The sequence below is a fragment of the Centroberyx gerrardi genome, chromosome 7 (genome assembly GCF_048128805.1).
Source record: "Centroberyx gerrardi isolate f3 chromosome 7, fCenGer3.hap1.cur.20231027, whole genome shotgun sequence".
Classification (NCBI taxonomy): domain Eukaryota; kingdom Metazoa; phylum Chordata; class Actinopteri; order Beryciformes; family Berycidae; genus Centroberyx; species Centroberyx gerrardi.
The window spans coordinates 18119347-18407704 of record NC_136003.1 but is presented as its reverse complement, the minus strand read 5'-3'; the positions used below and the strand labels follow the sequence as shown (position 1 = coordinate 18407704).

General features: G+C 45.5%; 11 protein-coding genes across 14 annotated transcripts in view; 7 read left to right on the top strand and 4 right to left on the bottom strand.

Moving 5' to 3' along the window:
• Window positions 1-24274, bottom strand: part of glis2b (GLIS family zinc finger 2b) — a 24940-nt gene extending 666 nt beyond the window's left edge. The window contains exons 1-7 of one of the 2 annotated variants that reach the window (XM_071908432.1): window positions 23447-24274; window positions 3790-3984; window positions 3492-3622; window positions 889-1068; window positions 645-778; window positions 420-538; window positions 1-100 (exon numbers count right to left, since the gene is read on the bottom strand). The exon at window positions 1-100 is cut by the window's left edge and continues 666 nt beyond it. In XM_071908432.1, coding sequence (XP_071764533.1) covers window positions 1-100; window positions 420-538; window positions 645-778; window positions 889-1068; window positions 3492-3622; window positions 3790-3967 — 842 coding nt within the window. In that variant the 5' untranslated portion in view covers window positions 3968-3984; window positions 23447-24274. The remainder of the gene's footprint in view (window positions 101-419; window positions 539-644; window positions 779-888; window positions 1069-3491; window positions 3623-3789; window positions 3985-23446) is intronic. The other variant, XM_078284863.1, reaches the window with a different exon arrangement.
• A 4399-nt stretch (window positions 24275-28673) lies between these two features.
• Window positions 28674-38836, top strand: tfap4 (transcription factor AP-4 (activating enhancer binding protein 4)). The gene is made up of 7 exons (XM_071908417.2): window positions 28674-28961; window positions 32213-32378; window positions 32571-32669; window positions 32899-33069; window positions 33160-33309; window positions 34991-35158; window positions 35490-38836. The coding sequence occupies exons 1-7, from the start codon at window positions 28873-28875 to the stop codon at window positions 35646-35648; spliced, it is 1002 nt and encodes a 333-aa protein (XP_071764518.2). The 5' UTR covers window positions 28674-28872; the 3' UTR covers window positions 35649-38836.
• A 4960-nt stretch (window positions 38837-43796) lies between these two features.
• Window positions 43797-60140, top strand: srlb (sarcalumenin b). The gene is made up of 7 exons (XM_071908408.2): window positions 43797-43859; window positions 54439-54534; window positions 55133-55228; window positions 56284-56319; window positions 57786-57902; window positions 58234-58467; window positions 58831-60140. Exons 1-7 carry the CDS (start codon window positions 43799-43801, stop codon window positions 59640-59642), a joined length of 1452 nt encoding a protein of 483 aa, XP_071764509.2. The 5' UTR covers window positions 43797-43798; the 3' UTR covers window positions 59643-60140.
• Window positions 60141-66910: 6770 nt separating this feature from the next.
• On the top strand, window positions 66911-96067 carry adcy9b (adenylate cyclase 9b). The gene is made up of 10 exons (XM_071908415.2): window positions 66911-68723; window positions 87022-87194; window positions 88813-88923; window positions 89352-89608; window positions 89809-89911; window positions 91067-91275; window positions 92072-92231; window positions 92590-92732; window positions 93338-93369; window positions 94704-96067. The coding sequence occupies exons 1-10, from the start codon at window positions 66911-66913 to the stop codon at window positions 96065-96067; spliced, it is 4365 nt and encodes a 1454-aa protein (XP_071764516.1).
• Window positions 96068-100455: 4388 nt separating this feature from the next.
• Window positions 100456-146386, top strand: crebbpb (CREB binding lysine acetyltransferase b). 2 transcript variants are annotated; one of them, XM_078284438.1, is made up of 31 exons: window positions 100456-101262; window positions 115802-116436; window positions 122621-122788; window positions 125874-126126; window positions 127748-127861; window positions 128833-129084; window positions 129281-129380; window positions 130247-130384; window positions 130529-130646; window positions 130876-131050; window positions 131551-131613; window positions 131808-131929; window positions 132570-132758; window positions 132911-133285; window positions 133577-133750; window positions 134430-134610; window positions 134839-134957; window positions 135090-135329; window positions 135526-135614; window positions 136726-136806; window positions 136980-137036; window positions 137171-137248; window positions 137354-137421; window positions 137515-137665; window positions 138593-138739; window positions 138848-138961; window positions 139068-139233; window positions 141307-141474; window positions 141731-141892; window positions 142645-142926; window positions 143044-146386. In XM_078284438.1, the coding sequence occupies exons 1-31, from the start codon at window positions 101175-101177 to the stop codon at window positions 145375-145377; spliced, it is 7401 nt and encodes a 2466-aa protein (XP_078140564.1). In that variant the 5' UTR covers window positions 100456-101174; the 3' UTR covers window positions 145378-146386. The 2 variants fall into 2 exon arrangements, with proteins under 2 accessions (XP_078140564.1, XP_078140563.1); XM_078284437.1 differs by having other exon boundaries at window positions 132908-133285; window positions 136696-136806.
• Window positions 146387-146830: 444 nt separating this feature from the next.
• trap1 (TNF receptor-associated protein 1) lies at window positions 146831-154785 on the top strand. Its single transcript, XM_071908416.2, has 18 exons — window positions 146831-147013; window positions 147705-147875; window positions 147979-148061; window positions 148224-148364; window positions 148661-148732; window positions 148913-149073; window positions 149265-149374; window positions 149507-149580; window positions 150040-150195; window positions 150357-150477; window positions 150614-150683; window positions 151199-151346; window positions 151513-151698; window positions 152665-152803; window positions 152929-153014; window positions 153422-153567; window positions 153710-153782; window positions 153917-154785. Exons 1-18 carry the CDS (start codon window positions 146896-146898, stop codon window positions 154016-154018), a joined length of 2157 nt encoding a protein of 718 aa, XP_071764517.1. The 5' UTR covers window positions 146831-146895; the 3' UTR covers window positions 154019-154785.
• Window positions 154786-155352: 567 nt separating this feature from the next.
• Window positions 155353-160382, bottom strand: LOC139918888 (MAPK regulated corepressor interacting protein 2-like). Its single transcript, XM_071908421.2, has 5 exons — window positions 159801-160382; window positions 159556-159625; window positions 158898-159037; window positions 157314-157403; window positions 155353-155757 (listed from the first exon to the last, which is right to left on the bottom strand). The coding sequence occupies exons 1-5, from the start codon at window positions 159853-159855 to the stop codon at window positions 155687-155689; spliced, it is 426 nt and encodes a 141-aa protein (XP_071764522.1). The 5' UTR covers window positions 159856-160382; the 3' UTR covers window positions 155353-155686.
• Window positions 160383-161955: 1573 nt separating this feature from the next.
• On the bottom strand, window positions 161956-167468 carry LOC139918892 (glycerophosphodiester phosphodiesterase 1-like). Its single transcript, XM_071908425.2, has 6 exons — window positions 167208-167468; window positions 164916-165091; window positions 164505-164610; window positions 163071-163163; window positions 162582-162793; window positions 161956-162153 (listed from the first exon to the last, which is right to left on the bottom strand). The coding sequence occupies exons 1-6, from the start codon at window positions 167466-167468 to the stop codon at window positions 162006-162008; spliced, it is 996 nt and encodes a 331-aa protein (XP_071764526.2). The 3' UTR covers window positions 161956-162005.
• A 1388-nt stretch (window positions 167469-168856) lies between these two features.
• dnaaf5 (dynein axonemal assembly factor 5) lies at window positions 168857-195139 on the bottom strand. The gene is made up of 13 exons (XM_071908424.2): window positions 194611-195139; window positions 193845-194029; window positions 193521-193645; window positions 192932-193050; window positions 189792-190024; window positions 188944-189171; window positions 183315-183458; window positions 181362-181530; window positions 178912-179059; window positions 175294-175444; window positions 173449-173605; window positions 172782-172973; window positions 168857-169070 (listed from the first exon to the last, which is right to left on the bottom strand). The coding sequence occupies exons 1-13, from the start codon at window positions 195137-195139 to the stop codon at window positions 168916-168918; spliced, it is 2535 nt and encodes an 844-aa protein (XP_071764525.2). The 3' UTR covers window positions 168857-168915.
• Window positions 195140-195806: 667 nt separating this feature from the next.
• prkar1b (protein kinase, cAMP-dependent, regulatory, type I, beta) lies at window positions 195807-262036 on the top strand. Its single transcript, XM_078284835.1, has 11 exons — window positions 195807-195947; window positions 196916-197103; window positions 212479-212649; window positions 216193-216284; window positions 236340-236401; window positions 240318-240364; window positions 244146-244304; window positions 249402-249462; window positions 252349-252470; window positions 260813-260894; window positions 261863-262036. Exons 2-11 carry the CDS (start codon window positions 196930-196932, stop codon window positions 262033-262035), a joined length of 1143 nt encoding a protein of 380 aa, XP_078140961.1. The 5' UTR covers window positions 195807-195947; window positions 196916-196929; the 3' UTR covers window position 262036.
• A 14836-nt stretch (window positions 262037-276872) lies between these two features.
• The window catches only part of pdgfab (platelet-derived growth factor alpha polypeptide b), a 22894-nt gene continuing 11408 nt past the window's right edge, over window positions 276873-288358 (top strand). Inside the window, exons 1-4 of one of the 2 annotated variants that reach the window (XM_071914868.2) lie at window positions 276873-277543; window positions 278959-279055; window positions 284246-284380; window positions 285690-285880. In XM_071914868.2, the coding sequence (XP_071770969.1) occupies window positions 277481-277543; window positions 278959-279055; window positions 284246-284380; window positions 285690-285880 (486 nt within the window). In that variant the 5' untranslated portion in view covers window positions 276873-277480. Of the gene's footprint in view, window positions 277544-278955; window positions 279056-284245; window positions 284381-285689; window positions 285881-288358 lie in introns of both variants that reach the window. The other variant, XM_071914858.2, reaches the window with a different exon arrangement.

The window sequence follows — 288358 nt, the reverse complement described above, 5'->3', positions numbered from 1 at the left end:
GGCTTGTCCACATAGTGTGTGCGTGTGTGCTTGAAGCGGTCGCTGGAGTTGGAGTAGCGCTTGTTGCAGCCCTCATAGGGACAAATGTAGGGCTTTTCACCTGCAGTAAGGAGAGATGATTCAGATTGCCCATTCAGCATACGAAAAACACTTGGATTATAAAACACACATGCATTTTTGAAAATATACAATGAGTTTCAAATAGGTTTCATATATCCCAGGGTCATGACACCCAAACCCCATGAAGGTTTAACTTTTATATGAGCTGTGTAAGCCTTCATTTCGAGTAAAAACATGAAAATCACTCTAATTGTAATTAGAAGTTCGATTAGACAGCCGCGACAAATGAGTGCATGCATCTGGGACATTTCTCATGTGTTCATATCGAGTGGCTCACTGGGAGCAGCACCACCACTGACCTGTGTGTGAGCGGTTGTGTATCTTGAGGTTCTCCAGGCGTGAGAAGCTCTTGTTGCAGGTGGGACAGCGGTGGGGCTTCTCGTTAGTGTGAGTGCGGATGTGGATGAGCATCTTGTACCTGCAGCCACACACAACACAATAAAGTTCATTGTAACAGCTCTACCTCACGCACTCTGCCCTTATGCGCACACTTTCCAAATCTCCTCAGTGTATAAACTTTTCACCTGGCATTGAAGCCCCTCCCTTTGCGCGCGCAGCCCTCCCAGTGGCAGCAGTACCCAGAATCCTTTTCAGGCTTGACATGGAAGTCATTGACGTGGTCCACCAGGTCTTGAAGGGAGTCAAAGAGCAAATGGCACTGGAGGAAAGACAGAGACAAGATGGTTAATATTCCATTCCGTGATATAGTTCTTTTGATCTACAACAGGATAATAAAACCTGTTTCCTTTCCTGGCATCACTTCCTCACCTTCTTCCAGCGACAGGCCAGCTGTTCATCCGCTGAGAGGTCAGGAGAGGCCCGCTTATCACTGGTCTGGCCAATGAACATGGAGGATGGCAGGTGAAGTCCCGCCCCGGCTCCAATCGGCACAAAGAACTGAAAGGCCTGTGAGGAGGCTCCGCCTTCTATGTAGCGGATGTGAGAGTTCTGAGGGGAAAAAACGAGCAAAAAGAGCAAGGGGATTACCTGTCTGTTACACACACATAAGCAAGAATGCACAGGTTAAGCTTTATTGTCATGTGCATTAAAAAAATACAGTTTGTACATTTCAGTGTAATGAAAAGCATGTTGCCTAGTCTCTCTCTGTTTAAAAATCGTGCATATACACTACCAGTCAAACGTTTGGACACACCTGATTGAATGCACTATGTTTTTCATTATCTTAAAGCCATTTTGATCTAAAGGCTTATGCTTAAATGCTTGAAATTAGTTTTTTAGACAAGTATAAATAGTGAAGTTGATGCCTATTTATACATTTCTTTCCAAAGCCTTTGCCTTTCCATCAAGGCAAAGAGTGGCTACTTTAAAGAATCTAAAATATAAGATCATTTTGATTTGTTTAACATTTTTTGGGTCACTGCATGATTCCATTTGTGTTATTTCCTAGTTTTGATGTCTTGACTATTATTCTAAAATGTGAAAAATAGTAAAAATAAAGAAAACCGCCTGTGTCCAAACCTTTGACTGGTAGTGTACAAGGACGTCAAAGGGCATTAAAAGGACAATAGAAACAACACACGACAGTACAGGACAGTCCTTCTGCATGTGTGTGCGTCAGACTGCATGACCACTGTTCATGATCCTGACCGCCTGAGGGTAAAAGCTGTCTCTGAAGCGGCCGGTACGAGTTCTGATGCTGCGATAGCGCTTTCCAGATGGCAGAATTGAGAATAGACCACAAGCTGGATGACTGGAGTCCTGGAGTGATGCGTACGGCCCTTCCTCTTACAGCGAGTGGTGTGAAGACCGGGAGAGACGGAGAAACATACGCACTAATGATCTCATTGAGAAATGTCTTGATTATGCAGCGACAACAGCCTCTATTTTTGTCAGTGGAGTAGAGGACTATTCTGTGCTTCATCCTTTTCTTCAAAAAATCCACTGTACTATTTCTGTTCCAGTCCACCTGCTGTGCCCTACAGAGCCTCCCCACATCTCTAAGCCCGGCTTGATAGCTGTAGATTCACTGAACCTCGGCTGGGGCTCAAAGAGCTAATGCTCTGGCTCACACACACACACACACATACACACACACACACACACATACATCCAGCCACCTACGGACACACACATACACACAAATTGTGCCAAACGGAGGCAGATTAGTGTTAACCAGAGATGGCAAGAGGGCACAGCACCAGTGAGTTAGGATATCAACAGGAACCAAAGTCTCAGATGCACACGCACACACACACACACACACACACACACACACAGGGTTACTTAGCTAAGGGAGAAAACAGAGTGGGGTCTTGGTGAAGAGTGGAATTTGGAATAAGGGAGACTGATGGGACAAAGCTGTCTTGTGAGAGTGAGGGAGCATAGAGAAAGAGAGAAATAGAGGAGGGAAAGGGTGCAAATGGATCACAATCCTGTGGCTGTCTCACCGTCTCCAGCTATGCCAGAAATGTGTATGTGACAAATTTCATAAAATGAGACCAATTCGCCTGTGCCTCTGTGTGTGGGCCGCTTTGTGAGACGCCGTAGGGGGAGAGTGTGTGTGTGTTTACGTGTAGCTGTATGTGTGAGTGTGTAAGGACGCTATTTTTTAAGTAAGTGCTTATATTTGTGTCTTGTGTGTGAGGGTGTATGTGTGTGAGAGAAAGAGTGTGAGAGGGAGAGAGAGTGTGTGTGTGTGTGTCCTTGCTGTGTCCATGGGGGGGCGAGGAGTGTGTGTGTGTGTGTGTGAGGGGTATGTGTGTGAGTGAGGGGTGTGTGTGTGTGTGTGTGGGACTCAGAGGGAGGCTGAGCAGCTGAATGGTCCCAGCCAGCGTGTCTCAATTCAATTGGGAGGGAATTGAATTAGGCGGCGTGAGGTCTGCATGGCTGTACCTTGTCGTAAATCCGATTATACACACACACACACACACACACACACACACACGCTCACGTCATGCCTGTGGGGCCACTGAGTACAAGTTGCACAGAGAGAGGCACTTGTTGGGGACACAAGAGGTGTTTGATAAGGGCTGCCCCCCCCCCCCCCCCACAACACCCCCCACCCCTCTCACCCCCTTGCACAGCCTGATTCCCTTACGGAGAGTGTGACACGAACCAATGTTCCCAATGTGCTGACCCCAACAGGCTGAGTCACTCTCTGCTGTAGACAGACAAAGTGTGGACTGAGGGACAGGGTTTACTCTTTAAATGACTTGAAGACGAATGAGAGAGAGAGAGAGAGAGAGAGAGAGAGAGAGAGAGAGAGGGGGGGGGGGGGCAGAAAGAAGAGGGATACTGGTGAGGAAAATGTGAGTGGGAAAAGGTATGGTCAAACATCTGTGTTGTTGCACATGTGTGTGTGTGTGTGTGTGTGTGTGTGTGTGTGTGTGTGAGCGCACCGTCACACTCACCCCTGAGGGGATGTGGTTGCCGTTGGTCATTTCTGGAGAGCTGGGGGTGTGGCGGTAGGAGGGAGACATGCTCAGGTCCACCGCTGGGGGGGTGGGGGTCTCGGTCCGATCCTGAGGGACCACCTGCACACCTACAATAACACACACACACACACACACACACACACACACACACACACCTGGTCAGGTGACCTCTCACCTGGGGGATCTGATAGGGGTAGAATCTGGGAGTGACATCTTGCAGCAGTAAATACAATCTTTCTCTCTCTCTCTCTCTCTCTCTCTCTCTGTGACCTACCTGTGTGCGGAGAGGCTGGCGAGGCGGGCTCTATGACTGCGGTGCCATCGTCCGCCATGCGGAGCTGGCGGGCGCGCTTGGCGTGCAGCGGGGAGAGGGGGGGCGAGCGCGCCCCTCTGTCCCGCCCGTTGGCCCGCCGAGGGAGCTTCAGGTCCAGCGGCTCGTCCAGGGACAGCATGACCACCGACCGCCCACCTGCACACGCATCCAGTCACAGAGGGACAGGGTGAGGCAATGGGAACAATATAGGATGCCTTGGTTTTCACTGTACCACACATACAATGAGTTGATGCAACGGAAACGGTGAGAGAGATTTCACAAAGACGGGGCATTTCCTAGATTCACACACCTGCAATATTTCCCACGTCAATGTTGAATGAGTATCCCACATTCCACAGGCCCATTAGGTAAACACATACTCCATTTTCTTCAACCTGCAACAATGGTAAACTGACCATAATCATAAACTGAAACACTGAGTAAGCCAAAGAAAAACACACACACACTCACAGTCTGAGAGACCCCCTCCCCTTTTCCCCATCCTGACCTTTGCTCACACACTCTTCCTGAGGAATGTCTACAATCCAATCCAGATGGTCACCCTGACCAACGACCCCCCCCCACCCCTTACCCCGCCCCCTGGCCAGCCGCTGGCCCTTGGCCCCCAGCATCCCATCTCCCCACCCCTCATCCCCCCAGCCCCCGAGAGCCTGCACCTTCAGACCCCACGGACCCTGGAGACCCACTGGCACACACCGCCGCCCCCCACCCCACCCCCCCACCTCCCTTCCAGGCTGGCTTCACCTACTCCGTCCACCTCCTCCCTCCTCTAAACGCGCTGACCCCTGGACCCAGCCTGAGGGCCGTGGACATCCAGCCCTGGAAAAATAAAAACTGTCAATTTGAGTTCCACTTGTAGTTGTCCTAAGCCACCAGACTGACCCGGTGCTGCCAACATCCCCTTGTTGTACCGTGCAAAGAATTCAACAATGGCATTAGCCAAATACCTTAACAGCCTAACACCTAGACAAACCAAATCAGCCAAATAGATGGTGCATGAGCTAAAGCATTTAGTCTGAGCCATAATTAAAAGTCATTTTAGTTTTGCTAAAAACATGTATGAGGCATTAGAAGCAATTATTACAGGTTAATAATCATAATAATTCCCCGCCCAGCATTTACTGCTTCGTACACACAGGCGGTGCTTGTACAGTACTGCTGATTTATCGCCAAGCTCTCCTTTCTACACAGCGTGTTGGGTTCACTGCTCCCTCTTACCCGGTTCACTGGGGACACACACACACGCACACACACAAACACACACACACACACGCACGCACACAGGCACACGCGGCGCCTCAAAGCGTTTTCCCTCTACACACATAGTTGCAGAGTGTCCTATATTTCCGCCACAGAGCCCTAGTTCATGTAGAAGCTCTCTCAGTGTGCATGTATTCACACACTATACACACACACACACACACACTCACATATACACACACACACACACACACACACACACTCACATATACACACACGAGCAATTAATCCAACTGTAATTTCAACAAATTCTCCCTCCCCTTCCTCCCTCACTCTCTCTCTCTCCAAAACACACACATGGACCGACACACACGCACACACACACGCTCATGGAAGCCACGGTGGTAGTGAATGGTGGGCTTTGAGAGCGACTGGCCAGGGGCCACATGAGAAGCCCTTGTGTCTGGGAGGCACGGAGGAGAGAGGTCACCAAGTTCACCAACCAACCGAGGGAAGGCCACCAACCCACACACACACATACTGTATATATATATATATATATATATATATATATACATATACAGCTGGGGGAAGGAGGGTATAGACTCAATAAGCCATAGATAAGAGGATGATGATACACACACAGACACGTACAGAGATACAAACAGGCGCCTCAAGGCAGACGAACATACATGCATGCACACAGAGCAGTATTATTGTATTATCATTGAGATCTGACTGTGCCAATATATACACACACACGTGTGTACATACAGTCACAGATCCTTGGAGATATAACCCTTGGCTTTTATCTGATTACAGACCACACAGACAAGCACATGACCCAAAAGTCCATCTTGATAGGCAGGTTAGAATGGCTTGATACTGAAATGTCAGAGGTAGGAACCACAGCAGGACGCTGCATTCTAGGACCAGGGAGTTTTTACACAGTAAAGTGACAGAATTGGAAAAGCCAATTCCAACAAGTAAACATGATGCATCATTCCTCCAAGTTTCATCTAAATCAGACTGGTGGTGCAGCAGTTATGGCCTTTCAAAGTTTGAAATTTTGACCTTTAGTTATAGCGTCCCCATCATGCCAATCCCCCCGCTGGGATCAATCCAGAATCACAACATTCAGGGATTCCTCAGGGGTTCAGGGGTCCTTGCTTCAGCAGGGTGGATGCATGTCGACATACACTACCAGTCAAAAGTTTGGACACACACATTCTTCTTTATTTTTTACTATTTTACACATTTTAGAATAATAGTAAAGACATCTATGAAATAACACAAATGGAATTATGCAGTGACCAAAAAAGTGTTAAACAAATCAAAGCTATCTTATATTTCAGATTCTTTAAAGTAGCCACTCTTTGCCTTGATGGAAAGGCAAAGGCTTTGGGAAGAGATTCATACATAGGCATCAACTTCACTATTTATATTTGTCTAAAAAACACATTTCGAGCATTTAAGCATAAGCCTTTAGATCAAAATGGCTTTAAGAGAATGAAAAACATAGTACATTCAATCATGTGTCCAAACCTTTGACTGGTAGTGTAGGGCTTGAACCCAGGACATCCACCCTGAAAATTGTCCTAGTTATGCCCTGATCCAATTAAATGCTCCCTATAATGAGGTATGTTAAGAACGCATTTTATTCTGCTGCCTGCTGTCAGACATTTTGCTGTTCACCTGAAGGTCTGAGGCAGCTGTTAGAAGAGATACATTAAAATAATTTTGACAGGTAACTTCTGCACAGACACGCCCACCTGTGCTCTCACTGGCTCTTTGGTGTGTTTGGGTCCTTCACACTGATCCTGTCTAACACTGGCCGTCTATACATTACTTGTGGTGCTGTAATCTGAGATAGGAACGCCCTCATAAATTAAACATTCCTTTGGGGTCTTATTCAAATCTGTGTGTTTTACTCAACCAGAGTCCTCCAGTGGCCTAGATCTTGCTAAATTTATCTATCCATGTATGTTTATACACGCTGATGTCCTTACTGATTTCCCAACCCCCACGTCTCACCCGTGCAGACAGCTAATTAAAGACAAATTAACTCTAATTGCAACCTCATCAGTACAGTAGATTTTAACTCTACACCTACTGAATGGACCATTTCCATTGGATGAAGCCCAGGTCCAACGCATAATGGTACAGGAAGAACAAAGGTTGGTGTATCGACCATTTTGAGCGTAGAGGGTTAGTAATGTGGGCAAACATTCCCATTAGCTGTGAAAATAAACATGTTAGGATCTGTCTGAGAGGATATGATCCTCATTTAGAGTGAGCTGCTGTTAATACCCCATCTCTCTTTCTCTCTCTCACTCTCTCTCTTTCTCTCTCTCTCTCTCTCTCTCCCATGCATCTGGACTGGGTGGGTCCGACCATAACTTACTGTAACTCCTATCACACAGGCTGCCAAGCGGTTTTGGCTTTATTGTTTGGCTAAAGTACCAGAAAATCGTCTGTCATCCACTTTAAACGGGTAAACCCCTTACCCCGAGGCACAGACCAGGAATCAGCTTAACCTTTCTCCAAATCCTACTCTTATCCAGTGGGGGGACAAATAGCAAACTGGCCTCCCATCAGCAGTATAATCCATGCTGTACAACCTCATGCGAAACAAACTGCTGTACCTCTGAATCCATGTAACTGTGGAATATGAATCCATATCAGTTCGGATCCAGGTCCTCTAAAAGTATGATCCCAGATCTCTCCCTGGCTAAATGCCATACTACTGAGTCTGCATTACAGGCATAGAGACGCTCCGGGGGTCTCAACGCACAAAAGACCTTCTCTCTCGCCAAAGCTGCTGATCCACGTGCAAACCATTACTATACCTCCACAATAGCCTCTATAACTCATTTCTTCCAATTTACTAAATAGGCCTACACTGCTATCCCATCCCCACTCTATCAAACAACAGCCAGCCTCATGAGATTCTGTCCTTTCCCCCTATATAATGAGCATTGTTGGTATCATTCAGCCTGTTGTATATTGTAAGCCTAAAGAATTAGCAGTACACTGTAAACATAGTAAACAAAATCGTAGTACACTGCAAAATCTTAGCAAGTCGTTTAGTATTGAATCTCAAAATCTTATTTTTCTTAAAACAAATTACATAAATCTGCCACAGGTGGGATCATTTCACTCGCTTCCAATGGAAATCAATCTGTTTCCAGCATTTTCTTCGATGAAGTGACATTATCTTGATACTACTGATCTGCCTCACTGATCTGCCTCCGCCAAGGCAAAACTGCACTGGAAGCAAGTGAGATTATCTCACCTCATAGACAGATTTTAAGACTCAATACTGGACAAAATGACTTAAGATGGACACTTTTGGCAGTGCAGCAGACTTGTGTAAATATCCCTCTAGACACAGACTGTACGAAACTCAAAAGTTTGGAATTCCCAGTTCGGTTACTCAACCTCTGTTGGACTTCCCAACAACTCAGCAGGTCGTAAAATATCTACAATACCCAGTTCACCCCAGGCAGTCCATACCGCACTAATGTGTTCCCAGTGGAGTAGGAGTGCAGCTCCCAGTGAATCAGTCTCCACCGGTGGATTTAGCTCAGACTTGCCTCTTGATAATGCTTAGGAGAGGAGGCTGGCTGGGAAGTGACTCACGGTGTGTGGATCTTGGACTGGAGCAACGGGATCTCATCTACATCCTCCAACAACCACCATCACTGAGAGGGGTTTGTGGGAAATGTGAGAGAGAGAGAGAGAGAGAGAGAGAGAGAGAGAGAGAGAGAGAGAGAGAGAGAGAGAAAGAGAGAGAAAGAGAGAGACTGAGAGGAAGAGATACAAAGAGTAAAGGAGAAAAAAGAGAGAGAGAAAGAAAGAGAAAGAGAGAGCATGGTTATGTCTGTGTGTGCATGAACGTGCCTGAACATGTGTGTGTGTGTGCTCTGTGTGTGTGTGTGTGTGTGTGTGTGTGCGCGCGCGCACAAAGCTCAGTGGCGGGTGACTGTGAAGTTTGGGGAAGGGGTGTTGGCTGGCCCCCATGCAGACTTCCTCGCTCAGCCGTGGGGTCGACAGCCACTTTGAAAGGCAGCATTGTCCCTTCTCCGGGCTCTCTCTCTCTTTTTCTCTCTCTCTCTCTCCCTCTCTCATCCCTCCTTCCCTCCCCTCCTCCTCCTCTCCCCACCAGAGTAAACACAGCCTACAGCAGCTGAACGAGAGAGAGAGAGAGGGAGAGGAGGGATGAGCGAGGGGGCCGCAGTGAGGATACGCGGGGTGAGGATGAAGGGAGGAGGAAGTGGAGGAGGAAGAAGAGTCCTGAAAGAGAGGTTTGTGTGTGTCCTCTTTAGCACCCCACCCACCCCCACCCCAACCCTGCATAACCCGTTCCCACCCGAGTCCGACGTTGCACTCCACCCATTCCATTAGGAAGCCTCAGAATCGCCCCACTTCCCTTTGATGAGGTGTGGGTGTGGAGGTGGGTTGCGGGTTAGGGGTGAACACGGGTGGGGGGTGAGGGGTATCAGAGAGGTGGGAGTTGGTTGTTGGGTGGGGGGGGGGGAGCTCTGGTCAAAGGGAGGCTATGTGTTTCAACACCTCCATGCTTCCAGGCTAGGCTCACACGGATCAGTATTGACCCTTGACCCCGCTCTGACCGACTGATCTTTAGCCTAATCTGATCAAATGAGATCTGTACTGAGGATCATATGTCGGCTTAGTCTGATGGTGCAGAAATGAGAGCCGACGAAAAGCGATGCGAGAATATCAAAACTACGAGGCATAAGATGATTATGTTACAGATTATAAATCATATTGTGTTTTCTGCGAGGGTTTCAGAAAGATAGAGAAAGTGTGTGTGTGTGTGTGTGTGTGTGTGTGTGTGTGTGTGTGACCCCCTCTGAGGTTGGCTGTAACTTAATCTGCCTCCTGCTGTGACCCTGGGAGGTGGTCTGTAGGAGGTAAGCCATCACTCCCTGGGGCTCTTTGCTCTCACACACACACATACACAGAGAGAGAGAGAGAGAGAGAGAGAGAGAGAGAGAGAGAGATGGAGAAAGAGAGAGAGAAAGAGGGAAGGAGGGAAAAAAGACTCTGTGGGAGCGATAGCCTCTAACAGCCCATAGTATTGATTGGTGGGATTTTACCTCACCATACAGACAGGAGGGAGGTCTTCTGAAATCCTAATCCTCCTGAACTGTAAAACATAAACACACGAGCCTGCCGTTCTAGTCAGCCCCAAACTGTCAATCATCAGCAGCGGCTATCTGCGATGGCACTGAGTGAAACTAGCTTTAGTTATGGTCAATAATGGCCACAGTGTGATAATGATAACGGCCATAGTGTGAATGGTCCCGCCTGAGGCTGTGGGTCAGTGGGGGTCGTGTCTCGACCTGCTGCTTTTTCCATCCACCAGGTGGGGGAGACAGGGCCAAAGGTGAATGGGTGTAGTATGGGTGTGGTGTGAACTCTGAACCCGCGACATTTGGATTCTACATCTGAAATTTAGCCCAGAGAGGAATAAACCAACTAGGAATGCACTGAGCAGGTTTTACATGCACACAATACTCCGGCTAATGTGAATAATCAGATTAAAGTGATAGTTTGAGCAAAGCATTTACATGGTTCCAAGTGAAGCAATTTCTGCTTCTATTTTTCTTTAGAACCCAGATTTACATGGATTTATATCAAAGTCAGGTTAGTTTACTCAGAGAAGAATGCGACCCAGTGAGATCCACACTTTATCGTCTTTACTCTGATAAGATAATCAGAGTAAGCTGTCTGCATGACATTGGCTATAGATGATGTATTGCCTGAATCAGGTTAGGATCAGATCATTAGTGTGTATGTTAACGTATCAATTGATTTGGGAGCCATGGGAAAAACAGGCAGAACAATAGTTCTCTCCTTGGCTTCTCTCCTCACTCCTTTCATTGCTGACGTTTCTTGAGGTAACAGCCGTGAGTGACCCCACCTCCCCTGATACATACACACCCTAACCACAGCCCCACTGTACCCCCCCTCCCTCCCGCTAGTGTATCACTCAACACACACACACACACACACACACACACAGAGCTGAGAGATTTTTTCCTGCCTCCGTCCTCCTCAGCCAGCCGCCTCCTCAGACAGGAAACCTCAGTTTCCACTCCTCCTCCTCCTCCTCCTCTGGGCCTCTCGTTCCCTCTTTCTCCCTCTCTCCCTTGTTTTCCTCTCATTCTCAGCGCTCTGCTTCCTTCTTTCATGTTGTTTTTCTCCTCCTCTCTTATCTTTCTTCTCTCACCTACCTCCTTCAAGTCGATTTAACCTTGTCCTTTCCGACCCGGGGCGACACCTCTTTCCTTTCTCAGGGGGTTTTACTGACTCACTGTCAATCTATACCTCTCCCCGTCCCCATGACCCCGTCACAAAAATGCACCCAGGGACGTATGCAGGATTATGTAATAGCAGCATGCACAGTGCCACTGGGGAAGATGGAAGTAGGGGTGTTGAGAAAAAGAGAGTTGTTGGAGTAATGAGACAGACAGACGCACGCACACGTTTCAACATGGGGAGCGATAAGCATAAGATGGACACCTGTTCTGCAGAGAAGCTTTTAAAAAGACAGCAAGAGGAAGCGTGAAGCAATAAACGAGAGAATGCGAGAGTGAGAGCGCGCAGAATCGAGAGATACAGATACAGGGAGGGAGGGAGGGAGGGAGGGATCTGAGACAACACAAGAAGCAGGGGAGAAGGGAGAGAGGGAGGGAAGGAAAGAGAAAGGGAGGGATAGAGGGAGCGAAGGAGGGAGGGTGCAACAGGAAGCCTCTCAGTGAGCTACCGATGGCCCCCAGCCAGAGCGTTCAGACACTGAGGAATTCCAGGCAGAGGGCAGGGAGGGAGGGAAGGTGGTAGGAGGGAGGGAGGGAGGGAGGGAGAGAATGAGGAGGGCGGGTCTCACTTGCGGTTTGTCGTTAAAGGGGAGTGCTATATGAGACAGGAAGAGCATGCGCTTAAAGTGATATTTCCCTTTGGTTGAACATTAACCTTTTTTTTTTAAGATGCATACATTGATATGAATACCTCGAACAGTCTGACAGTAGCAGACCCAGGGACCAAAGCCACCACTGTGTTCATTCATGCGTTTTTTTATTTACTCTTGTTATCAATAATACCAAATTGGAAAAACTACTTTTTAGGCGCAGAGTCTATAACGTTTATGTGTGACTTTTTGGACTACAACATTGGTTGTTAAATGTCTGTGCACACATATGGGATTCAGTAAGCTAAAAAAAATCTAAATATTCTACTTAAGTCACACAGGGAGATAAACAGCCTACCATGCTACAGTTACAGCATACTAAGGCAGCATGAATTATAATCAGAAGAAAAAAATGTAATGCCATGCAACATAATTGTCTGGAATTTACTGCGGTGTTACAAACATATAGTGATGCATACATAAATACATATAGAGACAAATTAAAAAAACACACACACACACTTTATACCTATCTAAGTGGAGAGAAAAAAAACACTACTGATAGTGTTGTTGTAGATTTTGCTCAGAGATGTTATACTAATGGCAGGCCATGATAAATTAGGGAGAGACATGGTCAATGTTTCTACTTTAATGTATGAGAAAAAAGCCTCCCAGACTATGATAGCATCCAGACAGACCTGACAGCAGAACAGCAATTTGACTCGGCTTGCCATATAGTGAGATTAAGCCACCAATGATCTATAAACAGCATCTGACTGAGATTTCACATTGTGTCAGTAAGCCTTATGGCCAGCGAAAGCCTGGATTATCACACGACACACTGACCTAACTTGACTAGGAAGGGGGGGTAGTGGGCTGATGTGGAATGATGGAGGGATGGAGCAATGAATGGAGGAACGGATGGATGGATAGATGGAGCGGTGGATGGAGCGATGAATGGAGGGATAGATGGAGCAATGAATTGAGGCATGGATGGATGGATGGATGGATAGGTGGAGGGATGAATGGAGGGATGGATGGGTGGATGGATAGATGATAGATGGAGGGATGATATAGCGATGAATAGAGGGATGGATGGATGGATAGATGGAGGGATAGAGTGATGAATGGAGGGATGGATGGATATATGGATAGATGGAAGGATAGATGGAGCCATGAATGGAGGGATGGATGGATGGATGGATGGAGGGATGGATAGAGGGATGGAGCTATGAATGGAGGGATGGGTAGATGGATAGATGGATAGATGGAGGGATGGATGAATGGGTGGAGGGATGGATAGTGGGCTCTAAAGGGAACAAAGCAGTATCAAATCACTATAATAATACCTGCATTTTGGGAAGAAGAATTTGACTTAATCTAAACTGGAAATAACTTCTAACATTGAAAATGCCCTATGATAAAGTAAATACACAAAGTCTAATATGTTGTGAGCTTTGCTCTTGAGATTTGTTTTTCATGTTGCCATTCAGTAGAAGAGGACAGAGCATGCCTCGGGGTGTAAATATCATTAGTAATTATCATGTTTGGCATAAGAGCAATCATTCAATCTATTTTGACAAAACAAAGGGAAAGAGAAGGGGGGAGGTACAGGAGGAGAGAGGGCAAGAGAGTAGCAGCACATTGGCATAAGGCTTAGGAAACTTCCCCCAAGCCACAGTCACATTATTAGACTCCCTAGTAGCTGCTATATGACATGTACAGTATGTTTTTGCAGGCATACACGTGCACGAACATGTGTTTTGAGTCTCTGGTATGTTTTTCTCCCACCCACTCCCATTGAAAAGGGACCGTCAGATAGGCCATTCTCAATATTCTACGAAGGCTTTTTATGAACCAAAACCGTTTTAACCTATACCGTAGTATCTCTATCAGTACAGCACTCAGTGGTAAACAGATATAATCCCCCCCAGAGACGGTGACTCAGTGTGTATAAGCGGTAAGCCTACTCAACACTAATGCTTAAGGCACTTCACACAACGGTACTGCAGGCTTTGAAGAGCGGTGAGTAATCTCACAATAACGTGGGGCATTTCACAACACGGCCGTCTCGCATCGCGGCAAAGCGCGGCGGGAACCAATGAACACAGCGGGAGGCAGGCCACCGTCCGTGAGAAGAGAAGAGAAGAGATGAGACGAGAAGAGAAGAGAAGAGACGAGACGAGACGAGAAGTGTGTGTGTTTGTCTGCGCACTCAGGAGATACAGTATGATAGACATCCACCCTGGCCCACTTTGACCTCCCACTTACTCTGCAGAGCCTCTCTACCTCCTGCAGTCTACTAAATGCACTCCCTTCCCTCGCTCCAACCCTCACTCCCCCTCTCTCATCTTCGCTCTGCCTTGCTCCCATATCACCAAGAACTTGCGAGATCTCCTCCACTCTTCTCCACTTCTACTCTCCCTCAGGCAATATCCCCATCGTCTGTCATCCCTCCCTCTTCCTGCCCTTCATTCACCCCTCTCGCTCCTCTCTCTCTGCCGCCCCCCCCCCCCCCCCCCCCCCCCCCCCCCCCCCACCACCACCCACCACCCCCTCTTTCTCTCAGTCCATTCCTGTGGCCTCCTCTCCCCACAGGCAGTGATGCAATTCTCCGACTCCTGCGCGCAATCACAGGGTCTGGAGTCGGCTCGCCAGCCAAGCAGGGGCGTCGTCGCACCACGCTCAGTAGGAAAGCAACAGGAGAGGAAAGAAGGGAGGTGGGGAGAGAAAGAAAAGGAGAAACAGAGCCAGGGAGGGAGGGAAAAAAAAGGCTGAGGCTGTCAGAGCTGGTGGTGGGTGATAGAGAAAAAAAAAAGTCCCGCGATAAAAGTTAACGGCTCCGTTTTACAGCCTGTGCATAATATTCACAACCCATTTTTTTTCCACTTGGAGTAAACATGTTTTTTATTTTATAATTTTTTTGTATTGTGGCTGGGATGGGGGGGGGGGGACTGGATGCACTTATTCTGACTCTATTCTACGTTCTCTTTGAGGCCACTGGGGGAACTTAACTTGAATGGATCATATTCTGCTGGATCAAACAGCAGAAGTCTTCAGAATTGCTGCAACATCAACAACCTCATCGGCCCACTAACCAGCTGTGTCTGGTTTGATGGGGTTGCTGGATGCTGGTGGTGGTTTTTTGGAAGTGACAGTCCCATGCTACTCCCACTCTAACGCTGTCAACCCGCCTGACTCACTCCAGCATTATTACAACGGCTGGGCTGGCAGCAGAAAAATACTATTAAGTATTTGTCAAGGCAGAACTATGTCAGATCTGGCATGTTAACATTCTCTCTGGGGGTCCATACTTTAACAAAGGAACTCCCTTTCTTCCATATTTCCTTCCTGGGGCAGTGCAGATGAAGGGTGTGAGTATTGTGTGTAATATAATGGATGTGCAGAGGTACGCTGAGCTCTTTTTACTGTGGGGCTGCATACATACAAAAGAGTCATTTTTACCCAACCCAATAAACAGAGATGGAAAGTGAAATTTTAGCGCTTTTAATGGTGTCATTTAAAAGGATCCCTTGAGATGATTATGCACGGGTGCATACACACACACACACACACACACACACACACACACACAAATACGCACACTCACCCCTGCCTTGTTGGCTTTGCAGAGGCAGACCTCCCCTTAAGGCAAGGCAGCAGAAATGAGCACAGGGTCAGGTTAGGAATGCAAAGGACTGGCACCTGCCTAGACCTTTAAAATACCAGGTTGAGCAAGCACACACACACACACACACACGCAGAAACAAAAGGCCATGGGTGGCCAGTGTCCTAAAACCCAGGTGAGTGTTTAAGCCTCTAGTGAAATGGTTCAGGCCCAAAACGTATCACACAGGTGTGCACCCCGCAGCTCGAGGGCGTACCGAAGTATATCACTGAATGAGCTGCAAAGCTTAGAGTTCCTTTCAAGACATCACTGGGTGCACAAGGCAGCTGCGGTTGAACTCCACAGGATATGTGTCTGTTATGTTCCCTCACTGGTGAAAACCCAGCGCCAGCTCTAAGCCACTGGGTAGGAGGGAATGGGAGGAGGTCCAGAACTCACTCTCTCTCTCTCTCTCTCTCTCCATCTTTCCCTCACTCTCTCCCACGCAGTTAACAGCAAGCTGAGGGCAGGATTAATAGGGGTGACTAGCGTATGGAAACTGTGGTACGATAAGCAGCAAACCCGGGCTATATTTCAGCACCAGTTGCCGGGGCGATGTGGTCTAGCCTCCCAGTGACAAGATGAGGGGCGAGTGAGGGGGTGGGGGATGGGGGGGATTGCATGGGGGGTTGCATAATAAGCACACAGTAGCTTAACAGTGTTCTGGGGAAAAAGGCATGTTAGATGTTCTATTGATTTATTTTATTATACAATATATCATACACGCAAGTACTCCACACATGCATATGTGCACACATAAACACACTGGATATATGCAGACCCTATACATGCACAGCCATAAAGTACACAGACACACACAGACACGCACACACACACAGACACACACGCTAGTGCACAGCTAGGCTGGCTGTGTCTTGTGGAGTTCAGACCAGTTCAGAGTGCTGTGGTACCGCTCCAGCTTTGGGAGGGGTGCGGCCTGTCTCGCAGTCATTTCCTGGACGGGGATATTATGGCACCACACGCATGAGAAACAAACCCCTTCGCCTTTACACACTGACCCCAGCCACTTTCATTTGCTTGCAACTCAATAAGCCAAAGGCGCATAGTGAACTCCCTGGGAAGCAAGCCTTCTTATTCAATAGCCTGGGTAATACGATCCGAACAACAGCTTTATGCAACACGGCCTCCGGGAGTTTGGGGGGGCAAGGGGTGGGGGGTTGCTCTGTCTGTGTGGCGCTGCTGAGGCCTATCGGACACGTCAGGGGTGGCGTAACGTTTCCCCAGAATTCCTGGTCGGCCGCGCCCCGTCCCTGGGGAGGGCTGGGTGACACCTGTGCAGCGGCCATGCTGCGCTACACACAGCCAAGAAGGGGGGCCACACTGAGCCAGATGTGCAGCAGGAGCTCTGGCCAGGGAGTGTCTCTGTTAGAGTGTGTTTGTCATGCAAGTCTATATGTGTGCATGTGTGTGTTTATGTACGGAGGGGGAGGAACAGGGCAGGGGCTCAGCTCCCAAAACCAAAGCATATTGAAACGGGAAGAAAACAGGAAGAGGGAGAAACACAAAACAGCAGAGAGCAATTAGTTGACAAAGTGACGTGATGTGTGTGTGTGTGTGTGTGTTGGGGGGTGGGGTGTGGTGTTGGCGGGGCCACAGAACCAAGCACAGCAGCAGGGGGATCAAGGAGGTCCTGCATCTTTAAATATGGGCGCGTCACCCCATGCTGCCTACTGTACCTCCATTTAAACCCCTCTGCCTCCCTCACCAGTGACACACACACACACACACACACACACACACACGTGTGCACACAAAGCTTATGCTGTCTTTCCCTTGTGTGGCTGTGCCAACTTCACTGCAGCCCTGTGTTCTCTCTCCTCACATGGGGCGCCTGTTTTCTCTGAGTAAGACCCCCCCTCCCTCCCCTCCCACCAAGGCTGGCAGTAAGACAAGGTCAACATGACAGTCTTTTCTCTCTTCTCTTTCTCTCCCTTTATCACTCCCCCTCTCCTTTTCTCTCTGCATTTCTGCGTTTTAGCTCAGCTGAGTGACAGGCTCCACCCTAAAGCTTTCATCTTTTGCTGCCTCCATCCAAGAGAGAGAAACAGAGAGAGGAAGGCAGAGAAGAGAGACAGATGCAGAAGGACAGATGGAGGGAGACAGAGAGAGATGGCGAGAGATAGAGATGAGCATAATGCCGTAAAATGGAGTAGCACTAAACTCTTGATTTAAATTTGCTGGCATGTCCGATTTGTGCGATCTGTTGGAAACAAGCGTCAGAAAAAAACAGCTCTGGAGACAGATTCTTCTTATATTTGGCAAAACACACTGAACGGCAAGGTCTAATAAATGTGCCATGGATGAATAGAATCATTTATTGACAGCCTTGGAAAGAATGAACCTAGGAGAGGATCTCAATTAGTGTTGAAGGTCAGAGCAATACTCGTGCCCTTACACACTCGCCTGCCCCGAATCAATACTGACATTTAGAATCAATTAAGGAATAGCCAAGCTCGCTCTGACTGACAGGAGCATTTATTGAGACCCGAGCAAACAAGCAACAAGGACACTAAGAAGCAATCAGACCCAGTAACAGAGAGACGGGCTGCGTTAAGATAGTGCCTGGTCAATATTCAAGATGGCCGCTCTAAGTCAATTATCACAACTTGTAGATGCCAAATAAAACCTGAGAGGCTGAACACTATTTCGCGAAGGCATCTAAGGTCATAATAAGACTTTATTTCATAAAATGTAACCTCAAAGGTATAAGACGTTTCCAAATTACATAAGGCTCCCTCATAAGAAGAAAACAGCTACGGTACATATGAATTAAATTAGTGCTGGCAACATCTCCACAACACCACAGAGAAGGTAAACAGTTACAGGCCAAACTTTTCTCTCTCTCTCCGTCTCTCTCCTTCTCTCTCTCTCTTTTGCTCTCTCTCTCTCTCTCTCTCTCTGCATGTATAAGATGGAGAACGTCTTATATAATGTAAGCGCTGGTTATGAAGCTAGGGGCTCATGGAAAGTGGGAGAGGAAAATGCAAGGGAGGGAGGGAGAGAGGGAACAGAAGCGGAGTTAAAAGCAAGGAGATGGAGTCCCAGGGAGTTGGGGATGGATGGATGGAGGGAGGGAGGGAGGGAGGGAGGGAGGGGTGAAGGGGCAAAGTCTGGAAGCTAGCTGACAGGACTGGATATGCCCAGACAGAGAGCCAGGCCCAGGCCCAGACTTGAGAGCCTCATTTGAGTCTCAGAAATGCCTCACCCCTCTCTCCCTCAACCCCTTCTCGAAAAAAAACCCCCCCACATCATTCCCTCTCCCTTTCTCTCCACCCTGCATGTTATTCCTCACCCTTACTTACAAGCAGACCCCCCCTTGTCCGTCTCCTCCCTGTCTTTCTCTTCAAACAAGCAAACACACACATACATACCTCAGTCATATTGAACTGCTGCAGCGCTATTGTGGGTATACTAGAGAATCCAGGGTGTTGGCCAAGCAAGTAAATAATAATACAAACCAGCTGTGTCTCCACTTTAACTGCAGCCCTGTGAGCATATTACTGTACAACTCACAGCTCCCTGAACAGAGCTCCCAGATATCTTAAAGGCTCCAGCAAGGTCCACGTTTACTATCATCTGGGAGTTAAATATTAAGTATGGTAGAAAGTAACCTAAAATGGACTTTGTGAAAACAAGCTCTCCTCTATCCCCTCCACCCCTATTCTGACAACTCCTTTACATTGCTGTTTTTCTTTCATGTTTTGGCTTCGCTCCTGTATTCTTTCTTTAACTTTTCCTCATCGAGTGTGCCCTGCCCCAGACATGGTCTGTGTATTGTCTGAAGGGTTCTGCCTGCTGAAATTCTCTCACGCTAGAAACATTGAGCAAGGAGCGCAGAAGGAGCATTAAAGAGAAAGAGAAAGGGTGAGGGAGAGAGAAGAGGTAGGGTGGGGTAGCAGGAGTGAGGCACTGAGTTGTCTGTGTTTATTTTGGAAATGCGGGCCTGCAGACTCGCAGCACAGGAACTGACCCCTTCACTCCACCATGGCAGATCCTCACCCAAAGAGTGAGAGTCCTGCTCTCGTCTGGGATGTCCCACACAGGTGATTTGAACAGGGGTAGACCATATACCCCTGAGGGGGCATTTTAACCCACCCCGGGGGCCGAGGAATGGTCTGTTCCAGGAGGAAACGGTGAGGCCGTGAGGTGATTAGTGGTTACAGTTTAACTGGAGAAAAATGCATGGTCCGTGAGCCCAGCCAGCCAGAGAGCAAGGCGGAATGCACTGGTCTCCTTCAGCTGCGATGTCAGTGTGAGTCAGGCTTCTCTGGGCTCTGTATCCGCTCTGTCTCTCCTAAATGTATGGGTCCAGGAGTCTGGCCATCACCCCACACAGACACATCACACTGCAGCACTCCAAACTACGAATGTGTCACCTCCACTGCTCCACACATGGCAATTATTAGTGAGATATTTGGTGGAAAAAATGTAAGAGTCTGGACTGTAATGATATCATCATGCAGAGCTGAGAGTATCGTTTACTTTTTTTTAAAATTCAAGCTTAACTGTTAGTTGGGTTTAACTATTGAATAAGCTCTTTTTCCACTGAGATTTTGCCCACTGAGGAGGCTCGTCTTCTGGATGATACAGAGCCAGTGAGGGGACACAGAAACTAGTTTACATATGGTGCCGGGCCAGCCTTATGATCTTCACTTGTACAGCCATCATCACCATTCAACACATCAGCTCACTTCCAGAAGGATGCACAGTGACAAAGAATTAACAGACATCTCCAGAGAAATTACAGAGCAGTAGCTGGAATTAGCACTAACAGGTGGTTTGGGAACCTGAATGATAAAGGTCTGTTGGTATTGCAGCACAGGTTTAATATAGCTGATGAAAGGTAAATTGTTGACGCACACACCACCTGTGACAGACACACAAATAAAGATCCTTTTTAACAGGATTTTAAAGACCTTATCAAAATCTCACCATGGACACCACATTCTACCCCTTCCCCACTGAGGAGACATATGGCTGCATCTGGGAAGACATATCTCCGCTGGCATTTACAACAGTATCCAGCCCAAACAAAGGTCAAGAGCCGGGATGTGCAACTCCATTCAGCGTGTCAGAGAAATGGCATACCATAATAGCGGTCATATTTCATCGGCGGTAGCAGCCCAGTGGATCACAGAACAGTTCACCGGATTAACATCAATTGCTATGAAGCGCTCGTCTGTAAGTGTAACCAGAGAAATCTGAATCTATGACTACAATTAAGTGGCTCTTATCCTTGTGAAGATAAATGCTAGTGCATATGAGGTGCCTTGTCTCCACTGCGTGCCGCCCCATTCACTGACCACTGTAATCCCCCCCCCCGCTGCTGAGTTGCCTTTCAGTTTGACCGTAATCCCCGGCAGCTATGGAACCCCACTGCGATATTAATTCAAAACACTCACACTCTCCCGCTGTAGCCTGTGCCTACACTACACTCCATCCACTTAATGGCAGCAATGCTATTCCTCCTAAAAGTTTTTTTTCCCCGGTGGCAAAGATATTTCATTGGTACCATGACCGGCTGACAACACTGTGTGAAGAACAGCAGAACTGGGTCGCCTTGCCTTAGGTTTCAGATGGGACTTTAGGATTCTTTGCGGTATCATACTCCGCTGTGTCTTAATTAAGAATCAATCGAACACACCTCTCTTGATTTCAGATGTGGTGGGCCTGTATTGGCCGGGTCCAAGACGTTAAGTACCAGCGCACTGTGGGTTCCCACCATCCCTCTACCACATGCCTCGTGGTTGCTCTCTGACGCAGGAATATGCCATTAGGGTCCACCTTTTCCACCATAAAGCAGCTGCCTTTCCCTCACATGGCTTGGGGACCTCAGGGGTATGATGTCACACAGTTGCGGTGCAGGGCAGGATCTCAAGACACAGGAAAATGCTGGGGGCGCGGGGCGTGGGGCTGTGGGGAGGCTGTGGGGAGGGTTAGGGGGGTGCCACCCACGCCCATAAGGGGCATCCTGCAAGCCCAAATGAAACCCTTTTGATTTCTATTTCAGAGACTGGCACGCTGGAAAGCCTTCATGGTATATCCACTAGCATGCTAATTACTGGAGCAGATGAAGCCTGCTCAGTCATGGGGGAGCTGGTTAGTGTCAAACCTGTAGCTCCAACCAGGAATGTACCAAAGCTGTGCGCAAACTGTTGCTCCCAGCAGCTGTCCAAGAATCTACATCTGGCCAAGCATGCAGTAAGGACGAGAATATGTACAGCACAACAGGCTGCCTACACACACACACACACACACGTCCTGAATGTGTGAGTGTGGAATGCCACCACAGGGATGCACAGCTGGACCCCACTGGACATCTGGCCTTATGGTGAAGCTGACAGCCTTTGGAGTGCAGCGGCTAAGTACTGTGTGAGAGAGGACTTGCCTAAATAACCAGTGTGCTGGTGGTGATAGATGCCTCTCCGCCTGGCCCCAATCTTTCTGTCAGATGGATATTATGGTTGACCTGCGGGTGAACTGATCATCAGCTGATTGGATAAACAAAGCGGCGGGCCGTGGATGTGACGAACACCTGGAACACGGCGGTGCTCACAGTTCAGAGCGGGGTTATGGATTAAATAGCAGGGGCCTGGATGAGGGAGGGAAGGGAGAGTCAAAGTCCTCCTCCCTCTGCAGAGTAGTTAGTAAGCCTGTGCCGCCTCTCTCACTGTTCCTCTTCCCCACATACTTGGAGAGAGGTCCAGTGGGCCCATAGCCAGGCCTCCTCCGGTCTCATATGCTCATTATCTGTGTGACACACAAAGTTCCTCTCATACACCCACACATTATACTGTTTATACAGTACCCCCAACACCTTCAAAATATACAGCCGGCCTACTTGGTTCCAAAATACAACTGCAGCCCCTTGAGTGTGCCTCGATTGGTATTGTGGCCTAATGCTTTTTAATGATCAGGCCTTATTCCACTCTAGCACAGGGCTTGTTAGGTCTGCCTTGGCAGGGCTCAGCTCTTTCCCCTGGCGTCGTCTGGGACAATGGGCCCATGGGAGGCAGCCAATGGGGAGAGGCTCCATCCCAAACCCGGTCCCAATGTGCACACAATTAGGCTTAGGGACAGTGGAATTGCTTAATTGGAGGAAAATAGCTCTTTATCTAGGCCCCTGCCTGTGCTCATCGTTGCCCCCTGCACTATATGCTTGGCCTCAACTAACTTTGAATTGGTTGTTTGCCTTATGATGATCATGTCTCATGTATTTACCACTAAATCACTGGGAATAAATCACTGTCAGTGGGCTGTAGACGTTGAACTCTTTATCTGATGTTGTGACAGAACATCAGAGAGCTCGGTGCAAGCCTGCATCTTGCACAACAGCTGGCTGGGCTGCGATGAACGCCCCTATATAGGGCAGGATTTCTGATACTGCTCTAAAAAAAAATGTCTCGCAGGGGGGAGCGCTAGTTTTGCTAGGATGCAGACACGCGGAAAGGTCGCTCCCATGTTGAAATGGGTATTGACACGGTGTCTGCGTAAACTGTACAAACGCCGGTGGGGGCACGTCCGCCACGGCCTGTCTTGGATATGACAGTCTGGGGGAGTCCAGGCTGCAGGATGACGGCGCACCGCTGGAGACTCAGAAAATAGGTCACTGCCCGGCTTGAACTCGTACCATTTTTTTTAATTTTTTTTTTTACATTGCAGCAATGCACAGGGATATACAGTACGTGGACGCATTTGGCATGCATGACAATACAGACACAGTATAGCAGGGAGTGGGATGCAAGGGAGGGTTGTTCCAGGGTAAGGCTTACCTTACAGGGGAAAATGCCGTGGATTTGGCCGAGATATCTCCGACTCGTTCCCCCCTTTGCCGGCGCAAACTTCGCACGCCAAGTCCTTTAGCTGAAACGCCGTCGGTGTCAAATGACTCCTCGTCAATTTGTTGCCTTTACTTCGATAAAAATGAAACACAGAGCTGACACGTCTTGAGAAAATATTACTAGGTGTCTGGAGAGGCGGTCCGTTCCCAGACCATTGTCAGTATTATTTCTAAGCATGGAAAAGAAAACATAAGCTAAAATGTAGGCGTTTGTGGCAGCTATTCTACATTAAGGATGATCTGTGAGATGACAGCCTTGTCTGTTGCCGCGGAATGATATATTTTATATGTTATCATGCCACCAGAAACCCGTCAAAAAAAAAGTGTAAACACCCAAATCCGTAGTCTTCACTGTTCCCGCTGAGAAAAATGAAGACCACTGGTTGTGTTGTGCATCAAAAACGCATTGATGATTTCTTCTTGGATTCAAAGTGCATCGCTTAATGGCAACGCTGGTCAAGTGGGGGGTTTCCTATGGGTGGTCGGTCGTCCTCCTTTGGGGGTAGGAGGGCAGTTCAGACCAGAGGGATGTCACGAAGTGGTGGGTAGGGCGGGTTGACGGCGGGGTGGTGCTGGGGTGGCGGGGGGTCGTCTCCTTCTTCTCCGGTGCTTTTTCCAGATGCCGAGGTGGTGGGGATGTTGTCTCTCTCTTGTATTGTTTTGGGTTGGGTTTTTTTTTTTTTAAGTTATCCCTGTGTCTGTTCTCTCGTTCCTCTGAGCACTCGAGGAGACGCTGAGTGTTACGGTGGTCTCCCCCACGACCGTCTGAAGCGCACAGACAGCCGCCCGGAGCCCAGCCAGCCCGTCAGGACCAGCCCAGAGTCTGCCAGCTCAGCGCATGCTTGCTGCTCCGCCCATCCACCATGGGCAGTCCCCGGCTCCTCTCCAAAGTCTCTCTCTCTCTCTCTCTCTCTCTCTCTCTCTCTCTCTCTCTCTCTCTCTCTCTCTCTCTCTCTCTGTGTGTGTGTGTCCTCATGGCCATCCCTCTGCCCCCCTTTCAACAGGCCATTATGAAGTGTAATAAGCCCTCTATTTCAAGATGATAAACTATTTGTTGTCCAACTCACTAACATGTTTTTCTTCTCCAAACTTTTTGTGGCCATCTCTGTCCTCGCGGCCGCCCCTCTGTCTCAAACCCTCTCCCTTCAATAGGCCTTCATAAAATATAACCAGATGGAGTGTTCAATTAAAAAAAAGGTGGGTAAAGATCACCAAAAGGCAAATAACAATCATTATTTCATTGTAACAAAAATCAATTCTATTTTCAGAAAAACACTCATTAATATTTTTACTTAAAGTTTTCTATCTTCACTTTCAACATTTTAACACTACTTGATGTTGGCTTCTTTCTATTTAAAACAGTTGACTTGCTGTGATAACTGATACATTTTTCCCTCTGCCCTCATGACCATGATCCTCAAACCCTTCACGAGGTTTTCATGTACCTCCCTCTATTTCAAATCTGAGCTATTTGCTGTAATATGTAGCACATTTTTATTTGGACAAGTCTCACTTTATCCTGTTTCCCACAGCATCACCACTGTAATAAGATTACTATAATTACAAGATAGGACTTAGGAAAAAAAGGATGATTAGGCCGACTTATTGAATAATTCAGAAAAACATGATTGGATGGGAAGATGGAAACTTGTTTGTTAGATGCTGATATCTTGCCACTGTCTGAAACCCTTGACAATGTATTGCACATGTTTGTAATGTGAATTACTGATTGTCAAATAAACCAAACTAAACTAAGGTTTTTCAATCATGGTGAATTATAGTTGTACAGGTCTGTATGCCTGTCTGTAAATTGGAAAATTTTCAGTTTCATTTATACTATAGATTGTGGAGGAAAATAATCCAGTAGTTACTACATTATTATATTACTGAATTTGAGTATTCCAATGGATTAATTACATTATTACAATCATAGGTGTCAATTGGGTGTGGCAAGGTGTGGCACTAGCCATACCTAATTGAGTACAAATTTAATCTAGTGTTATGATTATAATGGAGGGCAAAGATTAAGAATTGCCAGAAATCTATTTATGAGCCATATCCAAAAAAAAAAAATGACATCAGGGGAACATTCAGGACCAAGGTTCCCTCTAAGCTGCTAAACTGATAGCTTGGTGATCTGTGCCATAATTTATCAAATTGACCAGAATAATAACTTATCGTCAGTCATTACTCCAGTTTAATTTCATTGATTTCAGTCTTTTGTTTTGAAGGTACCACTATGATTACAATTTCAAGAAAGTAATCAGAAATCTGTACTCCATTATATTTTGAAAATAATCTTCCCAACCTTGGCCAACTGTTTTTCATCACTGTCAATTCAGTTGATGTTTCATGTGTATGTGCCCACAGAAAATAACAGTGTGGTGGCCCATACTTGGTAACTTCTCAGTTAAAAGGCTTGTGGGATTTGTACAAAAAATTGGTTGCCAATATTCCTGCAGGCTCTTATGAAACAAAGAAATAGTTATGGTCAACTTTTAAAGTGGGATACCACTCACTTAAAGATTTGTCATGTTATGGCTGTCAACAGTTGTTTGTGAACATTAACTGTGTTCTCTCAAAGATTGCAACCAGAAAGCCACAGCTACTCCAGTTTGTGATTTCAAACTGGCAAAGCCTATAGCTGGCCCACTGATAATGAAAGGGAGAATGACTTATACGCAACCAAATGAGCTTTATAAGCAATAGTGCTTTGTGAAGGTGTACAAAATTTCACTGAAACTAACCATGGGCAGAAATTGGAAAACAACAGGTAAAAATATGTGACTTGATTTATTGCAGAACAACTGAAATTCCCTTGGGGTTATATAGTATCAGGTAGGCTAAATAATGTGTTTGCAGGCTATAATAGCTTTTTACGACAGATAAAACATAGGGCCTATGGGTAAATCACAATCATATATCTGTCACTGAGTGTGTGTCCACTGGCTTGTGATGATGGGGTGCTAAACTGTACACCATAAATCAGCAGCCCCTTTGCTTTTTTCACCACCAGAGGGCATGAAACAGGCAGGCATAAGGTTACCAAAGATATTTAATTCATTTAAAATTTATAAATGCATTATCTGAGCATTAAATATAGGCCTATATGTAAAATATAGAGCATCCACGCTGTAAATATATTTTCATTTTGTCAAGTAAAGAAGGACTTGACTTTTAAGAACAACTTTTGAGCTATCATGGGTGAATACCTCATGTTCGAATGAAACTTCATATTAGCTCTAACATTTGCATTTGTTTTGTAGGCTAGATTTGTCTTGAAGCTCTGCAAGTTAATGACATTGTCTTCCATGGACAGTATGTTTAATGATTATATAGGGCCATTTAAATAGCTCACAATAAACATGCCTGTCAATTCCTGAAAAGTATAACCTAATTTATGGAGAAGGTTGAAATAATCTACGGCTCACTAATGATAGTTTGCAAACTATTGTGTTGCATTTGGTATTGGCTGTAGCATTTAACCAAAACTTTAGTCTCCTAGATGTTACTTCATCAGCCTTTTTAGGCCTTATAGGTCGACATTGACCATTATAAATAAATCAGGCAGCTTTGTAATTTTTACCATTAGGCTACATATGTATAACATATATTATGCATAATATTACAATTTAATCTAACAATTACAATACTTGGTTTTGCATCTGTTGTTTTGCATAATGGCCGCATATAAATCTGTTCAGAAAATGGATAATTCCGGTCTTCAGCCCTGATTGGCTTCAACATCCCGTTGTAAAAGACCAGATAAACGCACACCGCATATCAAGTAATTTAAATATTAATGCCACCGATTGCCACTCATATCAGAAGGTTACGTGTCGCTTAGCAACCACCTTGTTTAGCTACTACTTGGGAACTATATTGCTAGGCGGAAGAATAACATTTAACAATCACTGTTTTTAAAGTAGAAGACTTAGTGAACATCTGTGTCGTTCCCGCATCGCGTCTCTAAATCACTGTAGCCTAAATCACGGCCTCTCGTAGCTTATTGCTCATTCAAGTCGTTGGTAAGCGGCTGAGTCAGGACGTCTTACTGCGCCGGGATGCTACTGCACACTTAGTTTGACAAAACTTGCAGCTGTACAATCAGGTGCGGTGGGCTAAGTTGCAACTGCCTCCAAGATATTGCTGCTGGTCTTCACATTTCCGGGTACATGCTCCCATTTTGTGGCTGCGTTGCACTCGCGTAGCCCACACCAACCAGGCTGAAGTGGCGATTAGGTAACCCATTTCTCCTCCTACTACTACTCTTACACCCAAAATGGTGAACACATTCAGCTGTTTCCATGTCAGCCGCTGCTCGGGCTCGATAGCTGTCCCTCCAAACCAAACCCCTCCCCGGTTTGTTGCTGTTTTCAGCAGCGCCGCCAACTCGTCAGCTGATCTCTCTTGTTCGCTTATCGCGGCGGCTAGAGAGAGTAAACGCCCCTATAGCTCTCCACTCATTATTTAATACGGCCTGCCTATCAGTCAGAGTTGTCAAGATACAATACACAGTTGGGTTATTGCTATCTAAAACCGATAGAGTATTGAATGCAGGCGCTACGATTATGTAATTACATGTTAACCCACCTTCTTTTTTAGGGTGACATAAATCTTTATGTTTTAAATTCATAATAAGCTACACATCATGCAAGTAGTATCAAACTGAGGTAGCCCAACATATATGAAAATAGTGTCTTCTAAGGAAAAATCATAAAGTAGCCCTAATGCTTTTCTTAAAATTGTGTTTTTTGTTTAAAATGGTGACCCTTTGCCCATGGTAATAGGCGACTGGAGGTCATGGTTTACCAACGTTTTTACTTACTACTGCATCGCTGGTTATTTAACTATAAATAGGCGGCGGTGTTTTATTGTAATTCTTATTAACCAGCTGATTTCCCTCCCTTCCAATGAGTGTTTCTCTTGGCGTATTTACGCTAAATAGTCCTTTGTTTACATGCAGTCCCCCGTCTCTGCGGAAGGAGGCCTTTTGGTAGTGCTGTGTGATTCCTACCAGCTGTTTCCCGCCTTGAAAGCCATCCGATCAGCTGCGCACACACACACACACGTCCATGCAGAGGGAGAAAGCGAGGGGAGGGAGGGAGAGAGAGAGAGAGAGAGAGAGAGAGAGGTAGAGCGCCACACACAACGAGGGAACCCCATCAGCTGGAAGTCGAGTAACATTACAACTCTCAGCAGCCAGCAACTACTACATATTACAGACAAGGAATTAACATCTTTATTGTGTGAGAATTTAATACGCGTCGGATCACGGGATTTGGCGCACAACTTCACCGTTTTCTTTTATTCCACGGCAAGATTTTTTTGGGGGGGACCAAAACTGGAGAGGCAAGCATGGAGTATTTCATGGTACCAGCTCAGAAGGTGCCCTCCTTGCAACATTTTAGGAAAACGGAGAAAGAAGTGATCGGTGGTCTTTGTAGGTGTGTATCTGCACTCCGGCTATTTCTGCTTCATCTAATACGCTGTATTGTAAGTCATCTGTTTTGAGTACGCACTTAGCGACGGCGCTGAGGCAACATGCTTGATTTGATCTGTTATTGTGTACACGACCCACTCACGGGGAGCTGGGGACGTTAATGGCCATGAAAGACCAAAATTATATTGAATTTGGGCAAGGGGGGCTTCCAGCACGGACCACAGTAGCACCCTCGCAACGTTATTTCGCATATTTGACTGCGAAATCGATACATTTTGTCGCTAACAAACATAAACCACGTGGTTCCGTGCACACCACGCTGCTACTCTGGTAGAGAGCGCATCCCTGGTCTATTTATTCTCTCCAAATTATCCCCCAGTGCCACACATACGTGTGCGATGATTTGCGTGAGAATAGGAAAGGTGATACGAGCGTATTCCACACGCTGTGATTTTTATTTTTCGCACAACACCGCAGGGATTACCGTTCGCTGATTTCGCTCAGAGCGATCCGAAGTTATTGTGGGTAGTGCGGCCATGCTTGTGGCTTGTGCTAAAAAGTGATGAGGGGGTCTGGCGTTGCCTTCCTGTTTATGGCACCCTGCTTCCATTTACCCGATATGAAAATACACACTTGTTGTCTAAATCGCCAACATTCGACGTGGCGATCATTTTACTGGTATTTCTGCGTGTCTCTGGCGCGCTACCGAGTCATTTCCACTGCGTCTTTTTATCCCGCACCTCTGCCATGCTGCCGCATTGTTGTAATGGCGGAGGACACGATAAGTCTGGTTTGCGCACGGTGCTGTTGGGGCCCTTCGGTAACGGGGAGATAATTTACGACTGTTTAAAAAATATTTCCTCACATCTGTCTGTTAAAGGGGACATTTCGCAATCGCGAAGCAGGGGAATTAATAGTGGTCTTATTAATAAGGGGGTGTGTATGCCGTGGAAGGCCCGTCGCTGCGTCTGCTACCCTGTTTGGAGAGGGAGGCGGAGAAATCTGCTGCTGCTGGCAGCACCGAGCGGACTGGGAAATGTAGTTCTTTTATTTTCTCCTCATGGTGTGTCTGTGGAGGATTCTTCCACTCAAGGAAAATCTGCCTCCCTACCCAGGCTGACCTTAAACGCCTAACGTTACTTCACTTACGAAGCATTAAAGTGCTACAAAAATTGTGCGTCTATCATATTGGCGGCATAAACACATTTTAGAGACCCTGTATCACAATTATAGCCAACGTACATTTTATACAATTAAAAATTACTTTATGTTAAATTGTCTTAAAATAATTGACTGCATAAATAAAAATAGGGCAAGAGGGCAAAAAAATCAGTTGGTAAAGCAAAAAGCAAAGCAAACCAGTAAAAGCAAAGCAAGAAATATAAAGGAAAAGCAAGAACTGTAAAAGCAAAACATAAAAAGGCAGATCAAGGGTGCCACGACCAACACATTTTCGTGACACACAGTGGCTGGTATTAACATCACGACTCCTTGTTTGAAGCAGCCTAACACACCCTCCCTGGTACCCAGGCTGTTCTGTGGCGGTTGTGTTTGTGTGATATGGTGAGTGGAGCGGGCCCGGTTGGTCATGTTTTGGCAGTGGACATGTTTGTTGGATGTGCCGCTGCAATGTTGGAAAACGTGCGTGTGCACACACACTTACACACGGTCCTCTTCTCATCTGTGTCTGCACAATTGTTCCCCATGTTTGCACTGAGGCAGCTGAGTCAGTACAGATAAGAGCTTTGTAGAGAGTCCCAGAGATACCAGGCTCGATACAGAGGATGTTAGAGGAAGTTCGTTTAGAATTTTCCCTCAACCGAATTTCATGGTCCTGCATGGTGGGTGTTGACCACAGTTTGTTAGGTTGGAAATAATACCAGCTGGGGAGCTGCATGAATCACAGTTTTTGAAGCAATGCACTGGAGTTATCAGCAAAGCTTTAACATGTGTGGTGCTTATGAGGAGATGTGAAATGTCAGTGTTATTTTCACAGGTTGGGATATGCTCACTACCTTAAACTTCTTTAAATTATTACTGCATAATATTTAAATAATAATGATAATGCTGGTAGGGATTCGCTGTCTGCTCAAGGACACTCAACAGGGTGGATGCTGACACACGGGCTTGAACTGAGGTCCTAGGGTTAAAGAACAGCTTCTCTAACCTAGAGAGGCCATCCTATTGCCTTTTACCATTGCAATACTGCAATAGCGCTTACAATGCCTTTTATGCTGGAGATTCTTAATATTAGCCTGTAGTTTAATGAGGATCAGTTTTGGTCCACACAGAAGAGTAGTTATTAGCGTAGTTATTGATGGCTTAAAGAAAAAACCCACTGAAAAACACTTAAACTGTTAAAAAAAAGCAGTCATTGGCGATGTACCTTGCATTTCTGGGCCAGTTTTGTTGTTTGGCGTATTTTTCTCATTCCCGCCTATAACTGGCCAAATGTAGATGACTGACACAGTTTACACACAGCAAACACATAAATGGTAAACATTAGGTTTTGGTGTCAGCCCCTCAGAATCAAAGAGCAAAGGCTTCTTCCTAGTCTTAGATTTTGCACCGACGTTCAACTCCAACGACATTAGCCTCAATAGACCATAATGCAATGCAGCCACAAGATGTGTTGTGTTTTGAGTAAGGGGCGTGGCAGTGATCAGAGACACGCCCCAATTAGTTGGCTAGCTACTATATTTATATGGCCGCCTTTGATTCAAGTTCAAAAAGGGGAATTGGAATTGGAATACACCAAAAAAGTAAATTAAATCACTTCATCATCAAATAACTCCTGGAATGCATAATGGATGATATCTAACAGCATTTGAGTATCTGAGAATGGATTTTTCCTTTAACATCTGAAGAATATGCAATCCATTGTTGAATTTTTAAGATCATAATGACTGTACAGTGTTAACTAAGCCTGGTAGTTTGTAATTCCTTTCCCATTAACATGTGTACAAAGGAATTTGATTCCCTAACAACTGAATGCCAATCAAAAAATTAGTTCTCTGCGCTCTTAAGTGTGGTATTACAATATTATTGGTTTTATAATACAGAGTGTGGTATAATATTGTAGGGGAGAATTGTGTTGTGACAGTCTTTACTATTTTAGCTCTTTCTAGTTTTAAGATTAGGGAAAAGCTCACCATGTAAGTGTAACATGTTAGCAAATTATGTCTGGTTTTATTCAAGAGCCTGGGTGCCTTTTCGCCTTGTGTGTGACTGCTGTGTGTCCCCCCCCTCCCCTAGTCTGGCCAACATTCCCCTGACCCCAGAAACAGCCCGGGACCAGGAGCGGCGGATCCGCCGGGAGATCGCCAACAGCAACGAGCGGCGGCGCATGCAGAGCATCAATGCTGGGTTCCAGTCACTCAAAACACTCATCCCACACAGCGATGGAGAGAAGCTCAGCAAGGTGGGTCACAGACTGAATAAAATACACCTGCATCTAGGGAGGGGGTTGGGTTTTACTCTTGTGCTTTAGTCGCCTCTACTTAGAATTTTGGCCAAGTGTATTTTTGCGTAATTAGATCGTGGAAAGGTGCTTCAAGTGTATGCAGAGGGTCTGAATAGCAGAGTTGTAACGTTCCTCTCTTCTTCTCCCCAGGCTGCCATCCTACAACAGACAGCAGAATACATCTTCACTTTGGAGCAGGAGAAGACGCGACTATTGCAGCAGAACAATCAGCTCAAACGCTTCATACAGGTAAAGCAGCAGTAGAGTTAAAATAAAGAGACTAGGATGGATAAAGTCATCTTCTGCTTATGCCAAATCTGAAACTGTGAACAAAGTCATTATTAGGCTTGTTTTTGTCTTTCAGTAACGCCAATTTCAAAGTCCATCACACAACGGACCTCTAGAGAAGAATTCATCAATTAACCGTCAAAGTCTTCTCGTGTTTTTTTTCCCTTCTTTCCCTCTTCGCTCTCCCCAGGAGTTCAGCGGTTCCTCCCCAAAGAGGAGGCGTGCAGAGGAGAAGGATGAAGGGATCGGCTCGCCAGACATCCTGGAGGAGGAGAAGACGGAGGACTTGCGGAGGGAGATGATAGAATTGAGGCAGCAGCTGGAGAAAGAGCGCTCAGTCAGAATGATACTAGAAGAGCAGGTGAGCAACGTGCACAGAGACAAACTCAGCGACTAATAATAACTTTTAATCTAGCTAATCCACCATTGAACCTCCTGCTCTGTGTACCAGATGCGTTCCCTGGATGCCCAGCTGTACCCAGAGAAGCTGAAGGTGATCGCCCAGCAGGTCCAGGAGCAGCAGGTTCAGACACAGAGCCTCATCCGTCTGCAGCAGCACGAGCAGCTGGAAAGAGACCTTACTCCGGCTCGCAGCCCACAGGTTGGACTGGGAAGGGAAATGTTTGCATACGTGTATGACTTACACATTGATAGCAACATCCTTTGAACAATTATGCTCATATGCTGAAGATGCTCTTTTTTTTTTTTGCAACTGGTAAAACTCGCCATGTCCAATCAAAATCTCTCCATGGTGTCCGGGGTAAATTTTTCACCCTAAAACACACACAGACTTTTATGGAAATTATTAAAATTAGGCGTAGGGCTTTCTATCCAGGGTAGTTCAGTATTTAATGTCCATTTTGATATGACAAGGGTCGAATGCTCAGATTGGATATGCAAACTACTGAATTGCCATCCATGAAACCATGGGACAGAACAAAGAACTAAACATGGTTAGTATTTCAACAAACTTGGTATTGGATCAAATGATGATAATGACAGTGAAGGCTGAAGTCTTGGAGACAGATATGGTTGACCATGGCCCTCCGGCTTTTTGTTCAGACCTAAACAAAATACTGACTTACTTTAAGTGAAGGTGTAGTACCATGTAATACCATAAAACCCCCTTAAATAGCTTGGCGTTTTTGTTTCAACAACAGAAGACACCCAGCATTTATTTAGGACAGCCTGGATGCTAGAAACTGGCACTATTTTATAAAGCAGCTGATCCTGTCTGATATCATTTGGATCTACACCAGTATCACTGTGAGCACTGTGTGTCCTGGATTTTGTTCTGTCCATTTTATCACTTGTAGCATAAATTTTACGCTGAAGTTTCCTGCTGCCAATCTGCAGATTTATCTGGCAAATATGTGCATGAGATTGATGTGGGGCGGTTTTTGTCGCCTTGTCAGTCATGTCTGCTCACATCAGCCAGGCTGCTGGCTACAGAGAGGTACCGATTCATTTTCTTTTCCAGCACTTGCAGAGGTTTTTGAACAGTCATGCAAGCCCTTGCATTTTTGACAAGCAGACAAACCATTTTCAACCCCATATCTGTCGAACTCCAGTGTTTGTTTTGTAGCCTAAACTTATTAGCTGGCTGGCACCAAATTTTCCTCCTCTGTAACACTGTCCTATATGTGTTCAGCTGTATGCTTCCATAGCAAACACTTGATGTTCTTCTTTGTCTCAATCATGTTGTAGCATATGGAGTTTTTAAACACACACACACACACACGTAGACTAATCTCACGGTGCACTGTAGTTGGCACACTGACACAGTCGCACAGTTTGTACTGAGAATCTCTTCCGTGTCCGTAGTTGGAGCTGTCAACAGCTATGACACATTTATGGTTTAGTCAATGGGCAGCTCACACATCGCTTTCCACTCTGCCTGTCTGCTGCCCTGACAGCCATGGCATCCTGTTTCAGCAGGCGAACCCTAACTGAACATGATGCCAAATCAATTGGCTTGTGCTCTGTACCCATCAAGGCAGCCTGGGAGCAGGTAGTGAAAAAGATGATTGATACACTGTAGATAAGCTCAGTGTCACAACTTGTGGCTCCCAAGTGAGTGTTTGTTTGTGTGTGTGTGCTTGTGCCTGTGCGCATGTATACACAGTGTGTCTGCATGTGTGTATTTATATGTAGTCTCTGCATTTTTATTAGCTGTTACTTGAGGGCACTAAAGTGAATAGTTAGTCCAACAAAGTGGTGACACAATAATGTCTTTATTTTTTGCGAAACATGAGCATAATCTAACTCCCCTTTCCCTCCAGGTGTTGGCCCCTGCTACCCCCCCTGCACCTACCCACCACGCCACGGTCATCGTCCCTGCACCAGCCCAGCCTCCCCAGCCCCATCACGTCACCGTGGTAACCATGGGCCCGGCCTCGGTTATCAATACAGTGTCCACATCTCGACAGAACCTGGACACCATTGTTCAGGTAAGACACAGACAAATGGTGTGAAAAAACGTTCTTGTTACACTATGTCACATGTCCTTCTGATGTACTTTACACAATAATGTTATCCAACTTGAAAGGTTGATATTTAAAAAGCTATCCTTTTTAACTTTCAAGTTTTTGGCTTGGTAAACTACCGCACCCAAATCAAAAGCAGTAACACTTCAGGAGGAAGAGGAGCATGCTTTAAGTTCACTAGATGCTGTGAATGGACCATCTCATGTTAACTGTCATGTCGTCACATCTGAACACTAGAGGGTGCTATCGTTACTCACTCCCCCCCCCCCCCCCCCCCCCCCCTTCTTTTCTCCAGGCAATCCAGCACATCGAGGGCACCCAGGGGAAGGCTTGTGCCGGCGAGGAGGAGCAGCGGAGGGCAGTCATCGTCACCTCGGGGCGCGTCCTCTCTGACGCGGTGGGCTCAGACACAGCCTCAAACAGCGATGGGCCGGACGACTGTTCACTGCCCTGAGCGTGTCCCTGATGTCTCTCTCATACACACACACACACACACACATACCCATACGCACACACACACACACACACACACACGGCCCAAGCAGACAGGGCCATGGGAGGCATATAAACCTACAGCACTCGTGTTAAATGGACATTATTAGGGTTGGTAGACAGATTGAAGCACTCTTTTTTTTTTTTTTTTTCTTTTTTTTTTTTTTACACACTCTTACATGTTGTACCGTGATAGGCAGCCGGAATAGGTTTACATTTAGACACTCATACACGCAGTCTCGCTTGCCCTGTCTCTTCTCTGCTTTTCACTAGCCCCCTGCTCTGTCACACACACGCCCGTTCGTTCATCTATAGAAAGGTTTTAGAGTGACGACTTAACTGACTGATATATAAACGCTCTGTCATAAGCTCTTCAGTAGTCCCCCCACCCCCCCTCCCTGTCCCCTCTTCCCGTCCTGGATACTACTGCTTCGGATGCCTGCTAACATCTCCATTAACCACTGGGGCTTCTCTCTTTTAACTGCTCCGAAGCCATGCGACTGATCCCACGAAACAGGAGAGAAAGTGAGCGAAGAGCCCAGCAGCGCGGTGTCCTCCACCGCCTCACGCCAGAGCATTTTCTTTCCTATGAAGGTCATTTTAAAACCCCCTTCTCCTCCTGCACCATCTGAACTGTTTTGGAGAGACACTGTGAGCTTTACAAGACCGTCTCAATCAAAGTTCCACTCCTTTGGCTTCTGAATGAAAGGAAATGTTATTTTACTTTATTGAGTGTGAAGTCTCCTTGTTTTTTTTTTTTTTTTATGTTGCGTTCCTCTAGGGCTGCCCCAGCCAGCGAGTTAAAGTGATTGTACTGAAAAACAAAAAAGCGCCACACTGATGGGAATCTAAAAGCTGTTTTCATGGCTGACTGGTGCTCATGGGAAATGAAGCTAAGCTTGGGAGGAGAGAGTGCACTTACTGTTTCCCAACCCTGTTCTCCTTTCTTTTTTTTTTTCTTTTTTTTTGTGGTGTTGCCATTTTTACTGGGCTGGGTTCCCAGTATTCCCACTTTATGTATTTGGCATGTTTCCCCTTTTTCTCAAGGCTTGACAAAAATCGGTGCTTTGACATTTCTTGACACCCTCCTCTCCTTTCATGTTATAGCACCTGGCTTGTTGAATAAGCTACTCTGTGGGCACTCTTGAGTGATTTCCACTGGGGAGATGAGTGTGTGTCCCTCTGTGCATTTTGAACCAGCAGGGTGTAGGGGTGCGCCAGACTCTGGCAGTCGGCAACAGCACTACTCTCACCTTGGTATCGAGGCACGTTTGCATGTGTGCACAACACTCACATACACGATTAAGACTGACATCCAATCATTCGTTTGCTCAATCGAAAGGGTTGGTTTTATTTAGCCCTTGTATTGTAGTCTCTTGTCCAAACGGGACAATTGTCAAAGCATTCATTCAAGTATGCTTCAAAGAAGAGGAAAATCTTGAAATGCCCAGTGAAATAGTTTGAATGTGCCATGGGGGTGACTGGTTTGACCACACCATGCACACATGCTCTATGCATTTCCTTACTTAACATTTCCTGTCCTTTTTGTGCGCTTTTTGTCTTGCGCCAGGTATGGCAATAGAGTACCATGCAATTTACATGTTTCTGCTTGCATCTCGTTTTCGAATGCATCCTTTCCCTGGAACTGTGCACTGTTGATTGACTGACAGATATTAAGACATGTAGCGGAGAGAGGCAGCAGCTCGCCTTACTAACAGCCCGTGGGTGCAGGGAGGCACTGTGAGGCCAGCCTTAACACAGCCCTGGGGTCTGAGAGAGATACCTGAACACTTGATCTAGGTCTTTTGGATGGGGATTGGAATCCCTCTCCTACTCTGTTCTTCACCGTCTCTATTCCAAACACACTCATACCCAACCTGGGGTACAATATGTTTCAATATGGGTTCCAAATGATTTGATCTGTTTGAGGCATGTTTGTTTTGTCTTGTACGACAGCTTCAAAATTGAACAGATCTCTGGCATAATAATATTAAAATAAAGCACTCCTAATATTTTTTTAACCCATGTATTCAAAATGTATCTGACTGCTGACTACTGGTTGGATTTAGATTGGCAGCAGTTTTTGCCCACCTTGTGCACTGTTAACCCCAGATTTGTGGATGAAAATTCCACAATCAAATGTAGACATTCCAGAAAATTTTAACATTTATTCTACACATTTTTTCATACCGGTTACCTTTCAGAAGGTAACCTGTTATATTTGGGTAGTTTTGGCACAATACTGCTAAACATAAAATAATGTTGTTGTTTTTGTGTATGGAGTTAGTAGCAAATTCATTGTTAGAATTGCTTGTCATCCTGTTTGCATAGATGGAGCTTTGAACTGCTGGACAGATAACCATTTATCCATCATGATATATATGATGGATTCGCCCTTTAAAACGTTGATGTCACTGCAATGAAATGAGTGGCTCATCTGTCAAATGAAATCACCAGACATTTTCCCAGTACATGCTTGTTATCAGGATAGGAGGGGATTCCTAGATATTGAAAAGACCATGTGGTTTGTGTGCTCGGCTTTATTTCTAGAGCCCTCGCTCTATCCTCTGAGTACCTGCATTTGAACATTTTTCTACCGAAGCCAAGCACTATGTTAGTTCCATTTCTGTTTTACTCTGTTCTCTGTTAGGATACATTATGTGGACATATCAGATTGTCAGATGAGGGGGGGTGGGCTGGGGATCATTAAACGGGGTCAAGATTACAAAGCACTTACTGTACTATATAGTGGAGGCCGCCTCTTTGTTTTGTAAAAAGGGGCTCCTCCTCAGCTGAAGCTCTTGAGGTTATGAGTCAAAACCGCACAGCTGTGTATCCCCCTTTCCCTCCATGTCCAGTCCTCCTACATCTTGTCCCGTGTCGGCCCCTTCCACTTATTTCATTCTTTCTTCCTGACTTTATCTGTTGTCAACACCTCTTGTCTTGTCTTGTCTTCCCTCTTCGCGATCTTTCCTTCCCTCTCCTTTTATCTGTTCTTTTATCCTTGTATTCCTTTTTTTGTTAGACCCGTCAGTGTATATGGTCATCAAGAAGCTATTTTTTTTGTCTGTTTTGTTTTTTATTTTTTGTTTTTGTTTTTGTTTTTAAAGAGAAATGTTTTGGGGATAAAGAGGCTTGTGCCTTTGTAAAGACAGAATAATAAAGTTTGTACTTTGTTTTTTACAAATTGTGCCTTGTGTGTGTCTGTTTATTTAGAGTTTATTTTATTCTAAACATTATGAGAGTTCAAACTTTAGTGAAGTGGAACCAGTTATTATAATACTAATGATGACAACACCAGGAGAATTTGTCTCTTCTCTGCTTCTGGTTGGCTGTCACTCAAGCGGTACAGTTGATGCACAAGTGTCTCTTTCTGATTGGTTGGTGGGAGTTGGAACCCCCCCCCCACCCTCCGTCGCTCATTGCTAAATTAGGATCGGCCACCACTGGTGTGACGGAGTTAAAATCTACACAGGGACAGTAGGTGGCATCTCTTGCTGTCATCCCCTGACACACATTCATTCATTCCAAGCCTCTTGTTCGCACCCTCACACACCCATTCAGAGTTGCCCCTGCTTTTGGCGTCCAGACAAGCTCAGTCATCTCCCAGTTTGGTGTTGGCCATTTTCAAACTCGTAACAATACAAAATGATTATGTAATAGCTAACAGTTGGTTTACCAGTAGGCTACCTATAGACTTTGAGTCCCAGGTGTGACATAGAGTACATTCCTATAGAATGTGTGAATACATGAGAACAGTGTACTATATTATTTAATGTTTTTGCAGAATGTATATTGGCACTCATACATGAAATGCAGTGCTGGAGAATGGACCAGCTCCATTAGATACTGATGTGGCATCATGCCAAGTGAGTGCAGCTTTGGCTCGGCCATGTATACCATGAATGAACATCCCAAGTTCCACTGTAGCACATGTTGGTGTGACAAAGGTACCGCGTATATATAGAGACACACTGCATACAGGCTTGACTAAAGCACATCATCTCCATGTATACAGGGTTTACACCGAGCTGAAAGGCTAAGTCATGGCTCAGTAATGCAACCTAGACCCATCTTCCTTTTTGGTCAAAAATCTTTCTGTGGCTGCATTTATGGAGAAACTGATGAGGGAATCCTGATCAAACCTTTTACAGAGTCCTCTAGTAGTAGACACCAGAAAAACTTGATGCTATATTGTTCCTATATGGAGTTAATGTAATTGAAATGTTAATGCAAATTATAATATGGCAATGCCATCCCACTGTAGCATTTTGATTTTCTGCTAATGCATGCATTATTTGGGTGAAAAAACTAGTTTAAATGCAGCGACACAACTTGCATTTGAAGTTTCATGTACCAATGTGTAAGGCAAGGCAAGGCAATCTTTATTTATATAGCACATTTCATACACAAGGCAAATACAATGTGCTTCACATAAAACAGAAAAAATACATAAAATGGAATTAAAAACGAAAGAAAGAAAGATATTGAGCAGTCACTCTCACACTGGTGACACCTCTGGTCAGCCAGTATAACTTCTCTCAATTTTTCCTCTCAAAAGGAAATCAATTTAGATGAGATCTTGAAGGATTCTTCGAAGGAGCCTAGAGTCTTTCCAGTGGTCTTACCCCACCCTATAGGCAGGCCCCACAGCCCCTATAGGACTTGTAAATGTTCCTGTAGAACAATACACAGATCATCTAAACAATTACAATTATAAACTTCAAGAAATCCTTCAATTCTCAATACAGGTTTGAGGATCCCGTCAGAGCGGATAAACTACTCACCAGAGTTCCTCTAGACTCCTGTTGGGATCCTGTTCGTGACGCCAATTGATGAATAATTTTGTATAAAATAGGTAAAACATAAATAAAATAAATAAATAAAGATAACACCTGATACATCTACATACAGATGATTTAGCAGAAGGCCACAGAGAAAAGGAATGTTTTGAGCCGACTTTTAAAAGAGCTGACAGTGGGAGCACATCTCAGTGCTTCTGGAAGTTTATTCCAGTAATTGGGAGCATAATTACTAAAAGCAGCTTCACCTGATTTAGTTTTCACCCTGGGAACAACTAACAGACCGGTCCCAGATGACCTCAGAGGTCTGGGTGGCTCATATCCTAGGAGCAGGTCAGAAATGTATTTTGGAGCTAAGCCATTTAGCGCTTTATAGACAAGCAGCAGAATTTTAAAATCAATTCTATGGCACACTGGAATCCAATGCAGTGACCTAAGAACTGCTGTAATGTGTTCTGTTTTCTTAGTCTTAGTCAGAACTCTGGCAGCAGCATTCTGAATGAGCTGTAACCGCCCCAGAGTTTTTTTGGGGAGACCGGAGAGAAGACCATTGCAGTAGTCTAACCTGCTGGTAATGAGTGGTCACTTGAAGAAAGAGATATATAGAGCTGAGTGTCATCTGCATAATTGTGGTAGTGAATGCTATTTTTCTGTATATGTCCTAGTGTAAGCATGTAGAGGTTGAATAAAAGAGGGCCAAGGATTGAGCCCTGTGGAACTCCACATGTCATACTGACCCTTTCAGAGACAAAGTCACTGATAGACACAAAGTAGTTCCTCCCTTGCAGGTAGGTCTTGAACCAATTTAAGACCGGGCCAGAGAGTCCAACTCAATTTTCTAGTCTATCTAATAATATTGTGTAATCAACAGTGTCAAATGCAGCACTAAGATCCAGAAGTACAAGGATAGAAAGCTTGCCTGAATCTGTGTTTATATAAAGATCATTCACAACTCTAACAAGGGCTGTCTCAGTACTATGACGAGGTCTAAATCCGATTGGAAATGGTCAAAGTGGGCATTTGAAATTAAATAGTTGTTAAGCTGGTTGAAGACATTTTTTTCCAGGATCTTACTAATAAAAGGGAGATTGGAAATAGGTCTGTAATTACTTATCACAGAGGCATCCAGGCAACTCTTCTTTAACAGAGGCTTAATAACAGCAGTTTTCAAAGCATTTGGGAAAACACCAGACAAAAGAGCGCTGTTAACAATTTGCAATAGCTCATTCACCAAACAGCTAAAAACATTTTTAAAAAAGCTTGTGGGCAGAGGGTGAAGGCAGCAGGTGGACGACTTAAGCTGTTGTATAGTGTCCTCAAGTGTTGTGTAGTCAATAGCAGTAAAATTTGCCATATTACCTACATTATTTATGCGTGAAGGAAATGGAGGCATAACCTTCCTGTTAGACATGGAAGCACTGATAGTTTGTCTGATACTCACAATCCTATCACTGAAAAAGGCGGCAAATTCATTACATTTAGCAGTAGAAAGAAGCTCTGGGGCAATTGATGCTGGGGGAGTTATCAGTCTGTCAACAGTAGTAAAAAGTGTATGTGCATTGTTTGTATTTTCACTAATGATCTTGGCAAAAAAGGATTGTCTGGCATTTCTCAATTCTATGTTGTAGTTTTGAAGCTCCTCTTTGTAGATATCATAGTGAACCTGGAGTTTTGTTTTTCGCCATTTACGTTCAGCCTTTCGGCATTCTCTGTACATGTGCTAACACTATTAAAATATGCTTCCATATTCCCAGAGTAAGCTTAGCGTGTCTCTTCTGAATCTGAGACCTTCCACAGACAGGACTCAGCTGCAGTTTCTGCATGTCGGAGTGAACTGGCTCAAGGCTGGCTCAATCCATATTCATTACTGACTGTGGCTGGTATTTTCCATTGCCACTGACAACAGCATCACAGCTAAAACATTTCGAAGACACACTTGGAATAGGAGGCGAGTGATGCCTATGTATTCCAATCCATAATTTACAAAGAATAAATGTGCGCTGGAATCCAGAGAAGCTCTTCAAATGTAAGGATTTCCTCATGAGCAAAAACCATCATGCCTCTCAACCACCTCCCACCACCAATAAAGTTCTTCAGGATTAAGCGATTGTACACAGCAAAATGAACATGATGTATTGTTTGGACACGGGTTTCAATCCATTTGGAATGGACATGCTCGAGTAAGAAACTCCAGCCATATTTGGGGATTAATTTACAGTTGAGACGTTGATTCCCGAGAATTGTGAGATTATGTTCACCACAGTGTGTCTGCTTGAGTGTGATAAAGCAGTAATCCGCCTAGCGTTTAGCTGCGTTAGGGATTGTAGTTTGACTCTGGGGTCTTTATGTGCCAGACATACCCTTTGCTCAGCCCTCATCTCTCTCTCTCTCTCCCTCTCTCGCTCCCTCTCTCTCTCACACACACACACACACACACAGACCTGTCACATTCATGATGAATAATTTCCGAACACGGCAGCCAAGTGGGCATGTGTTTTCCTTACTAGAACGAGGGTTCGACAGCTCCTTCCAATGCCAGCACCTCATTTACTTGTAGGATATTTATTGCGAATGGCTTGTGGAGGGTGGGCCGTAAAGCTGTCACAGGCATTTGATGATCATTCTTCGCTGGGCGAAGCAACCGGGAACGCTTATTATAATTCCCTCTTTCAATTTGATAAAGGATGCAATTCTTGAAAGTGATCCGTCACATCAATTTCTGATTATGCCTCAGTCATTAAATTTTACATTATTTTGTCAGTGTTGATTTAGGCCCTAAATCAACGCTGACAAAATAATGTAAAATTTTAGGGGAGGGTAATGCTACTTTTCAGTCTGTTTACTCTAATTGGAAGTAATTGCATGGGTTAATGCCCTCCTGTCCTCTCAGCACTGGATTGCTGATCTCAAACCAGTTTGTGTGGTTTGTGCTCAGTACTCCTATTCTTAGAAACCTTGTGAGTACGTGGGGCGGTTGTTTTTGAAAGGTGTACTTATTTTCAGTCTTTGCAGTGCAGTTTGTGTTGTTACTGTCATAGAGAAGGTGAGTGATTCCACACTGAATGATAGAGCCAGGTCCTGAAGCCCGAGCCTCTAAAAAGGAGAGTCAGCTGCTTGTACACGTAGAGTCCTTGTGGTATGCTATGACTCTGACGCCTGCAACGCCTGGCACACACACACACACACACACACATCGCCCCCCACCAACTGGCCCTCTCTGTGCCCCGCCCCTTTTCCCTGCACGCCCTTTAACCTTCTTGCCTTGGTATATATAGTCTGTGTGACTATCAGAGTTCTCCTGGCAGCCATCATGAAGGGTATAGTCTCAGTCTGCTGTTTCGTCTCCCTGCTGCTTTTGCAGGCCACAGCAGGTAAGGCCCAGAAGCATTTTGGTCTGATATCTGGGTTCGTTCTACCCGTTTTAGGTAGGTTTGGTGGTGGTGGGCAGTGGAGCACTAGATGTCTTTATTGTACATGTGCTGCTAATGTATGAAACAGTGACATGGTGTTTCTACTGTTGCCGTACTTGATCACTGTGCTAGTTTGATGGTGTAGTGACTGTGTTCAGAGATACAGGTGCTGTCATTCAGACTGTTATAATGATCAGTCATTGATTTTGCTGTCATACCTATTCCGTTTGACCACTGGCCAAAAGTAGGTAGTGCAGGCAGATGCTTGTGTCCATTGGGTATGGGTTTTTTGAGAGTTTAGCACAGGCTTTTAGAGGGACATGGGGACAGTGACGGTCACAGGGACACCAGCAGAAACAGAAACAGATTTTAAATAGTCCTGCATGGTGGCAAAGAAAGACCTGGGTGACAAGGTCTTTCTTTGCCACCATGCAGGACTATTTAAAATCTGCCCTGGTTTAAAATTAAAGAGTTGGCGCCTGGTATAAAAAGATGTATTTAACCGGCTCTTCCTCATCTGTTTTTATATTGAAAATTCAAAAAGAACACTATTTTTGATGTATGAACACGGTATGCCTTGTGTGTGTCGGTGAGGTTCTGGAGGAGAGGCGTTCTGGGTTTGATAGAACTGGAGCTCGGCCTGACAGTGTGTCAGCTGTCCTAACGCATGGCACCAGCTGATGGAAAGTCTCAGTCCAGCCGTGGAGAAGAGAGTAGCCACACAGGAGCCTGGGTGGACAGCGCTTTGTCTTTCTTTTTCTTTTACGTTCAAAGATTTGTTCTCTTTATTTCATTCTTCATGCTCGTCTTTTATCTGACACTCCACAAGTTCATTATGAGATGAAATTAGTTATGCAAAGTTATTGCAGACTTGAAATGCCTGGATGTAGTTGGCAGCATTTCCATTGATGAATGATATGTTCATGTACTTATTTAGTTTATCTTATCAATAGCATCATGAACTAGCCTGATCATAGCTGTCTTACATTGAATTGTCTATGATTGCATGGCACCGATGTAGCTGAATGCCATGGTGAGCTGATCACCCATAACTACCCCCAGGTTACTCCATCTAGAAATGCGGACGGGCTTCTGGGTCTGCACTGGAGCAGTTGGCCTTACCCTTGTCCGTCACCCTTGTCCGTCCTTGGGGTGGCGTTCAGCCCCAGAGCCCGGGGCCAGGCCTCCATATTCCAGCCTGCTGTCAGGTGTCTAAGATTGGAAGTCCTCCTGAAACCCAACACTGTCCACTACAGATCCTCCCTCCCTCCGCTCGACTCCCCCTCCCTCCTGACTCCTCACCCCTCCCAGCCCCACGCTACCCTTTAGACACGCTGCACAGCTGCTGTCACTCTGCACTGTCACAATCGCAATTTATTCCCAGCAGTTGGCCTTATAGGGACATGCATTCTCCAGGCAGGAGGGGCTGAGGTCCGGGCCGGGGCTGGAGCTCACTCCTCCACAGACCCTTTCTCCAGGCCCATGCAGGTGTCTTTTGGCCTCTGCATTTGGATACTAGGTATTGATTTCCAGCGCAGACAGGGATTTTGATTCCCAACAACTGATGCAGTTGTGGAGAATTAAGAGAATCATGACCTCCTCACTACTCGGCGCATGATTATTTGTGTTATTGATTGGTGTGATTGCTGTCAGGAACTCTATGAAAGTAACTAATTCTGTAGAGAGACGCAGAAGGGGTAATCTCCCTCTAAATTAATGTGCAGTCGGGTTGCTATTGTGTTATCATAGGTTGGCTATCTGCCCTGGGCTGTCTAGGAAGGAAAGACTACCACTTACTACAGATGGACTTATATTAAAGCAATTCAACTGGGAATGTTGTTATTGATTTTCTAGACCAAAACACAAAGACATTAAGTGCTATATCCTAACATAATTCTTAGTAAATGTTTGTGGAGTGTGGATTTTGTGAGAGATAAAGCTGAAAGCAGCAGCAGGGCTTCCAGGATGGCTGGGTAATCTTGGTGTTGTGAAATCTTAGACTCATCTCTTGGCCATGTGCCTCTGTTTCCAACAAGTGTGACAAGCATTCAAATCTGAAGCCATCTTTAGTGGATTAAATGTACAGCAAATACAATATGCCCTGCATTTATTTAATTGTTTTGATTTGAATGAATACTGGTTTGGCATTGTCTATATTCTGAAGTATCAAATCAGTTTTGGCCATTGTAGAAATAATGAGGTAATCTTCTTGGTATAATGATGCATTGCATTTATCGCTGTATCATTAAGGATGCATAAAGGCTTTAGTACATGGCTCAAGATAGTAAAAGATAGTTGTGTTTAGAATTTGTTCTAGTGTCTTGTCACAATGCTGTAATGCTTTATCATCATCACCAAGTGTTACCGAAGTAAATCAAGAGCAGTCTGGGCATGTGAGATTACGACTCTGGGAAAATGGTAATAGACTTTTGTGCTGTGTTGACTTGGGCCAGTCAGTTGTCACAAACACTCTTAGACAGAGTCCCTCTGCAGCCGGGTCAGAGATCAGACCCAGGGTCACACCCTGGGTCAGGCCTGTTCCACCTGCTGGGCCGGTAGTCGTCCTGCCAATAAAGCTCAGGATAGCTCTTCTGACTCTGGCGGTTGCCCCCACAGCTCGAAAATTTCACCATCACCAGACAAAAGTAACAACTTGAAATGCAATTACAGCACAATTGTCCATAAATCATCATATTTGTTGTCATTGTTAAACCGCAACACTTACTGGAACACATTTCTATGTTGAGCTTTTCCAAGAATCTCTGCTTCCAAGAGTCTCTGCTTCCTCAGGACCTCGATTAGTTCTTTACCCCAGTGTGTCTACTCTGGGAGTGGTAACACTAGCCGCCCTTGATACAGAAGAACATCTTTGGCCCTGGCTTCAGTGTGAAGAGAGGAGACATAGAAAGCTGGAGGCATACTGTGTCCATGTGATCCCCACTGACGGCACGCTGCATGTCTGGGACATCCCTCCAGCGCTAGTCATAGAAGGCACACACCAGTCGTGGTCAGCCCCCCCTTACTCCACACCCCTCCTCAGGACAAGCCCCTCAGCCTCAAGGGCACTTGACGTCCTCTTCTGGCTCTCTGACAGGACAGCAGGGATTGAAGTGCCTTTGCCCTCAAGCCTTCCTCCTAGCCACCCACTCCACTCCGTGTCCTCAAACTGATCTCAGTGATCCCTCAGGACTTACCACCCGGATGTGGCCCACATCACTATGGGGGCCCGCACAGCGACCTTTGACTTTGGCCAGCAAGGCTCTTAAGTCAGTGAGCTTTGGCCCTAAAAACAGCCCCATCGAGGTCCTTTGAATGTTCATCACTGTAAAATAGCATGCACCCCCAGACTGTATTTCGATACAACCTAGAAAGTAGTCTGCCCTTTCATCTGAAGTAATTCTGATTGAGAAAATAGAAAATAGATTTGCACGACATGGTGTGAACTATTGAAGTTATGTAGATTGTGAATGAGTTAACTTTCTTTGATGTGAATTAGTGACATTTTAGTGTCATAGAGAAGGTGTTTTTTTATATTTAGTGTTTATGTGTCTTTTTAAAGTATTACTTACTGTATTTAAGACCTACGTACAGTATGTGTACAGTGGTATAATATACTAGGGCTCTCCTGGTAGAGTGGATACGGCCACAGCTATCACTTGATTAGCCTGTGCATCACACAGCCGGCCCTGGGGGATGTGGATGTCTCTGAGTCTCCAGACTGACTAACACTCAGAGCCTTAAAATAGGAGGCAGCCTTTCTGTCCCCCTCCTCTGTCCATCTTCTGACCCATTGTAGGGCTATTTCTGACTATAGGGGTGGGGGGGGGGACTAGCTCCACAAGCTATACCACCTGTTGCCATCCGTGGCTCCTCCTCGCCACGCCCTGCACAAGCCATCCTGTCTGCTCTCACACCTCCAACCCTGATTAGGAGATAATAACATGGTTTGGAGTATAAAGTAGACTTTGTTTTTAGTGGAATATGTACATGGTGTCTCTTATTCTAAAAGTCAGTGCAATAATTGGCTTGCGTTCTCAACCACTGAGCATTTTGCAAAAATGCTCAATGAAAAAAAAATCCTATTCTATGGGGATGGTCTTAAAATTTAATTAAATAGTTTGGCTCCCAGTGGATCTACCCTGTGGAAACCCCCTGGCCTTTAGCAAAGGTTGCCTGAATCCCCCCATGCCCAGGGTAAATCCTCTGACTGCAAGTTCTAGACCTGCCGCCCTCATCATGTTCAGTCTAATTCAATTTACCTCCACTGTGCTGCAAGCAGAACATGATCTAGGGGTTTTACACTCACACAGATACCTAATATACACAGTGTAAATGCACATGACTGCACACATAACACACCAGCATGCACACACACACACACACACACACACACACACACACACACACACACACACACACACACACATGCATGCGGACATAACACACACACAGGGTTTATTCTCAATTGTGTGCTTAGGGTTAGGGTTAGTAGTTCAATTTAGCTATTATGCAATTGTATAGTACAATATGTAATGTCTTGCACACTCAACTATGACATTAGTTGAGGTTTATGCCTATGATTTGATGAATAAGATGACAAATTTCAAGCTGTATTCTTTTTTTTTTTAGCGATTGTCACAAATTGATTTGAACTCTGGAGAGAGTAAACTTGATGAACATATTTGGTTACACATAACTGACTGGCATTGTTTCTAATCATCGAATAGCCTCTACATGTTGAACTCGACAATCATCTCCCTTTGCAGCACTGAGCTGATACTGATCTATAGTTGAGGCATGACTTACCCAGCCGCTGAGGCCAAATCCAGAGCAGGTTTAAAGCACCAGCATTCCAACTGGATGTGCCGATGCCGCCAGAATGTTTCTCCAAACTGAGGAGGGTTGCCTGGCAACAGGCTCAGCGAGGACACATGGTCCTGGTGGCAGATGTCCGGGGGTTCAAATCTGCTCCCCTGGCGCCTGCAGGGTTAATTTAGAGTGCTGATGCAAGGCCCGCCGTCCACAGGCAAGACTACCTCTCTGATCTTCGCGGGGCTCTGTCCCACCGCCTGCATCGGGGAATGACTAGATGGGAAGGTGTTAACAAGCTCACAGCAGTTAAGGCCCACTCAAGAGGCCAGTGCTAAAAGATGTGACTCCTCTCAATGATGAGTCAAGTTACAGAGGCTTGTGTAAGGTTTCTGTACTGCAGAGACGGGCCCGCTGCTTTGATGAGATGGGAGCTGAACCTCTATTTTGACTCATCCTCAGGGTCGACTAGGTCATCGTGACTCTGCCGGTGACTTCTCTCGCAGCGACAGAAGCAGCCACGCGGGGCTGTAAGATGGAGTGTAACTTTTCCTCAGAGAACAGCCTTGTACTTGTACCTGCATCTCCATCCAGTCTTGTACCAAGCTGTTTCCCTATTTCAATGGCCATGTATAGGAGAGTTTATAAAGTGTTTGTTCAAACGACTTGAATCGAATCTGCTGCCAGTGCATTCCAGACAGCGCTGTTCCCCGTTCCTCTTTAACTCACTTTGACCTGCAGCCAACTCCTCGCGCAATGAGGGTCTAGGTTACAAAATGGCTGCCATGTATCACAGATGGTGCTACAGGATGACATCATTTAGTGATCCTTGTAAAATTTGTATGTAAACAAACACAATCTTTCATAGGCATGTGGTGATCATCTATCCTATATTTACTGATTGGTGTGTCATTTTTACATCCCTTTTCTTAAAGATTATCTTCATATTTTCATTTCCATTTCTGCTCCATTTGATGGCGCACAGAGGAGAGTGACAGGAAAGATGGGACAGAAGGGATGACATGCATAAAAAGTAATCAGTAGGATTTGTACACATGCCGTTACAAGTTCTCAGACATAGAAAGATGACAGTTTCCTCCTCCAACCATTTAACAGTGTTAGGTGTTTTTAAAAAGAAGTTTTCTCTCTTCTTTTCACCACATCCTATCTCCTCTAGAATAAAGGGTAAACATCTGATATAGATCTGTATATAGATTTGTTATTGAACCCTTTCAAAGTTGCTGTATTACTCATACCGCTCCTTTTATCCTGGCTGCTAACCTTTTGGTTTCTCTTGTTCTTGCACATTACACAGGCTTATTTTTAGCAGGTTGACTCGGTGAGAATCGGCGGTGCAGCGCTCTGCCTTAACCAGCAGTGTGTGTCACTGCTGCAGCACTGCAGCCTCGCTGAAAGGAGCATCTGTTGAGCGCTCATTTTAAGCCCAAGCCATAGAATATGGCATTATTAATATCTTCTGTGGAGGGTGTCTACATTAGTGCTTGGGTATAATGTGAGCGAGCAGAGTAACTGTGCACCTGTTGAAATGTATTCTTGTTCCTCTTGGGTTTCGGTGGAGTGATGTGCTATCAAATTATTTGACGGATTGAAAATATGCCCTGGATTTTTCATGAATGGAGGAAGGACACTTCTCATTTCTGTCTCTGTTGAAAACTACTCAGCTGAGCCAAATTCCAGTTCACTGAAAGTGTCTTGAATTATATCTGAGAGCCACTTGGTTCATTTAAACAAAAACTTTACATCAAGTTCAGGCTTGTAAACAAACAGGCAAACAAGAAGATTTTCCTCGTAATTTGATGCACCGTCGCTTTTGGCCAAAGCAACGAGTCATTCTCAGACACTTGGCAAGAAACACTAGATGTTTTTGACCACATGGCCAATGGCTCAGCTCCAAGTTAAGGTGCAGGAAGCCTCCACGATGCTGAGAGGGTTAAGTCCTCTCATGGTGATATATCTAATTAGGTGTAGCAAAACAGCGCTGGAGTTAGCCTTAGGAGCTATTTAGCACCATGGCTGGAGACTTGGAAAGGTGTGAGGACTGAGGTGCTGATTTCAGGGATGAGATTACTCTGTTACTGCCTGGATACACACACACACCCACACATTGGTGGTCCAGGTCCAAATATGTGGCGAAAAGGGCAATTTGTGACATTTTAAGCATCAAAATATCTCTCAAATGCTATGATTAATCAAAAGGGACTAATACAACCTGTGAAAATCCTGCCATCATTCAGGTTGTATTCATTGCTTTGTAGTGACACAATTTCTGGATCTGACACCAAAAAGAAGCCAGTGTGTTAATATTTCTCCTACAGGGAAATATGTTATCAGAGCCATTTGTTTAGCCAGAAGACGATCAGTAGACAGCTAGGAACGACATCTGAGACAGCATGATCAATCAATGACATGTCATCATAAAAGTCTTAACATGTCAATAAAAGTGTAATTATAATTATGTAATATTCACAAGTACTCACACATTGGATAATATGTCTGATGATTTTAGATTGCTTCCTGGAATAGGAGTGTGTCTATTTGAGTGCTACAGTGCTACCGCTGGATATAAATTGTTGTGATGGCAGAGAGCGGGGTTAAGGAGAGTATGGTTAACTGTTTCAAGGAACATGGTTTTAGATTTCTTCCAGTTGCCTCAGTCAGCCCCAGTCCTGACCTCCTGGCCTCTGCTGCTCCTCACTGAAACCAGAACCTGCTGCTAATCCAGACACAACCCTCTCACAAGTTCTAGAAACATTTGCGGGAGAAACTTCCAGAAGCTTCAAATTCATGTTGCCCGGCTGCAGTAGCGAAGTTGCTGTAACAACAGAAAATAGTGACATGTAACGGTGTTGGATCTTGCCAATAGATTCTCACTGTAGTAGCGCAGAGATGTGTTTGTTGTAAGTTGAAACTGTCACGGCATTTATTGCACCTGTGCCAGATCAATTTGGCGTAACGAACTGACTGAAAATATATATTGAGAGAACCTGTTATTCTGCAATATGGTAACCACAGCGCACATGGAATGGCCTTTGGCACGTAGTTATGTTTTCATTGAAGCCATGCCGTGATCAAAGATTTGACTCTTTGGCCTAAGGTGACTCTAGTAGTAGCCTGGTTAAAATCTTTATTCACTGAGCACTTCTGCTTTACATCAGTCAGTTTGTGATTTGAGTATTACGCAAACAGCGAGGCGTGACCCCGGCTCAGCAGGATCCCTGCCAGTCACCAGCTGAGATCAGAAAGTTGTACCTGGGGCACTAGGTCCAATTTTTCATTCGTTTTGATCCTCCATGCAGGTTTCTTCATCGGAGCACATATTGTCAGCTTTACATCATAAGGCTGCAACCTTGGATAGTAGCCTATTCTCTTTTGAGTTTAAGGGGAACTTTTGGTAGTAGAGTTAAGTCAGACAAGGTCAAGAGATGTGCAGCTGAGGAGGTTTTATCAAAACATTTTGATTTAACCCAGATCAAGACAACGGTTAATCATTAACTATAAGTTTCCTTTGCCAGTGAACTGCATTTAACTGGGCTGCACAGACAGGGAGTAAGCTGACACTGTTTATATAAAAACACATCAATATTCACATAATGCATGTGTTTTACACAGTTTGAGATTTACAACTGAATTAGGAATGACTACATACTTAATACCATCATTGCAATTAATCATCCAAACATCTATTATTATATCATCTATAATAATCCACATACATAATACTCAAGCATATATTCATATCATGAGAGTGCCTGTATGAGGGGAAGTGTCTATGCTTGGAGTCGCATACTGAGCTCCCATGACAGCACCCAAGTCTCATGACCCCCCAGGGCATGGAAGTGTGAACCAGGAAGATCTCCCAACTGCTCCTATATATAGCCTATCCCCCCTGGTGGGTTTGTGTGAAACAGGGGCTGGGTGGGTGGGCCAGCACCCATACAGTGGCATTACAGACAAGCCTGTTCCTGGGGCCTGGGCACACATGGACAGCTCAACAGGCTGATAAGTCTTTGATAGGGGGGTAAATATAGAAGTTAAAGAAAAAAGACAGAGAGGATTACACATCATTGTCTCATGTACAGTGGAGCTGACCGGAGAGGTGTGAGCCCAGTCCGATCCTGAGTTGTCCCCCTGCTCTGTTATGAAACTGGGGAAGTCCCTCTCTCCATCTTTGCTGTTGTTATAAAAACCATGGCGATGTCAAATCAAATGTCTTTGTGTGTTTATTTTTAGGGTTCGCCTTCTAAATTAAGAGCTGATTGTACTAGCAGCTGTGATCTAAGCAATCTGATACGTTCAAAAATGGAGATGACACTGGTGTGCGAATACGATCTCTCTCTCTCTGTCTCTCTCTCTCTCTCTCTCTCTCTCTCTCACACACACACACACACTGTACTGACTGTGTTAACAAGTGATTTGGTCTAATATTGAGCCTGAAAATCTTCAAGAATTGTCTTGAAACAATGATAGTTTATTGCAATAAGGCTGGCCACTCCACTAGCACCCAGATAATGACACTTTATTCAAGAAAATGCTTGAACCATATAATCAATGCAAATGAGTTCATTTGCATTGGAAACAAGTGTGATTATCTCACGCTATTTGCAAATGTTTGTTTTCAGAAAAATACGATTTTAAGACTCAATAGTAGACTAAATTACTTGTTAAAATGGATTTTTGCAGTGCATACACACACAAGGAGAGCGGCTTGGTTGAAGTTATTCCTAATGTTCATTAAAAAGCACAGAGATAAAGGTCTTAGGACAGAATAAAAATGAATGAGGGGACAACTGTATTTGCCTGCAGCCGCTTTTCATTTACAGTATGTTCTTGGTCTGACAGATTTTCAGAAAGGAGCTGCAGCATATGGGTGCTGAAAAGCAATGCTGAAGGAAGTGTGCAATGCTGAAATCAGTGAAACAATATCACCTATTCTCTCTCACCAGCTGTTCACTCTTAAGGTTTTTGTATTTAATGAGAAGTGAAGACAGTAGAAAGAAAGTTGTAGCGGAGGCATTTCTGGTTCAAGAGGCAGAGGACGAAATCAAGGCACAGGTGGCACCTATTTGTTCATATCCAAACTAATGCAAAAGATGAGACAGCTCAAATCTCTAATATTGTTGATATTGATACTGACATCCTATTTAAAACTGTCCTCCAGCATTTAACTTGCCAATTATCTCCATGGTACACTGCAACTCCCAGGAGTGGAGATAGATATTGAGATGTAGGATTTATTGATTGATGTGCTTCCAGAAATAGCAGCATTACTGGCCGCAGCACCACAGCTTTATGGAACATTTACGGCGGGCTACCATCAGCCCCCGTGTAAATTCTCTCCTCTTGCCTGAGCTGTGTAATGAAACTGTCACTGGAGCAGCTAATTGACAGTTTTCACCAAGCCTTGCCACCTGGGTCCACTTGGGAACATCCACTGCTCGTTTTTCCTGCCATGAAAGAGAGAGCTCATAGCTGGGTTTATTCCAGTAGAATCCAGGCAATGTAAATCATGCTTTGGCTCTGAGGCTAGATGTGTGATGCTTTCCAAAATCTGAAGACTGTGTTCCCTTTACCACAACTAGACGTCCCTAAAATCTGAGGACGGTGTAGCTCAACCGTAACAGAAAGCATGAAGTAATGTCTTTGATGTGTGACAGTTGCATCATCGTGAAGCCGAACCAATTTACTGTTGTTATTGTGGTTGTTTTTATAGAGGAGGAAGAAGATGTGATCTCCGTCCTCAGAGACAGATCTCACATCGACGAGACGCTGCAGCTCGCTGCTGAGGAAAAGTCGGGAGACTATGCAGGTAAGGAGGAGACAGGGTGTGTGTGCTGCGGGGAGCGGTGTGTGTGTGTGTGTGTGTGTGTGTGTGTGTGTGTGTGTGTGTGTGTGTGTGTGTGTGTGTGTGCGTGTGCAATAGACAGGGAGAGGAGCTGCCTGTAAAAAACTTGGTGCTAGGACGATATTTGACAAATGAGGCACGTCAAGCAAGCTGAATGCTAATGCTTTCAGTGGAAATAGAGCTCAAATAGAGATTTAAATGTACTGTTCCCCCTTTAACTAATAGATGTTTCAAAATCTTGATGATTTGATGCTTTATGTACCACATAATGAAGAGAAGTGGTGGGTGTTTTGTGCGGATATACTGGGTTGAACAGAAACATGCAGCATTATTTAAAGGAAAGGCATGTACCCCAAGAACTGACAAGATGCAATTTGTGCTAATGGGAAATTTTATATCAGCATATATGCTAATGAGTCACAAATCATCTGCCTTTCATTTCCTCTCCTTCTGCCACATTTTCCCTCCATAACAATCTCTTTGTTTTCTCTTCCTCCTCCCTCCCTCTTGTTCTCACCTCTTTCCTCTCTCCTCCCATCATGTGTTGTTTCTTGTCCTCCAGCGGCTCTACAGAGGTTGCGGAAGATCTACCACTCGTCCATCAAGCCGATGGAGCAGGCCTACAAGTACAATGAGCTGAGGCAGCATGAGATCTCAGGTATGGGAGGAGGCTCCGACTGCGTCTGCACCCGGCTACACCTTGTTCTAGTGTGTGGGTTCTCTGTTTGGGTTGATTTGGTGACTGATTTGTTGACTTGTTTGGACACACACACCATCTTCACACCATCAGCCAATCAATTACAGTAGGATCTTTTTGTTTTTCTTTTTTTTTGGGCTCTTAGGCAGGCTCACAGGGATAGTCTAGATTTTATTCTGGGGTAGAATAAATACCTCTAGAGTGTATCTAAAGGCATTAAAGCACAATAATTCCAATATAATAATATATCAACTCATATTCAGTATTGAGAACGAACTCTCCCTAAGTCTATATCCCACACTAAAATTAGCAGTATTTGAAAGCTATGGTGTTCTTGGTCCTGCAAAAGGTATAGTATCATTTTGATATCTCTCCCTTCTTGCCACTTTTTAATATTTCTTCCCCTTTTCTTCTATTCATTTTCATTTTTGTTTACTTTTTTTGTAGAAAAACTTTTTTTTGGTCATTTCCCCTGTTTGTATGACTTTCAAATGACTTGACGCACTATTTCTTCACAGTAAACTCAACACCCTCCTATACGCTGAACTACCAAGAACAAACTCCACTTTCCCCACACTGAAATAAAGCTCGCCCTCTTGTGGTTTGCCAGGCTTGGCATGCATGCAAACTTGTCAAATGCCAACTTAGTCTCATGCCTCGATATGATCCTTTAACATTTATTTTTTGAAGCAGAGTTTTAAGTTAATCAAAGATTATGTGACTAACAACTCAGATATAAGGTCAGATTCCTTGGAGTCACAGTACTGACTGAAGCTGAGCACATCACACAGGAACATCATCCATTTGTAGACGCACATGTTTGACACGTCAGGTCAAATATGGGACTAGATCCCAGCCAGCATCTTCCCACCCTTTCATGCACATTGTTACTCTTCCCCTTCCCTCTCACCCTCACTGAGCTCTCCCCACTCTCTCCAACCTCCTCTTCCTTTTACCTCTCCTCACTCCGCCCTTTCCTGTCCTGTCCCATCCCCTCCGCTCCCCTCATCTAACAGCGTACCCCGGACGAACCCTGGGGGCCTCAGCGACAGGTGGGTATGACGCGTGGAGGGGGGGCTTCCCTGTGCATGGCACTGCCTGAAGTGCTCAGCCCCTTCCTTTCCCCCCTCTTTTGTCATCATATACCCCCAAATCGCAGTCATTTTGGTCATTAAAACGGACCAGTTTGGTTGTATTTTGGCAACCAAATTATGACTCGAATTATGTCACCACTTCATCTCTGGTGTCATGATGATTTCTATTCACATCACTTTGGACAACAGCGTAATCCAAGGATAGTAGTTTGGGTTTCTTTCAAAATTGAGAACGGTCCTTTAGTAACCCTAAAAGTGAATGCACAAGTGCATTCAGTCTCTAAATCTGTACCAATCAATTAAATGGGAACTGACTCTGGGTTACATACTTAATGGCAGTCAAGCTAAAACTAAATCAATATGATGCGTGTCTGTCTGGGCAGTGCATTATGTATTTAGAGAGGAGAGTTAAGCATTCAGCTGTGTAGTGAGGGTGTAAACTGTGGAGGGGGTGCATGTGCGGTTCTGGCTTAAGCAAAGGATGCACCGGTTGAGGAGGGGACATATTGGTGGGATGGGGTGGTCAGTGGTTTTTTGTTGTGAATGTCTTCTGTCACAATATTTCTTTGCTTTTATATCGACTTAAACAGCCAACAGCATCCAAAGTGGATCATTTTTCATTTTTCATTCTTTGAATTCTTGCGCTTTTGTGAAGAAAAAAAACGTTTTCATTTTGTGTTTATAGATTTTTATATTTTCTTTTAGTCGGCTGAATTCATTCATGCTTGGACCCAGTGCAGCGGTACTTTACTGAGCCCTACCACCCCAACACCATGTCCACTCACACACACACATCAGCTTGCCATGAAGCACACAGCTTGCTATAAAAGCTTTTATCAGTGTAATGACACTGCTTTATTGTGTTTCACTGAGATGTGGCTGCTGCATTTGATTGAGATTTGGTTATGTTGCTATTAAAAAGGCCTGGCATGAGCACAGCTTCAACACATTTTTCTTTTGTCTATCTTTCCCACTTCCTCTTTTTATTTTCCTTTCTCAGTCTTGAAAAAATATAATCGTTCTTTGTGCTGGATTGAGATTGACAGCGCTGTACTGTTGTGCTTCTTGGTGTCTCTCAGAATTAAAAGCATAGTTCATCCCAATAACAATCCCCGGAGACGGGATTGTTATTTTGGTTAAACTATCTTTTTATGAGGCACAATGGAAATGGAAACTCTGTAGCGCACATTGCCCTCTTTCTGTCAACAGGTCTGCACAGAGCAACTCAAGTTCTCACACCATATTGTCATCAACAACAAAAAGTCAACAGTATTTTACTGTTGGATTTATTTCACTATAACTGTGTATTTAACAAGCTTTTATATTTTCACATATAAAGTTTGAGATGAACTTGAGAGGTTCTAAGTCATCCGTTTGCCATCCTGCTGGGATTTCAATCCTTGCTGTCTGTCCTTGCCCCACAGATGGAGAGATTACCTCCAAGCCCATGGTTCTGTTCCTGGGACCCTGGAGTGTAGGCAAGTCCTCCATGATCAATTACCTCCTGGGCTTGCAGGACAGCCCCTACCAGCTCTACACAGGTGGGTTACCAGGTTTTTTATTTACCAATGCACAGAATTTGATATTGCAACCCTTTGTGCTATAATCCAGGGTGAGCATTCATACAGAAGCCCAAATCAGATGTCAGCAGAATGATGTACTACTAACAATTATTAGGACAAAAAAACAAAAAGCTGAGTTTCAGCCCAGTTTTTCATTGATTTCTTGTGCACTTCTACGCCACACATTCCCAGACCTCTATACATCTATTCATATTTTCTTTATGGATATCTACTATGTTTCCCACTCTTTGTCTCTTCCTAATACTGCACTTGCTAATCTGTCCCTCTGTTTCTCCCCCACTGTCCTCAGGAGCTGAGCCTACTACCTCTGAGTTCACTGTAATCATGCACGGGGAGAAGATCCGCTCTGTCGAGGGTATCGTCATGGCAGCAGACAGCTCCCGCTCATTTTCTCCCCTAGAGAAGTTTGGCCAGAACTTCCTGGAAAAGCTGATTGGAATCGAGATGCCCCACAAGCTGCTGGAGCGCGTCACCTTCGTAGACACACCCGGAATCATTGAGAACCGCAAGCAGCAGGAGAGAGGTGAGTCTACCAACTGGTCGAAAGGTTTTAACTTCAATGTGCAGCTTTTCAGATATCATACAATATATCTTTATTAGTCAATTTCACTAGGGGACTTTGATCTTTCTGATGTTGTAATTATTCCAGCACATAACTAGCTGGGTGCAACTCAGTATTTAGCTGACGCTCTTATCCAGACTGACTTGCCATGAGCGAGAAGACAGGGGTTACAGACAGTCACAGTCCAATCCACCTGACTGAGAAAGGACCAGGGCCAAGATTTAAACCCAGGACTTTCTTGCTGTGAGGCAACAGTGCTAACCACTGAGCCCCCATTTAGTCATAACAGTCACAGCTTCTGACATATTTCTATTTTCCCCCCAGGCTACCCCTTCAATGATGTTTGCCAATGGTTCATCGACCGCGCTGACCTGATCTTCGTGGTGTTTGACCCCACCAAGCTGGATGTGGGCCTGGAGCTGGAGATGCTCTTCAGGCAGCTGAAGGGTCGCGAGTCCCAGATTCGCATCATCCTCAACAAGGCTGACAACCTGGCCACCCAGGACTTAATGAGAGTCTACGGAGCACTGTTCTGGAGCTTGGCTCCCCTCATCAATGTGACCGAGCCCCCCCGCGTCTACGTCAGCTCCTTCTGGCCGTATGACTACGCAGCTGACACCAGCCGCGAGCTCTTCAAGCGTGAGGAGATCTCCCTCCTGGAAGACCTCAACCAGGTGATTGAGAACCGTCTGGAGAACAAGATTGCCTTCATCCGCCAGCACGGCATCCGCGTGCGCATCCACGGCCTGCTGGTGGACCGCTACGTCCAGACCTTCAAAGAAAAGATGAGCTTCTTCAGCGACCCCGAGCTCGTCTTCAAGGAGATTGTGGATGACCCAGACAAGTTCTACATTTTCAAATCCATCTTAGCCAAGACCAACGTCAGCAAATTTGACCTGCCCAACCGCGACGCTTACCGTGACTTCTTCGGCATCAACCCGGTCACCAACTTCAAGGCCCTGTCGGCTCAGTGCTCCTACATGGGAGGCTGTCTCCTGGATAAGATTGAGAGGGCGATCACCAACGAGCTGCCCGCCCTGCTCAGCAGCATCAACTCTGGCAAGCAGCCCGGCCTGTCCTCCTGCGAGGTTACCGGCTGTGGCGAGAAGCCTAAGAATCGCTACCGAAAAAACTGAGGAAAATAAAATAACGAGAGTGGGGGGGAATAAGGAGCTAGAGGAGGTAAATGGAGAGAATGAACAAGGGACTGGTGTTGACCAACCCTGCTTTTGTCAGAACGCCTGTATTGTTGAGGAGGCAGAAGAGTGGAGATTAGTGTTTGTTTATTTTTTCTCAGGAGAATACGGGGTGGTGCATTTAGAGACTGGGGGGACGAGGGAGATGGAGGGAGGGATGGGTCGTCTGAATGATGAGGCAGCTTAAGGATGCAATTGTTGAAGAGATGAGAATATCACTGAGTTATGTTAAAGTACATGCCCTCCTCTCTCCCTTGCACAATCACAATGGACTGTCTGGGATTCTGGGGTTGGGGAAGTATCCATGTGAAGAAAAAACAGAAATGGAGAAAAAAGTAAAATTGAATAAAAATCGAAAATCCTGAGACTGACAACAGTCAATTACCAGCTCCCTTGTATGTGAATAAAATGGGAAATTGGAAACAGGAGTTGCAAATTTGTTTTGTAAGATCTCGAGAATTTCATTGCAGCAGGTCAATTCCATTATGCTTCAGAAGTCGTTTTTGAAGTAGCCTTTTTGTGGGTGCTATACCAAGCCTTTGGCTTTAGGTAATAAGCCGAACCTTTGCTTTTGACACTGTCTAGATAACATTAACCTTGCATGTTAGATGTCACATCGTATTTAACAGATGATATTTTAGGTGCATGTATTTCCCTCCTAACATAAACTCAAGTAATAATTCCTCATTACTGAACCAACCCTACTGTGTCATAAATAAGGCCTTTTTTCTCATTGTTTTATATACTCATCGCTCTCGGTTGTTGACAGCCTGTGAAATGAGCACTGTGATGGAAGCAGAGGTCAGGGTTCAAGGGTCATAGTCTTCACAGGGGGGCGGGGTTGTGCATTCTGCTTCACTTCTTAACTGTTCTTACTGTTTTTGTTTGAGTCTATAAATTTGCCATTCTTTGGCAGCAACTCAATATTGTGTTATGAATCCTTTTTCCTTCCTAACGATAAGCTTGCCAGCTTTTTAGCTGAATGACCATAAAAAAGTGACACGTTACATGAGTGACAGAGAACGTGTCCATGATGTAGCAGTAATAAAATGAATGACGTGTTTGAATTATAGCTGTCTTTATCCATTTCTTCTGCAGATTAGAAAGCTATTTATTGACTCATGTGAGTAACCTTTCCAAATGGGCATTGAAATAGGATATTTATGTGTATTAAACAATCCTGCTGTATAATTTTACATACTATCATTGCAAGATTTTGGCACGTTGTAATAGTGGATCGTGAGATTTTATCGAAGTAATTCCGATGCCCAGTTTTCTTGGGAGTGAGGGAAGGAAAATGTGGGCTGGGAGTGGTGGAGAGGAAAAAGGCGAAGTGGAGGACTCATGAGTTGACCCCTGACCTCTGTGGAAGGAAGAAAGCCCTATAAACACGGACCGCTACACCCTGGCAAAGCTATGAAGGGCTTGGAAAGATACATGCCATGTAGCGAATCCAAGTCCTTACGCAGGCCTACCTCAATGAATTTCCCAGGAGTATGAGCTAGGGGAATTGTCTGAATAGAGAGAGCCCTAAATCCTCTGAGAGCAGGTAGGCATTAACTACTACAGCATCCAAAGAGCACCAGGCTAACTCATGGAAGTATGCACTACTCCCTCTGTGTCCTCCCTCACTAACCCCATAGTACAAAGAGTCTTTCCTGACCACACAGTAAAAAAACAGGGGAAACTCTTAGGCATAATGCAAAAGCAAATGAATCCAACAAACAAACTCCAAAGGGACGTCATATTGGCTTTATTTATTCGTTTGGATGTGTGTGCTCCACCAATGTGTTCCGGCATACACTACGTTTACACTGCAGATCCAGAGCATGCCCACTAGAGAGTGCTGTGTAAGAGTGTAAAAAGTTATACAGACCACTAACACTCAACATGGCACCAATTTACATACCCAGGCTACCTAGAGTGGAGTGGTAGCCCGGGGTAACTGATATTGTGTGGTTGTGCTTTCGGTATATTTCAGTATCAATCATTTTAATTTGCCTGTGAATTAATTTTGGAATGGATGTGTGTCCCATTAAAGTAGTTGTTCATTCATTTCTGTGTTGGTGTACATTTGAAACTTAATCTTAGCCCAATTTTGGAAGCTTGATCATCAAGAATAAAGATTTTTGATTGACCAGGCATAGTGATACATTGTGGTTATTCTGATGAAATTGTTGCTCAAGCAGGCACACTCAAGATTAAAACCTGTGGTTTAGTGCAGATGCAGTGGAAATCTTGGCTCATGTTTTCCTTCTGTCTTTCTCTCCCTCTTGCTCCCTCTTGTGTATACTGTACTCTCTCAGATCCCCCGTCTCCATCCATAGCCCTTTCCCCAGTTCCGTCTATCAGAAAAATGTTGCGATAGCTTGTTGTCAAGATTCTGGATACGCTGAAGGTCCAATCTCTCACTTTTTGGTTCGAAAGCCTGGTTTTATCCCACAGCTGCATTGCGCAGTTTGTCGTGACTGGAAGTGGGGAGGGGTGTGTGGTGGGTGGTGTGTGTGTGTGGTGTGTGGTGGGTGGTGTGTGTCTGGGTGTGAGTCAGTGTATCTGTTGGATTTGATAGTAGTGTACCAAGTCGCTCCTATAAAAATTAACTTGAGTCCAAAGTAAAAGTGTGTCTCTGTGAATGTCCCTAAGGCATGCCAAACAACTGATCTATCTACATGACTGAAAAGGTGCCCACACACACAAATGAATGCACGTGTGCCCATGTGTGTGGTTTCCCTCTCTGTGCCCTTTGACAATGAACGGCAGCTATGTGTAATTGTATGTAAGCATTCTCCTCTAAGCCTCTTCTATATCTGCAGTGAACCGCTTGACCAGGTGAGTCCCAGGAGAAGAGTCTGCCACAGCTCAGACTAATCTGCTACAAACTAAAGCCTGGGATACTGAAATAGTGTAGAGAGCTGACAGAGGGCCAAGCTAGGGACCAGCTGATTCAAATATGTTTTTCTATTAACCTTTCAGCTATTATTACTAATCTGCCAGTGAAATGGCAAAAGAGGGGTATCTTAGTGTTAGATGTGGGGAGAGACAGAAAATTAAATATGAGAGAAATAAAAACTATTATATGATCACAGTGACATTACCACTGCACCCATCCTTTATTAAATAATGTCTATGCAAGTTTTATATCTTAAAAGGAATTACATCCCCAAATGAAAGCAAACACTACATTATTTTTAGGCATTTGCATCGATTCAGAAGAGTTTGACTTGCTAATGGGAAATAAGATAGTTAAAACTTTCATAAAATGTGCCAACTCAAACTTCACAGTAGCCTTTTTAGGCCTACTTTAAAAAAAACATACAACTGTAAAGAGAACGTTTGGCTTTTCAAGTTGAGATTTAAAATCAAAACATAAACAAAGCCAGTGGTTCAACAAGGGCATCATATGGCAATTACAGATTGGGGCTTAAAACTTAAAACTTAAAACTTGTTTGAATAATATGCTTTTATACATTGGATTAAAGTGTTGTCCTAGAAATCCTGCTTCAAGAATTTGTTTTAAAAAATAACTGACTCTCTTACAATTGCAATTTTAGTGTAAAAATGAGATTTTACACACACACACACACACACACACACACACACACACACACACACACAAAGTATGCAGGCATCCAAATAAAGGAACGATACACATGCAAAAAACAGAAGCCCGTGTATGCAATATGCAGAGGGTGGCCCATGCGCATGCACACATACACAATCACATACAAGCGCGCGCACGCTAAATATAGTTTGTTGCTTAATGCAAATTCTCTCTGTTTGAATTGATTATGCAACACATATTGTAGCTGCAAAGTAAACCCTCTGATTTGAAGCCCATCTAAATGCTATTCTGTGTTTACAAGTTCTATCCTATTACAAGGATGACTGGCCCGAAACGTCAGCATTAAACGATGAAAATTACATTGATCTAAAAGCGTGGAAGTCTCCCTTTTATTCCGTTCATAAAGGACACACTTTTGTCGTTCCCTCACATACACACTGACTACAAGAGGAGGAAGTTTCTCAAGAGTGTGCACTTCCCTTTGCACAATCCCTCAAGGGGATCGTCTCTCACTCTACTGTACAACTCTGAAGTCCCTGCGCTGACTACAGAAGACTGCTGGTTAATATTCTATTAGGCTATCGGATGGAGAATAAAACATTACACGTAGTGATGCTGTAGCAGACTTTGCTGGCACATTATATTTTCTCTCCAGTTAAAAATCACTATAATAGGCTATTGTTCTAATATTCCTAGGGATTTATAATCCCTACACTATAGCCTAATATCCATATAGGAACGTACAGTATATTGTGTCTATGATAGTGAGTTTTCAATGGTGAGTTTATAGTGACCTTGTCATACTTTTCTCTGGTATTTTCTATCTCCTATGGCATCACTATAATATTCCTATATTACTTAAACAATATTATCCACTGCAGTGCTCCCTACGAATGGTTTACGCCTCAAACCACTACCTTTACACATAAGCCCATGAATAGAGCCATGCAATAATAATAAAGCAGAGTGTATTCTAAATCTATCGGGTCCAGTGGTGGAGAAGGTGGAGGCGCTCCAGCGTTAAACTGGAGGCTGGGGTGCGCTCATTGCGGGTAATAGAAAAAAATCTTAACCCCCACCCTTCCCCGAAAAGCCTACGTGCTCGCCACCCTTCAGTGTTTTCCTTTCTCCCAAGTGCGTGCACGTACCTCCACGGTTCCCCTCCCCTCCTACCAATAGTCTCCCCTTCCTTTCCTTTGCCTGCCACACACAGACGGCAGCGTCAAGCCAGCTACCGGCAGCCAGAAAAAACACGGAAGCAAAGCGATTCCTGTCTTCAAAATAAAAGCCTATGGCTAATGTGTCACTTTTAGTATAGGAGCAACCATAGAGCCCGGAGGAACAGGCCTGCCACTAGGCTATATGAGGAAAAATATACATTTCAAGATAGGCTAGTAGACATATTTACAACATGTCTGGTATACAGTGTGCTTTGGGGTTGCGTCGTGTAGCCTACTTGTTCCATCTTAACCTATATAGGCCGATATGGCTGTAGGCCATTTTGGGGAAAAGGCTAGTAGGCTATTCAATTTCTGCAGATTCCTTCATACATGCCTTTTTTTAGTTTTACTTTGGTACTGTGTCAGGCTACTAAACTACTAACGTTGCAACCTGCAACATGTTTGCATATTCAAGTTTTATTTTGAAAGAGATGACCGGAGGTTATATTTATTTATTCTGACTGACTTGACAGTGGTAACACACACACACACACACACACACACACAAACACACACACAATACTCGCGCGGCTGGACGGCGGAATCTGACAGCGCTCAGAAGATGGTGGCGGTGGCGACTGCGTTGTCCGCTGTGCCTGGGTAGCGCACACAGCGGCTTATGATGGTGTCGGTGTCGACGATGCTAAACCGGACAGGGAATGCTCAGATAGCGGAGATAAGACAATCTCATAAGGAACACACTGTGGATGATGCAGGGAATGGGAAGGTGGGACGATCCAACATCCGATCTGTCTTCAATTAAAGGGGAATTGTTTGGAGACAAGAAGAAGATATTATCGTGAGCATCCTATGCAATTCAATTAAAGTCGTTGGATCGAGTCAGCACTTTGTTTTTACCTGTGGGACTTTGTGTCGGATGGTGTGGGGGGGGGGGGCGTGGAGTGGAGGTGGAGACCTTCTAATTAGCTCGACTCTCCACGCGTTCGTCGTCTGCCATTTAATGGGAGAAAAAGGCTGCTGGTGTGGGCAAACTTTCCTTAAGAGCAAAGGAGGGACTGGACGAGACTTCATATAGGCTACTCTAGACTGCCTTTTTGCCTCACCTCTGTGCGGCTGACAATGAAAATGTACAGTCATTTTTCAAAACACCCCTGAAAAGCTAGAACCGGCATGATCAGGAAATCTGGAAAACCGAACTGGACGTGGATATTCTTGCGGCGCATTGTGAAATTGAATTGGCGACATTTGGTGTGATTGTGGATACCAAAGCAATACCGATTCAACACTGGACCAATACCGGTTGGTGCCTATAGCCTTGCAAGAGTGTGTTTACGCACGGGCCATTGACACTTGAGGTCCTATAATAAAACGAGATTGACTGTTTTTTTTTTGTGGTTTTCCGTGCACCCGCGTCTCATGCGTTGGTCTTCTCCAAATAGACTGCGGACGTCGGTGGGCGCAGGATCCCCTCTGCGTTTGGAGACGCAGCGGTGGTGGAGACTCCGGAGTGGGAACTCAGGAAAGGACGGGGCTCCATCCACGGGAATATTTGCGATTAGGCCCTGCAGCAAAGAGCATGTGGGGAGAATAACAAGTTTTGGTGACAGTGTTTGCGTTCTTGTTCCCATTAGCTGGAGTTGATCTGCGCCTTAAAGTTTAAACCTTACCTTCTTGATCGCCTCGCCAAGCAATAGTTCCACATCTCTAGTCTTTTTAGGGATACCAAAACAACCACTGCGGAGGTTTATTTTTGGATGAAGTTCTGTCCTGTAAACAAAGTGTGCTTAACCGTGTGAAGTAGCCTGTTATTTCCCAGTGGAAACGGAAAGCACAACTCTCCTTTACTTCTGTATGGATAAGCCGGAATGGACATGCACAAGACACGCCTAATGTTTTGATGGCACCGGGATCTCCAAGATAACATTAAACAATATAATTTAACAGGATTTGAAATTCCAGACTTCATACTTTGTTTGGTGATAATCTATATAGTAACATTCAAATGTTTCTTTCGTTTTTCTTTTCTCAGCTTTGCCCTTTACGGACAGTATTATGTCATTTTCTGAGTTGTCCCAAATGTTTTTCCAATGAGTGAAACAGAGCAGTTGTGTGGACTTGGACTGCAGCAGAGCAGGCAGTGGGTGAACCTTGCAGTCTCAAGTGCGTCAAAACAGACGGGAAGGTAGAGGAATGCAGGGATTGACGTCAAGAGGGGGAATAATGAACTACTCAAAATCTTGGAAAGATCTGCTGGTACTATACGGCTAATTTAGCAGAGTTTCCCCGAAGAATTTATTTGTGCCGTTCTATCCTTTTTTCATTTAAAAAAAAAAAAATTCACACTCATTCCCTGGCCTGTTATACTGTGGATCCATACATTGCCTTACTTCTCTATCTGCCTTGTCTCTAATATTACTGTTAATTCCCTCTGCATAGTCTTAATCTTGGATAGATTAAAAAGCAACATGGCATCCCCCCAACATCAGCAACTGCTGCCTCACAACACAGAAGTGAGCTGTGACTCAAGTGGAGAGGGGGGCGTCTCTGTGAGGATCGGCAGCAGTGTCAAACACAAGCACGGAGGCGGGCCACTGGGTTCAATCGGGGGAGGCTTCATGGGGGGATCCAAACACTGCAAATACAGCATCTCCTCCAGCTGTAGCTCTGGAGAGTCCGGAGCAAGGAGGCCTGTGGTCAAAAGCCTTCGCACCCATAAGAAGATGCCTCAGCTGTTTGAGAGATCTGCCGGCCATTTCTGGGACCCCAAGTTCGACTCCTCCATCCTGGAGGAGGCCTGCAGGGAGAGGTGTTTCCCCCAGACACAGAGGCGGTTCCGCTATGTGCTCTTCTACCTGGCTGTGGCTGGCTTCCTCTGGGGATTGTACTTTGCTGCCAACCCTTCCCGCTGTGACAGGACAGCTTTTCTCCTTCCCACCGCTTCCTTCCTCCTCTTCTGCCTCCTCCTCTTCCTCTTAACTTTCACCAGGCTCTACTCCCGCTGCTACAACCAGGTGTCTCTGCTGCTCATCCTCGTGACCTTCACCCTGACCCTGGCCCCCCAGATCCAGACATCAGGCTTCAGGGACTTGGAGACTCTCCCCCCTAAGTTTGATGTGGAAGACTTCAGCGGCATGGGGCCCAGATACAACCTGTCCTATGACAAGATGGTGGCAGAGAGCTCTTGGGCCCCCTGTCTGTCTCCTGTGGGGACCTTCTCCCTCTGCATAGAGGTTCTCTTGTTGCTATACAGTGTTCTCCATGTTCGCCTCTTTGCCTCCGTCCTGCTGGGGCTCCTCTACTCTGTCTTCTTTGAGAGTCTGGGTTGGCTGTACCTGACCCAGACGGGGGAGGACTGGGGTGTAGCCTCTCAATCAGACTGGGATACACTTAGTTGGCTGGGCCCAGCCAAAGCCCTGCTTCACCTGTGCGCCCATGTTATTGGCATGCACCTATTCATCATGTCCGAGGTGCGGTCACGCAGCACCTTTCTCAAGGTGGGTCAAGCCATCATGCATGGCAAAGATCTGGAGGTGGAGAAAGCCTTGAAGGAGCGGATGATCCACTCTGTCATGCCCAGATTAGTGGCTGATGAACTGATGAAGCAGGGTGATGAGGAGCTAGGCGACGGCTCTGTTAAACGTTACTCCAGTAGTGGTGCAGCAGCTGCCATCTCCAGCCCCAAGAACAACAAACGCAAGAAGACGTCCATCCCTCGAGGCCAGATCATCTTCAGACCCTTCAACATGAAACGAATGGAGCCCGTCAGCATCCTCTTCGCAGACATTGTGGGCTTCACCAAAATGTCTGCCAACAAGTCTGCTCATGCCCTGGTGGGACTTCTAAATGACTTGTTTGGACGTTTCGACCGACTTTGTGAGCTAACCTGCTGTGAGAAGATCAGTACTCTGGGAGACTGTTACTACTGTGTGGCTGGTTGCCCTGAACCCAGACCAGACCATGCCTACTGCTGTGTGGAGATGGGCCTGGGCATGATCCAGGCTATTGAACAGTTCTGCCAGGAGAAGAGGGAGATGGTCAACATGCGGGTGGGTGTCCACACAGGCACCGTCCTGTGTGGTATCCTGGGCATGAAGCGCTTCAAGTTTGATGTTTGGTCCAATGATGTCAACCTGGCAAACCTAATGGAGCAACTGGGCGTGGCTGGGAAGGTCCACCTATCAGAGGCCACCGCTAACTTCCTGGATGACCGGTACCAGCGGGAAGATGGACGGGTCAATGAGAGAGTAGGACAGAGTGTGGTGGCTGACCAGCTCAAAGGTACGTAGTCTACAAAAATAAGGCATAGATGAGCATGCCCAGTAGAGATATAGTGAGTTGAGTGACCCATAATTTATGCCACAACTGGATTTTATGCCTCAAAATGCACAATTTTTACTTTTAGTATAGCAATATGAAAAGGGTAGACATTCTTGGCTTAAATCCAAACAATAATAATAAATCCAAGGTCAATGGCAGTTCCTACAAACTCACTTATTCTTTCATAAGCCACGTTAAGACTACAAGCTTTGGCATTTTTATGTGCTTTAGTTTATGTCCTGTAATGCTCCCCTGTCATCCCTTGAGGAAATGTCTCCTTGTGCCAGCATATCAGTGGTTCACCCCCTAGGTAGACCAAATTAGTGGCAGGGGAGCAGTGGCATTGGTCAAGGTCGACACCAGGTTTTAGCATCATATATCATAACCAGGACAGATGGACCGGCAAGAGTGTTGGTCTGTTAGGGGTGCCCTCTGTGGTGTTGGTATTATGTGACTGTAGCACAGGCAGACGTCGACTTCCTCCCCATCCTCTCCTTCGTCCTGTCTCTGCCCGCGCTCTGTTCCCTTGTTCAATTACATTGCCTCCCAGATGTCCTCAATGTGTCCTGTTCTCTTAACCTCGCTTTGAACCCCAGGGGGATTGCCTTACCACTTTATGCCACTCTGCCCGTCTTCTCTAGAGATTTTCCAGCAGCTTTATCTCCACCTCCCTATCTTCTCTCTTTGTCTCGCCTCTAAACTGCTTGACTGCAGCTTTTATTTGATACATTTATGCAAATTGCCCCAATGTAGCTAGACGTGCGCTTAATGGCTCTTTCCATCATTTAAGGCCTGCTGATTATCACCCAGTGTAAATGAAGTGACAGCATCTGACTAAAGCACTGCAGATGGTGTTGATCTGCCCTTTGAATTTGCACATGCATTTCAAGTTTGTGTCAGTTTCAGTAGATCCAAGCCATTTTGGAAGCTACACGTCTGGTGTTGTACAGTGTATTATAGGCCTGGAGTGCCTTGGTTGGCTGGGCTTGTTACTGTGTGGAGTCCTATCTACTGAATATGCGCAGCGCTGTACTCCTGCAGAGAGCTGCATTTTTAGGTCAAACACCCGCGCCTGTTTCCACAAACTTGTATTCGACATCAGGGGTGGGAGAAGCTGTTTTTCACGCAAGCAGGTATGTGCATGCTGCGAATGCCAGCAGTGGCTTGGCAGTGGGATCAGAGTGCCAGGCTGAATCTTAGTGCTACCAAACAGGTGTCAAAAACCACTGCAGGTGCTCTCTTGGTCAGCTGGAAATGACTGTCGGGCTCTTCTTTGTCACAGACCCCACTTCTGACAGTGACAGCCCCTGGAGTCTGTTTAACACACACACACACACACACACACACACACACTTACAGTACACAATGAAGGGCCCATTTTTATGGAGCAGTTGGCTCAGTTATGCTGTCTTTATAGCAGGGAAATGGTGTCTTCTAAACTGTCCCCAGACGCCTGTCCTAGAGCATCTGTGCCGTTTTTGTTCGCCGTCTCCCTCCCCTGTCCTTCTCCAGTCCCTGTTCCCCCTTCCCTTCAGTGTCTGTCTCCTCCTCTCCTGTCTCTCTGTATCTGTTTTTTTTCTTCCATCTCCTTGTAGCTGTGCTTCCTCTCTCTCTCTCTCTCTCTCTCTCTCTCTCTCTCTCTCTCTCTCTCTCTCTCTCTCTCTCTCTCTCTCTCTCTCTCTCTCTCTCTCTCTCTCTCTCTCTCTCTCACACACACATATACACAAATATAAACAAACAGTCAGATCTATACTGTACTACACAACACATTTTTCCATCTCAAATATGGGGGTTTAAAATCCTATGCTGTCATTGTATATTCATCTTTTTCAGTCTGCCATGACTCATGTTACAGTAAGGGCACAGTAACATTGCATAACAAGAGCGGCTCCAGTGGGTTTAGCATTTCAACAAGCTGCCTGTCAAATTGCCTGCACAGATTTACATTATTTTGGCCTGGGCATCCACGCTGTTTGCTAGACCAGTCGAGGAATGAGATGAAGGGAAAGTGCCCTTTGCTCACCAGCCAGCAGGAGTGATTTAGGGGCTTGCATTTTCCCATCATCTCTTAGATTAATGAGGGACTACCGCTCTTGCACCTGCTCTTCTTTTTTTTTCATTGAGGATAAATGTGTTACTGCCCCCTCCTTCTCTTCTTCCTCCTCCACTCCTTTCTTGCCTACATCATGTATTCAGTTCACCTCCCAAGATTTATCCTCTCCCTGTAGATTTGCTGTGTGCCAGTGAGAGAGCTGGCTGTCAGGAGAGTTGTGCTCTGGTGCTGTAAAAATCCCTCTACTGTCTAGCTCAGCCTGTGTAAATCACTTGGGTAGCGCTGCAGCCGGCCATGGATCTTGGCCACGGCGGGTCCCCTGGTTGCCCGGCTCAGGAGTAAATTGCTCCGACCCAGACACCGATTGGCGCGCAGCTGTCCTCTCTGTGTTCTTGATGTTCATTTCGTGTTAGTGTGATGTCTCACTTTCCACTGGCTTTGGGCCTGTCAGAGTTTTTAGAGCTCCACCAAATCTTCAGGCCAAGGCTAGAGTCAAGTTTGTTTTTTTTAAAAGTCAGATCCTTAGGTGCACATGTTCAACAGTTGATACTCTCTTATTTATAGCTCCCCAGTCTAATTGTAAGCTATTTGTGGCTCATTGTAATTCTCATGGAGTGCAGCCACAAGTGGTCAGCTGAGTGTTACAGGTGCATCCTGTTGGGTTCCTCTGCACTGACCCAAGGCCAGTGGTTGTAGAGACAAATGGAGATGTTTAAGCTAGCTCTACATCCTAGTGGGTGAAAGCAAGCGTCATACTTCAGATTAGCCAGTTTGACAACATTGCGTTTAGCTTCAAGGGCAACCAATAAATCTCAAACCACAGCACAGCTCCTTGGAGCAACATGCTGAGATCATCCTTTTAAAAAGCACTTCTGAACAGTACTCCCCGCCAGGCTCTGCAGAACCCCCCCACCCCCACCCCCACCCCCGAAACCCTGTTCTCTGCGTGTGTGGTTGTCTCTATAAGGGGCTGCACGTGAGCCCAGCCCCTGTTGTGTTGTGTGTTTGGCTGACTGGAAATGGGAGCTATATTTGGCTGTTTCCCTGGAAAGTACCTGGCTGTGTCCTTCCTTTGTGTCTAATGCAGAATGATGGCACCTGCAGAAGATTATCCCGTCGGAGGAGGCTGTCAGTACGGCTCTATTATCTTTCTGGTGATGACAGAATCACAGCTGAGTGCCAGAGATGGATCTCTTCCCAACAAAAAACAGCCTTTGTTTGCAGGGGAAATCAAACGGCATGCGTCTTGATGTCGACTAATGGTCACGCTTTACAGGAGCAATGGAACAACTGCAGTTAATGGAATCATTACCAACTGTTCACCAACTGTTGTTACTACAGCGGTGTTGTCAGAATAATAAATAAAAACAGACAGGTGGTGGGCTAACCTTATGTGCTGCATAAGCAAAATTTTGACTGGAGGGTCATGGTATCCAGAAAAGTGCCGTTCTCCCGTCTCGCTCATTAACGGCTGCCACAGTCTCTTTGAACAAAGCACTCAAACTGCTCCAGTGGAATGGCTTAGTGGCAACATTTGAAGACTGTGGTTGTTTTGGGAATCTCCCCATTTTGTGTATGTGCGTGCGTAACCTCAACTTCCCTGTATCAGCTCCTCCAGGCTGTTGCTATAAGGCAGAACATTTTTTAGTCGAGTTGGGTGAATTAAAAATAAGAGAAATCACCCAGCTGAGCACTAGCAGCTCAACATTGATGATGTGAAGTACACTTTCATTCATTCAGGCTCCTGACGGCTCTGTCATATAATTGCGTAGTCCCATACTCAGAACAGTAATGCTCATTATGTGCAGGTTCCCAGTAACCAATCGCCCAAGGTGAGGCATGTTCTCGGGTTCATTTTTGAAATTGTGAGTGTGACCTTTTCCAACTTAACTGCTGAGCTAAGCTCTGCTGGGCAACTGTGTCCCCACCCCCCACCTCTTCTCCCCTTCTGCAGGAGATTTCTAATTAAGCAAGACTGGGTAATCTCCCTGGCTAAAGTGATTAATGTTAGTAATTCTCCATCATCATATCTTCCGCACTGGCCTGATGTTCTCCCGACCCCAAACACATCAGCTTCCCGCCAGTCGTTTTTATCACTGAAAATGATATTGATTGCCTATAATGAGGCTGTCATGGCGGTGTAATTTATGATGAGGGAAAAATAAAGGCTTTTTTGTCATGTGGATATCAAAGAGAATCGACCAAGGCCAGGGGTTGCGCTTGCAATAAAAAGACTTGAGAAAGATAATTGTATTCTGGTCCACGTTATTAATTTGTCCCGATTCCTTGTTCACCTTTGAGCCTTCAGAGCAATAATTGATTAGCTGCATTAGGACTGATTGGAGCACAGAGCAGAACTTAGCTGCAAATAGTCCTGATGATGAATGTTCTGCTTCCCTTCACTTTGGCCTTATTACTTCATGCTCTGCAGCAGGTATTGGTTATCGGGGAAGCCATTTGTAGTTTTGGGAGAGTCATGCACACACACACACACACATTCACACATCTCCTCCCCCACCCTGCCAGTGCTATTCTATAGGGATGTACTGTCACTCAGCAAAGTGCGCAGTATTTGCCTGAGGCTCAATCGAGCATTAGTCTGATGGCTGCTAATGCTGCTACCTGTGACCTTGACGGGGAGAAATGAGGCTGGTTTGGAGGTTACACTAAAAGAAGTAGGGATGGAGAAATGAAGTGAGGGAGAACTAGAGAGAGAGAGAGATGTGCCTTTAGCTGTGCTGCAGTTCTGCAGGCTGAGGCTGGGTTCGGGCAGCGAGGGAGCAGAACCACAGCAGTGTTGTCTAACCGCCGCTACCGTAAGCTAGTGTAACTGGACCTCAGCGTCGGGCTGCTGGGGAAACCGCAGGGAGAGAAAGGGAGGCTGTGGACACTTAAGCCTCTGGATTTTACACCTAGAGAGCAGTGTGTGTGTGTGTGTGTGTGTGTGTGTGTGCTGACACACGCCCGGGTGTCTGTCTGTGCAACGCTGCACTTGAGAAAAAGTTAAACTGTTTGGCTTTTTCACCCTAATATACACACAGCTGTCTACTACCCCAGCCAGCAATCAAATACCTGGCATAATTTTTGTCTAGACTCTTGAGTCCAAATCAGTATGCACACACGGTGTTCAGCTATACTGTAGGAAGACAGGGGGGTCGATAGCAAAGTGGAGTGCTTTGAGTGGAGTGGCTTAGGGGTGGAGTGGGGTGGGGGGCGCAGACATAGAGCAATAGTGTGGTTAAGCTGTGGGGATGGTTTATAAAACTGAGGGTAAATAGATCCCCTGGATTACTATTACACAGCATACTGCGGCCTGTAGCGGCCCTTTAATCTAAGTCTGGGAGGGGGATGTGACTGTTCACATGCTGCTGAGGGGAATCTAAACTCTGCACTGCTATATTGTGTTGCAGACACCAAGCCCTGCCTAGAACACCTTGCCTCTGCATAGTAGATTACAGCTCTGCAGCGAGAGTAATGGCACAATACATCATACTGCCTAGAACAGTATCGTCCTGTAGTTCAGCACAGCATGGCGCTGTAGCCTACAGCAATGCACTCTTGCCATTTAACATCTTTGGCCTTATCATATTGAGCTAATCCAGATCCCTTGGGTCCTGCTCTGCAAACATGGGGCCATTATGGCAAGGTTACTGCAGGTCTACGATGTGGTAATTAGCTGAATTTTATAGCTGCGGTCATTGATGTTATTCTGCTGTGTCACACCTATTACTCAGCACGATTGGGCTACCTGTACTCATTCAGGAGCATTGCAGAGGAAGGGTATTGCTGTTTCACTTTTATGATGGCGAAGATCAACCCGGCGGGCATTAAAAGATTTGTACTCGTGGTGTAACGAGTTTCAGGATCAAGAGCGAGGCAGAAAGCACATCATTGTAAAGAACTGTAAATAATCTTATCTGCTCAGCCCAGCGAGCTTTCTATTGAACTAATACTGCTCTGAACATCCATGTATCCTGTTGTGCTCCACTTCATCCCTACAAGAGGACTGAGTGTCAGAGGACCCGCAGACCTCTCAGTCCCCCTGTAGGGGACAGCTGTCCTGTTGGCTGAGCGGTGAAGTGTCCTGCCTCTATCTGCTGTGACAGAGATGACCCAGGGCGAGGTTGATGAGAGAGCCCGATATCAGCCGCCACCACTGTCTGTCTGATAAGGAACCACGCGTGTTAACAGCTGACACGGCTTAGCATGTAACATAAGCACAGGACATGTAACATGTAGAGTAGAGCATGCTAACACAACATGCTGTCTAGCACATGCTGTTTCGCTTTGCTCAGCAGCATATAGCCATTTTTCATTTAGACAACAACAAGGGGAGGATATAAATCAATACTAATATCAGACAGTGTCTAGCAAGGATAGAGGTCAGGTGTCCTGGATATGAGTTGGAGGGGTTGCTGTAATTAGTCGGCAGTTGTGGGCGGTATTCTCTCCGGTTTAGGCTGCTGCTTACCAATGGTCACCAGTACTGCAGAAACAGTGAGTACAGGTTTCTATATATTAGAAAAGTAGAATAGAGACTCACCCAGAATCCGTTACAGTCTTAGGAATCTTTTAACACAAATATTGACGTCTGTCTACCAAGCGTCTAGTTATGCCCGCGGCACCCGGTCTGGTGAAATGGGAGAGTAATGTGCTCTGCCTCCATGTTTCAGCTGCTCCATTAGCTACCATTAAATTAGGTGGAGGGGTGGGGAGCATAGCTAATGTAGTGCAGCCATGCGCTGATCTGTTGTGTTGAGGTGGCCACATGAGAGACATTTACTTCCTCATGTAATTAGCCCATAAATCAGTCAAGTTGTGAGTGGTGGAGGGGGGTGGGGGTGGTATTGAGGAGGTGATGATCTCAGCAGCAGGACAGTATACATACTATGCCTGGGTTATGGGACTGCATTGCTCCTTTCCTGCAAACTACAAAGTTTCTAACAAGACCACAAGGGTTTTTGCTTACAGTGTTTGCACCTGCAATATTTATTAGGCTCTTGGAAAGGAAAGGCATACAAGTAGATTTCAAGTTGAAATCTAGCTTTACTCCTTTCACTACCCTAGGGGACAAAATATCTCATTTACGATGTCGCGTAACGGAGATGATATCACACCGTCTTGATATGCTTTAGTATAATGTCAACACGGTTCAGCGCAGCCAGAGATTGCAAGGGAATCTTCTTGCCGCTCTCTCCTTGATAGCATGCGGCACACCAATCTGTTATCAAACACCGCAGGACTTCTCACATATGCAAATGTGCCGAGATGATCTGGTCTCATATCTTCCTGTGAACACAACTTCACCTCCCGCAGACTGAGAAAGAATAAAAGATGGATAAACGGGGGGGGGGGGGGGGGGGGGGCAGGCAAGAAAGGAAGAGAGATTATGGAGACGGAAAGAAGAAAATAAGAGCAAAGAGAAAGCGTGAGGTACAGAGTGAAATAACAAGATAGATAGAGGTGCTGCTTAATGTTCATCCTGTATGTACATTTGTGCTGCCCCAGCTGGCACAGAGTCACAATACTAGCCTCAGTACAACACATGGGAGAGGACATTTCCCATCTGCAGGACCAGATACACACTAGCCCTGCACCCTGGGCCCACCAAGGCTAATTGCCATGGCAACAGGCTATATAGGGGGTTGAGGGTCAGCTGGAGACTGGAGGATCTTTTTAGATGGAAGGGCTGGTGCTCTGACTGGGAGATGGGGGGGCCAATTTGACTTTATTCAGCTGAAACTTCTGGCTTTGATATTGGTGGTAAAAGTCAGTCGAAGGCCGTGTGTGTGGTGTGAGTTCAGCAAACATAAGATGGACACGTGCAGCGATTCTTCTCCGCTACAGCTATAAAGCCACACATACACGGACACAAACACACACACACACACACTCCCACTCTCTCTTGAAAAGTGGAAGCAATGTGAAACCATCTTTCCGCCTTTCGCTCCCCTGCTGTCTTTGTCTCACTGTACATTTGCTACTCCATTTAGATCTCGGCTGATACGGCGCGAGTGGAGTTGCACACGGGGCTATAAGCTCTTCTCACGGTCATGCCGATGCTCGGGAGATAAATTGGCATCATGAGTCACTGATGCATCCTGTAAGCTGTTCCCCTTTGTGATCAAGGGTACAGAAAATGCCGTCGCTCCTCCTAACAGGCGCACGCTAGCCTTTGCTGACATTGACGGATGGAGCTCACTCTTAAGGTGACATAACCCCCCCCCCCAACACACACACACACACACACACACACACTCCTTGCACTTTGCTTTCAAGTATACTAAATGCAAACGCCCACACGTACACATGCGCACACACTCAGCCGCGTTTTGTGCGCTGCCCATTGCTGGAGTGACTCGTTAGTGTGCACAGCGGGGAGTGTGTGTGATAAATGGCTGCGTGAATTATGAATGAGGGGAGATGACGGGGAGCCGGTCCACCCTGAAGCCTGCTGCTGCACTCAGCCTGCACAGAGTGTGTGTGTGTGCGTGCGTGTGTGCGTGTGTGTGTGCAAAGTTTTAATGTGCTTGCCTCCATGAATGTATTTATGCGTACAAGACAGATGTGTTCTTATCTGTGTGTGTGTGTGTGTGTGTGTGTGTAGTGTTTAAAAGTGCATGACTATATTATTATTATTATTATTATTATTATTATTATAAGCAGTGCAGACTGTGAAATGCATTTTTGGAGCATCTCTCTGTTCTGCCCAATTTTATCTCTTTCCTGCTGTAAGGAATGGGAAGCCTGTCTGCTTTATTGCTCCTCTCTCACACCCTCTCCCTCTGCTACTGGTTTTTATATAGCTCACAGTGTGTATAAAAGCATTCACCATTACATCCTGCTCTTCTTTCTAGTCCTCCTTTCGTTCCCCTCCTCCCCACTTCTTCCCCTATTCACTCCCCTTCTTATCTTTTTCATTCCCCATGTTTCTATGGTATCGATGTAGACTTATCTATGGCTATTAATCTTTACATTATAGTCCTCCTAGTCTCTGTCATTTCATATCATGTAGATGCTGTCTTACATAGTGTGTGTGTGTGTGTGTGTGTGTGTGTGTGTGTGTGTGTGGAGGTGGTGCGGCTGGTTCCTCTCTCATGCCCCTCGGCCTCAGCTCCCTGCCTCAGGCTCAGCTTCAGTGTGGGACAGCCCTCCTGGGTCTCCTCCAGCTGTCAGCTGCTACTCCGGCCACATATTTTATCGCCCCAGGAACTCCCCCATGCTGTCGCTCCTAAAGGCCGTCGCTGACTGATGACTGCATGAATGTGTGTGTGTGTGTGCGTGTGCATGCTAAGTACCTGCATGATATATTCTTGACAGAGGTCCTTCCCCAACCTTTTATCACTTTCTTTCACTCCATCTCATCTCATCTCTCTCTCTCTCTCTCTCTCTCTCTCTCTATCTATCTATCAAGGCTACCCGCCCCCTTTGCTGCCACCTTGCTCTCTGCATTGTTTAGTCACTCCCGCCTCCGCTGTTTTTCAAATGATAGATGCATCGACCAACCTAACAGCAATGCTTATCTTAACAGGCCGTGTATCGAATTGTTTTCCGGCCCGCTTTTCTCTGCTTGACCGTGAGATTTGATGAACCAGTTCACTTCCGCTTTTTAAGAGGATGCCGGTCAATACGCCAACGCACATGCACGCACGCATAAAGGTGCACACTTCTCTCCCGCTCTCAGGCAGGATATGAGTGAGGGGTCCTGCAGGAGAAGTCAAGCCTGTAGTTAGTATCCTCGTTTACTCCTGCTTCATCATTGGGCGGTTTTAAAGAGTCCTTGGGGAGTGGCACAGTGCTCAGCAGTAGATACATTTCCATCATCAACCCTGATGGAGGTGCCATTATTCAAAACGGTGAGTAAGCACAGTCTCGTGCCAACGGGCTTAGAGGAGGAGAAGATGAGAGGAGGAGGAGAGGGAGGGAGAGTTTTGTGTGTATTAGCTGTTGGCTGCGATCATTTACCAAGCCCCACAAACCCAGTCACTATATTTCATCAATAAGAGCGCTAATGCACTCCGCACAGTTGTTATGGGTCAACGGCAATTCAGCATGATGATATTGAATTTCAATTAGTGGTGAGATTGCCACAGAAAAGATGGGTTTATTTATTGATTTGTTTTGTTTTATCTCCAGCCTAGGAATTAATTAGAAATAGGTTTGTTTTGTGGTAAGACTTACCCTCTGTGCTTTTGTGAGTTGAAAAGTACACAATACAGATTAGACAGCAAAGTCTGTAAAAGGTGAACCAACCCAAGCTTTCCATTACCAGGGAGCAGAATAAAGTGACTGCTTAGCTGCACTATGCCACTGTATCCTCCAAACTGCATCGTCATCTCTCACTGCACTGCAGAAAATGGCCTTCTTAGCAACTCATTTAGTAATAACAATAATAATAAACTATATTTATATGGCACTTTTCAAAACAAAGTGGTTTACAGAGTCAGTAAAGTGCTTTACAGAATCATTAAAAGAGAGGATATAGGATAGCAGAAAAGGCATAAAATGAGCACACAAAAAGCAATTAGACACCTGAAAAACTTTGTGATAAGGAGTGGAGAATGAGAGGGGAAGAACGCAGTAGGATCAGGAATAAAAGAAGCTCGTAAAATAAAACATAAAACAAGGAATAAAATAGGGCATTATACAAAAGCCTGCTCATAAGAGTAAGTTTTGAGGCGGGATTTAAAAGATGATACTGATTTCTTGGGCAGGGTGTTCTAAGACCTATAGGTGCCCCGACAGCAAAAGTATAGTCACCTTTAGTACTTAATAAGTGAAATTATACTCCCCATTGACAGATTTATTCACTTGTTTTTTGTTTTATTTTAAAAAAGCAAGATTTTAAGACTCCATGCTAGATTAACAGACTTGTTAAGGGTGTTTTTGCAGTGTGGACAGATGTGCTGAATGGCATGGAGCCCTATGGCAGCCGTTATGAGCTAGAAGAAACGGGTGTGGGGGCATTAGGATTCAGTGGAGGGTGTACGGAAGGAGAGATTGACGGAAGAGGAGAAGACAGTGTAAAAAGAAGAGATGGAAAGCGAGTCTGAGCTTTTGGGATGATGTCAGCCCGGGCAATTCTTCTCAAAGCAGAGCCCCTTAAGCCTATGTGGTGATGAGGCACACGGATATCGGCTTGGACACAAAAGAACAGGGTGGATAGCTGGATTTGGGACAGAGAGAGAGAGAGAGAGAGAGAGAGAGAGAGAGAGAGAGGCAGACAGTGAGTTACAGCCAGATAGACAAAAAAAGGGAGAGAATATAGGCCATTGAGCAAAGGGCGGGGGGTTTAAAGATTTTGGAGGGATGTCAACTGTGTCTATTGTTCTGCCAGCGGACCATGACAGCCGGGGACTGTCGAGGATGGAGGGATCGGAGGTACAGAATACAAAACAAACGGAGAGAGGGAGAGACAGATGCGGGAAAGAGAGCGAGTTAAAGACTTTGGAGAGATGTCAAGTGTTTCTATTGTCGTTTTGAATGAGCTGCGGCGGGACCGGATTGAAGCCAGGAAAAACACACCAGCCAAATATGGACCCTTATGCTTCAATGCCATCCCTGTTTACAAGATGGAGCGCGGGACAGAAAGAGGGGAAGGATGGGGTCATGAAGGGGAGAGATGGGAACTCAGTTCACAGCAAAATATTGTTGATTGTAAAGCGGTTAGGGTTAGAGAGACCTCAGTTTGGCCTGTTCTGCTGGGACAGTGTGTGTGTGTGTGTGTGTGAAGTTTGTAAGCAGAGAAGCACTCTGACGCAACGGGCCGTTTAGAAAAGAGAGCTCCCAAAGTGTTTTTGTCCCAAACGTGGCCAGCTAATGTGCTGAGAAAGCCCAGGTGGTGTGCGGGACCCAAGCTTATGTAACTGTACCAAGAGGTCACTATGGGTTATCTGCAGTCTCCAAGTGTGTGTTTATAAATAACTCCAAGTTGTTTAATCTGTGCTTCATTGATTTTGACATGTAGGATAAATACCAGGCATGACATTAGTTGCCTCAAATCTACAAAAGCTTGCTTATCAAGCACCAGTGTTGGGGGAAGTTACTTTTAAAAGTATTTAGGTACTTTACTTTGTTACTCGCCATAGAAAGTAGCTAGTTTTGTTACAAAGTAAGGTAAAGGTAACCGAGTTATTTTGCAATACCCACTTCAAAAACATACTGCACTATTCTTTTAATTTGTGCTAACAAAAATTAAACAGTATGAATGAAAAATAAAAGTAATTACATTCTGATTTTAAAAAGTAACTAATAACGGATTATAAGAATTGAATAACGAATGCATTAAGTTACTAGTTACCACAAAAAAGTAATCTAATTACTTCTTACCCCTAACACTGTCAAATCAACAGGGCGGGCATGACAACTTACTTATGACTACGACAACGACTTACTTTAATGAAAAATAAATGAAATACTAAATAAGTAATAATGAAGTAAATGGTGAATAATAAAATAATGAAGGGCATTGATGAAGTGTGTTGTTGTCTACTATGCACATCCCTCGTCATAAAGTAGCCTAGCATGAATATACATGCAAACCAATACACATTATGCATAGAGGTATAAAACACACATGCAAAATCTACATGTAGTAGAATCAGCACCTTGCTCACTGTTGTTTATGCATGTAGTAAATGGAGCGAAGTGTGAAACATCCCCTCCTATATATTATTCAGAGGACAGTCTGTTGTTAGCAAACTCAGCATATGAAACAGTCCTCTCCGCTCCTCCTCTTTTGAAAACTGTTCCTGTGCTTGACATTCTCCCACCGTGGGGAAAGGCTGCCCCAATTTGACATTTTGAATAATTCTGCTCGCCTCCCTAAATGTCTTTTAATGCCTCAGTAGTAACCCGGGCTCAGCAAAAAGTGTTCAGCTGTTAAGAGGAAGGTCAACACCCGCCCCCCCCCCCCCCCCCGATCCTCCACCCGTCCTTGGCCCGGGACGCACACATACACACCAACCCTCCACTCGACATGTTACTGTCAGAAATGACAGTGTGAATCCCTTGATGATCCCTTATGAAAAATGCATATGTGTCTTTCATGTATTCTGACAGAATGGGTTCATTCACAGATGGCACAGACAATATCTCTCATTTCTCTCCCTGTCTCTCTCTTTCTGTCTGTCTCGGACTCACTCTATCTTTCCCTTGATTTTTATTATATTTCACCCTCTACCTTTCCTCGAATCTCCCTAATCTCAACCTCCTCCTCTCCTCCCTCTCCTCTGCTAACCATGCTGCAGTAATGAAGTCTTCCTAAATAGCCTGTCGAACTGGACAGGTTTCGTCCTGTTCCTCCTGCCCTCTTCCCCCCAGCCGGGACAGGATGTATATCCCAGGATGGGGGCGCAGCGGAGAGAGGGAGTGGCTGCTGGCTGGCGGTGCCAACTGGCATGGAGAGCTGGCAAGACAGGCGAGGCTAGTTTCTCCGCGCCACCTGCTCCCTTGCCCTCCTGCTCCGATACCTGGCCCTGGCAGGCAAACATGTCATTATCAGAAGATCAGGCACATGCTGTGTGTGTGTGTGTGTGTGTGTGTGTGTGTGTGGGTGCGTGTTTGCTTTAGTCAGAGCAGATCAGCCAACTCTCCTTCTCTCTCAGTTGCCCCCTGCGTTCTGCTGCCTTTAGCAAACTACCTTGGGACAGTAACATTGGCTGCTCAATCCCACTTGGGGTGCAAATGAGAGTTGAACAGAAATGTGTTGCTTTGTGATTAACAACCAAAAGCTTTAATATTTATGCCTGCTGTACCTGTGGCCATGGTGTGCTTTTTTTCTTTGTAATTTTTCTTCTATCATGTATCCCTTGGGTAAAATTAGATTTTTTTTTTTTACATTTGAATGATGTTTTGACCTCCTGTCCTTCTTTCTTTTAGTGTGCTTTTATTGCATCCCAGCTTGTCGTCTCTCTGTCTGGTGAAAGAGAGAGTTGCACTGACAGTGTTGGACGTGATCACTGCAGTCGCAACCTGTGTGTTTAGTCCATCTTTTCCTGTGGCTATCTCATTTATGTGTGTGTATGTTTGGCTGTATTTATGTGTGTCACACACAACCTCTACATCGAGCCTCTTAGCATCATGGACAGAGGGGTTCAGGGACGGCCATTGTCCCAGAAGAGCGTGGATGTGGAGGAAGGGAGGAGTGGAGGCAAGGGTGTTATTTGTTTACAAAGTGCTTTAGTGCTTTTCTCATGTCGCTCGCTTCTGTCCTGGACAAAGAGGCTTGGAGAGGCAGATAATGTGGCAGGCTCTCACAGGGAAAGGTTATCTACTGTTCTCTGTCAGCTGATAGCACAGGACAGGACACTTCAAGTCCCATAAAGCCCAGAGACTGCCACTAATGGTGCTCTTCAATTAGCCCAGGGTCATCAGAGATGGAGAGAGGCCGACACACGCATGTACCCACGACACAGACTGACGCAGTCGGACACAGATCATTGGACAAATGTGCACAGATTGGCAGATGTATAGACAAACACACACACACACACACACAGCTGGAAAGGAACAAGGGACATCAATTGGAACAGACAGCTTGATGTCTCCTAACCTTTTTCCCTGCAGTGAGGCCATACACACTTTGACTTCGCAGCACAGCTGTATTCTGTTGATGTTGCACCCTGTTGAATTGGACAATGAAGCCAGCTGGTCAGAACTGTTTACCACAGCCATAATTTACTGCCTGACAACAGTGCAATTGCAGCTGCCACAAGGTCGGATCGTAAAGACGAGGGATTGTCCTGGAATGATCAAGAACAGAAACACAAACACACAATTCAACCTACATAACCTCTCATACAAGCACACACACACACATAGACACACACACATACAGATAACAGACATCTTTCAAGACCCTGCGGTCGATGGGGATTTATCTTGCTGCTCTGTGGCTGTTAGGGCTTTGCCATCTGAAGCGATCCTCTGACCCAAGCTGTCAGGCAATGAGATGGGATCAATGAAAACTATGTCCACATTAACCTGTGAAAGGGACGGCTATGGACTCCCCTCTTTAAATTCCATATATTCAAAACCCCACTGACTTCTACTGGTGCCAGGCTGCAGGAATGACAACCCCGGGCAATGGTTAATCTGACAAAAGGGTTGGACTGAAAGCCAAATGAAAACAGGGGTCATCGATATGATCCGATGAATGATGCCTCCTTGTATTTTCTGATTCTTAGCTGGCGACACATTTATTTTGACTTAACTCACAAAGACTGATGGAGAGAAACTGATGGAGAGAAACTGATGGAGAGGGCAGGCCGCAGCTGAACAGGGGAAACTCTTGTGACCTCGCTCAGCCATCAACTTCTGATTATTTCTTTCAGTTCTGGCAGTTTTCTGAGAGACCGTTTTTACTCATTTTATTCCTTTTGAACAGTCGCTTGTCGTTCTCTCATCCACTACCAATTTCAGTTCATCATCCCCTTCTGCCTCCCCTTCTGTCCTCTCTCTGTCTTTCATTTCTCTCTAGTCATTCGTTGGTCAGTGTAGCTTGCCATTCCCACTTTTCTGCATTGTCTTTGAGTTGCTATGGTATTGGGGAATAGAGCTGAATGGTCCAGTGATTCCTGCAAAGGTGGATTTGGGATGGTTCCCTTCTTACAGAATCCCTATGTCTGCTTTTACAGCAGATATAGGGTTTTATATGAATCGTGACTCAAATATATAAATAATAAAGTATGACTCACCTGCTTTAGTAGCTCTGTATTTTATCTCAAAATGGACTCCGCTCTTTTTCTGACTCAAATGCTTCCATGACTTGTAGAAATCCATGTGAACAGATAGGAAAACATTAACATCTGTACAAATCTATACCCACAGTTCAGAGGAGACACTGTTTCCTTTGATATCTCTCTGTTGGCTTACATACTGTTGTCTCTCCTTTCCAGTGACTGAATTTCAAGCCATTTCACCCATGCAAGTTCAAAGAATACTGTTTGTCGTGGGCGGTCAGTTCTACTTCTTCTGACCCAAGCTTCATGTAGAGATATTGATAGATAGATAGAGGGAAGAACAGGAGAGGCACAGAGAGAGAGAAAAGGAGAAAAAGGTAACATTATTGACCCAATAAGCGCACGGCTGAAGGAGACAAAACGGAAGTCAATGTGTGTCATGGTGGGTGGGAGTGAAGGATTTGATTAGCAAACTAATGGAATCAGTCTGCACAGTGTGTGTGCTTTCTCAACGTGTGTGTGTGTGTGTGTGTGTGCATTCGTGTCTGTCTCTGGGTCCTTATTACACACACACACACACACACACACTCACACTTAGACATTGTCATTCTCAGAGGAAGTCGGAGTGAAAAGCTCCCCTCAGTTTCCCGCTGTCTGTTCTGCTCTCCTGTGCCATTCTGCATCACTGGTGCGAGGAATTAGTTCTTTGTTACTGCTGTTTACTGCCTTCATTTCCCAGGCTTGAATCCTCATGACCATGGCTATCGACCCAGCCACAGCAAAGCGGTCCATCTACACCTCTACTGTGTGTGTGTGTGTGTTTGAATGGGTGTGTAGATGGCTCGGGGGGGGGCAGGGGGGTGTTTTGTGTGCGAGTGTCTCTCATAATGGCACATGTGTTTACAGTTGTCTCTTTGTGTGCATGTTAGTTTCTTATCATTTTATGTCTGCTACTTGATCTGTGTGTCTCTGTATTTGCCCCATCGTTCTTTGGTGTGTGTGCGTGCGTGTGTGTGTGTGTGCCTGTTCCTCTGTGTACAGATGCGAATGAGACTGTATGTGTGCCCTTGTGTCTTATGTGTAGGATGCGTGTGTGTTGGAAAGTGAAGCCCCAGGGTGGCTCCGGAGAGGCTAGGCGGTGGCAGACCTGTCTGAAGTACTTAGGGCCGACAATGCTCGGAGGCCCGAGGCTGGGGCTTCACTGACAGTTGAATTATGTGGCTAAGCACAGGACCACAGGCGCTTTACCTGTGCTACTGACAAACACACACACACACACACACACACACACACACACACACGCCTACCTGTTACTGTAGCTGCGGCCTGTCACCCAGTGTTTGCTGACTGGAAAAAGAAACAGCAGAGGAGACGGGAGGGGGGAATGCAGAGGAGGATGCAACAAGTTCACACACACACACACATACACATACTGTACGGGCTCAGTATTGATGCGTCGATACACACACGCACACAGAGGTCCTGTCAAAGCCTGCTTTGTTTCAATGCAGTGAGCTGAATAGACATCCTTTTCAGTTATTGTCTTTTGCAATCAGTTCCAAGAGAGGTCAGTGCCACTATCTGTGTTGTCTGCAGTGCTTCACAACACAGCATAATGTTCGCAGAGCGCCGAGATGCTGCCCTTTTTGACCCTCTGTCCTTCTTATCCTCTGTAGCACTCATGGTTAGAGACACACATGCATAAAACCTACACACACACAGAGATACACACACACACACACACACACTATTGTCATTTTTCATCAGACTATGAACAAATAAAAGGCACTTGTATGATACTTAATTGAAATAGAGTTTATCAGGCCTGTGAAGGAGCGGTGTTTCTCATTACAGAGAAAAGGTATTAGGGAGGCTGTATGGGAGGAGCTCAGCACTGCAGCCAGGCAGACCTTTGTCATTCCCTTAGGCCACAGGGGAGGAGTAGAGAAATGGGTATGGAGAGGAGAGGAGAAAAGAAATGAGAGTGGACAAAATGGATCTGTGGACCTTGAAAGCAGGGAATACATTTCCTTTCTTGGTGTCGCTCTCTCAGTATTTTCACCTTTTCTGTCTGACTACTCTTTGATTTTGGATAAGCGAACAAAATGCCACATAAATGCTTAACAAAGTATGTAATAAAAAGTCAAGAAACACTATGGGTTATGCATGTGTATGTACTTATATGGCCACATGATGACTCATGAGGTACTTACTGAGGGCTAAGCATTACCTTGCCTTTTTCAACTGGGACAAATTGATATTCAGCACTTCTCCCTTTTTTGGATTCTGGGTGCCTGCTAGACCCTGTAAAGACTTTTAGACTGCTTATATATTTCACTCAGGGAGCTCATCCTACAGGGTCCTGAGCTTCAGCTGAATCCTAAAACAACTCCATAACCACCAATAGCTTTATCCACACTGGGGTGAATAAACCCAACTCAAGCCTCTTCCAGCTGTAAATTGATCTGCCACTGACATGCTTCTTTCTCCCTTTCTGTCTCTTTTTGCATGCGCATTTCTCCAGGCCTGAAGACCTACCTGATCTCGGGGAGGAAGTTGGAGCCGCACTCTCACTGCAGTTGCTCCCAGTTGGGGTTGTCTGGGCCAGAGCTTGGGGAGCCTCGGTGCCCCACGCCCAGAGCGCACACGCCCGATGGAGCCCCCTCAGCCTGCACCCTGCCCCCGGACAGAGCCCAGGTGAGCTCATCTCCGACAAAATGGGATGAAACACCAGCCGGCCGCACACGTTGAAGAGATAACACAAAGGAAACATTATCATTCAAAGCAATTTGGCTGTAATGGCTTTCATCACCCTGTTCACCAATTTGAATTTTTCCATTTGTTCAGTTAACCACATCATATAATAACCTCGGTAGACCTGCGAGGTTAGAGCAGTCTTTGTTTTCCCACCTCAGTTTATCTCAGTTTGTGTGTGTGTGTGTTTGTGTGCACATGCGTGTGCTCTCATCTGCATATCTGTGTATTCCATTTGTGTAGCATCTCCGTCCTCGTTAAATCCTTATTAATAAGAAACTGCCGGTAAAACAGTGAGATCATTTTAATCAGGTAATGAAAAGCGCTACCCTCCCCAGCCAGCCATCTGTGTAACAACTGACCCTTAGTGCTCATCAACACAGAACATGGTCATCCATCATGACCTTCTTAGTTCTACCCTCAAGGGGAATTTCTTATTGGCTTCCACAGTATCCCACTGGGTCACACAGGACTCCCCGAAAACCCTGCACCACATTACTCCCAATAATTACCTCAACCTTAGCCATACATTACATCCAACCACACTGCCTTATATTCACTCCAATTAACCCCCTTTCTCCTTCCTACATACACATTAGTATCTCTGCCAAGGCAGGTGGAGGCAGGGGTGTTGAGGGCAAAAAGGAGTATGGAGGATGGAGAGGAGAGAAAAGAACAGAGGAGATGGGAATGATGGGAGGCAGGCGAGTGGAGGGGGTCCGAGGCCCGTTAATGAGGTACCTCGCGCTGGGAGAGGGGAAGCCCTTCACAAGCTCTCTGCCTACAACTAATGACTCCTATTTGCAGCTTTTCATCTTCTGTCTGTGTGCTCACACACACACACACACGCACACATGCACACACACGCGGCTTAATAGCATTTGAATGTGTGAAAGGATTTATTAGGCAGGTGTGGTGAGAAATGTGTGTGTGTATCCCACTGTAGGCTCATATCCCAGTGTAGCAATATAGATGCAGTGTGCTTTATCGCTGTGTGTTTACATTATATAGGGAGTGCGTGTGTGTGTGTGTGTGTGTGTGTGTATGTGTTTTGGCACATCAATGCTCCACACTACCTTGTACATGTCTGTGTCATGGTCAGTCATAGCATAGCATAATTATTATGTCTCTCTCTCTCTCGCTCTCTTTCTTGCTCTCTCTTTTATTCTTTCCATTCTGTTTGAAGAGGATGAGTGGGATGAAAATACAGACCTTGAGCCCATCCAAACCTCCTCTACCCCTCCTCTTCCTCTCCGTCTCCATCTTTCTCAGTTGGCCCTGCCACTGCTGCTGAAGTAGATTATGTCCAGCCAACAAAAAAGATGGGAAATGAGTGGAAGACTTGTCATTGCATTTCTAGTTAATGTTAAAGTGACAGGGTTTGTGTTGCTGCTGTCTCATCGCAGCTGATGATCTGCGGCAGTTTTATCATCTCTCTGTCTCTCCTGCTGTCCCCAACACTCTTGATCTCTGCCTTCTTTTCTTTTTTTTTTCTCTGCTCATCTGTTCCCCTTGATCTGTATCTCTCCCTTTATTAATTCTCTTTCTTCTTTCTCTGCAGTCTCCCTGTCTCTCCTGCAGTGTGGTCCTGATACCAGGGGAGGATCAGGTTCTGGAGGAAGGAGCGGTGCAGAACGGCTGCCATGACGACCACAAGAACAATAGCAACAAGGTTAGCCTGCCGTCATTACCTCAGCCTGACGAATGGGACTTTAAACTGTTTATCTCAGATGGTTATTATCAAGTGACAGTGACATCATTACATGATCAAAAGCAGTTTGACATTTTCAATTTGAATTAGACTCCGTACTTACAACTTCACTATCTCATCATTTAGAAAAGAAAGTCCCGCCAAGGCAGTTCTGACATTTTTTGACATTTTGTTTCACTTTGTGGCAGGCTGTAGAGAATCCCATTGGTTAAAATGTACAGTGTATCCCACTGCAGATAATGTAGTATGTGCAGAATAGGCTCTTTCTCTCTTTCTCTCTTTTTCTCTTTTTTTCGCTTGGGACCAGGATCAATAACTATGCCCTCTTTTTGGAAATTCAGGATGAGTTTTCAGGCTCCATCTCTCTTCCTGCCTCTTCTCCGCCCCAGGACCCCTCCACTCTGAAGTGCTCCCCAGCGGCCCCCGCAGGGCGTGGCCCCAAGGCCCTGAACGGCCTGCTGAGTCCTCGGCTGGAGGCCCTGACCAACAGCCAGACGTCGCTGTGTGAGATGCTGCAGGAGAAGGAGAAGAAGACGTGGGGCGGAGGGGCGATGGGCATGGACCACTCAGCGCTCATCCCGCTACGCTCCAAGAACTTCAGAGAGAGGAGCGACGCCCACTTTGTGGATGTCATCAAAGAGGACAGGTGAGTTGTGTTGGCTACTTTTCACTTGAGGATGACTTAAGAGTTTATGCATTAAGATGAATCCTTCAACATTTAATGACGATATAGACAAAGCCCAGCTGTTCATGTGATTTGTTGTCGACTCCCCGGCCTATCAGGAGTTCTTTTCTTCTTTCTTCTTTTTTTTATTCTGTACTGACTGGTCTCTGTGCCTCTGACAGCCTGATGAAGGATTATTTCTACAAGCCCCCCATCAACAAGTTGAGCCACACCTTCCTGGAGAAGAGCCTAGAGTCTGCCTACCGGACAAGCTTCCAGGAGGAGGTGTGTGTGTGTGTGTGTTTGTGTGTGTGTGTTTGTGTGTATTTCTATCTCTCTCTGTGTACTGTGAGCTTGACTCGGTTGTTTTTGGTCTCACTGTGATCTGACAACCGTTCAGACTTCAAAACTGTCAGGGAAAACCAATGTCTTCACACTGATGCCGGTTATCCTGTCTCTGCTGCCTTCAGATATGAGTGTGCCTGTGTGCCTGTGTGTGGGCACGTCTGTCTGTCTGCCTGTCTGTCTGTCTGTGTTTCTTTGTGTGTCTGTGTCTTGTCTGGGAAGCCTGTAAAGCACTGCGCTATGACCAGACCAGTCAGGACTGCGGCAAAGAGAAATCACTGCAGGACCTCACAAGCAGTGTTGTATTAGCTTGTAATGTCCTCTGCTGGTGTAGCCTCAGAAGTGCATTTTCAATCTCACAGCTGTAACTGTTGCTACACTGTGAAGTCTTACTGTCTGAGTCATTAACATGGGAACTGCAATAGATTTCAGTAGAGACTTTGGTAGTTAATTCATTTGTTGTTAAGGGTTTCTTAATTAATTTCCACTTCCAGTTGACCCAGAAGGAATCTGTGCTGAGCGCTAGGCAAAGAAGATAAGCCTTTTATACCACGCAGCTCAACCTTAACAAATAATACTAATAATAATAATAATGATTCATTATTTCTTGGGGGAGCTGGAGCCTACCCCATCATGTCTTGGGCAGAAGGCAGGGAATAATAATAATAATATTAATAATAATAATACAATAACAAATTATAATCATTTCACAAAAGGGAACGCAAACTTTTTTCAAATCAGTAACTTTCCTTTCCCACTTGCATTACAAGCTGCAAGACTTAGGGATTCATTCATTCATTCATTCATTTTCTTTACCCACTTATTCCTATGCAGGTTCATGGGAGGCTAGAGCCTATCCCAGCATGCATTGGATGTTAGGCAGGGAAACACTCTGGACAGATCATCAGTCCATAGCAGATATAGGGATGACCTGTACAATTTGGGAAATACCATATATGCCCCGCCTCCTAAAATAAAATCCATCTTCTAACTACTTTCCCTTCTTGTACCTTTTCATATTCCCGTGTCCATTTTGACTTTTTTCCCCTCCACTACCTTATTTCTCCTCTGCTTTTGTCTCTCTCTCTGTCCCAGGTGGAGACCCAGGCGGCGGTGCAGACCTTTGCCAGCCCAACATTCAGCTCTTTCCTGGACATGCTGCTGTGCTGCGCAGTGTTCCTGGCTCTCTCCCTGGCCTGTTTCCTTCGGCCGCTGCTCACCCAGCAGAGTCCGTCCACGCCGGCTCTCATCCTGACTGCTGGTGCCGCCCTGCTGGAGGCCCTGGCTCTGCTGTTGGCGATACGGTGAGAGACACGGGGGGACGGAGGAATTAGAGGCATATGGTTTGCTTGCGGGAACTGTGACTGGATTATCTTTACCTGCCTGAAGAAGTCAGAAAATTGCATTTGCATTTGTTTATGCACATGAGAAAATCGTGTTATGACTGGCAGTTTACATGATTATCACATAGGCTTGTTGTTCATGGCTATGTGCTTTCTGCTGTTGTGCCTTTTGATTTGAAATGCTAATGAGGAAGTAGGAGAGTGGGTGGGCAGTCCACTCACCTTAAATGTTTTTTTTTTATTTATTCAGACAGTTGGAAAGCAGAAAGGAAGACATGATGAGGAATGCTGGGCAGTGAGAAAAAGCCTTTCTTATCTAAGTGCACAGATAAATACATGCAAAAATATAATCAAACACCTCTTGGAGGTTGCAGATTAAATCCCAGGCAGTATGATCATACAGATTATGCATTGTTTCTCTTCATATAGAATGTTTAGCTGAAATGTATTAAAATAAATAAATTGGTCCCTATTTACGAGGCTTCTCAAAGTCGGTGCACTGATCACGAATCAGTGATCATCTGTTAAAATGAATGGGATTATAATAGAGATAGGTGGTCTTGTTTACTGACCCTTGGTTAGCAAACATGTACTGAGAAGTTTTGTAAACACATACTCAGGTGTTGACATGCCCTGTATTAGCCTAATATTCAGGGTGGGGTCAGGCTGGGGTCAAATGGAATATCACAAATATCAGAATGTAACGATGAATCCGATATTTTAACTGTGCATGCTTCCTCTCCTCCTCCCCCTCCAGCATGGCCTTCTACCTGGACAGTGTGCTGAGTTGCACTCGGGGCCTGATGAGGGCCATCTCAGGCTGGGTGCCACGCCATCTCATAGGAGCCGTCCTGGTGTCGCTGCCCGCTGTGGCTGTCTTCTCCCATGTCACCTGTGACATGCATCTCTCCATCCAGGTGGACTGCTGTTACTTTCATAGGTGGAAGATATCCCACTCAGTTGTCCCTGTATTCAGGGATGGATCATGAGGATTTTGGATACTGGCAGTGTTATTTGGCTGCTGTCTCTGTAGCATCTGTATTGGCCCCCAGTCAAATTATGCAGTAGGGAGGAGAGTTTTGCTCTTGCCTGACCTGTAAAGCACGCTACCTGTAAGGCTACCAGGCTAGGATAATTTCCATCCCTGACTATATTAGACTCAACTTTTGTCTGTCAGTTGTATGTTAAATACAGCTAATAGTCAGTGTTATGTATGTAATAATCCTGGGCTCTTTTGACTAATGAAGGTTGCTCTGTGCCCTGTCTGTTCCCCAGTTCACCATGTTCACCTGCTGTGCTGTCATCATAGCCATCATCCAGTACTGTAACTTCTGCCAGCTCAGCTACTGGATGCGTTCGGCTCTAGCCACTTTGGTGGGACTGGCGATGCTGGCCTTGCTCTTCAGCCCCCCCTGCAGGTACTACACACTTATGTACTGAAGAGGTTTCAACCAAAGGGAATAACAGGCCCCATTTACACTTGTCATTTCATGCGTCCCTTATCCAGATAGTATCCAGATATGATTTATCCACATTCCATTTACACCTGGCCACATCAATGCGTCTCCGTTAGCCAGATAGAAATCCGATTGCATCTCTTCCTGCTTTCCCGTGATGTATGCAAATGTGGAGATGGCAGGCGCCACAGAAATTCCGATTTTGTATGCATTCCTGCGTATTCTTCAAGTTAGACAGCAGGCGCTACTTCACTCAGATTATAAAAAAAACACTTGTAGAGAGAATGTGCGTACCGCTACAGAAACTGACCCAGCGTGCGCACATTTTGGAGACAGTGGGGAATGGCGACAAGCAGTGAAATAAAATAAAAATGGCCTTTACGCTCAGTTCATTTCTAGGCCGACTCTACAGCAAAGTAGAAATCCCTCTAATAATAATATTCTGTGTCAGAAGAACGTCTACAACTAAATAGTGTCTTTGTTGCCGCTTTTTCTTTTTCGGTTGTCCAAAAAGCATCTACATTTCATTATAGCCTCATATATGGTATGAATTAGTCTGAAGTAAGTGCATTACAGTCTTTTAGCAGAGCCCCAATTTGTTTCAAATAATTGCGACAAATTCAAGGTGTTTAGCAATTGGACTTAATGTCATAAGGTTATAAATTAGTGATGCGTTATGGTTTTGTGGTGCATTGGAAATGCCGGTGCCGGGCACACAGCCGTCCTCTACAGCCAGCTCTCCACCACCGCAATGAACTTCTTGGGGTCAACTTTTATATCTTTATATATATTTTTATTTTTACTGTAGTTTTAGTTTTATAAACGGTCCGGCTCTTGGAGCTGGCAGCATTAACTGCTGCTGTGACATGTTGCCACTCAAACTTTATTTCGTCTGTGATGCCCGAACTGAACCTTGGAAATTTCTCTTTTCTGTCTTTGTAATTTTCTCACACAGAGAATGGAATGACAAGCACATTTACATGCATCAGTATTCATTAAGGGCGTTGTTGAGAGACATTGTTCCGTTTGGGAGGAGTTGATGGTTGATGCATTTACACTTGGCAAACTTGAGGATACAATGCGTCTCAAACCACCTCCGGAAGTGGTTTGAGCAATCGGATACAAAACCGTCTCCAATGCGTCTTGGTTGCATTTACACTTGTCTTTTTTTAAGTGGCTCAGTGTAAATGGGGTTACACAGAATTTGTTGTTGAAAATGTGATATCGCTTTAAAATTTGTAATGAACAATACTGTAAAGACTTGATGACACTGGGTTACTCATTTGAATTTGGGAATAAAAAAGAGTACATGATCAGATGAGCAGTATCTGATTATTGCTACCTGTGTTTTGTCTCCTCCAGTGTTGCCAACGGTCTGTTTTTCTGGTGAGTACAATGATAATCCATGCACATTATTGTATATGTTCAGTATAGTTAATTCTGTGGCACATACATGGCTTGCTTTGCTGTCACCATTATCCCTCTGTATCTCTGCTCACACCTTGTTTATACCTGTGCACAGTTCACATGGTAGTGTTGTAGACAGCACAGCAGAATGCACAGGGCTTTTTCTTATTTGCGCTTAGCTGTGAAGAAGACATGCATCACTGACCAATCAGTTTTCCTCTTTTTGATAGACAGCTGCTGGTAACCACTCATGTGAAGTGCCTGCATGATGCGCAGTTGAAATTTTGGAAAGGTGCATGTAACTTACACCAAGAGCTTCTGCAGCTGCAGATCCCCACAGCCCTCTGTGGGTATCAGCTGTACACCGTCTTGTTTTGACATGCAAAACTCAGAAACATAAATCATCAATAACACTTCCTCCATCCTCCATCCCCTTCATGTTTTCCCTTCCCTCCTTACTATTTCTTCTCTCACTCGCCTTCCCTTTCCCCAAATTTCTTGTTTTCTTTTTCTCTTCCAGGTCAGATGATCAGACCAATAACAGCTCCATGAGTGTGATTGACAGCCCAGCAGACCCAGACCCAGCACCCGACCCGCAGGACCTACTGGCCCCTGAAGCCTGCGTGGCCTTCTTCCTGCTCCTCCTCCTGGTCTGGTTCCTTAACCGTGAGTTTGAGGTCAGTTACCGCCTGCATTACCACGGCAACGTGGAGGCTGATCAGCACCGCATCAAGATCCAGAACATGAGGGACCAGGCCGACTGGCTGCTCCGCAACATCATCCCCATCCACGTGGCCGAGCAGCTGAAGGTCACCCAGAGCTATTCCAAGAACCATGACAATGTGGGCGTCATCTTTGCTAGTATTGTTAACTTCAGTGAGTTCTATGAAGAAAGCTACGAGGGAGGCAAGGAGTGCTACCGCGTCCTCAATGAGCTAATCGGAGACTTCGATGAGCTGTTACGGAAGCCTGCCTTCACCAACATCGAAAAGATCAAAACCATCGGTGCCACGTACATGGCAGCTTCAGGACTCAATGCGCAGCAGTGTGCAGATGCAGCCCATCCTCATGCCCACCTCCGGGCGCTGTTTGATTTTGCCCTGGAAATGATGCACGTGGTGGACGACTTCAACAAGAACATGCTGGGCTTCGGCTTCAAGCTTCGCATCGGATTCAACCATGGCCCTCTAACAGCAGGCGTGATCGGCACCACGAAGCTACTCTATGACATCTGGGGCGATACAGTCAACATTGCCAGTCGCATGGATACCACAGGCGTGGAGTGTCGTGTCCAGGTCAGCGAGGAGAGCTACTGTGTGCTCAGTAGCATGGAATATGAGTTTGACTACCGTGGCACCGTTAATGTCAAGGGCAAAGGTCAGATGAAGACCTTCCTGTACCCCAAGAGCAGTGACAGTGGCCCCGTGCCGCAGTACCAACTCTCCGTCTCACCGGAGATCCGGGCGCAGGTGGACGGCAGCATCGGGCGCTCGCCCACTGATGAAATCGCCAGCATGGTGCCCGCAACCAGCGTGACTGCTAGCAGTACCAATACTGTGGTGCCCAGCACCAGCACAGGGGTTGGCATTGGCCTCTTGGGCCACGAGAGAGAGGCAGAGTGTGGAGAGAGGGCAGACAGCCGTGAAAGACGTCCCTCCGCAGAGACTTCTCATGCCAGGCGCTCCTCGTCTTACGCTGGCCTGACATCTCTGCCTATTACCAATCTAGGAGGACCTCCTCCCTCTACGAATAACAAACAGCTCATCATCTCTCCCTCGGTCCAGCAAAATACAACCCAAAATTCCACAGCGGAGTCACAGAAAGACGTAGAGAAGGACAAAAACGAGGATGATTATGACAGTAACATTGGAGAGCTAACCAAACTTTAAGAATTTTCTACAGTGGCACTTTTATCATTAATCCTCTGCCCTTTAAGCTCAGTCTCTTGTTCCTGCCTGTTGGCATTTCTGGAGTTTGGTGTGCGTTTGGTCCTAGCCCAGATAGAAACCCTAACCCTACAGGGAAAGACCCAGAGGGCTGTTTTCTGCATCAGCCAGCCAGCAGGTTGTCTTTGGTCTTAAACTGATGGCCTGATTGGCTGATATTATCAGCGGAGGGTGCTGGGTGGACCACAGAAAGCGTGTCAGGCAGGAACACACGTAGGACATGGGATGCAATGGCCGACTCTGAACATTCTCCTACTTGCTACAGATCCCATCGTCTCCCATTAGCCTACTTGATTATCAGTAACACCTTTAATCTCGATTCTTTGAATTTTGTTTTGCCTTTTGTATTTCATATGTCTTTTAAGTGCCTTTAGAATAGAATAATGTGTAGACTAAGCCTTTTTGGGTAAGGGAAGAGTAAGAGATCTAAAGGGAAAAACAGTGCAATGTTTTTTGGAAGAAAATGCTTTGCTTTTGTTACAAGGTTACTTTTTTAGTCTGTCATGTTTTGCAGTCTCATTTTGCAGTGTTATTTCTGCCTTTTATCAATGAAGAGCTCAACAAGCTGACCTTATAGTGCGACAATTTGAGGGGAATCAAAAGGGAAATAAGATAGATGCTCTAAGATTAGAGTATTAGTACAATCTGCATTAAAACGCTGCAGAGGACGTTTTCATGTTCTTCATGAAAGACAGAGCAGAGACTAATCAATACAGGCTGAGGAGGCCTAGCAGTGTGCCGTGTGTGTATGAATATGTGTGTGCGTGTGTGTGTGTGTGTGTGTGTGCGTGTGGTAATAGAAGCGGTCCAGGGTTTCCTGCGGAGAGGTGCCTATGAGTTCCCCTACAGAATTGATGAAACTGCAGGATGACGAAGAGTTCTGGAGCACAATCGAGAAAAAATGAAGTCCCTCCTGCTGATGTGGCAGCTTTTTCTCCGGCCTTGGTTCAGATCTTTGTATAGCTTCAGTCCTGAAGCATGACGGCCTCAGCTAGACTTTTAGCCAGCATGCTAGCAGCAACAGCATTGTAGATGAGGCTAACTGTTAGCGTCAGAGGCTAGTACAGTGTTTGTGTCCTCCCCCGTGACCCAGGCTAATGCTCCTTTGGGAACTCAAACTGTGTTTAGTGTTGATGGGTATTTCAATGGCTCCTACTAGGCACTGCTATACCTGTAGGGCATCTTTAGCTGTGATATTAGATCAGTTAGAGGAAGCAACTGTCTAGATGGCTACAGATTACACTGTGTGCTAGTAGGTGGGATAATCAAAAGGGAATGTCACAAATCAAAAGAAAACTTGTTTTATTGTATTTTATTACGACACGAAACTTGAACTATTAATGTGAATCTCCCCGCTCTTATGTCTATGATTTTAGAAAAAATTAATGGATGCAAACAGATTGCATCAGCTTCTTTGTATTTGCAGTGTCATGAAACTTAAGAGTGTCGCTGCAAACACAGTGCAACTAATTCATTCCATATGACTCTCTAGGTGTTTTACTCTTTTTATCTTCATTGATTTTCATACTGTTGTGTCATTAGTTATTGAGGAAATGCTGTTGATTAAACTGTACATGTCCCATGACAGCTACTGCACTCTCCCCTCCCTCCCTCTCTCTCTCTCTCTCTCTCTCTCCCTCTCTCCCCCTCTCTCTCTCTCTCTCTCTCTCTCTCTCAGCAAAAAGGATTGTGTGCTCAGAGGCAACAAAAAAATTGCATTAATATGAATTCTGCTTTAGTATCTTATTTTTGACATTTAAGTGTCAACCTCATATACCATTTTTGAACATTTATCATCTCATAATCAATGCTCTAGGTAATAAAAGAGACAAAAAGAGGTGGAACAAAACATGGACCCAATTTGCCTTCTTTTTGACTGAAAATACAACTTATTTCAACAGCAGCACTTAACGTGTTCTTAGTAGTCAAGTTAGTTTGTTTTACGCTGGTTTCTTTGTGTGGAGTTACAGTAGCTTGTGCCTTTTAGCTTCCAACGTAACTTTCCCGACGTTCTCTCGATTGTCAGCTCTCAGTTTCATTCCTTTCTCAAGATTTTGAGTATTTCTCGAGAGCTTGTGCTATGCATAAGCAGGAGAATGTTTACGTTTCCTCTTTGAATCATGTTTAATTTTGATGAAGTCTCACAATATCATGAAGTTTGAGCAAGAGTTTGCGCTCCCACACCTTTGAGCAGTGCCTTTTCTTAACACACACAATTCAAAGTAATCATATCAAGCATTTTCTAGATTAATTGGCCTTATTGCAGTTTGTTTGAATTATTTTCATTTGGCTTTGTATTTTGTACTGTATATTATTGCTCAGACGGAGGTAGGTTGTTTTAAATGCAATAATACATGTGAAGCAACATTGGATTGAAAGGGAAAAATAACCTTTATGCGTTTGAGCACACAACCCTTACAACAGCACCAAATTCTATACTATACTACAATAAAGGGATGCTTAGAATAATCAGTGTTGCTTTTTATCAAAGGATAAGTGCTTAATAGAGGTTATGACACTTGAGTGCCAGGTAAAGTGCATAAGCTATGTTACTTTTTTCCCTTGGTAATTTTGATAAGCCTTTTTTGAATAACATCTTTTTTTATGAACTCTGAACATCTGATATATTGTTTCTTTCTTTGCTGGATTACTGTATTTGGTACAAACAGGAACAAAGGGAAAGGGGTGTGAACTCACAAATTTGACAGAGACCAGGTTTTGCCACTTAGAAATAGCTTTGTTTTTTTTGGAGTGTCATCCTGCCTTCTCTGCAAACGTGAGCTTCTATGTCGATGGGTTAGATTTGAGATGTAAGTGACATTCTGAACTAGCAGAATGGCACACTGGGAATATTTTGATGCCAAAGAGTGTCATTGCCATCTCTTGGATTTTTTATTTTTTTTTGTATGTCTTATCTCCTTCTTGATTTGCTGGTTCTGTTGTGCACGTTTAAGATGAGTCATTTATATACTCACTGTTAAAATATACATTTGCACAAAGCATTCACTTTTTATGTACATTATGCCTTTATATTGTATAGTGTCTAAGCATTTTCTATTATTTATACATGCGCATGTACTAGATTATTAAATAGTATAAGGAACTGGGTAGAGTTATAACAATGTTGGAATAATACTTGTGTGTTCTGTTTGCCTGCATGTGTGTAAAGGTGTGTGAGTGTTTGTGAAACTGTGTGACGGTGGATGTTTTGGACGGGATGCTTAAACTGTAGTAGGGATGTGAGCTGGACATTTGAGTCAACTTTATCAACACCCATCTCAGAAAATATGACAAGTCAGGACAATTAGGCTTCAGTCACGCCTGGGGATTTTATCGAATTGGTCCCATGAAATCGGCAAAGACAGTACTAGATTTCTGTGGGTAGGCAGTGTTTCAGTAGCCTGCTATAGCCAAGTTCTAATGAATTGTTGCTCTCTTTGGGATTGTTTTTGTATATAGTACGCTAAGAGGTATGCAAATGAAGGTTAAAAATTGAATAAAGTAAGTTGCTGGGAAATGTTGTCCTGTTGAATTTGTAGCATGGATTATGTATTTACACCTCAGGTTACCCAGCACTCACCCAGAAGAAATGATGAGGATTATTCTTTACATCTTTGGCTGATTCCATTTGTTTAAAGTGTGATTGGTCAAAAATATTAGAAAATGTTTGAAATGTGACATAGAGCTTTTCCATGAACATCAAGCAGCACTCAGTTACAGCAACACAGGTCTATTCTAATACTTTTGTGTTTCAATTTCTTTATAATGGAAGAAGGCTCAGAAGTAGGGGAGGGTGTAGGACTTAATTCAAATTTACACACATTTGCATATACAAACGAAATGTATGAAATACCTTAATGGAAAATCACTCTAATTTTCCTACTGTAGTCCTATGGGTACTCATATAATGTCTAGGGTGCTATAATATTATAGGAATATTAGGGGCTGTATGAGGACTTGTTGCTGTGATATTTGTATATTATCCTCCTAAAATGCATTGCTTTTTCTTAAGGGAGTGTTTCATACGTACATTTGTGAGTAAAGGTGTGTGTGTGTGTGTGTACAGCAAAGTTTGAATGAAGTCTTACAGCCTCTCATAGAGAACAGGGGACATGTAGCTTATAGTAAATTCTATTTTTTGGGTTATTCCACCCCTAGAGGCTACTTTACGTGCGTCCACATGACGCACGGTGAGACATAGGTTTACGTCAGGGCGTCATAGCACGGCACCTCCCCCTCCTCCCCCCCACAGTCTAGCTGGGAAGAAAAAAAACTTTTTTTTGTATCGGAGGAATCAACATCCGCCATCTTGACGCGGCTCAGAATCGGGATTTCGGGGGGAGCGTTATTTTTAAAAACCGATTCGAGCAACCCAGACCGGGCTCAAACGGCTTTTTCGTGCAGAAAATCGAAGTATTTATTCTTTCGAAGAGAATTATTGCAAACATGTGAAGATTGGATGGGTTTTTGTCGTCTCGAAAGCCCCTCGTATATTTGATTTCCCTTTTAGAGAGCGCCGCTTCTCGCCGTATCTCCATTCCGAGCCGATGTATTTACCGGGAGACAGCGTCGAGAAAAATAATTCGCTTCATAGAAAATATTTGTTGAATTTTGCTCTTTTTATTTAAGCCAAAACTAGATTTTATGGCTGTTCGTTTCGGCTACGAAAAAAATGATTCTGTATAGACGTGAAACCGGCGATCTACGGAGAAAGGGATTTGTTTACGCTTTGTGTAATATTTTATGATTGATTTTTATTTATTTTTCTCGAACTAAAATAATTTTTGGACGTAATTATTGGGGATAATTATGTGGGTGTTGGGTGTTGGATTATCATGGGTTGATTGTCGGCGGCGAAGCGTGGCGCTGTTGCCCTTCTTTTGAAACATTTTTCTCTAGGCAGCATTTCGCTAGTCTGCCAGCTAAACCAGTTAAATTGCCCCTTTACGCGTAGAAAACGTATCAGTTAATACGTGCCAGAAGCTGACAAGTTGGACGGACCTTGTTTTGTTTTTTTTCTGCATCACCATCCACACACTTGCTTAGCAGAATGGCTGACAATCTGTTGGATGTTGGACCCCCCAATGCAAAGCGACCGAAGCTTAATTCACCTGCTCTCTCAGCATCAGACGGTCCAGGTAAGGACAGCACACCTTTTTAAAACTGTAGCAGGACGGGGAGGATGTGGTGTGTTACCTGCAATAAGTAATAATACAATAATACATTCATGCTGGGTTGTCTTTATGTTGCTTTATGGAGCTGGGTTCACTCACTTTAGGAAAAAGATCTACAGCAATCCTATATAAAAAGTTCAGAGGGATGCTATACAAAATGTCATGGCAAAACTAGAAGTCCCTATAGGAATGGCACAGTAATACCATAGGAGATGGGGGGGGAGGGAAATTACAAAAATTGCGATTAGGTCACTATAAACTGTTGAGTACCACAGACACACTATCACCACAGGAACATTACGACTATTACAGTGATTTTTCAACTGGGACGTTTCTACTCCTGTAAGCGCTCAGCCACTTTAATTAAGCTCCCCAATGTAAAAAAAATACAATAAAAATGGCATGTACTCATCATTTTCAGCTCTGAGATATAATGGGGGGAAAACGGAGACGGTGTATCTTTAGAAATTTGATCCTACCTTTCTGTCCAGTTGTTTCGTTTCAAGGTTTTTTTTTTTTTTCCCCCTCATCAGCTTTTTGGACTGGTGCTGTCTACACTCAACTCTAGACACCACCATGTCCTGTGTAACTGGACATAATGATAATGTGATCCTTTCTTGATCCCTGTAGGAGAAACACTGTTCAGTGTGGTTCAAAGTGCTGGGTCAGCTAGTGTGTACCTTAGTGTAGTAGGGGTTCAGGGTCTTGCTCAAGGACACTTCAGCAGGGCAGCAGGGACTTGAACCTGCTGTGTCTGATTGAAAAATATTCTCTGTAACCACTAGGTCACCCTGCCAATAAAGGTTCAGAACTTTTTTCTTTCAATGAAACACGTGAACATTGCTGGTTTAAAAAAAAATAAAAAATTCTGACAAAATGTATTAGGAGCTTATATCTGTTTTGTACCCACATCCAACTCTCCTGCGGCCAATTTATCTAACCAGTCAAGGTATATAACATTACATAGCTGCAGAGTTGAGGAAAAACTGCTACCATAATGAGACCAAATATCAGAAAGTAGCCTCAGGCTCTATATCTTCACCAATCCAACCTGCAGAACAACTTCCTCCTTCCGCAGGTAGACTCCTATCGTGTACAATTAAAGTGGCCTTTTTTTTTTACAACCTGTCATATTTTATAGCTAACATTGTGTGTGATTAGTGTGGTGGTTATCAGCATGCCGCCCTCTCACACATCTGTTGTGAGGTGTGTGCGTGTTCAGCGCACATTAACATTAAATGGTCTCCCAATGTTGTTCACACTCTTGGATACTGTTCCCGCTTCAGTGGCGGGGCCAGAACTGGCTGCAAGCTGGTTTGATGTGTTATTTGATAAGCTTAGTTTGTCTTTAATTAGCTCAATCTGAAGCAGGCTAGAATCTTAAAGACCCCCAGGTCATATAAATTCGATGCTGGTCACCGGTTATCCCAGTCATCAACTATCATTGCTGTCCAGGAAGAGGCCAGTCCTGAGTAAGGAAGTGGTACATTTGGGGAAGCCTTGCAGCTTCACTCAGAAATCTTCCGGAAAATTTCAGTGTCAGAGTCATGTGTGAACCGGAGTCGGAGTCGATAATCCAGAAAAATTGATTCGGGAATTTCCCCCCTCAAAGCCTAGTGACATTCCTGGGAGTCTTCCTGGGTCAAGCACGCAAAAGTTTATGACAGTCTTGTATCATATGCTTTCATGTAGAGCGAGAGAACCAATCATAAGAGACTCTGGGGCGGCATATTTCATTCTGCGACTTGCTCGTGGCAAACGTGTTTGAAGCAGGAGAGTTGGAAGTTTGAAAACCGCCAAAGTGAGTGCATTTTGTTTTAAACAATGTCTGGAAATCGGACGGTGTCGGAGAAAAGGGAGGTAGCAGCCACTAGGGATGCACCGATGCCACTTTTTCAATGCCGATATCGATTACGAGTATGAAAGTTTAAGTATCGGCCGATACTGAGTACCGTTCCGATCCATTACTTTTACTGAACAGTGCAGGCTTACTTCCTTAGTTTGGGGTCAGTGGGCAAAATTATTGAGATAAAATTCTTGTTTTTCCCACTGTTTGAGAAATACAGGCTTCTATGTGCCACAAATGCATAAAATCAAGACAGTTTGCTTTTATTTCTTACATGTTACTCATGGCTTTCGGTATCAGATTTTAGTCCTGGGTAAAATCTCCGATACCGATATTCCATTTTAGCCTGGTATTGGTACTGATACCAGTATCGGTATCGGTGCATCCCTAGCAGCCACCCGAGTAGAGGATGAGTTTAATATAGGCCTACACATTAATAAGAGTAGGAGAAACCTGGCAGGGGCTCCTCATCTGCCATTTTTCTAAAACAATGACAAGTGGCGTCTTCCGTTGCACACCTTTAAACAGAACATCCGGCCTCGCATCACGCATCCACATGGAAATTTTAGGGATAGTAGTTAATGGCATAAATAGGGGAAATCACTTGCACTGCCGGAAAAGTTAACACGGCAATCTAACGGGTTCTATGTGTGAAAGCGATTATAGTGTTTCTCTGGAAAGGAACAGTGTTCAGTGGCTGTGTCTCAGCCTTGGATCCACTGATATATTGGCAGACTATCGGTATTGGCCGATATCGACTTTAAAAAGCAATAGCGGTATCTGTCTGATATTGTTTTTCCTGCCGATATTTGGCCAATTGTGGGATTGGCATCTTTGTAACCTTTTTTTCTCGGATGGTGTCACTTAATACAGCTGTCAAATTAGCATCAGAATAAAACGAACATATTCTTTTGTTTAAAAGCACTTTTTATCTTGAGTTAGGCGTGTCTGAAAAGCCTTACCTGTGTTGCACCTGCATTTGTACTAAGATTCTTACAAAAATACGTATTGGTATCGGGCAATATGGGTGGGAAAATATCGGATATCGGTATCGACCTCAAAACAACATATCGGTGTATCTCTAGTCTCAGCACTAGCTGTCGGCGTGTGATGTCAACAGCCAAGAGAAAATGATAGGACAGGGACCGAAGGGCTGCAAAGTTCTCATCAAGCTCCCTCCACACTCACTGTATGAGCCTACTTCTGACCCACTGATTAGATCTGTGTTTCTTAGTTTCACTAAAACTGAAAGCAAGGTACTACTTCTCTTCAGACCAATACCACTGCATGATATTAGAATATAGTATCTTTGCCTGTATCTTTGTCAGCTGACCAGTCTAGTCACACTACTCTCCAGCCAAAAGAAATACCAGGCAGGTTGGATTCCTTTGATTCATATGTGAGGGATTCTCTTGAGGTTTTTTTTCTGCCAACAGTCACAAAACATGCACTGGCACTGAGGAGCTTGCTATCTAGTGAACATAGCTATGCTGATATGGTATTCTTTGTGCAATTGCTAGTGCAAATACTTAAGGCCCAACGCCATCATTGACATTGTGGAAAGCATGGACCACTTCATTTCAATGAGGCCAATTTTGGGATTACACCACCGCAGCCACCTCTTAATTCTCATCTTACACAGAGTACACAAGGCCTGGTACAGTTGCTCAATTTAAATTGCAGCGGAGATCGGGAACATCTGTCTGCCATTTACAAACAGCTGAGAGATGTGGAGTTTCTTTGTTCCGTCTTCCTTGTCTCCTCTTGGTGGCTGCATTATCTAGCGGGCTGACAGCCTTCGGTCTTCAGCCAAGGTAGCTCATCTTCTCAGTGGGGTGACAGGAGCTGTCGCTGGTCAATAAAGCAGCCTGACACCAGACTGCCTCCCTACTGCTGCCAGAACCCCTCTCTGTCTCAGTACGCGCTCACACACACACACACACACACACACACACACAAACACAAACACGCATGTTCAGTATGACATTTCACTGTATCTTGTAGAACTGCTCTCTTTGAACTCCTGGACGGCTCCGGGTCTTATGTACACCGAGAAGATTTCAAGTGCCAAGTTGCAGATGGCAGGATAAGCAAAGTAATGTTTTGCTTGAGTCGAAAAAAGCCCTAATTCCCAGAAAATTCTCGGGCAGATCTGTGAAGAGCCCATAGTTTGCCGCCTCTCTCCTCTACCGTCCTTTTTTCTCTGCTCGCTCTCACTTGCATGCTTTTTTCATTCAGAAATGGACTCCGCGGATCAAGTGAATTGGCAATTCTGCAAGTATAGGACATCAATTTACAGAAATGTGAACAGAGGTGTTTTAAGTATTAGGTCAATATTTCATTGATTTGTGACAGCACCTGGCGATTGGCGTATGTTTTTCCCACAGAGCTTGTAGTCTGACTGCACACCTCAACTGTTGAACTCAGAAGCAAGCCTACACAACTGAATAGCCCGGCTTATGGCCAATTTCTGAGCTTGGTCAGGCTTAGAAAGAAGTCATAAAATAGTACAGCTTGATGGGCTTGGCTCACTAAGTCACGTTTGCTATTGGTAAAGCCTATCCATTATCGGTGATATGACAGATAGCAAACACGCCTCCATCGACCACGTCCAGCCCACTACACACTGAGTTGTCCCTTAAAGCCACAGATTAACATGCAGCATGTCTTTATGTTAATGTGTGACAGGTTTTTTTATGACACTGCAGTCTCGTGTCAGTGTGTGTTTGTGCCCGTGCCCACAGGCCAGTGTCGGTCTTGTTTTCATTTGTACGGCTGAGTGGATGTGTCGGCGCCTGTGGTGAGAAATGAGCACCACTATCCAGCCCCACTGCTCACCTAGCGGGCTTCCCTCCTCCGTCTGGCCTGTGTGTATGGGCACCAACCCCTGAGTGAGCATTATTCAGCTACGTTAGCATTAGCACACATACAGATACAGTCAAGCGTTAAAAATGCTGCCTTCCACCAGCTTGGGAAAGCAGCGGCAGGCGTTGCGTTGGTTCTGCCGGCTAATGTCTCGGCTGAAGCGGAACTGATTGAGAGGAGGAGCAGAGGAGGGGGGGGGCACCACTGGATGCCAACCAGGAGTGGAGCCCCACCCCAGCAGCCCTGCCCCACAGCCCTCTGTACCCCTGCCCTTTTCCCCCTTCTGTTCTCCGCCGATCTCTCCCATCCACAGGATACTAATATCCTCCGGGGCGAGACTGGCAGACTTTCGAAACAGCGGGGAATTTTCATTTAAACCTCTGTGTCTGTCTGCAAAAGCTGAATAAAAACACTTTAACCTCTCTCTCGCCCTCCTCTCTCAGATGGCGTAGCCTTGCCGGAATTTTTCTTTTTCTTGTCATGTTCTCTGAATGGCTGTGGTTTTCATAAATGCACTGCAGCAAATGACTGCATGCCCAGCTTTACAAGTGCAGCATGCCACTAATTTTGCACATCTTGAAGTCATCACACCTCCTCTCATAAAGCACCATAATAAAAGTTTTACACAAGTATTGCCAATCAAAGGCGAGCAAAAACAACCCACCATTGGGCCTCCTTATGTAGCCTAAATGTGGCATTAAATATGCTTTAATTTTTTTCGCTAATCATACCAGACCGATGAAGAAAAGGAATGTATCCTGGAGTGGCATGTTCTCGGACTGTGCTTAAATTGTATCTTTAAAGCACGACCAATCTGAGACACCACTTTAGCCCCAGTACTGTTTATTTTACTGGGTTTAATGTTTGCTTAATCAATTTTAAACCTTGAAATCTTTTGAGAGAATGATACAATGACGTATATTGTAAAGTTAAAGTGATGATCCGCAAGATTCTTGTTTTCCTTGATTTTGGTTGACACCTTTGGTGCTAAGCGGTCATTGCTTTAGTGATTTGCACTCTAACCTGGTTCCAGACTCCTGAATCGCGACCCGCCCACTCTTCAGATTTGGTCGAGTCATTGAGAGAGTCTGGTGTTGCTCTACTCAAAGGCGATTTCTCGATCGGGCCAGTCCGCGCCTTTTTGGGCGGGACTTAAGTTTGAACCGTTCAAACTGTTCCAACATATTGTCTTTACAAAGATGATATTTTTGTCAAAAACGGCTGACATTCTTGGCAAAGTTTAGTAAATACGGCCAGCATCAGTGTAACTGAAAATAACATCAGAGTGGCTGGATACGTCAGCCACTTGTGATTGGTTCAGGGAAAATCGACACCCCCCCACACAGAAAACGACTAACATGGAGGCGATGTGAAACGTTCGGTTCCGGAAGGGTTTTTGACCAGCCTCTAGACTCAGAGGGATTTTAACTTTAGCGATAGCTGCCATATTACACAACAGAGAACCCCTTCAGTCTCAGAAAACGATACTAAAAGTTGCTGTAATGATCCTCGGTTATAAATGTTTCAACTTCGTTAGTGTCAAATCGTGTATTCCGTGTTTAAAACAGCATCAAACACTACAGTATCCATGATCCTTAGAGGGAGTTACTATGGTGACAGCACAACAAACTCGCAGCGCTGATTTGGTAGGTGTGCCAAGCACATAGACATAGAATTAGTATTCATGCTTTATTGCAGATTGTAAATATATAGCGTCATGTTGCTATAGAGATGTCAGCTGTGTAGTGCACGCGCACCAGCAAGCTAGTCAGCAGTTCTCTTATACCTGTTGTGATAAGTCGTTGATTAAACTTACGGAGATGGATCCACTGCTGCTTCGCCGACTGAGACGATGGAAAGTGGTAGAAAGAAGTGCAGTTGTTCACTCCTGACCAATAGTTGCAGCTCTCAACTCTACTCAGTCTCAACTCTATAATGGAGTGGGAATTAAATGGTCATTCAGTCTGAATATCAGGCTAGGCACCTGCTTGCCTGGTGTTCAGCCCCCTTGAATCACAGTCTTGAGCACTTTTTGAATTTGCATGGCGATTCATAGGGGTCTGGACACAAGCCTATCCATCGACAGTTAATTCGGACAGATACTGTCCGACATACCTGATTAGATGGTCAATGTAGGTGGGACAAACCTACTTATGATGAGTGTTAGAGAGCCATTACAGAGCGTGACAAAAATGACCAAAATAGCAGTGCCGGCAAAGGAATTGGATGATAGCAAAGGTTTCGCGATTTTGTCAGTCCTTAAAAAACTTAATGGAATCGATTGAATTAAAACAGGAACAATCAGCATGTTTAAGAGACACTTATGAATCGCCAACGAATGCGATTCTTGGGGGCTGGACACCAGGTAAGGCACTGGCCCAACATACTGTAATAGTAATGGCAGTCCTTATAGACTGTGGCTCCTTATATTTCCTCCACCTGCTTCTTATTCCAAACAAACTGTTGTTTTTGCTCCCATAAACAAAAACGCATCACTTTCTGTGCAGCAGAGGATTTTTCCTGGGGAAAAAAGGACCCCCTCATAGGTGTTTCGAACAGTAAATGTAAAAGCTTTCATGAGCTCGATATAGGTTGAATTGCTATTGTGTGGTATCAGTCAGCGATGGAGGACTTTTATCTGTATGGAAAAGTTGTGGCTTATTGCTTTAACATTTTTTTTTTTAAGTTGTTCTTTTTCTTCTTTCCCTCAACCTGCCTCACCTGCCTCTCTTTCTGTTTAGTGCTGAAATGATTAATAGCAGCATGATTAATTAGTTGATTAGTCGAGTGACAGAAAATTAATATAATTTTGATGACTGATTAATCGTTTTAGTCATTAAGTAAAAATACATTAGGGTGATACCTAATGTTCACCATTTCAAAACACAACCGATTATACCATCAAATACGTTACTTTTTGTAAGCAAAGATCTTATTTTAGCAAATGACAATAATAATCCATAGTAAATTACACATTGATGCCAGCAATCATTTTGTAAGAGTGAGAGTCACATTTTCAAAATAGTGGCTATCAGGTTGGAATTAAACTTTGTTGTCTTGTACTGACCAGACAACCAGAGAGAACTAGTTGTGTATAAAACCTAGTTCCTGTTAATATTTTTCTACTGCAGAGAGATGACTATGGGCCTCAACCCCACTTACCTCCACCCTTTCCATTAGCAGCCACCTTGATACCTGCTTGGTATGAGGTCAAAAAGAAAAACACATCTGAAACCACAAATGTGTCAAAGGTAGCGATAACTAGTGATGGGTGGGCAAACACTGACCTACACAGGATCATTACCATACAGTCACACTGAAATACATCAGTGGAGTAGAGTATCAGTAAGAGTATTGATAACTATCTGTATCTATAAGCAGCATCAATAATGGTACCGCTATTGATAAAATCTTAATCATATGCAACCCTACTTGTGGCTGTGTTGGGTTATGTATTATCGAGGTTACTGCTGTTGGAAAAGTTGGTATCTCTCCCGCTTCAACGATGGATTTCTCCCTGTGTGATTGTTGACTGTTGGGAGCGTAGAAAGAAGCCCTTACTCTTTGATTCTGAGGGACTGACACCTAAATCAGCCGTCTACCATTGATGTTTGAGTTGAAAAATATTTCTCCTATTGAACTTGATTGTAGCTGCACTGAAAATATTTTGACATGGCATTATGTTGTCTAAGTTTGGCCAGTTATCCTCAGGAATAAAAAAAGATACACCCCAAAACAACAAAACGGACCCAGGAATGCAAGGTACATTGCCAATAGTTGATTTTTAAATGGTGTTAAAGTGTTTTAAGGTGGATTTTTCCTTTTTTAAACAGAGATAAAGTGGGATATCCAAAGCTGATATACTAAAAACTTAGAGTTAATTTCTTGATTCTTTTGGCTGAATTACGATAAATCTTGTACTTTTTTATACTCCCAAAGAGCAATCAAAGTTAGCCTGGTCTTCCTCTTTTGTCTGTAAAGATTCTGCCACACTGGGCATGGCCCATCTCTATAGTCTTTGGGGTTTGTCTGGAGTGTTCTGCTTAAAGACGATGACTGACAGCCAGTTGGTCCCTTGGCAGTGGCGACACACTGGTCTTCACAGGGTTTATGAAGACCTGGAGAGGTGTGTGTGTGTGTCACTGAAGCGTGTACCGCTGTATCTTTATGCTGGCTGAGCCTAACCTCCATAGGCTAATTGGCCTTTCAAGCATATCCTCCTGCGTGTTGGCGGCTGCATGCTAACAATTTTCTCCACGTGTTTAGCCTGGTCCTTTTAAATCTAATATGTCCCATTAGCACCGCCGTGCTCGCTTACCGCCTTTGCTCTCCCGCCCCCTTCTAGTGGGCTGACAGCTGCCGTTGGTGGGCAGGGCCAGGGCACTGCTAGACAGGCACCAGAGCCCTTCAGAGGCTTGTAATGGAGCGGAGAGTGAGAGCGAGATTGCAGAATCTCCAGCATGCAGATGGAGGATTGGGCGGAGGAGGGAAAGGGAGACACTCATTCTCTCCCTCTCCACCCCATCCCTCTCTGACTGTGGCGAGGCAGCAACAGCATGCTGCAGCCTGTCATTACCTCTCAGTCTGAAGTGTCTAATAGAGGATTTTCATCTGGCTGCTGAAAAGCTCTGGATGAATTGCCACCGGCGGCAGCGGTGGTCCTCTTCAGGTGAGAATAGTATGACTTAAGTGCTCTTCGATGCTTCCGTTGTCACTACTTGGCATTCTGCTGCTTGCTACTGGATGCTCATCACGTCCTTGGTTTTTAATGAGCAGATTCAAGTTGTGATTCAACTGTCAGCCTGTTAAGAAGTGAATCACCACGCTGTTGCGCTTTTTTTCTTTCAGCTAGCTCGAGCTGCCTTTTTGGCTTGACCGCATCCTCCTCAGTCTTGTTGCTGAATAGGTCTCTGGCAGAGGCACAGGTGCTTTCTCTCAAGTATGCGCAATTCATGTCTCTTGCTATTCTTATGCACTGAAAGCGCAAACATTTCAACTGAAGCCTGCGACTGCCATTCCTCAACCATTAATTGCCAGCAGATCTCCATTATCGCTCCCCCTTTTCAACTCTGCTCCAGGCACTCATTCAGAAACAGGTTGGATCTCTCTCCAACCTTGCAACCCAATCGCCCCAGACGCTGAGCTAGGCGTGCGTGGGGGTGTGGCTGTCGTGCTGTTGAAATCTTTGTTGGCAGCCACACACAGGCAAACACACTCACACCCTCACGTGCAGGACCTTGGCATAGACGCGTGATTTGGACTGTAGCCCTCATTAGTGTTCTGTATTTGTATGTGGAGCGTGCTTGTTTACTTTGTCTGCGCTCAGTTCATTCCTCTCAGTGGCCCAGCCAGCCACAAGAATGCTGCCTGCTGCAGAGCAAGAGCTCCCTCTCCTCACATTTTTCCCTTTCCCCATTGCTACTGTAGATGTACAGCAGGAGTTGAGCTACTTTGGTGTGTGTGCGCGCGTCTATGTGCTCACGCGCATGTGCCCACATGCGCACATACATGTAGGGCTGCTTGATTATGGCAAAAATCATAATCATTATTTTGATTGATATTGAGATCACGATTATTTAACATGATTACTCACTGACTTTGGGAACATCATGCATTTATTGAACTTTTAAAAAAAAAAACTAAATGAAAATAAATAACTAAAATAAATAATATATAAAAACTAATCAACACCAGCTATGTTGTAGTGCACTATCACAGCCTACTGCAAAATATTCAACATATTGCTAAACTATATCTCTATATGTCAGTCACTCAGTCAGTCACTCAGTCAGTCAGGTAACAGAGGCACAAAATCAAAAGTTGTTCACTGTGTATAAATGGATCTAAATTGATCTCTAATGTGCCTGATGTGCACATCATGTCATGTCTGTCATTTGGAGAGAGTCTCCTAGTGTGAAAACAAAAGTGAAACTTAAAATTCCACGGTCAGTAACGGGGATTTCTAGACAGTAACTCGTCTCCGCTGCCCTACAGACATTAATGGTAGGTGACTTTAACGTTACCTTGTGGTATTTAAGTAACGTTAGTGGAATTAGGTAATTTAACTGTGTCGCAGTGCTTCAGTGCATAGAAGTGAACACGCACCGTGGGTCTGTACAGTGTTTCCACACCAATGAATTTGTTTTACCTTTCCTGTCGACCAACGGCTCTCTTTCTGTCATCTTCTACCAAGGAAGGTTTAAACATAAACTGAGAAACGCGCCGGCTCTCTGTTACCGACTCGAGCTGAAACTACACGCACCACAGCGTGTTTGGGCTTTGGAGGAGAGGCGGAGCGCACCGCTGCGAGGGAAAGGGGTGCGCTGGATTTACAACACAAGACAAAACGAGAGCAACATTGCTAAACAGAATGCGGCAGAAAAATCGTTTTATCTCAATTTTCTTGTTTTCATAATCGTGGGAAGCCAAAATCGTAATCGAAAATAATATTTGATTAATCGCCCAGCCCTACATACATGCACACTACTTTGGAACCCAAGTCAACTTATACATGGTGATATATCCCTGTGATAAACACATTTAGCTCCCTAGTGTTGGGGCATAGTGTTGTGTATACATTTTAAAAGATATGGGGGTTGTGTTGCACAGGGTTTGCCCCAGTGTATTGTGGGCGCTTTGACAAATGCTACTAATTTTCAACCCCACTGGGTCCAGACATTGGAAAAATAAATAGAAATTATAGAACATTTACTAACATGGCTTGGGATGGCTGGAGAACTCTGATTATTTAGCAATCTTTCAGATTTTAGCATTCTATTAATGTAAGATTTGAGGGAAAAGTTGTGTGATTATTTTTTTATGAGTCTGCTGCTGAGATCACATCAGGCCTTCCTTCTCGGCAGATAGTTGCCACTTGGCCCAACAGCCTTTATGGGGGAACCCTGTTGCGATATGTCACACATTACCAATCATGACAGAAAATATCACTCAGCTGAAAATTGTAGATGGATTTATCGAATCTGGGTTGGAAACTGGAATTCAGACATGAACCTGGAATACCATGGAATCCTGAAGCGTTTGGGAGAAATTGTTGTAGAAGTGTAGAAAGACCCACTAGTGCATGAACACATGGGGTAGAGATAGGCCTGTTGTTATGGTTGTGTCTTCCCTTGTAGCACTCGTGGAGGACCAAGTAAGCGAGACGAGCAAGCTTGAAACAAGTGCGCTAGCGTTTTATGGGTGTTCAGGTGGAGGGGTGGGGTGGGGTGGGGGTATGCATGATTGGAGTGAGTAAAAACTCCTTTGACTTTAAAAACTCCACCTGTTAACAAAGTGCTTAGTGTAGCAAAGTGATTGAATCACCAAGCTACTACTGTGTGGATGTACCGCAGACCAGCCTGGAGTTGGTTGATGCTTGTTTGACTTCTACCATATTGCCTGGTGTTCAAGCGCACTCTGTTTTTCACTCATGCAGGGCCCTTGGGACTCTGCGCGGCCTAAACGGTGTAGGCTATACTGTGATTACCCCAAGAAGTGCGCATTGCAAAAAGCGTTGTACATGCAGACCCTGGTTCTTTAATAAAGGCGCTCCTCCCGAGCACCTAATAACTGCTACACAGTTGAGAGGATAATATCTTGAATGGACATTGTTCACTTTATTCGGGAGCCTTGAAGCATGCCTGTTAAACGATAGGTGGAGGCAGATATTGCATTCCGAGGCGTACAGGAACAGACTGTGGGGTATCGCCGTGGATTAGGTCTACGTTGCATATAAATGTTAAATACATATTTTAATGTTAATGCGCTGTGATGTTAATAATTCAGCTAACTTTTTTTGAGGCAATGGATGAGGTCATATTTGTCTGCAGCTTTTGATAGGGGCCAAATATTGGTCAAATTCAATGCTTAAGACTAACTTTATTTTGTTAAATAACAACTTGGCTCATTGAACCGACATGCAGGCTACTCTTTGAGCTTGATAACTGGAAATGGCCTGATAACATACACTATAGCCTAATATGTTTTCTAATTAGAATCATTGAGACTGCATTATTGATGTTAAAAATGAAGCTAACTGAGTTTAAAAGAGCTGACATAAATTTTCGTTGGGGTTTGCGGTAGCCATTGCAAAGCTATCATGCTGTCCTATGTTTATGCTTTTCTTGAACCCACGTGTGTAAACTGTGCTTTCAAATTACGTCATCACCTCCCTTGCTTTGATTGGTCAGGGACTACATTACACCAGGATTGGAACATCATTGGCCGGGGGTGGGGGGGCACAATCAAATCACAGCTTGCACACCCGCCTCTATATTGACGTCAGAGAAAGCAACTAGATGGTTTCCTCCAGACCTACAAAGCGGCAAAAATTTCAAATGAAGTCATGGTTAACCAGTGAAAATGAGTGAGTGAAATCGAGGAATGACAAATGTAAATTTATGCTGGCGCTTTGCAGGGCTGGGTCCAGGCTACCTATGTGCAGCTCTGCCAATGCAGAGTGGTGCAGTATTACCCTACGTTCAGACTGGCAAAATTCCACTTCACTTTACTTGTATGAGTTTGATTGCTTGACTTGAAAAAGAAGCATTGAAATTAGTGTGACGATACTTGGCACAACAGAAAGCAGCCAAGGCTATAGTCACAGGCATTATGATTAGTGGTTTTGTTTGACATTTCTCTTGACTTCTTAGTTTTAAAGGTGAGGAATGCTGACATAATGTAGTTTACTTTAAACCTATCCTCCAGCATTATATTTTATTATTCTATCATGCTTACATATTAATCATTTTGTGACAGGTTTGGCAGCCAGCATGACCAATGTGTTCTTTCTGTTAACATTTTGTCCAAATGTCTTGGTCAGTGTTACTGGTCACAAATACCCAATAGACATTTTTCCCGCTGTAAATACTAGGTTTTCACTTAATGGGTAACTTCGGTATTTTGTAACGAGCTGCAATGTAATCCGACGGGGCAAATCGCACTGTCAATGTACGTCCACTAAAAGTGCTTGTTTTTGCCACTGACAGGCTCAGATTGTTATTATAAGTGTCTGACAACATTATGGAAAGGACCCTACAGAGAAATGAAACGTTTTTCTTTACCTTTCGCTTGATCCGGTCTGTGTGTAACCAAGTCTCGCGAGAGTTGGGTTGTTGCAGGAAGTTACACACAGACCGGATCAAGCGAAAGGTAAAGAAAAATGTTTCATTTCTCTGTAGGGTCCTTTCCATAATGTTGTCAGACACTTATAATAACAATCTGAGCCTGTCAGTGGCAAAAACAAGCACTTTTAGTGGACGTACATTGACGGTGTGATTTGCCCCGTCGGATTACATTGCAGCCCGTTTCGCGGCTGCCGGCTGAAGCGATCTCGCTCAGTACTGGACCAATTTCAAAAATTGTTGTCCCCTTTAGTCACTTAGACACAAAAAGATGGGAAAATAGGGTCCAGGTTGAAAAATACCAAAGTTACTCTTTAACTGCATCAGGTGAATTTCTCGCTCGGATTGGAAAAATTTAAACTAGAGCAAATGCCTCTTTGTTTACTTCACACCACCTAGGGCGAAGTTGTGTCCATCTCACTCTCTTGGCCTCCTTCCATTGGGTTTGACTTAACATGCATTCGTGCTGCCTCTAAACTTTTTTCACATTCAGTGTGAACTAGGGTTGGAGGCTGATGATCATTGCAACAATCAATTGATTCATCTTTCTATTGAAAAACAATGTTTTGCTTCTCTGTGCTTGGCAGTTTACTCTGTCAAGGTTTTGTATTGTTAAAAGGGAGTGTTTCAGTGATGATGGCTAATCCTTCTCTCTCTCTTTCTCTGTTAGATCTGGTGTCTCTGTTTGACCTGGAAAATGACCTTCCAGATGAGCTGATCCCAAATGGAGACTTGGGCCTGATGGGAATGTCCTCCAATGGTGGGCCAGGAGGAGGAGGAGGGCCTGGCCTAAACTCCATGGTCCCTGATGCAGCCGCCAAGCACAAGCAGCTGTCTGAGCTCCTGCGACCAGGCAGCTCCTCCATCTTGGGAGGCGGTCTCAACTCCGCCAGCCCCCAGCAGGGAGGTATGGCGGGGGGCCAGCTAGGCGCCGTGCTGGGCAAAAGCCCCCTGGGGCAGGGCTCACCCAACCACCCATCTCCCCAGGCCCAGAAAGGAGGAGGTGCCACCGGACAAGGCAACGGTAGTACAGGCATGGGCTTTAACCAGGCTATGCTGAACAGTGGGCAGAGCCACGGGGTCTTGGGCCAGCCGGGACAAGTGATGAACGGGACTCTAGGACCGGCAGCCCGGGGTAGACCTGGGCCTGGCATGCAGTACCAGGGCCAGGGCATGCAGGGGGCACAGGTGGGCACTGGGCCTGGTGTCACAGGCAGTGTGCTGGCAGAGACGCTCACCCAGGGGGGGCCACAGTTGGGAGCACACAACGCCATGAACGCTCAGCAGGCTGGAAACATGAATAAGGTGAGGTTCAAGATTCATGGTTCAACTTTTTTGTCCCAAAAGTGAGCAATTGTTTTTGCAGCAAGGTACAAGAAGGACACAAAGCATAAATGATCATAATCAACTGCCTAGCACATCAAATATGAGGTACAGCACATCATGGGTCAGTAAAAATCAATTAAGTTGCAGTTATAATTATGCCCAATTACACCAGTTTTCTCTTGCATTAAAATATATAGCTTCAACATCATCAGCAACAGATAAAAACAGTCCCAACTACCTCCTGCTAATCCCTGAGTATAATGGTTGCTGGAATGAATGACTGCTTGTACCTATTTATCTTGCCTAGGGGGCATCTGGAACCACCAGGAACCAGAGGGTAGAGACAGGGTAAACAGTGTTGTGTGTGGATGCTGGGCAGGTTTCTGTCCACAAACAGTCATGCAGACAAAGGAGGGAATTTCAACTAATTTCACTAATGTTTAAGCAAAAAACAGAATTGACAAGTCTTTTTCTAACCCCAAAACATGCAACTACATGCATTCAGTTAAATTTGACTGGCTTCAAATAAACATAGAGAGTAACACACCAGTAGCCTAGAGCTGAAACTTAGATTCAACATAAAGAAGTTAATGGGCATTTCCCAGAGAAACATTACAAATGTCACAATGACTACAGCGTTTTCTCCATCCTATAGGGAAAGTCTCTTTTCACTCGCCCCCCTCCACAGGTCAGGGTGCAGGATCAGCTACTGAGCAGCACCCCTGCAGCTGGTAGGGATTCAGTGTCTTGCTTAAGGACACTTCAGCAGGGTGGATGCTTGCAAGCCCCTGGGTCCTCTGGTTGTGGGGCGGTCTCCCTACTCATTATGAAACACTGCTGCCCCATTCAAATAAACTTGTGCTGCACCTGCATTTGTAATGATGAGGACAAACATGAAATTAGCTAGTTCTGTTTCTGGAATAGAGAAATTAGCCTTGTACCAACTGGGAGAAATGTGGGAGAGATGACTAAAACTAGGGAGAAATACGGGAGTCTTAGCTGGTAAAGTTATACTTTTCTTTAGCCAACTTTGACATTAAGTTTTGATCAGCAGTTTACCCTGTGACAACTTCTGTAAACATATAATCATTCCCAACAATACTGTCACATGCACTCTGATCTATCATGTTCTGAGGAACTCTGCTTTGAGCGCATCTTCTTGCTCTGCTAATCCCTGCTAGCCTGTTGTCAGTTATCTGAGGGATACTTGTCTCTCCCCACCACGTATTGATCTGTTGTTCTTACTGGGTCTGCTGGAGGAAGCAGACACCCAGCTGAGGGGGTTGGATCTGGGGCCAAGTGGATCCATCCCTCTGGGTCTAACTTGGGACAGCTTAACGGAGGGTTTCATAGCAGATCAATGCTAATGTGTTTATTACTGCATTCTTGTGCCTTGCTGAGCTGAGGATGAGTAGAAAACAATATAGATGCAACAGGACTTACAGTTGTGTCATGGTACCACAGTTACCGTGGTTGCAATTATTCTCTAGTTTTTGTGTGTATGAAAAATACTTTCCAATATGTGTCGCTGCTAGTATTTCTATCTGAATATGCTTACTTTCACAGACTTTGAAGTGTACGATGTGAGAGTCTTCTGCCCTGCCTCTGAGAGTCTTAGGGCTGTTGTGGTTTGACAGGAAACCAAGTGTAAACCAGCGCACTAGTTCTCACTGGGGTGATTTCAACAGACGTCGCCACATGAAACAAGCCCCTCCCTCTCTCCTTTCCTATACAGACACACATACTACACCTCAGTGCCCAGCTCAAGTCCCTTACATAATACTACAACACATCATTGCTATGTGTATGTATACGTTAGTGATTTCATATAATACTGAAACAAAGGCTTTTATATCACGATGAGGCACCAAGATTGAGTATGAAAGGAGAAGACGGGGAGAGAGGAAGAAAGGGATTTGAACCTGTGTGTAAGTAGTGTGTATGTGCCAATCTGAGGTTGGGAGATGAAAGAGGGGGATCTGGCACACGTCTTATTTACCTTGCACAGCTGCCATAAGAGAAACAAGCTGCTGATGTGTGGCAGAGAGCAATGTCTTGGCTTTGCTGTTTGGAGCAGGGAAATTCAACTAGTTTCACTGTTATTTAAAGGAGGCCTGAAAATTGATTTGGGACATGCATTACTAACAATAACAACAATCTTTTATTAAGTTTTTACGAATGTTTCGAATCTATTTTTGGTTGGCACTCAGAGTTTTGTAGTTTGATAGAGAGTGTTCACTTTAGAAACATGTCTATGTAAATAGACATAACGGTGATGTCGTTTCTCATGCAGTTTCACTGTTGGCAGTTGGTCGGCTGCATCAAAATAATGTTGCAATGCCTCAAATAATATATTGGTGATATAGATGGATAGACGTTGCCTGCTGGGATTACCAGATGAAAGGGGTGTCATGCTTTGTTGTCCTAGACTTTGAGTGACAAAATGTTGGAATTGGGAAATTCAGTATGAAACTTGGAATTTTGTTTACAAAATTATGGCACAATATTCTCAGTTGCAATATGGCCCCCTTTACACCTGGCATTAACATGCGTCTCGTGTCCGGATTGTGTCCAGATATCTTTTAGCTGGATTACATTTACGCCTGGTGTTAAAATGTCTCAGTTGTCACGCATGTCACTTCTTTTTGTATGTCCTAGGGAGGGCTAAGAAACTGGCATTTTTGTATGCAAGTTCAATGTGTTTGAGCTAGTGCTGGGCAATAGGACTTAAAACTGATATCACAATATTTTTGGATCAAATGACGATATTCAATATACGTCTATTGCCATCTTGGAAAAAAAAACCCATGAATTTTGATTGATTCAGTAACAAAACCATTAAAATTGTAAAGCTTTTAACCGCAAAGCTACAACCAATACTTTTGCTTTTGTATTCACAAAAATTTAACCAAAGTCTGAATGAGGTAGGCCTTTGGAGAGTTAAGACAATTTTGTCTTTCTCATTAGTATAGACGGGACCGTATCTTTAGCTAAATGGAAAGCCACTGCAGAAGTAATCTCTTTCCACTTACTACTCATCTTCTCATAGGGTATTCAACTATACTGTATATTGAAGCTGCCAACGTGGATTGTTTAGCAGGACTGTGGCTGGGGAGGAGGACTCGCGGTCCCACAGAGTTTGATACACTCGTACTCGATGACGTGCTTTAACTTGAGGTGGTGGAAAAGGTTGGTAGTGTCACCACCCTTGGTTGCAACGTCATTCAGGCAAACTTTACACAGAACAGTGGTTTGTTCAGTATCTGACTGCGTGAAACCGAACCATTTCCACACAACACAGGTGACATAGCCTTTTTCTGGGGTCTATATTAACTGTGTTAGCATCAATGGTACTCTTTTCTCCTCTTCCCTCTCACTCCATTTTTCAAACACACCAACAACTCACCAAGACCGTACTAGGTATACAGGGGCGGGGTCGCGGTCAAAGTTACAGCAACAGAGAGATGGAGCTTTTGCGGTCAGTTATTTCCCTCTGTTAAAAAAGGTGTAAACTAGAGGGAAAAGTTTTTCCTATCGTTCATTAAAAATATATCTATGATGTCGGACAACTCAATGTATTGGCCAGCACTAGTTTGACCCTTTGGCAGCCACTTTGTTTGTTTTGCAAATGGGATCAGTCTTCTTCCTGAACCCCCTGGTCATTTTTGAGATATCCAAAATGCTCCCACCTTGCTGATTTAAGTCATTTTTGGTGGATATAAGGCTGGGATATCGTCCCATCGCTTTTTAGCTAAGGTAGCTCCCACACAAACAATGTGATTCACTCTCATGAGACGTTTTCACAGGCATAATTCAAAGTGCATAGAGCTGTAGACATAGACACCATAGCTTCTAAAATGCTCACGGTTAGAAAACTGGCGTTTTACAGTGCAGGTAATAGTGACATCGGCCTAGCTGGTACTGCCATTCAGAACAGAGGGGAACGGTCCACAGGTGAAAGACAACCTATGTCATTGCAGATTTTGTCCTGTTTTTCATTCATTTTGTGGGTTCTCCTTGTTTTCTCTTCCCCTCTGTTTCCCCATCACACTTTTCTTTCCGTGGCATTCTGTTTTCACTCATTCTTTTCCCTCCTACTGTTTTCTTTTTCTCCCTCTCTTTCTCTCTCTCTCTGTCTGGCATGTGCCGTCTCTCCCTGGGCCCCTTGGCCTGTGATAATGGAGCTGTAAATCAAGTTTAGAGGACCCAGTGTGTGTGTGTGTGTGTGTGTGTGTGTGTGTGTGTGTGTGTGTGTGTGCTGTTGTTGGGATGGGGGGGCGTGGGGGTAGAGTGGGAAGGAAGAGGAGAAAAGAGGACACACAGCGAGGAGGGGAAACACCGGAGGCTTCCTGTGAGACGGTGTGAGTGTGTGTGTGTCCACTATCCTGGTGAGACTACTCTGTAATAAGTGCAGATCGCCGAGTGGGAGAACCCATGTGTGCGAGTGGAGGAGGAGGCCATGCTCATGTCTGAATGGGAGGGAGATGTTGATAGGCAGCAGGCGAGCGTCTGTGTGTTTCTGTGCGGAGGAGGGGGGAGGGGCAGGCAGCAGTGCTGTGCTTTGCTCTGCTCAGCTGTTGAGCAAGCTGGTCTTTCTCTCTGCGTCCCTCCTTCTGTTTCTCTCTCTCTCTCTCCGCTGGGCTGGGCTTGCTCTTTCATCTGTCGGCCCGAGCGCCGCTAGCAGTGGGGAGCCTCCGCTAGGCAAAGCAGGACAGAGCAGGCTGCTGCCTTTGCCACAACGCAGGAAGGCAGGCAGAGGCAGCAGACAGATGCATGCTGAGCCATCGGAGAGATGGGAATTATTAGGACTTGTTAGAATCTAGCAAAAGAGCTAATTATTCCCTCTCAGAGGCCGATAATAAAATTAATATTTGAAATGATACATCTCTACTGATTTTTGTAACCTGTAGAAAAGTTGCAGCCTAGATGGAGTTGTCTTGATTTTAACACGAGGCACCTTGAAATTTCTCAAATCTGGAATTTTCTCACATCAACACTTTTCTCAAACCCGACTTTATAACTGCTCACACAAACTTGTTTTTGTCAGATATTGTGGTTGAGATAGCGTGATGTGAAGAGGCGTTGTAGCAGGAGTCACTTCCCTTTACTATGGTGGACGACCAAGCAGCTGTCAACAGAATAGACAGAAAGGTGCAGCTCAGTCACAGCACAGGTTATCCTGGCACCAAAGAATAGGGGTATTACATGTAGGTATGCTGCAGTGTTTTGCATCATTGAGGTCAGTTTTGTGTTCTATTGTGAAAATTAATTGGAATTCAATTCTAGGGCTGCAGCTAATAATTATTTTAGCAATTACTCAATTATTGATGAATCAATCTCATCTACAGATTTACAGTAAACACTACTTTCTTCATTTGGACATTTATTTACAGAAATTTTTATGTGGAGTATGTTATAATTAAAATAATTGAATATTATAGAGTGAGTCCAGACCTGCATGCGGCATTACAGCTGCTGTTCACACATCAGTAAATCCAAATTTTTCAACAATGTATCTGAGAACAGCTAATTGGCCACTGATAAAGTAGCAATTGCCAAGGTTTCCTTGCTGCACAATGAAGGCAAGCTATGTAGCTGTCCAGCTAGCAAGCTAACCTAGCTTCAGGAGCTTGATGTACTAATGTGCCATCATGTGCATCAAATTGCATGACCGTCTTTTTTTGGCTGTTCAGATGTTGGTGCATGGCAGTTACTGCTGCACTGTGCCATTTCAGCTTTGCACAGTGAACAAATCACAATATTATTGGGTAATTGTTGACAGTACTGTTCCCATATTGGGCGTGTTTTGGTTTTGGATTTCTTTTTTTTAATGTGCACTTGGGGTTTGGGCTTGCTGCAGCCATGTTCAAAACAAAACATGGTGTCGATAATGAAATGCAAAATTAACAAATACCAAAGTATATGTGTCGTCTGCACAGCTCTGCGTTTAATTGATGTCATCAATAAATCATGCAGTCGTACTAGATTTATGATACAACTAATGATTAGTACTAGATTCATGATACAACTAATAACTGATAATTGCAATAAATGTGATCCATGTGCGTTCACTATCAGTGCAGAGGTCAAAGTTTGATCTACTGTGATGGTATGCTGAATGATAAGTAAGACCACCCTCTGTCCTGTCCTGTCTGCTCTGTAGATGGGGATGTCTGGAGCTCCATTTGGCCAGCAGTATGGTCAGGCTGGGGTGCAGCAGATGGGGGCAGCGGGGGTCAACGCCCAGCAGCTCCAGAACAAGACGGCCCTTCCCAACAGCCTGCCCCAATTCCCCGCAGAGCTGAAGGGAGCTGGGAGTGTGCCAAACCTGGTGAGTGTCACTGGGCTCTTTGGGGAAAAAAAATGTATCTGAAATCTGTCCTAGCCCCTGTTCATTTCAAGTTAATCGGGGGGAAAGAAAATGTCAGCTTCTGGGCCAAATGTGACTACATCCACATCGACATTCTGCTGCACCTGCCTGTTGCGCCTTACATTGTACACCTACATTGCCATGCCAGAAGTATTGAAAAATAACAAAATAAAATAAATAAAAATGCGTACAAATGCAGTGGAACAGTAAATATGGCTATACAGTACATGTACTCTTTAGGCTGCTCGTTTCAAGTGGACACACTCTTCCTCCGGCAGGGTTAGGTCCACGGCCTTTGTACGCATTTTATCTTGGCACCTGTTTTTTAGGGGTCCAAGCACGTAGTGCTGGAACCCTATTGTATTTGCTGGAATTCTTCTTCTTTCTTTCTTTCTTTCTTTCTTTCTTTCTTTTTCTCTGCTAAAAGTATCTGCAGCTCAGAAACCGTAAGGCCTACAGCAACCATATTTGGCAGGTGGGCTCCTATGGCCCACCACTACTCAGGCAAGGCAGCCCATGCACATTGGCCAGATGGTGGCGCTATAACAAGCAACTTTACGTTTTGGCCAATAACTTCTGAACCGTGTGTCGTAGACTGAAAATTCTTGTGTTCCTAGATTCTTTGGAAGGTACCGAGTCCAACCCATATATCACTTTCAATGTCCACCATATTGCAATGTCCGCCATTTTGAATTATTTAAGAAACACTTTTTTCGCAACTCCTCCTAGGCCATTCATCCAATTCACATGAAACTTGGTGTGGAGAATCTTGGGACCGTCCTCTTTCAAAGTTGTATAAAGGTTATTGATAGGTCAAATGGTTTGGCTTTTATCGACCAATAAACTTTTAACGAAACACGCCATAACACTAAATTGGCTATAACTCATTAACCATTCATCTAATCAAGCCAAAATTTTAAACACATGTTGAGAAATGTTGCGTGAACACACCCACAAAAGCATTTTGAGCTGTACCACTAGTGGGCGCTACAAAAGCAAAACGTTCATATCTCATAATTGACTGCATAGATTTTTATGAAAATTTTTACACATGTTCTAGGATGATGTCCAAGTCGATCCATGAAATTTGGTCATTATTCATGAACGTGGGCGTGGCTTATTGCATAATAACCAAATTTTCATTGGTATTAAAGTCACAACTTCAAAAATTCATTAAAAATCAGCCGTATGTCCTGGAGAGCTGACATTTTCAGAACATGTCGGCTGAAGTGAGATGAATCTTTCGTACACTGGTACCTACCCCCGATTCTGATGTCGCCCCCCTCTGTTTATAGCAAAAACTGACTGTGATCCCACAGTGTTGTCCTCCTAAACCGTACGTTACAGGAAAAAAACAACATGATTTTTTAAATCGCCATACCTTAATTAGTAAACAGCGCAAAAATGATAATGATATCTTGAAAATTGAGTGCACAGTAGATGGAAATGTGCAGCTGCAAATAGTTTGATAAATTGACAATGTGATATGTTCAAGATAGTTTGATCAATCTTCATCAAACTAAATACAAATGATGTCTGGACTCTCAAGATGATGTCTGTAAAGCCATGTGTAAATTGATTAATGTGGCACGCTAGTACAGTTATAATATTCTTTCTGAGGCTTTCAATATGGTTTGGACTAGCGCCTGTGACCTATCACTTGTCCCTTTGTTTTGTTTCCCCATTGTGGCACACAACAAAGTGGAAGTTGGCAAAGTGGTAAAGTTCAGGTCTTTGGACCACAAGGTTGTGAGTTCAAGCCCCTGATGGACTGTGACCATTTTGAAGTTTCATAAAAAGTAAATCAACACTAAATCACACAGTGCAGAAAACTCAAAGCAGGTGTTTGACATCATCTGTCAATGGCAAAATACCTGAATGTCATCACTGATTGGGGTGTGGCCAGACCTTTCAACCCATAGAGAGCAGTGCAGCAGCAGTTTTCTGGCCCATGTGACTTACTATTGTTTTATTCGTTAATGGAGAGCACAACAATGTTCTATAAAGTGATTAGCACTGTCAGTTTGTCAATCATAGGTTGCAGTATCACACTACTTCTCCCTTTAGTTAGTTTCTCCTCACTAAACCTACAACAGCCGTTTGGCTCAGTAGGTAAAGCATAAGCCTTTCATGTGGAAGGTTGTGGGATCAAATCCAGACTTGTCCTTTCCAAAGTCATTAGTCATCAAGGACAAATAATAGAAATTTTGGCCGCTGTGAACAACTCCAGCAATGTGGTTGCAATGAAAAGATTAACTTGACAGAAGTCACGGGCCAACACAAAAGCCGGTGTTAGACTGCATGTTCGATCTTCACAACATGTCAGTTTTTGTGTGTGTCTTTCTACCTTTAATGTTTTGTCTATCTGTCTTATCAAATTGTGCTTGGACCCCGCAATCGCCGCTTGCGGCTTTATTTTGTATTAGAAGTGGTTGCCCTTCCCTTACTTTTCTAGTGTTTTTCCTTCTTGGGAACTCTTTTTCCTTCTCCACACCCTTCATGGTTGTACAGATACATATTGAACACAGTTTATGAGTTTTGGAAGGTGCTAGGAAATTCATGCAGGCAAAACATTTGTTATAAGGCTGCCCACTCCAAATATTGTTAAGCATTTATACTAACTGTGCAGCAGGGAGAGGGAGATTCTTTCCAGGCACAGAGTAAACACAGGGCCAGTGGCATGCAAATCTCATCGAGGAACAGGAAAGAGACTTAGTGAAGGCAGGAAATAGTGTCAGTCCTTTTATATTTGTGAAAGATTAAAGATTGATTTCATAGATCTTACATGTGTACCAGTTCATCCTCTCTTCAATTTTATTCACATTTTCTTCTGAAGTTGTGTGTGTGAGATGTCATCTTGGGCTTTTAAGTCCCTGTGGAGTTGTTCACCTGTTCCTTAACTTCTGTAGACTTGCCTCCTCTTTACACAGACCTCTAATCTCCTGCCTTAATAATATCTTACATTTTCCTCTGATCTGTGATATGTACTGGTTTCTTTTTGATTTACAACCTGAATGCCTAAAATGTGCGCGCTGTACATCTCCAGGCCCAGATGCAGCAGCAAGTAGCGTCGGTGGGCATGGTCCCGGGAGCCGGCGGCGTGTCGGCGGGCCCCACGGCCGACCCCGAGAAGCGCAAACTCATCCAGCAGCAGCTGGTCCTGCTGCTCCACGCACACAAGTGTCAGCGGCGGGAGCAGGCCAACGGGGAGGTGAGGGCCTGCGCTCTGCCCCACTGCCGCACCATGAAGAACGTCCTCAACCACATGACCCACTGCCAGGCCGGCAAGTCCTGCCAGGGTGAGTGAGGGCACTGCTTCTCTCATTTGTTTGCGGAGCCTTGGAATAAAAATTTTGAGTGGTTATTTTTCTTTATTAAATGGATAATTCTGCTCCTAAGTTCTGATTGGCTGAGTCCTGTTTGAAACTGTTAAAAATACGCACCTGCGACCGCATAGCAGTAAATGTAGATATTAATGCGCTAACCGCCATCACCAGTACTTATGTGTTGCTTACAGTTCATCATAATTGACCGTTTGCAACATTTCTGTTAACTCCTGCCCCCCTTAGTTACTGTTGCTATGTCTGACAAACTTTGAAGATAAACGCTACCATAGACGCTACAATCCGACTCAGTGGTTCCCCAAAAACACATTTTTACCATGATATGTCCTTGTCAGAGTCAAACCGCTGCAATAAAAGCTGTACTTTTGTACTTCTGAGCCAAACTCTCAGTCCAGTGTCGGAGGCTCTGTTGGAACTGCCGGAATTGTCGGAGCAACATGTCGGAGGAAGTAGACGGATGCTAAGCACGGATTGGTGGATCGCTATGTCAATCATTATTTTGCAAATGGTCAATTAATTAATTAGCATGAATTAAAAATAAATGATTTGCATTCATTTTAGATTTTAATAATGTTTTGCCACTGTTTTATAAAAGCAACAAGCTGCTCAGCACTGTACTTTGGAGTGATTGTGGAACGGTCAAGTTGCATTGTTTGGTGCGATGCGAAGCAGCAAGCACAGCCTCTCTTTACTAGTAGTACTAGAGTAGAGAGTAGAGCCACTCTGCCCGCTCTTGAGCCATTCAGTCCCAAATGTCCCAGGGACTGAGAACATCGGCAGACATAAATTTAAATCTTGTTTAAAACGTCTGTCATGGTGCTTATTCCAAATGTAAACAGTGGAGTGGCTCTCGTCTCCATTTCCTTGTCTGCCCAGGTGGCTAGCAGCTTCCCTCTGACAGCTATAGACATAAAAGAGGTCCCCCAGGGTCAATGACCTTTGACCTCTGATATTCATACTGGTAATGTTTCTTTAAGCTCATGGTAAATGGTAGGATGTGTCAATGATTGGATCTGTTGGCCGTTTATGGTTTTATAACGTGGACTAAATTGCTTTTACATAGCTGTTAGCACATTTTACCATAGTTGTTTAGGCTTGTTTTTTTATTTCAGTTGATCTAACTGCTATGTATTTGAATTTGACATGGTGCTGTGTTTAGCCATCTTATTAAGTCATTTTGTAGTCCAAGTCTTGGTTCACTGAGACTTGTGTAAGTCGGAGTATTTGCATTCCTTAAATTGGATACTTAAGTGCCGTGTAATTCTCATTGTCCTTGATATCTTTTCTCTGAATAATGACTGGGTGTAGCTGAGGAGGCTTCTGTCTTATGCACTTAATGGATTTGTGTAATTCCGTCCCCATCATTTCAGACAGAAAATGTTGCTTCTCTTTGATTTACACATTTTCCTTGTCTTCGTTCACTTGATTTATTGATCAGAGTGAAAGTGTTAAAGGGGTCCGTTCACAAGTCTTCATTGTCTCTCTTTATCCTCATCTTGTACCTTGTCAGATACTGCTGAGTGACTCGTCACCGCCCCTCACTCTGCCTCTCTGTCTCCCTTCTGTTTCCCTCCAGTGGCTCACTGTGCATCATCCAGACAGATCATCTCCCACTGGAAGAACTGTACGCGGCACGACTGTCCCGTCTGCCTGCCTCTGAAGAATGCCAGTGACAAGAGGAACCAGCAGCGTGAGTACCACCATCAGTACTTCCACCTGCGCTCTTTTTATGGTTGTCAGATGTACATCAGAATCTATTGAGAAACATATGGATTAAGGTTACAGCTAAAACAATTGTAATAACAGAACTGTATTACATGATTCCTAGGGCAGACTTTTGGTGCTTTGTCATCTGCATATTTTAGGTTATTTTGAAAAATAAGTCCTTTGAAAAACTGTAAACTATTCAACAAAGCAGCGTAATGAGAGGGCAGACTCAGCAAGCGAACTTCAATCTCTATCTGTGTGGCTCGGCATGAAGTGGTGCCACCTGCAGGCTGTTTCCCCTACCACAGCTCTGTGCTGGCTCGCTAGCTGTAAGAGCTTGAGCAGCGGAGAGGATTCCTCTAGAAAGGCTGGGCCTGTAATCTGACACCCAGGGGAGGAGCTCTGTGGCTCTGCTATCAGTGGGGGCAGGGCCCTGGGACAGCCTGCTCTCTGATTGGCCAAAGGCCCTATGACAGATTTAAATCCCCCACAGAGGCAGCATGCTCTCTGTCAGCGCTCAACACAGCAGGGAGCAGTGCAGGGATCTCAGACTGAGATGCACTCAAGAGAAGTTTAGAACTACAAGAGCATAGCTGGGAGGAATTTTTTTTTTTCTTAACAGAACAAAACAAGAGTTTTATGCCCGTTGGTGCTGTAATGATATTTAAGAAATGTATTTATTTATTATAATTGTGAGTGGGAAGTTCACTCACCTTCATTATTTTATATATATTTAAACAGTGGGAAAGCAGAGAGGGAGACACAGTAGGGGAGACATAGGAGAGAAAGTTCTGGCGGGACTTGATCCTAAACCAGCAGGGGCACACATGTTGCTTCAGAGGCAGCTTAACTACTCAACTAGCTCTGGGCACAGATTTATTTTATTTTTAATATAATTTATTTTTCTGAATCTTTCCAAACCTCTTACTTACTTCCCTCTCCTTTTCACCCCAGCCATGCTGAGTTCCCCTGGGCCCAGCCTGCAGAGCGCCATCAGCACAGTGGGGCCGGGCCAACCCAGCGCCCCGGCCATCAACAGCGCTGCCACGCACATCGACCCCAGCTCCATGCAGAGGGCCTACGCTGCCCTGGGCCTGCCCTATGGGAACCAGTCCCCTGTCCAGGGGCAGAACCAGGGACAGGGTCCCGCCCAGCAGAACGCCCAGGGCCCCCAGCACCAGCAGCTGCGTAACATCAACCCACTAGGTAGAGGACAGAACTAAGTGATGGACTTCTCTGGGGGTTTAGAAGCTTATGTGCATGTGATTACAATCCCAAAATTGCTGCTAAACCATTTTACTGCATATCCTATTTAATTATATCATCCATTTCAACCACATATGTGTTCTACTGGTCTACTTGTATCTGTCTGTGTCTCATCCCATTGCTTGATGTTTATCAGGCACTAATCAGATGAGCCAGATGGCAGGAGGCATGGGTGTCCCCTCTTCAGACCAGGCTGGCATGCACTCCGATTCCTCTCTACCTTCCACACTCAGCAAGTGAGTCCACTCATCCTTCCTGCATCATACTAAAGCAGGCCTTTGCCGACAGGGCACCTACTCTTTTGAATGCCTTCTCCAAGACATTCAGGCTGCCAGAATCAATGTCATCTTTTAAATCACTTCTTAAGACCTATTTCTACAGATATGCCTTTATTTAATGATGTATCTCCATATTGGTTTGCTGCTTTAATATTACCATAACCAGGGTTTGTACCCCAACTCCCATCCTTATGGCTATGGCTTTATCTTTAACGCAGCCATCTTCTTTTCTTGTATAACATTGTTTCTGTGTCTTTTTTTTGTCTTTATTGTGAAGCACTTTGTAAACCTGTGGTGATTATTAAATCCAAGAATGCCAAGTTGATCTTGTGGAGAATGTTCTTCCCAAGTTGTCTTGGGCAGAACGAACTTGTCAAGAACGCAACCATAGGGAACGCATCTTTACAGTTTCAGATGGGTTGTCTGCTTGATGTTGTGCGATCAGTTAAGACACACAGGTGTTCATTTTCCCAGCTGATTCCACCGGCTCTGTGCTATAGACTGTAACACTGTGTGGTTGTGATTAGTCATTCTCACAATGAATCTTGGGGCTTCCCATTCTTTCTAGTCAGCCAAGTTACCATCCGATGCATCCTTGTTTGGCAAATAAACTTAAAGGATCTTTATCTGTCCTCCATCCTCGGTATTCTTTGTATTTTGGCCATCAGATATTACGTCAAACGCATCATGGAGGACACAAGAACACACATTGAGAAAGACTTCATTTTAGAGCAGCGCTATACCAATTAAGGAATCCCCAGTTGGAATGAATGAAACCATCACATTGCAGTTCATAACGCACTGTCCTCCTCTCTCCCCTCCAGTCAGCTGATGCCAGATGGGTCAGTGGCGGGAGGCATGGGAAACCTTCCCACTGCCACCCCTCTCTCTGCCACGGGGGTAAGGAAGTCCTGGCACGAGCACGTCACTCAGGACCTGCGCACCCACCTGGTGCACAAACTGTAAGTCACAACAACTAAACAGATATATACGCAGAATACTCAGGCTCTATAATATCTAAACACAATCTACCTCGGCATACCAAGTCATCAGTGAGTTCTGCATTTCATTTTCCTCCATCTTTTCTCTCCCGTCTCTCTCTTTAGAGTACAAGCCATATTCCCCACCCCAGACCCTGCAGCACTGAAGGACCGGCGAATGGAGAACCTGGTGGCGTACGCACGCAAGGTTGAGGGTGACATGTACGAGTCGGCTAACAGCAGGGTAACAAATTTAATACTCACCTCTTTTCAAAGACTTCATGTCAGCATTAGAACATGAGTACTGACAATCTGCTTTAATTCCATTTTTATTTCTAAGGTCTTTCTCGTGTCACCATGAGAGCAGGGAATGTTTTTACAGCATAAAGTAAAGACTGAGAAAAGAAACTGATTCAGTATTCTGTTAAAAAAAAGTAATTTGTGCCTTTTATTTCTTCTCCTCCCCTCCCTAGGATGAGTACTACCACTTCCTGGCAGAGAAGATCTATAAGATCCAGAAGGAACTGGAGGAGAAGAGGCGCTCGCGGCTCCAGAAACAGCCTGGCATGGTGGGCACAGCCGGGCCCCAGCAGCCTGGCATGGCCCAGCCCAACGCCATGGGCCCGGGACAGGCCGTCCGACCTCCCAGTTAGTAGCCAAAACACTGCACTCTGGGTCACGACAAGCTGGAGTGGATAGACACTTGGGGATTTTTGAATATTAGCATCTCAACTATACCCCTATTTTCCTGTTAGGAATACTGATGCATATATGGGAATCACTACTTTTACATTACTCTTTACTTTCTGGATTTGATGCATTTCTTGTTGAAACAGGATGTTGGGGTGGGACATAATACAGTGAGGGATCAAACCAAATGTCTAAACCAATGGAATATGAGTCAGGGAGAGAAAGGCAATTTTATTTGATGGGAGGGGTGCGGAGGGGCGGTATTGTTCAAAAATCTGATGGGTTTTATTGATTAGAAATGTATTTACGCCTACTAGTGCAGCATTACACCATTAAACATACTGTGTTTTCCAGGAAGTAAAAGTAATGGGAGTTCATTTCATGGGGACATGCATTCCAAATACTGTAACCGTATAGCAACTTATACATGAATGCTGTTGTATCCCGTCTTCTCTCAGATGGACCTGTGCCTATGCCCAACGTGCCAAATCAGTTAATGAACCGTATGCAGGTCTCTCAAGGTATGTGTGCTGCCCTCTTCTTTCTTACCAATCAATTTAGCACTCCTCTTAAACCGAGCAACCCCTCAAATGCTATAGCAGTTATCTGGTTCAGTGCCTCTGCCAACTCTCATTTACACATGGAATATTAAATTACAACTCCCAAGTACAGTAAACAGGCCTATAATTGTGTGTGTGTGTCTCTGTCCCCACAGGAATCAATCAGTTTAACCCCATGGCAATGCAGAACGTGCAGATGTCTCAGGCTCCCATGGGACCACGTGCTGCCTCCCCCATGAACCACCCACAGCAGATGAACATGAGCTCCGTCCCACCGGTGAGATCTCTTTCTTCTCCTCTTCTTTCCTCTCTTCTTCCTTCCTTTCCTCTCACCTTACTACCCCATTGTTTCTCTAACCCCCTCCTATTTCTCTCGCCCATTTCCCTTATTCCATCTCAGTCAACATCTTAGTTTTGTCCCTGGCTGCTCATTTTCTTTCTCCCCTTCCTCTCTGTCATTCTTTGGCTCTCTCCTCCCCTATTTTCCCTTCCATTGGCTGTGAAATGCCAAACTATCTTTGGCTACTTGTCCGGCCCTTGCCCTCTCACCATATTGACATTTGTAAAGTGAATGTGCTGCCTGTAGTTCACCCAGGTCCTGATCCATTCATGAGCTGGCTGCCTGACTGTCAATGAGCAGTCTCTAATGAAACGGTGACAGAGCCTTAGGCCTGGATAAGAGCCATTTAATGTTACTCCTCTGCTTTTGATCTGCTGCCATGCTGTGTTTTGATTCAGTGCACTGTTTATTTGTCAGTTATGCCACAGGCCTTTCAAGGACGTATTGTAGTGGTGGTGTGTATGTATGCTGCATTCCATTCAGATACAGTTTATTTTACTTGGCAGGTGTTCAGTGTTATGTCTATTTTCATAATGATTTGCTTTTTTTTGTTATCTCTCTCTCTCCCCTTTTCTAGATGGGTATGTCCCCGTCAAGGATGCCTCAGGCTCAGGGCATGATGGGTACTCATGCTAATAATATGGTGGCCCAGCCAGCCAACCAGGGCCCGTTCCTGCCACAGGCCCAGTTCCCTGCAGCAGCAGGTGGAGCAATGAATGTGAATGTAGGCCTGGGCCAGCCCACAGCACAGGCTGCTGTCACACAGGTGAGAAGAATTAGGCTGCAGTGAGAGTGACAGCTATCTATTTGAACATGCTGTATTCTTGGTTTATGGATGCGTTGTGTGTAAGCGTGTGGGCTGGTATGGGAATGGTGTGTGTACATATGCTAACTGTGCATTTCTCTTCCCTCCAGCAGCAGCAGAACTCTAACCTCCCCCTGAATGCACTGGGCTCCCTTGGTCCCCAGCTGCCCTGTGGCCCTGTAGCCCAGCCCACGCTCCGCGCCACCCCTCCACCCAACGCCTCTGCTAACCTGCAGCCTCAGCAGCAGCTCCAGCAGCACCATGCTCCCCCGCAGACCCAGGCGCAGCCCCAGCCCTCCACCCCCGCCTCCGCGGGCGGGCCCTCCTCCACCCCAACCCACGTACCCAGTAGCCTCCCTGGCCCCCCCTCAGCCCTGGGCACGCCACCCGCCCCCTCCCAGCCGCTCACGCCCCTGCAGCCCCAGCCCGAACCCCCCAGCCAGATGCAGCAGCCCCCCTCAGTGCAGGCACAGCACCCCAGCACACCGGTGAGATGCCACTAAGGCTCTACTGAAAAGACACTTCAGCTCTCTTATGCCTTATGCCTTTGCCAGCTTATATTAAAACACCTCAATGCACTTCTGACTAAGCTTGTTTTTTAAAGGGATATTAAATGGAAATAATGAGTAATGTGCCAGATTTTATTGAGGGGATGATTGTTTCACAATCAATGGTTAATTGGTTTCTAAGTCCTTAAGATTTAATTCATAAGCTAGTAGCATTATGTTCGTATTGGTCTAGGATCAAATTCACAATGTCTCTTCCATCTCTCCCTTAAGTTGTCCCAGGCAGCTGCCAGTATAGACAACCGAGTGCCCACCCCAGGCTCTGTGGCCGAGGTCAGCTCCCAGCAGGCCCTGCCCGACATGAGCAGCTCCGAGTCCAAACCTGAGATAAAAGAGGAGGACGATGACAGCAGCTCTGGGAAAAAGCAAACTGACTTAAAAATGGAGGTATGTGCATGATACTACGTAGTCATGGGGTAATCACTGCACAGGGGATAATTACACCAGATCCTGTGTGGTATATGTCAAAATATAGCAAAATTGGGGTGTCCTGGTGGATCAGTAGGCTAAGGTTGCTTTGTCGCATGTGGGTAACATGTGACAAAGAGATAAGGGCCAAAACCGGAACTTTTAATCTTAATGCCTGTTCTGTCACATGTGTTCAAATGTTACATCATGAAAATATCACACAGTGGCCAGAAGTGGTAATAATCGCTAATTGGCTAGGTTGTGACTGACTACTGGCTATTTAGGGTGAGGTTAAGGTTAGGAAAGAGAGCGGTTAAGTTGAGGGTCAATTAATTAGGTAGTAAGGCAACGTTTAGGCAAGGAATACAAATAAGCTTACGGTTAGATGCTTGACAAAATTTTGATCAGATTAGATGATTAGATCAGATTAGTAAACATTTGTTCTTTGACCCTCTGGTTACCATTGCGGCCTCCGTCCATCACAACCTACCAGTTCTACACTCATTCTATCTCTTTGAACCAGTAAATTAATTTGACTTGTGGTTTTTCACTGTCCCGGAAATTTATTTTGATGTTTGCACTTCTCTCTCAGTTCAGTTCTCTCTCTCGAGACTCACCACCATGAAATAGTTGGTTAATCTTGGTTGTGCTCACATAGCAGGATGAGGAAACCAAACCCCCGCTAGTGAAGAAGGAGGAGCCAGACGGGGCAGAGCCAAAGCAAGAACCAATGGAGACTGAGGAGAAGAAGCCAGAGGTGAAGGTAGAACCCAAAGAAGAGGAGGAGAGCGGGGCCAACGGCACGTCAACCACCTCCCCCGCACAGAACCGCAAAAAAAGTAAGAGCTCAGACCATAGATCTCACTCGTACACGTCCTGTAACAGCTGTGAAATGTTACTGATGTGATGCTTGTGCACATTCATCAGAATCTGCAGTCAGGCCGGGCTTGGCACAGGCCTGTAGCTTACTAGCATAGTTAACTGCCTTAAATCCCTGTATTAGCAGATACCAGTCCTCGTGCCGTTTAAGTGGTTGGTTTCAAATAACAGTATTGTTGTCTGTCTAGTCTTCAAGCCTGAGGAGCTGAGACAGGCCCTGATGCCGACACTCGAGGCCCTCTACAGGCAAGACCCAGAGTCACTGCCCTTCAGACAACCTGTAGACCCCCCGCTACTGGGCATCCCTGTGAGTGTACACACACACACACACACCTTTTCTGTTCCAATATCACCTGAATTACAGATTTTACAGGACCATCTAAGGCCCAGTCAAGCTTGAGTCGTTGATTCCCGCTAATTCTTCTCTTCCCCTCCACAGGACTACTTTGACATAGTGAAGAATCCCATTGACTTATCCACCATCAAGCGCAAGCTGGACACGGGTCAGTACCAGGAGCCCTGGCAGTATGTGGACGACGTGTGGCTCATGTTCAACAATGCCTGGCTGTACAACCGTAAGACGTCCCGTGTCTACAAGTACTGCACCAAGCTGGCCGAGGTGTTCGAGGCAGAGATTGATCCCGTCATGCAGGGCCTGGGCTACTGCTGTGGCAGGAAGGTGAGAGAATAAAGGAGGGGAATTGGAGAGGAAGAGAATGCTCCAAGAAGGTTTTGGCACATACAGGATGTGCCACATTTTATCACATTCATGTTACACATTCATCTTTACCTATAGATGGCTAATGGATGTATATAGAGAGGGGCTGATTGTCAAAATGAAGTGGATCTTAACTTTTTGTCTGGTGTTTCCACAGAATGAGTTCTCCCCCCAGACGCTGTGTTGCTATGGCAAACAGTTGTGCACCATCTCCAGGGATGGCACCTACTACAGCTACCAGAACAGGTAAGACTGCATGCTGACTCGGCTAAGGGGTAGAGGTGAGCAAAAAGGTCAGGGAGAGGTGATGAAGAGTGGGTGCGCTACTGAACCCTCAAAGACAAAACATAGCTAAGGATGCTACAGCTAACATACAGCTATAGATATCCACAAAGGCATAAGGGCTTTATTCACATAATCTTTCCCTTAAGGGGAGTGTCACAGACACCACTGAGAGCTGTATATTGTGTCCAAGCAGAATATGCATGATCCAGGCTTGTGTTGTCCTCATGATCTATTGTGCCCCAGAACCAGCTCCAATGTTCCCCCTGCTGCACAGAATCTGCTACTGCACTCCAGTAGCCACTCCAATGCAGCGCCATTCACGTATTGCAGATATACACTACTAAATGCTGTGAGGCTTATCAACGTATGATATACCACTTCTGGCAGAATGTCGGTGCTTATGAGAATTTAATGGATACGCTGTAATGCCAAACAAGTTCTTAGCAAGGCGAAATGGAACTATTTTTTGGGTGCCTGCATGGGCCTCTTCATTACTTTGTCTCTGACAAAACCTGGACCTGTTTGCCTAAAGCATAGTAGGACTGTTGATCTGAATTGCCCTTGTCCTTAATAAAATTCATTTGGCCATGTAACCTGACAGTTATCCTAGAAGACCCATTAACTTGTACTTGCATTATCACTCAACCTGTCACTCCTGGCATGATCATATCATTCATTCACCACCTCATAACGCATGTTGCTTATGAAATGAATGACTGTAGTGAAACACATTCATTTTTTTTTTAATTCCAGTATGCAATTAGATAGTTTCATTAACATCCATTTGTTGTTGACATTCATTTACTGTCATTAACATAGCATTTTAGCATGTTTTTTCCCCACTTCTGTGTCAGTTTGAATGAGAGTGGCTGTGTCATGACCATTTCCATTGTGACTAATCTGTACCTCTGCCCTGTGTGTGTGTGTGTGTCCTTCCGCCTGTCCGCCGCCCATGCTCCGTCCTCGGTTGTTGCCGTTCACTCCGCATTCTGCCACCTGTGTGCCGGTTTGCCTGTGCTGCTACTGTGTGTGCTGGCTGCAGTTCACCCAAATATGGCCTTATTGCCGACAGGTATCACTTCTGTGAGAAGTGCTTCAACGAGATCCAGGGCAACAGTGTGACCCTGGGGGACGACCCGGCACAGCCACAGACGTAAGTTACCGTGCCTGGGTGGCTGTTAACGCTATTCGGTGATCATCTCGCCGAAATAATCAGGGTTAATAAGGTTTTACGAATTGTTTTCTAAATGGGCTTCCCTCTGTGGCAAAGAGTTTCAATCACAGGAGCCAACATGAACTTACTCTTTTTCTCGCTTTTCTGTGCAGCATGATATCAAAAGAGCAGTTTGAAAAGAAGAAAAATGACATGTTGGACCCTGAACCGTGAGTATTGTCTGGGGCCGTAGCTTCAGTGTTCCCATTTTTGTGATGATGGCAGTGATGCTGATTATGACAATAATGTATCTTCACTGACCTTGTAAGGAAAGCACAAAAATGGCAATTTTTTGTCCTCACAGGTTTGTTGAATGTAAAGACTGTGGACGGAAGATGCATCAGATCTGTGTGCTGCACTACGATGTCATTTGGCCGTCAGGGTAAGTCCCCCCCCCTCCTCCCTCCATCCATTCAAGCACATACAATCCATCTTTGAGACAAGCGAAATTGACAACCTTCAAACTGTTTGACCTCTCCTCTTCTAGCTTTATATGTGACAACTGTCTCAAGAAGTCTAGCAAAACAAGAAAGGAGAACAAGTTTTCAGCCAAAAGTAAGTTGTATAGTATGATTAATGGTGAACAATTCATGCATTTAACACCATTTAATAACCAAATTAATCTTAAATGTGTTTGTGTTTGTCAAGGGTTGCAGTCTACAAGGTTGGGCACGTACATTGAGGACAGAGTGAACAAGTACTTGAAAAGGCAGAACTACCCAGAGGCTGGCGAGGTGTTTGTCCGGGTGGTGGCCAGCTCTGACAAAACTGTGGAGATCAAGCCTGGCATGAAGTCTAAGTAAGAGTTTCACCTGCTGTTAAAGTGTTTCACTCCTATCTGGTAAGAGCATTTGATAAAATTGGAGGGCGTATTACATGTCAAACGAAAAACAGGGTTCTCCTGGTCATGGGCTTTCTGGAATGTCGTGGAATTTAGAGAGGTGAATTGCAGACAGGGCAAGTTGATAAATTTCTCTGGAGAGCATAGGGACTATCAAAGAGTTTTACAAATGGGTCACTTTGTCATGCTCCCCTTTAGAACTTTTTTGAGCTGAAAAACATTAACAAACCAGAAAGGAATAAAATTTTTAGGTCATGGAGGTGCTCTGATTTAGTTATGGAAAGTCATAGAAAAGTCATCCGGGCCAAGGTGGGAACGCTGTAAGGAAATCTGCCTCATTGCTTATTCTGTATTTGATATGCGATGTATTCAAAGTGTCAATAAGTAATCAGTGACTTTAATTGACCTCCTTTGGCAATCAGAAGGAATTGCAACATTAATAGAACTCATCTCCTCCAGAGTCTCTGGTGCAGCCACTGTTGCCCCTTTAATTCATGGTTTTGGATGTGTTGATAATGAACTTCAAGGTTGACTAGCAGTGTCTCCTTTACATTCATTTTTGGAAAAATGTAAGTACAATGAAAATGAATCTTCTGGCCCTATTGCTCAGCCCGCCCCCAAAAAACGACAATTTCAATTACAGCACAGTTGTCCATAAAGCATCATATAAATATCCAAATAAGAGCCTCTCTTAAACTGCAAACTACACCTACTAGAACTGACCCTGTATTCGGCCCAGGAGCGAACCTGGGTCAGAGAACCAAAATTATTCCCAGTCCCAGACAGCTACAAAACAAATCTACAGAAAACACTATGGAAGAGTTTAATTGTGTGTTAAAATACTTACCCGTTCGTAACTTTTCCTCTGCCTCTCTGTTTCCGCAGGTTTGTGGACTCGGGCGAGATGGTGGAGAGCTTCCCTTACAGAACCAAAGCACTTTTTGCATTTGAGGAGATAGACGGGGTGGATGTTTGTTTCTTCGGCATGCATGTCCAGGAATACGGCTCAGAGTGTCCCTTCCCAAACACCAGGTAAAACCCCGGCAAAAAGATGACAGCGACATCCCAGATTGTTCTCAAAGTTTATTTTGTGGTTTTGCGTGTATTGCCCCTTCAACAAACTCCTTATTTCTCTTACAGACGGGTTTACATATCATACCTCGACAGTATTCACTTCTTTAAACCCCGTTTGCTAAGGACTGCAGTCTACCATGAGATCTTAATAGGCTACCTGGAGTATGTCAAGAAACTGGGGTAGGTGAAAGTGTAAAGTTGCACAAAGCAGTTCTTTACATCTTTTCAATTACTAGTATATCATTCTTGCTAGTGCTAAGTTGCTGATAACTCCTGTCCCGCCCAGGTATGTGATGGGTCACATCTGGGCCTGCCCTCCCAGTGAAGGAGATGACTACATTTTCCACTGCCATCCTCTTGACCAGAAGATCCCCAAGCCCAAGAGGCTCCAAGAGTGGTACAGGAAGATGCTGGACAAGGCCTTCGCTGAGAGGATCATACACGACTACAAGGTCAGACAAGGGATCACAATGTCACACGCCTGCGTTAATTAAAGTGGGATATTCAGTATATCAAGACCTCTTGAGTAAAAGGATCATTTTGTGTTGTGACACAGTTGTGATTGTCCTCTGAATAAGTCGGGGTGTCTGCTGGGGTTGATATGGGCGATATCCCGATATTACTCTATACTGGGGTATGTGAAAATGTTCAAGGAATTATATTTAGTACATAAGGTCATTTACATTCTGTTTTCTATTAAATACTACATGTGCTTGCTCTGCATTAACTCTTGTGTATAACAGTGACATTTAGTTGATGGCTGGAGTGCATATTGCACTGTTGTCCCCTCAGCCAGGTGTCAACAAACTTTGAAACAGACACTCTGAGGGGAAGGTGAGGGAAATTAAAAAGATTATTAGTTCCAAAGAGAAACGTTCTTCAGGTTTAAGTCAGATCATAACACAAGTTATATACAAGCTTGACGTTAAAAAAAAAAAAAAAAATCAAAGTTTTAGCACAGGATGTTAATTCAGTGGTCAAATGTAGAGCGCTTTCCGTTGATTCCAGAAAAAATACTACAAAAGAAAAAAAATACTACAGCAAGAATACTTGTACAACAGGCACTACCTCTGAGCAAGTACTCTGAAAGTACAGGAATGTACTTTACCAATTTTTACACAGTTTAAGCCAAACAAACTCAACAGTTTCTGGCCTGAAAACTGGAGGTGTCGTAACTTATATTAAACTGTTTCTATTTGTGTGTTGGTTTTTTTGCTTGAGAAATAAGGCTACCCCGCCAGAGCCCCATGATATTTGGCCATGTTTCTTTCCATCACATTGTAAGAGGCAAATTGTAGACCTTTTATCTGTATGATGTTAGTGATCTTCTTTTACCCAGATGTATTAAAAACTTGATTTTTTTTTTCTGTGATTATCATCAAGAGGTGAGAACTAGCTATTTTTTATTTAATTGAATTCACATCCCCAGGACATTATTTTTAATTATTTTCACTATATCCCAGTAAAATATGGAGACAATATCATGACATGAAAACATTATCGCCCAACCCAAGTGTCTACAGCTCCTGAGGAAAAAAGTGTTAAACTGACTTTAAATTCAAGGCCTTAAAATCCTTGAATCCTCCAAAATACAGCCTTGGTGTCTTGCATTATGTTTTGAAGGTCTTTAAAGTGGTGTGCTGTTTTTGTAGTAAGAAATCAGCCCCGTCACACGGATCTATACTATCGGTCCCAAAAATTTCGAAAACCTTTCCTGCGTGCATGCCATTGTGGCCCACAGCTATAAAGACGTTGCGTTACTTTGAGTTTAGCTCGGTTGGTAAAGCATAGCCATGCCAGATATCCCGGGTTGGCCAATGTCCACCAGATGCGTTTTTACCATATTATGCAGTTTTTTGTGTCTACTGGGAGTTGTGCGCGGCATTTTCCTTATGCTTCTTGTCTATTTTTGCTGGAGCCGCTTGAGTCTGTGAAGCGCGGAAATACACTATTTTCACTTGTGGGTGTATCTATACACAATTAAGAAATAGATGATAAATATATGATCTCTTTATTTATTCAGTTTCCCGATTTAAATGAATTCAATGAATGAATGATGATACCCACTCACTATAAATTTATAGAGCACCATGTACACGCTAAGTCCCTATTGTAATATGATTTTTCGCTCTGTGTTTTTAGGCTGTATTTTAGCCAACCTTTTTTTTCTGGGTTCGATTGCTCTTGTCTTGTGAGCTTTGTGCTTATAAATGAATATATAGCCTAAAGTAACATTTTTATTGTGCCAGGAGTTCAGTTTCCTGATTGAAGCCGCAGACTGAAACTAAAAAATGTGACATGACCGCCACGCCTACTCAAAGCGCCAAGCTGGTTGCAGCTTATCATGAATTACGTGCTTGTTTTTTTCCATTTTCATATTTATTTCAGTGGCAAAATCTATCTTACATTTAATTCTAACTGGCATTAAAAAGGTATTAAAAAGTCTTAATTAAAGATTTAAAGACACCCTGGCAAGTGGCCTTTGTTACTATTTTACCTGATGGGAGTGTCGTGTCTGTGTGCAGGACATTTTCAAGCAGGCAACAGAAGACAGGCTGACCAGCGCCTACGAGCTGCCCTATTTTGAAGGCGACTTCTGGCCCAATGTGCTGGAAGAGAGCATCAAGGAGCTGGAGCAGGAGGAGGAGGAGAGGAAGAAGGAGGAGAACACGGCCTCCTGCGAGACTCCAGAGGTAAGACATATGGATGGGTGGATTGAGCGTATAAGTATGGGTTTTACAAAAGGAACGCTTTTATCATGCCAAAAACAACAGCCTAGTGCTTAGGCCTCTGTCTCACCCCAGATTTTATCATCCCCAAGTCCTCATTATATAAAAGCTTTCAGCAGCCACTCAGGCATTGTATAACCACTCAGCTTAATTGCATAACCTCATCTTGCCTCTTGTGCAATCTCCGCCTCTCTGAATGTTCATGTCCATCTATTACTAGGGAGCCCACGCTGACAGCAAGAATGCCAAGAAGAAGAATAACAAGAAGACCAACAAAAACAAGAGCAGCGTCAGTCGGGCCAATAAGAAGAAGCCTGGGATGCCGAATGTAGCCAATGATCTGTCCCAGAAGCTCTACGCCACGATGGAGAAGCATAAGGAGGTGGGAAACCCCCTTCTAGCTCTAAACCCTCCTGTTACTGCTTTTTGCATTTCATTCTTTATATTTGATACATCAGTGTACAGCTGCCTTTTATGTCGGGCTATGTCTTATACATAGTGGCACATAAAGGTAAATTTTTACTTTGTGCTTTGTGCACAGGAATGCTAGAATTGTGCTGGTAAGGCACCTAAACATATTTAGTACTGGCCCTTTTTCAAAGGGTGTTGCCAGTGAAGTCACCATTGCATTAGAGATGCAAGCAGTGCACACACCAGCTCAGTATTCCAGTGGAAAATTAAAGGATACTAATACTGCACCACAGTATCAGTAGGAAGTGTAGGTGCAGCACAGTATTTGTGTTTTGTTTGTATTTTGTATTTGTATATTTGTATTTTGTTTATATCACTATGCAAGGGTGGTGCTTAGAAGGTTGAGAGATCGACGAGACAACCTGACAGGTTGTACAGTGTGAATAGTTGCGTGAAGCTTCTGTTTGGTAATTGAGAAAATAAATTCAACTTCACAAGTTCACAGAACAATGTCTGGAGCTTCATGTCATTCACCATGTTGGACACAAAAAGTAAACAGCCTATAGAGAAGTTAGGATTAAATTTGTACAGTTGTGTATGCAGGACTGTCATGAGTCTGGTGTGAGTGGTAGTGACATGGGACATTGCCATGTATAGCACACTGCGACTGTCCTCACAGTTATCTGACACACCTCCATCTCTCCTCCATTCTCTACACACAAGGTGTTTTTTGTAATCCACCTCCATGCCGGGCCAGTCATTAATACCCTGCCACCCATCATGGACCCCGACCCTATGCTGACCTGTGACCTGATGGATGGCCGAGACGCCTTTCTGACTCTGGCCAGGGACAAGCACTGGGAGTTCAGCTCTCTGAGGAGATGCAAATGGAGCACCATGTGCATGTTGGTGGAGCTGCACAACCAGGGCCAGGACCGCTTCGTCTATACTTGCAACGAGTGCAAGCACCACGTGGAGACGCGCTGGCACTGCACCGTCTGCGAGGTACGAAATGATGGCACACACAGGAAATGCTTAGGAATTTTCATTAATTGAAAAGTGGCTTTGTGTCAGATGTAAATCTTAACTTAAACTTATGTGGTCTTCCTTCCCTGTCCTTAGGACTTTGACCTATGCATCAACTGCTACAACTCTAAGGGCCATGAGCACCAGATGGTGAAGTGGGGCCTGGGTTTGGACGACGACAGCAACAGCCAGGGTGGAGAGGCCTCCAAGAGTCCTCAGGAGAGCCGACGTCTCAGCATCCAGCGCTGCATCCAGTCCCTGGTCCACGCCTGCCAGTGCCGCAACGCCAACTGCTCCCTGCCATCGTGCCAGAAGATGAAGAGGGTGGTGCAACACACCAAGGGCTGCAAGCGCAAGACCAATGGCGGTTGCCCCGTATGCAAGCAGCTCATTGCTTTATGTTGCTATCATGCCAAGCACTGTCAGGAGAACAAGTGTCCTGTTCCCTTCTGTCTGAACATCAAGCACAAACTCCGCCAACAGCAGCTGCAGCACAGGCTCCAGCAGGCTCAAATGATGCAGCGCAGAATGGCCACCATGGCAGGAAGGGGTATGCCCCTGCCATCTCCACCTACCTCAGCCGCCCCCGGTACCCCCACCTCCGGGCAGCAGCCTAACACACCCCAGACTCCCCAGCCCATGCCCAACCAGCCCCAACCACAGCAGCCCCCCAACCCTGCCACCATCGCCCAAGGCTTCCCCAACAATGGCCGCAGCAGCCAGCCCCCAACACCAGTCCCGCAGGGCAAACCAGGGCCCCAGTCATCCCCACTCCATCAGCAGCAGTCACCCCTGCCCAACATGCCGCCCCAACAGCAGCCTCAGCAACAACCCCCACAACAGCAGCCGCAGCAGCCGCTGCTGGCAGCCTTGAAGGTGGCCAGACAGATTGAGATGGTAGCCAAGGCCAAGCAGCAGCAGCAGCAGAATTACGCTATGAACGGAGTGCCCATGAACCACCCCCGAATGGTGGGGCCCATGCCAGGCCAGATGCAGATGATGCAGGGGCCGCGGGGCCCCCAAGTGATGCAGGCCATGCAGCAGGGCCAGTGGGGTCCAGGGATGCAGAATCCCATGCAGAACCCCCAGGGCCCCCAGCAGCAGGTGCCTCCCCAGCAGGGGCCCATGGCCCCTCAGCAGGCTCAGGGAACCCCCATGGCCCAGCAGGGCCAGCTCATGCAGAGGCCCATGATGCCCCAGCAGCAGGGCCTACCAATGCCTGGAGTCATGCCTCCCCAGGGGCCCTCACAGCCGGTCATGACACCCCAGCAGCAGGGCATGCCCCGGGGGATTCCTGGCAACATCGCTCCTAGTGCCCTGCAGGACCTGCTGCGCACACTTAAATCTCCCAGCTCCCCCCAGCAGCAACAGCAGGTCCTAAACATTCTCAAGTCCAACCCCCACCTCATGGCTGCCTTCATCAAACAGAGGACAGCCAAGTACCAGGCCAACCAGCCGCAGCAACAGCCGCAGGCCCAGCAGCAGCAGAACCCTCAGGCCATGCTGGGGTCCCAGGCAGGAATGCAGGCCATGGCAGCCATGCAGGCAGGTCAGGTGCAGAGGCCGGGGATGCCGCCTCAACAGCAGCCTCCTCAGCAGCCTCCTCAGCAAGCAGGGCCCCAGGGCATGGCCCCCATGGGCCCCCAGGGGCAGATGATGACCGCTGCTCACAACGGCAACCCCCAGCTGTACCGCAGGCAACTGCTCCGGATGCAGCAGATACAGCAGCAGCAGCAGGCGCAACAGCAGCAGCAGCAGCAGCAGCAGCAGCAGGCGGGCATGCCTCAGGGCCACGGTCAGTTCCCCCAGCAGCAGCCAGGGGCGGCTAGCTACTCCCAGCTCCGTATGCAGCAGCAGATGGCTATGCAAGGAAGTGGGGGGCCCATGGGCCAGCTCCCGCCCATGTCCCAAATGGGCCAGCCTGGCATGGGCATGGATGGGCCCCAGAATCTCCTCCAACAGCGCATGCTCCAGCAGCAACAGCAGCAGCAGATGTTGAAGCAGCAGATGGGCTCTCCGGCCCAGGCCAACTCCATGAGCCCACAACCCCACATGCTCCAAGGCCAGCCCCAGGGAGGAGCTCACTTACCTGGCCAGGCTATGGCCAACGCCCTGGGAAACCAAGTACGCTCCCCAGCCCCGGTGCAATCGCCCTGTCCGCCTTCGCAACAACCCCCGCATTCCAGTCCCTCTCCGCGGATACAGCCCCAGCCCTCTCCCCAGCACGCCGCCCTCCACTCCAGCTCCCCACACCCCAGCCTGGGAGGCCCCATGCCAGGCTCCATGGAGCAGGGACACATGGGTACGCCGGAGCAGAGTGCCATGCTCCCGCAGCTTAACACACCAAACCGAGGGGGGTTAAGCAATGACATGAGTATGGTGGGCGACACCACGGGAGACACGCTAGAGAAATTTGTTGAAGGATTGTAGCATTTCGTGACAGAGAAGAAAGGCCTTGTTCTGTGTTTTCAGCTGAGAATTTTTTGTACTTACTGATGTAAAAAGTTAAAAGAAAATACAAAGAAATGAGTCATATGAGGCCTACGGACTGTGAACGTTTCCTTAAACCAAGGGACTGCTTTTTCTTCCAACACATGGAGGGATTTGAATAATTGCTGTTTAAAAAGAAGACAACTAAGACACAAAGAATATATTTTTGGTTCAGACCAGCCATGAAAGAATTTTGTCCTGGTCTTTGTGTTGTTTTAATTTGTTTTTCATTTGTTATGCTCTGGTATTGACTTTTTTAACGAAACTTCTCAAAACAAAAAATATTTCATTTTATTATTCAATTTTTTTATTTTGTACCTTTGCAAAATTAATATCGTTTTTTGTGTTGAGAAGACTGTAAAATAATTTGTCTGGGAATTTTTTGCCAGGTTTCACCTCTTGCTCCGTTTCTCTGTTCCTGGCTAATTTATTCTAATATACCATTTTTCAAAAGGACATGCCTTTGGGAAAGACTTAATTTCTTTCCTCTTTGCAGAGTCTATGGGAGATTAACATATTTGTATAGAACTAGGAACTATTGCACACACCCAAACACAACATGCAGGTGTGGAGAAACCCGCACTGAAGCTTGTTCATTCACAGGTGCCGGAATGTTCATTTTACTGGCTTGGGCCCAGTATTTGTCTTGCAGATGTTAAAAAAAAATTGCTTTGTTTCTCCTTCAGTCTAAAGAAATTCTCATGAAGTCCTGAACCTCTTTTGCCTGTGGTGGGAAATACTTGTTTGACTGCTGATTTGTGTTAAAGAGAGTTCTGTGCATCCTTTTTTTCTCTTGCATTAAACTTGAATTGATGATGAACTATTCTCTAATGTAAATCATGCAGCTAGACAGTACTGTAAATATGCAGAAAATAAGAATGAAATCACTGTACAAACTGGTTAAAATGGCTCATTTCGTACTTATATACCATATTGTTAAATAAACCTGTGTGCCACAGACACTGCTTCTGATTTTGATCTTTTTGACGCCTCCATAGTATACAACTGTCTCATACCTGTTTGTTTTGGTCAACACTAATTACAAAGTTGCTGGCAGCAACCTTCATATTTTAGTTTAATTGATGTTTACACGTGATTTTTTAGATCGCTACCTTTTGACCTTCAAGGGCAAATTTAGATAATTCCACATTAAACACAACAGGGAGGTATTGTAAGATAAACGAGCCCAGTTGAGCTTAGGCGCGTTTTTTGCTACATTGCAACCCTATTGCATCATTTACAACACTCCTTATTTGTATTTTAACTTGCAATCAGTTGGATAATTTCTATTTGTCGCCAGGCAGCGTGATGGATACCACGCTGACGTCATTTTAACGCGCAGTCACTGGTTCTGCCTGCGCCGGGGCTCCGTCGCTCGACTCGCTCAGCGTGTGTAGTTAATATAGAAGCTCCTTGGTGCAGACTACTAGGTCAAACGACCTCTCTCGGTGCGTGAACATGTCTCGCTGTCTCAAGCTGTTTCAGTTTGCTCTGGGCTCTCGGGGAGCCGGGTCGCGGCTCTTGTCGTCTGGACGGCGGCTGAGCAGCAGGAGTGTCGCGGGTTCCTTCGCTGGAGGTGAGCGCCGTTAGCTCCGTTAGCCTAGCCTAGCCTTGCTGGTGCAACTGCTGTGCAATCTGACAAGTCCCGCTGTCAGCCGCGACATTTCCTCTCACGTAGCTTCTGCATGATATGATGGCTCGTTTATGGAATTGAATGGCTCGCTATTTCGTTTAACCGCTCAGTTTAATAACACGAGATGGTTTGTTGGCCCGTTAACTGTGTGAGAAATTACATGGCAGCTGCATTTAATAGTTTGCATGTAAGCCTGGATCACTGTGTAGACGCTTCATTGTCACATTTGATTGCTCACGTTCAGTGTAGTGTTTTTTCCCTCATCTTTTTATTATGAAAAATAGATTTAATAATATACACTTACAATTTACACAGGAATTAAGTATTTGCAAAAGAATAAAAAGCAGATTTAATATACATTTCTCACTAGTACGTCTCAACATAGATGACCAACTTTGACAGACACAACAAAATCAAAAGCACAAGAGTGATAGTGTTGCCACTTGCAGCCCCCCCAAACAATGTTTCCATGTAAACACAAAAGGTAAACATAACCAAACAACATTAGGGTGATGTCGTGTGTTCAGGGCCGTAAACCCTCAGTAAGTGACCTCCAGACAAAAGATGTCAACAATACCCTGAATGGCAGCTTCCTTGTTCAATAACCTCACTGACTCCCTCCCCCCACCATCAGATGGCCAGGTGGGACAGCAGCAGCGGTGGTGCAGTCGCCCCAGGGTGTGGAGCTCCCAGCAGCCCCGCCTGGGCCTCAGCCAGCACTCCTCCTACAGCACCCAGGAGGCGGAGAAGGTCCCCGACGAGGAGCCGCTGCACACCATCATCAGCGATACGGAGGACGTGCAAGGTGGTGGAATAGCTGCACACATAACCATTCTTGAGTATTATGGTTCGTAAGCCAATCAGCTATCACACTCAGCTGAACTTTGCGTTCTCCCCGTTTCATCCAGGTGGCTTCTCCAAACATGAGTTTCAGGCTGAGACAAAAAAGCTCCTGGACATCGTTGCCAGGTCCTTGTACTCGGAGAAGGAGGTGTGTGTGTGTGTGTGATAGAAAGAATCTGCAACTAAGCTAGCCCTCCATTTCATACAGTTTCATACAGACTGTGGATGAACCAAGGAAGTTATCTCTCATGTCTTAAGACTGTTTCAGCTCCTCACTGAAATGCTGCTCTCTCCTCCCCCGTCCCCTCAGGTCTTCATCAGGGAGCTGATCTCCAACGGCAGCGATGCCCTGGAAAAGCTGCGCCACAGACTGATCACAGGAGGGGGGGAAACGGCCCCCATGGAGATCCACCTGCAGACTGACGCTGCCAAGGGCACCTTCACCATCCAGGTAGGTACCCCCATGTCACTGAGCGTCAGCGGTGTGTGTGGAAGGTGTGTGACCTGCACAAATTTAAGGGGAAGCTCTTCAGTCTTTGAATATTGATATTTCTTTTTGACAGGCAATCAACTCTGTTTTATTGGTTTTCCACCACCATGTTGAATTTTTGGTCACAACTTCCCACTTAACCATAGTTTCTGTTCTGTTTTTTTTTAGATATTTTGCCACCTGGTGGAGGAATATTGTACTACAAGCTATGATTTTTTTTTTTTTTAAAGTGACTGGGATTCTCTGTACTCTTACAGGACACAGGAGTGGGGATGAACCAAGAGGAGCTGGTGGCCAACCTGGGGACTATCGCCCGCTCTGGTTCCAAGGTAGCTGCTGCTGTTGATCTTCTTCCATCACATCCACTATTTCACTGCCTTTCCTCCCTGTATTATTTATTTGACATGGCTGTCCTGCACGGATAGTCACATTTTGTAATGTATCCTATTGGTTACGTATTCTTTGTTTTCCCCTTCTACCACAATATTCCTCTCCTCTCCACATTGCAGGCCTTCTTGGACGCTCTGCAGAACCAGGCGGAGGCCAGCAGCACCATCATTGGTCAGTTTGGGGTGGGATTCTACTCTTCCTTCATGGTGGCCGACCGCGTGGACGTCTACTCCCAGTCCGCCGAGCCCGCTGCGCCCGGATACAAGTGGTCCTCGGACGGGTGAGAGAGGGAGGAAGGGACGAGGGCAGGAGCAGTGGAGGAGGGAGGCGTTTCATTCGAAGGGAGAGAAGGAGAAGGGGGATGAATTGGGCACGATTCTGTACAAGAGAATGAAGGGTGTACACGCACATCTGTTGAATTAGTGTAAATACATGTATTCCTAACACGTCCGCTCTGATTCGCTCTCCCAGCTCTGGAGTTTTTGAGATTGCTGAAGCCAGCGGTGTCAGACAGGGAACCAAGATCGTGCTGCATCTCAAAGACGACTGCAAGGAGTTTGCCACTGAGGACAGAGTTAAAGGTACAACTGACATTTCAGTGCCAAAATGGTAACTGCAGTGCGGAAATAATATCGTTATTCTATAATTATATATGTAACATGATGCAGAAGTCTTTACTCGATGTCACCACAAAGCTGTTTTATCTGTTTCAGAGGTTGTAACCAAGTACAGCAACTTCGTTAGCTTCCCCATCTTCCTGAATGGACGGAGACTCAACACTCTGCAGGTGAGCCTCTCCCTCTCTGGTTCTGCTGCTGCCTTCCCTTGAGCTCGACACTAAAACACTCTCACTTGTTTATACTGGTTATCCCTCTCAGGCGGCTCCTAAACATGTCTCCATTCGTATGAATAAATCTATCACTCCCAGTATTTTGGCGATGTTATGACTTCTGTCTCTTCCAAATATCTTAAAGGGAAAACTTGACAGATTTTATTTTCTACCCTAAATAATTTCAACATTTGGAATAAATATCTAAATGTTTAAATATTGCTGAGAAGCCAGTATCCTACAATTGTTTATTGTGGAATTGAAATACATGATTATTGACTGTTAATTGTGGGATAAATGTAATAAGGTATCACTTTAATGATGTGTCTGTGCGTTTTGAACCTCATATCAGTGTTTTGTTGTGTTTTTTTGTTTTGTTTTTGAAATAATTGACCTTCACCCTCTGTCTCCCCCCAGGCCCTGTGGATGATGGAGCCTAAGGAGATCAGCGAGTGGCAGCACGAGGAGTTCTACCGCTACGTTGCTCAGTCCTACGACAAGCCCCGCTACACGCTGCACTACCGCGCCGACGCCCCGCTCAACATCCGGAGCATCTTCTACGTCCCCGACATGGTGAGGGGGGGATTTAAGCTGAGGTTGTCTTTGTAAACTTCAATTTATCCAGGGAAGATTGACTAAGCATGTAGATGTTTTTCAGCAATGTCCTGCTTCGCCTTCGCACAGTACCACACATTCACACCTGCTCAATACAACCACGTATTATGTGTCAACAGAAGCCGAGCATGTTTGACGTGAGCAGGGAGATGGGCTCCAGCGTGGCTCTGTACAGCAGGAAGGTCCTGATCCAGACCAAAGCCGCTGACATCCTGCCCAAGTGGCTGCGCTTCCTCAGAGGTCCGGACCCCCAGCTGCCTCCATCTGCTGTTACTACAGCCCCTCTATACTCCTTTCTCCCATGCATGATAATATAGTGGATTTTTGAGTTCTGACCTCAAGTCGTGTGTGTGTGTGTGTGTGTGTGTGTGTGTAGGTGTGGTGGACAGTGAGGACATCCCGTTGAATCTGAGCAGAGAGCTGCTGCAGGAGAGCGCCCTCATCAGGTACAATATCAGTTTTGCATCGTCAGCTGTCAAACGCACCGGATTTGTTCCTTGGTGTTAGACATAATTACTTCTATTTCACTATGAATGAACTTTATTTATATAGCACCTTTCATGCGTAGAATGCAGCTCAAAGTGCTTAACAATTCAGCAGCAAGTTTAAAACCATGCACAAGGAAAAGGAAGAAAATATAAACAATGGGTGTTAGTACTAATAATATAGCATTTAAACAGTTTCTTTGGAAAGGAAGAGAAGACAGTGCATAGAAAATAGAATCATAAATAAAAAAAAGTCAATAAATAAAAGATTATCTATCAACCTCTACTTTTATAGCATTTCATTATACTGTATGTGCCCATGGATTCACTATCAATCAATTGCTCAGTTCTTTACTTGTAGAACAATATATGAATGAATCATCGGTTGATCCGTCAGTCTTTTCCTATAGACCGCTCTCTCATTATATTGATCCACTGATTATTTGTTTTTCTACCGTCTTTCCCTGCCGCTGCAGGAAGCTGCGGGACGTTCTGCAGCAGAGGGTGATCCGCTTCCTGCTGGACCAGGGCAAGAAGGAGCCGGAGAAATACAACAAGTTCTTTGAGGACTACGGCCTGTTCATGAGGGAAGGCATCGTCACCACCCAGGAGCAGGACGTCAAGGTCACATAAAGCATGACTTTCATAAAAAAAAACAGTTGTGAGCTTTTGGTTTGCATAGGAAACCAGTGTTGTACAGACATGACCAGTGTTGAGAATATTATAAAGATCGTGCTTAGAGGATGGTGAAGTGTGGTTTGACAGTCGGAGTCACTCTCTGCACTCGCAGGAGGACATTGCTAAGCTGTTGAGGTACGAGTCGTCCGCTCTGCCGGCGGGCCAGCAGACCAATCTGATGGAGTACGCCTCCCGCATGCAGGCGGGCACACGCAACATCTACTACCTGTGCGCCCCCAACCGCCATCTTGCAGAACACTCCCCCTACTACGAGGCCATGAAACAGAAGGACATGGAGGTGAGATGTGGACGTGACTGATGAGGATGATAGTAATTGTCGAGGTTGATGTTAAGAATTCAGAAAGTTTACAGTCTTTGTGGTTCCAGACATCATGTAGCACCACACAGAGGACCGCTTATCAAATCAGTGTTAAAGAGGATGTAAACTTTGCTGAGCTGCTTGCCTGGTCTGAACCACATATAACATGCAGTATAACATGTAACAGTCAGCTGTCTCTGTGGTTTTCCAATAGTTTTACAGGCCGTATTCTCATCCTTCTCCAATTTAGTCCTGTTCTTGGTGCCAAGGTTGCTATACCAAGTTAAAATAGGGCTAATCGTATAATATCGATATCGTGATATGAGACTAGGTATCGTCTGGGATTTTGGCTATCGTAATATTGTGAAATAACTTAAATGTCACTTCTTCCTGGTCTTAAAGGCTGCGTTACAGTAAAGTGATAAAAAATTAGCCTGTTCTGGCTGAGTAAAATAAACAATGATTGGCTTTACCTGCTCATCATATCCATATTACTTATTACTGATTACTAAAAACATTACTAATTTTCTGAATTTTCTTGTGTGTAAATATCTTACAAAAGCACAAATACTCATTCCCCCAAAATGTCATCACATTATTGATATCGAGGTTTTCAGTCTAAAATGTTGTGATATTTGACTTACTTAAAATGTTAAAAGTAACAGCAAAACTCTTTGCGTAGCCTTTTTAAAGTTGTACTGAGTATTTGCTGTGAAACTCGACTTGTTATCCAGAAAAGTGCCTAGAGCATTTAAATTCATATAATAGTATATTATTATATGATAATTAAACAGTAATTGACCTGTGGCGTGACCAAGCCGCTCAAAGCAGGAGTTCTAATCTGTAATCACTCACTCTGTTAAGTTGATGAATACAGGCCAGTGTGCATAAAAATTGCCGTGGAAGTGTGTGTGTGTTGAAATGTCGTTCCGTTTGTGTGTGCAGGTGCTGTTCTGCTATGAGCAGTTTGACGAGCTGACCCTGCTCCACCTCAGGGAGTTCGACAAGAAGAAGCTGATCTCAGTGGAGACGGACATCGTGGTGGACCACTACAAGGAGGAGAAGTTCCAGGACAGCAAGCCTGGTCTCTACCTCTCTCATGTCTCCACTCACCGTTGAATTGTGTAGCGGGACACTTCTAGCTGCCATGGCTGCAATCCTGACTCCGGTTTCTTGTCTTTCTTCCTCTCTCTCTCCCTCTCTCTGAAGCCTCTGAGCGTCTGACGGAGGAGCAGGCTGAGGACCTGATGGCCTGGATGAGGAACAGTCTGGGTCCCAGAGTCACCAACATCAAGGTAACCAAAAGAAATGAGTCGGCTTTGATGGGACTTTTACTGTGTATTGAAGAACTTGTTTCCTGTATCAACACAGGCTTATGCAGTTGAACACGTAAGCCCAGGGTGTCTGCAGGGCCTGGAAACACTTATATTATCTAAACACAAGGCCTTCAATGGTCTTGAATACAGTTAAATAAAGCATTTTAAGACTTCATTTCAGTTTTAGAAGTCTTTAAAAATGTTGTGGTTTCTTGTTTTTCTGGTGAGAAATCAGCCCAGTCATTCTAATAGGTCTGCAGTTTTCATTTTCAAATGTTTTCAGTTTCCAAGTTGGTCTTATATGTCATCCTAACTGGCGTTAAAAAGTCTTAAATTTAACTTGTTGCACACACCCTTAGTAATCCATTTTGTCCTCTGCCCCCCAGGTGACTCCTCGTCTAGACACCCACCCAGCTATGATCACCGTGCTGGAGATGGGTGCTGCACGCCACTTCCTGCGCACCCAGCAGATGGCCCGCAGCACCGAGGAGAGAGCGCAGATCCTGCAGCCCACACTGGAGATCAATGCTGGGTAAGGGGGGTGGGGGGGGGTGCAGTGGAAGAGATTATACTAGTGGGAATTAAAAAAGAAGAGGTGGTATTAGTTAATTTTGTTAGTGTGGGTTTGTGACCGTCCAGCTCTCACTTTTCTGTACATTTTCTCCATCTTCTAGACATGACCTAATCAAGAAGATGCACGCACTGAAGGAGACCAACTCTGAACTGGCTGGCCTGCTGCTAGAACAGGTAATGTGAACAGTCTAGCTGCTCAGACCGCATCTCATTTTAACTAGTTGTGGGACATTAACCTTTTAAGTGGGTTGCTGATTGACTTGAAGCCTTTTCTGCATTTTTCATTTAACTTTGTCCATGTTTTGCAGATCTATGACAATGCCATGATCGCAGCAGGCCTGAACGACGATCCCAGACCCATGATTTCCCGCCTTAACGAATTGCTGACCAAAGCTCTGGAGAAGCACTGAGAGCTTCATGCAGACATGTACAGCACAGACTGCCTTGGCTTTGATGACTGTGGCCCATAGACTGAAGCATTCACCTGCAGGGCCTACTAAGCAGGAGCCCCTCCATTTCCAAACAGCACTTCAGCCATAACATCACTTCTTCTGCCCCTCTTAATAAAACTGTCCAGAAGACGGAGTACTTCATACCCTCTGAAGGAGAACACACACAGACTCAGGCCTGTGAAACTCAAGTGGAGAGAAGATGGACTGCTGGAAGCCGTCCAGAGAGCGTTTCCACCAACCTTTCTTTGTCTTATTCATGCTGTGTTCAGAGGTATTTCAAGAGCACGTTGGACCTCTGGTGATAATGTTTAGAAGACTGTGCCATAAGCAGATCAGAGTCATGAAGGCCGTGGTTACACTTGGCTTTACAGTGCGACTTTCATTAAAAGACAGGTCCGGACACACAAAAATCAAAAATTGCCATCTGGTCAGGCTCACACTGTGATCTGAATTCTACATAGTCTGGACGCAATCCAGCCACAAGCAGTGTAGAGAGATGGGAGAGGGAAAGCGGGAAAAAGACACAGATTCAAAGAAACGCAGGCACAGGAGATGAATAAAAACTTTTTCAGGCGAAGTGTGGATGCTCATTAATTCCGATTTTTAGACTCACATCTCAAAAATCGCATTGTAATGCCAGATGTAACCACAGCCGTAGATGTGTGAAGTTGCTTTTGTAATGTGGATTATGGCTTTGAAGCACTGTAAGGGACATGACCCTGGTTCTGTCACAAATGCAAGACGTCCTTACCAACAGTCGAATAGAGCTGTTACCGTTTGCTCCTTTCTGTCTTATTTTTGTATGGATCCACCCAAAAAAGTTGTTGAGTTGCTTTTTAATCCTTTTTTCCCCTCTTCTTTATGTTCGCTTTTGTGATTTATGAGAAATACAACACCTAAAATGTGGGAATGTTTCTTGTGGAATATATTTAAACTGGCTCAATGTAAAGACAATTTCACCTCCAAGTGTTATATACTGTATGTAGATGGTCTACTACTAGCTGAAAATGTCAAATAAGGATTCACATGCTTCAACAGTGACTCAACAGGTTGCATCGGTACTTTTGTACCTATGAAGTGGACTTAAAAACGAAATGACAGAATATTATACAATCTTGTGATTAAACCGTTTATGGAAACTCTTGCAGGTGTCTTGTTTGCATTACCAATTAACCACATTATATCTTCTATCTATAAATGTATGACTGTGTTCTAGTGACATTCTGTGGAAAGTTGTAGTACTGCAAGCTAATTCCAACCCAAAGGGGGAAAAAAAAAATTCAACACAGAGCTTCTTGAAAATACATTTTTTACTGCATTTCAAAGTAGCATGACATCTCTGTTCACATGTTAGTAAGTTGAGCTTCAAGACTTCATCCTCCGGTGTGCCGTCTGTCGCAGAGTGCGTAGTGATGGAGGTACCGTAGTTAAAAGGCTAAAAGGTTAGAGTTCAAGTCAAGTGATTCTCCGTGGCTACTGTGCCAGCGTCCCAGCGCTGTCCGTCCATTTGAACCACTTCATGGTGGTTTGGCCCACTTGCTGCTGCTGCCAGGCTCCCACTCCTCTGGTGAGCCTTCCTGCCCCGGGCCCCGCCTCCATCAGGCCCCCCGGCCCCGGAGGAGCCCCTCAGGACTGCTTGTCTATGTTCGCTAGGAAGCGCTGGGCCCACCATTCATCCAGATCTATGGGCACAAAGTCTAAGAAAAGGAAGGACAGGAATTCAAAATTAGTAAATAGGAAAAAATTGTCAGTACTTTGCATGTCGTGTTAATTTACCTGTAAAAGAGTTATCTACTATACTACCATTTATCATTTAAACTACCAATGCAATCAATCGATCAGTCAATCATTTTGTAGGAGTAGGTGTCATTTTTCAAAATGGTGGATATCTCATTTTACAGCAAAACTCTCCAACCATGGCAGACACTATCTTCCTGGCTTGATATTGCATCCAAACACAGGCACAATATACTGTATCTGGTTGGGATGCTTATAATTTTGGCTGCACATTTATTTGATTGAGGTACAGGATGTAGCGCTACTACAATTATTATTTAGATACTTAGGTTATCATTTGGATATTTACTTGGATACATTGGATATTAAAAAAATAAAATAAAAACTTGGGGTTTATACTAGCTGTGGTGACCTGTCACTGCTGAATGAAAACAGAAGAAGCAAATCTCTTAGACAGCTAGACAGTTCATTAGATGCATGGACATGGGTTAACTCTGCCTGGAGTAATCCAAAACTGAACACTACTGAGGACGTTTGTTTTGACACCAAATGCAAATTTCCCTTAAATGATGAAGGTGTCCTATTAAAAATATGAACATAATAGAGTTTGATATTGTCTCATTTGGATAATGAGGACTAAGCCATAAGGAGAGCCAGCCAGTGACCTCGCTTCCTTCCAGACAGGAGGGCCAGGTGAGCAGCTGGACTGATCCTTGGCTGGCTGGCTGTCACACACAGACGTAACCTACTGTCCAGGTTACAGCAGGTATATGGGCTGTTAGCATGTCAGATGTATACCAGAGGAACATTGAGGCTTAAGAAGTCACCACACCTCCAATAAATATCACACAGGATCCAATGTGCCCTGATGTACTTTACAATAAGGAGGAGAAATTCATACACACATCATAGTGAAACTTTCACCATTAAGGAATGTGATGTTGCACAAAACTAGTTGTGCTTCTACCTGTATATAATAAGTGAGCCGTAGTTCAACCCAATGATATTAGGCCTAGGAGATAAGGGTCAGATAAGAAGAATTAATTAAAAGGCTTGAGAGTGGGGTGGCAATTGGCAAATTCAAGTTTAAAGCTGCACTGGGAAACTTTGCACGTTGGTGGTGAGAGGTAACTGGTTGAAAAATTTGAACTTTAATACCCAGAAATCATGTGACGTGTCGTTCATGCTTACCAACCCAGCTGGTCTGTAATGCTTTATGTCAAATGATACCAAAGGGACGAGAGAGGCAAAAGATCTAACGTTGGTGAGTTCAGGTTTCTCTTCATGGAGTGCTTGCTTGCTACTGTTTAGGTTGGAGACACTTTGTATTTTGCTCTTAAGTATCGATTCATCATAAGTATCGGTGCCTAGTGCAGCTTCAAAACGAACCACAAAACCAATGCAGACTTGAGCCTTGAGGCTGTGAGCCTAAGAAACTGCATGAGCTGGTGGAGGGAGGATGGAGTGTGGGCGGAGAGGATGAGTAGGAGAGGGACGGGAGAGCAGCTATACTCACTGTCCATGTGTGGGCTGGGGCTGCTCTCTCTGTAGTGGACCGGCCCCTGGCTGGGCCCCTCCTCCACCTGCTGCACCACCTCCTGCCACGCTGACAAAACAAACACAAACTCTGTCAGGAACCACACACAACAGGCACCATTCAGACTTCTGAGATGGGTCCAGCAAGGCCATTATCTGTTCTATCAGACCCCGGATCTGTCACAGCCTGCAGGTTGTGGCAGTTCAGACCAGACTGAACACAAAACAAGTAACTGTAACCTTCTACTCACTGTGGGGTTTTAGTTGTAAACATTGTGCTGCATGGCTGACATGCTAAATAAAACAGGCCACTAATCTGAACAGAAGACTATTAAAAAAGGGTAATAGGAAGTGTCCTTTTAAGTCTATACTAAAAGGACCTTACTGTCACACCCACAGTGTTAAATAGGTAAAGTCCACAAGGGCAACTGCTACAAAGGCCTACCACCTCTGGCAAAAGTTTGTATTTCAAATATTGCACCCTGTGGACTTGTCACCTGTCACGTGTGTGTGTGTAGTAACTCCCATGGGGCCAACATTTGATCTTATCTTAGGCAGCTGCCACTAGGTCATGACTTTCAGAAAAGTCAGAGGTACAACAGTTTGAGTCATGAAATGAGGAATCTCCACAATTTTTGCAGGAAAGGTTTCTTAGAGAGAGAGAGAGAGAGAGAGAGAGAGAGAGAGAGAGAGAGAGAGAGAGAGAGAGAGAGAGAGAGAGAGAGAGAGAGAGAGAGAGAGAGAGAGAGAGAGAGAGAGAGAGAGAGAGAGAGAGAGAGAGAGAGAGAGAGAGAGAGAGAGAGAGAGAGAGAGAGAGAGAGAGAGAGAGAATGAATCAGGGGTCGGGCCTAGTTTTTGTCCTTGTCCACTCAATGACAAGGTTACTGAAGTTGTTTATGAGCCGCTGAGGCAGAGCTTCAACACCAACAACTCACGGGACGGACAGACAACATGAACACCCACAACCGAAAGAAGTCTCCTCGAGTCTGAGCCGGTCTGCGAATGTTAAAAAGGCCTGCCGACTTCAAAAGTGGGTCAGTGTGTAGAGTTTCACCCAGACACAACAAAACCTTTCTTCTGTCAGACCCTTTGTTGTTTGAGCACTTCTAATGGACAGCAAGCCTCTTTCCCAGAGCGGGCGGGCGGTGCGGCAGCAAGTCAAGGCCAAAACGCTGCTGTCCCTCAGCACGTGTGCCAGCGTGGGTCACGAGGTTTATAGAGGAGCACAGTATGCGGGTGTGAGAGCGGAGGCGCTTGAAGCGGCTCTCCCTCCTAGGTGCCTATCATGGCTATCAGTGTCAGAGCAGCTGTGTAGGCGAGGCCTGGGAGGGGAGAGCACAGCCGCTGGGCCGGGACGCTGGGAGGGAGGTGGGGGTGCTATTGTTCCCTCTAAACTCAGATAGCAACATGGCCAAACAATGTCATTCACAAAACAGCTAGCCGGTGATGCACTGAAAGAGGTGGATGGATACAGTGAGCTTTAAAAGTGCGTCTGGGAGACGTCGTCTCAGGTTGCAGCCATGTTACTCGTATTTCCAGTCAGGCCGTTCATTCATTTTCTTACCCTCATAGACAAAGCTGACGTTCTCCTCGTGCGCGGGGGTGAAGCTCTCCTCCCGCTGGCTGTCCACAGGGACAGCCGGAGCCGGCTGATGGTACTTCTTACCGTTCAGGCGGTTGAAAACTATCTTGGGTGCAGGGAGGCTGATGGGTATGAGAAGAAAGAAAGACTGTCACACATGCAAATCTGCTGCAAACACTGCAGAAGATTTGATTATCTGTTATATACGTATTTATATAAGAGGTGGGTTATTTGTTGACAGCCATGCCTCTGTCACATCAGGAGGCTTCTTCATGTGCAGGCCTTGGGGCCTTGGGGTTTGAGGCCTAGTCAAACAAGGTTGGCTGGATGGAGTGGGAGATTGCAACAGCTGAAGGAACGACCATGTGCCGCCTCGCCTCTCCACAAGGTCACACAAAAGTCGACGTTCAATGGCATGAAAACAGCCAAGCAGGGCGGCTCGGCCTTGGGAAACCCAGAGTGTGAAGGTGGTCTATAAATCAAATAGGCTTTTACTGATGAACGGCGCCTGTCCCGAGCTGATGACGCCCACTGCTGCCATGACACTATCACACACTGACACACTGCTTCTGCAGATGGTAACAGAATTAGGCTGAAATACCTTGCTAACAAGTTTGACCACCAAAAGTTGAATACTTACTCAGGCAGACACCAGGAGGTCTGTTTGTGCTTGAAGTCGTTTATTTTGTTGTCAATCTGCTGCGTGGGCCCTGCAAAAGAAGAACATTTTGCTTTTTTGTTTAAAAAAAAATGTAGATATTGATGATCAGTAGTCTAGCAGAAGTTGCATGTCAAGTTGAATGCCTAAGGGGTGCATCAAGGTGTGTTTGAAGGTGTGACACTGTTGCAAGGTAGTTATTACAATCTAGCAGCACCCAGTCTCACCTGTTCGTCGCTGGGTGACCAGTTTGCTGGGACCCTTTGTAATTGTGTACATCATGCGTTGGCAAAATCCCCAGTAAACTTTCAGTATGGCACTGTCAACTTCCCAGCAGGCTTCAGTGTGCAGTTATGTCAGATGGACCAGCTCCAGGTGCAGCGGGCCTGCTTGTAAAGGCACTTAAAGTCAAAACACCACGAGTCCAGGATCTGTCGCGTAAAGGAATTCGCTTAATGGCTCCAAAACCAGAGCAGGACGGGTCAGTCTTCTCCTCAGTTGATCGGGGTGGATTTGGCCTCAGGGTGATCCGTTCATTGCAACGCAAGTCCCGGGAGCTGACATGAGACTGGACACGATGTTTAGTAACCTGTCAGGAAACATAATCGTGCGTCGGGCTCCTCTCCGCGTAAAACCAGCAGCCGGAGCGCATCTCAACCAACCAGCGACCGTCCCGTCCTGCAGAGTTCCTTGTCCTAACCTGTCCTCTCCTTCCAGACAAATAAACTCGGTCACTTTGGTTCTTGAGGTGTCCGACGGCGGCACAATGTCACACACACACCGAAAGAGGGGCTGTCATTCATAAGACATTGAACGCACACCGTCAAAACGCACCACTGCTCGACGTCCCTATACACGCCTCCCTCGGCGCTTTAAAGGGACAGTGTCCCGGCCGGCCGAGAGCCACCTCAGCCCCCATAACACCGGGACACTGGGTGGAATCCGAGGGCCACGGATGGGGCTTCCAGGGCGAGCCCCAAAATGAGGAATAGTTTAATTTCACCGTTTTTTTTTTTCCCATTCCCTGGAGGTAAATGACCATTACAGAATGAATAAAGGTGACTATTTTGTTTCACTGTCACTCCCCACCTACAGTATTTTTACAGTTATGGAATTCTTTACAAAATCACAACAAACAAAAAGTCGTCTCAGGTGGGGTTTTGTGGGACAAGAGCTTATCAAACAGGGGTCAGTGGTCTATTTGGGGGTCCTGGACCTGAAAAGGTGCCGGATCCCCTGTTACAACCTACTATCTCTCTGTTATGGACGGAGCTGGGAAGCCATGCCTCCACCTGCCTAACGTTGCTCTTCTGTGTTTACACAACACACACACATGATGGTGTACAATGCAATCATATATACAATACAACCCTGTCTACAATCCAATCAGACGTTACAATAAAAGCAGTGATGTAGAGGTAAATAAAGAGGTGGGACAACCATGACCTCCAGTTGGTGATCACTATAAGGCAAACAACCACCAATGTAAACAAAAATCAAGTATACTTTATTCATTTATGCGTTTTCCCTTAAAATCCATACATAACTTACATCAGTTTGATGTCATGAATTTACATGATAAAGATTTATGTCAGCCTATAAAGGTGGGCAAACCTTATTCTGCAAATAAAGTGTTTTGATGAGTGACCCCATGATGATTTAAGTGGGTTTGCCTGATTATTACAACGTAACCCGTTCTTAAAACTAGTCTTGCCTGCAAGTTAGGGCAAGGGAAATGTTTATTTTCTTGATATTTACAGGAGATCTGCTGTGTCTATACTTATGCATAAATAAGATGACCAACTCAACAGGATAGCAGACATTCATATAACGACATGAGTCCACTGATGTCTCTTTAAAAGGTGCACCGGAGCCTCTGTAAGATCAGCACAGAAGGTAGAAAAGATCTTTAAGGTAGTGTAATCCTAATCCTTGGTCCGGGAGAGTTGGAGGTATTGCTGCTGGTAGTAGGATAAGGATAAGGTTATTATTCATGGTTTAATGTGCCTGTAGGTTTAAAGGGAAATACCAACACTAGGCTTTGATATGTTTGCCAGCCTGCTATGCGTTCCTACCTCTTACACTAATTCTTATGCATTTATATCGCATTTCTATAAAGCTTGGATCCTTTGATTGGCTGCACAACTAGTTAGTGCCAAATCTCCACTTTCCTTACCTCAAGTTTAGCTTCATCTAATTCACTAATTCAGTATTTCCATGTTGCTTTAAATGACAATGAGCTGGTAAATGTAGTCATGAGACTGTTGTATTTGTGTTGGAGGGGGTCAAATTCTTCATGTGCGTGACTGGCAAACTATGGGTTTTCAACTTTTTAATTACCCCCATATGGCTTGAACCACTGTGTGTATGTGTGTGTGTGTGTGTGTGTGTGTGTGTGTGTCTGTGTGAGCCACCCCAACCCCACAATTGGTTCAGTAATGGGGATCACAGTCTTCCAGCAGACTGTCAGTGATGTAGCTAATCTTCAGCAGGTTTTGGTAGTACTCTTTCTCCACAGCTGTGTTGACAGTCCAGCCCACTACCTCGACTCCTCGCTCTGCCCAGTACTGCACATAGTCCCTGGTTAAAAAAAAAACAGGAGGGAGGACAGGGATGAAGAGAGCGGAGGAGAGGTGAGGAGGGGAGAGGAGATGGGGGGAGAAGGACAGGGAGAGGGAGAGGGATATGGAGGAGGGAAGGAAAATAGAACAGAGGAGAGCAAATAAGGAACAGGAGAGAGGGCCAGGTAATATTTTAGGTGGCAAATATATAGGTGACACACATTCACATAAATTCTTTTAAAGCTGCACGGGGCGTCTTCGCACTTTGGCGGCCCCGAGTGGCAGCAAGGGTAGCTGTTTTGAATTTTTGAAAGTTAAAAGGACTTCATCACCCAGAAATCATGTACACTGCGCACTCCTCTGGCCTACATTTCTTCTTCTTAGTGGCTAGCAGCTACAAACACTGCAGCAATGTGTTAACGCCAAACCATATGTAGCTGCACCTACAGTGAGATGAAGTCTTTGTGCATGAGGATGGCAGAGACCCCACACAGGTTCCACAGCAGGTGGTGGTGGGCCCAGTCCAGCAGGACGTCCAGGGCGCCGCTCCAGAACTGACTCCAGGAGGACGGGGTGCGAGGCGTGCCGTCGCCGAAGCGACTCAGGCTCCAGGGCCGGTGGGTCAGAGCCGTGACCACCCTGGGGTCAGTCTGACGCATCTGTGGACCAGGAGAGGTCACAGGTCAAGGATGATGTCAGATTAGAAGGACATGGCATACAGACAAAAACAACAAACACTTTTATCCATACTATCATTCAAACAATGAAAAGAGTAAATGTATCATTAGGGGTCATATAGGTGGAAGAATTATTAATATGAATTATTATAAAAATTAAAATTGTTTCCTAATGATTATTATTACTATTATTATTAGCATGGTTATTAATTAGTCATATTTCACATCCAAAGTGCTTGAGAGTAACTCAAGACCTCACCTTGTAGATGACTTTGGGTTCGAAGGAGCAAACAACACTGGAGTTGTACAGGACAGGGAACTTCTTATACATCTCAAAAAGCACCGATGCAGCCTGGTGAAGACGAGAACATTTTATGTAACCTGTATTTAACCAGGTAAACAAGTCTCAGTGAGATTTAAAAACCTCTTTTACAAGAGAGAGCTGGCCAAGAGGGCAGCACAATAAAAACAGACAAAACATCCAAGATATCCATAGTAAAAAACAGAAAAACAACCGAGGTACATACAAGGACAACATAAAAGGCAAAACAGTCTATTTGAACAACAATATGCAGATAAATATAATCCTGGAGAGATAAATATAGTCCTGAAAGAGTCGATCAAGTGGGTTACGGGCAGAGACATTTACTAGCAGTGTTCCATTCCAGGTTCTTTATAAGTGAGGTGAATTCACCCAGAGGGATCAAATCAGTCCGTTTTAAGTCATTTTGTACAGCTCTGTCCTAACTCAGGGACAGACAACTGATATGGAATAAAGCTGTTGTTCTTCAGCAAGGTCAAAAGTTACCGCTTGAGGTAAAAAGTATTTTACTAACCCATAACAACAAGAGATTTGAACAAGAGAATGTTGTGTACCTATCTGATTATAAAGATGCTCATTTAAAGAGGTTACTGAAACATTTACTGGGTCACAAGGGAGGAAGTGAGTGAGCCACATGGCTAGGAGGCTAGTTGAATTCCTCCTGCACCAACTGCTGCAGACAGCTGTGAGACACTTTGTGATCGCGGCACTGAGAATGTCTGTGGGTCACTGCCTCTTACTGCTGGCTTTGAAGTCGTCATAACTTCTCACATTTAACGTGCTGCAGCTTTAACTAAATCACTGTATCATTGTCATCCATATATTTAAAGCAATATTCCACTTAGTTTTAACATGGGGGTTATTTGGCACTTGACCACCATGAAAACCAGAATATAAACTAATCACCAAGATCGGATGCAGCTGGACGAGTTTGTTGCGTTCAGACTTTTACTTCCCATTCATTTGAATGAGGGCACGAAAATGAAAACTGACATTTAACATGTTTGTGAACAGATTCAACAACAGATCCCGCTAATGTGATTTTCAATGGACTGTTGGTCCAGCGTTTTAGAACATAATTTCGGCAAATAGCATTTTTATTGATAGAAGAGAACATAGCGGAGGGATACCATTTAGAAGAGATAGTTCCTATTTGGGAGACTACTTTCATTTTTAAATACTACTTTTAGTGTAAAGCAAGAATAGAAATAGGACTGCTTTGTTGTCTTAAAAGCGGGATCTGTAACGGATCCGGATCCCATCTGTTGTTGTGGTCAAGTGCCAAATAACCCCCATGTTAAAACTAAGTGGAATATTGCTTTAAAGGGGCATTCTGCAAAATGTTGGCCATCAGGTCAGTGTATGCAGTACCTTATCAGGTTGACCTTTGACATCAAAGAAGATGGTGAGCTGGTGTCTGATGCATTCCTCCACCGCCTCCTGCAGAGTTGGGACCTTCTCTCCACTGAACTTCTCCCTGGAGGCGGAGGAAACCACAGCAGTTCAGCCTAAACACAGGTTGGGCCTGTTTTATCTGAAATAACACTGAGGTAACACTTCTGCTGTTCATCTGTTCATTCTCCCAGTGTATTTTCCCTTGTCCTTCTTCTAAATCTGTGATGAAGTACAAGATCACCCTGTCCTGATTTGTGCAAAGATGACGGGAAACAAATGATTAATTCCAAAAACACATTAATGAACACATTCTTGGACATGGTGAACGGTAGTGCAACAGGGCAGGTGTTGAAGCTGGTTCACACGACTGTTTGAGAAGCAGCGTACTTGAGCCTGTGGCGGGCAGAGGCGTCCAGTCGCCTGAGCTGGGCCAAGTGCAATCTGCTGACTGATCCGGAGCCGTTGGTGGTGCGGTCCACGGTCTCATCATGCATCAGCACTGGCGCCCCGTCTGCTGTGAAACTCAGGTCCAGTTCCACTCCGGTAGCCCCGTTCCTGCTGGCCTAGAGCAGGAGAGCACAGGAGGAAACAGAAGAGGACAAGGCATGGGAGGACAGAAACAGCTGTCTCATCTGAATTGAAACATACTGACGGGCAGAAATGTAGCATAGGAGTATTAAATGACTGGAGAAACATAAGTATGGATCAGTGGTTAGTACTGAGGACCCAGATTTGATTCCCGACCTTTCCGTGTGGAGTTTGCATGTTCTGCCTGTCTGTGTGGCTTTCCTCCCACATTCCAAAAACATGCAGGTTCTTTAGATTGGAGACTCAGGACTGCAAAGGCGCGATGAGCTTTTGTTTGACCTCACAGTCTTATGAGGGCACAACAATTCAGTAATAGGTAAAGAAGACTTTTCAAATCAATTCTTCACTTGACTGGCAGCCGATGAAGGGAGGCCAGTATTGGCAAACTGTTGGACATGTGCCTAGTTTTTAGTCAAAAGTCTTGTGGCAGCATTCTGCCCCAAATGCTGCCGGGCTAACAAGAAGAAGTGAAGAGAACAGAGCATTACAATAGTCCAGACACAATTAGATAAATGCATGAATAACTATTTCCAAATTATGAAAACACATTGTCTTTTAGTTGGATAAGCAAAACAAGGGAAATAGATATAGACCTGGGTTTAAAATTGTGTTTGCAGTCCAGCTGTAATAGTGGCTGCTCAATGCAGTTGTCACGTCTCTCACAATTTTGGCAGTTTTTCCATCTGAAGGAGTTACAGTCATTTTATCTGCACACACTGGATAAGGAAGTAAGTGTCTTATGATTTTATGGAGATGATGAAAACATTCATGTGGCCTCAAATGCTCGCTGCTGACCGATGTAAGCTGTTGAAGAGAAAGAAAGCATGTGTGCCAGGTTTGAATAGCCCTATATATAGTGGAAATACTGCGGTATAAATGCCCTTCAGACTGGTTTTAGCTCATAGCTCCTCAGATGATCAGTGTTAGTGATGCTCTGTTTAAAAACTCTATCTTGGTGTTTCCATCTGAAAAGGGCAAGTTTCAGACCCCTGTTCACGCTTATGATGGTCAGTAGTATCAAAGGCAGCGCTCAAGTTGGGTAGCAGCAAAATGGAGCGCTCCTCAGCATCAGCACACATTAGGATGTCATTAGTGACCCCGGGAAAACTGTGTCATTTACAAAATCCAAAAAGAAATATTGTTTTCCATCACATCCAAGAGCTGCTTAAAAACCGCTTACTCCAGGCCGTTGAATAGGACGGGGAGCTTGGAGATGGGTCTGTAATTTTAAACGAGTGATGGATCAAGAGTGTTTTTTTAAGGAGAAGCTGAATAATAGCTTGCTGGAAAAAATAAATAAAATAAACACATGCAGAGGTGTTTGGGATGGGAGAATGCTGGATCCAGTATTACCCATGACCTCTTTACTGAAATATATTGGCAAGACATAGTGTACAGGATGATGACTGCACTGATACTGGGACACTGTATCAGTGAGATCTTGCAAGGACACACAGCAGAACTGGCTCAGCACTTTCCACATTTGAAAAGACAGGCACAGCCGGGGAAACAGGATTTAATTACAAGTCTGTCGTGCAAAATGGGAACCTGACTGGGGTTATGTAGTTATGGACTGAATCATTCACCCATGGAGATGGCTTCACTACATGAATAGACCTGGTTTTCAAGGGTGGCCAGCCTGGATCATTAATGCGGCTGACCACATGTGCTTGCAGAATGAGCCATGGGTCTGCTTTCACTCAATCCTGCACAGGCCATGAAAATGTACAGTATTGGTTGACTGACCATTAAGAATGAGGGAGCTAATGAGATGTAAAGCCAAAGTAGCTAATAGGCTATCAATCTAATATTATCACAAAATATCCCTGATGGAAATTGACTATAGCCTAAAATTCATATGAGTTTATGATGATCTTATTGTACTTGATTGTGTAGTGTTTTTTGTTTTAACTCATATGGTATCACTACAATATTCCTATATGAACTAAATATATAGGCTATTTTGCTGTGACATTTGTGTAGTATCCTTCTAAAATGTATCATAGAAGTACTATAGTTATTGTTTCCTATGGTATACTCCATTTTGCTATTGATGATTGCAGCATGCCAGCAGACGCCTGCCCGCCTCACCTCTCTGATCGCAGCCAGTGTGTTCTCCGGGGCGTCGTGGCTCCCTGCGCGGTGCGCCACCACGGGCACGCCGCCTGGCGGGGCCCCGGGCCGCAGCACCCGGCCGGCCTGGTCGGCCGGCACCGGGGGGAACCGGAACATCACCATGAAGACGTAGAGGGATGCGGTGAGGACGGACGCCCCCGTGGCGCTCCTCGTCCCGAGCATCACCAGCAGGAACACCGCCGAGAAATACATCAGTTCATCTCCGATTTGTAACATGGCGAAGCGCGCGGTGGATATAGTGTCACGACTGAGTGGGAAAATGTGGATGGCCACTTGTTCAGGGAAGCGCAATGGATGGAGCACTGCGTAAACGGTCGCTGTCAGCACTCAGGTGACTACATGGTCGCATGTCAGTAAGCAGAGCCCACTGTCTGCCCTGCTGCCGCCTGCAGACCCGACCCGTAACATGAGTCTCAGCACTTTCACTTCATACTGTGCTGCGGATGGAGGACGGGAGGCAGAGGGGTCGTGACTGCCATCAGTGTCACTTTATCCAGAATAAATACATACAGGACTTCCGCTCACAGCTTTCAAAATAAAAAGCTTATTGACGTGTGATGTAATTTTTTTTGAGTAATACAAAATAGAGGAGTGATAACAAGGACCGTATTTTAAGAAGAATCTGTAGTATAACAAAATATTTTTTTCCCCCACAATGGCCTTTTTAGAGCATGTATCCATAGCCATGTGAGCCTATGTCATATAGGCTATATAGGGCTGCCATAAATACACAAAGAGCACTGTATAAGACTGTTTTTGTGTTTAAACCATCAAACAATCATTTTAGCATTAAATGTACCAGGCACTCTAATCATGAAATCCAAAGTTGATCTCGCTAGTAGGCTATCCAGAAGTGAAAAAAAAAATCTTTTATTTTGAAAGCAAAATCACCTGACCCACAGTCTCATTCTGGTTATCTCAGCTGTTGCTGAGGAGAGCAGGGAGGGTCCGCTCAGGCTCACACTGCCCCCTCTGGTACCTGGGATGTTGGCAGTTTGAGTGCAGGATTGCTGCAGTCTCCCCCAATCATGTAGATATGCATTTCCAGATCTTTGGAATGTGTGAGTATTACTCATAAAACACACAAGCGAAACCACAGAATGAATCAAAAATCAGTTTGCTTTCATTAAAAACCAAAGCATGCATACAAATCAGTGCAAAAGGAATAAAAGGCTCCTTTAACAACAGATGCATGAGAAATATTCTTGAACAAATGTCCAAATGGTCATAAGGAGGCACTTTGCATAGAAATCAAATGAAAGAACACAACATAGATCTAAAAGGAATGGTAATGAGGACAAATGACTTACCAACTCTGAGGACAGTGTCCGGGTGAATTCACAAATTAAAGCAATAGTTCACCCCAAAATGAAATATCAAGTCATTATCTACTCACCCTCATGTAGGTCGAAACTCCATTGAAGTTTGTAGGACCACCAGGTAGACAATGACTGAATTTTCATTTGGGGTGAACTATTCCTTTAATGTTATAGGCCATTTGAGTGAAAAAAATGCCCCATCATATTAATCTGCACTTTGTTTTAGATTGATCATCAATACCAGTTTTTCAGTAAAAGAGTGAGAAGGTCAGTTCTTTGAATCAAGGCACAAACTCCAGTCTGTGTTTGTTTCAGAGTGTTAGATGTGTTAGGATGATAGTTTGTCACTCTGTACAGTCTTCAGCAGACTCCTTGGGTAGTGAGTTGATGTGCTGCAGCAACTGGTCACAGTAGACAGGGCTGCGCTGTTTCTCCCTCACTGCCTCCACTTCCTTCTTCAGAAGTGCCGGGTGGACCGAGCTGCCCGTCTTCAGGACCCCTGGACACACACACACACACACACACACACACACACACACATATACAGACACACAAAACCAAACAGCAGAACAGACAGGGGTCAGTCAGAATTAGAGAGAGACATCTTTTACTGAAGTAAAAGTAGAAATAATCTGATAGAATACTAGGTCTACTCTGGCAAATACAAAAGTCGTCCATTCAAAAGTCAAACTATTGAAATATTTGATATTAAAGGTACTCTAAATGTGCAAACGCATCAAAATCAACTGAGTACTAGTGCTGTTAACCTCTGTAAATTAAACTAAAGGGGTCGGTGGTCTAGTTCTAGTTCTACTCTCTAGTTCTTCTCTGCTTTCTCTTAAAGTCAGATTTATAAAATGCTCATGTTAGTTTTACTAACTGATCATACCTTTTCCATCAAACTCAATGAAATGTAGTGAAAACATTAAGTTCCTTAAAATTAAAATACTCAGTAATATCTAATAATACTATTCACATGCACTGCCACTTTACACGCCATTAATGTCAAAACTCTGTTCACCACAGAACTTGAGTTCAAGTACTTAGTTACTCACCCTGGGATTACAGTTATATATTGTATAGGCACATAGATACCTTCAATCTCTCAAACAGCCACTCTACCCTGATGTGACATTTTCTACAACAACTTCCAAAAGCAGCCAGCGGGCCAGCAGATGGCAATAATGAACTACAGTACATAAACTCTGCAACCCAAACATGTGCACGTCCCCTCCTTCCACCGGGGGGCGGTAATCCCCTCTCAAATAGCTTCCTCCTACGGTTCCCACACCGGGACCGGGGGACCTACTGCTGAGCTTCAGAGGTATATAGAATTACCTGAATTGCTGTCAACAGTAAATGCTTAGGAAACCACATTGCAAAAGTGACGCTCCAGTGGTGACACGCCGTCACTCCGGATGAGTTAGCTCATGTAAACTCATCATCTGATACCTCACGGAACCCGCCTTTGTTCCTCAAGGAGATGGAGGGGATTTTTACCTTTTGTGTATACTGTACTCTGTTGGGGAGGAGGTGGGGAGGAGTGGGACTTTGACATGAAGGAGAACAATGATGACTTGTGAGAAGTGAGTTATACCAGTGCCAGTAGTGTGTGTGTGTGTGTGTGTGTGAGAGAGAGAGAGAGACTGAGCAGGTAGCAGACATGCTGCCAGGACTGCGGGATTACAGGAGGGGGAGGAGAGAGAGGAGGTGGGACGAGAGGGAGGGGTGGCGGTGCTGTCCATCATGCTGTCAGGACATGCTGCAGACATCAAGCCACTTCACAGATATGCGTTTGAAATCCAAGAACCATAAGAATGGGATCAAGAATAAAAGGAACAAAGAGAAAGAGATAGAAAGGAAGAAAGAGTGGGGGGGGGGGGAGAAAAAAAAGAAGAAGAAGGAAGCTTCAAACGGAGACGGAGCCATGCATGAGAGTGTGGAATGTGTCCAGATTTGCGGTGCAGGCGGTTATGGGTGCTGTCAGATTCAGACGATCACTCAGCACAATGTGAGGTCATCTCATTTCACCGGGAGACTCCTAGCTGGGTGCTAGCTCTTCTCAACCTACTCACATTCCCATCTTTATACTGTACAGGCCTGATACAGTATGATGAAACAATCTCTAGACTCATAAACACACTATTGTCATCAGGACTGCACTGATACAACCTTTTCACTCTTGATATTGATTCAAGGTTTTGGCCAATACTCAGTACCAATCTAATCCATCACTCTTCCTGAACAATACAGACTTAGACCATCAGTTTGGAGTCACTGTACTGTCTATCACACTATGTTAGCCTGGTAATAGCCAAATATCAGTTTCGGTGCGTCACTAATTGCCATAGTGTCAGTGAGAGAGGAAGCCTTTTTGCATGCTGAGAAAGATCCAGCATAGGCTATGACAGCTAAGAAATTCTCAAAAAAAACATGTATTTTGGGTGAAAACGTGGGCAGTTTTTCAAGAGACTAGTCAAAACACACACACACACACACACCGGCACTCTACTACGAGAAATATTTAAACGAAGGTCGGTTCATAAAGTTGATTTACATCTGTATTATTCCAACTTCTGCAGTCAAGGTTACAGACACTTAACAACCAATGGCAAAAATGCTTATTGTCCTTGGAAGGCTTTCAAAAGCCGTCTTGCAGAGCTAGAATTCATGGTATGGAAGCTATTGCTGCATCTGGTGAGTGTGAGAATGCCTTCTCCTCTACTTCCCCCCTCTCCATATAACCATATGAAGATGAGAGATCCGTTGTGAGGCCTCTCATCTCTGGCTAAGGCATCAGCGCTCACCTGCAGCCTGTCAAAAGTAATGACAGCTAACATCCATGAGAGTGGGAGAGAGTGAAAGTCCAGAGGAGCTAAGCGCTGCTTACACACTTCAGGAAAAGCCACTCAGACTTTCCACGGATACATAAATAAAACACACCCGTGAAGCTATGGACCGTCAAGCTTTTAGGAAAACACTGGGCAAGAGAGGAAGGAGAGAGGGAGATAGAAAGAGGGGAGAGGGACAGATAAAAGACAGAGGGATTAAGTGGGATGGGTGTGTGGAGAGATGGGGGTCTCCATGTGGTTGTGATTAGGGGGGGACCGTTCAGAGATGTTCTGAGATCCGGGGGGGTGGGGGAGCAGGGTATGAGGCACACACTCGCCCCTGCAGATAGCCCTGCCTACCCCAGGTGTGCTGGCAGGGGGAGGAGGGGGTTGTGGTGGATGGAGGGTACAGATATAAGCCTGTGGGTGTGCATGTGTGTCTCTCTCTCAGCGGGGTGTCAGAGCGTCACTCACTCACACACACACACACACACACACACACAGTCCCGTATCTGGATCCTGTGTTTCACTCCCCTGAAGCCCACCTCCAGCCCGTGATGGACTTGCTCTGGCAGGGGGGCTTTGCTCGGGCTGCTGTTAGTGATGAATTGCGTGGAAAAGGAGGATAATGGAGAGCCTTTGAAATAAAGGAGAGGGGGATCTGTTGGCAGCGGGCCAGTTAGTGTTTGACAGGGGGTACCCTAATTCCTCTCATCCCTCTATGAGTGCCTGGGACACAGCAGGCCGGTCTGCAGAACATCACAGCTAGACTCTAGCTTCATCATCACCTCATATTCACCATCATCATCTTCTACCTGGATCAGCTAAAGACCTTTATCAGACAATCAAAGTCATTATGACCACCTCACATCATCATTTCTAGTCATATATATATGTATTATATATCTAACTATATTCTTCATATTATAAGGTTATATTCGCAATCCTCCCCAGTCTTATCAGTAGTGGTATCAAGGGCTGTCAGCATCACGTTTTTATAAGAACATTCGTAAATGCATTAAAGACCACCGAGAAAAAAAGCTTGCTGTGTTTCAAGAGTTATGGTTCTGATTAACAGTGAAGCTTAAGCAAGGCTTGAGGGAAGGGCTGATGGTTCAACTCCCCTCCCTGTACACTGTAAATACCTCACCCCGCTATGCTACATTCCACAGGGAGTAAATCTTTTGGGGGTAATCTTTTTTTTTTCTAGGATTCAGACTAATTATCAATTTTTGCACCCCTCTCCAACGAAGCATTATTAGGATATGTGGACTTTCCCTTATTAAATCTGCACAACAAGCCCTCAACATCCAAGCTACCAAAGCTCCCTCCTAACCTCAGTGACTGCTAGTCAAAACCCCCCCCCGGCCCAGTCTCACCGAGGACTTGCTCCTGCACTGAGCTGTTGGGGTCGTCCAGGTGCAGCAGGAGCTGCTGGAAGAGGAGCTCCAGGTGAGGAGCACAGAGCAGGGGGCTGTAGTCTCCGGTCAGGCTGGACAGCCACAGGCCGAGGGCCCGCAGAGCCACGCCACGCACCTCCTCACTGCTGTCGTCCAGGCGCTTCAGCAGCTCTGAGGGAGGAGACACACACACAGACAGAGACGCACAGAATTAGATGCCGATGATTCTCGAGCAGTGGAGAGAACTATACAGTCTGTGCTGTATACATTACAGCTGCACGATTACGGCTAAAATGATAATCCTGACTTTTTGCTGGATGTTGCGATCATGATTATTAATCACCATTCTTAGTCAGAGGAACAAAACTATTTCACTGCACTTTTGGCATCTTAAATCAACATCTTACTATTTTCAACGACAGCGAATGTTCTAAATTAAATTAAAAGTGTCACTTTTGCGGATATGCCAATATTCTATGATTATTAATTGTGGAGGCTAAAATCGTGACACATGTGATATGTTCATGCACAATTAATTGCAAAGTGCTATGTATATACAGTATGTATTCCAATGTGCAGTGTGACAGAATCTCGTGTGTGTGTGTGTGTGTGTGTGTGTGTGTGTGTGTGTGTGTCCATCCTGTACCGGGGTAGATCTTGTTGAGTGCATCAGGGTGCAGACTGGGTCCTATGAGTCTGAGTATTGTGGACAGGGAGCGGCAGGCCAGCAGTCTGGCCATCTGAGAGTCTTCTTCTAGAGCAGACAACACCTGGGGACTCAGCCTCTCCTCCACACACAGCAACTACAGACAGAACAGAAACACACCACTGCTACAGACTGGAACACTGACATTTACACATCACTATTATCAGCATTGAGGACTGGAGAAAAAAGCCCGGATACTGATGGTGACAGTGACAAATCCCCATGGCAGCTGCAGGAGGTTGACACTTCCCGAACTGCAAGAGTGTGTGTTGAAATGTGTAATCTTTTACTAAAGTGAAATATCACCTGACGTATGGCAGATTCATATTAGGACTGGGCTTGGGTCAGTTTGGACAGACACACAGGCACGGAGCCTAACTGTGGAAGTCCGGTGAAGATAGATGTTCATCACACCAACAGATGAGAGACAGGGGAAATGGACATACAAGGTGAAGCTGTGCATGTCAAGCCACGGGTCTAGGGGTGATGGCTTAAACTGCTGTCACCCTGTGTTTGCTATCGTAACTGCGCAGGCAAAACAGAAAAAAAGAGCGAGCTACGAGGGAGGGAAGGAGAGCGAAAGAGGAGGGAAATTTGGCAGAGATGGGATCCAGCATTACATCAGTGACAATCTGAGGGTGCCAAGTGTAACTGGAGCAGCTAATTGTTTTCACAGGAAGGAGCGAAGGAACAATGTCCTTCTGACTGTAAGCCTGTTTGATTTGCCTGTGGAAATGTTCACACACACACACTTACTTGCGCTCACACGCACACATATCCTTGTGTTGTTATACTCGTGAGGACATGTTGCTGACTTCATCCCCTAACCCCTAGCCTTAAGTCCACACTAACTCTTACCTAACTTTAAACTAAACCCCAATTCCTACCTCTGAGAATAACCCTCGCCTTACTGTGGTCTGGAAAATGGTCCTGCTCAGTCCCCACTTTTCCAGGTTTTCTATTCTAGTGAGGACGTTTGGGTCCCATAAGATAGTAAAAGCATGATCACACACCAACACCCGCACACCCGCACACCCACGCCCACGCACATTGTCCCCCAGCTGTTTGCTTTTCCTTGCAGTTAAAGATGTGGGAATAGAAGAGGTGTGTGAGCCGGCTTTGACTGGTCACTCTACACACGCAAGGGCAAACACAGCCAGACTAGAGGGCATGCGTGTGTGTGTGTGTGTGTGTGTGTAGGAGCACGCATAACTGGGCACACGCTCCCAGAGGCAGGTGCGAGGGCGTGTCCTAGCGATAGCTCCTACATATAACAACGGTCCAGAACAGTGGAAGCATTGTTCCTCGGGGACAAAGGTATGTGAACCCGCTCGCCCCCACGTACACCTGCTACCCTGCTGTGGCCAACACTTACGGCCAAGGAGAGCAAGATGGCGGACGATATATTTTCCTAAATGGCCAAGTGGGACCATCTATTTTGATGTGAAATGGACAAAACAGAGAGTTTGAGCTAAATGTCATCTCCTGATGGATTGAAAGAATGCACCGCCACATCTTTTCCTTTACAACGGACTCAATGGGAAGTGTTTCTGCAGACTGGAGATCAGGAATACACACTATCTGAATGAGTCCATATCCACTGTTTGCTTCCAATGCTTGTGTGTCCCTTGGTGCACATGGAAATAGATGTACACACTGTGTGTACCTTAAGAATCATCAGTATTTAAGTATCCATCCATATGATATGGGCCATTGTGCAAACATGTAGATGTCATCTCTGCAGGATTTGTGTGTGTGTGTGTGTGTGTGTGTGTGTAGACGTACCTGTCCAGGTGTGACGGCCCCTCCGTGCAGCAGGGCCAGCAGACAGCTCAGGGCTGAGGTGCGGATGGCAGCGGCAGTGCGGCCTGCATGCCACACCAGGTTAGGAAGCAGCACCTCACACAGGAACATCTCCGACTCGTCATGGAAACGCCTGGATGGATGGAGGGAGGGAGCGACGTATGGAGAGGAAGGAGAGAGAATAAGAACGACAGCAGGAGGAGAGAAGGACATTTGTTCTGCTACATGCAATTAATCTTTGGTTTTAAAATCATACAGTATTTCAATAAAAATGACTTAGCACTGAAGACTGTTTTGACAAGGCGTTAAATCAGCCTCATGATACACAGTGAATGATGATGGCTATTGGGAATGCAAAGTGACTGTAAGCTGACTTCCCTTCACTAGCAACTGCTACACAGTGGCTATAGCCATCACAAGAGAGCTGAGAGCAGTCATTTTCCCACACTCGCTCTGAGACAGAGGGGGGGGGTGGGGTGGGGGGGGGCAGCGGAGGAGAAGCAGGAGGAGAGGAGTAGAACATCTGGGCGTCCTCCTTTTCCCTCTCTCACTATCTTTTCCACGCTGGCTTAGGCCCACTCACATCCACTCACACACTACCAGAGTCTGCACCGCCATGTACTCCCAACCCACTCCACAAGCCCTGGTAGCTGTCATTAGCTTCTGGCTCTTCGGCTGCTGATAAAACAGCTTAGATCTGTATTTGAAGCAGCAGTCCTGCGTAGGGCGATGCCTGGATTGAGTGTCCTGTAGCGTTTCTTTGCCAGTAGGGGGAGTCTATGTGCCACTAATGTAGCTGGTGGAGTTGCTGGTGAGTTACTTCAGTCCCTCTCTGTTGAAAGGTGTTGAAAGCTCGTCATAAATAATGGCAAGAGATGGAAAGACATATTTCCACATTACAGTGACGATGTCCAAGGCAAAGAATTGCAGGACTTCACCGTGCACACCCACAAGGCCTGGGAATGCTGGATGTGAACCTGATGGGTCTCTCAACCTCGCTCTGTACAAACAGACAAACACTGCTCTGTAACAAATTACAGAGCAGTCCCAACCGACATAGACACACACAGACACACACACCTTATCTCATCTCCCTTGTGAGTGGGAAATGATTTTTGTCTGTCATATCCAGGGAGTGACGGGTGAATTCTCATTTCTCACATATCACCTTCTACTTAGATTTCACATTCACCTTTTTAATCACAGCACATGAATCCACATGAAACAAAGACATTATGTGTGTGTGTGTGTGTGTGTGTGGATGAAAGGCACTTCCATGAACACAAACTCCTTTCCCTTTCTCCTTGTTCTACAGCTGAGCTGTCATTATGTCATTTTGGTTGTAGAACAAAGAGCAGAGGTTTTCTCTATAACTATCATTGTCCCCTTGATGACATAGAGCGCGTGTGTGTGGGCTACAATCTGCTGAGCAAAGATTGCACAGGAGGGGAAACATAAATCATGAATGGAGGAGATAAGTATGAATGGAAATATTAAGGTAGACCGCACCACCCCACGTAAGTTCAGCGTTCGTTTGAAACCTTTTGAAGGTGTAATATGATTTCTGTCTCCTGATAGTCCTATGATTACCAGAGATATAGCTTAAGAATGAAAGGAGCAGTTCGCAGCGCAGGTGGCCGCAATGACAGTTGGCGAGAGACAGAGACTTCTTTTGTCTAATATGCACTTTTGAGGATGAAATAATCTGATGAAAGCTGAAAGCAAAGTTCCGATTTCCATGTTTTTGGCTAAGGTGGCAGCATGTTTTGGCTTAAGAACACTTGTGCTTATGTGGCATATTTCACTGACAGGGACATTATTTTGCCTTGTATTCTTTATACTGATGCCAGTTTCATTCCAAAGGAGCTCTCAACTCCTCACCATGCAAAGATTACCTATTCTATCCCTCCTATTAACCAATGGACCCTCGCATGACCTTACCAACCCTTACAGATCCTTTTGGCTGCGGTGACACACGCTGCACAGCCGTCGCCGTGGCAACCCCTGTGACGAGTTTTGTCTTTTTGATTGACAGGGGCAACTGCTGTGACCGGCAGGACCCAGGGAGCGCAGGGCCTCGGGCTTAACGCATTCCCCCAGATTAGAGCTCTGAGCCTGGGGTGAGGGATGCACAGCTGACGGCTTGAATGGGACCCTGGAGGGGGGAAGGGGGGCATCACGGAGGAGGAACCCACAAACGGGAGCCCTTCTCTGGGCGTCAGCTCAGCTCAGACACCCCCGCTGTCCCAAACACAAGTCTTACCCCCTTCATCCCTCCATCTTTTATTATGCTGAGTGTTGGGGCTCAGAGATAACTGGGCCAGTGATCATTCAAGGCGTTACTAAATCACTGAGGACAGATCCAGATAGCATGCGCCTCTTCCCTCCACTACAGGCATGCTGGTATGCTGGAATGATTAACTACTGACTTGTTTGACTTGGTCTATCTGATACCCCCCAAGAGGCTGATTCAACTCCAGTGGGACTCCTTACAATCTAGGTGGTGAGACATAAGTAGAGATTGGAATGGGGTTTTTGGTTTGTAAATTACCATTAACTGTATTATGAGACGAACACACGGTACGCGAATAAGCGGCCAATATTTGCGATTCGCTTCGATCCCAGTGTGTAGGGGAACCAGATTTCTCCGCAGCTCCACGAGCGGACATGGAAGTCCGCATTCAGTGAGTGGTGGTTGCCACAGAAACAGTTAAGAATCCAGCTGCCAACACAGGTGCCCCTGCTGGCTTGCATTTGCGTATAAAATTGCATTTTTTGTATTCATCATTTTATTTATCCATTCATTACGCCTGATCGAAGAATGATGGTAAAATGCCATGGTCATTTTATTTAGCTAAATAATATGAGGATTTTCTTCCATGCTGATGTGATGCTATTTCGCAACACTCCATGGTCCAATTGGCTGGACCATGTGCATGTGACCTCTCAAATATTGAATCTGATTTTAACTCTGGCGAAACTCGTCACTAGCCTGCGTGTTCATGTGTCGAGCAACAGCGGGGCGATTTCATGATATCAAGCTTCAAAATTCTGCTCACCACCCTCCTCTCATTGAAAAAGAATGTGATGTTGCATATCGTCCGTTTGGCCCATTATGGAGGCTGGATATTGAGACAGATTGACCCTATCATCAACTCTGAATCAATCACAGGCCCTAGGGATGGCTGTATCAAACTAATGATGACCCAGTGGAAAGACACTATTGTGTATTTGTGTGGGTGTGTGTGTTTTTCTAATAAAAGTCCCTTGTGGGTGGGGTGCTAATTTGCAGGTTAATGAGAGGAAAAGACTAAAAATATGAGCTGTGCTAATAGTGATGGCTTGGCTAACAAAGTCTAGACAAACCCAAACAACTGGGTGAGGTTTAAGCTCAGTGTAACGTCCTGCAATGACGAAACGGTGGAAAATCGAGCTGGGATACAGCCTACTGTGTGAGTGTGTGTGTGTCTTTGTTCACTGGAAACCCGGGGAACTTCTCTCCTCTCCTTTACCTTTTATCAGTTTCCTTGCTTAGAAGTCATTTGGGGTGTGTGTGTGTGTGTATGTGCTTGCCTGCGTGTGTGTGTGCGTCCCTCTCACCCCTGGGAGTCCAGTGTGTTGGCTGAGTCCAGCAGCAGTTTGGCTAGCATGGTGAAGATGCTCATCCTCATCTCTGGGTCTCTGTCTGGGTGGAGGCAGCTCCGGAGCAAGGGCATCAGCTGGCCCACAAACTCCCCCATCACTGGACCTAGGACACACACACAAACACACACACACACTTGTAGTACTACTCTTGCGGTGTGATGATGTGATACTTTATTGATCTCCATCGGGGAACTCACAGACCATTGACTTACATTCATTCTGTAACCACTAATCTTCAGCCTACCCACTAAATACCTATCCTTTGCACGATGACACTCACTTTTCTTAGTGAGGACCAAAAATCCCCTCACTTTCATTTCTTGTGAGAACCAAATGTCAAATGACAAACAAGAAAAAGCCCCCCAACACACATACAAACACAACCATTTTTGTGCCATCAGTATTGACCAGAGGGCTTGTGTTATTGAGACATCTATGGGATGGCAAGACAGTGACACACAGCTATGAGGAAACGAGAAATAAAAAGGTCTTTGTGTGAGAGAGTGTTTCTGTAGGAGTGTAGATTACAGGAAAAATGGGAAATTCACAGTGGAAGTATTCCCAGTTACACACACACCCCTGCCGACCGTCTGACCGCATGTTTACAGAGCCATATATAGTGATGTGTGTGTGTGTGTGTGTGTGTGTGTGTGAGCGTGTGTGTAATGACTGATAAATGTCCATGCCCTGTGTGGGCTCAATGTTACAGACATGAGAGGAGACAGAGGAAATCCTGAGATGACCCGAGGGTAGTGGTCAGTGTAATAAAGAGATATTTTTTTTATTTTTTTTTTTACCTTTATTTATTCAGGGGAGTTTCACTGAGAGCAATGCTCTCTTTTTCAGGAACGCCCTGATCACATTCACACCTGGAAGCTGGTCAGTACAACCACAGTCTGATCTGCTGGCCACTGAGCAGCTCCACTGGAGCAGTTGGGGTTAAGGGCCTTGCTCAAGGGCACCTCAGTGGTGGTAATGAGAGAGGGGCAAGCGCTGCTTTTCACTTTCCCCACCCAGATTTATCCTGCCGGTCCAGGGGATTGAACCGACGACCTTCCGGTCACAAGCTCGCTTCTCTAACCTTTAGGCCACCACTGCCACAAAATGATATGGGGAGAGAGAGAGAGAAAGAGAGACAGAGAGAGAGAGAGATAGAGACAGAGAGAGAGAGATAGAGAGAGAGAGAGAGAACTATTTCATCCAATAGGAATGTGTGAATCAAAGGGTGTGCCATATTAAACAGAGGTGTTAGAGCAGCCGTCAGCAGGTCGCCTCACACTGACCACAAATATGACAGGACAGCGAAGGGGGATTTCACTACACTGATAGACAGACAGACAGAGAGAGAGAGGGAGAGAGAGAGAGAGAGAGAGAGAGCAGACACAATGGACCAGACACTCTCACACCAGCTGAAGGAAAAGACGAGCGCACTGTGAGGAGGATATGAGAAGGCAATATTTAGCCCTGTCTGTGTGAATAGTTGATGAGCAAGCAAAATGACCAATTCTCGGTTGTCATATTAACTACCGTCAATTGTTCAACAGGACGGCGATTTCACTGAATCATGTGCACATCAAACAAAACAGCCATTCTTGGGTCCTGTTAATGGACCAAAGATCATAGAGTTAACCCTGGGGTGGCTTAGTGCAGCATTCAACATGCACAAACGCACACACGCGCATGCACACACACACACACACACAGAGCTTCAAAGTGGCCTTGATCCAGGGGAAGGTCAAGAGCAGGCGGCTGTGGTGTTGTTTGATGTAGTGACCTGCACTGGGATCACTGGGTGGACTTAGACTGGACTGGTCAGTTAGCCGTGGGAGTGTGTGTGTGTGTGTGTGTGGGGGGTGTGTGTGTGTGTGGGGTTACAGGGGTACACTTCAACTGCCCATTCAATTAGAGAAAGGGGGAGAGAGGGAGGGAGAGAGAGAGAGAAAGATGAAAGTGTGGCGAGGGGAGGTGCTGATGACGGAGGATTATAGAGGATAGAAGGAGGTAAAGTGAAGTCTCAGCACTAAAGACAAGTTCACAGCCTTTTAACCCGCCGCCACACACACACACTAACCCCTGTGGACCAGTCTGAGACAGACTGACTGACAAACAGAGGGAGAGACGGGGATTTACAAAAGTCACTAAGCCAACTGGTGCTAATGACAGCCCCACTGTGTGTGTGTGTGTGTGTGTGTGTGTGTGTGTGTGTGTGTGTGTGTGTGTCTTTCGTTTAGCTGCATTCCTACCAGTTAATTTGAAAGTCAACATCCTGAATTATGGGTGGAAGCATTTGTTTTAGTTCTGTATCATTTTGCCTTGCCAAAATAACATTTTGAGTAAAAACTGGCTCATCTTACCCCGCTCCCCTATACTTCTGGCAATGTCTTGTGTAAATTCGGCCTCCTCACCTGACTGTACGGCTATGACATGCAGTTGGAGTCTCTGCGGGGAGTAGCTGGACCAGGTGTTGACAGAGGCAGCCAGCCAGTCCAGCAGCTGGCCCATGTGTTGTCTATACAGCTCCATCACCGAGTCCAGGACCTGCACCTTACACAACCACCGTACACTCTCCAGGGCCTGGGGGAGAGAGGGAGCGGCAGACAGATAAGAGGAAGGAGGGGCGGGGAAGACAGAAGGACAACACACATTTGTTGTTTTTTTTGTTGTTTTACTTGAAATCATACAGAATTCAGTCAAAAAAGAGAAAGAAAAACAGTCAGAGAGAGAGAGACAGCGGGGGAGGTTAAAGGTGGTGGGAGGGGGGGACAGACTAGGACGGGACGATGAGAGAAAGTGATCACAGCACAGGATGTAGCGTGTTAAAGCTAAACAATTACAGCTGTATTCTTTTAACTTGAGGAATTCTTCAGGTCAAGCTCTGATGGGAGGCACAAACCATCACGTGAAACCATGGGAAGAACAACAACGGTCTTACACATAAAACCACTTAGGAACACAAACACCGACGGACACAGAGGATGTCACGCAGGCACAGGAACAGACAGAAGCACGCGCGCACACACACACACACGCACACACACGCACACACACGCACACGCACACTAATAAAGCTGAGCTGAGAGGAAAGGGCAGGGATGAGAGATAGGAGAGTAAATAATTAGCTGACTCCTTCGGGCAGAGGAAATGACCTTTAGGGGACTTCATAGTCCCCTTCATAGTCCCTCTGGGATGGACGGGGACATAGACACTGTCTGAGTCACAGATGACCCCCTTCAGAGGAGAGCTAGACAACCCTGAGCTGTCCGCTGATGGGAAAGACATGCTGCTTTTCTGGGAAAACGAGTGCTGCTTTTCCTCTATGTCCGGGAATGCCCAAGGCCATTCTCACCCTCCCTCTCTCCCTCTCTCCCTCTCTCCCTCTCTCTCCTTATTCATTCCTCCCTCTGACTGTCCCCGTCTCTTCCCTGACACTGGTCTGTGTCTGGACACGGACACACACACACACACACACACACACACAGACATAAACACACACACTTGTGGCCGATGCTGTGGTGTCTGGTAGGCATCGGTGCCAATCCCTTCCCGCTCCTCTCCCTGTCATTAACCTCCTACGGAGCTGAGAAGTTAGACGGCGGCACTGGCCTCAGATACTGTTGGCTTTAATTATCACTCTTCTTCTCTGTCCCTCTGTATTTGGAGGCTGACCGCAAGATGAATACCCTTCGCCCAGCGCCAACTGGACGCTCGCGTATCGATTTACTGTTTACTGACCTGAAGGCGCGTGATGGAGCAGCGAAAACGGGGCTGGGCTGACGATACAGACACACAGGGGCACAGACGCTCACACACCTGCTGCAAGCAACACACCTCACCTCTCTCTCTCTCTCTCTCTCTCTCTCTCTCTCTGTCTCTCTTTCTCTCCCCGCCCGCCTCCTTTCACCCAGGGCTGGATTTAAAGTTCCACTCCAAAGGTGCAATTTCAGCTCCCCTGGCTAAGTGGGTAATTATACCGTTGGCCGTGCCCACTTTGAACCCGGACAAACACTCGCATTCCTCAAATAGCTCCCTCGCTTCACAAAACCTGCTTACCTTTCTAATAAAAAAAAAAAGGAGAGGGATGGAAAAAAGAAGGGGGGGGGGGGGGGGGGGAGGTTAAAAAGCGGCATGTCAGAGTAGAATGATAGAATTACACAGGTGAGGTGGATTGTGGGTTGTAAACCTCTCGCCCACGGGAAAAGAAGTGACGGCGGGGGCTGCAGAGAGGATTCTGGGATCGGATACTCACGCTGCTGAGTTGGACTGTCAGAAGATCTATAGGTTTTTATGGATAGATCAGCGGTACAGCATGTCACAGTGTGATAGGTTGTGAGTGTGTGTGTGTGTGTGTGTTTTCTCACCTTATCGCTGAGCAGTGGCTCGGCGGACAGGCTCTGGACAGTGACCAGCACCTGCAGCAGCTGCAGACTGACTGAGCCGCAGTCCGCCTCACACTGGCACAGCAGCACCTCCACACAGGCCAACAGCTGCTCCAAGTACATAACCTGGGACAAAGGGACAAAGGGAGAGACAGAGAAGGAGGGAGAGGCATTATGAGATCGCCTTTTCTCGTTTCTCGTAGAACTGAATTGTCCCTCGCTTCACCAAAACCCTGAGCTGATGCCTGTCTTTCCGTGAAGCCGTTCCACCTCTTATCTCCTCTTCCTGCCCTGCTGCTCCCAATTCCTCTCTTCTTTCTCAGAGTACACCGCCCTCCTAATCTACTCTTTACTTTAAGTGGTAACTCCAAGCGGCAATGCCACTTTCTTAACTTCCCTCCTCATCGCAACACACCAAATAACCACACCTCCCCTGTCTCTTCTTCTACACAACAAATAACTGTGACTGACAAGATAACTGACAGTGAGAGTGAGAGCTTTCTTTCCATCTGCCCGCATGAGTGTGTGCGTGTATGTGTGTGTGTGTGTGTGTGTGTGTGTGTGTGTGTGTGTGTGTGTGAGATCGCTGTCACTTTTCAGCTGGTGTCGCGGTGAGCTCATGTTTAGACAAAGACTCGCAGCTCGGGCTAATTTCCATGCCATCACTGGGATCACGGCCTCCTTTCCTGTTTTCCCCTGGCCTGTCATTAGGGCTGGATGGGGGGGGGGGAGCAGGTTGAGGGGGAGAGACGTGTGTGTGTGTGTGTGTGTGTGTGAGTGAAAGAGAGAGAGAGGGAGAGACTGTGTGTGTTTGTGTGTGGAGGGTTGAGGGGGATAGCACCCTCCAGGTGTTTGCTTTGGTCTGGTGACGAGGAGTGGGGTGGTGAGGGGGACGTGAGTGTGTGTGTGTGTATGCGTAAGTAAGATTGTGTTTGTGTGTGTGTGTGTGTGAGTAGGTGAGTGTGTACTTAATGCACCCTCATACCTCAACATATGCTTTCTCTCTCTCTCTCTCTCTCTCTCTCACACACACACACACACACACACACACCCACTCACTCTCCTACACTCCCTGCAGTTGTAGGTGTGAGATTGGCCCGACAATGATCAGAGCCGTCACTAGGGGGAGCACTACCTCTTCCCAAACTTGAACAGCTATTGTACAGCTCAGCATGGCACTAGTCGTCTGTGGGGGGGAAAAGAGTGAGAAGCCATATAACGATGACCGGAGCATTAAAAGAATCTGGACTTGTGTGGGGAGGGGGAGGTTAGGGACTTCCAGCCTGTGAGAAACATGAGCAAATGTGTTTATCTTACGAGAGAGAGAGAGAGAGAAAGAGGGGGGGGGGTATTTATACGAGCACACACATATACATACACATATGCACTGGCAAGAGTTTGTTATACACGTCTTGAGTCCAGAGCGTTTGTTTACAGTGTGAGTATATTTTCCTGAGGCAGTCTTAGGCCATAAACTATTAAGAGAGACACTCAGCTCCCATGCAGCTCTCAACAGCCGCGGCTTGCCTTCATTTCTTAAGCTGTATGACTCACAACTCGCCTTACAGCGGCTTACTCACTGCATAGCGCACTTTCCCTGCACGTGTGAATGTATTCATTCTCATTTATTGATGGGGGAAATCCCTCCCTGCCTGCATCCCCAGCTCTTTACTGGCACAGAAACACAGGGGGTGGGGGGCGTTCGGAAGCAGTCGCAGAGATATAGATGACAAACAGTGGTGGGGACACACATTAGCACACACACACACACACACACACGCAGATACGTACACCCGTGCATTGTACATGCACAGAAAACAACCATTAGGAGGGAGAGGGAGAGCGGAAAAAGTGGCGTAGTGTAATGACTAGGTGGACACCTGGAGCCAGGAGAGATACACCTGGTTTCATTGGCCTGGGCACGCTTCAGGGGCCTCGTTACACAGTGTGTGTGTGTCTGTCCACCACTGGATACCCCAACACACACACACACACACACACACACACACACACACACACTACTTTAAAGTGGCATACCAGGCTAGGGATTCCTATCCGATGGGGAGGGCCTTCCTTTTCCTCCCCCCTTGACAGCTACTGATGTTGCTACGGCAACGGGGAAAAACACAAATACTGGCGGCGTACGGGAGGCCGACCCCTCGCAGACAGGTGAAGCTGCCGTACGCAGCGTGAGGCAGCCTATCCCTCCTCTCCATCCCGCCTTTCTTCTCCTCTCTTCATCCGTCCTTCAAGAGTGCGGCGAGGAGTCCGCAGCTGTCGGCGATGACAAAAGGCGGGCAGGCAGGCAGGCAGGCGCACGTTGATATGCATATATGTGTGCGCGCGTGTGTGCGTGTGTAATCAGCAGAATATTGGCTGTTGTCTCGAGCGCAGGAGTCTCTCAGTATGTGTACAGACGAGATGAAAGGAGAGAGAGCCTCCTTCCTCTCCTCTCTCCCGTTGCTCCGTCCCTCTGGGCTACAGTGGGACAGTCCCAGCCAGACACGTTCACCGTTAACAAGCCTGGCTGTAAATACGCCTGCTAATTCACTGTCAGGGCCTCTCTCTCTCTCTCACTAGTATCCTCGCCTATTTACTTTAGCCCTGCAGATACTGTGATGCCTCCGTCACCATGGTAACCCACAACACAACGGCACTATGTGTGTGTACGTGTGTGTCAGAGAAGAAGGGGATTCGTTAATTCTCTGCGGAATACTCCTTTTAAAAGACAGGCCATAGGTGATCCATAAGCAAACACCCCATACACAGCAAACAAGGTACTTCTCCATATAACACAGCGGCTTCACTAACCACCGGCTCGCCTTTCATTTTCCCCCCATGCGCCTGACATCATCTTCAATTTACGAGCATTTTTCTCTTTTTTTCGCTGCGCTTCTGTCATTTATTTTCGTATGCCGTCTTTTCCTCCCTCGAAAGAAAAAAAAAAAACAGTGACTTGAAAGAGTCGGAGAGGTTAAGTGGCGCAGAAGCACCATATATCAGCTTCCAAATCTTCAGCCTGTTCCGCAACTCCCCACGGAGCCTTGTGGTTTCCCCCGCCTCCATTCACTTTGAAGATTATTTATATTTCATTTCTTAACGGGCCTCGTTTTGTCCAAGTCAAACTTCACTTTCTCTTTCTCTCTGTCCAAGTGGCGTACAACTCTCTCAACGCACACATGTTTTAAAAGCACTGAAGTTGGTTTATAAGAAAACACAGGGCACTGAGTCTGCAATTTAGAATGTATATATTTTCAGTTGCAGCACCATAGTCTCTCTGCCACAGCTGTCTGTATGGTTTTCTCTGAGTTGCGTGTCTGCAGGTAATTAAACCAGTATCAAACACGAGCCAGTCAGTCCCACGTGCGTGATCTGCGGCTAACCTGCGCTCTGGACTGGGCAACTGTGTGGTGAGTGAGTGTGAGATACTCTGGGTCAGCATTTGAGGTATGTGACTGCATATACCTCTGTGTCTGTGTGTGTGTGTGTGAGAGAGAGAGAGAGAGAGAGAGAGGGAGAGCTGGATGCAGGTGCTCCCGTCTCTAAGCGCGGTGTTATTTACAGCTGCACAGTGACCTGGCCCTGCTCCCTGCTGCGAACCCTGCCTGTTTTCGAAGAATGCCGCAGGTGTCTCGTCTGGGTGAGCTCTCGATTGGCAGCGTACTACTCTGTGCCCAGAGAGCGAGAGAGAGGGAGAGAGAGAGAGAGAGACAGACAGAGAGAGAGAGGGAGATAGAGAAACAGACAGAGAGGAAGCCGAGGTCTGCCTCCATCTGTGTGAGAACGTGTGACCCGTCCTGTCCTGTTCACTCCCTCTCTCTCTCTCTCTGGTTGACCCCCGCTGGAGAGGGCAGAGGGGGACAGGAGGGGGTCCGCTTCCCATCCCATCTATCACCGGCCTCGAGCAGCCCGGCTTTGAAATTTCAGGGATTCTTTTAACGGCAGGGTGGTGTGAGGAGGTGGTGGCAGCGAGGGAGAATGAAGGTGGCTGACCCAGCCTGCTGCGGAAAACCTACAGAGGGCTATAAAAAAAACAAAGCCTGTGGGCTGCCTTGTCTGTTCAGAGGGGTCAGTGTAGCCATGCAGGGGTCAGGTGAAATTAGTGGGTTTCTGTTATTATTATCCCAGGGAGGAAATTCTTGTAGGCCTCACTGGGAGTGGGGCGGGGTCATGGGTACGGGTTAGTCAGTGGTGCGGCAGGCTCAGAAAATAGCCCTCTGCCAGCCAACTGTTATTTTGATATCGAAAGGGAAACAAATTTGGGGCAAGAGCAAAGGAAGCGGGAAAGAGTCTGCTCCGGACACGATGGGATTTTTCCACTGACAGACCATGTTATTCGCAGAGAAACTCCAAAGGTATTTCAACCGTTTCTTCTGCTAGGGGGAAAAAAAAACAAAAAAAAAAAACATCTGAAAAGTGCAAGGTCGTAGGAGGACGTTCCACAGTTGTGTGTGAGCAGAGACGTTTTTGAAGATAGACTTTGAAATGTTAGATTTGAAAAACAACATGTGGCCGGACTGTCGTTTTAGCAGAGTCGGCATTTTGCAGTATTACTCAACAGCAAACCCACTGAACTCACCGTGTACAGTGGTCCTATTGAAAAGAGAATCTTCAACTAAAGCCCTTTTAAGAGATGTTGCACCTTATCAGGAAACCTATTTACATAAGGGACAAATTAAGCATGAAATATATCACTGCTGCGCCGTCACTGCCAAAAATAAGAGCGCTTAAGTACACAGAGAGAGTAGAAAATGACCTTCTGTGACATTGCCAAGATCACCTAACAAGACTGGAAACCAAACAGCTGGTGTACACAGATGGGGAAAATTGAAGACATGGCAACCCGTGAGGCGAGAGAGAACCTGGCAACCCTGTATGACCCATTCACACAAAAGTCACATCAAAACAAGTCTGACTTCCATGTCTTGACATTGAAGGGTCTTTTATATATGCAACAAGTTTTATATGATGTGAAATCGTCAATCCCAAATTTTTTTTTTGGTTGTATCAGCTGCATCATTTATATGTCAGGCTGATGGGGGAAAAAATAAATCACCACAACACTCAGATCCCACTGTAGCTCCAAATACAGATACAGATTTTACTAAAAGGTTTCGATGTACACACCCTTTTACACCTTCGTGATACAGAAAAAAGCTTGGTCGATCGATTTGTATGTAAAAAATGTCAAAACAAAACAAAAACAAAGCCAATACCAGGGGTGACAATGTGTCTACAGTGGGACTTACAGAGCGAGGTGGCAGCCTAGAGGTTAGAGAAGTGGGCTTTTGACTGGTCAGGCGGCTGGTTTGAATCCTCAGGCTGGCTGGGAAATGTGGGTAGACAAAGTCAATGAGTAACCCTCTCCCCTCCCTCAACAACTACTACTGAGGTGCCGCTGAGCAAGGCACCTGACCCCCAACTGCTCCAGTGGTGCTTCTCAGTGGTCGACAGCTATGGTTGTACTGGGCAGCTCCCAGGTGTGAATGTGTGAATATGAAGCAGGGCATTTCTGGAAAAGAGCATGTATGCCCCCTTAACTTTCCCTGGATAAACAAAGTAAAAAAAAAAAAAGTCAACCACAACCAAACCCAAACCTCTCTCTGCTGACCTGTTGATATTCCTGGCAGACGTCAGGCTGGGCCAGTGTGTTGGCGACCTGCTGGAGGTGGGGTTTAAGGAGGGGTCCGGAGCAGCCTGCCAGTACCGCAGCCAGCACCATGAGGGGCGCCCAGGGGTGGGAGAAAGAGGAGGAGGAGGTTTCCACATGGTTCAGCAGCAGCTTGAGGAAGACAACAGGAGGGACAAAGGTCCCCAGCAGCTTAGCAGCCGCCAGGCACTAGATGTGGGAATAGAGAGGAGAGAGAGGGAGAGAGACAGCGGCATGAGGGAGCGTGAAAGAGGATGAGAGTGACAGAAGTCATTTATAAGCTGCAACAGATCAAAGTTCATAGAATCCTCCTCTATAAACAAGGGCATCCCAAGTCCTTGAGCCCGGTCCGGCCCAATCTAAAACAAGGACAGTGGTAGACTCATATGTCACTGGCAGTGTCTACTCAAACACCAGCAGATGTGTCCTGAAATCATCCAAATCATCAAAAAATAGTCAGTCACTCCTGACTATCCAAAGAGGGAAGTATGTAGGATATCCTGCTAAACTGAAGACCAACTCTCTGTCAATGGTTATCTGTTGGAATGATAATCGTTCCAAGTGATGCACACATAACGCAAACACAAAGTGCATGCATACAAATACACACACAGAACCAGGGACTCATTTATCCCCGCTGCAATTAGATTTCTTAATTTGCACATAAATTGATGAGTGTTTCATGTGTGTACAAGAACATTTTGCACTGATGTTACTGTATACCCTATCTGTAAACCAAATTTAACCTTATGTGACAATGAAGTTTGAATTGAAAGTGAACCGAAACTCCACCCTCCCCTCAAACTCACGTTGTCGACCACGTCCCTCTCGGAGTCGGAGCAGGCGCGGTAGAGGGTGGCCAGGAGAGGCTGGAGGTGCTGGGTGCAGTGGTCCTCGGCATGGAGCAGCAGCACAGACAGCAGCTGGGAGGTCTTGACCCGCGTGGGCACCAGCCAGTCGGTCACGTCGTGGGTGACGGCCGGCACCAGCCTGCCCAGGTTCCTCACCACCAGCTCCCTGCAGCCCAGCCCGGGGCGCTCCACTGGAGGACAAAACGGGGAAGGGGAGAGAGGAGTGCAAGAGGAGGGTAAAGGAGAGGTTACAATGTTAAAAGGAAAACTCCACCCTTGGATACTCTTACGCCGTTAGATAGCAATTTGTGATGTTCAGTGCAATCCAGGAGTTATTTTATGATGAAGTGTTGCATTTTATTTTTTTCAGTCTCAATCTCAATCTTCCTCATCTACTTTTACTTCAGTTAGTGATTTCCTACATTTCCCAGAATGATGATGATCTATGTTTGGCCAGGGGAATAAGAAAAACACACCACCAAACAACAAATTGAGTCCAGAAAAGCCAGGTACATCAACAATAGCTTTTTTTTAACAGTGTTAAAGTGTTTTAGGGTGGATTATGAAGCACTTTCATATGAAGCACTTTCTTGTGGAATTTTGTAGTCTGTATTGTAGTAAGCATCTGGGCGATATGAAATAGCTTTTAAGAGAAAAATAAATGTCACAGATTCTCCTCCATAATAAGTGTCTGCGGACTGGACTCAAACTCTAGTCTAAATCACCTATAGCTCCACGGGGGACTTGTCAGAGCAAGTGGAACACATTCTCAAATAGCCTTCTACAGTTCACACCCTGCTCGGGTCTCTGTCTCTTTCTCTCCCCCTCCCTCATTCTCTTTCTCCTATAAGCAGACTAATGAGAGAGGAAGAGAAGACGAGGGGAAGAGAGCGATAAATCAGAGAGAAACACACCGGGACAAGACAAAACAAGCCTGTTTCTGGTCGTCTCTCAGTGTCTGACAGTGACCTCTTCACACTGGGAGGCCCGGCAGATTTATGACAGCTTGAAGAGAAAGAGAGAGAAAGACAAAGAAGGGGAGACCCTCTTCCTTCTTTCCTGTCCCCGGGTATTCATCAGTATTGTCACTAGTGCAGCTCTGGGACTTGTATAGGAGCTTTAACCCAGATATTGAAGATGTAGAGCCAAGGAGCTGTACCCCTGCACACACACACACTTAGCCTGTCCCTGTGGGCAGGCCATGGTGGCCATGTTCAGGTTCAAACTCATTCCCAGCCCCAGGGCCTGCTCTTCAATCCAGCGCCTGGCCCCGCTCGACTCAAACACACACACCGACACTGTTACAGCAGAATAAAAACTGGACTGTCACACCCAGCATCATTTTCTGTGCTACAAGCTTGCACGGCTATAAAAATCAAAACCGACTTGATGGACCAAGCTGCATCTTGTGATCTTGTAGCACTGAATTCAAACAAATATTTTCACACCGTATTTGCATCACATTATATGTATAGGTATGAAAGCTTTTACTGCAATGGGAGGGACTGGTATAGCCAATGCACCTGGACATTTAGCTCTATTGTGATATTGGAATTCAACAACCAATCCAACTTTAGATTGAACCTAAATTACCGCTTTTACTCAGAGAGAGCATGAGATCATCTTACAGGATGTAAGAAAGTCTATAGGATAATCAGCTGTGGGAAAAATGCTTCACGTAATATATAGCCTGAGCTAGAGCCAAGGGATTTTCCTGCTCATTTTACTTAGTCGGGAAAACACCAGGTCTTAAGTACAGTATAACACTGTAACAAAGGCTACTTTTTGCACCCAGTGAGGAGAAGGACTGGGATGTTGCCCACCTGTTGCTGGCTGTGGAAAGTATCAGACAGACAGACAGACCCTGTCCTTCCTTCACCCAGGCCAGGCCAGGCCAGGCCAGGCCAGGGCACAGTTTCTTCCTCACTGCCGTGTTGACAAATGGTATTAATAGGTGCTAATAAGAGCTTGGGGAGGCAATAGGCACTACTCTGTCTCTCAACAGCTACCACCCCAACCTGTACTCTCTGGGCTCTCATAGAGTTGTTGTGTGTGTGTGTGTGTGTGTGTGTGTGTGTGTCGGAGGCCGGAGGTGTTGTCCCTCAACAGCCACACACAGCCCTGACGACTTTTCCAGTGTGTATGTTGCTGTTGTTCACGTCAGGAAGTCACATGACTCTGAGGCCAGAGTTCCTTCTCTCTCAGCCTTTAAATCTTTTAGTGGGATAGTAATTAGGCTGTTTAACGGCACGCATGTGGAATGATAAGTAGACATTTATACTGTGCTGTATCAAAGGCAGGCCATATATGACATGTCAAGTCTGAACATGCTGAAGCACAACACTTTCCTTCAGGCAAGTAGAGAAGGTTAGATAATGGTACTTTACTTTCCCTTGAGCCACTTTGCTTCCCAAACTGAATTAAACCAGATACTTACTATGACAGATGTATTGGTCTTTTTCATTTTTGTTCCCACATGAAATAATAAACACACACGGTGTGATTCGTAACCTACCACAAAGCAACTCTCAACTACAAGGTGGTTCTGCAAGTTTCATCAAGTTACATTTTAGACTTTTAATGCCAATTAGAATGAAATATAAGACAAATTATGCAACTGAAGAAACATGACGGAAATTAATTTAGATTATGTGATTGAGACATTTTAAGACTAATACTAACAGAAAGGAGCCAGTCCAGAAGAAGGAGGTCGAGTTGACTGGCACAGCTATCTGATCCCCTGCCTATCCACCCATACGGAGTTCAGTTTATAGCTTTGATGTCAGCCACTCATATATTAATTATGCCTCTCCCTACATCTGACCTACTTGAAAGTTTGATAACTGGATCAATTAACTTGGGAGAATGGGTGGTAGTTATGGGACACAGAATGACAAAAACCTAAGTAAGTCATACCTTTTGGTAATATTCAAATGTAGGTCTATGGCAATGTTTTTAATGGGGCTATGATTACTGATGGTCATGGTTCCTCTGCTTTTAATCTATTCAAATTTCTATCTATCAATCCATCTACCTACCTATCTGTCTGTCTATCTAAATCAAAGTAGTAGAGACCAGTGTTGCTAGGTGTGCCTCACCTCCAGCTGGGTAGAGGGGAGGTGGGGTGAGGAGGAAGTCCATCTTGTCCTTGATGTCGTCCTCGTTCTCCTTCTCCCACTGAGCGCCTGTCTGCCTCCAAAGGTCAGCTGCCAGGAGTCTGCAGGAAGGGGACAGAAACACAAATCATCTTCCTAATTATCGACATTGTCATCATTATTACGCAATACATTTTACGTATACGCCTTAGGGGTTTAGATGATGCTCTTATCCCGAGTGATAAGAGCATCATCTAAATGCTGCTCAAAAAAAATAGTGATCACAGTATGTTCTGACAGCTGTTCTCTTTCACTTTCAACAAGAAACTCCTTTTTGAGATATCAGTTATAGAATATTAATATATGTACCTGGCCAGACAACATACTGACATTATATGGACTACAGTCAGTTACACTTATAATATACCTGTGTCTTATCTTATGTTAAGCATCTTATTTTAGGTCTGATACATCATGTATAAAAATAATAAGTACACACCATATTATTGTTGTGCATTGCATTATTGAGCATTGTAAGGCTGTATGTCCCCATTTCCAAGGTGTGAATCAGTGAAACTGTGAGCACTGTTACCTTATTTCTGGGATCTCATCATGGATGCTGCTCAGCAGGAGGGGGAGGAGTTTGTGGAAGTAGGAGTATCTGTCTCTCATGTGGAGCAGCCAATCACCAACCACAATTGTCACAGCTTTTCTCACCTGGGCCGAGGAGGAGATAGAGTGCAGATCAGCGTATGCGTCTTTTACTGAGGAGGTCAATTGTTTTCTTGGCTCACACTTATCTGCAAAATCAATAAGTGTGAGCACTGGAAGCTTACATCTCTTAACTTGACAAGCAGTATATGTGATGGCTGACACAATGGGAGCTCTAACGGTGGCCTATTTGCCTAAACTGTACCTGCGGTGAGTTGTCAAACAGTCTCTGTGCCAGGTGAGAGAGTACATCATCCACATTTTTCCCGGTGCCATGCTGAATGACAGCCCCGGTGGCTTCGATGACAGACACTCGCACCCGGGAGTGCTGATGAGCAATGGTCTGCATTAGGGGCTTGACCAGACTGTCAGCCTGCATGTGAAAGTGCTCTGTGGAAGAGGCAGAGGTACAATCCACTTAATTCAATACAATTCAGCTTTATTGTCATCCCATTTTGGGTAACCGAGACACAGTGAAGCGAAACAGTTTTCATGGGGTCAAGGTGCATAATAAACGAGAAGGTACAAAACAAAACATCAAGACAAGTAATGGTAGGTCAAGTAAGGCATAGTAATCAGACTTGTAATGTTAGGTCAAGTAAGGCATAGTAATCAGACTTGTAATGTTAGGTCAAGTAAGGCATAGTAATCAGACTTGTAATGTTAGGTCAAGTAAGGCATAGTAATCAGACTTGTAATGTTAGGTCAAGTAAGGCATAGCAATCAGACTTGAAGTATTGCAATATTAACAGTAGTAGTACAAGTACAAGTGACTGGTGCAATTCAAGTACTTTCGCATAACACACCAACCCTTTTCCGCCTACAGGATCAGTTAAGATATGGCAAACTGAATGGTCAGTAGTGGTTAGCTGGCCACGCGTACGGTAAAGTGGGCTTTTCTGTCGCAAATACAGCCGCGTGTCTCGGAACCATGGCAACGCATATTATCAACAAAAAAACTTTTCACCAACCTGGCACACACTTCGCAAATCTTACAGTGCATTTGCAACTTTCTCTTTTGACGTCTGGGAAAGGGTCGACGATAGTTCTCTGCAGTATGTTGATCATGTCGTCCAAATATGGCGCTAGCTGCTTCCCACACACCTCCACGGTGAGAGTTAGCATCTCCATAACTGACAGGCGAAGCTCCTCCGCGGGCTCCAGGATCTCTTTCCCCCCAAGCCTCTGAGACAGGCAGGGCATGAGATAAGGCAGCGACTCCTCTGGTTTAGGGACACAACGAATAAACTCTCCTATCATCACGATTGCAGTTTCCCTGCATCTTTCCATCGGATCTGACAAGCATTTCAGCAGAGACTTGAGGAGGCAAGAGAAAACCTCCTGTAACACGCCGCTGGAAAGCCCTTTATCGATAGTCTCCTTTTTGATAGCTTCGAGAGCCCGTTTTCTTGTGTTCTTGTTGTCTTCGTTGAGACAATTTAAATGTCGAGCGAGTCCTCTCAAAACTTCAGCAGCGGCACGCTCATCTCCAGTCGCCATCGCTGCCATCTTGAACTGTTGTTATGGCAACCGGCAGCTTCACGACAAACAAAGGCTGCTTTACGATAGCTGCTGATTCAAAACCTCAAAACTTTAATCGTATTTACAATCTTCGTCTCATCTCACTTTCTCCCCGTTTCTATATAAATGGGAATAATTGAATAAGTTGAATCTATACGATATGATGTCAATACACTACAAGAATACATAATTCATTATCCTCATAATTACTAATAACAAATCCCTTAAGAATAAGACTACTATACGTATATGAATAACCTGGGAATATGATACGAGTATTATATAAAGTCACTATTGAGCCCCACGGATACACTATATATCCCTATAGGATGATATGCTGATTTTTCGTGAGGGAATCTATGACGTTGTCGGTCTTGGATCCTATTATCCTACTAGAGTCCTACTCTTTATATACTGGGGTATCTCTTGTCAGATAAGTGGGTATTCTGCCCAGAATAAAGGCAAAACACAAGTCCTATCACACTCAAATCGAAGCAGCGGCTGCGGCTCCGACACGGGACCAACCGTTTCAACGGTCGGCAGGCACGCGCATTTAAAGATTTCACCTGCATGAGTAAAAGGCATAGGCGCGCTTGTTGCCGGCCTCGAGAGCGCCTTTGCGGTCGGAGAGATGAGAGATTGACGTCATCGGGACCGACGCAGAGCGAGCCGAGGTAGCGGAGAGGCAGAGCAGCAACAGCAGCAGCAGCATCCCGGCTAGCCCAGTGTACCTTACCAACATCCCACCACTAGCGGGCTGTTTTCTGAGCATCCTCCGAAAACAACGGTAAGGACACTTACTGCAGCACCAAATACACCGTGTTCTGTTAGACACTTGCATTTGTGAAAAATAGCAGAATAAGCCAAGCATTTGATAACGTCTAGATCGTGGTTTTCGTTGTGATTTTCCTTCGTTGTGATTCGGTTGTCATTGTAAGATTAGCAAAGCCAAAGAGGCTAGCAAACTGTGCTAGCTAGGTTAGCTTAGCTGTCTATCGAATTGGAGCAGGTGCTGAATTTTATCACTAGCCTCACATTATACACAGCAAAGCTATTTTATGTTGTGGCTGCTATATTACTCACTGTGAAGAAACTGCTTGGTAGCTCTTATGCCCCAAAGTCATGGCTGATTGTGATTTATTATGCAATTATTTATGAAAGATATGATTTCCCTTTGAGGAAGTAGGTTTCATCAGGTAACAGTTAGCTACCTCTGCTCAGCTGCCTGGCTTGTTATGATGTATAATACTATGATATGTGACATAAGTAAGTTAAAACAAATTGTAGCTGTAGTCTTAAGAGGAAATTGTCATTTACTGTTACATATCTGCTTTGTCTTACACCTGCTCCGGTATTTATTTTCGTTAGTAATAATATATCAGCTGATGCACCAACTTGTATTATCTTTCCTCATCAACAAAGAAACATAACATGCACCTGTAGCAACTACTAGCATCATATATCATGTCATGCTTATGTAAAGCCAGTTAATTGCAGTTCATTTCATGAGGTCCTTCAAAGGGACATAAGAAACCAGGGGGTGAAATGTTCAGTCAAAACCTTCCCAGTATCTATTCCTGTTCCGTTCTCTCCCCTACTCCCCTCTCATCATATGTTCCCCCCTTTTTGCCCCTCCCATCTTTTCACTGTTTTCCTCTACCCTCGTCTCCCCTGTTGTCCTGCCCTACCTCCCTCTCTATTCTCCTTCCCCTCCCCTCCTCACTTGGCCCACCCTATTCTCCCCCATTGCCACAGAGATAAAAGATAAGATGGCCACCTCCTCCTCCAATCTGGAAGAAGACGAGAGTTTGAAGGGCTGTGAAGTTTTCGTGCAGAAGCACAACATCCAGCAGATCCTCAAAGAGTGCATTGTAAACCTCTGCATCGCTAAACCTGAGCGTCCTATGAAGTTCCTGCGGGAGCACTTTGAAAAGCTGGAGAAGGTTGGTGATAACAAAGCTCCATTATCTGTTCTTATGACTTCAGTTTCTCAGTCTGAGTCTGTGTTGTACAAGTTTGTCATGGTCTGTGCTCTGTGTTGCCTGAATTCTTCATGCTGAATTGCGTGATGAGACTGAACACAAGAAACAATTGCTAATTTTAATGCACTAGTTAACTTGAATGTGACCAGTGAGAGGGATGTTTCGATGCAATGGGTGCCAGTTACGAAACAGTGTTTAATGTCCGATTTCTCTGGCGTTAATCTCTTCTAACAGTCCGATATCCATGTATCATAATGCAGCCTATGTGAAAGAAAGTGCTAGATATAATTATAGTGTTAGTGATGATGCTTACACGCTCAATTACAAAGTGGAATGCTTTTTTAAACTTGTGGATACTTTGTGTGCAAAAACATTTCACTGAGAATTCAGTGGTGGTATTTTGTGTGTGTGTGTGTGTGAGAGAGAGACAATGAATAGCGTCTATGCACAGTGCTCTTTTGTTTGTTTGTCATATTGTATCTGCTTAATTGATGCTTATACCACCGTTGAATATGAGTAGGCAAAGAGCAAACAGCCTAGCTAGCTGTTGTATGGTGCTGTAACAGACTGTAGTCAAGCTGTACTAAGAGGGCTTTTCATTTTCCATCCTATAATAGCAGAATCCATTAGGGAATATGAGGAGCACCCTGAAAGGGCCAGTGTCCTGCTTACAGGCTCAGAGAGCACTGTCTGTGGGCAGAGAGACATAGCAAGTGACAGATTAGTTAACAGATAGCAGTTACAGAGTGGAGTAGTTAAGTGTTGTGAAAATAAAAGGGGAAAGATGGATGATAGAACTAGAAAATAGGTAAAAACAAGGGGCAAACTCTGTAGCACATTGCCCAGAGTCCACGAACAACGTGACTGCTCGCTCTGTGTGTGCCTGCCTCGGTGTGTGTTCACTCTGGCTGGCGCCTCTAGAGTGGCAAGATGCATTTTAGATGAAGCCAGCTCCGCTGACTCCTATTTAAAAAGCACTTTTGGAGCTAAATTACTACTGAGCACACCATACTGTAAATTTACATAAAGGAGAAAACATTACTTATATTGGCAGGTTTTCACAAGTCTTTAATGAGGTATCATAGGGTACAACTTATGAATGTAATGTGTAGGCCTAATGCAGGACTATGCAGATAAGTTTTCTAGAAAATGAGTTCTCCCAGGGTTTAGCCGGGATGTTCTTTCTGAGCTTTGTGTTGACACTGTGCTTTGATTAAGGGCATGCACAGATGGGTAGGTTGCTCATGAGTGGGTCATGAGTTTTTTTTAAAACAATGGGCCCTACTCTTACACTCTTGATCAAAGTAGGTCTTAGAGGTGTACGAGGTGGAGCCGTAGACTGTTGATGTTTGCCCATGGGCTGGGGAAGAGGTCTTCAACAGGAAAGCTGATTGTGAAGAGACATCAGATACCGCAGGGCTGAGGTTTACTCTGCCCAGGCCTGGAGGAGGATGTGCATCCTCACTGCAGTGGCGTGTGTGTGTGTGAGCAACCATGTGAGAGTCATCTGATTTGATCTTTTTTTAAAAATGGCAACTGATGGTTTCTATGACCTTCTTACATTCTCAATCTCAGGCTATGGAGCTCACTTAGATATAATGATCTGAGTGTTCGATGTGCAAGTACAGTCTTATTTCAGCTGTATTTATTTAACCAGGCAGGTCAACTTATTTACAATGACAGTCTGAACCTACAATTTATAAAGCCTTTTTTGAGCACAAAACCTGTAAAAATTCAAGATCAAGGTTAGGCCATTCTGTTTGTGCTTGTATAACCTACACTTGTTTGTGTGTTTGCATCTATCTGCTTGCACAGTCTGGAGCAGTAGCCCTCGACAGGGCTCTGTTGTCAAGGAGACGGAGTGTCAAAATGAGCATAGCGTAGCTAGTGGAGCTACTGCTGTTGTCAGTGGGGAATGTAATACTGCAGAGTCAGAGTGTGAGTATGAATGTTAATGGATGTGATATAACCCAGTCGGAGTATACAGTAGTGCGTGACTGATGCTGTGAAATGATGTACTGCACGCCTGTCCTTCACTCATCCCATCGTGATAGCAAATGACCCTCAAAGGTTATCTGTTGTTTTCAAGGCCCTTAATATTATGAAAATGCATAGCTTAGTGTATGAAAGATTACAGTTTTACCGAAATGTTCCAAGTGCTCATGTTCTGTCACAAGTCATTCAAAACCGAGTCATCTACTGTGCTGAAAAGTCCAAACACTAGTTTATACTAAACCATCTATAATAACCAATATCATCCAAAGGCCATGATACTGTACACAGACCGTGTTTTGAGACAATATACACTGGAAACTTTCACATAAGTATTTTTTAATTTTGTATTTTTTTTGTAAATTTAGTGTAATTTTTGTTATTTCATTTTTAGAATGTTGTTCCGTATAGCCCATTACACTATATTATCCATGTTTTTGTCCCATCTGTTAAATGTAGTGTTTCCTCTCTACATTCGTTCAAAATATTTCCCATTTATCTCGGCTTTAAATGAATATGCCTTTTTGGCAAATAAGCTCTTTCCTCATTTTAACACTGTGAAATGAGAAAGCACTAGAGTGCTTTGGGGATGGTTCAAAGCTAGCTCATATCATCCACTAACACAGTTTGCAAAAATGTTAGCATGCACCATACTGGTTTCAAAACCTTGTGTCAGCAAGCAAGACTGTCCTCTTGAAATGTCCTTTAGCAAAACACAGAATCCCTGCCAGCTCCAGAGGCGCTGTTCTGTAGCTGAGCCTGACCTCTGACCTCCCTGTGGAGGGGGGCAACTGAAAAGATAATTTTCCTACAAGGATCAATAAAGTATCACATTGTGTTAGCAAACCAGCCTAGATAAATAGGCTTTGAGACACACAGAGTTGAAACTGCCTCCAATCATCTCATCACACAGCACTAGGATTATTTTGTTAAGACTGTTGATGTATTTCTTTAAGCGAGGAGTGGGAAGAGGAGTAGGTCTAGCCAAATATAGAACAATATACAGTAATCCTATCATGATTCCGGCTGTGTGTGTGTGTGTGTGTGTGTGTGTGTGTGTGTTCAGTAGTAGTGGGGGAGTGTTTCAGTCCTCACTGAATCGGTCTCTTGGTGGACTCTTTACTGTATTCCCAGTGGAGAGGAGGAAAAGGAGGGGGAAAGCCACTGCGCAGTAGCGCGGTCAGAGGCTCCCTAAAGGACCCCTGGCTCACGCCGTGTCAGGCTGCCCTCATTACTTGCTGCACTAAACATACTGTAATTGTGTATGTACGCATGCACATAATAGCCAGGTAATAATTTACTGATCCCCATAGGGAAATTCTCCTCTTTTTGCTTGGCTCCCTCCATGGAGGTCTGAGCGCAGGGTCAGAACAGCATCCTTGGAGCTGGTAAGGATTCAGTATGAGTTCAGTCATTCATGGAATCAAAACAGGCCACCAATAAAATCTTTTGTGACGTTCCCCGTGGTTTAAGAAGCTTACTGTGTCCCTTTCCCCCTGCGCACACTAACTCTGAGGACAGCATTTGGGTCAACAATCCATTTAAAGGCCATTTAATCTGGATTTAGGACGGTAGATGCCATTTTCTCTCTATTTTCTGATGTTGCTGTATCTATTCTGTGTGTCACTGTTCTTAAGGTTTATCAGTATCGCATTGCTAAACATATCCATCGTAACGTCGTAAAATCGTATCTTTCTTAAAACAAGTGATGAAAATCTGCCAATGGGGTGAGATAATTTAATTTGTTTCCTGTGCAAATCAACATAATTCAAGAATTTCCTTGAATCAAGTGATATTATCTTAATAATTGTGGAGTGATATGCCCTTGGAAGCAGGTGAAATTGTCAGATCCTTTCACTTTTTTAGTTTTAGATTTTAAGATTTTGTTTTTTAGATTTTAGAAGTCAGTGCTAGATAAATTGACTTGTTAAGATGGACAATTTGCAGTGCAGATGCATCCTATATCAGTAATATACAGTTTCAAGTTTTTAGAGTGGGCTGCGTTAGATATTATTCTGATATATGATGTTGAATTCACGGTGTGGTGTGTGTGTGTGTGGTTTGTGTGTACGACATAGAATATACTCCCTTGGCTGGTCCGGTCTCTGACTCTGGCAGTGTCTCACTACATGGAGCTCTTGCTCTCAACACAAAGAGATGACAGCAAAGAAGAAAAGACGTCGGTTGAAAATACACCTGTGTCATCGCCTTCTCTCCCTCACTCCATTCTCCGTGTTTGTGTGCGTGTTTGTTTCTTTTTCTCTTCCTCTCTTTCTCTCTCTCTCTCTCTCTCAGCCTTTTTCGTCAGCACTCGTCACCCACTAGAGGCGGTAACCTAGGAAACGGGAGAGGATAGATAGACTCTAGGCTGTGCCGTGTTCAATGAGCCCCTTTATTCACAAAGTTTTTTCTCTCCTTCTGATGTGTTCAGCTTTTTCTCTGTGCCAGTTAGATCATCGGGGTATTCTTTCTTCCCTCTGCCAGCCCTAACCTCATTTCATATCTGCACAGTATCCATTTCATACGGCGTTCACAATCTTATCTTGAAAATCTCTTTTTCTCTCTGTCTCTCGGTTTCTGTATCCCCCCTTGCTCACTGTCTTGGTTGTTGTTTCTCTATTTCTTTGTCTGTCTCTTGCTACCCCACATGCACCTATATTCTTTCTTTCTTTCTTTCTTTCCTTCTTGCGTTCTTGCTTTCTTTCTTGTTTGTTTGCTTTCTTGCATTCTTTTGGGTCTCTGTCTCTCACTTTGTTTTGTGTTGGCATCTCTCAATCACCGATACACTCGCTCCCTCACACACACACTTGACAGCACACTAAATTGTCAGAATTATTGTTTAAACTTTTGTTTCGCTAGACTAATAACATGCTGTGTGTGTTTGGCCCCCCGGCTGACGTTGTGAATGGGAAAATAACAGACGTCTCACTCCCTTTCATCCTGCTTATTTATGCATGGTAATGATGCCTTTGATCACTACAGCAGTAGCTCCAGCTAGGTCTTCTCATCTCTCTATCCTCAGCTAACAGTTCCAATCCAGTGAGTAATTGCTGAGAATTGAACTTGAATCTTTGGCACACATCGGGGAAAAACGACAAAAAAACAAAAACAAATCTGCCTGCGTTCAGTATTTTCAGTATTCTCTGTGCTTGTTAGTATTTGTTACATCTGTAGCATAGCTGCCTGATCTTCAGTGGAAATTCCATAATCAGGCTTCTTGAGTCAGTATCTTAATACAAAGTTTATAGTAGAACGTTACAACTCATAGACAACAGCACTATTGAAACAGTTGTGATGAACAAAGAATTGTGTTGTGTTTGGGCTGGTGATACCCTCCTGGTAGGGGATGATGGGAGGGATGTTGGCCAAGAGCATGGCTGTATTAGAGGGTGCTGCTGATTTTCTTACCCATGCGATGAGTGGAGAGAGAGACTTCATTCACAGCAGGGAGAGCAGTGGCAGGATTTCCATCTTCAGCAGTGACATTGGTGGCCAAAACTCCACTTTAGGCTGCCACTCTACCGGGTTCCTTTTGCTGTACCTTAAAGCAGTATCTCTCTTTCTCTCTCACTCACTCACTCATTCACTCACTCACTCATTCTCTCTCTATCTCTCTCTGTCTCTGTATTTCTCTCTTTCCCCCCGCTCTCTCCTCCACCCTCACAGAGAGCGTATCGGATGTCATGAGATATGCGTCCCTCTCTCCTACAATCGTTTCTATCACAGCTTATGTAGAAATCAACACATTGATCTATACATGACATGCCACCTGCGCTGGCAACCAAACACACGCACATACGCCCACATACACACGCACACAGCCAAATGTACAGCACATGACAGGCGTCACTCTTCACCTCCATCTGTGACTGTGTGGGCCTTAGCATGAGTACACAAACTGTGCTGAGCAAAGACTGTGTGATCGTGTGTGTGTGTGTGTGTGTGTGTGTGTGTGTTAATGAAGAGCCAATGTAACTTTGTCCATATCTTCAGGTATATAGTGTACTACAGGCCCTCTACTGCCCAAAATAGGATAGCACAGACCACCAGAGCCTGCCTCTGTTTCTCTCTCTCTCTCTCTCTCTCCTCCTCTCTCTATCTCTTTTTCTCTGTCTCCAACTGTTTCTTTTATGGGTATTTTAAAAGTTTGCACTCAGATCGGCTGCTAATGTGTTACTGCTTGTTCTGTGTGTGTGTGTGTGTGCTTGTGGCTGTACTTAACTTGCATCCGTGTGCCGGTGTGTGCTGTGGCGATTAGCACAATGTTCCCTGTTTGCTTTACGCTGGTGGGTCTGTCATGAGTCTGTGTCTCATGCTACGCTCCTGGCTGTTTTCAAACACTCACAGCGTTGTCTAGGAAAATGTTCTCTCTTCTTTCCTTTCATTTCTCCTCCATCTCTCTGTCCCTTCATTATCTCTCTCTCTTTCTATCTTTCCCCACCTTTCAAGTCAAGCTCAAGTCAAGCTTATTTATATAGCCCTTCATCACAAGCATGTTTCAAAGGGCTTTACATACCATATCATATACGTGTCATATACCATACTACATCATATACATGCTACATACACAAATACTACATCATATACCATACAACATCAGTATACCATACTACATCTACACTACCAGTCAAAAGTTTGGACACATCTGATTATGTATTATGTATGAAATGTACTATGTTTTTCATTATCTTAAAGACATTTTGATCTAAAGGCTTATGCTAAAATGCTTGAAATGTGTTTCTTAGACAAATATAAATAGTGATGTTGATGCCTATGTATGAATTTCTTTCCAAAGCCTTTGTCTTTCCATCAAGGCAAAGGGTGGCTACTTTAAATAATCAAAAATATAAGATAGTTTTGATTTGTTTAACACTTTTTTGGTCACTGCATAATTCCATTTGTGTTATTTCATAGTTTTGATGTCTTTACTATTATTATAAAATATGGAAACTTTTGACTGGTAGTGTGCATACAGCATATGCTCCCCCTCCCTCTCCGTTTCCTCATTTTCTCCTTTCATCTCCATGTTAATTTTGCCCCTTGCTTCCCTTCATATCTGTCTCTCTGTCTTAATATCCTCTCTCTCACTCATTCCATCCTTACCTCCCTCCTCCTGTCTCCCGTCTTCCACCCTTTCCCTTCCCTGCCTCCTTCTCCCTCTGACCTACCCTCTCTCTCCCTTAATCTCCTTATATCCCTCCCTCCTCGTAACCTTCATCTTTCTCTCCTTTTCCCTTTCTCTCCCTCCATCTCCCTCTGGCATACCCTCGCTCTCCCTTAATCTCCTTATATCCCTCCCTCCCTCCTAACCTTCCTCTTTCCCACCATTTGCCTTTCTCTCCCTCCATCTTCCTCTCTCCTTCCATATCCATCTGTCCCTGCCTCCCTCTACCACTCCCGCTTCCTTCCTCCTTCTTCACCTGCAGGCATTTCTCTTACACCATAATTCTCAGTTTGAACCAATTAACCAATTAATGAGTCTACAACATGAGAATCGTTTACAGCATATCAATTCTGCTGACAAAGTTAGAATATGGTGGGATATGGTGCTGTCCTGTGTGTGTGTGTGTGTGTATGTGAGAGAGAGACAGAGAGAGAGAGAGAAAGAGAGAGAGTGAAAGAGAGAGACTGTAGTCTAAGATGTTACTGTTTTTTCCCTGAGGCTCAGTGCGGTGGCAGAGGAGACTCAACATGGTTAAGAAACTTTTTTACACTCCGATGCATTTTATGTCAAGTGAATGGAATTGCAAATAATGTTTACGTACATTTAGTTCAGCCTGACAGAAAATGATGATTTTGAGTTATGCTGAAAAACCGCATAATAAAAACAGGAGAGACACACGTCTTTCAGAAGCGGCGGTAGAAACAGTAGACAGAAGTTCAACGTTTGCGTCTCTATTTGCGTCTCCAACTCTCTATGTAGGTCAGCGCTGCATTGATTATTCATTGGTGCATAGCTCACCTCGACCTCATATAGCATGTCAAGGAAAACAAATATAAACCCCGCTGCACCAACCCTGTATGTGAAGGGTCCCATCAGAGTGCATTATGGGAGAATTCCTCTCTCTCTATCTGTCAGTCAGTCAGTCAGTCGGCCTCTATCTCCCCCTCCCCTGTAACATGAGAGGCCTTTCTGTGCTGCTAGCCATTCAGCTGTCACCAGGTCCTATCATAACAAAACCACCAAGGCCCTTCAAAGGCCTCTGATTGACAATTTGTCAGGAGGGCTTGGTTGTTTGTTGAGTCTGTGGAGAGCATTTAGAGGAGAATGAGCTGTAGTGTTAGATTATCTCCCGTATCCTCTACTTTCTCTTTTCTCTCTTTTACTTTCTTCCTCTCTCCCCCTTTTCCTGTCCCAAGTCTAAACTTGGGTCGCCTGAAATGCCTTGTTGTGGGGAACAGTCTGCGTGTGTGTGCGTGTGTGTATGTGTGTGTGTGCTCGCGCATACGTGTAAGTGGTGTGCATGCTTACAGTATATCGGCTATGCAATTCCGTCAATTTTGTATTCAGTCAACACGAACAATAGATGCATGTGCGAGGGATTTTGAAGTGTAGTGCCACAAGTAGGGCTCCAACTAACGATTATTTTCATTGTCGATTAATCTGTCGATTATTTTCTTGATTAATCGATTAGTTGTTTGGTCTATAAAATGTCAGAAAATGGTGAAAAATGTCGATCAGTGTTTCCCAAAGCCCAAGATGACGTCCTCAAATGTCTTGTTTTGTCCACAACCCAAAGATATTCAATTTACTGTCATAGAGGAGTAAAGAAACCAGAAAATATTCACATTTAAGAAGCGGGAATCAGAGAATTTTGACTTATTTTTCTTAAAAAATTACTCAAACCGATTAATCGATTATCAAAATAGTAGGCGATTAATTTAATAGTTGACAACTAATCGATTAATCGATTAATCGTTGCAGCTCTAGCCACAAGTGAAATCAGTGTCTACAGCCTAAGTGTGTGTTCGCATCTTGACACCCATCATCGCCACACTGGGAGCAGGGTAGTCAGTCAAATTGCCCTGTCTCTCCAGGAGTGCACCCAGTGACCCGGGCCTAGGCCTCCTCCCTGGCCCACGGCCCCGACAGGTAAGTCAGACCCCCAGCGCCTGCCTCCATGGTGGTCCCTCTTTGTCCGCTCTCATCTGCCCATCGCATAGCCCCCGTCCTCCCCCACAGGCTGGCCTCACTAATCGGTGGATGGGGTGAGAGGAGGAAGAAAGGTGTTTGGGAAAGATGTACAGCGCTAGGACAGAGAGAGAGAGATCACAGCAACCACACAAGGTTCAAAAGATCTTTGCCTGAGCAGTTCAACACCTTTAAATCCGAACACAGCATTGGCAAAGCAATCGGTTAGCTTTCAATTAGGCGGCATAATGCTTCTGTATTGAGTTTGCAAAACAATTCGCCTTTCAGTTTTTGTTGATTTGTAAGCTGCGTAATGCAGCAGTCGTGATGGATGTGGGACCTCCCTTGTAAGGTTACTGAAATTACTCAAGCTCTGAGAGAACTCCCACCAACACCCTGTGAGCGTGAGAAGGTGGCATTTGTTGTGGAAGTGGCAGGGTAAGGTGTGCGGTATTCATGAAGTTGTGAAAGGAGGATGTGATGAGTGGAGGGCAGGAGAGCGACCTGGTCCTGTCTGCAGCTCCCTACCTGTCTGCGGCAGCTCTATGTGGCTGTTGTAACAGCAACAGTAGTACGATTTAAGGCCCATTCACATCTTGAACGATAACTATAAAGATAACTATCAACTATAACTATACATTGTTGCACAAGTATTCACACTACAATAATATCTGTGATCAGTTCCTCAGCAAACGGAGCATCGCTGCAGTGAGCTACCAAATTCTCCCGTTTCTTAGAACTTGAATTTGATTGGTTGAAAATGTTTTATAGCTGTGTCTGCATCCAAAAAAGTGCTCTTAGATTGAACCAAAAATCATCAAAGTCATCTTTTTGGATGTTTTTATAGTTATCATTGTAGTGGGAACACAGACATTCTATTGACTTAAAACGATTTAAATATTTGTATAGTTATCGGTATCTTTATAGTTATCCTTCTAGATGTGAATGGACTTTGTTGTTTACTTCAGACAGACATAGAAAGGGCCCCATGCATGCTGGGTCTGTGTCCTCTCTTTTCATTCAAATGAATGGGAGTGGAGAGGTCTGGTGTGGTTGTCTGTGTGTGTATATGTGTGTGTGTGTGTGTGTGTGTGTGTGTGTGTGTGTGTTTGCATGTGTAACATATTGCCCAAGTGTGGGTTTCAGAGATTTTGAGGAGTGGACAAGGTGGAGCCGTAAAGAGACTGAATATCATTCCAAAGACAGGAGGTCCGTGTCAGCACACACACACACACACACACACACACACACACACACACACACACAGTCCTAATACAACAGCGTGCTCTGCCCATTGTGGTGCTGTAATGGTGTGGAATAGAGTGATGAGTGGACTGATAGCTCGGCTGGTGGCTCTCCACGCTTCGCTGCCTGTGTGTGTGTGTATGTGTGTGTGTGGCACTCTGTTGTTTTTTGTTCACTCGCACGCTTTCACTCCAGGCAATGGAGAGTGAAATTGTCTACAGCACCGAACGGGGGCTAACTAAGGTGACAGCTGTTGGATGTAGCCTCGTCTCAAACTAATATCAAAAATTAACTTCATGGAAGAATGAACATTTTGATGTTTTCTTGCGCAGGGAGCCTATTGCTTGTGCGATTGGTTGAATGGTTTTGAGGTGAACATGATGATTGGTTGGGCTGATTAATATTGGTTAGTCATGGCTATTAGGATGGGAGTTAGTCATAACCTTTTGTTCATATCTGCTTGGTGCAAATTTGATTACGGGTGTGAACAAAATAGGTGAGAAGCGCCTTTTTAATATGACTCATCATCCATAGATGAGTTTGAATTGGAATCCACAATGGTTTAATAATCATGACTACAGATGTGGTGAGTGTGCATGTGGTTGCATGTGTGTCGTCTTTTGTCTGTGTTCATTCTTTGGCCCGGCCTCTCTGACCTGCGATCTCTCCGCCGCTAATGGAAAGCCCACTTTTTTCACTGCTTTTGTGCCTTGCTTACGCCTGTGTCCTCTGTCTTTTCTCCTCTATCCCTCTCTCTCCCCCCTCCTCTCCTGTCCTCTCTCACTGGCAGCCAGCCGCCGATGATGACGCAGAGCGAGAAGAGGAGAGAAGGAAGGAGAGAGGGGAGAGAGACACTGACATAGGGCAAGAGGGCTGCTGCTACAGAAGAAAATACATTGATAGATAAATACAATAGATAGGAGAAAGAGAAGAATCTTTTGCTTTAGCAAAGACATTCAGTTTTCTTGTAAATAGGAGCTGCACTACCTCAGATTGAGATAGGTCCTACTGTAGCATATGTGTTGTGGCAAAAAAAAGCGAAAGCAGTGAAATGTGTATCTTCCACTGTTGGCAAAGACACACTGCAGACGAGTGTTTTTCTTTGCCAAAGGCACTACCTCAGACCGATCTGGGTTCGAGGCTATGTGTTGTGACAGAAAAGCTAAAGCAGAAAAAGGTGTACCTCTACTGCTGGTAAAGATACACTGCAGATGTTCGCAGCTGACCTTGCTCTACTGAAGCTCCCTGTGTAGGCCGCTATAATGCCGACATCATGAGTCATATCCCATACTGTATGTGTTCCTTATGCCCCTGTGTGTGTCGGCACTGGGACAAGAACAGTATGAGGAGTTTTTGGAGCCAGACACAATGGCCTTGCTTCAAGCCTGACCCTCTGACCTTAGAGGAAAGAGTGTGGGCGGGATTGGGGCGTCAGAGGGAGGAGTGGAAAGACACTGCATGGTACAGAGCAGCGTGTGGCACACACAGGGTATGTATGGGATGATGATGTAACCCTATGGGAATGTTTGGAGCTAGTCACTGATTGAAAACACACAAGCAGACGCGACATTTGGCCAGAACAGAAGTCAATGTTGAGAGGAGTGACGTTTTCTCCCTCCTTGCGAACTGAATCACTGTTTGTATGTGTGAGTGACTGAGAGAGAGAGAGAGAGAGAGAGAGAGAGAGAAAGAGAGAGACAGAGACAATCTGTGAATAGGCGTCAGAACTGGTGTGTGTGTGTGTGTGTGAGTGTGTGTGTGTGTGTAGGTGCAAGAGCCGGTGTTGCTTCGACTCACCAACTACAGGGGATGCTCACAGTGCTCAGTTGTCATAGCGACGGGGGGAAACGAGAGGAGCCCGCTCATTGCACCGCCTGATTGTGCGAGTGTGTGTGCGCAAGCAGAAAGAGAGAGAGGGAGAGAGCGAGAGGAAGGGAGAGACAGAGAGTTGCGCAGGAGCGATGGGGAGAGAAGCGTTTTGCTGTGATCAGTGTTTTCATCAGTAGTCTTATTCTTCCACTGCTGTTTCGTGGGGATTGCAGACACGCTGCCACTCGCACACTCACACACACTCTTGGACTTGGACTCTCTGCTCACACACACACACACACAAGTGTGCACATACGTACACACACACGCAGCGGTGGCCGTGCCAGCATGGCGAGATGCTGCTGCGGTGTGATGTGTGTATCAGGTGTGTATGAGATGGGGATCCACGTGTGTTGATTCCCACACACACTTTTACACACTCACACACGAGTGCTTCACCCCAGGGGCTGATGCCCGGTGCCTCTGACAGACTGAGGGACACACAGCGGGCCTGGCCAGGGGCCCTCCATGCCATGGTAAATACCTCCGCTAACAAACTAGCCTGTAGTTAGCCTCCGGTAGCTAACCTTCATAGTGTGATAGTGGCAGAACGGACTAGCGTTGATTTTACCGCTTGGTTAAGTTAGCGATTGGACACAACACTGTGTTTGTTGGCTAAGCACAAACAACTACAGAGCCGGCTAGTTTTGCTGCAAGGGAAAGATGCTCGCTACTACTTTGTTTGAGTGAGTGTGTGGGAGAGTTGAAGTGACCGGTAGTGAGTGTTGTAGACAGCAGCACTGTTAATGGATTTGGTTTTCACTAGAGTTAGTGTTTGCTGTGACTAAAGAGCTAGTTTGTTAGACTGCAGTTGTGATTGTGATTTGTGGTAGTCGTCTGGGTGAGGAGAGACTTGTGTATTAATTTGCTGTGTGAAAGAAAGGGAAGGCTGCTGCTGCTGAATCCTTGTGTGTTTTGGCTTTGCCTGCACCCGCACTGTGTTACCTGCTTGCAGACCTGGCCTCCTTGATTAAGCTGGAATGAATAATATGTGAGCTCTGCTCTCCTTCTGCAGTCTTCCTGTGTTTGTGAGTATGTGAATATGTGTGTGGATAAGTGTGTATAGATGTGTATGTGTGTATGTGTGTGCGTGTGTGTGCTGATACTATTCTGGCTGTATCCCCCTCTTCTCTCCCTGCTGGCTCTCTTCCCTCAGGGAGTGACTTTGCGTAAGCAAGAAGTGTATGTGTGTGTGTGTGTGTGTGTGTGTGTGTGTGTGTGTGTGTGTGTGTGAGTGTGTGTGAGTGTGTGTGAATGTGTTTGTATGTGTGTGTGTGTGTGTGTGTGTGTGTGTGTGCGCACACACGTGCAGGTGTGCATGCCAGGAGTGTGTTTGCTTACTCCTCTGAACCATGTGATCTATATCATCACATTGATTTACACAGACAGTGAGCAAAGCATCTCTAACAATATACCTTAGGATGAAATGAGGGCTAGAGAGACAGAGTCAGAGAGAGGAGGGGGTGTCACAGAAAAAGACAGAGAGAGAGGGAAAATGAGAACAAGAACATTAGATGCAAAAGGATACAAACTTTAAGAAGGAGTGGAAGTGCATCCTTTTCTGTGTTGATGAATACCTTCTAGACAGGTCCCTAACTGGCTGCCATTGTATAGCATTACTGTATCATATCATTACCATTACATTCTGCTGTTGGGAGGATTAAAACAGTTATGGAGAAAGGATGCAGGATGCTCAGAGAGCTCTCGTGGATTTTATTCAGGCCAGGGTTTAGCCCAGTGCTGCGTTGCAAGGTCTGGATTTGACAACTCTGTTTGTCTCTGCTGTCAGGTAATATGGCAGTTTGAGAGGCATCACCCGCCTCCTCTGTGTCACCTTCTCTCTTTCTGTCACTCTTGCTGTCTTTTCCTTTCTCTTGCCCTCCTTGTGTGGCCTTCTCTATCTTTCTGTCAGAGGTTCTCTCTCTCTCTCTCTCTCTCTCTCTGTCTCAATCTCTCTCAGTGTGTGTGTTTTTGCGTCTCTATTGTATTGCTGCAGTGTCACCTCATGCCATACTTGGCTGTCTGGAGTCGTGTCTCTCTCAGACACCTTTGTTTGCGACTGGCTGCACAGCGACGAGACAGTAGACAAGCAAGCAGACTTTTAATTAACGCAAATACACTGAAACTTTTCAAACAAAATGGTGTCTTAAGGATTGAAACTGTACCAACATACATGTACTGTACAGGGTGGTGAATAATACTGCTGTCCACTCAGTTCTCAGTGTGCGCTCAGACACACAGACACTCAAACAAAGGAATGAACAAACAAATGCCTACACAGCCCCACACTGCCCTAAACACACAAACAAAGCAATGGATACTGGCACATAGTCGCACAAAATGTTTTCCCCCTGCCCTTTCCTCACACACCATTCCCATATATTAACAAGCCCAGTTTGTTCTTATTGTGTGCTTATGCTAATGTGCTAATCAAGTTTGTGATCAATAATTCATCACCTGCAGAGTGTTCAGCAGTTGAAACAACAGCCAGCCAGAGGCGTCCTGCCTCCCCTTTGATGTCTTTATTCCTTGCTGTTCATCTTCTGAGAAGAAGGGAGTACCTGGCTGGGCCTTCTCCCTTCGGCATTTTCAGGCCTGCAGATATCAATATTTGATAGCTTTTTCTTTATCCCATGGCAGCCAGACCTCCAGCTAGCGTGCACTCAGGGCTTGGACACTTCCACTTCTCTTTCTCTGGCATTTTATTCCATTCAGTTGTGTTATCTGACCTGGTTAAGAATCACTTGATTCTTTGTGTTAGGGAGGGCATTTGAAGAGTTTCTTTCTCCTTCGTCATGTGGTCATTTGTGAAGTAAAACAAAGACAGTATTGTCTCAAACGTTCTTTTTTCTCTTGCCTGAAGCTACAATAGGCTAGCTGCACGCACTAAATCCATTTGAATGTGATACTTTCCTACCCATACTTCTTTTTTATGCTCTCACAAGATTTGCTTGAGAAGGTTACTGTTTTGATAGACCATATAACTGTTTGACATTTCAACCACTGAAAAACGATTTCTCTCCCTTTCTCTCCTTCTCCCTGTCTCTCTTGCTGTCTCGGTCCCTCCACCAATCCTGTCTCTCCTCTTGTCTTCACAGGAAGAATGCAAGCAGATCATGGCGCGGCAGAAGTCCAACAGCCAATCAGACTCCCATGACGACGAGGTTTCCCCCCCGCCGCCCAACCCAGTGGTCAAGGCCCGGCGCCGCAGGGGAGGGGTCAGTGCCGAGGTCTACACTGAGGAGGACGCTGTCAGCTACGTACGCAAGGTCAGCCTGGGAAGACACGCACACACATACTCACACATACAGCTACACACAGACAGACGCATACTTACATACCTGCACACACATACTCATATACACATACACATACACATACACACATGCATGCACACAGATAAATGCATACAGGCATACATACATCTACACACACACACACACACACACACACACACACACACACACACACATACTCACAAACACACTCATACATGCACACAGGCACACACACACACACACACACACACACACACACACACTTTAGTGAGCCGTAACACAAACCTGTCACTCAGTTAACACCCACTTAACTGCATAAATGTAAACACATTCATGGGAGCAGCTTGACAGGCTGAAAAGCGAGATAAACAATGGAAATTTATGATAGCAATTAATGAATGGACTTGGACACTTCAGTGAATTGAATAGCAGCAAAATGCACGACTTGTCAGTCAGCGAGCTAACTGATATTCAGCACAGATGTTGAGATTTTACACTTTGATGTTTTTGATTTACAGTGATAGGCTTCATGTTTCTCACCCATTCATGTTTCTCACATACTTGATGCCTTCTTTGTGAAATTGAAAGATGTGCAATACAAAGCAATCGTTGTTAATATCTGCCATTTAGCTACTTTGTTCCAAATTAAACAATCCACACAAGAAAAATATAGAAATATAGAGAAAATAATGTAGCCCAGTGTGGAACAGCAGATTGAAAGTGAGCAAGCCTGAGGAGATAAATTAAGACAGTTCTTTTTATTTTTATTTATCAATTTATTTGATTGGAATCTCTGGTTTGTGGGACAATATATGGTGGAGAGGTAATGGGAAACATGAGCAAGAGTAGGTTGTGACCTAGGCTTGTGCTCACAGTGTCGTGAGTGTCGCATCATTCCAACCAAGACAAGCCTGGTCCTAAAGTCATTCCTTTTGTAAGGTGACTTTGTGTTGGCTTATAGTAGAGAGGTAGGCTATTAGAGTTATCAGTTATCGCTCTCTGTCATTGACATGTCCATCTTATAATTAAATGGAGCTGGATAGGAAAGGGTGCACCTATGCCAGAAACTGTAGCTCACCCTTACACACACACACACACACACACATACACACACCAGTCGTTAGATCATTACCGTGCTCGTTCAATTGTAATTAACGTGACACGGCATTAATTGCTGGGTAATGACATAACGGCATGAACCCCCGTCACCACGCTGTAATCGCATGGCCACTGGAGCATGCTGTGTGTGTGTGTGTGTGTGTGTGTGTGTGTGTGTGTGTGTGTGTGTGTGTGTGCGCGTGCGCGTGCGTGCGTTTGTGTTTCTGACTCGGACAAGCAATATGTCTCTACCAGAGACTTCAACCATGGATAGTGGCAACAAACCCGCCCCCACCCTCATTTTCCTCACTGTTCTTCACTATCAGACCCAGACACAGACACACACACACACACACGCACACACACACACACGCAAAGACTTACACTGCCACATGAGCAGCATGTGAAAAACAGATTAATTCATATGCTTACCCAACGGCCATCAGAGAAATGTGAATGAAGATGAAAGCACATTGCGGCTTCAGAATGAGAGAGGATTTCCTCTGGCCATTGACGTACATTGACACACACACACACACACCCCAGCACTCAGACCCAATGTGCTGCCATCTTCCTACATCGTCAATTCCATTAGTGACTCCACTGTGAAAATCAACAGCTGTTTTATAACAGAACACAATCCATTAGCTAACCCTTCTCATCTGATTAAAATGTCTTTGCCGTAAAATGGTAAGAGTCTTAACGAATTGTGAGGCCTGTCAGTCACGCGTGGAGATCACATTTAATGAATGAATGGAAGGACTGGCATCAATTTGATGGGAACTGGGTGGGCACCCTCATCACAAGACGTGGGAACAGAGTGGGCACTGAGACAGATATTTTGTTAATCGAACTCAAAAGAGCTCTTTTGGCATGAATAGGGAGCATTGGGTTTGCCAAGCATGTATCATAAAGTTCAACTAACATCATATGTAATAGTCTAGATACTGTAATACAGAAAAATAGTAGGGATATTACAAATTGAGACAAATAATGGTATTGATATTGATTGGATCCCTCGCCTAACTACTTGTAGAGTCATAGCTGTTCAGCCAACGGAAATCCATCTTTCCCCATGTGGCTTTGCCCAACCCATTTTTTTTAAAGGGATTCCAATTGGCTTGAGCAGAATATGTTGCAAGTTAGCAAGGCCAGACCCTGACTTGTAATGAAGGCAGTGCTAGTGATTCAAAAGCCGGTTCCAAGCTTAACAACATGCATTCTACAGATACACTTGTGTCCGAGTGCCCTGACATGTAATGATCCCCAGGGTGCCATATGATTAGGAGGCTGACCTAAAATCTGGTCGTGAAAATTCCCTTGAACACTGAGCCCCTCTGAGTGCCTGTCCCCTCCTCTCCTCCTCTGTCCCCCGACCCTCACTACCCAGACCGGGCTAGCCTCTTTCTCTGTGTCTCCATGCAGCAGCCAGGCCTAATTACTGCAGATAATAGCCAATATGTTGGTACTTAGGAGCATGAATTTTTCAGCTTGTATGTGATGTGGTTTGTGTGTGTGGGTATGTGTGTGTGTGTGTGTGTGTGTGTGTGTGTGTGCGTGTGTGTGTGTTTCGCTCTGTGCTGCGTGGTCGTATTCATGTGGAGACATCTGTTACTTTAACCTTAATTACAGCCTGCTCCGCCACCCTCACCCCCCAAAGACAACACACACACACACACACACACACACATACACACTCCCTTCTGTCTCTCTCTCTGTCTCACTCATTGTTTGTCCCCTCTCCTCTCCTTTCTTCCTCTTGACTTCTCCATCTCTTCCATCCTCTCCCTTCCACGCATTCATTTTTATTCTGACATTCTGATTTATAAAATCCCCATGTCTCCCTCCCTCTCCCTCTCCCTCCCCCTCCCTCTCTCTCTCTCTATCTCTCTCTCTCTCACTCTCTCTCTCTCACTCTTTCGTTTTTCTTTTCTCTTTTCTCTCCCCACAGTAAAAGAGCTTAAGTTTTCTCCTAGGATGCCTCTCTATAAATACAGGCTTCTGTGGCTTTGTTGTGGCTACAGACTTTGCCATTCCCTTTCCATGAACACACACACACACATCCACACACACACACACACACACACACACACACACACACACACACACACACACACACACACACCACAGAGTCTGGGACATGAAAATGCATGTTTTATGAATGAGTTCAGGCCTCTTGTGAACTTTTAAGGGCTGTGTGACATTTTGAGCATAATCCCTGAACAGATGGGCTTTCCCAAAAATACACAGGCACACGTGTGGGTTATTCCTTTTAGAGGTTGCCAATACACTGCTCTTTCATTACTCAATTTACTCCGCTTTTGAAGTGAGGCCCATTATGTGTTTGCCCTGGTTTGTTTCATGTGATCTGTCCACCTGTGTAGTGTTGTTGCAATCCACTTTACTGTAATAGAGATTTTTGCTTTGTATCCACAGGTGATCCCAAAGGACTACAAGACCATGACCGCCTTGGCCAAGGCCATCTCCAAGAACGTGCTGTTTGCTCACCTGGACGACAATGAGAGAAGGTACGAAACCTTTGTAACCCCACTGACATCATGAATGCGTTTGAACAACGTCTGCTGTGCAGCCAGGGATCCCGATGTGTGTGTGCAGTACGTACGCATGTTTGTCAAGTGATAAAACCATGAACAGGCCATTGTTGCAGTTGAGCACTTTGCCCCCGTGGCCACTGTGCGCCAGTGTTGCCTGCTTTGGGAGCATCTCAAGTCTGCAGAGACACTGACATAGAGGGAGGGGAGGGGTGAAAGAGGACAGAAGTGGCAGAGGAGGAGGGGGGATGCAGTGAATGGTGGGTAAGGGGCGCCTGGTGGTGTCTGTGTGTGTTGTGTTGTTGGTGGTGGCCATGGTAACCTGTGTGGATGTCAGTAACGCGTTGTGTATTCAGATATGGGCGGGGGTGCAGACTTATGCTACTCAGAAAGCAGCGATTCTCCACGGACCCCTCTCAGAGAAAGGCATCCCCATTCCTTCCTATTGCCATCCCTCCCATTTTTCATGCCATCTTTTCCTCTTCGCTGTTTCTTCACATTCCTCCTCTCTTCATCCGTCCTCTTCTCCATCCCTCCCATCTGTCCCAGATCTCCAGTGAGGGCTGGGTCTGGCTCTGACAGGGGAGGGGGGTGTTGTGGGAAAGGCTCTCAGGTGGCTGGCGGGCCCGCCTGCCAGCCGGAATAGTGTTTCATTGGCGGGGAGAATCCATTATGCTCCGTGGAGGGGAAAACACCGGAGCTTTCCTGTCGGCTAAAGCCTCCCCGGACCAAACCCAAAACACACTCTTTCCACTCTTTCGTCAGCTGACAATTTACCGTGCTCCCTTGGCACCGGCCCGCAGGGCTCTGATTGCATGTCAGTGCCTCTGAAGCAGCCCCGAGCAGCGTGCAACATGTGATAGGCCCAGACAGTCCTAAAAACCCTGTACTTGGGTGGCTGATGTGGCGGATTAGGGTTACACCAGAGACACATGTGGCACTGGACCATAAACCATCAGGTTTTAATGTACACAAGGCCTCTTGGCATGCCAAGCTATGTAATGGCATCATCGTCAGCCCCATGGAACCATGCATGATGTAGAATTTATATGACTGGCTGTCATGTTTGCTGTCTCGCTATACGCAGCTAGCATCAACTGTCAATGCAGCGCAGACAGGAATTCATTGTTGTGGGATGTGTGGGTGAACATGCAGCTAGCAGAGTTGAGGGCTCTTAGCTAGTGAAGACTGGGCTAGGTCTCTTTCTGATCTGGACTGTACTGAGACTTGGCAGTTAGCTGGCTAGGTCTTTTTTGTTCAACTCTCGCCCTCTTTTTTTTTCACTTTCTGTCACTCTTTCTCTGTCCCCCTCTTTCACTCCCTCTCTTAATTGTGTTGTCCCTCACTCTTCACTTCTAACTGATGCGGCTGGATGGCTGGCTGGTGGCTTGGTCGCATTGCGGTTATGTTGCGGTTGTTGTGCCTGGATCCCCTACAGACAGGAGCGTATTGACGCGTGGCCAATGTGGTCCTCGAGCATTCAGCAGTGGGCTACTGCTTGGAGACAACATGCTACTGTTGTTTATGAAGAACTGCAGAGAACAGCCAACAGGTCTTTCCATATGGCTCAACTGGTAGGGCGTATACGCCCTCAGTGATAAGGCTAGGCACAAAACTTTGATTGGCTTCAAGCCTACAGCCTGCCAATATAGTCTGTAAAGGAGGACTGGTGATTTAAGCTCATCCTAAATGATGTACTTGTCGTTTTGAAGGGAGAGATTCAGATTATTCAGATTAATAATTTTTGCTTGTTGATGCCTTCTGTCCTTGGCATTGATGAAGTCACGGTATGAAGTACATCGGCTTCTCTAGATGTGCCAGAGCTGTCAAGGACTGACGCACATCAGCAGATGGAGTGTGATCATATGGTCCCCCTTCACTCACTCACTCTCTCTCTCTCTCTCTCTCTCTCTCTCTCTCTCTCTCTCTCTCTCTCTCTTTTTCTCTCCCCTTTCCCTCTCTCTCCGCTAACAGCTGGCCATTTGGATTGCTGGGCTGTTGCCATTGTGCACAAGGTCTCATTGGCTGAGAGTGTAGCGACAGTTGACCGTTGCTTTTGGTATCAGATGATGATCAATATTGCAAGACCCATGCTTGTCAAGGAGAACATGACTGTACATGTATGTTTTGGCATGTTGTCTTTTCTTGACACATTGGCCATTTTTTGTGTTTTGTTCAATTGTTTTGTAAGATAATTATTGGGTTTTCTTGTTTGAGGGGTATGTGTTTGTGTGTTTGTTTGTGTGTGTGTGTGTGAGAGAGCCAGAGGGAGAGAGAGAGAGACTGAAAAGCAATGGGCTGATTGTTGTGTGTGTGTGTGTGTGTGTGTGTGTGTGTGTGTGTGTGAAGGAAACATCTTGTATCATTAGTCACTCAGCAGTTATGTAAGCAGAACGCCACACGATTTGTTCCCCCATTAGCACTATATTATGCTATCATCCCCTTCAGTAATGGGGAAGGGAGGAAAAACAATGAAGCCCTCTTTGTTTCCCTGCTCTCTCTAATGCTCTCTTTTTTCTCTCTTTATCTCTTTCTCCTCTCTGATGCCCTCTTTCTTTTTCACCTCTTCTCTTATCCACCCTCTCTGTCTCTCTCTCTCTCTGTCTCTCTCTCTCTCTCTCTCTCTCTCTCATTCTCCCTATTTTCCTTGCTTGAACATAGTTTCTCATCTGCCTTTCTGGGAATCCAGGGGATATTTAAAGCTTTTGTGCTGTCAGGCTGTACCAGCTCTGTGCACAGCAGCAGCCAACATTGCATTTTGACTCAGCTAAACATCAGTGTGATTAATAATAACAGACACCGGTTGACGAGACTCTTTCTTTCTTTCTTTATTTCTTTCTTTCTTTCTTTCTTTCTTCTTTTCTTTTTCTGTGGTATTGTTACTCCGCTCCCTGAGACAATTTTTGTTTTTTTGAAAATTCATATATTGTTTTCTATTCAGTGGTCAGAATGTACAAGTTATGATCTGTCAGTTGATTGATTGTGCTTTTTGTTATCATATGTCTGTGTACAGTTTTATTTTGCAATACAGTCCAATACAATACTCCAATAGCTGCTGCTCTAGATCTGTAGTGTTCTATATGGAACGCTATTTGTGTCTGTCTATAATTCCTCCTGCAAACACACACACACACACACACACACACACACACACACACACACGCATATACTGTATATAAAGCCTTTCCGGAGGAAGTGTTCTCTTTCAGCAGTGAAGCTGCCATATCAGTCTTTTTGCTGGGGCTGAGATGACTGGGTGTACAGTTACAGGAACGGGCCAGACAGACAGGAGAAAAATGATCCAGGAGGGCATCCTGGGACCAGGAGAGTATTAGTCAAACTAATACAGAGCCAGCTTGTGACCTGCACTTTGATATCCTGTTTTCTACATGCTCGATTCCTCAGCTTGCATTGTGAGCAGCGTGGGGTTGTCAGGGTCAAGTGTGTTTGTGTTTGAGTGTGTTTTGGAGAGAGAGAGAAAGGGACAGAGGGAGAGAGAGAGAAAGCCGAGGATAAAGAAGGGCATATAGAGGGAGAGGCAAGAGTAAAGTCATTGTCCCAGCCAGCTACACATTCAGATGGCCTTTTTTGAACTTTGTTGCTGTGCTACCTGAGACACACAGAGAGAGAGAGAGAGAGAGAGACAGAGAGATAGAGAGAGTGAAAGGGATAGAGAGCAAGAGAGACGTGGCGCTGCCCCACCCTCAGGTTCCTATGCCCTCCCTCCCTCCATCTCCTCCTTGGCCCTGGCTGGATGCCATTTCACCTGTCTTCTCTCCCTGGCTCAGCTCACATAAGTCCTGCTCTGCTTCACTGCCTCCTAAGGACAACAAAACTTCCTAAGGTCAGACACTCCGCTCACTCTCCTTTTTCACACTTGAATAACCCCGTCTCTTTTTTCTGTCTCCTGCTGTCCTACAATAACATTCTCTGCGTTTTTACTTCTACCTCTCTGCCCCTTGTGCCCCATAGTTTATATGGTCACATTGCAGCAAAAGTGGTGATCAAACCAATAGCACAAATTTGGAATCCTTCCTGAGAGACACAAGCATGGGCACACATACGCGCACACACACACACACACACACACACACACACACACACAGACAAACACCACTGTTACTACGAAGGGTGACCAGCATCACATCATCAGAAACACACACAAAATATACACCCACACACACGCACTCTCTCAAGAATGTGTATGTATTCCCAGTGAGTCCGGTCCAGCTGGGAGCGTGGACTCTGATTAACACACCATTCCATATGTCAAACTTTATGGCCTTTAAGTTTCCAAGCACCACCAGGCGTGTGTGTGTATGTGTATCTGAATGTGTTTGTGTGTGCGTAGTGCATCTTCACTCAGCTGTCTGGAAACGATAAACATTGCACATTCTCCCTTCCAAATTTCAACTAAATATTGTTTTTTTTTAAGGGCAGCAGACCTTCCCCTTCTTAGTGTATAATTTGTTTCTTTTCTTTTATTCACATTTACCTTTTAAGACACATCTGTATAATACTCATGCATTACACCAGAGGGATCAGACCCCCCCCCCCCACCCCCCCACCCCCAGGACGGTGTCTCTAACCACCTTGTTTTTCTGTCTGTTTGGCTCTTTGACCTTGACTGGCCTCTGAGCCAAAGGCTGTACCTCTGCCAGGGTGTGGCTCTCAGTGGGCCACTGGGTAGACGTGGCCCAAATCACTGCCCTGCCCATTAGCTGCCACAATGACCTCATTATGATATGCACACACAAACACACACACACACGCACAAACACACACAAGATAAGCCGGCAACAGGTGTTTGATTTCACGTCGTGCTGAGCTTGGATTGCTAACACCCAACATCAGCCTGCAACCACCTGTCTCAATACTGTAACCATATATGTTATCATATCCACTGAAACTATTAGCTCATTTTACCATCTGGATGTATGATTACTCTGTTTTGGTTTCAACTAACTGCACTTAGATGATAATAACTTTGAGATTAAAGGTTTTGATTAGATAATGTCAGGATTGATAACAGTAAAGGAACAGGTGATATTTTTTGGACTAATTTGGATATCTGGCCTCGCACAGGCTTGTGTGTATGTGTATATATGCACATGTGTGTGTGTGTGTGTGTGTGCGTGTGTGTACGTGTACATGCTCATGGCCTGTTTGTCCAGGTGCACCCTCAGTTTGGTGAGAGTTGCCAGCCTATCTCCCCACCGCTTCCCCCTATTAGATGCTTTGGCCTGTTGAGAATCAGTCTTTTAATATGGTCAATAGAAGCGCTATCGCTTGGTTAAACACACACTGTGTTAGCTCGTACTGTAATAGTGTTCCTTATCTGACTTCCTACTGATGTGATACGACATGAGACTTCTGATAGCAGTGGACCGCGTGTATCGGCTCATGTGTGTGTTTTTTTGTGTGTCAGTTTTTCTGCACACCTGGATAAATGACCTTGATGACCTCCCATTTTGTGTATGTGTGACTGCAAAGATGGAGAGAATACAGGAAGGGACAAAAGTGTTGGGAGAAAGATGGAAAAGGAGTAAAGGAACAAACAGCCCTTTGAGGTCACATTCGGAGAAGGATTAATGACAAAGGAGGAGGCCTCTGGGTAATTTGTCTCTGGTGCTCATCGCTCCTTTTATTTGTTCCCTGACACTCACATACACACACACGCACACACGCATACAAACGCCCATCAAGTTGTCTTGTCCTGTCTGCCTGCATTAGTGTAATATCCTTATACCACAAAACGCTCTCCTGGGGGAAGTGCAGGCACTGGACCAGAAGCCTGACTCTCTGTGTAACCACATAAATACACTGGCAAGCATAGGGAAGCCCTCTTCATCCCATTTCATCTGTGTTTTTTGGCAGAGTTTGCAAACTGTAAAAAATGAATTGCTATCCTGTAACAGGAGTTGTTAATCTTTATCCGCTCAGCCAGGATCCAATTGTAAATTGAGCAACTATTTACTTTCTCTTTGTCATGAGGGAAACCAAAAACAGACTCATGACCCAATTTGTGCCCCAACCCAGAATTTAAGAAACACTGCAGACTGCCTTGACGAACACATTTTGCACATCAATAATTGCTAACATAAATACAACAACGAATCTTTCATAGTTTAAATGTTTCAGCTAAAGAGACAATGAGGAGAAGGATTTTAAAGAGGTGGCGCTTACCTCATCCTGCCTGCTTTAATCCTCTAATTAACACCCAGAGTAATGAGTTGATGAAGTGACCGATTGGTTGACCTCTGACCTCTGAACCCTGACCTCTGCACCCTCCCCACCAGCCCCTGCCGATGGACAGGGAACATCTTTAGTGTAAAAAGCCTGGCACTCTTTGTCTGTGTGTGTGTGTGTGTGTGTGTGTGTGTGTGTGTGCGCGTGTGTGTGCGTGTGTGTGTGCGTGTGTGTGTGAACAGGGCCAGAGAGGGACAAAAACAATAACAAATAAAACAGTGAGAAAGACAGAAAACTTACCCACAACAAACAAAACGCAAGACAGAGATAGACACAGAGGCTGACTGACGGACAGATCGGGCTCGTCTAGTGTTTCAGGGGGAAGTTTATTTAAGGCCAGTGTGCGGGGACAAAGCGACGAAGAGGAAGCGCAGGGAGATAATGTGTTGCGTGGCCATATCAGATGAACACAGCTCCCATCACATCACCGTTACATCTGATACTGTAGCGCACTCATTCAAAACAGCCTCCATATCAATACCTGTGGAACCAGAGCTGTGTGCTCCAGAATATGGGCTCGCATTTGAAACACAGACAGCCTCTGTTGTCTTCTTAGGTTCCTGCTGTTACGACTAGCAGTACAGCCAAAACGGATTTTACAATTTGGTAAAATCGGACAAAATGCACATGCGACTGTGCACACATGCATAGTCTCAGGCATGCACCTACACACATCCACACAGAGTGTGTTATTACCATATAACAGCCCCTAGGGGGTGTTTTTGCCACACACAGATAATCCAGATATTAACTATCACTTGACTCATTGCTCCTACTAGACTAAGCAATGGAGAACAAGGCATAGGCACTTTCCCTTGTGCTGAAGATAAACATATACATAGATACAAACGAGAACACACATACAAAATGTTTGTTTGCATGTCTGTGTGTGTGGGCATACACGCGCACACGCTTGTGTTTGGTGAGCCCCTGCAGACTGTCCTTCCTGGCAGTATATTGTGCATGGGAAACAGGATATAGTGGTACTGAACGACAGTGGATGGCTGTTTGTCTGTCTTCTCTCCCTGTTACACACCAGTCTCTTTGTCTCCTAAATTTGGGGTGAGCATTGAGGAAGTAGGACTCTCTCAGACCATTATTGTGTGTGTGTGTGTGCGCACGCATGATGGTTATTTGTTGGTCTTTTCCCGTCATTGAGCTTCTCTGTGTGTTCAGGTGGAAGAGTAGTAGCCAACTTCCAATGAGGATGTTTGTGTGTGTTTATGATTTGTATTTTACGGTGGGCTATGCAATAACATCATAACGTCTACAGCATGAACGAGTTAGCAGGAGTCTGTTGTGTGTTGTTTCGACTATTTGTTTGCGTGTGTGTTTGTCTTTCCTGTTGCACTAATTCCCTCATTGGCTTTCTGTGTGTTCTCATCCCTGTTCTTCCTGAGATCCTGGTGGTCCCCTTTTCAAAACTCACTACTCTCGCTCTCTCTCTCTCTCTCTCTATCCGGCTCACACTCTCTCCCGATGGTGCTTTTTTTTTGCTCTGTCTCTCTCATCCCACTTTGTCTCACTCCCTCTCTCAGTCATTCATGCACATTCACATCCACACACACGCACGTCCATTCCCTCCCCCACAGTCATGTGCAGTCTCTCTCTCTCTCTCTCTCTCTCTCTCCTTTGCTCTCTCTCTCTCTGTCCCCTGCATGGCTTTGTGCGGCTGCCACAATGCCAGGGGCCAGGCGATGAGGTCACTCTCCACGGGAGAGCTGCAGGCCTGACTGAACCTCGACCATCCCCACCACCACCCAGCACACAGAGGACCAACAGGCTAACAGTCTCACCTCCCCCAGCACACCACCACATCTCCAGCACCAACCGCCTCAGCTCTGGACACTTCACCCGTTCACCCACACAAACCACACAACACACACACACAAACATATCATGCTCATGCACATTGAACCAGGCAGCATGCACGGAAAAACATACACGCACATACATGCAAGTGCACACACGTGTGTACAAAAGCACAGACACACACACACACATACACATGCACGCAGCTGGAAACTTTTGTCCTCTCTCATACCCACTGCTCTCTTCCAACCGGTCCCCTGCTACCTCTTCCGCCCCCTGTCCTCTTTCTCTTCACTCCATTCCTGTCTCCATCCCTCTCTCCGTCCCTTTCTTCAAATAGTAATGAGTCATGCAGTGTTACTGTCTGGAGTCCTGTTAGAATGGTGTGTTCCCTCCAAACTGTCCCCCATAGTCTATACAGGACAGGTCTCCAGCTAGCTATGATTCATCCCTGCCATTTTCAGCTGCTTATACCATCACTGAGTGTGTGTGTGTGTGTGTGTGTGGGTGGGTGCGTGCGTGTCTGTGTCCATGCACACACGTGTGTGCTCCTGTGTTTGCTGGTGCGTGTGCATGTGCTTGTGTGCATGCTGCCTGGCCGACATGCTTGAGCGCTCTCCAAGAACGATGTGTGTATGTGTGTGTTTCTCTGCAAGCATGTACATGCATAGGCTACTGTATGTGTGTGTGTGTGTGTGTGTGTGTGTGTGAATGGAACATTCATGAGTGTGTTTGTGTGCGTGTGTCCATGGCCGTGTGTCATGCAATAACAGAAAAAGGCTGGGAATCTGGCCTCCATTTTGGATCTGAGCAGCAGTTGGATCAAATAGCCACTGCAGGAGAGGTAGTGAATCACCTCAATCTAAATCTCTCTCACCTCATTCCAGCTGGCTCTCACAAGCTGGCCCCAACTGACTCCTGAAAGTGTCCAGAACGTGAAAGTAAAGAGGAACAAGTGCAGAGAGGAGAGAGAAAGAGAGCAAGCGCATTAGAATTTAATTACTCTTCAGGACGTGTGTGTGTGTGTGTGTGTGTGTGTGTGTGTGTGTGTGTGTGTGTGTGAGCGTGTGTGTGTGTGTGTGTGTGTCTGTGGTGTAGTGTGTACTAGTATATCAGTGAGGAAGATTGAGAGTGTTTTTAACCATATATAAAGTCTCCTTTCGTGTGAATGAGTATGTAGGCTAAATGTGTGAGTGTGTGTGAGTGACAGTTCCTAATCAGTGTTTGCCCCTGCTGTGTGGACACTATGTTCCTGCAACCCTTCAGTGGCTTTATAGCTCAGCCCAGGCCTTAGCTCCAGCCGCCCCCCACAGGAGGAACGGACACTGACCGCCACTCATTAGCCTGGGACAGAATAGCCTAGCGCCCCACAGAATTGCCTGGGCCGGCCCATGGCCTCCTATTGTATACATCCCTGTCTGCTTTGTCTATGCTAATGTGACAGGTTCCAGTGCAGAGGCACGGACAACAGTCTAGCTATAGCACGTTAATTCTCCCATGACCTCTTCACTGGCTAGCGGGTCTCAATCTGCTTCAGTTTCATTTAGATTAGAGCCTCTTGACCCGTTTCCATGCTGTTTAGGCTTTAATATGTGAGGTCTCAGCAAGCTGCCAAGCTATTTGCTACTGTAGTTTTTAGGCCATCATAGAGCAGCGGTTTTTCTATTAAGTTGCTAGGCTAATACTGTAAGTAGCTACTTAGCAAAGTGATATGCTATCATAAGAGGGCTCTCAGTTAGCAAGTTGCTATAGGCTGTACTTACAGTTAAGCGACATCTCCAGTTAGCAGCTTGTTAGCATTAGCACATTCCATATTGTTAGCACTTTCTTTGCTAGGGGCTAGTCAGTCGCCTAACACTGTCCAGGTCTGCAGGCTGCAAGTCTGATGAAGCTGTCTGTTTACAGCAGTGAAGGCGTTGCGTCAGTCAGATGTCAGCTATTGAATGTCAGCTATTTCTCTCCCCTCCATGCACCCAGTGCACCTATTACCTCACTGCCCAGGGCGCTAGTTGATGAGCTCGATACACACACACACACAGACACACACACGTATACAATGTACAGTTTTGCCCTTAAGCAGTTCCACAGTAGATACCTTCCTCTTCTGTCCATCCAGCCATCTATCTATCCATCCTTCCCCTTCCCCTCTCCTGGCCCTGGGGCATGTTCAGAGTTTTCTCTCTGTCTTTCTCTATTTCGGTGTGTATCTGTGTGTGTGTGTGTGTGTGTGTGTGTGTGTAATGTGTGGTGTTGTGTAAACACCCCTCAGTGTTAACCCCTGACAAAAGACAATTTGTGCCCCGATCTGCTGCTCAAATGCTTATCTTGTCTTCTTGCGCTTGTCTTCTGTGAGGTGGGAATGAGGGGAGGGAGGGGAGAGAGGAGAGGAAAAGACATGCCCTTGGGACAGCGGCATGTTTTGTGATGTCTAGCGACGTGTCAGGATGTGTGTGTGTGTGTGTGTGTGTCTGTGTGTGTGTGTGAGAGAGAAAGAGGCAGGACTCTTGGCACCTGTACAGAACATATATTTTTCTTTAAGGGTTTTTTTTTTATCTGTGTGATTGATATATAGTCTATTTGTGTGCGCTTGGTTGAATTACTCCTTTTCTCTCTCAGCAGGCTGGGTGAGGAAGTGTATCTCTCTCTCTCTCTCTCTTTCTCTCTCTATCTCTCTCTGTCTCTTTCTCTCATCCCAGTGACACGTCCCCTGTAGACACATCAGAGAGGTAGAGGCTTAGTCCTGTCAGCGCCTGATTCAGCCTGACCCTTTTTTCCCTGTAAGTAGAGGAAGGAGCCTGCTTTTTCCTGCCCTGGAGCAAAGAACAAGGGAGATAGGGGGTGAAGGAGGGGGGCGAGGATGGCAGTAAGAAAGTGTGAAAAAGTGTGAGCGCTGAAAAGTCATCCAGGCCGACAGCACGAAGACAAAAAAAAGTGTCCTAAAGTAAGACGAGAAAAAAGTTTTTCAGCAAAGTTAACGGAAAGTGCAGCAGCCTAATCACTAAACTTAGTAAAAGAGTGACAAACGCGAGAAGGGAGACAGAGAGAAAGGGAGAGGAGAGGAGAGGCAGCAGGGTTGGACATGTTTGCGATGTTTTGAGGCTGACATCATGGCTGTATCAGCAGGTGGTGTGTGTCGGATCATCAGGTAGGCCTGTAAAACAGCCTTGTCACGCTTAATACGCACTCACCTCACAACAGTCCGAAAGGGGGAAGTCCGGAACATTGTCGCCATTCATGCTGAGATATGGGGATTTGTATTGCCCTTTCTTAATTCTACTCCAATTTTAAAGATTCTTTTTTGGAGATAGAGAGAAAATGGGGGATTTGGAGTTGGATATGAACCCACAACACTGTCAACGCTTTAGCCCACTGAGCCAAAAGGACACCTGACTTCTGCCTATTTTACTTTGTTCTTAATTCATCCCCATGTTCTGTCATTTTGTCTCTTGCACGTCTTTATTACTTAGCTACTTCCTACTTAATGATGGTGATTTTTTTTTCAAACCCAACACAAACAAACACGCAAAGCATAGCAAGTCAAGTCAAGTTTATTGATATAGCACTTAATCACTGTTACAGTCAAAGGGCTTCACAACGCCCACATTATCAAACTGTAAGCAAAACCGATATCATACTGTTAGCATTACCTTCCCCGGAAAATCGTACAGATATTCTCTGTAATGATGTAATGATGATATAATGATTTAATATAATGAAAACTTACTCCAAAGATGTGATGTGGCTCACATATTTACAGTTGAGATACTGCCAAGGTACTTGGTGTTTGTTCTCCTCCCTGTAACACATCCCCCCTCTCCCATCACATCCTCCTATCAACTGCTCCCTCTCTTCCTCCTTAGCCTAGTCTCGTCTTCCACTCCCATGCAACTCTGCTTTATTAATCTCACCTCGCGTCTGCCAACCTGAATGTGTGTGTGTGTGTGTGTGTGTGTGTGTGTGTGTTTGTGTTGGATGAGTATGTTCCAAGCAGCAGTCAGAGCCGAGGAATGAGATGCTACGGCCTCCACATCGTTATCACTGCCGTCGTTAAGATGATGGCAGGCAGTGGGAGAGGTTGTAAATGAGCTTTAATAAGCGTATGTATGTGTGTGTGTGTGTGTGTTTATGTGCGAGAGAGTGTGAACGAGGTGTTCATTAAGCCTGCTCCGGTAGAAGGCCTAAGCTGTCTGGTATTCACCATTGTAACAAACCTCAACTGCCTCAACTGGCTGCTTCTCAACAGCACTACACTCTTCTCAGTGGAATCTCTCTGTCTCTCTCTCTCTCTCTCTCTCTCTCTCTCTCTCTCTCTCCCACTCTCTCTTTTTCCTCACCTCTAAACCCACACATCCAAGCCTGTCCTTCCCATTGCCATGCCAGTAGCATCCCATTGTGAGAAAAACACTGGTGCCAGATACCGGGTGTGGTGATGAAGGTGATAAGGGCGGATTGCCCTCTGGTGAGGTTGGCGTTGGCAGGCTGGCAGGGTCAAAGGCGGCTCCAGCCAGTTCAGTGCCAGCCTGATATTTTATCACAAGACTAATGCTTCAATAAAGCTCAAAGGTGTCGGGAAAGCTACTGTGTCAGTTGGTCTTTACTCCAAGTGGGTTGGCCTTCCTGCTCTGTTATGCAAGGTATTTTTCTGTGTGTGTGTATGATTGTCAGTATTTGTGTTTGTTGCAGTCACAGCTGTGTACTGTACTTGACTGACCCTGGTCTGGGGAGTCCCTCAGATATCCTCTATTTTTTACTATAACACAGTCATCACAGCGCCATGGGCATGGGCATCTGTTTTTTTAGATCAGTGTACTGTTCCCTTTCTTTAACCTCTCTCTCTCTCTCTCTCTCTCTCTCTCTCTCTCTCTCTCTCTCTCTCTCTCTCTCTCACTCAATTCAATTCAATGGAATATATTATATTATATTATATTATATTCAATTCACTCTCTCTCTCAGGTGGTCTGACCACTGCAGTATGTGTAAATGGCGGTTTTTCCTTCAGCATGTTTTAGCAGCAGTGTACAGGTCACACAGATCACCAGTATAAACCCACCGGCCCTCAGGTGCTTTGGTAGCGCAACACACACACACACACACACACCACACACAAACAGACACATTCAGACACTTACACACACGTCTACACCTTGAGCCGACAGGATACATCCAGCTTTACACCCCTTATAAACCCACCAGGACCAGGTGTGTGGGTTTAACGCAACGTGCTCCCTGCCCTCTGTTGGTTTTAAATACAACGTCCAACATTTAACCACACACCTCACTCTAACTAGACCTTCTAAGACCTCCATGGATGCTAAAGTGAGCCCTCATTAGGTCTTGGAGACCAAACAAAAGGCCAGTCCAAGGCAGTCTAAATTCTATTAAGGATTTCAAAAGTCTTCCATGTGTAATAGACCATTGGCTTTGGCTCCTCATGAAGGAAAGTTAAAAACAGCACTAGCGTGTTTTGGCACTTGTGATCTTCATAAGGGCCGGAGTATTAGAGCCTTTAGGACCAAAGCCAAGGGCGGACTGGGAGAAGGCCAGGTGAGTTTTGGAGCAGTGAAAGTTCTCCTTCTCCTTGCCTGGCCTTGGCCTTCTCTCTCCTCCCGCGTTGTTGACCGTCCCTAAGTGGTCATTGCCACCAGTCGTAAACCCTTATGTCCACCTATAAACCCCTAGGACCACCTCTGGCCTGTATGCTTGCCTGTACACACAATACATGCCAGTTCACATCAGCTCATTCAAAAACGCGAGACTTTAATCATGGGGTTTTTGAGCTTGGGCGCTTCCACTGGACATGATGAAATGCGAACACAACACCGGCAGTGGAGCAGCTTTCACTGATTTAAAAGGAAGCATTTTCTCGATGGCTGATGGTAATGTCTGACGCCTGATGGCTGTAGTGGAGCTTGAAGGAACAAAGTGATCTGCAGTGTATCCTGGAGTCAGGCCTAGTTGTGCTTTAAATGTGAACAGAAAAATCTTAAAAAAACACAATTCTAAAGCAGTGTAAAAATACAAAAAGTGTCTTCGTTTGGCACCAGTTAAAATCCTAGCTGTTGCATTCTGAACTGTCCTGCCCAGTCCTATTCTTCAGCATCACCACTGAATGTTAGTGAATGGGTTCTTGGGTATTGCCTTCCTTGTTTTCATTATATAAGCTTCTGTTTAGTCCTAGTAGAGGATGAGGGTGGTGATTTGGTGGTCGGGGGGGATGTTTGTGGTGTGTCTTGTCTAATCAACACAGGTCCGTGAGTCCCCCTGGGGGTCTTTCCTTGGAGTTTGGCGGCCGTTGTGAAGAAATGGGCTACAGCTGGCATGGCCTGGTGCCTCCGTTTTTCGCCTGGGCTCCAGGGAGAGACGGGGCGCGTGCCAAGGGCTTTCATGTCATAAATATCCTCCCTGAACGGCCTCAGTGCTTTATAATTATACCTCCTTCATCTCTCCCCTCTCTCTCTCTCCCTCTCTCTCTCACTCTCGCTCTCTCATACTGCTGCCTATTGTTCAACAAGACACACTGGAAAGTGTCTCCAGATGCTCTGTCTGTGGTGTGTGAGTGAGTGTCTGTGTCTGTGTGTAAGTGTGTGAGTGCATGAATGTACGTGTGTATGCATGCTTGCATGCCTGTGTGTGTTTGCACGTACAAGCATGTGTAATCAATGGTTTTAAGATCCAACATTTCATTGTGTCCACACCTCGGAGGTGTGAGCTGGTTGTTCCATGTGAGTATCTTTGGCCAGTAGCACTGGACATTAAACTCTGGACATTAAACTGTACACCAGTTAGTCAGTCAGCCTCATAAAGGTGTTTTCCATCGCAGTGTGATACCCATGATGAGTCACACATCAAGCTATTAAACAATTCTGTTTACCACCAGTGAAAACATAATTTATGTTTGTCTGCGTATTTTTGTGAATACATGGCACGCAGACTTCGGGTTTTTTCTATGCACATAAAGCTGACCAATCAGATCACTCAGTTCACTCAGCAGCCACGCACCAGTACTATCTTTTGCGTCATCTGTGGCAACCTGTCTCTTATTTGAAGTTGTTGAGAATGTGCACTATGCACTGTGGATACGGTTTGAACTATTGGGAGCATCAGTTGCAGCATAAATAAAGACGACCTCTCTCAGGTCACCACCAACATGGGGCTCAGTGTAGGACTTCCTGACTGGCAGCCTGAGGTTTTTACCCTCTCAGGCCCATTCACAGTTCTCTGTGCCGTCTGTCCTTAGCCAGATTATTACAACCTTTTATGATGTGCTATTGATCCCTGTGGGGAAATTCTCTTTTTGCTTGCCCCCCTCTACAGGGAGAATGGAGTGCAGGGTCAGTTGATGAACAGTACTCCTGGATCTGGTATGGATTAAGTGTCTGGCTCAGTGACACTTCAGTAGGGCAGATGATTGTTGTCTCAGGTGATTGAACATAGGCCTTCCAGTGGAAGGATGGTCTCCATAATCTCCATGCCGCCCTGCTGCCTACGCTATCCTACAAACACGTGTACTAATCGGGTGCATATTTAGTGCTCCTAGTCTGTTTGTTTCTATATATTCCTCTAATCAGGGAATGGTGTAGACTTGCAAAACAAAGGCTATTGTTCTTATTTGCCAGAATCAGCAATCTGAATTACTATCAACCGTGGCAGCGAAAAAATAATTCTTCAAGCACTTATGGCATAAGACAGTGCCAGCCAAACCAGTGGCACAGCACTGCCAAGCCTAGACACAACTTGGAGAGCCGGGAAGTTCCCCTATGCGGTGCATTTGTTGATTATTTTGGTTATTGCAAAACCACATCCATCCAGACGGAGAGAGCATTCTGGATGGTTTCCCCATTAAGGGCTTGTGTAACTCAACATTCTGCGGCCCATTAAGAAACACAAAGACATGGCGGCATGCCGTGCCGTTAAAGAGCCCCTTTGGTGTTAATGGCATAATGGCAGTGCAGTGTGTTGAGGTAGTAATGTAAGCAGCACACCCGCCACATTGATAAGAAGAGTCTACTGCTGAGCAAATAAACAGCTGGGGTGTAGGAGAGAGAGAGGAGAGAGAATTGCCGCCAACTCCTACCAAGAAGAACAACAAGCAATCCAGCTGCAATCAGCAGGCCTGATTTCATTAATGGCTAAAATCCCCCCTGCTAACCGCGCTTTATGGGTGTTTGGGAACAATAATGTGGGTGTGACTGTGTGTTTGCGAGAGAGATGGGGGAGCACATAAACTGGTCTTCTCTCTCTCACACACACACACACTCACAGCCCGAGGTGGCAGATTTGTTAGTGTATAGAGTTAAAAACCTAGAGATATGTTTCGGCTTAATCATTCTGACTAGCATATTTTTAGTTTTCTTTTTACTAAACTGAAGTTAATGAAAACAAGATGATGCTTTTCTTATCTCCTATCCTCCATTACATGATTCACCATAGTGATTGTCTATGCTAAGAGGTTACTCCTAGAACTTGTCTTTGGCTGTATATGAACATTTGGGATGTATAGTATCAGAGATGTAATCTCTCTGCCACTTAGATTGTCCTCAGTATAATCCATTGAATTCCCCCAACACTCAGAGAGAGAGAGAACCGGTGTTTACATGCATGCGTTTTTGCGTTTTTGTGTACGAGTGTGTGCGTGTGTGTGTGTGTGTGTGTGTGTATGTTGGAAGGAGGTCTCTCCACATATCTCATCCATGACAGAAGCTTTGTGTCCCTCCCTCCCTCCTCCCCTCCTTCCCTCCCTCCTTCCCTAGGGTGAAGGTGAACTTCCTAGCCCCCTTAGAGTCTGCGGCGTCTCTCTCTCTCTCTCTTCTGTCAGAACAGCACATCCATTGTTAGGGCGTCCCAGCCTTTTCCTAAGGTTAGAGGGGCTACAGGTAGCGGAAAGGACAAGATTAATCACTCCATCAGAGACAGGCGGGGAGGGGGTGATAGACCGAGAGATGGGAGGAATAGGTGGGGCAGGCAGAGAATTAGAGGGAAGAAAAGGGTAATTGAGAGGAGAGAGGAAGAGAAAAAGTGATCGAGAACAGACAGGGAGGAAGTTGGAGATGAAGAAAGGGAAAGAGAGACAGGTAGAGACGGGGGGGAAGTCATTACCTGCACAAGTGTCTTTGTTGTGCTCACCGGTGCGTCCAATGGGGAGATGGAGAGATGGAGGGATAGAAAGAGAGAGGCGGTCAAGGGTAATTACCTAGACGCAGGTTGCATGCCTTTGATCTCATCGTCATGGGGATGTGGCTCAGTCTCGTGCGTCCTTCTCAGCTGCCTGATGCATCATCATCATCATCATCATCACTATTCTCTCCCTTACAGAATCCCATCCACACGCTAAGTCCAGGTGCTAGGAGCAGGACGGCAGGTGGGCACATTCCAAGATACCGCCTGTCCTACAGTGCTGCGCTGCATGATGTGCTGTGCTGCCTGTCTCCTGCTCTTACATCTGCATTGGTTGCATTGGAATTGCAATCTGCATTGGAAGTAGATCAGAGTTTACGTCTGTCAAATGGATTTAGACGGCATTAAGATAAGATACACCTATTTGGTCCCAAAGAAAATCTCATTTAAATGACATTTATGTTTTGACATGGAAATTTAAAAACTTTTGAGTGGGGTAGTAAACTTTACCCCATTCTTATGCCCGTTGAATTGGTCTCACCCTGTAGGATTTCTTTTATCGCCAACATAATTATTTTCATGAACCACACAGTATGCTGTAGGTTATATGTGACCTGAAACGAGCTACTCCAAAAGCCCCCTGAATAAACAGGCCCCATGCTGAGAGCAGGTGGTGATGTGAGGTGAGTTGTGGGCACTTCTGCAGATGTTGCCCTGACTAATAACTATCAAAGTGTGTGTTTGAGTGTGTGTGTCATATATGAGTGCCTGTGTTTTCATCACAAATTCCTGTGCTTGAACACGTTGAGTATTTGTTGAGTATATCGTCTGTATGATCATGCATATGTATGTGTGTTTGTTGCATGTACTAGAGCGTATATAATGGAGGGTGTATTGTATATGAGAGTGCCCAGGCATGTGTGTGTGTGTGTGTGTGTTCATCATGCGCGCCTGTGCTTGCGTACTTCTAAGAGTGAGCGTGTTTGTGTACGCGTGAATATGTTTGTGTGTGTTTGTCGCGTGTACTGGAGTGTGTGTGAGTCAGTGGCCAGCTGCAACACACAGGCCCTACCTGTGGGTTTAGTTGGCCCAAATCCACCTTCTCAAGGCTGCTTTTTATTCAGTGTCACATAAACAAATACCAGCAGAGTCAGTTCACTTCCAAACCACTCAATAACATCCTCAGATCTCTCCCCAACATCTGTTGACCTACAGTTTTACCAGGGAGGTTCAGGTAACATAACACTTTTATGTCCGTAGTGCGTACTGCGCTCTTAGAATGAGGTGTGTTTGGCTGTGTAAGCCTTTTAATTTCTAAGTAGTGCGCAGCCTGGTGTACTGTCAAGAGCGCAGAAATATTCAACACCCACACATTATTTTGTACAAACCTGTGTGTTTTCATAGGCAATATACACTCAGACTCAGACAGACTGGTGCAAGCACACATGCAGTGACGCACACACACACACACACACATACACACGCATAGCCGAGAACAGGCTGAAACTTGCTCCCCATTCACTCAGCAGGTCCTGTATGTCTTTGATATGCCTGACCCTCTTTTATTGTTTTTTCTATATTTCTCTATAAGACGGATGGTATGCAGCTGATTAGATAGATAAATATACCCTAAAGGTGAGAGACGGGCAGAGCGGAGGAGAGGAAGGATAGTGAGTTTTTCTCCTGTCCCGACACATCCCAGCAGTGGAACTTTAATCTGCTGAAGCTCCATGCGTTTAAACGGTCCGATTAGGAACAGCCTAGCAGGCGCTTTCCCTGCCGGGTTGAAGCAGAAATTAACTGCTTAGGCGCAGCCGTCACTTTGTTTGTTTTCTCAGCGCCTCTTTCAAAAGATACACTCAGAGGTACACGCTTTGATCATGGGCTAAAACAACACACAGTCATATGTAAGCCTGTGTGCCATACTTAGAAGACGTATTAACGCAGAAAAAGAAGCTGAAGGTTTTGGATGTTTATTAATCGTTAACATCCATGTTTCATACATGGATTATAGCATTATTTACCTAGTTTTTTACCTAGTATTTACCTAGTAACAGTAATTTAATTTTCACAGTTTTTACTGTTCCGACGTAGCAACAGCAAAAATTTACTTGAGTTTATTTTTGAGCCTGATGATGGCCCGTAATTTTTGTATTCTTTGATAAATGAGGATAAAACAACCACTGTCCACTGGGGTGGATTTAATGTTGGACTCAAACTAATGGACTGTATGCCTTCTCATTGGCATATTTGCCTGCTCTATGATGTTTTTTACTGACGAGAGATTGACTCCATGTCTGTGTGCCTTACTCTGTGAATAACTTGTGCCTTTGTGTTTGTGTTGGACTGAGGATGTATGCGTTGGATGGTGTATATGTATGTGTCCGTGTGTGTGTGGGTGTGTGTGTTGGTGGTTGTTCAATGGAGGGAATGGGTTCAAATGGATTGTGGGAGATGGTTGGATGTTGTTGATGATGATGATGAAGGAATTAGTGGTGTACACATTCAGGTGGGTTTGGGTGTGTGTGTGTGTGTGTGTGTGTGTGTGTGTGTGTGTGTCGGGGTCGTCCAGAGTTCCCAAGCCTGTCTCTGTGGCTACGCTGTTTGTTTGCCAGTGAATAAAGGCCTGAGATGACAGAGTTAACAGTGGTGACGGCTGCTCTTTCTTAACCCGCCATGCAGCACTTCCACATAACGCACACCGTAGTGTGTGTATGTTTTTATGTATGTGTGCGTGTTTACAGGTCAGAAGAACGTCGGTAATGTAACAGGAGGTATGGTGATAATAACTACTGTCTTCTCCCTCTCTCTTGCCCTCTCCCTTCTTCCTCCTCCCTCCCTCTCTTTCTCCTTCAGTGACATATTTGATGCCATGTTCCCTGTCACACACATCGCAGGAGAAACAGTCATCCAGCAAGGTATGTGAAAACATAAACGTTGTTTTCAACTGAATTTATGTAGAGGGCGTGCACAATGAATCATGTGTAATATTACAGTATATCACAGTTTTAGTTTCTGCAGTAAATCATAGGCATATCATTCATATTGAAACAGTTTCACATAGCGGGCTGCACTTGAAAATAGTCTAGATATTGCTATAAGATGTAGTAAAATAATTTTGTTCAACTCATGATTACAATATCTCGCAAAAGTAATCGGAATTATGTTAACAGCAAACATAACAATATTGATTGATATTGAACATTCTGACTGTGATGACACAAGGTATGTTTTCTTAGCATAGATTAGATCCACTCATCCTCTTTGATGGAAAGGTAACAATTAAAACCCAAAGCCATTCTGACTGATCACCTTCATGGCCGCTACCTCAGCGAATGCATTTATTGCATTGCCACAGACTACTGGCGTTTACTTTGCTCTCTCACTCCTTCGTTCCCTCCCTCCTTCTCTCCTTCCCTCGCTCACGCATTCCCTCCGTCTGTAACAGATGTCAGGTCCCTTTCCTCTGCCTAACCACAGTCGTCAAACCCTCCATTCTAGACACCCATAGGCTTTGAAGGAACACAGAGCCTAACAGGGCCAGACTGTATTTTTCCGGTGCCCCCCCTCCAAACCCCTATCAAACACAGACACAGACACACTTAACCACATATTTCAAATGCTGGGATCACGCATTCTCACAGACAAATGTGCACTTTCAGATAATATTGTGTTCATACTCACAGCATCACTGTGCCGCTGGCGCTCACACTCACACACGCACTCACACGGACGCTTGTAGGGCATCCTGTCGGCACTCGGACACACACGCAAACACACACTCTCGCTCACACACTCGCTCAGTTACCCCCACCTCCCCTCAAGACAGCATCCGGGAGTGTATCAGTCCTAATTTGGTGATAATGAGTCTAGCTAGCTTTGCGGCCCCCCAGTCCCAGACAGCCCATTGTTATACACAGTACAGAGTATGGTATACAGTATATACTGCGCTGATGTCACTGCTAATGTCTGGACTACTGTACAGCTTCAGGAGACCGCCCTGCCACTGGCCACTCACACACTATTTAGACACAGCTAGGAATTATCGAGTGTGTAGCTCGAGTTGTATTTATACAAAGGGAGAATTTACTCTATCATAACATGCAAAATGGAGTGTATGGATTGTTTCTTTGTAATCTATTGTGTAATGTAATATATCGTGTTGATTTCATTTGCTGTCTCTGAGATGTATCCAGTATTACAGACATAATCACATTCACTCTTTGGCATGGGGAATATTTGGGAAAAAATGGCTCAAAGGTATTATTCCAAATTTGGAATACCACATGAAAAATCACTTTTGAAAAATGAATGTGTTGGTGTCTGTGTTTAGCTTGACTGGCGCACCAGCCTTGTGGGTGAAAAACACCTTGGAAGCCAAGGATGCAACCCATGTTTTGCTTCTGAGCGCAGCCAAAGAACCTTAGCAGTGCTTGTTACAATTAGCTTGTGTTGAAATAAGGCCGCACTGTGGGGTTGAGTACACCAGCCTGTGTGTGTGTGTGTACGTGTGTGTGTGTGTGTGTGTGTGTCCTGGTCAAATATTTGCCTGCACTCTCAGGCTCAGGGGGATTGGAAGGGCGCGAAACAAAGGCTTGAGAGCCGAAGTGATAAAAGACAGGAAGAGTAGAAGAATAGAGAGACAGAGTGAGAGGGATTGAAAGAGAGATAGATGAGATGAAAGAGAGAGAGAGGCAGATAGCGGAGGGCCAGGTTGCAGCAGGTTGTCTGTGTGTGATTGTATGTATGTGTGTGTGTGTGTGTGTGTCTGGGGTCTCTGCCGGGACAGACCATCAGACAGACATGGAGCGTTGTGTGTGACAAATAGGCCTATATGATTAACGAGCACTCTCCACTCAGTATTAATTAGCCGTGTGAACTCCTGTGAACTTTACACACGGGGCGCGCTGGGCCTTTCAACTCCTCAGGTGAAAACACACACACACACACACACACACACACACACACACACACACACACACATACACACATACACACCCTCACTTAATAGCAGCAAAACATACACATACTCACATACTTGTGTCATGTACACACATGCACCATTACACACTTGTTCCTCTGAATGGGGCTTTAGCACACTGCATTTATATCTGCAAGGAAAGCTTCATAATGCTCATCCATGTGGCTGTCAGTCTTTTTTGATTATTTCCTCTGAGCCCCATGTAACAGATAGCATAATTAAGGTAGGGCTTTATTAGAAGACTTAATTAGCTGAAACTGAATATGTCTCCCCATGTAATATGGTGTGTGCATGTGCAATTGTGGACCTATACCTTGTGTGTGTTTGTGTGTGTGTGTGTGTGTGTGTGTGTGTGTGTCTTCCTGCGCGAGTCTGTGTATGTGTCTGTGAGAGAGAGAGAGAGGATAAAAATTCGATTTTTGTACAGAAACAAATGCTTCCTTCTCTTTTGATAATAGAAAAACCATTGTACAAACCACAGTCATGTCTGTATTTGATTATGGAGACGTTTTGCATGCTACCTCTTCATTGTTATTTGATGCAGTTTATCACAGTGCCCTGGATTTTATCACTGGAGATAAATACATTTCACATTCACCATTGTGATTTATATCAAAAGGGAAATGCGTTATGCATTATATTTATCTATATAAGGCTCTACTTCTGAAGGGTATACCTCACATCTCTACTGTCTTTTAAATCGATTAATTATGGTACCAGATCACAGGACTGGTTTGAAATACCCCATGTGTAATTCTGAACTTGGTAAGACCGGTTTCTCACGCTGTGCACCTTACAAATGGACCAGACTGCAAAGCACTTAGAGATGAGAATTTCTCAGTGATTTGTATGTCACTGACTGCTTGAAAGCTGGAAAGTGTGACTGAACTTTGTGTATTTCCTTTGTCATTTTTATGTTTTTTTGTTCTCTCGTTGTCTACTTACAATAGACCTCAATCTCAATGGGACTAACCTGATTACATAAAGGATAAATAAAAAATTAAAATGTCCGTGTGTGTGTGCGTTTTGTGTGGAAAGTAGCAAGTTCCCCACAGAACAAATGAAGCAGGAGTCTGTCGTAACTTGCATCACATCTTTCTCTCTGTACTGTACGCTGTAGACCCGTCTTTGTGTTTCTCCCATGGCTGAGGCGTTGTTGCCCTGCGTGCTCAGGCCCCACTGTGTTTCAGAGTTTCCACTATTAAGCCACACAAACAGCATTAATGAACGCTGCTGTTGCTGCTGCTTTCTGCTGACGAGGGCCCTATTTAACAGAGGTATTGGCAGGCCCAGTGAAATATGCGTTCTGGAGGAGGCAGCGGCAGGTTTGACGCCTGGTGTGCCCCGAAGCTGTCGGAGGCCCTCAGTTTATATAGGCCCAAGGAAAAAGATAGCAAGAGAAGAAAATCATCCGGTTCTTTCTTTGTTTAAACAAGAAGGGCAGAAGTTGACAGCCATGGTGAGGAGAGCGAGTGAGAGAAAGTGTGTGTGTGTGTATATTTGTGTGTGTGTGTGTGTGTGTGTGTGTGTGTGTGTGTGCCTCTGGATACACACGTCACAATAATTTCCTGCTTGTTATTGTGCCCCAGCTGACATTAGCAGGCTAAAGGTAGAACTACAGAGGTGGTGATCCAAGTGTTTGACAAATGACTCTAATCTCTTAATGCACCAAGTTTCCCTCAGCCTTTTTTGGTTTAATGGTTTAAAAATCCACCTTTGAGAACCAGAGCGGGAGGTGGGATTAATAGGAAAAGTAAGCTTTCCTGTTGGTTCGAAGCCAGGTCTTTTCCTCGCTTTCTTTTCACGTTCTCTCTCACACGCGCCTCTGCTTTCTCTTCTTCTCTCCCCTCCAGGCGACGAAGGGGACAACTTCTACGTGATTGACCAGGGAGAAGTGGACGTAAGTGGTCGACATGGAGAGACACACGCACACTCACAAACACACACATTCATTCTCATTTTACAATCAGTTTAGGCCACTTTCCTTCTCAGTTAAACGCATTATAGTAAACCTCGTATTACAAATTAAAGTCACGATGAAATGAAAAAAAAAACGTTTTCACCTTGTTGCCTAATTTTAACAGTAAATGCCCCAAAAAAATGCTTTGGCTTTGGCTTTAAATACCTCAAGACCAAAGGGATTCAAAGGGGCAGTGTACCAAAATATATCTTACGTGTAACTTCAGTGTTAGGAGAAGATGGATGTGGGCCTCAGTGAGAAAGCCCAGCCTTCTCTGATCATGTTGAGACAATGTGTCCCACTAACAATAGACAGGTTGTATTGGATCGCCCTCATGTTTTCTTCACCCCAAAGTCCAGTTCCGCTCCGATGGCAATCTGAACACGGCGCTGTGGAGTCCAGCGCGCTGTGAAGGCGGCCGCGGTGAGAACGTCTTTTGTCTTAGCAAGCCACGGCGCAGAGCGATAGAGTTAAGTGGAAAGATAAAACAGTGCTGACGGAAAGTCAAACAGGAAGTGACCTTATCGGCTTACGCCGAGACAGCAGGTAAGAGGAGAGGAGCAGGTGAGCGAGCTTGGCCAAGCGTGCCGGAGAGCCTGGTCTGACTCTCAGCGAGAGGGAGAGAGAGAGAGAGAGAGAGGAAGTGTCAAAATACTGCCAGTAGAGATGGTGCCTTGATAGAAAGGCAGTGTAAAACCAGCCTCCAACAAACGTCATCACAACATCGACTACCGTTGATTTGAGTCATGTCTTCAGATGTGATAAGATGAGAAAGGGCCTCTTTATAATTCTGGTGAAATGGTGGTTGGCCACGATTCTTTGTTTTCTCTCTGTCTGTCTCTCTCTCTCTCTCTCTCTCTCCCGCTATCTTCAGTGTAATTCTAAGTAGGTTTTGTTTAAGCTGTGATAAGATGCCTGATACCGTGACTCTCACAATAGAGGCTTTTTAGTGGGAGAGAGACATTGCGCTTCTTTTCACCACTAATCCGATTATCTCTGGCTTGGATCTTTTTTGTCTCACAAAACACGTGTTTTTACACCACGCATCCGTCCTCATGACTCTCTCTAGCCTGACTTCAAACCGTCGTATTTTGGGGCTAATTTTACCCCTAATTGGGTGCAGTAGAGACAACTCTTCTCATGCTGATACAGATGCTTGTGCTCTCTTTCTCACACCTTACCCCTTCCATAATTTTGTCCCTGACCCAAGTTTATATTAGATCCACAGTTCCTCTGGTCCCCAGTGCCCCAGCTGCAACATCCCCCTCAGTCCTAATCGTTGCGCTGGAGGTGGTCTGCTCTGTGCCGGGACATCAACCTCACTCTGGCCGCCACCGGAGAAGCTCAGGCATCCACTCCCACAGCCAAGACCCTGTCAGCCTGCACCCCAAGCCGGGCCAAGACCCCCGCCATCCATCCCTCCATCTTTACCGATAGCAGCCGTCTCGCAGCCAAGCCTCGAGCAGTAAACCGCTTGAAGCTCAGTGCCGAGGTTATTAAAGTGTGGAGATGATGCCTCTCATTAGGCAGGAGTGTAAATCTGCCTGCATCCCGTAGGCCGGCTGAAGGCTGACTGCTGCCACCGCCACTGATGTTAACACATTGGTCAATATTTTGAAATCACAGATGATTCTGTCCGCCAAAACGGCGATTCAAAGCTTTAGTAGTAGCCCATCATGTGCTTTACCTTTATGCAAGCAATTATTATATGAGTAGGCCTCGGTTTTTTCTATTGGCAAATAACTCATTTTGGAATGAAATCTTTAAATGTTTCCAAACAGACAAACACATGCAGACACTCTCGCTCGCTCTCTCTCTCTCTCTCTCTCTCTCACACACACACACACACACACACACACACACAGCCCACAGGCATGCACACAGAAACACACTCCCAAGTAACCACAAACAGAAATACACACACAGCGACAGTGCCTGCTCGTCCTCCAGCACTTGTTGATTTGTTGCTTCTTAATTCCCACCAGACACATACAGCTCACTGTAGATATTCTTCCAGTCACAAACACACACTGACATAGCCACATGTTGAAAATGCGTTGACTGCTGCTAGACGTACATTGTCCAACACTTGAGCTGTTTTGGCATCTTTGTTTGATGAACTCCATCATACCCTTTTCACTATACTGACTCAATAGAAAATGGCTCAGTGCTGCTCTTCACTGATGTAATGCTTTCAAAGCAGCCATATCATGGGCCCGCTCAGCTTGGCGTAGCCCGAGCCCAGCCCTCTGCATCTCTTTGAAGCCCTCCTGGTCCATAGTGAGGGATGAGTCCCTTGTGGTCCACTGTTAGCCTTGGATAGCGGCTTGCAACAATCCTCGCTATTCACAACGGCCACTGGAGGGATACTCTGGGGACAAACCCTCCCTCCCTCCTTCTCCTCCTTTCTCTCTGTGTTATTAAGTCAACAAGTGGATAGTGTGTCGACAGGTGAAACTGTAACGGCCCCAGAGACAGCCTGAATGAGGCTCACTGAGGTTGTATTGTCTGTACAGTTATAGTAACTGGCCTAAATAGAGCGTGTGTGTGTGTGCGTGTGTGTGCGTGCACGTATGGGTGCATGTATGTGACCATGCATGTGAGAGTGCGCGTATGTGTTTTAGATCTGAGATAAGACCCTCAAAGTCCAGCACAGCTTTCCGTCCTCCATCACTCCCAAATCAAAGGGAAGCCCCTCAACAAGACAAGGCAGAGAGAATAAAGGGGATGGATGGAGAGATAGGAGGGATAGAAGGCCTTTTAGAGGGTCCCATCTGAGGGCTTAGTGGGGATCAAATGCTTAGGGGCAAGCCTAGCGAGCATATCAAACAGCCCCGGAAACTGAGGAGGGGGAGAGGGGGAGAAGAAGGGAGGGTGTCTGGGGATGGATAGAGAGGTTGAAACAAAAATTAAAAATTCTGTACGGTCCCCCCAGCAATGACGCATAGTTCTTTCTGAATACCTGAAGAGGTTTATGGGAGTTGCTGTATGTTGTAAACTGTGACCATAAAAGTGTGGTAGTTCATCGGTGTAGTGGAGTGAAGTGTCTCACCCTTGACTGACTAACCTGAATTTGCCTTTTGATGACCACTGTGCCATGACAGCAGTGCCGCGGCAAAAAGCAGGAGAATGCATGCGGAGACAAAACATAAAGAAACAAAACGAAAGCAAAATGGATGGAAAGGTGGGAGGCAAAGGCAAATAGGAGTAATGCAACTTGAAGCAAGGGACTTGGGAGTGAATTTGTGGAGCCAGTCAGCTCAGTCCACGGCAGCAGGGGGGGAAGGGTTTAGGACCCCTGGATTTGACCCCGTAATAGAGTCTAATGGTCCATGGCGACGGTGTTGCGTTCGCACCCATAGGACCACCTGGAGCCCCGTCTGAAACCCTGCTAGCCTCAGCCTCACCACTACAGACGGCTAATCTGCACTCTGTGGGCCGGGCTTCACATCTATTGTGAGATCTGGCTTCAGTGAGGAACTACATGAATAAATGGCTCAATTCAGGTTTTCAATTAACCATTCAGTTGTTGTCCATAATACTTTTCTAATTTATGATTCGGAATTTTCCATCTGAGGTTTGGAACTTTAACAAAATAACTTGACATGTATTATCACCCAATCGTCCTATACACAACAACCATGATTGAAGTTCCTCAGAAGTATAGAAGCTCATATCAGGCCCTGTCAGTCACTCTATTTGTGTCTTGCTCTGTCTGCAGGTGTATGTGAACGGGGAGTGGGTGACCAGTATCGGAGAGGGGGGCAGTTTTGGAGAGCTGGCCCTGATCTATGGGACCCCCAGAGCCGCCACCGTCAAGGCCAAGACTGATCTTAAACTGTGGGGCATCGACCGAGACAGCTACCGACGCATCCTCATGGTATGAACCTCCACACACTGACGCAAATACACTCCCACTGTTGAAGAAATCACACTTTTAAATACAGGCTTGCTGCACGTACTGCAGTGTCAGCTTATTGCACCATAGCATCCTAGTTGGATAGCAGCTACTTGGAATTTAAATTGTCCATTTTTCAGCTGCCAAAAGGTAAAAGGAATGCTCTAGCAACCAGATGTTTGAGATTTGTGTAACAATATGCCTATTCTGTTCAGAGAGAAGATGCTGCATTGGCTGCTGTAGTAATAGTGGAGGATAGATGCATGATCACAAACATCTATCACACCATGCATACATACAGTAATGCACATAAACATGTTAATAAAGACACATTAAGGCTGCATGATTATGACAAAAATAATAATTCTCATTATTTTGATTGATTTTGTGGTCAGTCATGATTAGTCATGATTATTAGTCTTGGTGTTTGTTGAACAAAATTTTACTGCATCTTATATCAGCATATTGACTATTTGCAACTACAGCGGACATTAAAATTGAATAATTCAATTTTGCAGATACTCCAGTATTCTAATATTTTGTAGAATCTAAAATCGCAGTATGTGATATGCACATAGACTTGGCCACATGTATAAACAGACACTATGACACTACACAAACATGCTTGATATACACACAATAAATATATAGTTTACGCATTCTCTCTTATTTCTCTCTTATCATCTGTGGTCCTTCAGTTGCAACAATTTCTCCCACTCAACCACTTCACACTCTGTAAACACTCTAAACAGTAGCTTTCAATTATATACTCAAAATGCACACACACACGCATACACACACACGCGCGCAGCCATCTCCACCACGCAGTGTTTGTCCTCCCGTTGCCACCCTTTCTCTCCCTGTGTTTCCAGATGAAGGGAGGGGAAAGAGGAAAAGAGTGAGGGAGTGAGGGAGGGCTGTGGAAGAGAGAGCAGGTCAACTCTAATGCCTCGACACACACTACCCGCTCCAGGAGCTTATCTAGCAGGAATGTCTAAATGTTTAAACTGGAAACACAAGGTGCTCTGCCCTAGCTGTCATACACACACACGCGCGCACACACACACACACACACACATTTTGGGTGCTGTTAGGATGACTAATTGCTCTGTGTGTGTGTGTGTGTATCCGCGCACCACTAAATACTTCCTCAAACGTTGCTAACCAACCTTAACACCTAACTCCAAATAGATTAGATAGCTTCCAGTTCACCTTCCAAACACCCATCCGTATCTAAGCCTGCAGCAGGACTGAACACTTGGCTCTGTGAGGCGAACTGCTTGGACCCTTAGAGATGGAAGATCTTCAGTGTGTGGACCTTTCAGCTCAGTGCAAAGTTGGCACTGGCCTGCCCAGCACTCATGTCACCTCTTAAGCACATAGTTTCACCGAGGGCACAGTCTGCCCCGGTAACCTTTCTCTGAGAGGATTCTCTCTCTCTCTCTCTCTCTCTCTCTCTCTCTCTCTCTCTCTCTCTCTCTCTCTCTCATTCCTCCAACCAGCAGCAGCAGGAGGGGAGAGAGGGTGAAGCAGAATTCAATTATGTGGACCTGCAGTTAATTATTGCTGTCAATGATTTGTAAAGCTGTTTTTATAAAGTGTGGTATTCTGGCAACCTCTCAGGCCAACACAATGTGTGTGGCTGTGTGTGTGTGTGTGTGTGTGTGTGTGTGTGTGTGTGTGTGTGTGTGTGTCCCCGGTAAAACTATGCCTTGTGCCTGTGTCTGTAGTTGGTTAGTTAGCAGCTCTAGGGGAGGTGTGTTGCTACTTACTGAACCCCCGCCTACAGTTTCATTGTTTGAATCTGCTATCCTCCTGTCCTGCTTGTCTGCTGCATTTCCAAATAGCCAAATATTTAAAGGTGCTTCCTGACTGAATACTATTACATTTAGTACAATTGCAGTCATGTAAATCGTTTGAGGCATTCTGCACTCTGCTGCATGATGCCTCAAGAAACACCATCTCCAGCAACTTCTTCTTACTGAAAAATGAGTCACCTTTTGGCGGGTGCTGAAAATCTTACTTTTGATGCACATCAATGAGTGTCCATCTAAATATCTATTGCTGATGGTTTTGTCAGTCAGTCAAAGCAAAGCTCACAAAGCATTATGCAAAGTGATCCTGGTTTGAGTTAGAGCTGCAACGATTAATCGATTAATCGATTAGTTGTCAACTATTAAATTAATCGCCAACTATTTTGATAATCGATTAATCGGTTTGAGTAAGTTTAAAGAAAAATAAGTCAAAATTCTCTGATTCCAGCTTCTTAAATGTGAATATTTTCTGGTTTCTTTACTCCTCTATGACAGTAAACTGAATATCTTTGGGTTGTGGACAAAACAAGACATTTGAGGACGTCATCTTGGGCTTTGGGAAACACTGATCGACATTTTTCACAATTTTCTGACATTTTATAGACCAAACAACTAATCGATTAATCGAGAAAATAATCGACAGATTAATCGACAATGAAAATAATCGTTAGTTGCAGCCCTAGTTTGAGTCAAGTGTTGTAGGAAACTGCAACGCTTTTTGAGTACCTACATGTTGGTTTGTGCGGTAAAAACCATGTCACCCATGCATGACTTCCCACCTGTACCCATCGACCTTTTAACCTATACCTAACCCCAACACCTTATACCACCACCCAATGGTGAAACATGACACATACACATGCTTCTACATCATCAAAATTGGTCGTTAACCAGTTTCAACTGCTCAGCATGCTGATGACATGGGTTGCAAGGTCTATTTCATAATCACAAAATGCCAGCAACCTTGTTGTGTAAGATGGGAGCTAAGATGGCCCTTCAAAACCACTTTACTGCACTCCTCCACCTCCACCTCCTCCTGACCACATCCAGTACTGCAATGTACTGCAATTAGTAAACAATGTAATGACATTCCCCTCCAATAAATACACTCACTCCATTGTGTTTGCCACTAGTCAAACAATACCCACCTTGTTGTGTCCGCTTGGCATTTGAACACACACGCACAGCAACAGACAAAGCCGTTAACAAGCTGACAGACCACTGTCAACAAACAGAACACAAGACGAAAGGAGACAAAGAGAAAGGATATACCCAGAAATGAGAAGGGGGGAAAGATATGTGTTTCTCATTGGACAGAGATGAAGGCGATGGGAATGGGGCATAAGGTGCGGTTGGTTTAGTCTGGCTTCGCTCCACACCTCAACTCTTTGATGGTTCCACCTCAAAGAGAGCGAGCAGACACACAGGCTGGTTCATCTCTAACTGCGGGAGGAGCGAACGCATTAGGGCCAACGGGAGTTGGGGAGTTCGATACATGAAACATGTGCTCAGGCCCTCCCAAGTAGTGACAGGAAGGATGAGTTCCTCTGGACAGAGTGAGGCAGACAAAGAGAATGCGAAGAGAAAGAATAGGCACATCGACAGAATAAAAGATAACTAGAAAGAAGAGAATAGGAAACTTAGAGAATCATCCACACTTTCATTCAAGAATCCACCTCAATAAACCTTTGCGTTGCTGACATTAGTCTGGCCCGCCCTGCCCTCCCTCCTCCAGTCGCATGAATCTGGCCTGCTGTGTAATGTAATGTAAGCATGGTAAGCCTTTAAGCTCAGCAAGCCAGTCCGAGGTGGTCTATAGGGAGAATATGAGATCAGGAGACCGACTCTCACCGTCTCTCACCACTGAGGAAGGTGGTGTGTGTACGTGTGTGTCCGTGGGTGTGTGGGTGCGTGTGAGATAGTGTTAGAGGTAGAGTATAGAGTGTGTTTGTATTTGCTTGCTTAATGAGCATGAAGTTTCTCCTCTGCAGAGACGGCAACAAAACATAAGTGGCAGAACTAAAAACAGACTACATGCTCTGCGCACACACACACACACACACTCACACACTCCCTCAATCACTTATCCAGGAGGGAGGCGATGCAGCCTAGAATTCCTTTAATCAAGCTGTTTACGCTTTGGAGTTTGACGTTGGCTCGCTTGGGAACATTTTCTCCCCTTTTAAGACAAAATGTGAAATTATATGAAATTAGAGGCAGCAGCGGGACTCAGGCACTTAGGCACTAAAGACACCCCAAGCCTCAATATATCATTTCCATATGCAAAGGCAGACGCGGGGCGGGCAAGACCGTCTCTTCTCACTCTCTCTTTTTTCTCTCTATGTTCTCTCTCTCTCTCACTGGTTCTGCGCTAGAAGGAGGGATGAAAAGAGGAGTGCAGTTAGGGAAGGGGTCCTCTGGGTCTAGACTTGTCAGGAAGCACCTGATGTTCATGGCAAAGGCAGAGAGGGGGAAAGTCCCCTGCCTGGTGGGTGGGGTGGGCCGGGCCACACACACCGACACACATGCAATGAACATTACCACGCAGCTCATACACACCTCCACAAGTGTGACCCCGTGAACTAGGGTTGCACATGTAATCAGAGATAATCGTATATTGCAATTTCCAGTTTCCACAATTAATAATCATGTAATTTGGTGATATTGAAGTGTTTGTTGTATTTCCAATTCCCCTTAAAGTCCAGGTGTGGTATATTAAGTGCCTCCATGGCCAATCACAACCTTTGAATGTGCAACGTTCATCCATGTGACCAAAACGAAAGTTAAGATGGAGAAGCAGGCAGCTCCGGTGTGAAAGAAAGAGAAACTTCACACAGATCATCTTTGGAAAAAGTAACAATGAGAAAAATGGAAAAGATCGGGTAGACCCCCGTTCTCCGGGAGACTCGGGAGAAAATCCTTCTCCCGAGTCTGAAAGTGAAAACGTTTTTTTAGTTCCTAAAAGGGGATCATCGTCTGTCAGTTGGAGATGCTTTTTAAACCAAATGACAACAAACAAGTACAGACTATGTGCAAAGTTCTTCCTTGAAGTTGTAGCTACGCAGTAATTATTGTTTTTTTTGACTGACTGACTTTGAGTGAAAACAAGACTTTTTAGCTTCTGCTACTTTGAGAAACACTGCACTGAAACAATATATTAAGGTGGAAAAGTGCAATAAAATCATTTTGTGTCCTGAAACCAAGACAAGTAATCGTGATTAATAATCGTGTTCACAATATCTTCTCTTTATCCTCTGACCTACAGGGTAGCACGCTGAGGAAGAGAAAGATGTACGAAGAGTTCCTTAGCAAGGTCTCCATCCTCGGTAAGTCTGTGTATACGGATGTGTGTGTGTGCACGTACAGTACATGTGCCTACCCTTCCGTGGTAACATGCCTTTGTGTTTTACTGTTCGTTTCCGCATTTCCGCACGTGTGCAACATGCTAAGCGTTATTCCAAAACGCCGGGTCAGAAAGTCCAGAGTGCAAGCAGCTACAGCTGCCGAGCGCAACATATAGATTAGCCCACATAAACACAGGCGCACGTTCTCACACAAGGCTCATGGCACAGTAAGGCCTGTGTGTACAGTCCTAATCCTCCCACACTGTTCATACTAAAGCCAGTCACACTCTGGGCTGTTGGTGTGTGGACTCACACAATTAAAGAATAGAGAATTAAGCTCCCATCTCTCTCTCACATCTGCATTTGGAGGTATGAAAAGTGGTCTGAGGTTCATTCAGATTTTGAAAATGAGTTGAAATTGGAACTGACATCTCATCCCCCTCCACTTGATCGTGTGTGTGTGTGTGTATGTATGTGTGTGTGGACTAAGGCCATGGCCCCTGTATAGAGTTATTAGCTGGCTGAGTAAACACACATACACTCAGTTCAGGTCTTAGAAGAGCCTCTCTGCTCTGCAAGGTCTAAACCCCTTCTCCACTCGCTCTCTCTCTCTCCTCTTTATCCCTCTCCTTTCTTTTCCTCGGTGCCCCTCTTTTTACAGCCCCGTTGAGGCCTGTATTCAAACACCCGCCTCCCTCTTCAAACTGCTTTTCCTCCCTCCCTTCCTCTCTCCGTCCCTCTCTTTCTCCTCCCTACCTCTTTGAATAGGAGGAGGAGAGGGAGGCGGGAGTGTTTTTGTTTGTCTTTGATTTTCCAGATAGCCACGAAATTGGGTACAAGCCCTTGATGTCATGGAGTAAAGGGGGGGAAAAACAACATGCTCTTTGTCACATATGCACACACACACACACACACACACACACACACACACACACACACACACAGAGGCTTCAGCTTCCCAATGGCCAATCCCCCGTTTGCGTGTTTATGTGTGTGTGTGTGCGTAGCGAGGTGATGGAAGTGGGTGCAGGCTCTGTGGAGCGTGAAATGTAGGTTCTTTGGTCAGGGCGTTTGCGGATCACGTTACCTGCCGAGCCGTTAAGGATCACCTCTATAGGACCTGCTGCCTTTAGCATGCAGCCAGACAGAGGACATCCGTCTGGGACCGGCAGACAGCACGGCCCCACCAGGGGGGACACTGGACACCCCTACCCCACCAGCCTTCACCTTAGTTAATCCTACACACACACACACATACACACACACACACAAATAGACACACACTCGGATCGGTTACCAAACACATCAGGAGACAATAGCCCGAGACAAAGAGATTCTCCCGTACTTTTACGCCTATAACTCAGGTCTTACTCAAATCAAAATAGTGAATCATCCTTTTTTCCAGACAAAGATAAAAGTGTGATAAAAGTGTGTGTTGCAAAGGAGTGTTGCACTGCGGATAGCTAACATTCCACACATAGATAAATAGACTTAAAATAAGGGGTAAATGGCTGACTTGTGAAAGCAGGACGAGCAAATGGACGGCGATCCACTTTAGAAAATAATCCTGAATGCTGCGTACGTCTCATTGGTGATTTTTCTAAGTGGAGGTATTTGGTTGTTCGTGGGTCTTCTTTCTGTATATATATATATAAATATCAATAGCTCTGAGTTGCTCAAAACTCTTTTGGTCGGAACATTTTTCCCAGTGAAGATGTGTAACCGTCTGTGTTTTTGGTTTCTGTGTGAATACCAACAGCTTCTAGAAATATCCCAGGCTAACCACGTCACTGTACATGTGGTTGGACAGTAGGAAAGATCGCTGCCGCCACTGGCTCCTAAGACCAAGGGAACCGAAAAAGATAGATCCTATCACAGCTTTCAATAGGACTCATTCACAGATGGTCTGTTTCACGTACAAAATTTCTACCTCTGTTTTTTTTAAAAGGGAATTCAGCAAATGTGCTAGATCCTTAGAAATAAAGCAATCTCTACGTCCAAGCCTTGGTAGATTAGTGGCTTAACACTCAGCCTGAATCTGCATCAGATGTAATAAGAAAACTCTATTAATTAATTTACATAAGATTGACTTCATTTACTTCATTATTGATAATATAAACTCATGATAACATGCTATCCCTGGAGTACTATTGAGTTGCATGTTACCAAAACAAAAGGGAAATGTTCAATTTGAATTAAACAGTCATTAGATCCTCGTAACCACTCAGATTATCTCACCCATTGAGCAAACATTAGTCTTGTTTAACCCATGTGGGTTTGCACTGCCCAAGATGATTCTGAGCTTACAGTATGCTTACCTTTTACACTTACAGACACTTTGCGGATGCTCTCATCCAGAGCAACTTATGATGAATGAGCGGTTAGGGGTTCAGCGTCTCGCTCAAGGACACTTCAGCAGGACACATGACTGTTGCGGGGATGAAACCTGTGAACTTTCTGGTCACTGTAGCCACTGGGCCACCCTGTCTCATTCGCTAAAGCTCGACATAGCAAAAATGAAAGGACTTCTGATTTAGGTCTTGGTTTCAAGTTGTTTGGCCCCCTGAGAGGAGGGGAGGAGGGATGTAATGGTCCCTGTTGAGTGAGTGGATTAGCCTGAGGTGGGAAGAACCGTTCCCACCAGCTAACTGGGCAGACAACACACACACACACATGTGCACACACAACCGCACATGCACGTACATCTGCCATTGCGCTGATCAGTATAAAACACACACATCTAGATCTTCTGATGCTTTGAATACTTCGATGAATGACGACAGAAGTGTCATTTTGTTTTCAACAGCACACGGCTGTCTGTGTTTTCTTATCGACCTGTGTGTGTGTGTCTGTGTTTTCCATTCACAGAGTCTTTGGATAAGTGGGAGCGTCTGACTGTGGCTGATGCTCTGGAGCCCGTTCAGTTTGAGGATGGAGAGAAGATAGTGGTGCAGGGAGAGCCGGGCGATGACTTCTTCATTATCACAGAGGTAGGGCTGTGTGTGAGCGTGAGCGTGTGTGTGTGTGTGTCTATGTGTGTGTGAGCGTGGATGTGTGTGCATTTTGTGAGCATGCGTACATGTTTGTGATGTATTGTGTAATTCTGTACGTCTTTATCTGTCTACCTACATTGTGTTCTGTTTTTATTGTTGTTTATTATTCTGTCAATTTGCTCTTTTGTGTTTTATTTGTCTTTTTCTTTCATATGTATTCATGTTTTTACTTGTTGCACACATTTTTATTTATCTTGTAAAGCACTTTGTAACAGTTTTGATAAGTGCTCTATGAATAAAGGTTATTAATATAAAGGTTATTATTATTCTTCTATGTGTTTTGTGCGTGTGTGTGTGTGTTCCTGTGTGTGGTGAACCTTATTCTCCTGTCATATTTCCTGCGAGCTGCACCTGTTGACACATGGGGCCCAAGACAGTGTACGTGTCATCAGGTGGGCACCAGGGTTGACGTGCGTGTCATCATCCCGAGACGTTGGTGGGTGCTTAGCTGAGATCGGAACTGATTCCAGTTTATTGCCACCAGCGGACAGACTAAGCAGTGCTACTCCCCTGCCCCGGTCCGCAGCCCCTATTCCTGGATGAGGAATAGGCCCCCCTCACACTGGAGGCTTTGTGGAGTTGGGGGCCCATGGCGCAGCTCCATGAAGGGCCCCCCTGCCTGTCATCCTAACACAGTTTTGATTAACTCCATACTTACACAGCTTTCGCCGGGGTCGAGTCAAGAGGGGGTGGGGACACAATCTGCTGTCGTTTTGTCCTTCCCTCTTCCTTTCTTCTCTTGTTCTCAGACCCACTAGAAGTCTCTCTTTCTCACTCTCTCACTCTTTCTGTCAGTTACTCTTTCTGTCTCTCTCTCGCTCTCTCTCTCTCTCGTTCTATTTCCAACAATAGTCCCAGTGAGCAGTGGCTTGGTAGCGGTACATGGGGCTGGTTAGGTGCAGCTGAGCCAGAGGGGGGTATTATCAAGGGTGCTGAGTGATGCCTCACTCCTTATCCCTCTTTTGGCCCGCTCTCCCTCTCCACCTGTACCCCTCTAGCACAGCACACCGCTCCTCCCCTCCGTCCCTCTCCCCATTCGGCCATCCATTCCTCCAGCTTTGCCTCTCTTCAAGCATATATTCCCATGTGCGCCTCACATTATCTGGCCAGAACTGGTCAAATTTGAGGCTGCCAAATTAAGGCTGCAGAAATCCCTTAAAAGTCGGTTTGTCTATGCTGAAAATGAACCCATCTGGGGTTTAGGACACAAATAGAGCAGTTAGAAATGCATGACTCATCAATCTGAGACTTGTGTGTCCCAGAGAGGAGAGAGTCACCACGTGCAGAGGGATGTGGGGGACTAACAGGATGGACAGATGGAGGAGGCAGAGGGGAAGGAAGAGAGAGTGTGAGGGCAGATTCAGCTCATTCCAGTTTGTCCTCTAGGTCTGTGTGTGTCTCCGTCACTCCGTAGCCCTCGCTTATCTGTTTTTAAACAGGCAGAGGCATCCACACTTATTACTAAGGAAGAGGGGAAACTTCCCACTGTTGTTAAACAGACAAACCACTCTTTCTCACTTGTTAATTTCAGATGGATATTACATTTTTCCAATCGCCCAACAGCAATGTTTGGCTCTTTCTTTAATCCCTTTCCCCTCCTTTCTCCTCTGTATCTTCCACTTTCCTCTAAGCTCTTCCTCCCTCTCTCCCTCTCTCTCTCTCTCTCTCTCTCTCTCTCTCTCTCTCTCTCTCTGTCTTTCTCCCTCTCTCCCTCTCTCTCAGAGAGCAGGGCCTGACTTTCCCAGAGCAGGGTGGACTGTGGTGGAATGTGTGTTGCTGACTTTCACACGGGGTCAGGAGACCCAGCCTCCCGGGAGGGAGACGAGAGAGTGAGAGAGAGAGAGAGAGGGATGAGTCGAAGAGGGTAGGGAGGGATAAAAGGGTGGAGAAGAGGTTGAGTCGAAAGGGAGCAAGAGTGAGGAGGGAGAGAGGGATCTCGTGTGGGTTTGGTCGACCGTAAGATTAGACTCACTACATCTTCACACCGCTTTCTCTGTGTCTCTGATTCTTTTTCTCATCATTCACATTTCTTTTTGTCTCTGGTGATCACATCAGGTACTGACTGATATTTCCATGCTTTGTTCAATCGCAAACTCTCTCCTTTCCCTCTCTCTCACTTCTCTACCCTCCCATCTCTCTCTCTCTCACTCTCGTTCTCTCTCTCTTATGTTGTCTCGTTGTGGTTTTGGTGCATCATGCCAAAGACAAGCCCCCCAATCACTAATTACATGCGGGGGATTTAAAAAAAAAAAAAAGGGAGGTATAGAGACATCACTTTCTTTGCCTGGCGGGGGGAATGGGGCCCTAATGAAAAGTGACATGTTTACATTTTTTTCTCACACTGTACAAACAAGCCTTTACAGAACTCTGGGGCCGTGAAGACTTGGCTTTGCCTCTCCTCCTCTCCCTCTTCCCTCCCTTCCCTCCCTTAAGACGTCTTTCAGGGCTTATCCCCCTACTCACCCACAAACATACACACTCTCTCTCTCCCTCACGCTCACACACACACAGACACACACACACACACACACACACACACAAGAGCACAACACACACCCTGTCATTTGTGCTCTCACCACTGCCACTTGAAATGGTGCATAAAAAGAGAGGGTGAGGAAGAGAGAGGTGGAGGGAAGGAGAAGAGATAAAGAAACGCGATCAGAGAGGTGGATGTCAGCAGGGTTTTTTTTTTAAGAAGAAAAGGTGTGTAGGGTGGGCCGCGCCATGTCTGTAGTTTTACGCTTCGGTACATGTGGGGTTTTTTTTGTGTTATCATGCAACCTGCAAGCCCATCGATGAATATCGATCAAGCGAGGGTCGTCGGTCATCGTTCCACCCTCTCCGCTAATGCTTTCACTCCCGTTTCCTCCAGTCATCGATCTAAACAACAACTCAGTGTGTTTTCTCATATTTGTCCTTTGACCCCCATACAAAAGTAATCACACTGAAGGGGCCTTTAGGGTCCCTCTGGGTCACACAGAGGAGAAATCCTCTGTGGGCCCATAGACAATGCATCGCCTGTTACTGTAACCTATATCCACTGGAATGCAATTTAGCTAATGTAGGTTAACAGAGACTGAAGATCGATGCAGTTAATGGAGGAAGTCCTGCTTGTCTGAGCACAAGAGGACAGTTACAAAAACCACTAAAGATTCATTTCAGTCTTTTCTCTCTCTAAAAACATATACAGCCCTTTGGCTACAGCGTTGTATGCAGAGGGAACCGATCATGTGAGGAAAACGCTCTTTGTCTAGGAACGGGGAAAGCTATTGTCTCCTAATGTGTTCAGTAAGTGATCTGTGTGTGTGTGTGTGTGTGTGTGTGTGTGTGTGTGTGTGTTGGCGTTTCATTGAGAAGGTGCAGACACTACTGGTGCTGGGTGGCCTTGTGAACAGGCTACTCAGGATATCGCCTTTCTTTCTCCCTCTCTCCTCTCCTCAGTCCTCTCTCTCTCTCTCTCCTCTCTCTCTCTATCTCTCTTTGTGCCTGTTGTTGACCCAGCAGTCGTTACTTCCTAAATGAAGCTACATTTTGACATGTCACCGCGAGCCGACTCGCTACGCTCTGCATGTGGTATGTGTGTTTTAGGTATGCATATGTGTGGGTGTGAATGTGGATTTAGTTTTAGGACTCAGCGGCATAGATATGCACACAGACATACGTCCGCACGCTTGCACACACACACACACACACACACACACACACACAATGCGTTATCTGACCAGCGATCTCTGCTAGCAGTTTATCATTAGGTTGAAAGATGGATGTTGTGTGACTGCTGGTCCTTAAGTTGGCTTGCACTCTTCCTTTCTCTCTTCTCTCCTCCCTCTATTTCTCCCCTTCCTACTTCTCTCCCTCCTCTCCTTTTTCATAGATACAAACACAAATTCTGTCTGTTGCTGTCTTGTTGTTACCAGCCCTTCCCTCCCTGTGTTGGGCAGTGCTGTGAGGAGGATCTCCGGTGTTTATAAAGGACATATCTGTGGAGCATGGCTCTGCTCCTGGGGTGGTACAATATGAGATGGTTATCTGGACCACACTGGATGGGGCCTGTTCACAAGTGAACTACTGTACTGGACTGTGCTGCACTATCTCACCCTCTTTGTTTGGACATGAATGGAAAAGAGAGGAATCAACTGGTTGTAAGAGAGAAACACAGGAGATTCAATTCCCCATCCCCTTCACCACCTCTATTTGTTCCTCTCTGTCTCTCTCCATACACATCTCTCTCTGTTTTAGTCTCTTAATTCTTCACCATTCATTGAGCACACCATTCTCTCTCTATCGCAGCGTGATGTAGCCTATGTTTATTGTAGCTTAAAAATAGTACAGTAACCCTCTTCTGCTTCATGCTGTGCACATTGTGGCTTAAATGCCACATGCCATAAAATGCCACACTGACTGGCATAGCGGGATGTTAGTCAACCACAACAGCAAACTGTAAAACGCCACTGTTGAAGGCTTCTTATTGCCAAGGCAATAATAAAGAGAAAAAAAGTCACACACTCATGTCCATTTGCTGTGAAATGTATTGTTACGCACCAACATTTCAGTTAATGAAATAGCTAGTAATAAGATAGTTAGTAGTGGGAAATGTAGGCCAAATGTATTTTATAACATTGGAAAAATTGTTTTGCAATTTGTTGATTATTCAGGCCCAATTCCATTATTACATACAGAAATCATGCTGCATCAGGAATATACGGTGGCCGAGACATGTCGAACGAACTGCATATCCAAAACGCTTTGCAAATTCGAAAAACACAAGCACATTAACGGAAAACACAAATGCAAAAATCACAGCACAAATGCAAAAGCCACAACATAACAACGGAAGTGAGCAACAACGGATGTTGACAATGAAACGGGCCGACTATTATTGCCGGCGGACTATTATTGCCTGCACATGTGGAAGAGGAAAGCCTAACGTTAGACGGCAGAGTACATAAATATGAAAATATGAAGACATTGAACAACATTGCTCATTTGTGACAATCACATAGCGATAGTGATCATAGTTAGCTAGCGAACAACGTTTCACTTACTTCTCAAACGGGCAAGAACTTTCCTCTTCCACATGTGCAGGCAATAATAGTCCGCCGGCAATAATAGTCGGCCCGTTTCATTGTCAACATCCGTTGTTGCTCACTTCCGTTGTTATGTTGTGGCTTTTGCATTTGTGTTGTGGCTTTTGCATTTGTGTTGTGGCTTTTGCATTTGTGTTTTCCGTTAATGCGCTTGTGTTTTTCGAATTTGCAAAGCGTTTTGGATATGCAGTTCGTTCGACACGTCTCGGCCACCGTAGGAATATCATCAGACCTTCATCAGAACTGAAGGTAGTGGCGGCAGCTGCCTTTGTCATCACTTAAAATGATCAGACTGGAGCTCTCAGGACATTAGCCCAGTGCCTATAGGCAAAACAGCAACATTTTCTGCAGCACTAGTGTTTATAATGCATGCAGAATAGGATGGGCACACACACACAAACAGATACACATTGAAACAACTTATTCACTGTTCTCTCATTTATTATGGATATTATTTAGTGAAAATGAAAATGTACTTAAATCTTTTCCATCTTGGTAAACCAGCCAACTTTAAAATGTTATCAAATGTCAATAATTATCACATGTAATTATTACAGGTAAGCTGTGACTGTTCATTTTCAATATTTCATTTCCCTTAGACATTTCAAATGTCTAATAAGTTGTATTTTGCTGAAATATTAAATACTGTATGATTCCCACTGTAAATAAAGAGAAGCCCAAAGCCGGGAAGGGGAATTGCCCAGCCAAACCAAAATTTTGGATTACATCTTTTTCTTTTGGAAAAGTTTTCCAGGCTCTAAAATGAACAGCCAGAAAATCGAAGCTCTTGCTTATTCACTGCTTCATCCTCATTAGAAGAGCAGACAAGAACAGGTGCGCAAATAGTCCTTGGAACAACCAGTCAGTCAGTCAGTCAGTCAGACAGGAAGACATGCTGGCATTTTGTGTATCCAAGACATCAGACAGAGGGGAGAGGCTGGGAATATGGGGGCCCTCCTGGCACCGTGCCGATCACCCTTGGCACCCAGCTAACATTTGTGAGTGAGTGTGAGAGAGAGACAGAAAAAGGGAGAGTTCCATGCAAATAGTTATGTGTTTACGTATTGGCAACAGTATGTGTTGATGGGCTTGTATGCATTTGTGTACAGTATATTTTATGATCTCTGTGTATATAAATTGTGTGTGTGTGTGTGTGTGTGTGTGTGTGTGTGTGTGTGTCCTACTTTCTCCTTGGCTCCCAAGCTGTGGCAGGACAGTATTTCCCACAGTTGGCGGTGCACGCTCTGCCCAGTGAGGAGTTAGCTAAATAATATGTGACAAATTTCAAAGCGGTAACCACTGGGACAGCGTGATGTCGTCATCCACCCTCGACAGTTTGGCCCTGACCCCAGCTGAGAACCCCCCACCCCGCCCCGTCACCTATAAGCTCTCTCGGTTCAAGGCGTGAAGGGAGCCCCATTCCACAGCTAATTTCACAGGATCATGGCACGTGTGTAGTAATGATGGTGTTATGACACAGTTTTGGCCAAGTGTTGCTTGGAGGTATCACACACACACACACACACACACACACACACACACACATTATTCTCCACTCACTTGAGTGGTATTCTCCACTTCTCCACAGGTCATTTCAAGCACAAACTCACTAAGTCACACACATCCCTTTCACTTCAACACAATCACACCTTTGTACGACTGCAGTGAGCGGCTGGCAGTTTTGGGGTCCTCATTAAGCCTCATTATATTCATATTTAGCATTATTAGCCTGGCCAGCAGACGGAAAGGAGAGAGCAGAGAGGGATTAGAGAGAGTGAGAGAGCGCTGGAACGGTCAAGTCCATTTTACGACAGGGCCCAAGACAAGCTGGGAAGTCCCCTCGCTGATTTTTACCTGCTAGCAATTACAGCAGGACTCCAGTGCATGTAAATGTCTAGACACCGCCACTGAAAGCAGACATATTCTAACTCAGTCCAAACATGTGCGTGCCAAATGCATACTCCGTCACACACAAACAGCCACACTTTGAGATGCCTGTAGTCAAGGGTCAAGTTATTGCAACTTGCACATGGTGCAAACATGCTTATGTAGGCATACATAGCATCAAGTACAGATTCACACACTTTTGCACTGATGCGGGTAGCCAGTATGCAAAGATACAGACATAAACATATGCACATTCACACACAAAGTTTGTCAACAGCTGCAAGATATGATATTATAAGTTATCATCTGTTGCACAGAGTAAGCGGAAATCATATTTCCTCTGTTATGTTTTTTAGGAGACATTCTCTCTCTCTCTGTCTCTCTTTCTCTCTCTGTCACACACACACACACACAATCCCATCCAGTGGTGTTGGATGATGTGCATGGCACAGTTGGTCACAGAGTTCAGTCAGGCTGTCCAGCAGACATCAGCTGTTGGGCTCTGTGTTGTTTTCTTCACTGTGAAGAAAACAACGTGTGTGTGTGTGTGTGTGTGTGTGTGAGTTTGCCTCTCACTCGGTCTATGCATCCATCTATGTCTGTGTGTTTGTGGTTTGTTTGCCTGTGTGTGTACACAAATGCATGATAGCGTGTGAGGGTCAGCGAGGGGCATACTATTTGAAAATACGGGAACATGCGTAGTCTGTGTGTGCGTGTGTGTGTGTACATGAATGTGTGTTGGGGTCAGATGGGGACAGGATATTGGAGCGCCCTCTGCCTTGCACAATGCGGTTGTTTCCATTGTGTGGATGAATGCTGGTAAAAGGGGATTAGGTGATGGAGACACTGAGGAACATTTCTGAAGCTCTTCAGCTTGCCTGGAACCAGTTCAGCCTCTACTGGGCTTAGATGTTTGTATTTATTACACTCTGGAGGAAATATAGCAGAACCGAGCAGAACTTGCATTGGTTACCCTGTCGGAATATCTGAGTGTCTGTGTGTTTGTGCGTCTGCTCGTCCCACGGAGCAGGTGTCCGTCCCACAGAAAAGTGGGCTAAATCCCGTGCACCTGCGTTCTTATAAAGCAAAAGAATTTCTCCCCGGCTTAATCCTCCTGATGATTTTCAGCCCCTGTCGAAATAACGCCCCCTTTTCCCTCTTTCCCTCCATCCCCCCCTCCTTCACCCCTCCTCTTGCTATCTCTTTTTTTCTCTCCTTTCTTTCTCTGTTCTCTCTCTCTTGTCTCTTTCTCTCCCTTCTCTCCCCCCACCCTCCTCCGTTCCTTTCTCTCTCTCTCTCTCTCAGGGAACAGCCTCGGTCCTCCAGCGTAGGTCTGACAATGAGGAGTATGTGGAAGTCGGTCGCCTCGGACCCTCCGACTACTTTGGTGAGCGGCTCTGGGCTGGCGCGGCCCTCTCTCCCCTCCCATCTTGGCACCACAGAAAAAGAGCTATTAGTCAAGACAAAAACGGGCTTTCATTACGCCTGCTATTTAGAGTTGAAAATATAAATCGCACGGATGCAAAAAGAGGCCCAAAAATAGTAACTCTGGACTGAGACTTGGCTGAGAAAGATCCAAATTTTGTTATATTGCACCTAAGGATTACTTCTGGGGGAATTTGTTCTTGATATTTTAATAGCTATGTTTCTATCAAGCTGTCAAGCAAATTTTAAGCAAACTTTTGAAACATCAAAAAAAAATCTTTAGGTGTGTTTCCATCAGATGGATTGCAGCAGATAAATAGGCTTCCTGAACATAGAATGTAGCTTCATCAGAAAATACATCCATGAGAAAAATGAAAGGACTCCTTAGGCTACATTAATATTTAGTTGACAAATGCATTTCCATTGCTATTGGTCCCATAATTTCTTTACTGACAAAAGAACTATTCAAAACGTTTTTCAAAACTTTTGTGACATTTCCATCCAATTTTTCTAATTCCATGCATCATAATTTGCATAAAAATACTTTGAAAGAAACCAAGCTATTGTCAAATGAATTCTCTCTTAACAACAGTGCTTTATTCTATTGACCCAGTAAGTTTCTTTCTGTTGACGTATTTCTTTATTTCCCCACCCTGCTGTTACTTAACAGTCTACTATCTACCGAAAAAGGAACTTCCCAATTAGGGACAAATGAAAAGATGAAACGGATCATTGGGGCGACTGTTCGTAACAGCAAGACTCACCGTTATTACTAGTGTTAGAAGACATCATCACAATTTATAACACAGCGACATATTAATCAGAAAATCTTCCCTTCGATCATCCTGACAGATCGGGGCTCATCTAGTGACATCCCAGTTGAACCCCTGACCTCTCTCCTCCCCCTCCCTCTCCCCCTCCCTCCTCCAGGTGAAATTGCCCTGCTGTTGAATCGTCCCAGGGCAGCCACCGTGGTCGCCCGGGGCCCGCTCAAGTGCGTGAAGCTGGACCGGCCCCGCTTCGAGCGCGTCCTGGGGCCCTGCTCAGAGATCCTCAAGAGGAACATCCAGAGATACAACAGCTTCATCTCTCTCACCGTGTGACAGGCCGGCCCCGGGGGGGGGGGGGGTCCCACCAGCAGGGGTGGGCGACGGCAGCATCAGAGTTTTGGGGGGTGGGGGGGATATGGGGTTTACGTTTCCACGACGACAGAGCGCTCGTTTCCTGCCTTTTGTTCATTTCGTTGCGCGTTTCTTTCTATTGATCTTGTGCACTTTGACTTGACCTGTGCTGTCACGTAGCTTTATTTCAAAAACAACATGGAGGACAGATAGAGGACAGAACTCATTAAAAACTCTTTATGTATATGAGTCATACATACAGTATGTCAACTGTATACGATGCATGCTTCTAGACTGACAAAGAATGGCGGTTGCACTTTCATGAATTTATGAAGGGGGCGTGGTTAAGTTGAATTCAGGAAAATAAGGAGGAAGTGATGTCATGTTTACGTACAGCGGGAAGTAGCGGGTCCACGTTTCTTTGCTCGCTGGCTGTGGTTTGCCTTTTTTTTTCTTCTTTTTTTGTCTTCGCTTCTGGGTTCTGGCTCGTCGTGCGTGGCGCCATTTCTTGGTCAAATCAGACCCGCCGCCCGACTGCACAGACCTCTGTTACATAAAACCTAGATGTAGAGGTATGAAAAAGATATATTCTTGGCTGTTTCATTCATTTTCAGTGCTTTTAATTGTGCTTTTACTGCTGTTATCAGTGGGGGGCGGGTTTGTTAGAGGCAGTGACATTTTGAATAGCGATTTTACTACTGGGCGGCGTGTGCCAGGTGATGAAGTGACGAGTGGCTTTTATTTTGAAGAGATCCCCTCTATCCCCATATTTCCCGTTTCAGTCCAATCTGTGAGCTGTTCTATTCCAAAGGCGCAATAGTGTTAGCAGTTCACTCCACACACACTCACACACACACACACACACATTGACATGAAAAGTTCACACTCATATACACACATCCACACACACATATACTGTATATGCGTACACTGTCTCAGGACTATATGATTCCTCAACCCATACAAATGTCCTAAATGTACTGGATGCTTTTTTAAGCTGATTTTGGTCTGTGTTCTATTGCTAGATGAGAGCTTTTGCACCACTTTACAGTTCCTAATGTTGGGTTAATACAGCAGTTTGATTTAGTAGTTTTTAAGACATGACTTCAATGTTCTAAATGTATAAGAGAGAGGTAAAAAAAAAAAATAATACTTGTGTTACTTTCCTTTGATCTACTGTCATCTATTTTCAAAGTTGCACAATTGACCCAGCAACTGATGTTGTACAAATGGGACCTAAAGAAAAGAATCTTTCTGTATTCTTCTCTCTCTCTCTCTCTCTCTCTCTCTCTCTCTCTCTCTCTCTCTCTCTCTCTCTCTCTCTCTCTCTCTCTTCAACTTATCAAACCATCTTGAGCAAATAAAGACAAGCTTCTGAAATCCACTTGTTTTGAGTCGTTATTTTCTCTTGATCAACCCTTCCTTGTCCCAGTGTGAATGTGGGTCTCTGTTTCGCATTCCTTCCCCTCCTTTTATCCCAACTCCTCCCAGCATTCTCTCCTCCCTTCCACTGATTTGACTCAGTTCTTTCTCTTTGCCCTTTATCTTGGCTCGTGCCCCTACTTTTGTCCACACCCTACCTCCCCTCAATGCCTCGATTATGTCTGTATTCATCTCTCTCTCGATCTCTGTCCACTCTTTTCTTTCTCTCAAATGCTAAACTGTCCTCTTCCATCACTCTTCCGCACTCTTTTCTCCCCTCAGTCCCTCTATCCCCTCCTCCTCCCTTCTCCGCACGCCTCTTCCGACGTCCGCTTCCTCCTCCATCCCCCTACAGCGACCTCCTTTCCATCCCAGCCTGCCTCTGTCCCCGTCTCTTTCCCTCCATCCCTCCCTGCTCTCCATCCTTCCCGCATTAAGCCAAGTGTCAGTCATCCGTCAGTCTGGCTGTCAGAGGCCCAGAGCTCCTCCCAGCCGGTTTACACCACAGTGGACTAAAGCCTCTACAGCTTTGACACATTCCTCTTCATCTTAGAGCCCACTAAATCAACTGAGGAATGTGCCCCCAACTCGCCGCCATTTAGTTTAGTTGCTCCCCACACACACACACACACCTTTGTCATTCTGACAGTACACACTAATGCACATGAATTCACACACACACACACACACAAGTTTGGGGTCCTGTGTAGCTCAGTGAACACCTCCAAGGTTCGAGGTTAGATCACCCACCCCAAAGATGTGAACACTCATGGTACTTGTAAGGTGCTTTTGATAAAAGCATCAACCAAATGACATTTTTTTTTAGTTCACTTGTTGTACACACTTGCAACTGCACACACATACATACAGTACATGACCCCTTTTTCTCTCTCCTCGCACTTATACACACTGATACGTTGTCAGCATCACTGGGTGCAGTGTGTTTCCACACAACCCTGACCATTATTCTACAGTTTGTCTCCATTATTTCAACACCACCTACCTCTAAAGGAGCGCCTTTTTCCTTCCCAGACGTTTTCTGGATAACAATTTCATGTCACATCATTCACCTTGCTTTGGCTGTTCTCTCGACTTGCGAGGGAGAGGTGGTGGGGCGAGGTGGTGACATGTTAGGGCGGTTGCACATTATCCCAGAAGTACTATTAGTACTAGTATTTGAGAAAAACGCAATAAATTCTAGTTACCCACATGCATAGATGGCAACAACATGTACCTCTTTCCCAAAGAAGCCTTATTGACAACACTGGTACACCAATTCATTCCGAATCAAAGCTCTCGACCTGAGCTGGCTGTGAGCTGACTTGAGTGTGTGTGTGTGTGTGTGTGTGTGTCCAGAACACCTGACTAGGCATGGCCATTACTGAGGCATCCTGGGTGGGCCAAATGAGGGCTAAAGTTGGCACTGCCACCTGTGCACTAAGATGAAGCCTTGACACCGTGGCACTGTGCCAGTTTGAGAATAAGCGAGCACAACCAAACACACACACTTTCACACACTCCCTTACCACCTGTTGATTCAGGTCACTGAGTTCAGTGGTAGGGTCCTATGCTCTTTCATAGTCCCATAATCCTTCATACAGCTCCCGCGGTCCCACTGTTCCTGAAACATTGAGTAACAGCATTTCATCAGCTAAGCCGACATTTGTGCAGGTAACTATGCGTTCACACTGCGAGCAACATGATCAACAAGTCACCGGTCCATTCATTGCCTATAGAGCAACCAGGAAAACGATGTGCGGACAGGCTACAAGCTGGCATTTTTGTGGTCTTCAGCCATCAACAGCCACTCAAATTTCTGCACTTCCTTGTTCCTCTACCAATTTGATTTTGTTCTGCGAATAGTTCCATTTGGCATTTGCAAAATGGACCAGAAGTTCATTACAGCCAGTCAAAGCTTCCCAGTTCTTTACCACTTGTATTTGAAAGGCAGCAGGAATAAACATCTCAAAAACATTGCTTGGAAAATGGCTGCATCCATCATTGGGGTTGCATTTTATTGATTTTTTTCAGTTTATATTCAGTTAATGCCACCTAAATGGCGCTTGCCACATTATTTGCATTATTTGCCAATATGATTTGCCTGTTCCTAAACCTGCAGCTACACTAGACTACTTCATAGATGCAGTCGGAGCCTCTTGCACCACCCACAATCAGTCTAAACAGAACGAACCATAAGTTGCTCGCAGTGTGAACGCTCAGTAAGTGTATTATTTTGCTGCCAATAAAATCTGTTTTTTATTACATCTACTTGTAGAGATATGTTAAATACTTATAGCCTGCATCATTGTGATATCTTGAAACAGTGGTAGAATTATTGCTTGAATGTTATGAGCCTTTGAACACATTTAAGTGCATTTCCTAGTTGTTAGAAGTGGAAGGCTTCTTGAACGAAATGTGTTTTTCCATGTTATGTTTACAGCCAGCTTGCTACTCATTACAACAGAACAGCTATCCCAGCCAGATCCCACTGACAGTTTGTGCTGAGTTTTAGCTCTATTTGCTCCACTGCGCCCCTCTTCTCTCCCATTCAGCATGAAAAAGAAGCGCACCATGAGAGGGGGGAGGCAGCAATAATGGGGCTGAGGAAGATCACACTCGTATTCCCAAGAGTGCCAACCCCAACTGTGCACCACCCTCTGTTTCTCACAGTGTAGCTACACACTCACTACACTCTGCACTCCCTTTCTCTCCAACTTCTGCTCCTTAGCTCTCCTCCCGCCCCTCCCTGCCTTGATTTCTCACCCTCTCTCGGTCCTCTGTTCCTCCTTCCATCCTTCTCCCCTTCTCTCTCTCTCCTCCCCTCCTCCTGCCTCCATCCATCCCTCCTCCCTCCTCTGTTGTGTCAGGGCGTGCTCGGCAGGGCCGTGTGGAGCAGCATGGTAGCAGTCTGGGAGTTGTGGAAGTCGCCTTTGTTGTGGCCGTTTTTGCTGCTGCAGCGGCTCGGCTCGCCCTGCCATTCCCACACTGGGGTATGTTTGGTGTGTCTGAATGTGGCTGACGCAGCCTGGGACTCCCATGCACTTGTCAGGCCAAACAAACACCAGACTAGACTTACCGAGGTGGTGGGGAAGAGCAGGGGGAGGAGACAGAGGAGAGAGAGAGGATGGAGAAGGGGGTGGAGGCAGAGGAGGGGATGAACATGGAGGAGGTGGAGAAGGAGGAATGTAAAGAAATGCTGTGCCAGCTTGGTTGACAGGGCTTGTAGCATGCCTGCATTCTGCTCTTACGTGCCCTCCTGGGTGGTGTGAAATCCACTTATTTAACTGGTGAGATAGATTTTAAAGAATGTATCCCAGTATGGGAACATTTGCCTCTTTAATTTACAGGATGGCTACTTTAGTGCATCCATCCAAATTCCAAGTTTTATATAACGCTTGCCAAAAATTTACAAGATAAGATGGCTGGGAGTGATTTTGTGTGTGTGTGTGTGTGTGTGTGTGCATGCGTGCATGTCTATTTGTTGCATCCCATAACCAGACACAGCCACCCAAGGTCTCATGAGAGGATGTTTTATTTGGTGCTGCACATTTAGATCTGGCACAGTGAGCATAGCCCCTGGGCGTGCGACCCTCGCCCCCTCTCTCTCTCCCTCATTCTCTCTCTTTTGTTTCCAGTCCTCGTTTCCTACTCTCTGTGTTCCCATAGCAGTCATCTCTGCTCCCCTCTGTCCCCTTGTCTGGAAGATCCAGGCTAATTAAAATGCCTGCCAGCCGATTCACTGCCACATACCCAGGGGTGGGAGGGGGGCACTGGGGCTACAACCTCCATTGATTCTCCCTGCCTTCTCCCTCCTCCAAGACCCCCACACCCCGGTGGAAAAATTAACCCCCAACCGCCTGTGCTAATGACCGGAGCCTTTGATACACAGGTCTGGTTCTAGATATATTGGGGGATGACCTGGCCGTTCCCTAAGCCTGGCTGAGTCGAAGAGCGGGGTTTCAGTGGCATCTCATCTCTGCCTGGTCCCCAGTTCTGGTGCTCTGATTCTGGGCTGTAATCCTGACCTGCCAGGGTCAAAGGTCATCACCCAGGCCCGGTCACAGGTGATTGAGCAGCAGTAAGGCTGATGGGATTGAAAGGTTAGGGATGAGGAGGGGGTGTGGACAGGAGGTCAGGGGGAGAAGGAGAGTCAAAGAGTGGGTCAGGAGATCATCACAAGGTCCAGCTCACTCCAACACCGGCCCTTCTAGATACTGGCTACCAAACGACTTGGTGGTCAGTTAATGTGTGGTAAATGACTAGAGGAACAATACTGTACAAATGGTCCCTTAACAGGCAGGGCTCGTTCTCATTCACTGGTTTGAGAAGAGCAAGTCAGCAAAGGACTTAAAAGGCTACTGTTAGTAATTGATATGATTTACTCCGGAAATTTCTCCTCTTCCTGTCGCAGCATTAAAGTGACATGTCCTTGGTTGTTTGTCCCCAGTGCGACACGGCCGACTGCCTCAGACGAAAGAAAGGAGAAGGAATGAAAGCAAGAAATAAAGGAGGGGAGGAGATATCATCTGTTTGTTTTTCTGCTTTTCTTTCCCAAGCTTGTTATCGTTCCTCATTTCCTGCTGGACGACAAGTAAATAATTCACATGTATACATGTACCAACACTGAAACCAGGCCTCCCCCACCCGCCTCCAGCTCGGCCTCAGCTTACGAAGCTGTTCCCAGCCAGTGGACCCTTGCTTGACTCTCCAAGCGACGTCTAGAAAAAACGACCGAAAGAATGAAATGTTCTCTCAACATTTTGCAGGCTCAAGACACAAAAAATGGGCCAGTAGCATTTTTCTCCATCTGAGTAAGATATTCCCTCCCATTGCGTGTTGCACATGACTCTGCAATCTCCTGCCCACGTTGAGCCCGGCCCAGCACAATCCATCTCTTCACTTCAGCTCCAACTCCGCTCTCTGGGGAGGCAGTGCAGCAATTGTCTCAATTGTTTCTTTTATTCCATGCCTCCTACTCTCTGAGGAATCGTTTAGGGTTTTGGGCACAGATCATAAAAGTAGTCAAACTCTGTCGTAATCACATTAGGGAGATGGAGAAATGGAATGAGCAAGAGTCCCTGTTGGACTGTTTAGGAAATGGTCTCAGAAGCCCAATGAGATGATGTTTATAGATCTTTGACTTTCAGTCATTTTGGATGAATGGGTTGCCCCGGAACTCTTGCGGTTCCTATGCGTAGCTAAAAGCATCTCTTGTGTGTAAATCAATTCTCCTCAGTTGAAGGATGGATTGTCAGGTTTCGAGATGTGGTGCTCCAGATAGGACCGGGTGGATTGACAGGCTTGGAGAGCTGGATAAACTCTGGCATTTTCCCCGGCAATGATCGTGTGTCATGGTCTATTAGCTGTGAGTGCTATAGCCAGTCTGCCCTCGTCTCCCCAGAGGACTCTCTTCATCCCCCACAACAGATCCACTCAGTGCAGGTGTGTAATGTCACAAGGCAGTGGCTGTCAAGTGTCTCCTGATTGTCGGCCCACCCCAGACATCCTCAACCCTCCAGCCCCTCCTGGGGGAGCCCCGGACCCATTCAACATCCCAGCTGTATCCTGACCGGTGCCCCTGGGCTGGGGCTGCGGCTGGGGAGCGCAGTCCAGAGGGGTGACCTGGCTCTCCCTAAACCCTGGAGGAATGTGTGGATTTGAGTGAGTGCTGTAACCAGAGAGCACTCTCTCCTATCTTTAAGCCCATAATGGAGACACTTCCTGTTGATAATCAGTCTGTTGTGATCTCCCGTTGCCTCGGGATTTTGACACTTCATCTTGAGACCTGGGCGGGGAAAGGAGAAGAGTCATTATGGCTCTGGTCTGGGGAGCAGAGTGACAGTATGGACTGGCATCAAAGATTTGGGGTCCAAGTCAAATTTAGTTTTCACAACAAACCTCTCAAACACATGCACACACATACACACTGATGCATGCACACATCGGCCACTTTCTCATTCTTTGATACAGTCATTAGATTGTCAAACATCAAACAAGAATGGGTCTCTCTCTCTCTCTCTGTCTCTCTCTGTCTCTCTCTCTCTCTCTGTCTCTCTCTCTCTCTCTCTCTCTCTCTCTCTCTCTCTCTCTCTCTCTCTCTCTGTCTTACATGCCTCCCCCACCTTTGGACCTGGTACTGCTTTTACGGCCCCAATAATAACAACAACAATAAAAGAGGCAAAAACATGCTGTAATTATTTTTTAAAAGCGGCCGTGCTGCAGCTTCCAGATGAGCAAGCTGGGAGCCGTGGTTGAGGGGGGAGAGGGGGGGCGGGGGAGAGGGGGGCGGGGGGGGCGGGGGGGTGGGGGGGTCTCACTTTAACCACCGTTAATCGTTACCACGATGCGTGCGAAACAGCATCACGGTACAGCCCATAAACTATGTAGGGCTTCTCTCCTGGAGGTAAAGTGCTTTCATGGCTCAGTTAGGTGTGGTTGCTAGAAATGGCGCTGTGTTGAGGAAAACCTCCAACCCAGTTCAGGGGCCTGCTCAGTGTCACAGCATTCTTCACAGCATACCTCCAGCAGCATTGGGCCCTGGGGCTAGCAGAGCATGGTAAAGCATCGAGCGGCCAGGTGCGCCAAAGTGTATTGTATAACTGGGTGTAATCACCCTTTAATCCAGGGGGTGTTTTTTTGTTCAACCCTTCCTCGTCTCTTCGCACCCTCTCTTCTCCTCCTCCTCCCCTTCTATCCTCTCCTCCTCTCCTCTCCTCTGCACTTCTGTCAAGGCCAGCTAACGTCGCTCCAGTCAAGCAGAGAAATCTCTCCTTAATCCTCCTGATACAGAACCCTGCCCCCTCCCACACACACACACACACACACACACACACATACATACACACAACACTACCACCACCACCAGTTCCCCCATCTCATGGTCCCTACACCATCAGTGGGGTGGCCTATGGCTAGTGAGCGGGAGGGGAAGAGAGGGGGAGACGGACGGGTAAAGAACGAAGTGAAAGCCCCATCTGACATGCCAATTGGAGTAATTATAGGCTTATAGGCTCCTAATACATTTCTGAGGACAGCTTTGTGTGCCCCCTTCTGAGAGCTGAGCATGCCTGTCTGTCATATAGTGGGGTAAAGAAGACTTGTCATCGGACCCGCAGAGCGATCCATTTTGCTTATAATATGGTTTTTATTAGTTTTCATTCAAGGCTCTTATGGCCCCGCATCCACTTTTTCACTCTCGATATCAGTTCATTGCTATTTGTTTGGATGACTTTGCTCCACAAGTCAAAGCCATTTCTTTCCGCTCCACTATTAATACATAATCCTATATAAACGCTCACGTTTATTGTGGTTATGTCCTTGTATATGTTTTATTCTTTATCTTTCCTTATTTCAGGGCCAGAGCCTTATTTGGCATCCACGTCAGCTATTTTCCCATTGGCACCAACAGGACATTAAAGCTTGCGTTTGTGCCACTATAATGTCTAGGCTCTACACATAGAGCTCAAGTTTCCCTCCATCCCCCTGGGGACCGCGGTGACACAAGGCTGCTCTGTCTCCCGCTGCCCCTTCTACATCGTCCCATCCCGGCTTTGATGTTCCCGCGGCAAGAGTGTGATTTGTGGGTTATAGCCGTGTCCCCCCTTCCAAGCCTCCAGACCCACAGAACATGGGGACGCAGTGGGAGTTCCCAGGGATTGGTGGGTGGGGGTGGGGGTGGGGGTGGGGGGTGGGTGGGGGGGGTCAGACCACCGCAGAGCCGGGGAGACCCCTGTCTTCCTCCTAGCCGGTTCCCACCGCTCCCTACGCGGCACACACATGTTGAAAAGGTCAGGTCTTGATAGACAACAGAGCACCGGCAATTACACTGCTATTTCTCAGTGGCTGGAAGTCCCCTGTTTTCTGTGTGTGTGTGTGTGCAAAAAAGAGAGTGAGTGTTTTTTTTTAAGCGCATAGAGTATAAAGAGGCAGTGTTTTAAGGGGAAAAGGAGCTGGGAAAGGGGGAACCGGGGAGCTGCATGTTAAGGCTTGTCCCCGGCTCGCTGCATGTCTGTCCATCTGTCCATTTGTGGAAATGGGAGAATGTACATGTAAGAGTGCAGGTGTGTAATCGTTACTGCATATTGTTTGTTCAATGTGCATTCCCACATATAGCGTCTGGACAGATACACACACTAAAACTGACTATAGATGTGTGCCGTGTGTGTTGGTCTATTCAAGTGTGACATTGTTTGTTTGTGTATGAGATTCGCTCTCCTCACATTTGGAGCTGAGACTTGGTGTCTGCTCCATACTGTTGTGGTCAGACTGCGGTGAAGAGTCCATCTCTAACCTAAGCAGCAGGGTCAAACCCGAGCACTAGAACCCACAGGACACAGAGCCAGCCGAGAACACACACACACACACACACACACACACACACACACACACACACACACACACAAGACACACATTCCTTCCAGCGTGATTCCAGTATTTTTTCTCTTCGGTGTCATTTCTCATGCACACAGACACCTATTTCTAGTTCTCTAAGGATGGCTTTCATGGAAGAGCAGAGAGTGAAAAAGTCAAGGCAGAGTTATGAAGAGAGCAGACCGCAGTTTGACAGGACTGGAGTTCACACATAGAGGATGCTGTGGTCCCTTAACAACTGAAGTGTGCTGCTGTAATGTATAATGCGTTGCAGCTGGAGGAACAGCGCGTATCGGCAAACCCTGCCCGCTCTTTGCCTCGTATACCACCAGCTTTGTGCGTGTGCGTCTTTGTGTACGTGCATGCATGTGTGTGCATGTAATTTAATTTTGGGGGTCCTGGAGGTGGGCTTGACACCGTAGGTGGGCACCGTGCCCCCTGAATGCCCGCTCACCTCTAGAGCCTGGGAGGAAGAGGGGTACCGAGGGGCCCTTAGAGCCCCCACAGAGCACCTCATTCAGGTTGCTATGCGAGTCAGAGAGATGGAAAGGCTGTAAATGAACGCCAGCAATCGTCCCTATAAAAGACCAGCTGCGTTTAGGGAGCACAGCTCAATCTGCTGCTGCTGCATTTGGTCTCCCTCTACTACTTGCTATTCAGTGGAGGCCAGGTGAACAAGCAATGAGTGTGTGTGTTTGTGTATGTGTCTGTCTCAATGTGAGAGTGTGTATGCGTGTTGTGTGGTTGCTTGTTTACGTGTGTAAAGGTTGCCTTGGATATGCCAGACACATGAACTCTACTCTGCATAATGTTGAAGTCCAATCTGTATTGCTACCAGCCACTGGAATGTACCTTTGCTCCTGGGAAATCTCACCTGAATTACTTACCTGTGTGTGTGTGTGTGTGTGTGTGTGTGTGTACATATGTGTGTGAGTAACCCAACCATAAATGTTACCCATAGTTTCTAATGGGCCTATTACCAGGCATGAGCGTGTGTCAAATAGCGTGTCAAATAACACACAACCCACTAATGGAATCAACTTTGTCATCATAGACGCTGATGAGCTAGTTAGGGCTTTAGTTAGCGAACACTAATTCTACCCTAGACAGGAGGGAGGAGATGGCTCAGCAGTCTACAAAGGACTCACTCCTTGTGCTTGTGACTCATGCACTGATATGGCTGGGTGGGGTTGGGGGAGACACCGGGTTAAGACCTTTGTTTGTTTCTCTGTTGCAAGGCAATCCGCTCTCTATTTGGTCGGTCATCGGTATTACGAGGTGTAATCAAATGGGGATGCCCAGTAGAAAATATGTGATTGCTTTCAGTTGAAAGTAGATATAACATCAATCACAGCTATCGTAACCAGCATAACTATGTGGCTATCAGTATATTGAGTTTCTACTGTCAGCTCTGCTATCTTTTTATGGTTGCCCAACACATTGAAGTGTAAGATTCTTTGGTTCAGTTCTAGGGTCAGAGTTCTGCTGCGTTAAATGGGATCAGGTTAGGATTGGGTTATGGATGATAATGTGTGTTACAACACCTACTGTACTGTGAGATACCAGGCCTTCTTTGCTCTATGCCCAGTAGGCCTGAGGACTTTATCATTCTCGAGTATTGCAGGTAGGAACATGCTTGATGGGAAGTCAGGCCACAGAGGACAGAAATATTTCTTTAGTCGAGCTTCACCTTCTTTCTTCTTCTTCTTTCTTCTTCTTTCTTTATGACACTTGGATTAGACCGCCATCTTTGAACATGCCTCATATCCCTTGATCTCCATCCTCATCGGTCTAATCTGACCATGAAACAGATCAGATATGAACCCAGGTTTCCAATATAGGAGACTGCGTTTGACTACCAGTCAGGCAAAGACAATCCTCCCTGTCCCCAAGAGATATTTTAGCTCACAAGCTCAAGACTCCTCAAAGGACAACTCGCTCTGGCCTTGGAAATAAATGATCAGAACGGATGCGTTCGTTTCCAGACGAGGAGACACACTTCAATCCCCCCAGGACAGTGCAACTCATATCCACCACATTCTGAAGATTTTTTCCCCTTTTCTTGCGCTCTTCCCACTGGGAGCTATGTGTGGCCCGGGGGGGAAACGGGAGTCATCACCTCACTCACAGAACGTCCTCTCCGCTGCATCTTTATGGCCAGATTTACTGTGCTCAGCCTCCATAAAACCATTTATTGGGGTTGATGTTGTTAGGTACACAGACCTCAGTTGCCAGTAAACATGTTGGTTAATAGTCCGTGCAGAAGAGAAGGAGGGAGAGAGAGAAAGGTGGAGAGAGAAAGGGAATGATGCCTGTCTGGAGGTGCCAGTGAGAGCCACTCTCTTGCTTTCCACTTTCTTCTTCTTCTTCTCCTATACCTGTAGCTCCATTGCTTCTTCTGTCCTCACTTCTGCTATATTCTACTGCCTATGTTCTTCCCTCCTTTCCAGGATGCTTTCTTCTTGTCCTCCTCCCATCCCCTCCACTGTCTTCTCCACCTTACATCTGCATCCCTTATCTGGATCACTCATCTGTATCTCAAGTTCAAGATTTTATTGTCCCTAATGGCACATTTGGCTCACGACACAGTTTCTAATCGCTATCAACAGAACATACAAGACACGTTAAAATGAACAGTAGAGTGAGCAGAAGATTGAATGACGAGGGAAGCGGGGGCACGGGGTGGAAAGATTGTCTGCTACAGTGAAGCAAACTTACGACATCCTCCTCCTCGTCTACTCTTTTTTTCCTTCCCTCAATTCCTCACTTTCTCTTTCTCGCTCTCCCTCTCTGTTTGCTTACTTCTTCCATTCCTCCCTTTACACCTAATCGTCACTCTCTCCTCCTCTCTCACCTCTTCCTCTGACTCCCCCTTTCCCTCCACGATGCTAAGTGTATGTGTCTATGATGCACGACACATACAAGAGACACATGATTCACGCATTGCATTGGGAGTGCACATCGAGTCGGAGAGGCGGCAGGCTGACCTCTGGTGTAACCGTGACGACACTGTATGACCACTGGCTGCCACATGGGGGACATGATGAACCTGCCTGTCACCAGCCAGTCTTACTCATGGACGTTTCACATATGACATCACACGCTGATAGTTACTTATACAATGCCAAGCTGAAGAATGAGTGATTAGTGCCGTGAAGCAAACCAATAAATGGGCTACAATAGGAGCAATGTGTCACATACATACGTAGCTTGAGCAGGCGATTTGCAAGTGAAGCTGAAATTAAATCCAAAACGAACATGACATTCATTATGTAGCAGCGGTAGCAGAGTGTTTTCAGCAGTAGTGGAAAAAGTACTCAAATCCTTTACTTAAGTAAAAGTAGCAATACCATAATGGAGAAATACATCATTAAAAAAAGTAAAAGTTCTGCATTTGAAAGTTTATTTTAAGTAAAAGTATAGAAGTATTAGCAGTAAAATGTACTGAAGTATCAAAAGTAAAAGTACTCATTCTTTCAGAGTGTTAAATTATTGATGCATTAACCTGTAAGAAGTATTTTAATGTTGTAGGTCTTACTGCTCCATATACTGTTAGGGAGTTTAAACTATAACAATGCAACATATTTCATTAGCTTATCATATGTTTTGCATGTAAAACCTTATTCTGCAATGTAACTAGTAACTACAACCATCAGATAAACGTAGTAGAGTAAAAAGTACAATATTTCCCGCTGAAATGTAGTAATGGAGTAAAAGTGTCACAAAATGGAAATACTCAAGTAAAGTGCCAGTACCTCAAAATTGTACTTGAGTAAATGTACTTAGTTACTTCCCACCTCTGGTTTTCAGATCCCAAAGCCCTCAGGCCGGCCTGGTGCTCTGCGATCCAGCTGAGTGGACAAGGTGGAGGGCAGACCACCTGGTTAGCTGACCTATGGCTCCCTGCTGATTGTCACCTCTGGCTGATAATGTGTGTCCACTGTCTCTCTCTCTTTCTCTCTGCTCCCTCCTGTAGGTACTTCTCATTTACCAGGCCCCCAGGCACTTCTCCCAGACCTCCCAGCACAGAGCAGGGCAGCCCCCAGCTTCCTCACAGCAAGTCAGGACCAGTCTCTGGTTAACCTGCTGGAGAAACCCCTCTGTTAACCAGTTGCTCCCTCTGTCTGTCCCTAAGTCATGCCCAAAGACATCATGGGTGCTAGATGGTTAACACTGAGGTCTTACTCTCATCATCATCATTATCACCATCCTCATTTTTTTGTTTTCTTTTGCTTTTTGTTGAATTATGAATCATTTTACATCATTTCCTAGTGCTAATGATTACTACGTGTCCTGACAGTTTCTTCTCCGTTAATAAGGACTTTTATGGAATTTTATGATTGGGTTCCTCCTTCCTCTGCCCCTAATTCATATGCGCAAAGACAGTTGTGTTATTATCTTGTCATCATCATCACCACCATGATCACTGTAGTTGTCATCATCATCATTATCATCATCATCATCGTCCTTTTTTTGTCTTATTTGTCCAAAGCTATGAAGCAATTTTGCATCCTTTCCTTATGATAATAATCGATAGGTGTCCTGTTCCTTCTCCATTAACACAGATTAAATTCTGTGAATGGGTTTCTCTCTATGCACAAAAAAACAGTGGTGTTAAATGGTTAACACTGAGGTATTATTATTATCATCTCATCATCATCGTCGTCGTCATCACCATAGTCATCATCATCATCATCATCATCATTTTTTGTCTGATTTATCAAAAGTTAATCAATTTACATCCTTTCCATATGATTCTAATCAATAGGTGTCTTGGCTGTTTCTTCTCCATTATTAAGGGCTGAATTCTGTGAATGGGGTTTTCCGCTGAAGGGCATGCAGACACGGGCTGCGGGGGGAAGGGGACATGCTCTTAAGTCATCCAGCCAGCCAACCAGCTCCCCTTGCTGAATAGATGCGCGATCACCGAAACGCGAGGGGAGGCGCAACGGGCACGGAGCTCCTGGCTCTCTATATCCAGCGGCTCACAGGCGCTCCTGACTCCATTCACTTCAGAGTCCAACATAACCAAGGACCTGTGCAGACTGCTGCGAGACGAGCTCTGGATAGCACAACACGGACAACTGTTTATTTCTCCACTGCCCTTTTGATTTTCTCGAAGGACCTGCACCTTGGGATTATATGATTTTAGAGCTATTAAATACTGTAGTAATAATAGTTTTATTATAGCAAAATAGTCGTGCGTTTTTTTTGTCTATATTGAACAAATCCTCCGAAACAAGGGGAGCTGCGTTTCATGGTTGAGCCTTCAGTAAACTGGGCTGAAGTTGGAGGCTGTTTGTTAATAGGGTGAAGGACAAGTGCAATGCGAGTCAGACTTGTCTCTTGGGATTGTCCCACTTGGGTCTGAGGAGCCATGTCGACCTGCCACAGACAGCCCGGGGAAGAGGAACACAGTCCAATGTGAATAACAAGAGTCAACTTCCAGCCTCTTAAGCTTTTCTGAGTTACAAGCAAGTGCACGGAGTTTGCCTGAGTCCGCTGAGCAGCTCTTACACACCGGTTTCTCTCCCCGAGGGGATGGTTGTGGATCCTCTGGGGCCAGGAGCGACGCTGCGGCTCCTACAGAAGAGCACCTTTTTCTTGTTTGGGGGGAAATCTAAATTAAAGGGAGATGAGAGCCGCACTTTGTTACTTCCTCCTGTGGACGTCGTACCTGCTGCTCGCCACCGCTGAGGTAAAGTTACATGGACTCTGCACAGCCAGAGAGATGGTCTTGAATGAGGTATGGGGCCGGAGAGGCTGTGTCCCTCTGGCCCCTCGTCACACACACACAGTGGTGCGGGGTTTTATTCATGTGTGGGTGTTTGGGTAACGGGGGTCTTGCAAGAGTCCCGCAGAGCGCGCATTTCTCCAACAACTAGACATGGACTTGATGCCCTGATAAAACTAGCTGCTGTAGGACAATAGCCTAAAGGTTTGATTACAGCCTGTAGGGCTCGAATATAAGATTATAGGAGCACCTACATAATTTCAGGCCGATTTACCCTGTATTCAAACAGATATTTTTTAAATTAAAACACAAAATTGCAAGTTAACCTAAGTAACTATTTTAACAACATTATGAATATAGCCTATGAATTCATTCTCCGAGAATGAACAAACACCTTACCAGCTACAGTTACCATGAGGGGCAGTGACTGCGCGCTTTTGAAAGCCAACATCGCGACTGCACTTGGACACATAGGCTATTCCAGTTATTTTTGGCTTTTGTGCCAAATCTGTTTGCAGCCCGAGCCAACTGGGCAAACGTTTTGGTTGGGCTAAGCGCTTTCATGGGAACCGCTCCGGGCGATATAAATAGGCACTGTTCCTGTAAGGGTGCACGGTTTGCTCAACTTGAGATACTTGGAGGACCGCAACAAGTGCAAAGTGGCGAACGGCTGTGAACAAGGGCAGCACTCGCCCCGATTCGAGCCGTTGCATATGGGAACATCACGCCAAATTCCACTATAAAACCTGGCAGTTTAATGTTGCCTCGCTTATCTGCAAAGGAGCATAGTTGGTAAAACATGACTTCAGACCTTTACGAATCATTATGATCCACTCTTCAATTCGGCATGTAGCCTATCTAATCTACTCCAAGTAGTAGGCTACTTAGTTCAATGAAGTTTCAACTTTTAGAAGCGGTTCCCCTGTTATTCCCACAATGGTGTTCCACTAAAATACACTGATGTGAGCAATGGAAAACAAATATAAAAGTTGAGATTTTATTGAAATGAAGTGCTGCTTGACTCATCTATATGCCGAATTTTCCAGAAGATTCCTAAAAGATCTTAAGCCATGTTTTACCAGGTATGCTCCTTTGCCGATAAGCAAGGTAACGTTAAATTGCATTATATTTGAACAGTGTTTGGCTTAACAGCTTCTCCATCCAAGAGAGAACTGAACGTATGGCGGCTAGGGCAGACTTGCTGTAGTTGGCACATAGTTGCAACATTTCTACGGCACTGATCTTCGTGGTGGTTGTTTGAACCTAACGCACTTGTTTACACAGGCAGAGAATTACACGAACGTTTCGAGACCGACTCGACACATCTCTAACCCTCGTTTCTTGTTTGATTTCTTTGCCCCCCCACCTGCCCCCAGAAGGAAGTGGAGATTCCCCAGGAGCTGATAGAGAGACTGTCCCGCAGTGAAATCCACAGCATCAGCGACCTCCAGCGGCTACTGGAGATAGACTCCGTAGGTAAATTCTGCCTCTTGATACTTTTTTATGCACAAGACAGACCTTTGCTCAATTACATTTTAATCATGATCCCGGCCAGATACTGCTCACATGTGTGTGTGATTACTGATACTGCCATAACACAAAGTAGAAGAAAAGGGGTTAGCCTATACTGAATGTAGGTTTGCCTGTAGACCTACAGTATGTAAACTCTTAAGCCCACTAATGGTCACGTTTGAATCATCCTCATACCATTGAGGATGAAGGATTCATTGTGGTGCTCCACTGCAGATTCACTTTTGGGGCATTTTTATGACAGGATTATTCACCCAATGTTGTTGTAAAATGAAAAGACCCATGGGTGCCAACTGGGTATGAGAAGATATGGGCACTTGCCATACCTCTGCCTCAGTGAGTCTAAATTTGATTGTGTTTTATAACTGTAATAGAGAGCAAAGATCAAGCAAAACTTACAGAAATGTATCCAGAAGCCAGATCTAAAATAATAACAGGAGAGCATTCATGAGCAGTGGTCCCTCTCAGTGTCTGTGCTAGACAGTTAGGTGACCTATGTCTAATAATTTATCACAGTGACCAGTAATGCCAGTCACTGATCCATTTATCCCTAAAAATGTAGCTGATGTAGGCAGGTTTTGGTGTTTGGGTGGCAACTGATTAGATAAGCTGCAGGGACTTTGCTGCACCTCTGGGTTCAGTGAAGTGGGGCTGCTCAAAAGAGGAGCCCCGCTGCTTCTGTGCATTCTGCTTGTTATATTCAGCAGGGAATCGGTGTAGTTATGGTTAATTGTAATGGGCTCCTGAAAGCAAACTCAGAAGACATGAGAGGCCATGAGTGCAGTGTTGTACAGGAAATTGCTGAGGGATCTGTGCGCAGGAGGGGGGCTGGGCTGGTAGAGAGAGAGAGTCCAGCCGGCCCAGGCCTGCATGATAAAGCAGCACCCGTGATAGGCACGTCTACTGTACACATGTGACAAAGATGGACTTTCACTGCCAGGTATTTATCCGTGTGGATTCTTTCAGCTGTTGTTACCGCAATAAGCTGGCTTTATGACAAGGAGGCTGCCGCAAATGTTGGCCTGTAAACGGAGGAGGCAGCTCGCAGGTCAGGCAGGCTTCTCCCGCTCCAGTCGTGGTTCTTGGAGGTGCTGGTCCTCTTGTCGCGGGCGACCTGTCTGTCTTAAAGGTAGATTAAGTTACAGGGGTGCGCTGGCACAAGCTGTTTGCCTTCACATGAGCCTCTATTTACACAGGCTTTGGCCATATATCAACTATGGGGCTCTCCCCTATAGATTTGTTGATGGAAATGGGTAATTACTAAATTTGCTATAACAGCCCCAAATGATGTAGACTACCTTACTGGTCATAGCTCATTAGTTACCTAGCTTATATTGGCATTCAGCAAAGCAACATTAGGGGTGATGTTTCAGTATTCTTGTGTCCCCTTTTTCTATTTGCAAAATAAATTATATAACCACTCTATTGCTTTTCTAATAGTCCCATATAAGTGTCATGTTATGACTTCACTCATCCAGTTGTGCTATGAATTTTATTTGCATACCATAGTCACAATCAAATCAGCCTTCACTCCACAGCAGTGATCACATGCTACATTATGCAGGGCCCAGAATAGGTCCCTGCAGTGCCTCTAGCATGAGAAGAGGTGTTTATAATTGAATTAAAATGTCTTTCTTCAAACAGAGGAATGTTTTCCAGGGTAACAGTAGTAGGCTGATTATTATTACGAGGGCATAAATCTGTCTGAGGACCAGGCGTCCCCGCCGGCCCATTAAAAGACTTTTGACGCCAGCCAGGGGGGTATTTTCAGAGCTTTTGTTGCGGATGACCAGGACAGTAAAGTTACCAGTGTGGGTTGGACTGTACATGGCATGGCATGTCAACCAGGGAGGGAGATAGGAAAAGCTAAATTGAAGTGTTTGGTTATGTCAGTGAGGCTAGGGTTAGGGTTAGTTAATGCAGGTGGAATGGCCTATTCAGGAAATCCTCATTGACTTTGTTTTAGCATTTTATTGATGTGGAAAAACTCCAATGTTTTTAGTGGGAGATCATGTTTGTCTTGTTGTTTTTCCCTTTTGAATAACACTATCTTCATAGCCTGTGGCCCCTCAAAGGTTGGAGTCATTATCCAGGATCTCTGTCATTGGAAGGATGACTGTGTATCACAGACTGTAAGGATAGATGTGTCAGTATGACTGGGAAGGCCTGCAGGGCTTATCTAGCTGCTGTGTGTTTTATTTAGTGCCGCTGAGCTGAGAGACGGCTTGCAGGTTAGAGGCCTTGTGTCTGTGCATTTGTCTTTGCATGTGTGTGTGTGTGTGTGTCTGTGTGCGCACGTCCAGCCTGAATGGTGTCTTCAGCTCTGAGTGACAGCTGAGATGACCCGCTGAAGTCTGCTGATGGCTGTCTGGCCCCTGAGGTGCTCCTCTGTCCCCGTCTACCTCTCTGGGCGGCCCCTCAGCCTGCCTGCTCTTATCTCTCTCTCAGAAGGACTTTGACAGAAAAGGGAACCTGACTCTTGACATGGGGCAGAGGTGGAGGAGGGAGCAGGAGGATTCTGGAGCTTGTATTCCTGCTGCACTTCACTCAGGAGCGGAGAGAGTTGTTGTGCAATCTGCTTTGTGCCTGACTAGCTGGCAGTCTGTTTACTTCCAGTACAGTTGGCAGCAGTTCTTATGAACCTAGAGGCCCTCAGAGCCAGACCCACTGTGGCTCCTATCAGCCTTCAACATTAATACCCACATTAAGAACCTTGCTGCCCATGACCTGAACTGATAGTTTGTCAACTCAACCATGTAGCATGTTGAGAGAGAAGGAGTGAAAGAGAGAGAAAGAGACAATTATGGAGACACTTATTATGACAAGTCAACAACATGTTGGTTATTTATACAGGTAGAGAAAGAAGGAGAGAGAGAGAGAGAGAGAGAGAGAGGAGGAGGAGGAAAGGGAGGGAGCCCAGGCCCTTAGCTAATGGTGGGAGTAATTTGCGAGTCATGAAAGCCTGATTCATGGCCGGAGACTGTCTCCTCTCCTCTTTTCGCTTGTCTCAGTGTGAGGACGCTCCGGGCGTGTTATTACTTCTTAGTCACCTGGAACCAACAGGGGGGCGAACCCCTCGCTCCACTTTTCTCTGTCTCTCCCCCTCTCTTTCTTTGCCTCTCATTCTCCCTCTATTTATCTGTCTCCCTTTTCTTTCCTCCTTCTCCCCTGCGTCCCCCTCTCTGATCACTCTGTCCACCTCGTCCCTCTCTCCCTCCTGTTCCTCCTCCACCTCTGCTTTTTTGTGTATAGTTAAAAAAACAACAGAAAGGTCCTTTTGTGGCGCTGAAAAAAGGACTCGTCAGTCCATAAAGGACTTCTTTATGTCCCCTCTCCTTTTCTCCCATCAGCTCTGACATAGCCTGTCTCCGGGTGGCCACCGGTGTGACGCCCTCCCTCACTCCCTGCCTCAATCCCTCCTTCCTTCCCTGACAGGGGGAGATGAAGAGAGGGATAGGGAGGATTGAGAGAGAGAGAGAGAGGGAGAGACGGAGAGAGATACGAGGCGTTCAGCGCACTGGGAGTTCTGTCAGTGACCCGCAGCGTTAAAAGGTTGTTAGGTGGAGAAATCAGCCAGCTGTCACAACGTGTTCCTCTGACAGCAACGCAGACAGGAGTATGTGTGTGTGTGGGGGTGTGTGTAGGAGTGTGTAAGCACGTCTGAATGCATGTACACGAGAGCGTGTGCAACATGTGTATGTGCATGTGTGTCTGTGTAGGTGTGTGTCTTTGTATATTAGCCTGACAGACTGATAGCTCGGCCCAGGCAGCCGGCCTCCGCTCCAGTCAACACTTCCTTTCTCTGCACCTTTGGTTCTGGGTCACTGGCTGTCTGACTGACTGGGTGACAGGCTAGGAGGAAATTCCCTCTCCCCACTCTCACCGAGGGGACGATATTTGGGTTGGGGCTTGACGGACCTGGAAAAAGACGGCATCCGAAAGCAAATAAACAACCAAACCCAGATTAAGACCTTGTATAGGTAGAGGAAAGCCCTTCAGATGACTCTGGTCAGGGAACAAAGGAGCTGGATGAGTGGAACCTGTTTGTCTATGGCTAAGCTTTGTTGTACTGGTGTACATTGGGGTTTAGCTTGTAATGGAGGATAATGAGAGGAGTTTGTGTAGTTGTGTGAAGTGTACAGGTATAGGATTGTGTTACCCAGGTGGGAGGGTATGCAGTACCAGACAAGGAGACCCACCCACTTAGCAAACACTCTCTCAGCCGCAGACTCTGGTCCTAGGGAAAGGGCAGTATCCAGCGAACAAGCTTTATCGTTTTATTGCCGCTTTGGCACTCTTCTATAATCCACCTCATATTCTGGGTGGGGACCAAAACAAGCAAGCTTTATCAGATGACCATGACTGCGAATAAGCTGAACTGGCTACATCAGACTGGAGTTAAAGAGATTTAAGAAGCTAGCACTGCAGCATAACAAAACATGTACTTTTCCGAGCCACCAAGTGATTGAAAAGTAAACATTTTCAAGTAAATGAGAGACACGAAACCACTAATTAGGCACAGGGATAATGGTGGCTGAGCACCACCTGTCAAATGACCACTTTACTCCCTTGCGTGTCTGTGAAGGCTGGTTGTTTTTGAAGGAGCTCGGTGACTCACCTGCATCTAGCTGCTTCATTCCTGGTGGGAAAGTTCCGCCAAACGAGTGAGTGAGGCTGACACACAAAGCGTGTAATTACACCGAGGCCTGTATAAAGCCATGCCACCTATACCCCGTATACTCTGGAATGTTTACCTCAATTTGTGACATCATCAAAAGGCGCCTGCCTGCCAACACGCTGAAGGGAACCCTAAGCCCTTCAGGGAATCAAAGCGTGGGTTACATACTGCACACAAAGTTTACCATCTCATTATGGTCGTGTGACTAACCAACACATTTTTTGTTGTGGAAGGGGTATATAAAACATCAATAGCAGATCACATGCAGCCTTCTGGTGAGGCCTAGTAAGCCACCCACCACATTCATTCACCACCATTAAAGCTCCAGCGGCTGTTGACAGACTCTTTGTTGGTTGATTGGAAAGGCCGATTGGTTGAGTAAGCTTCTTGTGTTTTTTTGTGCATGTGTGTACTCTCTGTGTCACATTAGTAATATGGCTGCCTTCTGTTTTGACGAGGTACGGGAAATGATGTCATTGAGGAGCCCAAGCACCACAAGCACCACAACCACCATAAGAACTACTCCCATCACCATGGTTACAACAACGACCTGAAGAGCTCCCAGCTCCACAGCCGGCGCAAGAGGAGCATCGGTAAGACTGGAATGGAAATTTACTTTACCGTACGGCACAGCATGGTAGTGTCGCCCAGAGATTACATCATGATGACCGAGTGTAGCATACAGTGGCGTGGTGTGAAACATCGCAAGCATAATGTCCCAGCAATACCCAGTGTCTTAAACATCCCTCCCCACATAGTGAGTTCCCAGGAGATGAAATTGATCACTTAACACTCATTTCAAACAAAGCTAATAGTTATGTGGTTTTGATGCAGCTTTTTGTGGCTAAAAGTAACCCTAATGAAGACGTCTACCTAGTATTTATAGCAATCAGGGAATCATGAGAAACGACGGCGGGCAGAGGGTGGGGTGGGGGGGCGCGCGGGGGGGGTGAGGCGTACGTCTGACATGAAGCCTTTTGATTGGCCGAGGCCTCGGAGATCTAAGACACGCGCGTCGGGAGAGAAATATATCCTTAAGCGTGGAAATTCCAGGCATTCAGGGTTCAAGTTGCAGCTCGCCCGGGCCCTGAGTCAGATTGCTTCATAAAACGCCACGCGGTACGATATCTGATCGAGGCCTGGAGAATAGCGTGTAGTGTGTGATGTGTGTGTTAAGACTAGCAGCATGTTCTTTACAGCTCTCCAAGCGTATCATTTAAACCAACGCAGGATATCGTGGCTGATCATATTTCATGTATATGTGCCGTATCATAAGTGTATGATACAGTATACCATTTTGGCAGCTGTCCACAAAAGCCCTCACTTACTGTGCTTGATGCACGTATCACCTTTACGACATAATGGTAACTTACTGTACACTCTCTGTTACATCTTGAGCTTTGAGTGCCTGTCAGAGCATTAAATCTCAAATGAATGCTACTGCCTTCCTCTTTTCACCATGGCCAAGAGGGTCAAAGGCCGTTATTAGCTTTCCTACAGGCGGACATAAAGGTTTCCTGGCCTAGTCACGCTGCATTAGTCCCAGTGAGGGTTTCAAACAAAGGAGCAGTCTCTTTCTGTCTCACCGAGTTGATCCCAAAGCTCCTTAGCTGATATGAGATCAGCTTTTGGGATTGCCTGTCTTCTTAACAGCCTTAAAGGAGGTTGGGTGTGATTTTAGGTAAGATGAATGGCTCCCAAATCAAGTGAGTCATCAAATAATGAGCAGCGAAGGAATGCACGCGGCAGCTGGGAGCGAATAGGAGGGATTACAACAATATATCAGCGTGCGATTGCAATTGGAAAAGGTGTCACTGAACATTTATACAGAACAAATGCATTAACATGACTCCTCCTTCTCTCTCTCTCTCTCTCTCTCTTTCTCTCTCTCTCTCTCTGCAGTAGAGGAGGCGGTCCCGGCGGTGTGTAAGACGCGGACGGTGATCTACGAGATCCCCAGGAGCCAGGTGGATCCCACGGCTGCCAACTTCCTGATATGGCCGCCCTGCGTGGAGGTGAAGCGCTGCACGGGCTGCTGCAACACCAGCAACATGCGCTGTCACCCCTCCCGCAAGCACCACCGCACCGTTAAGGTAAGACACACACACACACACACACACATGCATATAGATACACACATATAGACACGCTTGAATGTATGGAGGCACGCAAGCATGTATACACATAGACACAGAGTCAGAAACACAACTGCATTGTAAAGTTAAACACACAATCTATCTTATTCAGCTGTACTTGCTCCACAAACATCAATGGAGTACACACACACACACACACACACACACACACACACACACACACAATTTCCGCCACTTTTCCTCTCAGCAGGTAAGTAAATCACACAGGAGACAGGTTGACTGACTCCATGGGGGGGGGGTTGGGTCAGCCTGTCTTCCTTCACGCTCCTCTCCTCCCTCACTCCCTGCTTCCTCCGCATCTCCTCTTCATCTCAATCTGCCCCTCTCCTCTGAGCCTTGGCCACCACCCAAACAGCTCCCATAACCCCTCCGCTCAAAATCAGACCCCTCTTCACCCACCTCAACCCCGCTGTCCCCTCTCCCCTTCTCTCCTTCCATTACAGCCGCCCCTAACCCCCCCCCATCTCTCCCTCCCTCCCTCCCACCTCTCTCTTCATCAATCTATCCCATGTTAGGCGCGAGGCCAAGGTGGCTGTGCCAGGGCGGAGGGAGGGGGGGGGGGGGGGGAGAAGAGAAGGAGAGAGAGAGAGAGAGAGAGAGAGAGAGAGAGAGAGAGGATTGTTGGCACCCATAGCCAGGACATCTGTTGAAGGGTAGACCCAAGAGGGATGCTCCGGCCAGATAGACAGAGAGAGAGAAAGAGAGACAAGCAGTCGGTAAAGAAGTCCTGCGTCTTGAGAATGTCTGCGTGTCGCCGGCCGCTGCGCTGCCATTTCTCCACTCTGTTTGTTTGGCCCTTTGTCTTCCCTGGTAGCAGGCAGTCCGGAGGAGAGGAGGTGACAAAGAGAGAGAGAGAGAGGGGGGGGGGGGGGTTGCACTGTTCTCAGAGGCTCTTTGGCATCGGTAGCTTAAAAACATGTCCTTCTGTTCAGGCTCAGAGGAGACAGTGTGGCTGGAGCTGAGTCGTATTTTTTGCCGTATTTACACTACAGCCTGTTCGCTGGTGTTCGGAGGTATGGGAGTCACGTGCTCTGCTCTGCTGAGAGTAAAGAGACTACCGGGGAATAAACAGGATAACCTGGAGGATAATCTGCGTGTGTGTGTTTGTTTGTCTCTTTGTGTATCTGTCTCTGTACTCTATTGTCCCTCTACTCTCTGTAATCATTGTGATCTTGCCTGGCCATGGGCGCTGAGACATTGCTATCTGCTCTCCTGTTCCGCATCACGCCGGGCCTCGCAGGGGATGCCGGGCTTTAAAGATGCCGCCTCGATAGCGCAGAGTAATAAAACAAATACCAACCTCGCCACCGCCGCCGCCTCCTGCCCCTTGGCACACCGGCCCAGGACAGGGGAGATTTCAATAAGGATAGGCGGACATGGTCTCTGGGCTCCAAAATGACCTCCCCTTTGGCCGTAGAGTAGAGAGAGAGAGAGTACCGCTGGGCGGACAAGACGGCCATTGTGGGGCACGGGGCGCTGCATCTAGGGCACAGGGTTTATGGTCAGAAATGCTGAGTCATAATGCGGTGAGAGTTAAGCTCGCCCTCTGATATACAGTGTGTCTGTCTGTCCGTCTGCGAGCTCGTCTGTCTGTCTGTCTGTCTGTCTGTCTGTCTGTCTGTCTGTCTGTCTGTCTGTCTGTCTGTCTGCCAGTCGGTCGGTCCGTTCCAGTGTCTGTCGTCCTCAATAGGAGCTCTGTCTGTGGTCGAGTTGCACTGTGAAGAGGATGGATGGGGAGACGCAGGGAGGAGGAGGAGGAGGAGGAGGAGGAGGAGGAGGGTGGACAAGCGACTAAGGGTTGATTCAGCTATTCTCGGAATGCCGTGTTCCGTGCGACTGCGTCCGTGTCCCCCTCATGACACTGTTAAACCCTCAGGACAAAATGAGCGCACACACACTGTATAGGGACCTTCAAGGGTTTTTGCGGGGCCGTTTTTCCATGTGGTTCCAGCCGCGGGCAGGGGAGCTGAGAGGCGCTGTATCCCTGGAAAGGTCATCCGTCAGGGCTCACTCCGGTCAGGAGACATTCGCCACATTGTGTGTGAGAAACATTGTCTCATGCCAAGTTTTTTTTTCCTGTCTGTCCTCTAAGCAGTTAGTCTGAATAGGGGTTCAGTTTGTGCTTCTCTCTCCGTTTATTAGAAAGCTAAAAATGTTGCCCGTCTACCCCGAGCCTGACTTGTTTTCCTTGTACCGGCCAAGGATGGGAAAAGAACACACCCGCTGTGTTTCTTTCCAGCTCATGCCGCTATGCATTTGTCCAAATGCACCTTTATTTATTTATTCCCCCCTCTTCTCTTTCTCTCCCTCTTTCAGTCTTCTTTTTTCATGCTATGGACGCCAGAAAAAGAGAGCGGGTCTGTGCAGGCCCTGTGCTGTACAAGCCGGGCCTGTTCAGTGGCGGGGTAATAAAAA

Bases quoted from the DNA above. Each gene is read 5' to 3' on its own strand.
- prkar1b (XM_078284835.1), top strand. From the start codon at position 196,930: ATGGCCACCTCCTCCTCCAATCTGGAAGAAGACGAGAGTTTGAAGGGC. The intron at 212,650-216,192 runs GTCAGCCTGGGA...TTGTATCCACAG, and splicing joins CTGTCAGCTACGTACGCAAG to GTGATCCCAAAGGACTACAA. The intron at 216,285-236,339 runs GTACGAAACCTT...TTTCTCCTTCAG, and splicing joins CTGGACGACAATGAGAGAAG to TGACATATTTGATGCCATGT.
- LOC139918888 (XM_071908421.2), bottom strand. From the start codon at position 159,855: ATGATGTACACAATTACAAAGGGTCCCAGCAAACTGGTCACCCAGCGA. The intron at 159,626-159,800 runs GTGAGACTGGGT...CTTCTTTTGCAG, and splicing joins GGTCACCCAGCGACGAACAG to GGCCCACGCAGCAGATTGAC. The intron at 157,404-158,897 runs GTAAGAAAATGA...TTGTTTTGTCAG, and splicing joins CGTCAGCTTTGTCTATGAGG to CGTGGCAGGAGGTGGTGCAG.
- srlb (XM_071908408.2), top strand. From the start codon at position 43,799: ATGAAGGGTATAGTCTCAGTCTGCTGTTTCGTCTCCCTGCTGCTTTTG. The intron at 55,229-56,283 runs GTATGGGAGGAG...CTCATCTAACAG, and splicing joins GAGGCAGCATGAGATCTCAG to CGTACCCCGGACGAACCCTG. The intron at 56,320-57,785 runs GTGGGTATGACG...CTTGCCCCACAG, and splicing joins CCTGGGGGCCTCAGCGACAG to ATGGAGAGATTACCTCCAAG.
- trap1 (XM_071908416.2), top strand. From the start codon at position 146,896: ATGTCTCGCTGTCTCAAGCTGTTTCAGTTTGCTCTGGGCTCTCGGGGA. The intron at 148,733-148,912 runs GTAGCTGCTGCT...TCCACATTGCAG, and splicing joins TCGCCCGCTCTGGTTCCAAG to GCCTTCTTGGACGCTCTGCA. The intron at 150,478-150,613 runs GTCCGGACCCCC...GTGTGTGTGTAG, and splicing joins GTGGCTGCGCTTCCTCAGAG to GTGTGGTGGACAGTGAGGAC.
- LOC139918892 (XM_071908425.2), bottom strand. From the start codon at position 167,468: ATGTTACAAATCGGAGATGAACTGATGTATTTCTCGGCGGTGTTCCTG. The intron at 163,164-164,504 runs GTACTGCATACA...CGTCTTCACCAG, and splicing joins TCAAAGGTCAACCTGATAAG to GCTGCATCGGTGCTTTTTGA. The intron at 162,794-163,070 runs GTGAGGTCTTGA...CCTGGTCCACAG, and splicing joins AACCCAAAGTCATCTACAAG to ATGCGTCAGACTGACCCCAG.
- tfap4 (XM_071908417.2), top strand. From the start codon at position 28,873: ATGGAGTATTTCATGGTACCAGCTCAGAAGGTGCCCTCCTTGCAACAT. The intron at 32,670-32,898 runs GTAAAGCAGCAG...CGCTCTCCCCAG, and splicing joins AGCTCAAACGCTTCATACAG to GAGTTCAGCGGTTCCTCCCC. The intron at 35,159-35,489 runs GTAAGACACAGA...TCTTTTCTCCAG, and splicing joins ACCTGGACACCATTGTTCAG to GCAATCCAGCACATCGAGGG.
- crebbpb (XM_078284437.1), top strand. From the start codon at position 101,175: ATGGCTGACAATCTGTTGGATGTTGGACCCCCCAATGCAAAGCGACCG. The intron at 127,862-128,832 runs GTGAGTACCACC...TTTTCACCCCAG, and splicing joins TGACAAGAGGAACCAGCAGC to CCATGCTGAGTTCCCCTGGG. The intron at 138,962-139,067 runs GTAGGTGAAAGT...TGTCCCGCCCAG, and splicing joins GAGTATGTCAAGAAACTGGG to GTATGTGATGGGTCACATCT.
- dnaaf5 (XM_071908424.2), bottom strand. From the start codon at position 195,139: ATGGCGACTGGAGATGAGCGTGCCGCTGCTGAAGTTTTGAGAGGACTC. The intron at 175,445-178,911 runs GTGAGAGGGACG...CCATCCATCCAG, and splicing joins AACACACTGGACTCCCAGGG to GCGTTTCCATGACGAGTCGG. The intron at 169,071-172,781 runs GTGAGACTGGGC...GTGTGTGTCCAG, and splicing joins AGTGCAGGAGCAAGTCCTCG to GGGTCCTGAAGACGGGCAGC.
- adcy9b (XM_071908415.2), top strand. From the start codon at position 66,911: ATGGCATCCCCCCAACATCAGCAACTGCTGCCTCACAACACAGAAGTG. The intron at 92,733-93,337 runs GTACTACACACT...GTCTGAAGTAAG, and splicing joins CTCTTCAGCCCCCCCTGCAG to TGCATTACAGTCTTTTAGCA. The intron at 93,370-94,703 runs GTTTCAAATAAT...CTTCCAGGTCAG, and splicing joins TTTTAGCAGAGCCCCAATTT to ATGATCAGACCAATAACAGC.